The 210,000-nt window shown below is 35.3% G+C and overlaps 8 protein-coding genes, 1 long non-coding RNA gene and 1 other non-coding gene across 53 annotated transcripts in view; 4 read left to right on the forward strand and 6 right to left on the reverse strand.

Annotated features, from left to right (window-relative positions):
• Nucleotides 1-37,816: 37,816 nt before the first annotated feature.
• On the reverse strand, nt 37,817-51,238 carry LOC147840686 (uncharacterized). The gene is made up of 3 exons (XR_015509787.1): nt 50,611-51,238; nt 45,555-45,716; nt 37,817-40,657 (listed from the first exon to the last, which is right to left on the reverse strand). It is a non-coding gene; the product is annotated as an uncharacterized LOC147840686 (long non-coding RNA).
• Nucleotides 51,239-55,952: 4,714 nt separating this feature from the next.
• msh5 (mutS homolog 5) lies at nt 55,953-76,723 on the reverse strand. 6 transcript variants are annotated; one of them, XM_087284546.1, is made up of 24 exons: nt 76,275-76,723; nt 76,050-76,149; nt 73,642-73,722; nt 73,465-73,521; nt 71,599-71,720; nt 70,975-71,084; nt 70,072-70,107; nt 69,906-69,988; nt 68,989-69,034; nt 68,758-68,896; nt 65,043-65,105; nt 64,831-64,959; nt 64,653-64,725; nt 63,350-63,459; nt 62,091-62,171; nt 61,608-61,695; nt 61,041-61,227; nt 60,813-60,939; nt 59,517-59,666; nt 59,108-59,182; nt 58,888-59,031; nt 58,639-58,776; nt 56,486-56,559; nt 55,953-56,411 (listed from the first exon to the last, which is right to left on the reverse strand). In XM_087284546.1, exons 1-24 carry the CDS (start codon nt 76,368-76,370, stop codon nt 56,300-56,302), a joined length of 2,421 nt encoding a protein of 806 aa, XP_087140672.1. In that variant the 5' UTR covers nt 76,371-76,723; the 3' UTR covers nt 55,953-56,299. The 6 variants fall into 6 exon arrangements, with proteins under 6 accessions (XP_087140672.1, XP_087140671.1, XP_087140673.1 ...); XM_087284545.1 differs by having other exon boundaries at nt 76,050-76,173; nt 76,275-76,722; XM_087284547.1 differs by having other exon boundaries at nt 76,050-76,146; nt 76,275-76,568.
• A 1,471-nt stretch (nt 76,724-78,194) lies between these two features.
• Nucleotides 78,195-83,512, reverse strand: lypc (ly6 domain containing, pigment cell). Its single transcript, NM_001386300.2, is given in 3 exon segments — nt 78,195-78,928; nt 81,782-81,901; nt 83,231-83,512. Coding segments are annotated over 3 exon segments (381 nt in total). The 5' UTR covers nt 83,283-83,512; the 3' UTR covers nt 78,195-78,719.
• A 1,823-nt stretch (nt 83,513-85,335) lies between these two features.
• Nucleotides 85,336-92,103, reverse strand: rps5 (ribosomal protein S5). Of its 3 annotated transcripts, XM_087282375.1 has the most exons (7): nt 91,591-92,103; nt 91,181-91,540; nt 90,250-91,078; nt 87,831-88,040; nt 87,566-87,694; nt 85,559-85,657; nt 85,336-85,456 (listed from the first exon to the last, which is right to left on the reverse strand). In XM_087282375.1, exons 3-7 carry the CDS (start codon nt 90,394-90,396, stop codon nt 85,388-85,390), a joined length of 654 nt encoding a protein of 217 aa, XP_087138501.1. In that variant the 5' UTR covers nt 90,397-91,078; nt 91,181-91,540; nt 91,591-92,103; the 3' UTR covers nt 85,336-85,387.
• A 5,748-nt stretch (nt 92,104-97,851) lies between these two features.
• On the forward strand, nt 97,852-126,994 carry cab39 (calcium binding protein 39). 2 transcript variants are annotated; one of them, XR_015508482.1, is made up of 10 exons: nt 97,876-98,017; nt 106,267-106,418; nt 107,897-108,061; nt 109,911-110,029; nt 112,660-112,828; nt 113,652-113,711; nt 114,954-115,019; nt 121,602-121,745; nt 122,892-124,098; nt 125,833-126,994. XR_015508482.1 is itself a non-coding variant. In NM_001002145.1 (9 exon segments), coding segments are annotated over 8 exon segments (1,026 nt in total). In that variant the 5' UTR covers nt 97,852-98,017; nt 106,267-106,304; the 3' UTR covers nt 123,081-123,607.
• Nucleotides 126,995-129,215: 2,221 nt separating this feature from the next.
• itm2ca (integral membrane protein 2Ca) lies at nt 129,216-148,160 on the forward strand. Its single transcript, NM_001002549.1, is given in 6 exon segments — nt 129,216-129,423; nt 135,488-135,631; nt 137,770-137,958; nt 138,940-139,050; nt 139,141-139,291; nt 147,836-148,160. Coding segments are annotated over 6 exon segments (783 nt in total). The 5' UTR covers nt 129,216-129,327; the 3' UTR covers nt 147,928-148,160.
• A 12,738-nt stretch (nt 148,161-160,898) lies between these two features.
• lpar5b (lysophosphatidic acid receptor 5b) lies at nt 160,899-162,199 on the reverse strand. The gene has a single exon (NM_001128797.1). The coding sequence runs from the start codon at nt 162,122-162,124 to the stop codon at nt 161,195-161,197; it is 930 nt and encodes a 309-aa protein (NP_001122269.1). The 5' UTR covers nt 162,125-162,199; the 3' UTR covers nt 160,899-161,194.
• A 9,762-nt stretch (nt 162,200-171,961) lies between these two features.
• gpr55a (G protein-coupled receptor 55a) lies at nt 171,962-186,007 on the reverse strand. Its single transcript, NM_001039991.2, has 2 exons — nt 185,766-186,007; nt 171,962-173,400 (listed from the first exon to the last, which is right to left on the reverse strand). The coding sequence occupies exons 1-2, from the start codon at nt 185,783-185,785 to the stop codon at nt 172,392-172,394; spliced, it is 1,029 nt and encodes a 342-aa protein (NP_001035080.2). The 5' UTR covers nt 185,786-186,007; the 3' UTR covers nt 171,962-172,391.
• Nucleotides 186,008-189,131: 3,124 nt separating this feature from the next.
• trnai-aau (transfer RNA isoleucine (anticodon AAU)) lies at nt 189,132-189,205 on the forward strand. The gene has a single exon. It is a non-coding gene; the product is annotated as a tRNA-Ile (tRNA).
• Nucleotides 189,206-195,836: 6,631 nt separating this feature from the next.
• Nucleotides 195,837-210,000, forward strand: part of ngef (neuronal guanine nucleotide exchange factor) — a 57,047-nt gene continuing 42,883 nt past the window's right edge. For 24 of the 36 annotated variants that reach the window (XR_015509790.1, XR_015509789.1, XR_015509792.1 and 21 more), the window contains exons 1-2: nt 195,837-196,344; nt 209,916-210,000. The exon at nt 209,916-210,000 is cut by the window's right edge and continues 15 nt beyond it. Coding sequence is in view for 2 of the 36 variants with exons in the window: in XM_087284551.1 (XP_087140677.1) it covers nt 196,131-196,344; nt 209,916-210,000 (299 nt within the window). In the remaining 34 variants the exon portion in view is untranslated. Of the gene's footprint in view, nt 196,345-200,198; nt 200,526-209,915 lie in introns of those variants that run through there. The other 12 variants (XR_015509813.1, XR_015509812.1, XR_015509815.1 and 9 more) reach the window with 1 other exon arrangement.

Raw genomic sequence — 210,000 nt, forward strand, 5'->3', positions numbered from 1 at the left:
CGGGGCGGTATGACGCCATTCCTTTTCGCGCTTACCAGCTGACCGCTTATCTGTATATGAATGGCTCATTGTTACCAGTTTGTCCAGTGGCTTGCCGTGTACATCGCCAGACTTGTGATGTGAAGCAGATTTGACCGTTAAGATAGGGTTTGAGTTTGGCGAAGAATGGTTCCAGAAAGCAGATAAGACAAAAGCAAAAGCCAAAAAAATTGAAGAAACTAGTAAATAATAGGGTGAGAATGTGGTAAAATCTGAAAAAGTGGTAAAAATCAGACTGCTGTGAAGGCTTTTCTTTTACTGTATTGCTTTTGAAAACACTGTCGGTTCAGTTTAGGGAAGGGGGTGGGTGGGTCAGTCATTCAGTCAGTCAGTCGACAGCAGTCTCTGGTGGATTTATTTGAGTAAAGCAGGCAGAAATGGCACTCACGAGAGAAAGGTGAGTTCTGAAAAAGCATACACTGAGGTGTCTGATGGATTCGCGAAAACAAAAACAGCAAAAGACGTAGCTCCTGGGACATATTTGGCACTCTCCACAAATGTACATAAGGATACATTTTCAGAATGAGTTTGGGTTGAATAACTTAATAAATTCATTGCCTAGTTAACCTAATACACCCAATTAAGCCTTTAAAGTGTGCTTTAAGCTGATTACTCTAGCAAAATTACTAATATAATATGATGTAAAATTATGATGGCAAAGACCAAAAAAATGTTACAAGAAATTAGTTTATAAAACTATTATATTTTAAAATGTGTCTGAAAAATCTCTATTAAACATCACTTCTAAAATATTTTAAAAACAATAAAACAACGATTCATTTCAAGAGTTCACACTTAGCTGATGATTGGTAACAGGCACGTGCACACATAGGGCTCAACCTGTGCAGTGCATATGCCCTTTTCAGTCTTGGCTAGAAATTGCCCTTCCAAAATTATCAAAAGTGCCCCCGCGACACATCCCCCTCCCGCCCTTCAGTAGTTTCGCGACAACATCGCTCTTGATTATGCGCGCTCACCACCCCCACAGTTTACAGTACGCGCGCGGCAACACTGCTGATCAGAACGCGCGCGACAACACCGCTGTTCCGTATGCGCGTGGCAACACTGCTTATCAATAAGTGCGCGACAAAACCCCCCAACTCCCCCCACTCTTCAAAAAATGAATTCTGCACATGCCCTTTGGTCGGTCTCTGCACGGGCCTGATTGGTAATAAGCTAGTTTGAAATGCTGTCCTGGGAGAGAGCCCTGAGCTCATGAGATCCTCGAGCCTGGGGTTCCCTCCCATTGCAAGGTGAGAGAGGAGTTTAAGCTCAGGTAGATCTCAAGACGAAGATGATCACAAGTTAAGATGCTTGGTTATTTATACTGAGTTAGGAAGCGTCTGATTGGTGGTTCGTACATTAGTTTAACTCGGGGCCAGCCATGTCAATCGTAAGCACGTAATCCTCTCGAAATTAGCTTATAAATAAATTTCACTTAATCATTCAGCATATGTTTTTCGCAGTGGAAGCCTTTCCAGCCGCAACCCAGTACTGGAAACCACCCATACACACTCATTCACACACACTCATACACTGCGGCTAATTTAGTTAATTCAATTCACGCACAACACACGTCTTTGGACTGTGGGGGAAACCAGAGCCCCTAGAGGACACCCACGCCAACACATGGAGAACATGCAAACTCCAAACAGAAATGCCAACTGACCCAGCCAAAACTCGAACCAGCGACCTTCTTGCTGTGAGGCACATCGTGTCACCCATAAAACAATTGACCAAATAAATAAAACTAAGCAAATAAAAAAAACTAATTTGGTCAATCGTATGACAGTCGTTGTTATTTATTTATTTGCTCAGAAAAATTAACTGATACAAAATTAAGTTACATTTTTACTAAATTACTTCAAAAACAAACTTACTACTTTAATTTTCACAAACATGTAGCAAAAAAGTCAAATGTAGAAAAAATATTAATTAAATAATTTTTGTTATAGTTATTTTTCATTTTGCCTCACTAATCCATCACATCTCGTTGTATCTTATATCATTTAATTAACCTATTTAACATTGTAAGAATGCCCCTTCAATAGAGCTCATGCAAAACAGCACGGGCCAGTTTACACAGCAAAACCCTCCTGAATATTGATGGGTTTTCTTTTGTTTTACCATGTTCACTTTTGTCCTCAAACTGGGGGTCAGACGTGTCTTGGCAGCCCGCGACCACCTTTAATTATTTTTCCTGGGAAAATCCACCACATCTGCAGCTCCAGAGAAAGTCTCCTGTGTCTCATTCTCACCTAACCATGACTTCAACAAGCCTCACACACACACAAATCACTTTTTAGGTTTCATGTTTCATTTGCATGTATAGTGTGTGTTGGAGGCAGAAAGAGAGAGATTTTTTCTCCCATTCGAAAAAGTTATTTCCATACCAAAGAGCTCTTCTGTTTGAGAACATAATGAAACATCACAGGAGGAGCGCATGAATGCAGCAGCAAACCTGCCATTGAATTAAATCATCCAGAAGCCTGAAGGCAAACCAGAGAAGAAGAGGCAAGTGTCAGAGTCTTCACAGCTGTACAACTGCATATCCTCTCCAATTAAGACGTCCGTCCCCATTGGCTAAGAAAAGCTGTTAACCAAATACAAACCAAAGAGATTAGTCTCCACAATACATTTATTGTGCTGCAACACTGACTTCAGGATGTGTGATTGGCCCTCTGGACCGTTCTCTATATAATTGCTTATTTCAATAAGTAGCTACAGTCACTTTTTTGTTCTCCTGAAAGTAAATTTTATTAACTTTTTACATGAAGTTAGTTACAGCTATAAGATTATAATATGATCTCCTCCAGCCTTTATTAATGTTGGTAATGTTAACCTCAACATGTACTAATACATTATTAGATTACTTTTCATGTTAATGTGTCATTTTTCTTGCAGGGAGGCGCAGTGGGTAGCACAATCGCCTCAGAGCAAGAAGGTCACTGATTCGAGACTTCACTAGGTCAGTTGGCATTTCAATGTGGGGTTTGCATGTTCTCCCCGTGTTGGTGTGGGTTTCCTCCGGGTGCTCTAGTTTCTCCTACAAGTCCAAAGACAAGTGGTATAAGTGAATTGGGTAAGCTAAATTGTCCGTAATGTATGTGTGTGAATGAGTGTGTATGGATGTTTCCCAGTGATGGGTTGCAGCTAGAAGGGTATACGCTGAGTAAAACATGTGCTGGGTAAGTTGGCGGTTTATTCCACTGTGGCGACCACAGATTAATAAAAGGACTAGTACAAACTAGTTTTACAAGGCAATGCAAATATCTTTGTGATAGAATGCAAATATCCAACCCGGGCTCATTGTGGAAATGTAGCCCTGCGGACGTTTCTGCGGACCGTGAGATATGTCCCGGGAGGTACGGATTCGCGCGTTTTTTGTTTTCGCGGGAGCGCGCGCCGTTCACGCCCGCGCTGTTCTCGCACGAAAAGCCGCCGGATCGGCCGACCCGGCCGCCCTCCTCCTCCTTCCCTAAACCCGAGCGCCGGTTTGCAAAAGCCGTCCAGACAAAAAAAAAAAAGCGAAAGCCCTCGTCTTCGATTATGAACGCATTTTCGGATCCCGCCGCGTTCTCTACCTTTTTTTTCGGATTCTGTTATTCGTCTTATATGATTTCTGGAACCGCTGTTCCCCGGACTCGATCCCCATCATCGTCCCCGCGGCCGGCTCCTCCTCCTCCTCCTCCGGGGCCTCCTCTCCACCGACGCAACGCTGTGAGCTAAGCGGACAAACTGGTTGCATCGGGAAAGCCCTCCACTCGGAGGCGAGCCGTCGGCCAGCGAGCGCGAAGAGGAGGAGCGGAGCGGCGCCACACCGCCCCCGCAGCATTCGCTTGAAAAAAACTAAACGCGTCCGTACGTACCTCCGGCCACGTAAATCGCGGTCTCCAGAAACGTCCGCAGGGCTACGTTTCCAGAATGAGCTTGGGTTGCAAATATCTTTACAAGAAGATGCACTATTTTGTGGGAACGCAAATATCTTTACAAAAATCTCTACAAATATCTTTACAAGAAGATGCACTATTTTGTAGGAACGCAAATATCTTTACAAAAATCTTTACAAATATCTTTACAAGAAGATGCACTATTTTGTGGGAATGCAAATATCTTTACAAATATCTTTACAAGAAGATGCACTATTTTGTGGGAACGCAAATATCTTTACAAATATCTTTACAAGAAGATGCACTATTTTGTAGGAATGCAAATATCTTTACAAATATCTTTACAAGAAGATGCACTATTTTGTAGGAACGCAAATATCTTTACAAAAATCTTACAAATATCTTTACAAAAAGATGGACTATTTTGTGGGAATGCAAATATCTTTACAAATATCTTTACAAGAAGATGCACTATTTTGTAGGAACGCAAATATCTTTACAAAAATCTTTACAAATATCTTTACAAAAAGATGCACTATTTTGTGGGAATGCAAATATCTTTACAAATATCTTTACAAGAAGATGCACTATTTTGTAGGAACGCAAATATCTTTAGAAAAATCTTTACAAATATCTTTAGAAGAGGATGCACTATTTTGTAGGAATGCAAATATCTTTACAAATATCTTTACAAGAAGATGCACTATTTTGTAGGAATGCAAATATCTTTACAAATATCTTTACAAATATCTTTACAAGAAGATGCACTATTTTGTGGGAACGCAAATATCTTTACAAAAATCTCTACAAATATCTTTACAAGAAGATGCACTATTTTGTGGGAACGCAAATATCTTTACAAATATCTTTACAAGAAGATGCACTATTTTGTAGGAATGCAAATATCTTTACAAATATCTTTACAAGAAGATGCACTATTTTGTAGGAACGCAAATATCTTTACAAAAATCTTTACAAATATCTTTACAAAAAGATGGACTATTTTGTGGGAATGCAAATATCTTTACAAATATCTTTACAAGAAGATGCACTATTTTGTAGGAACGCAAATATCTTTACAAAAATCTTTACAAATATCTTTACAAAAAGATGCACTATTTTGTGGGAATGCAAATATCTTTACAAATATCTTTACAAGAAGATGCACTATTTTGTAGGAACGCAAATATCTTTAGAAAAATCTTTACAAATATCTTTAGAAGAGGATGCACTATTTTGTAGGAATGCAAATATCTTTACAAATATCTTTACAAGAAGATGCACTATTTTGTAGGAATGCAAATATCTTTACAAATATCTTTACAAATATCTTTACAAGAAGATGCACTATTTTGTAGGAATGCAAATATCTTTACAAATATCTTTACAAGAAGATGCACTATTTTGTGGGAATGCAAATATCTTTACAAATATTTTTAAAAGCATTTTTAGAAAATATTAGAATGCAAAGTTTCCCACGAGAAACTAAAAACTTTGTGGGAGAATGCAAAAGATTATTAGGTCCCACTTTATATTAAGTGTCCTTAACTACTATGTACTTGCATCAAAAAATAAATACAATGTACTTACTTTCTTTATAATGTATTTGAGAACACTTGTGGCGCTCTTGAGTTGGGATAGAGGTTGGATTATGGACAGGTTTGCTGGTATGGGTAGGTTTAAGGGTGGGTTAAGGTGTAAGGGATGGTCAACAGTGTTTTTACAAATGTAATCACAGAAGTTAATTACAGATGTAAATACATGCAGGTATTTAATCAAGCAGAAGTACACACGAAATACATGCATTTACACAATAAGTACATTGTAAACTATTAATTCCTGTGTAAGTACATATTAGTTAAGGCAACTTAATATAAAGTGGGACCGATTATTAAAATATTTATTGAAATTTTTTTTTATCCCCTCCCATTTTTTCCACTACCATGTCCCTTAGGGTTTCCACAGAAACTACAAAAGAGTAAACAGGTTTTAATCTTGTGACTAAGTGCTTAAAATGCCCTTTCAGCTCAAGTCCAGACAGAGTGTTACTGTATGCAGCCATCACCTGTCATGTGAAGGTCAGGAAACTTCACCATCTAAACTTTTGGGAAGATCTCAGTGAGGTCTAAACTGCTGACGGATTACAGATCAGTTGTTAGCTGGTGTCTTTCCCCCTCAATCACCGAAAGCACAAAAACACAGCTGCCCGAGGCTACGAATGACTGACTGTCCTGCGTGTGAGTTTCTCTTGTCAGGAAGAGTCTTTTAATCCTGTGTCCCGTGGCCCATCCGCTGCTCTCGCCGGGCAGAGCTTCAGACGTTTGCTTGACACTGCAGAGTCTGCATTTCCAATCCATACCAGAAATAAAAAGAGGAGAAAAAGAAGTGGGTGGTGAGTGATGAAATGCGTTATTTAATGAACTCATCGACTGGTGTGAGATTATTTAATGTGCTTTTCAGAATGTGCTAATGCAAAATGACTTGACTTGACCGAATGTATTATAATCTGATGTTATGAGAACTAACTCAAGGTGAAGCGCTCAATAATTCAAAATTCATACAAATTTCACTGCCACTGAATGTTACGACAGCTTTCAAACCGAGTATTTATATAGGAGGCAGACATTTTATTAAATAATACATCTGTCTAAAGAGAACTTTCACTGGTATTTCCTTTAGAAATCACAAATCTAAAGGAATAATGTTGTGGCTCACCCAATTTTACAGTTTTAGGCTTTGACTTACTGTCACTGTTTTTGTCATAGTATTCAAGATGCAACATGTAGAGTGTTATATTACTATTATTGAGATATTACTGGAGTTTTTTTATGAATAATTTAAATTGGATGCATTATCTGTTTTCATTCATTTTAGTTAGGTTTACCATTTTTGTTTGAGTCTGAGGTTCGGGATGAAGGTTTACCTTCCAACAAGACAATGACGCTAAAGCCTGCATCGAGTGATCGGCCTGACCCACAGTGCATGTCTTGCTTGCTTGTGTTTTGTTTTTTCTGAATGTTACCTTAATGTAGAAGTAGCTCAAACTCGCTTGCTTTAAGGCGGGAACCTGCAGACATACATCAACTTTAATCATAAGGTGAACACAAAACAAAAGTTTCCACCTTGAGCTCCTTCACAGGACTTGACACTTGTAAACACTCGCTCCAACGGGTTTGCGCAGCTCTCTATCCCACATCAGTGATACCAAGCCGACCAATCACAGAGCTGGCGCTACATGTTGTTGCGATGTTTCGTCACATTTTTTGAGAGGTGTGTGTCGGAAATGCCCATGTTGAGGGCTATGCATCGACGTGTAGGCTGCGCCGGAGCATACATGTGCCTTTGACGCAGAAGAATAAATCAGCCTTAGGCACACAGCTAAAATAACAAAGGAGGGGCTTCACAACAACACCTTGATTATTCTTGAATGGGTCATTCTGAGCCCCGACTTAAACCCAATTGAGAGAGAGCTAAAAATGTTGTCCTCAACATCCAACCTGACAAAACTGAAGAGCATCTGAAAACAGGAAGGACAAAGAATTCCCAAATCCAGGTGTGAAAAACTGGCTGCATCCGTCACGGTTGATGATGCATGCTCTCTTTCTGTCATGTTGTCACGTGGGATTGTTTTGCATTCTTCCACGTGCTTCTGTTGTGATCACGTGACTCACTAACTAGGATCAGCTGGTCTGTCGACAGTCCAAGGCTGCGTCTGAAACCGCCTACTACTCAGTAGATACTGCATTTAAATTTAAACGTACTACTCGGCCGTTAGAAAAGTACGTTCTATGCAGTATGAATGTGAAAAGTATGAATGGAATTCGGACGTACTACATCCTCCATTTTGACATAGTCACGTGACGTACCTGCGTAAACCTCGCTTTACTCCCATTCATGAAATCGCTCGCGGGGCATCATGGGATAGCGTAGCGTTAATGGGATGTGCACTCCAGAATCTCGCCGGAAGTAGTAGGTCATCCGGGTACTTCTCGCATACTGTTTTTCGAATTCTTTGAGTTCGGACATACTACTCGGCTCACATACTGATTTTAGCATACTATATAGTATGGAAGTATGCGGTTTCGGACAAAGCCCAACTGTTGGTACTCAGCGCCACGTATTTAAGAAGCAACAGTTATGGGCTTCATTTGTCAGTTCGTTACTCTTGTTCATGATTTCTCTGTCTTGCAGGACTCTCGTTGATCTGGTACGCTTTTGTACTCTCTGTTACCTCCCGATTCCGCTACTTCCCTATCCCGACGCTGGGCATGTTGAATTTGTTACTCACTGAGCATTTCTTGACTATATATATTAAATATCACCTGCATTTGAATCCATCTGACTAGTGTGTTATTTTCTGAACGTTACAGCATCCTTCCCAAAAAGACTAATTAGTATTAGTTAAAAAATGTGCTTCTACTAAATACTGAGCAAAGGGTCTCAATACTTAGGACCATGTGATGTTTCAGTTTTTCTTTTTTAAACATGCAAAAATGTCAACAATTCTGTTTTTCTGTCAACATAGAGTGTAGTGTGAACATTAATGAGGAACGAAAATGAACTTAAATGATTTTAGCAAACAGCTGCAATGTAACAAAGGATAAAAATTTAAGGGGGTCTAAATACTTTCCATACCCACTGTATGTGTGATGCACACACATACATAGAAACAAAACTATACAAACAAATAGCTACAGATATTTACATTTATTTATTTATTTTATTTTATTATTTTTTCATCATATACACATACATTTTACATGTAAATATAAATACAATTTGCTTGATATAAACTATATATATATATATATATATATATATATATATATATATATATATATATATATATATATATATATAGTAATTATTGTAATTAATTTTTGCCCAACACTAGTTTTTATTTTTAGATTTTTGCTTTAGTTTTTTTCATAACATGTATAAAATAATGTATAACATGTATAAACTTGTACTGAGTTTTAATTTTATTCTAGTTGCATTATTCTAGTATGATATAGTATAATTCTAGTATAATAATTATTTTCCATGCAACAAATTTTAGTTTTAATGGCTTTAGTCTTAATTAAAACAACAATAGAACATAAATCACTAAAAAAGACAAAGTATATACAGTATATGATGTTAAAACCTGTTGTAAAAAATAAATTTATACACGTAAAAGTTTGTATCAGAATGTTTTTGGAAGGTAAATAAATAAGCAATAAGTAGAAGATTGTCAAAAATGTTTAAATTAATTTCCATCAGACACATTCTGAATGCTGATGCAAGTCAGTTTCAGATGGTAAAGGATTATATTCACATAACAATAAAAATGCTGTCAATATTTACTCACCTACATATGATTCAAAGCCTATATGGTGATGCTTTCCTGTGAAAAAAAAAAGATGACATTAGTGATCAATTTTTTAACCTCATAAAAGCTTTGTCAAATACTGTAGTTCAGGTCTTGTGCACAACATTTTAATACTTAAGACTTAAATGTTTACAACAACCCTAAACTGAAATGTTTGATCAATGCTTTACAGACATGCAAAAATGTACTGATTTGTTGCTCTGAGTCTTTAGTTTGTTCTTTGTATCCGTCTTCTGGCTGGCTTTCAACTGAACTCAAACTGAGATAATTTACACCAGGCCTTTGCAAAGAAAATCTTGTGAATTAATTACAATCACTCACCATTTAGAGGAAGTAAAATGTCAACGCAAAAAATTCTTGAGACACGGGAGGTGACATGCTTTTAAATACCAACAAAACAAGCCACACAACAGGAATCTGATTGTCTTGTATTTTTCGAGCATTATATTAAATCTAAAATTAGCATAATTAATTTTTTTGTATTTTACGAAGCACGGTTTAATCATTTGGAACATTGCTATTTTTATTCTAATTAGCATAACATTCTCATTTGAATCAGTTCCGCGATATGGGTCAAATACTGATTGTTACCTCCACGTGTCTGGAGTTATGCTGAGATCTGCATTAAATAAATTGAGCCTCTATTATTTTTTCCAATTACGTTTTAGCCAGACGTGATTAAAAGATAAGTGTGAAAGCGCTGACGTTCCCCTCCAGTAGACTGGAGCGCATCACTCCGCCTGAGGCCAAACCTTTCAACAAACAACAAAGGTTTGAAACCCCTGTGCCAAAACACATCCATCTGAATTGAAGAAATTCTTTCCGGCTGAAAACATCAAAACTCGTGTTCATTTTGCCAGTAGAACATGATAGTTGTAAACAACACAAATCTGGCTGGTTGTGGTGACAGCTGATAATTAAACCACATTTTTACATTTTCTGGTGCTGAGATGTCCTACGATGTTGCCAGAGACATTGGCATTATTAGGATGCCATGCTGGAGTGGGTATTTGAACATTTGCAGTGGCAAACTGAGATCACCATCAGAAGAAAAAAAAACTTAATATTTAAAAATCTGATAAGGATAAATGATTTTTGCCATTTTCGCTATTCAAATATACAGTTGAGAGCAAAATGATTAGCCCTCGAGTGGTTTTTATTCTTTTTCAAATATTTCTCAAGTGATATTGAACGGATTAAGGACATTTTCACAGTACAGTTCTTATGGCGAAAGTTTTATTTGTGTTATTTTCACTAGAATAAAAGCAGTTTTATTTATTTTTTTAAACCGATAAATGGTCAATGTTATAAGCAGGGCCGGGGGGGGGTGATTTTGGGGTTTCTATTTAGGCTAAGTGCAAATGGCACATCTAGTCGGAATAAGTTAGTTGAGTAATTCCTGCCCATAACTAAAGAGCACAGCAGACAGCTGAGTGAGTGGCGTAGCTCGTAGCTCTTTTTCCCCCACTAGAAATAAGATTTTGCCTACTCTTCATCACGAGGAAGACAAGTAGGAATCATTAATTGACCATGTATCAATTAATTAATTAATCAATTCATTGATTATGTGTGTATTATGGAAAACTCAGATTCGTAGAACTGGATTGGAGAGATGTTATTTACAAATTGTATGCATCATAAGTTTGTAGAAGTTATACAATAAAAATACCCTTAAATAAACAGTTGAAACCAGGAGTTTACATACACTTTGAAAAAAGGAACATAACCATTAAAAAAATGGCTGATGGTAAACCATACTAAACATTTACTATTTTAGGTCCATTAGGATTACCTAAATGATTAACATTTGCTAAATGCCAAAATAATGAGAGAATTTGTTTTTAAGAATTTTTTATTAAATTCTAGACAGTCAAATGTTTACATTCATTTCATTGGTATTTTTTTTAGCTTTGCTTTTAAACTGTATAACTTTGGTCTAATGTTTTGGGTATCCTTCCACAAGCTTCTCACAATAGTTTGAAGGAATTTTGGCCCATTCTTCCTGACAGAATTGGTGTAACTGAGACAGATTTGTTGGCTGTCTTGCTCGCACAAGCTTTTTCAACTCTGCCCACAAATTTTCTATAGGATTGAGATCAGGGCTTTGTGATGACCACTCCAAAACATTCACTCTGTTGTCCTTAAAGCACATTTGAACTAATTTGGCAGTATGCTTAGAGTCATGGTCTGTTTGGAAGACCCATTTGTGGCCAAGTTTTAATTTCCTGGCTGTCTTGAGATGTTGCTTCAATATTTCTACATAATGTTCTTTCTTCATGATGCCATCTATGCTGTAAAGTGGACCAGTCCCTCCTGCAGCAAAACAGCCCAATAACATGATGCTGCCACCCCCATACTTCATGGTTCAGATGGGAATTCTGGGATTCTTTGAGTTTGAGAACAATATGGGAGATGGGTGGGAGATAGGTCCGAAATACGGGAAACTCCAGGGAAAAGGTATGCCTACAAGAGTAATTATGCCGCCTCTGATTGTGAATGTGTGAATGTGAATGTGTCAAGTCTGGCAAAGAACAGTTCCAGAAAGAAGGTTAGAAAAAAAATAAAAGCCAAAAAATAAAATAAACAAGTAAATAACAGTGTGAGAATGTGGTAAAATCTGAAAATGTGGTAAAACTCAGGCTGCCGCGAAGGCTTTTCTTTTTCTGGATTGCTTTTGAAAACACTGTCAGTTGGGTTTAGGAAAGTGGGTGGGTGATGCTCAATAGGTGCTTTTTAAAACACTATCGGTTGGCTTTAGGGAAGGGGGTGGGTGGGGTTACCGGTCGGCTTGGTCAGTCAGTCATACAGTCAGCAGATAGCGGCCTTTTGTGGATTTACGTGAGAAGAGCAGGCACAAATGGCACTCGCAAGAGAAATTTGAGATCTGAAAAAGCATACACAGCGGCCTGTGGTGGATTCATGAAAACTAAAACTGCAAAAGAACACAGCTCCTGGGATGTATTTCACGATCTCCAGAAATGTATATTGGGATTCGTATCAATAATGTGATTGAGTTGGCATAAGTACAAAGTGCATACGAGGTTAGTGTATAGTGTGCCATGTGGTTCGCAGTGTTGGTTTAAAATCACAATTTTTCTAACAGTTGTGTAGTAATTTCAAAATTCTAATGTAATACCTACTCGAGAAGTATGCAATTTCGCATGCAGCCAATGTGTTACTTGCTAAATATACTAGCGCTTTACCTACACCAAATGTACTTGTGTACAAAATGGTAATTTAACCATGTGCAAAATAATAAATAATCACAAAGTTTAACACTTAAAGGTTTTGTCCCATATTATTTATAACCTTTCTTGATTCCTTAATTGGCTTTATTGGGATGCTAGACCTACAGTTCTTTGAGCGCGAAAAAAGTCGTTTAGTTTGTTCCTGTGTTTCTGTGGTCCCCGAACGCACTTTAATTGAAATTGTCCCCCATTGTTCACTCCGACAGTTTTGATTTACAGAGATAAGCGACTTTGCCGTGACCTTGGCGGGCTGTGACATGGGTCATGGGCTTAGGTGCTTTTGCAAGCATCCTCAATCAACTCGGACTGGCTCGGATTAAACCGCACCATTGGCCCAAAAAGATTAGTCCTTTATTTGCTCCGTCGTCTCTTTCTTCTCTGTTGGCGGCATCCTGAGGAAGGGGGGGAAGGAAACGTGTAAACAGTGCTTCAGTCAGCAGCTTGGCAGCCCCTTTAGTTCCAAATGACCAATGATATTGATTACATAACACTGCATGGTCCACTCCACTGCCCTTCTATTGTAAGCGCTTATCAAACGAGGTGCACAAAGCAAATTCATTTACTGTTTACTGTCCCTGAGAGGGTGGAGTTCTATGTGTGAAAACATTCAGGGATATGAGCTTTCTTTGGGTTTATGCTCTTCAGATCAAACAAACAAACTGGCAATTATTCAAAATTCCCAACTGGCAGCTATTAATGTATTTTTTTCAGTGCTAAATTAAGTCAGGTTTGTTTAAACTTTATAATAACTACACACTATGAATCATTTATTAAGCATTAGCAAATAATTAATCAATTATTTGTTAAGCATTAGCTCTACATTAACAGTCGTTGGTAAGCAGTTTATAAATACAGCTAAGAATGTTGTATTCTTGACTTGTATAACATGCATAATGTGTCATTTATAAGGGATTTACAAAGCTTCCATGACACATATTTTGGGAAAATACTTTGAATTAAAAAAAAGACCTCAACGATATACTCTGGGCAAATTTACTACCCTTTTGTTATGTTCGGGACCAAAACATCCACTAATTTAAACTGCTGTAAATAATTTTTTGCATAAATCTGTTAATCAACCTCATTCCTGATCCAAACTTTGTTTATAAAATTACAGTATTTTAGCTCTTTAATTGCCAGATTCATAAATGATGTCACTGATTTGGTGAAAAAACATACACAAAAGGGCGTATTTTGAACTTAAAAAGTTGTTGTGGTCAGGATTTTCTTTTACATTTTATCAAAATCAGGTGAAACAACATTGTTTTTGCCCTATTGACTTCCATTATAACCACATTTTTTGATTACAAAATGACAACACCATATGGTGTAATCATGCATTGTTGATTGTTGGTGGTTTTCCCTGTTCGGAAGAGGTCAAATTTGTAATCTTTACTGTTGATCATCAGTTGGCAACATTACCCTTTAGATAGGCCTGTGCAAACAAAGCTTAGTTTCTGGATTTTATATGGAGTAAACAGCAAATTAAAGTGCTGGTGTGTGTGTCTGTGTGTGTATAAGAGTGACCTTTGCGCAATTACTTTTATGTGTCTGAGAAAACCAAAATTTGCCTTCCAGCTCTCAGAACTACATGGAGTAAACAAAAACAAAGACTGTGTATTTATGCACCATCAACTGTGGTTATAATGTAAGTCAATGAGGCAAAAACAGCCACAAACAGTAAATTAGAATGAAAAAAAAATGAAAATCTAATCGTTCACATGTCCAAGACTGTGCTTAAAAGGTAAAAAAAAAAAAGCCAGTCCACAATTACAGTACTTTTATATTGAAAATATATACATTTTGCATGTTTTGTTTTCACAAAATCAGTGACATCATTAGTGAATTTGTCTACTTCACTTTTAGAGACAAACCATTTAGAAACAGGTGACTGATAATTATATGAAACGTAAACTTTTGGATCTCATACAGCTGTCCCCCTCACTTTTAAAATGTCCGCTACACACAGGTACATACATTTGTTAAAACTGTATATTCTTTTGTTATTCCTTTATCATCTGTGTCTTTGTCCTGTCATTCTGTTGAAACTTCTGTCATAAAAACGGCATCTGCTGTGTAAAACATATGCTGGATAAGTTGGCGGTTAATTTTGCTGTAGCGACCACTGATTAATAAGGGGACTAAGCCGAAGGAAAATAAATGAATGAATATTGTATAACATGCAATGCAAAGTCATATAAACAGCTTAATAACAATGTCTTTTTGTTATTTTTTTTTAATAGCCACCATCTCTGGACACTTTCATTGCCAGAACATTCTGCCAGAAAACGTTTCATCTTGTTCACAACATTAAGAATATGTGTTTGGCATGACATGATGATACTAGCAGTTAGTGTCAGTCAGTGACCATGCTTAAAATGCTTTTAGGTTATATAATTACTTTATTTTAGCTTTAAAAAAATTGCATGGGCAGTTAGATTTTCTTTTTTAGATGCAAAATGTGATGGATGCAAGAAGAGTATAATACATAGATTAAAAATATAGATTCTTAATCTACTAATATAGATTTTTAGCTGAATCAGCAGTGATTGATAAATTGTAAGTCAGCAGCCACCAGAGCACCAAGAGTCAAAAAAAAAAGAAAAAGAAAACCATACAGGAAAAACTAAATTAATAGTCATGGTACTAACATGATGATAAATTGATTAATTAGAAAGCCTGATTACTTTTTGATTATTTTGTATGCAGTCTATAAACAAACAGCATCAGCTCATATGCATAGTTTTAAGCGCTTCACTACATAAAACCCAAATTTATCATCAAAAAACATGGCCATTGCTATTATTTTTGCCTGTGTATGTTTTATTTACTCTCAAAGTGCCTTGACTTGTTTTGTACAAATTTCCAAAAATCACGGTTTAGATAAAAACCTATTTCTTGGGTCGCCTAAGGGTAAGTAAATTTCAATCTTTGGGTGAATTATCCAATTAAATGAAAAGAATCCGCTCCTATAGGCACTGTAATGGGATTGTGCTTTCACATAAATCTGGCCCTAAGCCTTCTGAGGTCATATTGTTTAAATTTAAGTTGATTTGGGCTCAAGAGCCTTTGATTTGTTTTAACCCTTATGTGCAGTTTGGGATGTTTTCATCCACTCTGGGCAGATTTTGAGTCTTAATTTGGCCACAACAACAAAATGCAATTCATCGAAATTCCGCTAGTCCTGGCTCCATAATAGAGCAAATTTCAAGTGAGCCCACTGTTAGAATGGCCAACTTTACATTAGAAAAAAAAAGTGTTTACAGCCTGGTACAAAAAAAGATTTTGGGTTATACAGCTAAATTACCCTTCATGACAACTGTGAGGGGGTGAGTTTTTTTATAACTCATCAGTTTCCTTTATATTACGCTATATTAAGTTTGCATAATTAAGGACGTGGCCACTTGAGTGGTTCAATCAAAAAATGTGCTTATAATAATGATCAATGTGGCCAAAAAAGCCACTAATATAATATAAGGGTAGTAAATTTGAACAATACACAAGGGTTGAATCAATATAAGAGAGTAAAATGTAAGCAGATGAGAGAGTTTTTGGGGTGAACTATTCCTTTAAGAAGTTACCACACCAGTCACGTGTCTAATGCATTCATTGGCTTCCATCATTAGAGCCGGTAAGTCTCAGTGAAGTGTGAAGTGAGTTTATTTCACATTAACACTGTTCATTCCAGTGACCTTGCTTACTGTAATTGATATTAATTGCCTGTCACACATCTTGTTCTGTATACATACTTGGCTCTCCTGCTTTCAAGCTGCACAACACCATGAATTATTGAAAAGTCATATATTCCTCATGCCTAGTCAAGAGAAAATTGATTGTGGAGGATAAAGCTGTCAAGCTGCTTACACCGGCCTGTAGCTGCTTTACTGTAGCGTTTCAATCCAAATAATCGAATGATTCACAGAAGCCATTGATCCAATGAACCAAGTTATGAATAGAATTAAACGTGCTCTGTGTGAAATGGGGAGGTATGAACAACGTTTGGAATTTTTCAAAGAAATAAACATGATTTGTATGGTTTTTGCGCATTATATCAGTCTATAAAATACTAAATATTGGCTATGCATCTAGCATATCATGCAGGACCTAAATAGAGTGCGCTATATAAAAAAAAAACAAGTTATAAATTGTGATGAATGAAATACAATTATGTAAATTTACAGTTGGCAGATGCTTTTATCTAAAGTAAGTTGTATTGAATTAAAGGCATACACTTTTAATTAGTTAATGCATTCTCTAGAAATCCAGCTCGTGACCTTGGCCTTACTCTACCGATTGAGCTACAGAATACATAAATAATAATAAATGTTAGATATATACATCAATAGAAAAAAATTAAGAGCACAAAAATTCTCACTTTCTCGGGATGTGATGGATTTATTATATATATATATATATATATATATATATATATATATATATATATATATATATATATATATATATATATATATATATATGTGTGTGTATATATGTATGTATATATATATACACAGTGGAAATCAGAAGTATTAGCCCCCCTGAATTATTAGCCCCCTGTTTATTTTTTCACCCAATTTCTGTTTAACAGAGAGAAGATTTCTTCAACACATTTCTAAACATAATAGTTTTAATAACTCATTTCTAATAAATGATTTATTTTATCTTTGCCATGATGACAGTAAATAATATTGTACTAGATATTTTTAAAGATACTTTTATACATCTTAAAGTGACATTTAAAGGCTTAACTAGGTTAATTAGGTTACCTAGGCAGGTTAGGGTAATTAGGCAAGTTATTGTATAATGATGGTTTGTTCTGTAGACTATCGAAAAAATATATAGCTCAATGGGGCTAAAAAATTTGTCCTTAAAAATCGAGTTTAAAAATTAAAAACTGCTTTTATTCTAGCCGAAATAAAACTTTAAAATTTAAAATTTAAAACTTAAAATTTAAAGCTTACTCTAAACTTGCAAATCAGAGTTTTACTCACCTTTATCTTGTTCTGGAACATATCATATCATTTTCCCAGTGGTAAATTATGTGAAAGGATGTCCTTCCCTCTCTTTTCCATTTAATGACAGTGAATGGAGAATCAGGCCTGTAAATATCCTGAATGAAAAAAGGTGAATTAAAAAGTCAAATAAAACCGTCATAAAAATCCAAAATTATGATTTTTAGACTATATGGGCTAGATTTACTAGCAGTTTTTTTCCCACATAAAATGACGATGGTCAAAATACCCAATGTTTTCTTATGTTGTCATTGGAGTTAATGCAACAGATACTGCTTTCTTACTCTTTCAGAAGTTAAAACAATCTGTTATTTAAAATATCCATAACATATATTTTAAAATAAACATAAACATGCTTAAACAAAACTGCCTTTTTTTTTTCATTTTGACCAATGGTTGTTTTATGCAATAAATGACCCTTTTTTTATGCATTCATCTATTTTCTTTTTGGCTTAGTCCCTTTATTAATCTGGGGTCGTCACAGCAAAATGAACCGCCAACTTATCCAGCATATGTTTTATGCAGCAGATGCCCTTCCATCACTGGGAAACATCCATACACACTCATTCACACACAAACACTACGGCCAATTTAGCTTACCCAATTCCCCTATAGCGCATGTCTTTGGACTGTGGGGGAAACCGTAGCACCCGGAGGAAACCCATGCCAAAACGAGAGAACATGCAAACTCCACACAGAATTGCCAACTGACCCAGCCGGGGCTCGAACCAGCGACCTTCTTGCTGTGACCTTCATGATTGTGCTACCCACTGCAACCCCAATTTATTTTTATATTATAAAAAAAACTATACATTGAATATTGATGTATTACCACATCGTGCAATTAGTTTTAAAGAATCTAAACACATGATAAATCTTCAATTATCCATCATACAAAAATAGGTAAGTTGGAAAAGATGTATTTACAACTAACTAAATAAAATACAATTAAAAGCATTGAAATTACTACACTAAATAAATGAATGAATGGATCACATTCAATCTATCTAATTAATTAATTAAAGATTAATAGCAAACTACCAGTGCTGAAGGCTGTTTACTCGATACTTGAAGTTATGAATTATTGTCCTTACAGAAGAACCCGAGTTTCGCTTTAAAACCAAAATGTTTGTATCTGTCCAATCCTATATTAATTTTTTTTATAGAGCAGTTGGCAAATGAGATCAAAAGCGATTGTCTTGCCTTTAAAAAAATATTTTTTGCTGCTTAATTAAAACTACTTATTTTAAATGTGCTGAAATAACTTTCCCAGTGATGGGTTGCAGCTAGAGGAGCATCCGCCGCATAAAATGTGCTGGATAAGTTGGCAGTTCATTCCACTGTGGCGACTCTAGATTAATAAAGGGACTAAGCCAAAAAGAGAATGAATGAAAGAGCTGAAATAACACAATTCTTGAGATTCTTTGGAGGACAACCAAATTGTTTTATGCTTAATTTGTTAAGTTAACTTAATGGATTTGTGTTGGGGCAGCATGAATAAATTATGTGGAACCCTGCATTTTTTTTACTGTGTGTACGACTAAGCATAGGACAGTTGACTTGATTAAAAAAAAGAGAGAATTAAAGGACTATTTAGAGGAGCCAGACTAGAGCAGAATCCTGGAAGTGCAAGCCTTTGAAGACTTCCATCCTAATCCCGTCTGCACCCGTGCCGCCCTCCGCAGCTTTAATTCCTGACGTCTAAGCCCTTCTCCTTTCGAATTCAGACAGAGGGTCAATGCAGAGTGCAGAGATAGGAGTCTTGTGTTGTTAGGATTGAAACGAAACAGATCACACCGTATATAGCCTGAATATACGACATTAATCCAGTATGGATGGTGAGGGGATAGAGAACTATTGTTGGGGAATTCACGTCTGAAGTCAAATGCTTGTTTTATTCTAATAATAGGCTACGCTTAGCATTGTTTGGGTGCTCAACGGTCGATTATTTTGCAGCTGTAAGTGGGCTGTCAATATCCTCCGGGTAATATCGAAAGCCAACTCGTATAACACTGGCTAAGACTAATCCAGGATTTAAAAGAGTTTTAGCATCGGCAGCGCCGTGCCTGGTTTAATTTTTTCAGACTGAGGATATCAATCAATAAGTAATCAATGTAAAAAATGTAATGTTTCACATCACGGCCGATCAGCCAACGGTGAAATGAGGAACGCTTCACTGAGGATTTTCTCAAAGATCCATAAAGGCGGACGATATATTTCATGTTTGTCCTGGCATTGTGTTAGAAGAATGACTGTGGTCGTACTTCTTAAATGGGCGCCACTTTTGATTTACACACCAACAATAAGAAGCTCTAGAAAGATAGATGGAGACGACAAGTGAGAAATGGAGGGTGATTTGTGCTCGAGGGCAGCTCTTTCTTTAACAGTAAAAAAATGAGAGTGATTAACGCCTTGAGATATGAATCGGAACCAAAGTGCTCATTTGCTTTTAAAACAAAGACAAATTCATGAGACTGCTAGTCAATACGTGGGATACACCACTGGACAAAAGGTCAGTTAAGGAGGGGTTATATCAATGATCATTAACATACAAGTCAGAGGTTGGTCATGTGATGCAAATTTCATCACCTATTGGTTTTGAAAGTCTTGGAAATTGCACAAAAAGGAACTGGTGGCAGGGAAATGCTTTGTTTATTTATAGTTTATTGCCCTTTTAAGATGTTTCAAAGAAAGAATTATCCAGGTTAACAAAATAAATAAACTTATAAACTTATAAAAGTGTAATATTGAGTGTAGCAATAGTTACAAAGATGTACAGTATCAGCCATATTAGGCCAAGAATTATTTGATAACAATTTAAAAGACAATTAAGGATATTACAACAGCAAAATACTAATACAGAAACACTTTAGAATAATGGTCCACTAATTAGGTATCTAACGAATTTACTAACATAAAGTATGAATAATCCTGTAATGCATTTATTAATCAAAGTTTAACATGAACTGATGAACTAATGCATTATTAAAAAACAAAGCTTGTGCTTGTTAACATTAGTTAATGCACAGTGAGTTAAAATGAACTAACATGAACTAGCTTTATTACTAACGTAACATCAATGAAGATAAATAAATGCCATAACAAATGTATTATTTATTGTTTGTTCATGTTAGCAAATACATTACTTAATGGACCATATTTTGTAAAGTGTTACCCAAAACACTAATAATTCATTTCATTTAAAACCTTTTTATTTTGCCACTGTCCTTCAAGCCACATGGTTTCAGCCATATATGCAGATACCAAAATAGGATATTTTAACTTTTTTAAATGAAATTAAATCTTTTATTCAGCAGAGACAGTAAAGATATTACAATGCAAAAGTTCCAAATTTCATAATTCATCATTTTCCACCATTTATTTACAGTTATTAATTGAATTATAGGATCTTAATCTCTGTTCTGTCAACTTCTTAAAAAATTCAACTCTGCAGATTAACCAAGGGACTTTTACTGACATATTAGTAGTCTAAAACAAGATATTAAATAAGAAAACAATACATGAAGAGTTTAGATGCAAAAACCTCTAAGTGCCAATTTTCATCAAAAAGGAGCATTTTTCTCAGACTCCTATGTTTATGTTGATTTAGTTCATTTTAAAGATCTTTAAAAGTGTGTATTCTTTGCCATAAACTTAAAAATACTGAAGCTACACACAGGAGCCTGATAAAAATGATAATTTTGAAGTAAGTTTCAAACGGCTTTTAGAGGTTTTTGCATCTAAACTCTATAGAGAATAAAGTATAGAGAATAAAGTCTGTAAAATAACAGTAAAAAAGTACCAGTAACAGTCTTTTTTTTAATTTATAACACCAATACAGACAAAAAATCACTTCATCTAATAAAAAATGTCAATAAAAGTAAAATGTTCAAACTTTTTAACAACAAAAGATGCTAGAGAAAAGATGAAGGTGATCGCCACAGCAGAATGAAACGCCAACTTATCCATTTTTTACACAGTGGATGCCCTTCCAGCTGCAAACCAGTACTGGGAAACATCCATACACACTCATTCACACACATACACTAAGACCAATTTATTTTATTCAATTCACCTATAGCGCATGTCTTTGGACTGTGGGGGAAACCGGAGCCGACACGGGGAGAACATGCAAACTCCAACACAAATGCCAACTGGCCCAGCTGGGACTAAAACCAGTCCCGAACCAGTTGCTATGAGGTGACAGTGCTAACTGAGCCACTGTGTCGCCCAAGGTCCCATAATGCAATTAAAAATGATGGAAATATATATGAATCACAAAAAAAACGGCACATTTACTGATATTTTTGTACACAATTTGACCCAAAACATTTCAAATAAACTAATATCTTTTGAACACTCGAATCACAGCTAAAAATACATTAATATTTGACTGTATTTTTGATCAAATAATGCAGACGCTTCTGAATGGTAGATGGTATAGAATTCAGATCTTTTAGTGGAAAATAATGTTTAATATGACACCAATAATACGTTTAGATCTGATTAATTATGATTTAAACTCTTTTGTGATCTACTGACATGACATAATCATGACATAATCAAGCAATCAAACAAAAAACACATCAAATTATTTTTAGGCAAAATATCTCCACCGTGGAAATGTAAAATTTAGCCAAGATTGACCAAATCCGAGAGAAATATGGCATATAATATAAGATTGTGTCAATAATTTGCAAAAAATCCATATAGATCACTTTAAATACAAAATAATAAATGACCACATGTATCACAACTGAAATAAAGGTGAAATAGCAAGAGTGCATGTAGTGTAGATCGCTATACGGTTTGTGTAGCAAAGCATTGGGCCACCCAGAAACGTGAACGGGATCAAAAACAGCAAATGTGCCAAAATCCTCTTACAAATCATTGAGTGGTTTGACGTCTGCGGCCCGATCTATCACTCTCCGTGACACAGTCTGCCCTGCATCAGTCTGACCTTTTGAAAAACCAGCTGTTCCTTTTCGCAAAATGTGACCAGAGGGGTGGTTTTGCCAGACACCAATTGATTAGACGAGCATTAATCAAACAGAGGGATTATCCCCTTCCATTTCTATAGTAAACCAATTATAGCTCTCATCGCTGAGGAAGGTTAACTGGCTAGATGGGCAATCCGTTTAAACAGCTGACGCTTGAGATGTGGGAGAAGGTGCGGAAGATGGACTTGTGGGGGAGACGAGCACGAACGGACACAATTGACCATTAAAGTTAATTGAGAAAATGGCTTTAAAAGGAACATAAGATTCAAGGATGCATGGCAACCGCCATACTCATCCTGAAAATGGCCCTGATGTTGTTTTGTGCTGGACTGGGGGAGGCCAGATTGAAGCTTCGCTCTCATTAATGGATTTCATGGCTTTAATGATGATAGCCACTTCTTAAAACTTAATGATCCTTTGCATTTTCAGCACAGCTTAAACTGACCTTGTTTAGGGCAACATTGAGTCATCACTCCAGACTCCATAAAATTTTATCTGGTTCAATAAGCCATAAATCCTTAATTTGGGGGGAAAGGTCCATTGCGGTCTAATTGTCTTTTTATTTGGTCCCAATACTTGATTGTTTCCTACTCATCATGATCACAGCCGAGAATGAATGAAGCGAAACTGAACTGAAAGCGGAACTGTTAATCAATTTCTTGCACTCCCATTGAGATGCACTGCAATTATAGTGGCTTTTATTGTAATGTACTTACCTTCATCGGGTAGGCAATCCTGGATCATCTGGTGATAAGATCAAATTATCAACCCAGGATCATTGTGGATATGTACCCCTGGCTACATTTCTGGAGACAGCAAAATACATAACCAAAGGTGTGTCTGCTCGCAGTTTTTGTTTTTGCAAATCCACCAGAGGCTGCTGAGTTTGTATTTTGATGACAATCACAAATGATGATCACAAATTCCCTTCACAAATTCCAGTGCCGCCCTTATTATCCTGCTGTCCTAGGTGGCCACTTAAGTCACCTCTTTGGACACGCCGGCACTGCCTATAGCTTTCTTCATGAACCACTGCTGAATATCAAATGGCATAAATGTTTCCAAAGTGCACTACAAAGGGAAGATCACTAAAACTGAACTGTAACAAAATTCTTTGAAAGCAAATTTCACCTAAGGGAGATGACTTCAATATTTTTTTTAAATCATTCAGAGTTTAAATGTTGAAAAGTTCGAAAGGAAAGGGCAAATGGGGGATAACTGTGAATTGAACACAGCCAGAGAAACTATGGGCCCTATCATACACCCGGCGCAACGCGGCGCAAAGCACGTAGAAATAGTTGTTTGCTAGTTTCAGCTTGTCACAAGAGTCGTTGAGTCGCCACGCTGTTTAAATAGAAAATGCATTTGCGCTCATATGTGCTCCCATAGGCGTTCTGGTCCAAAAAAGAAGGCGTATTGAGGCGCATTGCTGGCGCGTTGCTATTTTGAGGAACTTAAATAGAAGGTTCAAATAGATCAGATCAAAGCTGGTCTAGATTAGATTTAGATTAGATTCAACTTTATTGTCATTACACATGTACAAGTACAATGCAACGAAATGCAGTTTAGGTCTAACCAGCAGTGCAATAGCAGCAAGTGCAGGATACAGGAATAAGTTATAAAGTGCAGTTATAGAAAAACTATGGTGATATTTACAGATGGATGTACTATGAACATTATATACAGGTTGGATAAGCTATGAGCAGATTTACAATATATGAATATATGTGCATCAAACTTTCATGCCTTCTTCATCTCGAGGGTTTATTCAATTTAATTATAACAATTTGCTTTTGTATAATGTTATCATTATTAGCAGTATTATTTATTATATCCATATTTCTATTTGTTTATTAAAAACAAATTGATTTGCCCACCCGTCAGGTTTTAGACCATATGGGGCACAGCATGTGTTTTAAGATATAACTTAGTTTTTTGACCACACTTCGTTATTATTGTTCATTTATTTGTTTGCTGGAAATTAGAACTGAATTTAGAAATAGTTTTAAAACAAATATTTGTGCTTAACAAACAAAATTAATTATTTATAGGCTAACTGATGTCTGTGCGTACAAGGTTTTCCTATCCACAAGAGCGAAAGTGAAAGTAGATAATGAGAAGGCCTTATCACTCATTCTTGCCTGCAGATGGTCTGTTTAACTGTTTTCTTGCTAGTGAAATGCTCAGGTTTTCCACTTACAGTCCGCCATGTAAATAGCAAATGCGCTATGGCGCAACGCAACTGACTCTTAAAGGGAATGGGGGATGAGACTCTGATTGGTTTATTCTCAAAACAAACCTCTAACTCATTAATAAAATAAGCTTAACTCTTTTAGACCATGCGCCATGGCGCAAAGCAGATTTGTCCGTCCTTAAATTAGCAAAAGTGTATTCTGACACGCCCTAATTGCTTTTGGGCTTTGCGCTTTGCACTTTGTTCATGGATCGTCAAAATAGAGCCCTATGTTTCTTACTACAGCTCGAGAGGTGTAGTTGCAAGCGTACAAGTTTGCGACGCAGTTTGCAAATGTTCATTGGAACTAGGGATTTGGGAAACACCAAATCAAAGAACTATCTTTGTAATGACACAACTTGCGACCTTAGATTTTGGTTTTTGGAAACTCACCCCTGGCCAGCTTACTGTCAACTGACTGACTGTTCCACCCACTCCTTTCCTAAACCTAACCAATAGTGTTTTCAAAAGCAATCTAGAAAAAGAAAAGCCACTGTGGCCATGTGATTTCCCTATGTTTTCAACCTGTTGTTTATTTCTTTATTTCTTTATTCATTTATTTTTTTGCTTTTGTTTTACCTAGTTTCTGGAACCGTTCTTAGCCGGACTTAAATCCTGTTGTCGAAGTCAACTCTGCTCCGCGTCCCAAGTCCCAAGCTACAGGGCAAACTGGCAACACCAAAAATTACCAGAATGAACCGAAGCTGTCAGCGCCATCATAACACACCGTATTGTTCATTTCAAAGACAAAATGCAGCCAGACAAGCCAGACATACTTCTGGCTACATAATTTACGCTCTCCAGATATGTAGCCATGGGTACGTATCCACAATGAGCCTGTGTTGAAAATTATACAAGTGAAAATAAATAAACCAATAAACCAAGTAAAACTGCAACTTAATATGTAAGTAATTAACATGCATTTTAATTGCAAAAACAGTAGCTGACATTTGCATCATAGATCAGTGTTGATCCATGGGGGAAATGTCATATTTAGAGTTTCAAGTGAATAAACAATGACTGAATTTTCTTTTTTAAAGGCAAATTATCTGACAAAATAACAATTATCAAAAGACGATTATTGTGGGGAGAGTTGCATTTAAATTCTGACTTCTAGGCACTAAATTTTCTGTTGTCTGTCATTCAAGTTCACACTGTCTTTGGAGAGTTTACTGTTGCTATCAGGCATCATTGATGTGGAAATTCACAACCTTAATGTTTGGAAGGAAAAGGAAAGTATACTTTGTCAAACTCACTAGTTATCGTCTCTCCTCACATATCTCTTGCATGATTGATCATATTCCACTGCAGAGTTTATTATCTATTCATATGGGCCAAAACAACATAAATTAATAACATGTATATTCATCATTACCTCCCAATAGTACAGCACTGGACTAAAAATATGTGGACAGCTTCTTCTTTTAATCCTGTTCTGTTTTATATATTGCACAAATGGAGGTTTTAAAAAACAAGAAGTTATTTACTGTGTGGTGTAGAAGTAATTCACTTGCCTGTACAAAGCCCAGTCCTGAAAATACACTGCTGAGCCAAGCCTGGTGATCCTTTGGCATCTGAATAGGAGCAAATCTCTGCAACATGTTCCAGCATCTAGTGGAAATCGTTTCTCAAAGAGTGGAAGCTGTTAGAGAGATGCACATGGTTTAGAGATTGTGTCCAACAAGCAAGTGTCCAACAAACAAATATGATTTTTGGCTCACCACATTCAGTTCATAAAGTGTAGAACCGGCCTGTCAGGGTTGTAGGCATTCAGAATTAAATTCCACTTCAATTTTAAACTTTTGAATTTCAACAGAGCTAGAAAATAGATGATTTAAACTGAAACGTGAGATGCATTTATTTAATGAAATTAATTGAAGTGCAAATAGAAAGTTGCCATGATGGATGGATGGATGGATGAATGGATGGATGGATGGATGGAGTAAAATACAGTTGCAATGATGGATGGGTGAATGGGTGGATAGGTGAATGGATGTATGGATGGATTGATCAAAAACATGCGTTGCAATGATGGATTGATCGTTCGAAAACAAGAGAAGGACAGAGGGATGGATGGACGGATGGACAGAGAAATGAGCAGACGTATGGAGGAATGGACAAATGGATGGAGGAATGGGCGGATGTATGATTGGAGGAATGGACAGTAGGATGGAGGAAACGGATAAAGGAATTGACGGACAGATGGCCGGACGGACTGACAGACAGACGGACGGACGGATGTACGGACGGACGGACGGACGATAGATGGATAGATGGACAGATGGAACAAAAACAGAGTTGCAATGATTGATGGATGAATAGGTGGATGGACGGATGGGTGGGTGGACGGATCTGTGAATGGGTGGGTGGATGGATGGAAAACAGTTTTGAAGATTGATGTATCGACGAAAAAGAAGAGTTGGATGGATGGATGGATGGATGAATGGGTGGATGGATGGATGGACGGATGGATGGAAAAAGAGTAGCAATGATGGATGGATGAATAGGTGGATGGATAGGTGAATGGATTGATCAAAGACAAGTGATGGATGGATGGATGGACTGGTTAAAGAGTGCAAGGATGGATGGGTGAATTAATAGAATAATTGCAAGATAGACGGATGGATGGATGGATGGATGGATGGATGGATGGATGGATGGATGGATGGATGGATGGATGAATGGATCAAAAACAAGAGTTGCAATGATGGATGGATCGATCAAAAAAGGAATGAATAAATGGATGGATGGACATATGGATGGATGGATGGATGAATGGAACAAAGAGAGTTACATTAATGGATGGATAAATGGGTGGATGGATGGAAAAGTTGCAATGATGGATTGATTGATTAAGAGATGGATGATGGATGGATGGATGGATGGATGGATGGATGGATGGATGGATGGATGGATGGATGGATGGGTAGGGAGATAAAGGGTTGATGGATGAATAAAAAGAATAATTGCAAGAAAAAATAACGGATGGATGGATGGATGAATAGATGGATGGATGGATGGATGGATGGATGGGGAGGTAAATAGATGGAAGGATGGATAAATGAACAAATATAATGATTTCAAGATAGATTAACAGTTGGATGGATGGATGGATGGATGGATGGATGGATGGATGGATGGATGAAACAAAAAAAGAGACAGACAGTAAGTTTTAAATTTGGCCTCAGAAACTTTAATCTTTTTAAGACAGCAGGAGCAGTCAGCCAGAAACTAAGAGAATGGCAATTTTCAAGCTTTGCTCGGCTGGACATCCAAAAACAATTGCGAAAGCCCATAAATTGTTATTCACACATCTAGAACACTACTGCTGCTTTTAAATGCTCCAGTGGTCCGAGTCACCACAGATGAGGCAGTAGGAACAAGCCGGATTTGAAAAGGTCACCATGCCGATTATTAATGGCATGTCAAATACCAGAGATCTGTATTAGCATTTTAACAATGTTGTCCCTGATTTTCTAAACGTCTGATAGCTAAATATGATCCTAGCCCTGATAGAAAGATAAGCCCACGTCAATATTTAGACCAAACATGTCACATCTTAAATGCGCATCTAAAATATACATGTGAAATTCATCTCGTGTTTTGGTTAAGGGGTGGTCCTGGGGTTTGATTGACAAGGTTGCCCCCCCAATGTTGACCTTTGGAACTGGGCACAGGTGGCGCTTCTAACGCTTCTCCATTCAGGTCAAAATCACTGTTTGAAATATCCTTCATGGGTTTTATAGGTCTGTAATGCTGTGCTTTATTAAAGGAGAGCCTGTTTGAAGGGAATATTGCTCAGATTAGAAGAGGTTTGAATTATGGTCTGTGTAGATAATATTACACTTCGCTTAAGTACTCTGTTTTAAATCAATTTATGTAAGAAATAATTAACTATGGCCCATTAAATTACTGAAAATTAATGCACACTGTAAGTAATGCACATCATGGGCTGGGAAAGCTCCTATTGTGTCTGCCAATCATGTTAAACAATATGTTTATTGTTTTTGATCTACATTAAATGTATCGAGTGACACTTTAATTCCCATGATTCATATGTAAATGAATACATTATGCCAGCTGTTTGCCAAATTAAAAGCTCTCAGTATTTGCTGCTTTGATGCAGCGCCTATGAGGAGAAAAATCACTGTAGGAAGGCAAGTTTAACCATAATGTCATCAAATAATTGAACCATCATCCTAGCAGGAGCTTTGCAAGAGTGTCAACCTAAATGATAATCAGTAGATAACACATTAGATCCATTTCTGAATAAATATCGAGTGTATTTCTGTACAAAGAAGCCATCTCTGGTTTCATCCACCTCATGTCTAGTTAAATATATTACAAAAAATAAAATATAAAACCTATAAATAATACTAAACATGCATACTCATTGTATTCACCAAAGATAAGATGTGTAATGTATTTCAATGAGCTATTGGGAAACAATCAAAGTCATAAAATTATTAAAACCTTCATTCAATTATTACAACCGCCTGTAATTCAGAGAAACATGACATGATGAGGAGATTTAAATGGATTTTACATTGTTAAGCAAAGACATGATTCAATTACTCTGCATGGACTTTGTCCCTAGAGGCTACATGGCTTGAGGATTTGAAGAGAAAGAAGTCATGAAATATTCATTGCATTAATAGCTTTACATACATGTTTTTAATTACTAGTAATCTGACTATGCAAGTTAGGTATAATGGAAATCTTCATCTAGATTTTCATGGCAAGTGAGGACTGATGAGAAAAAAACTAAAAGTGATTAGTCTGCTTTATCTTCAAACCATAAAAACATCTATATCTATAAACTCTGTAGTAGCATATGGACTCTTTTTATAAGACAGTTATGATGCAATTAAGGATCATCGACATTAAATCCGTGAAAGAAAAATTAAACCCATGAAAAAAATTTACATTTATGAAGTTATATTTAACTAAAAAAAAGAACAATTAATTACCATATATGTAAGGTGTTTGTAATACATCATCTCTGCGTGGAACAGTGAATTTAAGGTTCTTTTCTGTCTGCTGTTATCGCTTTCACACTACCCCCCTTTTCTAAAAGTCTTGATAACACTACCTTTGAATTATTATTTTAGTATCTGAGTAAATATAAGGATCTAAGGATTGTTGCAATCTTACATTCACTGAACTCTTTTTGCTCAACTATGAAAACTTTCGCTTCTGAGAAACCCAGTATTTATTTTTAAGGGATGTACGGATGTAAGGACAAACAACTAAGATGGATGAATGGATATACAGACAAACAATAAACATGGATAGATTAATGGATGGATGTCCGGACAAAGAATGAAGATGGATGGATGGATGGATGGATGGATGGATGGATGGATGGACAAACAATGAAGGTGGATGGATGGATGGATGGATGGATGGACGGATGGATGGATGTATGGATGGATGGATAGATGGATGTACAGATGTACATATGTAAGGACAAACAATAAACATGGATATATTGATGTATATATGTAGGGACAAACAATGCAGATGGATGGATGGAAGAATGGATAAAAAATTACGATGGATGGATGGATGGATGGATGGATGGATGGATGGATGGATGGATGGATGGATGGATGGATGGACAAAAAATTAAGATGGATGGATGGAATAGGGGATAGTGATGGATGGATGGATGGATGGATGGAAGAATGGATGAAAGAATGGATGGAAGAATGGATGGATGCATGAAAGATGGATGGATTGTGAAAGATGAATGAACAGATTGTCACAGTTGAATATTGATTGATGGATAGATGGACAAAGAAATGAATGGATGGACTGGGGAAGATGAATGGATAGATGGTTACTGTTAAAGATGGATGGATGGTCAGAGAATGATGGATAAACAGAGAATGATGGATAGATTGGTGGATGGAATGGGGATAGTTATGGATGGATAGATGGATGGATGAACAGACAGTCAGTCAATCCTTTCACAGTCCTTCCATCCGCCCATCCATAATGGAATTGATGGATGGATGGATGGATGGAAGAATGGATGGATGCATGGATGATGGATGGATTGTGAAAGATGAATGAATAGATTGTCACAGTTGAATATTGATTGATTGATTGATGGATAGATGAATGGATGGATGGATGGATGGATGGATGGATGGATGGATGGATGGATGGATGGATGGATGGATGGATGGACAAAGAAATGAATGGATGGACTGGGGAAGATGAATGGATAGATGGTCACTGTTGAAGATGGATGGATGGTCAGAGAATGATGGATAAAAGGAGAATGATAGATAGATTGGTGGATGGAATGGGGGATAGTAATGGATGGATGAACAGAGAGACAGTCAGTCAATCCTTTCACAGTCCTTCCACCCGCCCATCCATAATGGAATTGATGGATGGATGGATGGATGGATGGATGGACATTCAAAACATATAAGAACAGATATGAATAGCTTACAATTGCATTGATCTTTAAATCGCAATAAAAACAAACTCTATAAAAAAATTTGTTTATTTTTTTAACTATTTGCTAAAAAAATTTATTCAACTGACCTTTTTGTCAGCAGTTGATGTTGAAGTGAGTGCTTCATCATTAAACCGAATGCCTTTTTAAGTTGTGATTGTCCACAACTCACTGTGCATTTTAATAAGTGTTAAAGGTCACCAGCTGGAGATGGACAGAGACAATCTGGTGCCAGTTTCCTCTAAGATGCCACTCTAAGCATAAAGCATTTGAGTGCATTCAGTTTGGCTGTACTGAAACTAAAAATTGTAAAACTACTCTTCCAGGCCATGACTGCTGGTGTTCCAGAACCTCCTCTTGGTCCCCTGGATCCAGATGGTCACTTCATTAGTTTATGCCGTGACGCTACACTGGCCGCGTAAACAGCCGTGACAGACCCGCGGCTAATTGATATGAATGAATGTGGGTTTCTCACTGGTGCACGGGTCTCCAGAGCAAAAACAGTGAAATAATTGTTGGAAAGAATGCAAATGTGGCCTTCCACCAATACTGGCTTGATAATTCCTGCGAGATGAATCGGTTTAGCTGACTATTTTGAAACCAGCAACTTAAAAAGGAAAATGTGACCGGTAACATGACAGCTTGTGGGACAGACCTCAAATTTACGGGTGTTTTTCAGTGAAGCTCTCCTTTAAAATGCATTGAATATTGTCTTGGTTGCTACCAATTATTTTCTGGAAGAAAAAAAAAACTGTAGTCGATGGAGGCTTTGGGACAAGCTATGGATGCTGAGAAAGTAAGACTAATTGGAGTAGAGACAGACACTTTGAAGCTGGCATGTGCTTCGCTAAGTTCTGCTTTCTGCATGTCAAAGTGAGATTTGCTTGTGATTGGTATTCCTACAGAAAGCCGGTGGCGCAAAAAGTCTAATGCTCTCGATTGTCCTTTCTGAAGAGTGATTGATACAAATAGAGAGTGAAGTCCTCGGAGACATAAGCTCATGAATTCAGAGTGTGAGGTCTTGATTCTTCCAAATGAAAGACTCTTAGACCTTGTAGATGAGGACAGTGCTGCTGAACTCAACTGCAACACGTTTTCCAGTGTCTGTATGCAAAAAAAAAAAAATAAAAAAATAAAAACTTTAAAATATGTATATTTCATATCCAGATATTCTCTTGTACAATATAGGTTATCTTAAATATAAGCATATTGGCTTTTATTAAAAAACAAAACAAAAGCAAGACTACACAAATTTTATTGTATATAAAAGAAAATGTTTTTTTTAAATACATTCATTCATCTATCATATGTTTTACATATTTAGCTGCAACCCAACACTGGGAAACACCCATACACACACATACACCACGGCCAATTTTGCTTGTTAAATTCACCTATAGCATAGTCTTTGGACTGTAGAGGAAACCGGAGCACCTGGGTGAAACCCACGCAAACACAGGGAGAACATGCAAACTCCACACAGAAGTGCCAACTGACCCAGCTGGGGCTCGAACCAGCGATCTTCTTGCTTTAAAGTAATTGTGCTACCAAGTGCACCGCAGTGATGCCTTTTTATTACATATAAATGTTAATTTAAATCAAGGTATTCGTTAATTTAACTATAATTGCTTACTGTTGATTTTGGAGTGAAATGGTTTCATCGTATACAATGCATTTATCGTACACAAAGATACTAAATGTACAGAATATTTAATTAAAATTGTTAGAAAAGTAGGTGGACTCTGTGGTGGGCAGTGGGGAATAATGAAAAATTATAAAGCCGCAGATAATATTGCATTTTGATTAAAAAAACATATAAATTCAATAAATTTCATATTAAGATATTGCCTTGTACATTATTTTTGAGAATCTTATGTAATGCATTTGTTTTAATTTTTTAAACAACATTACACTGTAATGTTTTAATATATATATGAAAATGCTTTAAAGAAAACTTAATATTTCATAATTTAATTTTTATTTCAAAATATTGCTTATAACTAAATAATTGTCAGTTTATATTACACTTTAATATAAAAATATGTAAACTCACTATATTTCATAATAAGATATCATAGTGTATCTTAAATATAAAAAATCTTATGTATAAATATATTAGTTTTTTTTTAATAATACTACAAAAAACAGTAGTACATGGTACATTACAATATGGGAAATAATGAAAAATTATAAAGATAATATTGCATTTTGATTTTAAAAATCTAAATTCAACATATTTCATATTAAGATATTGTCTTGTATATTATTTTTAAGAATCTTATGTATAAATGTATTTGTTTTAATTTTTTAAACAATATTACACTGTAATGTTTTAATATAAAAGAAAATGCTTTTAAAAAAACTCAATGTTTCATAATTACATTTTTATTTCAAAGTATTGCTAATATCAAATTTATTAGCAATTTTGGAGTGAAATAGTGTAATTGTTAAAATATAATATACTTTATAAATTGCCATAATAATCGAACATATAATCCAAATGGATAGAAAATAAGGTAGAGTCTGGGTGGTGGGGAAGTAGAAAAAAAACAACATAACTGTCAGTTTATATTACACTGTAATATAAAAATATCTAAACTCACCATTCATAATAAGATTTAATACATCAAATATAAAAAAACTTGTGTATAAAAATATTAGTTTTTATTTCTAAAAATAATACTACAAAAAACAATAGTAAATGGTTTATTACAATATATACATACAATAAAATGCTTTCAAATGTAAAATTTCATTTTTAACGTTATTATTTACTGCTAATCAAACTGCTAATGAAATTGTCGCATAAATAAAACAAATACTGATACACAAATACACAAATACAATTATTTTTATAATATTGTTTATTTCATTATATAATATAAAATATTTTTTTATGTTTAATGTTTATAAACATCGGATCCTATTAGCTAGCAATGCCAGAAAAACAAAACAACTTGTTCAATCCATGCCATATATGGTTGTCAACAATCTGTCAGTTCTCCATTTTGTTTTTCAATAACGGAGCTGACAGTCAGCATGAAACCATCACGTATTCCCAGTTCAAAGTTGAATTCTAGACTTGTCAATATTTGAATACATTCTGACATGAAAGTACACATTATTTTTTGTGTGAAAGAAAAAACACACTGTGAAAAAGAAAGATGAAAGTGGTTGTACTAAACTATAAATAACACCTCCAATTACATTTAACAAATAAACACAAAATATATATACAAAAATAAGAAAACACATTTATTTATTTGTATATATATACAAATAAATAAATATACATAAATAAACATCAGTTTAAGCCATGCAGCCTGCTATGTCTGATGATAATCTGCACATTGTTTGCCTAAGTTCCATCTATATGCATGCAATGTGTATTTGTTATAATAAACGCTCATTCACAAGCTGTAGATTCCCCCCGACTACATAAATTACAGAATATATAATGGAAAGGCATTGAAAATAAGCTGGACTCTGGGTGGTGGAGGGGTAGAAGAAGAATGATATAAGCGGCAGTTGATATTGCATTGTGATTGACAGGATTAGATGAACGCGCTCCTCTATTCAGAAGTCTATTTTTTTCATTTAATGAATTCAATAAACGCCTTTCCCTTTGCTCAGAGGTAATAATTCCAGACTACACATAAACATTTAAATTCAAGCTAAGTTGTTATGCCTGTAATATAATTTGTACACACAGAAATAAAGCTACAAAAACAGCTGCCACTTGCTGTTCGTGTAGGTTCCACATTGGTATCTTAAAGCTACATGGCTAATAATTATTTTAAATAATATGTTTTTGGACTTTTTAGGTACTATTGTGTGCCTAAAAGCAGTGGTTCTCAACCACGTTCCTGGAGGACCACCAGCACTGCATGTTTTGGATCTCTCCTTTGTTTGTCAAACCCATTACAGGTCTTTCAATCTCTACTAATGAGCTGTTTATCTGAATCAGGAGTGTTTGGTTAGGGAAACTGTGCAGAGCTGGTGGTCCTCCAGGAACGTGGTTGAGAAACATTGCCTTAAAGGAATCAGTATGTGCCCTTTAAGTATAAACATGTAACGTTTAAAAAAATACCACTGATGTTATGATCACCAGCGATCGAGTGGCTGCAGATCGCTAGTAAACGAGCAGATCGCTAACAAACCACAAATCCGCCATCACATGGAATACAAATTCCAGTCATGCACCGCTCACACGCACCTGTTCCAGATTCTGCTGTTTGCACTCACTCTTGATAAACTGTTTTGTAAACATTACGATGCGTTTACATTGCCTTGTCTTGCCATGTACTGATCTTTGCTTTGAATGTTTATTGTTTATGTTGATTGCCGCCGGGACTGACTATTCACCTGTTATTTGACAACGACTCTGGATTCCCTGTATACATCTGTTTGCCCCTGTGTTGACTGTTGCTTGCCTGACCATCTCTGTGTAATAAACTTTCATTTGGATCCGCACTCTGTTGTTCAGCGTCCCCATAAAATTACAAATGACAACTTTTGTATCTCTGAATGTAATGACAAAAATAGTTAAATTCAATTGAGTAAAATGAGTTATGAGTAGGCCCACACGGAATCTGCGTGCGCAGACATTGACAAGACAAAAACACTGATAATAAAGGAATTTTAAAAAGAATTAGTAGTAAATAGAGAATTTAATGACACAAATTGGCAAATTTTTGTCCAGGTATATTACTATACGATGTTGTATGCATAGCTATATTATGTGCAAAGTGAAGTGTAAACTAAATATGTTAAATATATCCAAAATATGCTAACATATGATAAATATGTTAAATATATGCTAAATATGTTAAATAATTCATTAAAAGTGTAAACATGCATACCAAATAAATTGATGCTCTAACTAAATATTGACAGAGACCACATCACACTAAATACACAACAGTGATTTTAAATACATAGAAAGCTTAATAAAAGCAAGTCAAATATCTATCAATGCACTTAATGAAAATAAAATGTCAAAATATGGGTGAAATAATTTTTTTGAATGACAAATGAAAAAAAAAAACTAGTTAAATTACTTATTTTGATCTGTACTTGTTAATATATAAAAAAAAAGAATATGTAAGCAATCATTCATTCATTTTCCTTCGGCTTAGTCCCTTATTTATCAGGGGTGGCCACAGCGGAATGAACCACCCAATCATACTACATTTTAAATATGTTGAATTTTCTTGATGAAAAATGGCTAAAACAGTAGTTTAAAGAATACCCGTGAAGAATATTTTAATTAATCTTTTAATGAATCACCAAATGATTTTTCACATGCCTGACATTATTATTATTTAACTTTTTTGCATATGAACTATTGTTACACTGAATTACATTACATTGTTACATTACATAGTGTCTTCTTTAAATCATAAAAATATATGAATTTATGAGAGATGATTGTACCACACATTGTCCCATTGCCTCTATTATTAGTCTAGACAAAGAACTCTTTATATGCACCTTCAGCCAATTAGAAGTGGTTTTGGCAACACCCCATCTCTTCTCAGAGAGAAGCGCGACAGAAACAGAAGGAATCAATGTTTTTCCTCTGGTCATTGGAAACAGCTGTCCTGCTGTCCCACTGCACTGAAGAGATGCCGAGACGATGCCAAAGACATCAAATTCATCCAAAGAGGACCAACCCCCACCGCATAAAGCCCGAACAAACCCCATCATCTACATGAATCCTATTATCACTGACTCTTGCTGTAGACAACATGCAGAGTTGGTTTTATAGCAGGAAAAAATAAGCATTGAACATGTCATGTTTTTTCCTGGGAATAATATTTCTAAAGGAGCTGTTGACATGGATTTGGTAAAAACCCAAACAATACAAACATAAAAATAAAACAAAACAACAAAATCTGAAAAATGAGTTGTAGAATAACAATGAAATGACACAATGAGAAGTGCTGAACAACTGAAACATATTTAATACTTGATGATGGCAGCTTAAAGACGCCTCTCATATGGAGAATGTAGTCACAAGAGGGTTCTGTGGGTCTCGTCTATCAAATCTGATCTTTATTTTGTATTTTCTATTGGATTCAAGTCAAATGACTGGCTGGGCCATTCCACACCTTGATTTTCTTTCTCTGAAAGTATTCGAGAGTTTGCTTGGCTGTGTTTTGAATCATTGTCTTGCTGAAATGTTTTACAATAATGAAGAGCAGAGGGTTGCTGAACAACTACACTCTCAGAAATAAAGGTACAAAACCTGTCACTAATATGGTACCTTTTCAAAGGGTACAATTCTGTTTCTTTAGGGTCCACTTTTGTATCCTGATAGTATTATGAGGTACAAATTTGTACCTTTTAGGTAGTCATTTATACCTTTAAGGTACATATGTGCCCAAGAGAAAAGTGTACCTTATGAAAAGGTACCATCCCAGTTTTGTACCTTTATTTCTAGGAGTGCACTGGGAGATTTCAGCTGCTGTCTGGGCTTTTACTTTCTTTTACTCTGCTTTATTTCATTTTATTAACTTCATTTGTAAACTAGTTAGATTTGTTTTCTTGACATATATGGATTTCTTTGGTTTTCAACATCTGTTGAAAATTTTTAGTCAACAGCACCTTTAGAAATATATGTTTCCCGCTGTATATATTGTTGAAGCCCTCCTGTGTTTTTTTTTTCTTTTTCAAATATTCCCAAATGATGTTTAACAGAGCAAGAAATCTATTACAGTATTTCCATTTACAGTAACTTAACAGTAATTTACAGTATTTAATTTAATTCAATTTACAGTATTTACAGTTTTTTATTAAAAAACATTTTGAGGTCAATAATATTAGCCCCCTTAACTTATATTTGTCTATTTGTTGACAGTCTATACACTCTTAAAAAAATGGTACAATGTTGTACCAAAGAAGGTACAAGCCCTTGTCACTAGGGCAGTACCTTTTTATGGACCAGAACTGTACCTTAACACAAAGAAATACATTTATACAATTGCTGTTTGTACATTTAAGGACATGATTTGTCCCAGGGGGAACTAAAACATATACCTTTGGTTTTTAAAACCAGCAGATACAATATTATACCTTCATCAAAGGTATAAATGTGATCCATGAAGGTACCACTACTGTGACAAGACACTTTGTACCTTAACAGTGTCAAATGTGTTCCTTCAAGAACTATTTAAAGTCCTTTTGGTTTATCCAAAATGCATCAATTTATTTTCAGTAAATTTCAAACAACAAATACATTCTTAATGTCTTCTGTACCATATAAGGTACAACTTTTACAAAGGTACAAAACTGTTCCTTAAGGAACACTAAGCTTTGGGCGCCTAAGCTATGGAATGGCCTACCCACCAGCATCAGGAATGCTGTTTCTTTGGATTGTTTTAAGAAACTTCTTAAGACTCACCTTTTTAGCATTGCTTTCAACTTAGATTGATTATTTCTGATATTTTATCATCCAATTGTATTGAATCAACTATATTTTATTGCGGTCTTTTATTTATTTTATTTTTTGACTGTTTTTATTGTTCTGCATTGTTTGCCTTGTATGCCTGTTAGCGCTTTGGGACTGAGAAAAGCGCATTATAAATAAAATGTGTTATTATTATTATTATTATTTGTACCACCGTGTATCTTTTTTTCTAAAAGTGTAGAACAAACCATGGTTATACAATGACTGGCCTAATTACCCTAACTTACCTAATTAAGCCTTTAAATGTCACTTTCATAGATATATACATTAGATGTCGCCTGGCCTATTGTTGTCTATTGGACGGAATGCGTCAATAGCGCCACCATCTTGCTACAGGGTAGTGCTCCTTTAAAATGAATGCAGGACCAAGGTACAATGGAGGATTGTGGTCATCCAAAGCCAGAGATATACACATATACACATATATCTATGATCGGGAGTTTTCCTGGATGTTAGTATGTAATTTTTTTTTTTCTAATTACGAAAATTATCATTTTACATCACTTTTCTACATTGATGGATCAGTGACCGCACGGGCATTCCTGACTAAAAGCTTGTGTTTGTGTGTACAGAAATGTACTATTCACCCTCCCTGTTAAAATTAATCTAATCCGTGTCCTGAAATACACCTCCTCTCCTGTTTTCACTTCTCATACTGACAGAGGGAGCGAATCGGTTGTGAATGAATCCCCTGAACGACTCTTTCACTAACGTTAGCCGACAATAATAATCTCGATGTCATATTTCTTTTGCATTGTTTGCTGATTTTATTCAACAAAACTAGCATAAGCCGAGTGTTTAGTGCGAGTTGGAGCTGCTTTGCCATTTGGTGAAGGCAGTAAGTGACTGTTATCATCAATAACGTTACCTGATTAGCACAAAAGTTCAGAACATACAAAAACAGAAAAAAACTTAATATTACCTATGAAATGTTTTGCCTTTGTACTTTTTTTTCTTTGTTTGCTCGTTACTACACCCGTAGAAAGCACTAAAGTCCCACATCTTCACGTAATAACACTGTCTTGACTAATACGCTTGAATGACATTTGTCCTGGGAGCACTGTACCAATGTGGCGGCGCTATTGACGCATGCTCAGGGTCCCTATGCGATATCTAGTGTATATATCTATGTGTCACTTTAAGCTGAATACTATGCTTAAAAAATATCCAGTAAAATATTATGTACTGTCATCATGGCAAAGATATAAGAAATCAGTTATTAGAAATTAGTTATTAAAACTATGTTTAGAAATGTGTTCTTTCCATTAAACTGAAATTGGGGGAACAGGTTTACAAGGGGGCTAATAATTCTGACTTCGACTCTATATATATTTACAGCTCTGTCTCATCCCTGAAAAACATTAGAATTTCAAATCTCCCCTCATGAATCAATGTTTACATTACCTCTGGAAGCACACCCGACTCACATCATGACTATGAATAGCGAGAGTCCCGTTTGTTGCTTATATGCATGAAACAAAGCTGACATCGGTGCAATAATATAAATCTAACAAAGAGTCATTCCAAACAGACCCTTAAAATATTCACAAAAGCCAACTTGAGGATGATTATACGAGGACTAAAACAACTAAAAGCTCATCCAGAAATGATAAATTAGCGCGAGCCAAATGCAATTAAAGTTCTACTCGAGCATATCGTGCATGCCTGTAGCTTGGTTTCATTACGGCGCAATACACCTATTCCTCTGGGCTCCACAAGAAGCCCGCATGAATAAACATGAGAGTATTTTTTTGCCAAACGCTAAAGGCCATGATGGCGCCTCCTCCTCCTCTATGACAGACCACCTACCTCTCATTAACCAGAACTCAGAATGGGCTGCAACCTTCCAGTCTCCTTTTCATGTCTACATTACTCTGTCATTCTCCTGTTGTAGCCTGCGAGATGAGTTGAACGTCAGTCTCTGCGAAAACAAACCAAGACTTAGGAAAGGCCACCAATGTCTAACAGTCATGCGAGTTTAATTGGAATAAAACTGTTCTGACTGAAGATGCGATGTGTGCAGAATTGATTAAAACCTTGCATTGGAAACTATTCAGCGATTTAACATTTGTGAAGGGTGTTGTAAGGTTTTAGGAGACTAAGAGGAGACTTTCGAAGACATGTTTCAAAAACTTGTGGTGAATATAAACACTAATGTTCTGTTGATGTATTTACACTTCAATTATTTTTATTAATATAGCTAGAAAATTATTCTTCTCTAGATTATGTGCATGATTCATTATATAAGTATGTCATTTAAATGCATTAATTATGTAGTAATGTGCCTTATTATGTATTGATCTCATCCATAACGGTAATATATAATGCATAACTGTTCCTTTTTACACTGTTAGAAAGTATAATGCATTACAACATATGACAAAAAACTATTTCAGAAAAACAAGTTTAAATATTAAGCTTTACAATATTAAAATGCATTTTGACTACAGTTATTTGAATAATGTACAGTGCTCAGAATAAATGGGTACACCCCTCACAGATCTCTCTTTTAAATTAATATTTTCTACAGGACGCTTTACAAAAATATATTAATGCATATACATTAGACTTATAGCAAAAGCCAAAACTGGAACTATTCATTCATTTGTTTTCGCTTTAGTTCCTTAATTATCAGAGGTCACCACAGCGGAAAGAACCACCAACTATTTCAGCATATGTTTTACACAGCAGATGCCCTTCCAGTTGCAACCCAGTACTGGGAAACACTCATACACTCTCGCATTTACAAACATACTCATACAGTACGGCCAATTTTGTTTATCCAATTCATTTATAGCGCATGTCTTTGGACTGTGGGGGGAAACCGCATGTTCTCTTTGCATGTTCTCCCTGTGTTGGTGTGGGCTTCCTCTGGGTGCTCCGGTTTCCCACAAGTCCAAAGACATGCGGTAAAGGTGAATTGGGTAGACCTAATTGTCCGTAGTGTATGTGTGTGAATGGGTATTTATGGATGTTTCCCATTGATGGGTTGCAGCTGGAAGGGCATCCGCTGTGTAAAACATATGCTGGATAAGTTGGCGGTTCATTCCGCTGTGGGGACCCCAGATTAATAAAGGAACTAAACCCTAAATAAAGGAATGAATGAATGTTGGTATTTTTTTTTCAATAAATAGTTTGAATTTAAATCTATTAACTTTCTATTACTAAAGATGTTAGGTGACCAAAGTCCTATTTTAATGAATAAAGCTGTTTAATAAAAATTTTTGTATAAATGCACCAACATTTATTGTCTGAATTCACTGCAAAACTTGATAAAACTGTTCAAACTTTCAAAAGGAGTTTTCATTTTCATTTATGCTGAGCTATATCTTTCTGTAATGCATTATTTATTAACTTTTTAATCACATTACTTCTGCCACCATTTTATGAAATAAAGGACTCAATTGTATTTACAGAGATTTTATAAGCGCTGAAATATTAAAATAGCCCTCACATGATAAGATCCCTGCAATGTATGGTAATGCACTGGACTTTAATTGATTCTAATATCTTTAGTCAGAGCAGCTCTATTTTTAATTATGAGGCATAATTAATGCATTACACAAATATTTTTAGAATGCATTATATATAACACGTTGACACATTATTTTGACAAGCAATCAAGTGTGTTTCTCTAAGTCTAAACTTAGGTTCTTTTGGTTGCCAAGTAATGCAGCTACAATTTCCAATTTCACAACAGCTTTAAATGTGCACTGAAAATATACATTTGGTAAGTTTACAAAATTGAATTGCACAAACTCATTGTCTTTAGCTTAATTGTATGAAGTATTTATTCATTACTAATATATAAGAATATTCCATACTTCACATCAGAGCTTAAGATTTTTGCCCGAACCCATTCGGGCTCAATTTCTATAATTTTACACTGGGTCGGGTCGGGCTGGGCTTGGTCTTGTGCAGTAAATGAACTGTCATGTGATGCATTTAGATTAGCGCTGGAAATGAATCTATTCGTTTGTTACAACATTAAAATCCCTCGCTGCAAAGGGGAAACAAATGATGACAGAGAAGTTAAAAAAAGAGCGAATTTTGACTGCGGTCAGGCCAGCCGCCAGTTTAGAAAGAACGATCATTCTAGCCACCTAGGTATTTTGGTGGTTGCTTATACACTGCGTGTTAAGGTAGAGCGCTAAACAGCAAAGTATAGCAAGCTGACAGGGAAGATGACGAGGTCACTAACTAAATTGAAACCGCTGTTATGGAAAATGAAATGAGTGTTCTTGGCTGGTGGAAAATGAACAAACAATCCTACCCAAAACTTGTAAAATTTGCCAGAACAGTAGTATGCATCTCGGCCAGCAGCAGCAGAGAAAGTGTGTGCTGCTGGAAGTACCATCAGTGAGCGCAGAACTGTGCTAAAGCCATTTACAGTGGATTCAATAATGTTCCTCCACAAAAACACATAGCCTAATCTTGGTGAGTAAAGGATTTTCAAATGATAACTAAATATTAATTAAACCATAAAATCTTAATGTAGTCAGGGCATATAGGCTAATGGTGGCATTATTCTTTTATTATTCAGCTTCACCGTCGCCTTAATCCCAGATTGTGAAGAGAAGTGGCGAAACAAATCTCGCACTGCCTTTATCTTAATTTTGTTATTGTCAAATACCCGTCATAATTTATCATTTATTTTAATTTAATTGGTTAAGAAAGACTTATTTTTATTGGTGTGTTGGCCAATTTAAAGGCTAAGTGTATGCCAAGGCCTATTTAGAGTGCTGAGACGTTACAATGTTACAGAGGACTTATTTTATTTACTTGTTCCAACTTTCCAGTGGCCTATAGCCTATGTTTGTTATGAATAATGTTAAAACACGTATAAATAACTCATTCATGAAAAAAAGACAAAAGAGCTGTGAGCATGTGCACATTTGAATAATTTTGGGCTGTAAATGTGTTCGGGCTTTATAAAGCTGTCAATCAAAATGTACTTGTCAGGCTCGGGCTGAATTCTGTTGGGCCCCATCTGGCTCAACTTTTGTGGCCCGATTAATCACAGCTCATCTTTACATAGTCACATTTACTTAGAGCATTTTAGTTTGTTGACTTAACTCAAACTGAGTTTTACAATTTTATTTTTACAGAAACTTCTGTAAATCTCACACTGTACACAACTCAACCAACAAATAAGATGTATGTATTCTAAATGCTAATGAAATTACCATCCATTTGGATTACTTATTTTAAACATAATTGAACTAATAAACTTTATGTGGTTAATATTTGTTAGTTAAACAAAAAATAAACAAACCCTCCTTTGGTATTTCCTCCTTAATTACTTCTTTTTAATTCATCTATTGTGCAGAGTATACGAAGCAGCTTAAATATTGCCCCTGAATATTAAGTAAACCAATCACATGACATTTAACTAAATGGATCTGACTTTTTCTACAGCTAGATATATTTCTACCATATTCATATATTTTAACTGATTGAAAATGTACTGAAAATGTAGCCCTATATACATTTCTGCAGATCGCAAATTATGTAGCCAGAAGTACGTATGGCTGCATTTCGTCTTTGAGACAAATGCTACGGGGCGGTATGACGCTGTTCCTTTTCGCACTTATCAGCTGACCGATTACCTCCATAAGGACAGCTTCTCCACTCAAGTCAATCAGTGCTTTGGAAAACACTATTGGTTGGGTTTAGGGAAGGAGGACGGTTGGTCAGTCAGACATTCAGTTAGTCGACAGCGGCCTCTGGTGGATTTATGCAAGAACAGCAAGCGAGAGAAATTTGAGATCTCAAAAAGCGTACACAGCAGCCTCTGGTGGATTTGCAAAAACAAAAACTGCAAAAAAATGTACCTCCTTGGACATATTTGGCGCTCTCCAGAAATGTTTATAGGCGTACGCTTTCAGAATGAGCCTGGGTTAGATTAAATTTAATAATATTTGATTTTAAAATATTTAGATTGATTCTAAGAAATTTGAAAATAATGAAAAGGTTTCAAACACTTTAATAACAAACTTTAATGTTTTTTTTTGTGTAAATAAAGTCACCATATTTTGGTCGTGTGCAAAAATACACAATAACATTTAATTATTTTTCAGTCTAAGAATAAAGCATGCTGGAAACTACAAATCTGCATGGTTGGGTGACGTCATTCAGTCTAAATTCGACCTAATACAATAAAATTTTGAGCTTTGAATTGAATTTTGATGTAACTTATTTCAATTAAGTTCAATAAACTTTCATTAATTGCCTGCAAGTCAAATTAACTAATTTCATTTCATTAATTGCACTGATCAATTTTTTAGATTTCAGCAATAACAATCTGTTTTCTGAAGGAGGTATCAATCTGGGAACAATCTTTCTTTTATATCATTAAGCCAATAAAACCTAGCATTAAACTGACACATGAATATACTCAATAATGTAAGGTCTATGTGTATTAAATGTCACAATTAGTGGAAACGGCTATGCTTTGTCTTTTCTTTTGTCTGTCTATAAACTATGTTGTGCTGAGGCTCATAGTCTCCTGCATTAATGCAACTAGAACACGTATTACAGTGTCCAATGAGCATCAAGCTGTCTTGGACAATTCAGTGGGTTGTAAGTGAGCAATGCAATTTACCTGAAAATATCAATACATACATTCACACTCTTTTACTCTCTCTCTCTCTCTTACACACAAGCACACATACACAAAGGTACATACAAGGCAGAAAACCTTATCGATTAGAAGACATAAGCAAAGGGGAATGTGCTAAACTGGGAAATCGTGAGAGAAGCTGGAGAGAAGAACAGTAGAATCAAAAGACAAACAAATGCTTTTGAGAAAGACATACTTGGCATGTATCATGTCATTTCATTTTCATCCGCTTATCCGGGGCCAGGTTGCGGGGGCTATAGTCTTAAGAGAGAACTTTAGACTTGCCTCTCCCCAGACACTTCCTCCAGCTCCTCCGAGGGGGATCCCGAGGCGTTCCCAGGCCACCCTAGAGACATGGCTGAAGAAGAAAACAGTATGGTATGTTAACATATTGACCTATACTCTTTTGGTAGCACTTTACTTGAAGGGAATGTTTATAAGACTGTCATGAAACCTTTATAATCATGACATGGCACATGCTTTTTTTATGCTTGCTCATGACAACTGTCTTTTTAAATGGAGAGATGACATTGTCTGTTATGACAACTTGACAATCAAAAACCTCACAACTGGTATTTGTTTATGTCGACTTGTCATCTTTTGCATTTAAAATGTCATAACTGAGCAAATGACACTTAATGAAAGTTGTTATAAGCATGTATAAAATCTCATTCACAGTCATGATGTGTTATATCATGATTATAAAGGTTTAATGACAGTTTTATAAACACAAGAAGCTGGAAAGAAGAATGTAGAATCAAAAGACAAACTAATCCTTCTGAGAAAGATTAACTTATGGATGTACTTTAGGCCCTGGTCAGATCCAATCTCAGATTAAACAATTTTGTTTCTGTAAAATCTTGACTTGTCGTGGGTAACAAATGTGCCAAACCACACGTTCCTTCACGATCAGTCATCCCGTGATGTATACAATGAACTTTATTTCCCAAAACAGTCACAACTGTTGCTATAATGATATTTCATATAACAATTTCATTTTTTATCTTATTTTAATCTCAATAAACACTGAAGCTTGCTAATAACTAGGCTACATTATTTAAAGGCCTTCATTATGACATTGATAATACCAAACTTATGATTCCATTTTTAATATTAAGATATTTTCTTTGAAATTTAAATGTATATTTCAATCTTTGCATCCTTCTAATGAAGAAAAAAGTAGAGTATTCACATATTGACCTGTTCTCCTTTTGGTAGCACTTTACTTAAAGGGGTGTTCATGAAACCTTTATAGTCATGACATGACAAATGCATACTTTATTATGCTTGCTCATGACAACTCATGTCATTTTAAATGGAGAGATGACATTTATTACTTGACATAATTAAATACATCACAGCGGGTATTTGTCAATGTCAAGTTGTCATATTTGCATGTAAAATGTCATAACTGAGCAAATGACACCTAATGACAGTTGTTATAAGCATGTATAAAATCTCATTCACATTCATGATGGGTTATATCCAGCCTGATCTCACGAGAAAACGTAAGTATTTTACGTTTTGGCAGTTTAGTGGCTAATTCAGTCGTAAGAAAATGTATGATTTTAAAAAGGAGGCGTGGCACCTAACCCCACCCCTAAACCCAACCGTCATTGGGGGATACGCAAATCGTACTAAAATGTACGAATTAGATTGTGCGAATTTGTACGAATTAGCCTCTAATGAAAAAGTTACGAATTGCCGTGAGATTGTGTTGGTTATATCATGATTATAAAGGTTTTATAACAGTCTTATGAACACAAGAAGCTGGAAAGAAGAATGTAGAATCAAAAGACAAACAAATCCTTTTGAGAAAGATGAACTTGCATATTGATTAAGCCCCGGTCAGATCACACTATTTTTTGGTTGGCTACGAAAGTCACAATATGTCAGATTATTTGATTTTGTCTCTGTAATATCTTGACTTATTAATATCTTGACAAATGTACCAATCTACACGTTCCTTCGCGAACAGTCATATTTTCCTTGAAATCCAAATGTATATTTTAATCTTTGCATCCTTCTAATAAAGCAAAAGTTGGGTATACGCCTTTTGGTAGCACTTTACTTGAAGGGGTGTTTATAAGACTGTCATGAAACCTTTATAATCATGCCATGACGCAACGATCCTTTATTATGTTTACTAAAGACAACTGTTTTTCAGTGTCAATTGCCCAGTTGTGTCATTTTAAATCCAAAGATGATATTGTGTCTTATGACAACTTGACATTAGCAAATACATCACAAATGGTCTTTATCTTAGTCATGTCAACTTGACACATTGTAAAAAAAATAGGACAACAAATGGGACAAAGAAAGGGAATTAAGCTGGTTAGTTTTCACAAATTTAAGTGGATTGAACATGCCCAAAAAAACTCAAGAATTGTATTGTTTCAGCTCATTTTAAATAAATAGTTTGAACAAGCAGCAAACACAATTTCTTTAGTGCATTATCAGGACAACATAAGTTGTCATAAATCTGTCATAAACATGATTGTCATGAGGCATTATAATTGTTTTATGAACATTTTTCTGATTTTTATTTGTCTTTAAAATGTCTCATCAATAGTCTTTTTACTCTGTCAAATAATTTTTAAGAGCATCATTAATATTTACAAGAATTTAGCTAGTACTGTTGAGGTCACGTTTTTTTGTCTTGGTAATCTCAAGTTGTCATCCCAAAGACAAAAAGAGGTTGTGATGTGTTTATGTCAGGTTGTCATAACGAATAATGTCATCTTTTGCATTTAAAATGTTATAACTGCATTGTTTGTGAAGCTGCTTTGGAATGATAATTATTGCAAGAAGCACTCAACTAATAAACTTGAATTTAATACATTAGCACAAATGAAACTGCACCAAATATTATGTTTAATTTAATACGATTTATTACAGTGATGACAATGTTAGTGAGAAATGTGCTGAAAGTAACTGTGATCCAAACTGTCTTTATGTAAAAAGTCTTGAATGGTCATGAAATTTTTGAAATGTACCCAATTTGATTAGGTTTCGTCACTGTATGTAATTTTAATGGTCAAGTGATGAAATGGCTGTCAAGGTATCACATTTAAAAAATTATAGTGTATTTTTTTAAAACAAACAGCAAATTGAAACAGCAGGAGAGATAGAGGGAATGCAGGAGGGGCTGTTAGTCTGCATGCATCATCTGGCTCCGTCTGCACTCAAAGTTGCTCATGCTGATTTTGGAGCAGAATCCAAATCTTGAACCATGCTATTAGGATCAAAGCATCCACAAAAACTAAATTACTCACAGCAGAAGTGTGGAATGGCTTCTCCCCAATAAAAATCAAGGCTGTTGATTTATTATGATTCAGAAATGTCCTTCTTCACTTCTCTATGATCATAATTATTATTTGTACTGTTCATGTTTGTGCAACGTTATTATTTCTTATTTTAGTTGATTGATACTGCATCAAAGACAAAATGGTAATAATAAGTTTAACAGCTAATTAATAGTTTGCGTATTTTATTATTTACAAGTATTTTCCGTTAATTAACATTGATGAATTGCATTATGAGATGTTTATTTCAGGCTCTGTTAACTTTTCTGTTAAGAACTTGTATAGAGCCTTTAGTAGTTTGAAACAATATGTTGTATAAAAAAATAATACAGGTGGCGCAGTGGGTAACATTGTCACCTCAAAGCAAGAAGGTCACTGGTTCGAGTCCCAGCTGGGCCAGTTAACATTTCTGTGTGGAGTTTGCATGTTCTCCCTGTGTTCCAGTGGGTTTCCTCCGGGTGCTCCGGTTTACCCCGCAGTCCAATAACATGCGGTACAGGTGAATTGAATAAACTAAATTGACCATATATAGAGTATGAGTGTGTATGTGAATTTTAGAGTGTGTGGGTGTTTTCAAGTTGCAGCTGGAAGGGCATCCGCTACATAAAACATATGCTGCAATAATTGCCGGTTCATTCCTCTGTGGCGACCTCTGATAAATCAGAGATTAAGCCGAAGGAAAGTTAATGAATCAAGAAATAATACATTCTAAGAAAAAAGTCCATAAAACAAATTATCTCAGTTTAGTAGCGTAACTTACAAAACCAATAAAGAGAACATATCACTTCAAACTATTAAAAATGTCAATAAATGTCACTTTTTCAAACTTTTCAGTATTAAAAATTGTTGGAGGATAGATCCCATAAGGCAATTTAAAATCAGTAAAAAAAAAATTAAAATAATCAAAAATCTACTGCAAGACAACTGCTGGTTTACAGATATTATTTTTTTTACTGTGAATGAAAGTAAATTAATAGTAGTATCCTCATTTAGAGCATAATATTCAGCTGTCCATTGAAATCCTTGTGAGCTGACTTAATATTAATATTAATATTAATATACAGTTGCAATCAGAATTATTAAACCCCTTAGATGATTAGGCCCCCTGTTTATTTTTCTCCCATTTCTCTTTATCAGAGAGAATATTTTTAACACATTATTAAACATAATAGTTTTATTAACTCATTTTTAATAACTGATTTATTTTCTCTTTGTCATGATAACAGTAAATAATATTTAATTAGATATTTTTCAAGACACAGCTTGAAGTGAAATTTAAAAGCTTAACTGGGTTAATCAGGTTAACTAGGCAGGTCAGGGTAATTTGGCAAGTTATTGTATAACGATGGTTTGTTCTGTAGACTATCGAAAAAAAATATAGCTTATAAAGGTTAAACATTTTGTCCTTAAAATGGATTTTTACAAATAAAAAACTGCTTTTATTTTAGCCAAAATAACACAAATAAGATTTTTTCTAGAAGAAAAAATATTATCAGACATACTGTGAAAATGTACTTGCTCTGTTAAACATTATTTGAAAAATATTTTAAAAAGAAAAAAACTATCAAAGGGGGTTTAATAACTGTATGTATCCTTACAATGCCATATTCCAGATCCAAAAAGGCAATTCTGTTCAGCACAACATGTGCAAATGTGGTCATTTTTACACAATAGTATATTTAAAATTAAAATAAGCTGAAATTCCAAATACTGCACCTCATAGAAGCAATCCACTAGAGGGAGCCATAATGCCAATCTAATTTCAGCACCACACATTCTCCATAACTCTGTAATCTGTAAACCTTAAATCTCTTTTCTTATCATGACAGAAATCAGCTTTTGTACCTTTATTGTCTTTTTTCCTTTTGTTTGTTAACTGTCATAAAATTCCAATTAATAAATCTTATTTAAAAAAAGAAAAGAAATCAGCTTTATAAAACTGCATACCTTGCTTCTGTGCTTTGGCCTGACTTCCATGCGAGCGGTGCTACATTTGTGCTGACAACAGACAATGGTATTTTTACTTGTAAAATATTCTAACATGACAAATTTATACATTATAAGAGTATAAAGGGAAAGGATGCTCACCTAATCCAGTCATCACCTGGAGTAATACGGCCATAAATTACAAGCATGTCCTGCACTGACACTGAAACTCCTCATAGGGCTGCTACAAATAAAACCAACGACAAACACCTACCACCAACCAACTGTGTTGTCTCCTTGCACTGGCATTAGTTGTTTGGAGTCAGCTTGGTGTGTCCCAGCCTTAAGGTGACGATACATGGGGCAACTTTTAGAGAAATGTTGCTGGGCATCTTTGGGCAATGATGCTTTTAATGCGCAACCATGGGAGACACTAGGGCAACCAGATCCAGATGCAATTCTGTTATCCATTCTCAATTGTAAAATAGCTAAGGAACAATGGTCAAAAAGTTGCTCAGTGTATTGTAGGGCTGGGACACACAAAGTCGACGGTTGTGACCATTGGGCTTCGTTGGTCCATCAGTCCAAGTTGGTTTGGTGTGTTCCATGTGTAGACTCTCATCAGGTTAACATCGGAGCTTGTTAGTCCAATTTAGCATGTTAAATCAATGTCGCCCATAGGTTGATGAGAGCGCTCTGATTGGTTATTCAGCAACAAGTCAGAGTGCATGACATAGTGAAGTAAGTAAACAACTAAAGTCAAGAAGAAACACAAAGAGACTATCTGTAATTTTACAGACATATTTGAAAGAGTAGCGGCAGATTGGCTTAGTGGTTAGCACTGTTGCCTCACTGCAAGAAGGTCACTGGTTCGTATAGTTGGTGGTTCATTCCGCTGAAGCGACCTCTGATAAAAACAGAGACTAAGCCGAAGGAAAATGAATGAATGATTTTCAGGAGCAAATCCATTCGTGGTGAGTGAAGATAACTGTGATGATACTGAACGCTGCCTTGTTTATGCTTAGCAACCGTGCATCGGAAGTTCTGGTTTGCCGTCCTGAACGAGAAAACAGTTAAGAAAGACACTCTTTGGTCCATTTGGTGTGTTCACCCTCAGCTTTTTATCCAGATGGAACCAGATATGAGCCAATTTGAGGCAACGACACAGTTGGATTTCAACAGTGCTAGTTTTTGGCGTCAGCTTATTGTGTACTGACACTTAGAAACCACTGTGTAATGTCAAACCTGTAGGGGAAATCAGAACATTTCAGGACTTTAACATTGTAAATCAGCTTGTGACATGGCTGGATGGTTTTAAGATCTATAACAATGATAGGAACCAACTATATATCTCACCTCCAGTGTCATAATGAAATCTTTAATGGTGCATTTCATTGGTTCTGTGATGAAGTGGGTATTCAAAGTTGTGAGATGGTGAAGTCAAAGCAGATCACAATTGTGCTTGCAAAGGCCAGATTTACTATGAAGAAGAGCTTTTATTGACCTGTGCCCCAAAAGACTCCAGCTTTCCTGCAGCAGTGTTTTTATACTTCAAGTAAATTGACTTAGAGAGATTAATAGCGAAGGGACAAAATGGGATCAGGATTGATGCAAATAAAGTGTCGGATGGACAGCTTATTTGATGGAGCTTCATTAATGGAAGGAAAGCATGCCAACAAGAGATCTGAGGGATTATCACAGTGTCTGGCACTGACCTTTATAACTGAAGGATTTACATTATTGTCCATGTTACACATATAACACAATGAAAATGAATAGTGTAATTATTAGCAACTATATAAAACAATTAACCTCTAGCATCTAGTTATTGCTTAATCCGGCATAACAAAACCGTGGAGATGTTTAAATATTGGTAGTCTGTTTTCATTAAACTAAAGCTTATAAGCCAGCTAATAAAAGATTTTTTGAATTGAATGAAAAATATAATCTGTTAAAAACTGAGAAAGCATTAGAAAGAGACTTAAAATGTTGACTTTATCTTAATCTGTCAGCCCCTGTTAGATGCTAAATCCTGAGTGACTGACTGACCCTTTCATCGTCTGCCTCCACAAATGTCAAATGTCTTTTTCTCCCTTCACACACTGACAGTAAGTGGCAAATATGAAGAGCTCTGTCTTGACAAGAACCCACCTTAAATTACAGCAGAAACACTTAATTGTTGTTGCAGAATGAAAGTAACTGTGTGATGGTCCATTAATGCCAACAAAGCTGTCTTCTAATTCTGCTTGTAATGAAAAGAGGAAGATTCATTGTGTGTAAATCTGACACAATTATTAAATGCATTTATAATGTCATCCAAATGTCAAATGAACTGCACTTTAAGGTCAAGATGTGATGGACGGCCTTTTCTTATTTTGATGTAGTTCTTCTATTTTCTGTTAAAAGTAGATGATAGATGCACTGCTGAAAATATTTTGAATGTTGGTGTGTATTATTATATATTAGGATCACAGTTTTTCTTTAAATTATTTTAATTCCTATTTAAAACATTATTTACAGTGGGGAAATAAGTATTGAACACCTCCTGTTTTTTCCTAGGAATAATATTAGAGGATAAGGAGATACTAGCATGGAATTGAACCAGACTTTGGTTAAAACCCTAACAATACAAACATAACAAAACAAAACACAAATCTGAAACATTAGTTAAGTGTAATAACAATGAAATAACACAAGGAGAAAGTACTGAACTACTAAAAGTCATTTAATACTTTAATACTATATAAAAGACTTTTTTTGGTAATGGCAGCTTAAAGACGCCTCTCATATGGAGAATGAAGTCACATGAATCGCTCAGGTTTTTCACAGACTTCAGCAGAGTTTAAACATCTGGATGATTCTGTGGGTCTTGTCTATCAAATCTGATCTTTATTTTGTATTTTCTATTGGATTGAGCCCAGGCAACAGGCTGGACCATTCTACAGCTTGATTTACTTTCTCTAAAAACCTTTGAGCGTTTCCTTGGCTGTGTTTTGGATCAATGTCTTCATCATCCTGCTCATTTAGATATTGGACTGAAGCAATCAATATTAACTTAAAATGTCAAAAAGCAGAGGGTTACTGAACATCTACTAAGAAATTTCAGCTGCTGTCTGGGCTTTTACTGCCTGGAACTCCCTCTTTTTATGAGTTCAAAACTTTTCCCAGTGTCATTTTATTTTATTTTGCATAATTTAATTTGTAAACTAATTAGATTTGTTTTCTTTGCATATATGGATTTCGTTGGCTGTTACCAACATCCTGAGAAAATGTTCAGAAATATGTTTACTGAGAAAAATTGTGACATTTTGAATTATATTTTTTAATGCTGTGCATATTTAATGTTTATTATTAATACTTTTTCTGCTGTAACTTATGGCTGATTCTGTCACATTAGGGTTTGGACTATACATTTTTTTTAAATATCTGCACCAAGTGTACTCTTTTTAAAATTACGATAACACTGTATTTTGATGGTCCATTTGAGTATTAGTAGACTGTCTGCTTAATATCTGCTGATACTGCTCCTTTAACAGACATTTAACTCACAATAAAAAACTTTGCAAGTACATGTCAACTTACACTAAACCCAACCCCAACCTAACAGTCTACTTATAATCTAATGAGAATTAGTTAGCATGTAGATGCAATGTAACTTAAATTCAACAAATGGACCATCAAAATAAAGCTTGACCAAAATATCCTTTAAAACAGTGGTTCTCGAATTTTTTTCATCAAGTACCACCTCAGAAAAAAATTGTCTCTTCAAGTACCACCAAAATGAGCAGTATTGAAATAAAGTAGCGTAGTAGGCCCAGTAAAGCAGCTACAACTCTGCACAGTTAAAAAAATGTGGCAGATTACCTCAGAAATATAGGCTATAAGTCATATATGGAATATTATATACATATTTTTTGCTAAATTTTGAAATATGTAGCATATACATGACATATTTTATTCCTCCGCGTACCACTAGAAGGAAGCCGGCGTACCACTAGTGGTACACGTACCACAGTTTGAGAACCACAGCTTTGAAATTATTATTCAAGCCAAAAACCTTGTGCTAATATCCTAAAACTTGCTTGAAATTATTGTTTTTTAAAAAAAACAGCCATATTTCTTGCTTTATTTTTATAATAGACATTAGTCTTGGTATTGTTTTAAGTCACATACATCTGAGTGTCTAATAAACTGATGCTCAAGATGTGATACATCTTTACTGATGTGTTTAGTTTTTTAAATTCATGGCGATTTGCTGACTTCTCCCATGCATATGCTTTGCAATTATAGCAAAACAACAGCACTTAGTAGAGAAAAACTGAAGCATCTCTCTAAAAACATCATTACAGTCTCAATCAATTGTTTCTTTTCCACAGCAAACAAACACATTAGTGGTGAGTAAATCCATTTGTTCTGCCAGAACAACTATTACTTGTGGATGTAGATGCATTTCATGACACAATAGCACCACTATAAGCTTAATTGGACGAACTATAGAAAGCTGAATAGATGGCTTGAATTATTATGCAAAGCATCAAATATTGTGAAAAGTGAGAGACACAGCAGTCTGGATCTCACACATCTTTTGTAGCCAAATCTGATGGTCTAATTGATTTTGTACATTTGTTGGAACAATTATAATCACAGATCTTTAGTAAACAAACTTCAGCAATTCTAAGCCAACTTCTAAAACAAAACAAAACCCACAATGCTTTTGGCTCACAGGTTCAAGTTGTAAAATACAAGCTATTTAGAAGTAAAACAAAAAGAAAGAACATCATAAAACAAATTAAAATGAAAACTGAAAATGTAAAAAACAAAAGGCAATTTCAAATGTAAGTAAATACTCGGATAGTATATGATACAATACTATTTTAGTGACCCTACTTCACCTTACTCTGCTTTTGATTCTGCAATAAATGATGTGGATGCTATTTAAGGTGCTTGTGGTGGGCGTTCTGGATCTGCTCTGAATTTCTCACAGGGAAGGTAATTCAACCAAAGCAGATCTTTTTTTTTTTCTTTTTTTTGATTCTCTTGCAACAGATGGCTCGAGAACTTAATTGATTTGATAAACTCCGAGCAAGTTGTTGCTTCCTTCTAATGTTGTGACAAGTAATTACTTGAAGAAACTCATTAACGGTCCTCTGAAATCAAGTCAGCCCCCTAGAGAGTTAATAATTGCTGTGTTTTCTGCACCGCCATTCAGTGGCAGCACTCCTGTGAAAAGGTGGTGAGATAAAGTCTGTTTACCGTAAAGTAATGCTAAGACAACCTTTCGTTCTATATCACTGGCTACACTAGCTGCAAAAATAAACTTACAGCACAATCAGTTCATCAAAATCAAAAACAAACTAGAGAACTGAGAACTGATTCATTTATTAAATCACAAAACGATTAAAAACTGTAGGCATTCTAACTACTATATCTAGTATTATATGTCTAGTACATTCTAACTGCTCTATGTAATCATTCAAAACATAAATCAATGCCAATTTCATGGAAATGAGTAGATTTTTTTTTTTAAACCGCACTGCTCCAATTTAATATCATTCAAATATATTGAAACTATTCCAATTTGGAAGACAATAACAAATATGATATCATCCAAAACGTCAGCTGTAATATGATGTGTTCTTGAATATCAACCCTGGAATAAAATTAAGTATTTTGCTTCACCAAGTGTACCCAGAGTCAAATCTCGGACAAATCACAACACCTCTTCAAGAGCAGGAAGCATCTGGTCTTTCAAAAGTAAATCTGGATCCAGCTCAGGGTCATCTAGATCAATGCTGAGGAATTTCTCCACAATCTCAGCACACCTGAATCAGAACATACAGTTTAAGTTGGAGAACAATTTAAGAATAATATTTTAATATATGGAACAATCCTTTACCTGTTGTTCTGTTCATCCGCAGATGGCCTCTCCATCTTTCTGATGGTTCTTCCTGTTCTGTATAAATCTGATACCTGCAAAAATCAGAATATTTAAAAAATATATATTAGTAAGATTTTAGTAAGACTAAGACTAAGTTTTGGTTTTGATTGGTTCTTTTCTTTAGCACCACCCATAGCCAGTTTTTCTAAACTTTTTATTGTTCCTAAAATTGTAAATATTATAAGTAACTCACTCACTTTTTCACCATCACCACTTGTAAATAAATCACTATTATTTGTACTCCATTTATTGTTGTCTGTTCTTACTTTAAAGCACAGTTTTCTTTTGAATTTCTGTCCTCAATCCAAGTGTGCAAGCCTACTCCCTTAGACTACCCTGGGCTTGTAACTATATAAATATATAGTTATATAAATATATATAAATATATATAAATGTATGTCCTTCAAACATTATTTATATATATAATACATATATATATATAAATACACATTATATATATATATATATATATATATATATATATATATATATATATATATATATATATATATATATATATATATATATATATATATACAGTTGAAGTTAGAATTATTAGCACCCTTTTGATTTTATTATATTTTTTAAAATATTTCCCAAACTATTTTTAACAGAACAAGGACATTTTCACAGTATGCCTGATAATATTTTTTCTTCTGGAGAAAGTCTTACTTGTTTTATTTCGGCTAGAATAAAAGCAGTTATTTTTTTTAAACAATTTTTTAACAATTAATTTTTAAACAATTTTGGGACAAAATTATTAGCCCCTTTTAGCTATTTTTTTTCCGATAATCTACAGAACAAACCATTGTTATACAATAACTTGCCTAATTACCCTAACCTGCTAGTTAACCTTATTAACCTAGTTAAGCCTTTAAATGTCACTTTAAGCTGTATAGAAGTGTCTTGAAAATATCAAGTAAAATATTATTTACTGTCATCATGACAAAGAGAAAATAAATCCGGTATTAGAAATAAGTTTTTAAAACTATTATGCTTAGAAATGTGCTGAAACAATCTTCCCTCCATTAAACAGAAATTGGAGAAAAAAATAAACAAGGGCGCTAATAATTCAGGGGGGCTAATAATTCTGACTTCAACTGTATATATATATATATATATATATATATATATATATATATAATGTTTGAAGGACATTTGCATGAAAAGAGAGAAAAAAAATCTTCAAACTTAAAAAAAAATGCTGTTTTGAATATTCCTTAAAACAATTAAATTTAGTATTACTATTATATTAGCATTAAAATTCAGTGATTAGCTAATTCTTCAGAAAAAAGAGTCATGAACACACAATCATGCCAAAAACAAGTCAAGTCAAGTTTAAGATTCTTGTTACATGTTGCATTAAGTTTCCCTTTACTTTCATTAAACCTTGTCATATATCCCCAGAAAAATGTGTATTTACTGCAATATATTTTTAAAAGTGCGCCATTCACTCCCATCATATAGATGAGCAAAAGCAGGACATTTTTTTATTTTCCTTTTCGATATGAAAAAAAAAAGTAGAAGGGCGACACGGTGGCTCAGTGGTTAGCACTGTGGCTGGCATTTCTGTGGGGAGTTTGCATGTTCTCCCCGTGTTGGCTTGGGTTTGCTCCTGGTGTTCCGGTGTTCCCCATACAAAGACATGTGCTCTACGTGAATTGAAACTAAATTGGCCATAGTGTATGTGAACGAGTGTGTATGGATGTTTCCCAGCACTGGGTTGCAGCTGGAAGGGCATCCGCTGTGTAAAACATATGCTGGATAGCTTGGCGGTTCATTCTGCTGTGGCGACCCCTGATGAATAAAAGGACTAAGCCGAAAGAAAATGAATGAATGATAAAAGTAGAAGGTGACTTAAGTTTTTATCTTTGGCTGAACTATTTCTTTAATGTTTTCCATATCTTTCATTTAACAAAAAGAAATGAAGAAATAATGTTTCCTAAGTCGATCACTAATGTTAGAAAGCATTCTAATATAATCTAATTTAGTTAGTTTGTAGGCAATCGAACACCTTTATAGTGAAAAGCATGAGACAGCATGTAATATAATGCCTTTTCTAACTTGAATTCACAGTAAAAAATTACTAGGTGAATATTTCTGTGTCATACCTCTACTCCTCTCCTGACCAGATCATCAGGAATGCCGGCCAGAGTGGCGATATTAGCTGCACAACTGGACTGACAGATGCCATTTTTCACCTGGTACAAAAACACCAGCTCGTCTCCCTCTATTGCAGTCTCTAGAGTCTGCAAAACAAAAAACAACACTGCATGTATTGATTTGATAATCTTAGTAATTGAAACAATAAACAATTATTTTCTTTGTATTTAACATGTATTTGTCTATTTCTATGGCACCAGTAGAGCCAGGAGCGAGGAATCAGGGATCAATCCCAGCTGGATGAGGCTGTGGAAGCATGTGGACATAAGCAAATGAGGACACTGCAGCCCACGACGCAACCAGTGACTGAGACATGAGACCAGGAGGGACAACCCATCCACCTGCATCAGAAACACACAATATTAGTTGAAATATGTCCTTGCTTCCTCATGTAAAAGTCCTGTTCTACACACTTACAGTGTTGGTTCCTTTGCCAAATTCATCCACCAGAACAAGGGAGTTCTCAGTGCTGTGATTCAATGAATGAGCCATCTAGATCAAACAGAATTTTATTTATCAGGGGTTGCCACGGTGGAATGAACCACCAACTATTCCAGCATGAAATATGTTTTACGCAGCGGATGCACTTTCAGCCACAACCCAGTACTGGGAAACACCCATGCACTCTCACATTTACACATAATTATACACTACGGCCAATTCAGTTCATCCAATTCACCTACACCTCGTATGCAAATATTTAATCAGTATCATTTGTGAAGGGCTGCTCCACTAATGATACCTTGGTAATATTTAAATATTTGGCCGTGTTATAAAATTTTAAAAAGTGTATTGATGGCTTTTTTTTTTGTTTAGATCATCTCACCTGGTTCACGTCAATCATGAAGGTGCTCAGACCCACTGATATAGACTCACGACTATGCATGCGGGTGAAGATACCATCAACCAGTCCAATCTCTGCCTCTTTAGCAGGTACATTTGAGCCGATCAGTGCCATAAACACAATCAAACCCACCTTTGAACACAAGCAAAACACACAATGCCAAACACAAAAACATTATCAAGAGTCATGGAATGCTGTATAAATGTTAATGCTGTCCAAGTTAAAAGTTTAAATTAAGAAAAACCTCCTTTAAAAAAAACTTCATTTTTAACAGCTAATTTAAATGGACAGTTCACACAAAATTAAAACTATACTATTATTTATTTCTACAAACATGTAGAGTTTATTTATTCTGTTGAACTCTAAACAAGATATTATGAAGAAAGCTGGACACCTGTAACCATTGCCTTCTATTGTATTTGTTTTTCTTACTGTAGAATTCTTAAAATTCTTCAAAATATCTTCTTAAGTGTTCAGCACAATAAATAAACTCTAAAGGTTTGAAACTAAAGGTTTGGTTAGTAGATCATGAGTAAAGTTTCATTTTGGGTGAACTATCCCTTTATAAAATGCTTCAGCTTAGCTATTTAAAAGAAATCTGCTTTGAATTAATCCTATGAGAAAAATATTACACTCCAAAAACATATTCAAACACATATTCTTAGTAAGAGATTTGTCTTGTTTCTAGTACATATATCTCTAAAAAGAAACATTTTCAAGATTTGTTTAAAAAAAACATTTGTCTTGTTTTAGGACATAAAACAACCAAAATAATCTGCCAATAGATTAAGCAATAAAATAAAATAAAATAAAATAAAATAAAATAAAATAAAATAAAATAAAATAAAATAAAATAAAATAAAATAAAATAAAATTTAATTTAATTTAATTTAATTAAAACAAGTACATTTTCCTTTTTGGTTAAATTATTTTAAGATATTTGGACTATAAGCAACACAAAACCTCTAAGAAAGAAAATATTTTTTTCAGTGTAGGCCCATAACTCTACAGATGCCCTTTTGCAATCAAAGATTCAATGACACAATGGATTAAACAGTTGACTGAATTGCCCTTTTATTTATATTGCAGGAACTATTGGCCATATGGTGTGTTGCACTTTCCCCCATTCAGAGTAATACGAGCAAAATGTATTGGTATAAACAAAAATAAAATAAGTATTTGCTGTGAATATTCTGAAAAAAATATTGTGTATAGTATCTAACTATGTTTAATGCACAGTGTTAAATGAATGTCTCTAATGTTTCTAGTTGTGTTTGCCTGTTTCAGAAAGATGCTCTTTCCGGAGGAATTTGGCCCCGTAATAACTTTCACTTTGCCTTCCGTTTCAGAGCTGATGTAGGTGTTTGACACAAATACTGAAGTGCACAACTCCAACAAAGGATGTCTGAAAGTGAAACAATGGAGAAGATAGAGAGATTTATTTAAAAACAGAAGAATAAGAAAAAAATGTAATATTCCTGTACAGTAATTCAATGAGAATTGTACCGAGACTCGATCAGGGCCAGTCTGTGCTCTGTTGTCAGTATTGGACAGCAGTAGCCATGTTCACGAGAGGCCTGAGCAAGAGCAATGAGACAGTCCAGCTCTGCACACAGAGACATGACCTTATACATACAGTCACTCCGCTGAAGCACTGAGGCCTGAAGTTTCCTCATTACCGCCATCTCCAAATCTGAAAGAAATACACACACACACAATTACATACCATTTTAAAAAACACAGTAAAGGATTTTGTGCAGTAAACATATTCTTCACTGTTTTTTTTTGCAAATTACACAGTATATAACTGTAATATGAACTGTATTTTACCGTAGGACAGTTATGCTGTATGTGGCTGTTTTCTGAAAGTGTATTGTGGAAACTACTGTATATCTTATAGTAAATAAATACAATACTGTAAATGCATATGCATGCAAATGTAAATACAATATTTTTGCTGTAATTGATTTACAGTAAGTAACTGGCAAACTGCTGCCAGTAGGTTACTTTAGATTCAACAAGAAATTGTTAAGAGTGTACAAGCAAACAAGAATGCATGCAAGAAAGAAAGACCTAGGATGTCACAATGCAGGTCTCCCAGCATGCTGTCCAGCTCTTTGGTCCGAGTGCTGCGATAATGCAGTTGGTCCTTTGACAGAAACTGAAATAATCCACAAACAAACTCAAAAATGTGCTTTAACCAAACCCTCAAGCTTTAATGAGTCAAATATAAAAAGGCCTGGAGTATTTACTCAGCATGTGCATATTAGATTTCTGTGATAAGACCAATTAAGCCCAGTTCTTTTGAAAGAAAACTGTATCTTTAATCTTAAACAGTAATTAGATTGCATGCAAGGGCCAAAATTAGCAAGACACACATAAGAGTAAAATTAAATGCAAAATGTAGCCGGATTGGAGTATGAACATATGTCATTTAAGCTAAATGAAATGCTGTATAAAATGTATACACACTTTGGGTTACCAGTTTAAACCAAAACCAAAAAATGAGCAACTGAATACTGTGTTGCCTTGTAACAAAGATTCTGGCATACTCACAATGAAATCAAGACCAGCAATCTCAAAGCTCTGTTTATCCAGCATACTGGGCAATCTTGGCACAGTCAGTAAAAATCCAATCTGTCATCCAAAGCAGTATAAAATACAAAAATGGTATCATTTGTATCAGGTAAATAATACAGATTTTGTATTGACATGCAAACCTTGGGCTGATTATTATTTCATAGCATTTTATATATATATTTATACACACACACACACACACACACACAAAACAGTTCTTTCTGGTTCTCAAATCTGATTGGCTGATAGCCGTGCTATATTCTTCAATATGCAATATCAGAACTCGTACAGCCTCCTCACCCTTCTGTATTACTCCGCCCACATAGAGTGATGACTGATCAATAAACCAACTACAGTTTGACAAATCTTGATGCTGTTGGAAAACATAATTTACTTTATAGGCGAGAATGTAGCTGTTTAGATTGCATATTTATAATTTCTGAGATACAGTACGTCAGCATTCATCAGCCTGTCATTGAGCAGAGCAAAGATGGTTTTTTGTCCATCCACAAGATGGCGACAAAGACCACATAATAAGCCCATAGAAATAAACCCAGCAACTATATAAGAAAGTATAAATAAACGATGGTTATATCGTTGCCATACTTTGTACATGTTTTATACACATTTCCTACTAAAATTCCATGACTTTCAGTAAATATTCATGACATATTCATTCAATATTGATGTCTATGTTTCTATATTACAAAACTTTTTCAGTCTTTTAAATTTGCAATTTGTTTAATCAGCCCAAAATGTCTAGAGATGTCACACCTGTAGCATGAATTTGGACTTGCTGTTTGCATGAACCAAGAAACAAGAATGACTATAAAAGTTTATGGGAAACCTGTTTGGGAACAATCATAATTTTAGTATATTTGTTTGGTGGCACCAATTTGTTTTACTTCAGTTACAACCTTATTTTGCTATTGAATCAAACTGCACTGCTTGCTGCTTTTGCTAACCCAGATGTCACAGTCATTAGTGCAGCCGTTACAGCTGCTTGTCATTTAGTAACACTGCAGTATACTAATTACAGGAACATCCGTCCTGGGGCAAGATGAGGGTCAAATGGCCTGCTCAGGGGCGCAATGGCAACCTCGGTGACTTTATTTATTGGGTCAATTCAACATGGAATTAAACCCCTCAACCTTTATGCTAACAGCTTCAGTGTCAACAATTAGGTTAAACATCACACTGTAATGAATGGAAAACAGCCTTAATTATGTCCTGACCAGAGGCATGTAGATGACACTGCAGGTGGAGAAACGAGGATCCAGGTTTTCCAGCTCAGCACGAGCCACGTCCGTCAGGAAATCTGGCAGACCCATCATCCTTCTTTTCTCTGCAAAGAAAAAGATTATTTAATCGAGTAAACAGCTGAATGTTAACAATGATTATGATTTAAACTGATGAAAATGTAAAACCGTAACTAACTTGTGACCCCATTACAGATGCTGCTTGGTTGGTATTTTAACACCATGGCTTCATCCATGGTTATGTTTATAAAAAGTAGCAAGTATTAAAATATGTTGGACATGAATATATAAGTTTTACACACAAAACACACATGATATATACACAAATATATGTATAACGTTAATTAGCTAACTAGGCAAGTCATTGGATAATAGGTTTGTTCTGTAGCAATTTGGGGAAAATAATTCATAAGGGACTAATAATATTCACCTTAGCATTTATTTTTACATCTTAAATAATTATTTAAATTATTTGCTTTCTTCCATATAAAAAAGATAATACAAAATATGTTAAATAATTTCCTTGCTCTGTTAAAAAACACTTGGGAAATATATAAATAATAATAATTTAAAACAGGAGGGTTAATAAATGTGTCTTTAAATGTATATTTAAGTGTACACATAAGGCTGCAAGATATTGGGTGGACAAAATGACATTGTAATAATATAAATATATATTTAAACAGCCCTATTAGCAAAAAATGTATAATTTTAGATGGACTGGGATGATGGGAGTGCATAAAATATAACACAACACAAGCATGACGTTATGGTTTTATGGGGTGACTACTGCAGATGTCACATTGTGATATCGATGCTAAAACAATATATTGTGCAGCCCTAGCACACAGGTACTTTTTAACATGTATGTGCTAATTGGTATGTGGTTTCATGTGGTGTGTGATTATGACCACACTAGTTTGTACCAGAAATGGTTCTACCTTTTACTGTACTTCTGCCTATACCGCTCTACAGGCAATATGAATCATTAATCTCACACATCCACAGGAAATAATTAACTTTATTTATTTATTCAATCATTCATTTTCCGTTGGTGTTATCCCGTATTTATCAGAGGTCGCCACGGTGGAATGAACCACCAACTATTCCGATTATATTTTATGCAGCGGATGCCCTTCCAGCCCCAACCTAGTACCGGGAATGTGTTGAAAATGTAGCTGAATAATGGAACAATTATTTAATTTTCTCAGTCATAAACAAAAATAAAATAAAGCACGGATGTAGCTTTACTATCCCAGAAAACTGGACAACCACTCACTCTCGTCAATAACAGGGTCGACATTCGGCCGGACAGTGAATCGATTCTCAGATATGCTTCCCTCAAAGTCCACCTGCGAAGAACAAAACCAAAGCAATTACATTAATTCAGTAATAACTCAACAGATACAAAAAGAGCAATAAATAATACCATCCATTGGCTCATATTTCAGACTCACCACTTTACTGATGTATGTGGCGATGTAGAAAAGATCATCAGTGAAGTTTTCGCTGATTTCTCTGAAAAGCTGGATGGATTGTGGCAGGGAGCGAATGGTGTCTCGAATGCACACTGCACTGTACACAGTCTGATAAGACAAGCACAGATAAAAAACAACAACAGCCAATCATGTTATGATGGAATACATATATCCAAGTGTTGTGAGCATACCTTGTATAGACTTTGCCAAACTGCGACCTTCGGGTTACAGAGGGACATTTTATGCAGCAGCATCTACACCAAAGACAGCTCTATGTCAGTTCATTTGCCAGGTTTTTTGTTGTATACAGGGTTTCCACTTTAAACCATATGTCAAATTCGCTGACTTACACTGACTAAAAAGATTTTAAAAATACTAAAAATATAAGAAAGTATTTATTAAAAGTTTTTTATAGTAAAGTAATAAAATATAAAACATCCTCATGACATACAAAAAAAGGAAAAACAGGCTGATGTTGTGCTTCTATTATATTCTATAATATTATAATATTCAAATAATATGTTAAAATAATAACATAATATTAAAATTATTTTAGCTTGAATATAATTTTGCATGACTTTAATAGTCACTATAATAAAAATAATGGATAATTTACCTCACATTTTAAAAAACATCTTAAAGATGTAACAATACAGACTTCTTCAGTTCCTTTTTGGGGGACTTAGGGTCACAGTTTCTGTATGGTTCGGTAAATGATATGTTCAGTAAAAAACAAAACAATTTAACCAATATAACACTGCATACGGTATAAAATTAAATAAAGATTAACCTTTAGTGCAGCGGTTCCCAACAGGAGGGTCCCGGCTCACAGGGGGGCCTCAGCGAGCTTTTAGGGGGTCGCGTCATATTTAAAAAATTTCTTAGCAGTGGACAATTCGGAGAATTATCATGTTGCCTTAGTTCATTTTATCCCCTACCTCAGTGGTCTTCAACCATCGGTCTGTGGATCATTTGGTACCAGGCTGCACAAGAAATCATTAATTATTTCTGTTTTATTATTATTTAAGTCTGAATGATCTTTTATTTGGAACAACTTTTATTTTGAAAAATGACCGTATTCTCTCGCTTACATCTCGATTACTTTAGCGCCCAAATTTAACCCAAAAGCAGCAAAATAAGTAAGAAAAAGACATATTTGGAAAGTTTCTTTGCCAAGGGAAAAAGGCCAAGTAAAGGAACTGCCAAGGAATGGATCCGCAACCCATTTGTCAACAAATCAGGTGAATCCAGCATGTCTGTGCAAGAAAATCAACTGATGGAGATCGCAAATGACGGCAGCCTTTTAGAGAACGTTCGCATACTGTGTATTTTTAGAGTTTGCACAAGTTTGTTGTTTCCAATGGAGGTCTGTGGCTTGCGCACACAAGCGGTGTGATGCGCTCGCACCAATGAACCCCAGGCCGTGAGCGCACCGCAAGTGACATGACAAGAATTGACCGATCAGCTTCAGCTTGTATAGAATATTCACATTTTGGTAAGATTAGTTTTCTCAGACAAACACAGAACACTCCAACACTGCAGTGCTTTGTACTTTTCTCCATAAATAAAAATTGTAACAGAGCGACAGCAATGCTTTTTCAGCTTGTCATCCTCTGAGAAAACGGTTAATGGTCGCCTAGCAACATACTAAACACCAAAACACGCCTACTTATGTTTTGCTTTACATTTTACATTAGGCTTTTATTTGTGCATAAACATATCTAGATATAGTAATAAATATTTTCCGGGGGAAAAACGGGGGTCTCAGGCCAAAAAAAGGTTGGGAACCACTGCTTTAGTGAACTATATAGCTACTTAGGCAAGAGCAGAGAGTGATTTCATTGTCTTTTGTTGTTTAATATAAATAATCATATTCCCACAAGGACTGTGCATTAACTAGTATCATTCAAAAGACAACTAAAAGCCAATCGCTTCCAAGATCACTTGAACCCCTGTGAACAAAACCAAGACCACTTCTTATCTCCCTACCTCACCATCCAACAACGCCAAAACATGATCACTTCTGAGTGTGCCTCACACAGATAGGAGGGTTTGACAAAGCGCCTATAGAAACTCTCCCCTTTCCAAACACTTAATTCTGAGCATAAAGATTTCCCTTTGTATAATTAGCACTTCTTGCGTGCATTTGTTGAAGAGCTGAATGAATCCTTAATTATAAGTTGCGCTGAACAAAAGTGTCTGCTATATGACTAAATGTAATTAAAAACACAGACAGTAGGGATTATTACTTTAAGACAACTCACAGATGCAGCACAATGAGAAACACACAATTTCTCTAATGTTTACATTCTGAGGAAACCGACTGAATACTCATTGTGAGACACACTGACTTGACAATTGGTCATAATAAAATTTTACTGTTGAGCAAGTCTTAATTTGAGCGTAATTTTCATTCACCCATTGAGATAAGCACTTCTCAGATCTCAGTTCTGAGTCCTCTTCGTGCTTTAAGGTTCAATGTTTAACTAACAAAAGCTTATGAATTTAATTTAAGCAGGAATAGATGCATGGGCTTTTGGTCCCATGTGCTCTCATGTTCTGACATGCAGCACAAGGCACTTTAAATGTTCACATTTTCAACGCTCACAGTTGGGACATACTTGTGGTGAGCCTTGTTTCAGTGCATGGATATACATCCTAACATGCCTAGAGTCAAGTACAGAGAGTAATTAAAGCAATGGGGGAAATGCTAAATACATTGTTTTAATTTAAATGCAAAACCATATGCGTAATGAAGCGTGGAAGTTAGTACTACTTGCATGTTTGCCTGTTCCATATTTGCTAGCTGGATGTTGGTTATATAAACTTTACATTTGAAGATTAGATTAGATTCAACTTTTCTGTCATTACACATGTACAAGTACAATGCAACGAAATGCAGTTTAGTAATTTTGAAGAAGTTATTTTAAATCCAATTTTAAATCCAAATCTCTAAAAATTAATTTCATCCTGGCATATAGCGTTAGTTAACAGATACAGGCTGGTGAATGCATTTGACTGAGTGACAAGTGAGTACCAATTGATGTGCATGAAAAGAATGCAATTACATTAGATAAATGGAAAATAACATATTTCATGACTTGTGTAACAGGTATTGGATGTATTATTTCACCTGATATATAATATTTTCATATGTATTTTAACTAATAAACGAAACAAAATGTTTATTAAGTGCTTATCATTGTGTGCATCTTCTCCTTTAAATTTCTAACAACACTTAAGCTTTAATTTTCAGTTTTGCGCCCCCATCTTACCTTTTTGCACTGAGTGGGTATCCGATCAGCTCCTATTAATCTTATACCATCTGAAGTTATTTTTCATGTTAAAAGAATATTTATAACTTTAGTTTTCACATATTATTTTGATTTTGACTTTAATTGAGGTTTTGATTTATTTTTGTTTCATGAATGCATGTGAGTGTTGTTGAATGCATTGCACTTTTCCTTTAACAGAAAAGCTATAAGGGCGAAGACGCACTGTAAAATCTGTATTTTGTGTTATCGAGTGTGATTTGTCACTCATTGTTAGCTTTATTTTGTTTGAGATTTATCCCATGCTCTCATCCCTTTTTGCACTGATTGCACATGGAAGAGAAAAGCTATAAGAGCAAAGACACACTGTAAAATCTATGCTGTGTGTTATCAGATTCAGATTAAAACGTCACGACTGATCTCTTTCTGGTTATTAAAAAGAAAATAAACCCAATGCAAACACTGGTTACACTCAGGCAAAAAAATATCTAAAAATTCCTGACTTTCAACATCTGATATAGACCTTTTAAAATTCCATGATAGTCCAGAAAACCCCTGTGAACCCTGTGTACATTAATCTGGCTCTGTTTAAACAAAAGAGTACGCCAGACAAACAAAATGTTCAAATCTGTACCGAGATGTTTTTGATACTGCGCAGACAACTTTGTAACGTGCAGAGATCAGCAAAGTTACGAGGGGATGTGAAGAAACGGATCACTTCCTGACGTCTGTTCAGGATGTTCAGATCTCGAGTAGGTCTGTGGAGCCACTGCCTGAAACAAACAGAAGAAAAATGTATTATATGTATGATCCAATTAAATATTGCATCATACAAACATTCTGTTAATATAAAAAGGGTTGTTACCGTAAAAGCAGAGAGCCATATTTGCTTCGACATTGGTTTAGAATACCTGCAGAACATGGCCAGTGTTTAAAAACTAAACATAACATTGCAAACAGAGCTTAATTCTTCGTATTTATTCTAAAACCGGAACTACTGTTGTCATCATTATCACTTTTAGAACAAACATTCTGACTTTGTTAAGGATAGAAATGACATGAGGGTGAATAAATTAGGACAGTATTTTTTGGGAACTAATCTTTTATTGAACCCCTGTTTTTTGGTTTTGATGCAAGTGCAAAAATGTAAAAGACAGCTATATATTTCATCAATATCTCACATTAATAAAATTGATCAAATAAAATTATTTTAATTGATAAAATATAACAATTATTTAGTTTCTGTTATAACTCTGTTCTCTTGCATTTTTTCTACTCACAGTCACAATTCATAAATATTACCATTGATTTAATTATTATAAATTAAAAATTACTAGTTTAATGGTTATTTAATCGTTTTTTTAGATTTATTGATTTATTGATTTTTTTTAGATTTAGATTTAGTAGATGTTTAATAATTATCATCTTCAAACATGTCCAAAAATATAAAAGACAGCTTTGTATTTTATGCATATCTCTTATTAATAATGTATCATATAAAATGAATGTAATTTACAAAACACAAAAAAAAGTTTATAACTCTCATAACTCTGTTTTGTTGTGTTTTTTTCTACTAACAGTCACAGTACATACAATTTAAATTTCACCATTAATAAAAAAAAGTATTATTAAATAAAATTAATTAATTAAATAGTTTTTTAAACATATTTATTGATTTAGTTCATCAAATACTTAATATTTAAAAGCAACATTAACTTTTTAAATCTTAAACATCAAATTATGTATTTGAGTGAAAATGACGCACAAAAAAAAAAGTTTTACCATAGAGGCTCAATCCCTCTTTCACTCCTGACTGAAGCTTTAATACTGAAGGATGTAGCTCAGATTTAAAGATCTGCAGTGCACTACAGAAACAAATTGAAACCGGTTTGTACAGCTCAAATAAGCTGAATAAATAGAACCAATGAAGGAAGGGACTTACTCATACCTGTATGTGTCTCTATCAACATACACGACATCTTGCCTGCAAAACAAGAAACAAAATAAGTCGTTCATGCACAGTGAACAAAAAAATTTAAACATTGTTTTGAAATAAAATGGTAATTTTTGTTAAGCATTATGCTTATTTGATTTTTACAAGTTACATCAACATCCAACAAGGTACAGTAGATCATAACCAAATATACTCCCCAACATGCCCCAAACCTCCAACCCATAGTGCTACAAGAAAAATCAAGAATAAAATTAAACGGGATTCGGGGTTGTTTTATGATATAGTCATATGCTGTATGCTCTCTATATTAAACAAACAATTTTAATAATAAAAACAATTGTTCACAAAAAAATAATAATAATAATTAAACAAACAAAAATTGGATGGTGGGAACAAAGCATTCTGTCCTGTAAGGCCCAGGTAAGAAATAAAGCTGACCCAGTATGTGACAAATAAATCGTAACGCTCTTTCAAACTAAATGCAATTTTTACTAAATGCAGGTACGCTGAATGATCCATTGGATTCACTACATTTTCTGAGGTAAGTGATTGCAAACAAATTATTTGGGCTGAATTTAAACAAACAAATTAAGTTGAACATTACTAAATTTTTTAAGTTTGTTTAAATTCATTCATTTTCCTTTAGCTTAGTCTCTATTTCAGATGTAGTGACAGCAGAATGAGCCACCAACTATTCCGGCATATGTTTTCCAGCTGAAACCCAGTGCTGGAAAACACCCACTGCAGCCAATTTAGTTCATCCAATTCACCTATATTATTTTTTTCAGTGTAGCGCGACACTTCGTTAATACAGATAGAAGTAGAAAGTGGTTTAGACTCTTTTCATCTTAAAGTTATACATTTTATGAAATAAACATAGCAACTCGAATGCCTTACAGAGTGTAAGTCAGAAACTGTAATATTGGGATGCCCACATCATTGTCCTCCAGCTCTGAGCCGATTCTTCTTTTCTCCACACATTTCAGCAGTCCTCCTATTGACCGCACCTAAGACAGAGAAGATCATAACGATGCACCAGATTAACAGTGCTCAACATATATAAGTACACCTTTTAGAGATCTCTTATTTATGTTAATATTTTTATATATAAAGCTTTACAATATTATATTTGTGCAGACACATTAGATTAGACAGTACTGAAGCCAAATCTGGAGCTAATCTAACAAAATAAATCACGATAACAGTCCAAAATTAGTAGCCCAAATTTATGTTAGGGAAAAAATATTAAATAAAAAATGTAAAAAGAGCAAAATTCAAGAGAAACAAAAAAATTGCATGACATGTTGTAGTCGCCAATATTTCACATAATTTTAAAGATGTTTGGTGACTAAAACATTGTTTTAATAAATATATCTGCCTAATAAATATGTTTAGTTCAAATGCACCAATATTTATTACCTATATTCACTGAGTAATAATTAAAAATGTTAAATATGAGGTGTACTCAATGATGCTGAGCACTGTTTTGTGTCAGGCACAAACACATTTTTGATGTCTCACCATGAGCCCCGAGTCTAATGGGATACAGGAGGAGATATAGAGGATTTTCTCGCTCTCTGTGATGGTGGAAGAGAGAAGCGGGAGGTGTGCTGAAATGAGTCGCTGTTTGCTGACCTCCACACCTGCAGAGGATGAGAGAGGATCAGCTCATAATTAAATACTTTAATTTGATCCTTTAAAATCAAAACATTGAGTATTGTGCCACAGAAGTAGAAACATTAAAGTGGGCATGAAATCAAAATTGAATACTTATTTATGTACAGTTGAAGTCAAAATTATACGTTCTCCAGTGATTTTGTTTTTCCTTTTTCAAATATTTCTTGAATGATTTTTTATTAAAGCAAGGAATTTTTCACAGTATTTTCTAAAATATTTTTTCTTCTGGAGAATTTCTTATTTGTTTTATTTCGGCAAGAAAAAAAACAGTTTTTAATGTTTTTAACCATTTTAAGGTCAATATTATTAGCCCCTTTAAGCATTTTTTATTGCCCACAGAACAAACCATCGTTATATAATGAATTGCCTAAAAGTGTCCATGCAGAAGGACTTTTAATTTTGCAGTAAAATGGGTCAAGTGCTTCAGGTGAACTAAATGCAGATACAAAATCAGAGAGTTTAAGGGCTGTTTTCTTTTTAAAAAAATCACAGCCTGATTGATATACGATATTTAGTGGGTCTCAGATTTTAGAAAAGGCACTGCATTTAATTGAATTTTCCTGCACCATGTCTTTAAAATATGTACATTTATTTTACTATAGTGTTGTCAATAGAGGGTGACACGGTGGCGCAGTAGGTAGTGCCGTCACCTCACAGCTAGAAGGTTGCTGGTTAGAGCCTCAGCTGTGTCAGTTGGCATTTCTGTGTTCAGTTTCAGTTCAGTTTGCATGTTCACCCCATGTTCGCGTGGGTTTCCTCCGGGTGCTCCAGCTTCCCCCACAGTCCGAAATCATGCGCTACAGATAAATTGGGTAGGCTAAATTGTCAGTAGTGTATGAGTGTGAATGAGTGTGTATGGATGTTTCCCAGTGATGGGTTGCGGCTGGAAGGGCATCCACGGCGTAAAACATATGCTGGAAAAGTTGGCGGTTCATTCCGCTGTGGCGACCAGATTAATAAAGGGACTAAGCCGAAAAGAAAATGAATGAATGAATGAATTGTCAATGGAGTTTCTGTGCTTTCCTGCTGATCCTGACGGGTGAGTGCGTGTAAACAGCTTTTCATCTCGTTTTGAGCTTGAACAACTAAATAAATGCTGAAGTCTATTTAACCGATTGCATTTTCATCACATTACAACATCGATGCTGTAAAAGCAACCATAAAATAAATTAAAAAATCGAAAAAAATCACATTAAACTTTCACTGGAAGTTTAGCTGTATGGGAAGAAACACTAGCTGTGCATATACCTTATTACGTTAAATTGCCTAATTAACATTTAGTTAAGCCTTTAAATGTCACTTTAAGCTGAATACTAGTATATTGAAAAATATTTAGTCAAATATTATTTACTGTCATCATGGCCAAGGTAAAAGAAAAGTTACTAGAAATTAGATATTAAAACTATTATGTTTAGAAACATGCTAAAAAAAAACTCTTTCTGTTAAACAGAAACTGAAGAAAACATAATACAGGGGGGGCTAATATTTCTGATTTCAACTTGATGTACTTTAAAATGATATACTGTACACTTCATTATTTCCTAAAACTTTTTTATCCACTAAGAAGATACTGCCCTCACTTTAAACTCACTTTAACTGTGAGAAAACAGGCAGCATGAACATTCTGCTAAATATCTCCTTTACACATAATAACATAAATGCGCCTGAACTGTGATAGAAAACCAAGCTAAGCTATTTGCGCAGACTTACCAAAGTTTGCACTTGGAAAAATGACAATTTCAGGCTTGTATTCATCACAGTTTGATTCTGAAATTGAAGCAAAATTGGTAATTTTAGCAAAAAGTTGCAGTTTTTACTCAAGCTTTGTGAAAACCCATTAGGTGAGACATCATATCATACAAATCGTGATTTAGAGAAAAAAATTACCAAGCTTTTCCAAAAACCGGGCCAAGCATTGCTCTTGTTTGGCACTTGATATTATGACTGTTGGACTCAGCTCCTGTATGACTGAAAAAAAACAACAACTGTGAAAGCATTATTCTACCAAGTGCATCCCCAATCCTGGCAGATACAACCAGTGCAGGTAAACAAGTAGGTGAAAAAATGGAGAGGGAGGGAGAGAGGGAGAGAGGGAGAGAGATAGAGAGAGAGAGAGAGAGAGAGAGAGAGAGAGAGAGACTTAAACAGAGTAAAACCAACGTTTAGAGGAAAAAACTGATTGTATTCTTCTAGCAGCACACTAAATTAATGCCTGTCACTATTATAACAAGGTTCATACACATTTTTACTACAAAAACTCTTTTCCAGGACTTTAAAGTACATTTTCACGACCTAATGTTACATGGAATGTATGTATATATATATATATATATATATATATATATATATATATATATATATATATATATATATATATACATCAAAAATAATACGAAAAACAATTCATTCATTCATTTTCTTGTTGGCTTGGTCCCTTTAATAATCTGGGGTCGCCACAGCGGAATGAACCGCCAACTTATCCAGCATGTTTTTACACAGCGGATGCCCTTACAGCCGCAACCCATCTCTGGGAACCTTCTTGCTGTGAGGCGACAGCACTACCTACTGTGCCACTGCCTCACCAGCAAAAACAATGCACGTTCAAATTCATTACACATATCATAAAACACAAAACAAATCTATTTAGCTTGAATTTATTTTAAATATTATATATTGTATGTAAAATTTATTCAGATAATGTTTACACATGGCAGTTCATTCCTGCTGTGGCACCTCTGAAATTGAGACTAATACGAAGGAAAATGAATCAATGCTTATGCAGCATTTATAAAGTGAGACCATGTTTTTGGCCAAAGACAGAACAGAAGTAAAGACAACTAACCTATATTCAAGTTTACAGATATTTGGTAAACTAATTTAAATGACCTTTCCAAAACTTTCGCAGGCCTGGAAAATACCATGTCACATTTACATGACTTTTCCAGGTTTTCCATGACCGTATAAGCCCTGTTATTACTGTTTTATCCTGAAGTGTTGACTGTTAAATGTGCACAGTTTTTTCACATATATTTTTTCTACTATTAATATTTAGTTAATATTATTATACAGTTGAAGTCAGAATTATTAGCCATCCTGTTTATTTTTTTCCCCATTTTCTATTTAACGGAGAGAAGATTTTTTTCAACACATTTCTAAACATAATAGTTTTAATACCTCATCTCTAATAACTGATTTATTTTATCTATGCCATAATGACAGTAAATTACATTTGACAAGATATTTTTCAAGACACTTCTATACAGCTTAAAGTAACATTTAAAGGCTTAACTAGGTTAATTAGGTTAACTAGGCAGGTTAGGGTAACAAGGCAAGTTATTGTATAACAATGGTTTGTTCTGTAGACTATCGGGAAAAAATAGCTTAAAGGGGCTAATAATTTTTACGTTAAAATGGTGTCTAAGAAATTAAAAACTGATTTTATTCTTGCCGAAAGAAATCAAATAAGACTTTCTCCAGAAGAAAAAAATATTATCATACACACTGTGAACATTTGCTTGCTCTGTTAAACATCATTTGGAAAATATTTTTAAAAAGAAAACAAATTCAAAGGGGGGCTAATAATTCTGACTTCAACTGTACAGTATGTGGGACAGTCTACCGGAAACGTAAATTCTCACTTACAAAAAATGTGACAGGGCCTGACTTAAGTTTGTCATCCTTAAAAAATCATCAAAACAAGCATAAAACCATACAGTTCAATGATAAAATGCATCCTTGATCACTGTCAAACTCCATCATTTGATGTCATAGCATGTAGTGTATTCCACACATTTTATGTTAAATTTAATGCAAACGTGACAGGACTAACAGAAACAAGGGGACAATTGTAAAATAGTATTTATTTGGATTATTTGTTTATGGTGTCATGTTTTTAAATGATTGATGTGAATGATAACAACTTTAAACTTGCTATTTTTGTGTTTTTCTTCCCTGAATAACAGTTTTTAGCTGTGGGTTCAATCGGGCTTAGGAAAATGACAATGACAGGGTTTGTACATTTGTAAACTGTTTCAACTGTTTCTAATAAACAAACATCTGAGAACCAAATGAACAACATTTACAGAACAACTCACAGAAATCAACCACCAGCACATTTAAGAAATTTTTGTTATGAAATACTTTTTATTCATATATATATATATATATATATATATATATATATATATATATATATATATATATATATATATATATATATCTAGAGAAGGCCTTATTTGGTTCATTCCTGACTTAAACTATTTATCATGGTAAACAGTAATAAAGAGATGAATTACCTCTATCCAGCAGGTAGAGGTCGCTGTTTTCCACAGTGTCCGGCATGTAATGCAGTGTATAATCACGACTGTCATAGTAACTCAATCCTATATTGCCCTGCTTTAAAAGTACACTCAAGATAATCTAAAATTACACACAAAGACCTCGTAAGTGTTCATCACAAGCAAAATTAAAAGGATAAGATCTTCATACGTGATAGCTTACCAACACAAACTAGAATTTACCTCACGGTTTCTCCCATCATCCTCGTCTTCATTCATAACACTTGGGGATCTGCTTTCTGGCTGTGGTAAAATATTGTCGTCAGCTACACGGTACATTTAGATATAAAACACAACTAGCTTTCACAAAAATACGAGGGGAATTTTCCGAGGCGTGTTAAGTTGAGTTTTTTGCAACTCGTTATGAATATTGGTTGTTTTTGTTCCGTTGTGTTATTCACCCACAAGTGCGTGAAATGGCGCGAATCCTACTCATTTACGTCAGGTATAAAACAAGTATCAACCACACCCGCAATTGAACAAATAAACAAAAAAGTAATTAATTAATAAGGAATAAGGAAAAATATGATAAATAATACAATGATTTTGTTCTAATTTTGTATCGCTTAAATTGTATACAAAAGGGCAGACATATGGTTAATTGTAAAAAAACAAACAAATATATATATATATATATATATATATATATATATATATATATATATATATATATATATATATATATATATATATATTATTTATTTAAACAGATAAAAATAAACAAATATAAAGCCCATGTTTCCAACAAGGATTTACGTTCTATGTATTATATATATTTATATTAATATATATATATATATATATATTTAGAATGAGCACCATGTGAGGGATCTAAACAATTATGTTCCTGTATTTCCTGTTTTAGATCTTTCATTTCCAAAGCTTCTGAGAATCCAGAAAGTTCCACATGTTGATACTTTTTATAATGACAGCAGTGTTAACATTAGTTATGACTAGGGCCAGACGAAATCTGCGGACATTTTCTGCTATTTCTGCGCAGAATTGTGTTAAAAAATCTGTGGATTTATGCGGAATGATTTTGGGAGTATCATAACTAAAAACCTTAATATACAAAAATTAAAAAACAATACCTTTTAAACTTTTATTTAATGTTTACAATGCAAATCCAATTAGATCCACTTTATTTGGTAAATAAAGCAAGTCTCTCATATATCTACTAAAAGACAGAAAATATTACTTTACAAACTGTATTGTGAATAAATCATGTGAACTGTTTAGTCAATAATTACTGAAATTAATATAAAAACTGAATAAATATACATTTACACACATATACACAAGTAAATAAATAGAATCAAAGATGGGCTAATTCTGCGGAATTCTGTGGAAAATATGCGGAAAATCTGCGGAATTCTGCATGCGCAGATTCCATGTGGGCCTAGTTATGACCAGGGCCAGACGGAATCTGCGGACGTTTTTTGCTATTTCTGCGGAGAATTTTGGTAAAAATCTGCGGACTTCTGCGGAATTATTTTGGGAGTATCCAGCGGAGTATCATAACTTACACCTTAATATATTAAATAAAAAAAGATTCACAGAGCAACTTACAGAAATCAACCACCAGCCCATTTTAGAAAATTTTGGCATGAAATACTTTTTATTCATATATATATATATTATATTTGTTCCTGACTTAAACTATATTTATCATGGTAAACAGTAATAAAGAGAGATGAATTACCTCTATCCAGCAGGTATAAATTAATAAATTGCTGAATAAAAACTGAATAAGTTCAGATTTACACATTTACTCAAGTAAATAAACAGAATTAATAATGGGCTAAAAATCTGCAGAAATCTGCGGAATTCTGTGGAAAATATGCGGAAAATATGCGGAAAATCTGCGGAATTCTGCGCGCGCAGATTCCATGTGGGCCTAGTTATGACTGAATTACCTCTTGTTACAGTTCTTAAAAAGTTTTAAGACACGCAGAAACTGTTCATGGACCACTATTGAAATGGTCTATACATAAATATATGTGCATTTATTATTTTCAACAATATTAACTAAGTGTATATTAGGTTATATGTGAATATATTTTTATCCCCTCCCCAAAAATGCAATAACTTCTAAAGCAAACGAGATTAGACACACCAAAATGTTTTTATTTTCAGTTAAATTTATCCATATATAAAGAAAGCAATGCTGATAGAAACAGTCTTGTTAGAAACTTGAAATAAAGATACATGCGCGTTCTTGTATTCTCTTAAAGGAATAGTTCACCCAATACTTGTTTACTTGATTAAAATTTTAAGTATCTTTCTTTTGTTAATAAAAGAAGAGAGTTTGAAAAAAATGTTAGTCATTGACTTCCATGACTTTCCTACTAAAAAAGTAAAAGGGTTACAGTTTTTCATCATTTTAAAAAAAAATATTTGTGTGTGTGTGTTCAACAAAAAAGAGTGGTTTGGAACCACTTGAGAATGATTATTTTATTTATTTATTTATTTTGGGGTAAACTGTCCCTTTAATCTCTCAGCAGAATATGAATGCACTGATTAATTTAGCCTACAAAGCAGTCTTATTTTAATTAACATTTCCCCCCAAAGGTTTTGTGGTTGTTAATTCCGCCTTGTTTATTTTCAATTTGAGTCCTTTAATCATGCTTACTGTGAATAAAACAATGTGAAAAGCAGTGAGAGCAGAATGCTGGGCCAGACGAACGCAGAATTAGCTGTGCTGTGGTTGCACAGTAGAGTATCACAGCAGTCACTGCGAAAGGTGAAGTTTAAGCCCTGGATGAACTTCTCTCCTGTTAATCCACACAGAGCTGGAAGAGCACAACTCTTTTCATAAAAATGTATCTCCAAATCCCCTGTTTGAAAAAAAAGAAATAAATAGATAAACAATATAAAGAACATTGTTCAAGTCAAACTTTTTATTAATTGATAATAATTTGCACCAGAAGTACACTTTTACCTGCTGTACACTGTTGTTTTGTAAATGACACAGTATTTAACTAATATGTATTTTACTGTAGGACAGTAATGCAGTAAGCTACTGGATTTTAAAGTTGCATTGTGAAAATTACACTGTAAAAAGTGAAAACAAACAAATTACTTCCACTTGTTACAATTAAATGAATGAAGTTTGACCTTCACTAATACATTAAGCTAGTTCTTTTAGGTGTAGCATGTTTTAATACTTTATTTAAGAGAACAAGAACAGAACAGTACACACAGTACAAATCATTTCCCATGGTAATATAATAATAATAGTAATAGTACTTTTATTACAGTACACAATTTCCTTCTCACATTAATACATTAATAATAATACTTTTATGTTTTGTGGCAAGTGCAAATATATTGTCCGCTATTAAAGATAAATTACTTGTTACACCTAAAAGAACTAACTTAATTTACTACTGAAGATTGTCGTGAATTAGGTTTTTCAAACTTAATTCATTTAATTGTAACAAGTCAAAGTAATTTGTTTCAGTTTTCACTTTTTACAGTGTACTGTATATTTTACAGTGAAGATATACAATACTGTAAATGCATATACAGCAAGATAAATGGTGCTGTAATGGTATTCTTGCTGTAATTAATTTACAGTAAGTTACTAGTGAACTGCTGCTAGTAAGTTACTGTAGATTCTACAGGAAATTGTTAGCAGTGTAATAAAGGATTATCAATGTACTGTTTAGTGAAAAAGCAGGGTTTCTGCAGGTTTAATAAAGTCAAATGTAAGACTTTTTAAAGCTTTCTAAGGCCTGTTTACAAAATGCAAAAATGCATAAATTTTGCTAGTTACGCCCTCCGTTTACATTACACTGGAGTTTTCGAGCTCCTAAAACTAAGCTTTTTGAAAACGCTGAAGTGTCTGTTTTCATTTTAAAACGTTGCTGCTCTGTGTTAGTGTGGATGGAGGAAAAGTGAGACATCTGAAACTGGAGGCATGGCTAAAAACATCGGCCTGTCTGATTGAGGCTTTTTCATCAATATTAAGTAGCCTACAAACAGTTCAGTCTTGCATCTTCTCCCTGTAAATTCAGACTTTGCAAGTTTGATATGAAAAAGAAACTCCCGAGGACATTTCAGGTAAATCTTCAAATATTACAGTGTACTTTATAACCTCATTCGCATTACCCTACGTTGTTTCACTAACTTAACAATAAAATAAAAATGTAAAGAAATGATATAAGGAACTGCATTTAACAACTATGGTAAGATTAGATCCAGCGGTAGATCCTTGATGAACAGTCGGACGTGCACAGCTCTCATCTGGTGAGATGATCTTAAAAGTACCCACTGACTGCTTGGAGCTCAGAAGTGCCCATACACTACAGTGCGATCATGTGATGCGTTTTCAGCGGTATGGTGTGGACAGGGAGTTGTTCAGAAACGCTAACTAAAATGCCAGTGTGGACAGACCATTTTCATTCAAAAACGTCGTTTTAAAGCTAAAACATATTAGTGTAAACGGGGCCTTGGAGTCTTTTAAGACTATTCTGAATTTAATTTTTCAGAGTTATAAAGTGTAAACACTACTGATCATTTTTAATGGCCTGGTCGGTTTGTACAAAAAAAGATAAAAATCAAATGTAATTATTTCTTAGCGACATATTTTAATGTGTCAAAACCTTTAAAACTCTAGTTGAATACACTTCTTTAATAATATTTCTTTCTTTCAATGACAACTTTAACATTGTTAAACATATATTCATTGTGAAGACAATGACATAAATAATCAAAAATGTACATTTGTTGGCTTTTGGTCTAAAAGGATTGAGTATAATGTATCATGTAAAGTGATGTGTTGCTCTGGTATTATCATGAGGAATTGTTTTTAGCTTTCTTACCCTGATTAGTGAATTTAATTTGGAGAAATTGCAGTAAACAAAAGTCGAACAGCTACTGTAAATTGTCACAGCAAACAATATTGTTAATAGACATCAACTGGACATCTAAATGTAGACAGATTGGCTAAACATGGGCTGTCAGTGAAAATCTAATAGACGTCTATTAGATTTTCACTGACAGCCCAAATTGTGCTTTGTTTTAGCCAAGATAATGTTTAGACATCTTTTTAAACAAAAAAAAATGCTTGCTGGGGTATCTCTTTACATTAAAAAAACTTGAACATTAAAAATATATATTTTGTTATTCATGTTTTGTCATTAATGTTTATGTATTTGTGCTTTAGAATAGCATAATTGTACCTTGACCTTTCCTCCTAAAACTTTCAGTGTTGAAAAGTTAGAAAAAGATACTTTTGTGATTTATGTGATATATTGTCCGAGTTGGTATTGCAAATTATGGTACAAAAACCAGGCAACAAACAGCCAGTACTTTTCCCTGTTATTTTACCATCTCAGTACTCTATATATAATACAATATATTGTTTAAACTACTAAAATGTCAATAAAAGTTACCGTTAAATTGCACATTCAATTTTCAACATCAAAAGTCGACTGAGCAGAGATAAAAGTCCCATAATGCAATTCAAATGTGCAAATAAAAGGAAAAATCTGAATCACAAAATACGATTTTTTTTTTTGTGTATACAGTGACATCTTAAGAATATAATACAATACATAATAAAACTACTCTTCAACTCCTCATGATCACATGAACTTAAAGATTTGACTGCTTTAAAAAACAAAAAGCCAGGAATATGACAATCATTGGTCAAGGTTTTAAAGGTATTAAGGATATTTACACACCTCGCCGGGCAACAGCTTTGCTGGAGAGACAGACTTGGCCCAGTGAACATTTAGTGGGGAACTTGAGGCAGTCCAGTGGTGAGATTGAAGGAAAAACACAGGTATAACACAATAGAGGAACTGTAAGGGGCAGAATAACAGAACATATACATAAATATAGAAAGTAAATAATAAAATATATGCACACACATACTATAAACACATTAAATCAAAATTTCATTAGCTAATAAAGGTTATGTACATATGAAAAAAAAATGACATTACAAAATTCTGAATTTGACTTTTGATTTGTTGGAATATATAATCAATTTTATGCATCTTCTAAAAACAAGGTGAGCAGAGGGTTTTCTTTAACGTCAAAATAGTAATTTATTTATATGCAACCCCCCTGCATTTCCTGATTCAAATTTATACACAGCTGATATTAACAGGTGGAGCTTGGTGGAAATAGTCACTTGTCAATCATTCTCCAGTGCTCCATTGGCCACACCCATACATACATACATCAATTCAATTCAACTTTATTTGTAGCGCTTTTACAATGTAGATTGTGTCAAAGCAGCCTCCCATAAATGGTTATAGTAACTGGATCAGGGTAGTTCAGTTTAGTGTTTAAGTTCAGTTCAGTTTAGCTCAGTTCAGTGTGGTTTGAAGTCATTATTGAGAGTCCAAACACTGAAGAGCAAATTCATTGAAGAGTAGCTTTTCAGATCCTGAACCATGCAAGCCAGTGGCGACAGCAGAGAGGGGAAAAAAACTTCACCAATAGGAGAGTGAAGAAAAAAAACATCCTCTTTCTTCGAATTCTCTGCACAACATTAAAGCATAAGACCTCTCAACTGCAAATATTCTGTTCAGTTTCAACCCATCTCTGTTCGCGGGAAGTTTAGCTGCAAAGCTCAAGTTAGTTTTAGACAATCAGGTGTTCACATTTCTATTAGCTTTATCTACTTCTGTAAAATGCTTCATAAGTATGCAAGGTGTATCACACTTAGAGGTTTGTTTAATGCATCCCCTTAAGAAATGTTAACAAAAATAATTAATGAAAAGAGACAACAGTAACAATAAAAAATAAATTAATTTTTCCACAGGATCTTGCAATTTGTTTTACATAAAAAAAAAAAATTATTTAAGGCATAAAGTGACAATTGATTGAAATACCAAAAAGGTTTATTTTTATTCACATACTAATAGTTAATTTTGAGACAAATACCATTGAAGTTATTTTGTGGAATAACCCTATTTTTAAACACCCAATTGTAATTTTCTGCATTCATTATACTTTTGACTTCACAAACATCTCATATCTATGCACATTTGTGCATACATAACTGGGAATTTTCCTGAATTGCACTTCACTTATATTTCATACTCAATTTGTACAAGAAAAACTTCTATAACAAAAAAATACAATGACAATGTTGTCCTTTTTGTTGTTGTTTTACTTACCCACTGATGGTAGAAGATAAAGGAAGAGAATGCATCTCAAAACATAAGCCATTTTCTATTGTGTTTCTTGGTCTAAAACAATTTACAATGTCAGAATACTCCGATTTGCACATCCGATCACGAGCGGTCTTGTCTTCAGGTCAGATGTAAGGTGTAGCTCATCATCGGTTCCTCTAACCCTTCCTAATAAACATCAAAATGTCTCCACCCTGAACCATAATCAAAGTCAGGCTTCAGCAGTTTATTGCTACTACTCCGAGGACAAAATCCATTGGCTTAGGTTTCTGAATGTCCAATTACTGTTTTATTAAATAATGCAGAGAGGAACAAGTTATATTTATTATAGACATTTAAAAAAGGCTGGCTTACCTTTGTGCGTGTTATAAAAGGTTTCATGATTAATAAGCGTAAAATCGGTCACCTGGCAAGACTAGAAGAGCAGCAGTAATTTAATTTGAAAAAAAATGTTTGGCTAATGAGAGACGTGCCGGGCAGAGGATGGAACGTCAAATGACTTGGGGTCTTGTGACAGGTTTCAGGAAAAAAAAATTGTTAACTACTTGCTGGATTTTCTCATGCCAGAAAAAGCATATAAGCAGTAACATTTAAAAAAGAAAAACATATCCAGGCTTCATGCTGCCATATTTGGATAACACGACAGCTAAAAATGTACTGCACAGCATTCAGTGAATATTAAATTAATGCATGCGTCTCAAACTCGAATCCTGAAGGGCGGCAGCCTTGCAATTTCGCTCCAACCCTAATCAAACACAGCTGATCCAAACAATCAAGGTGTTTGAGACGCTTTGGATCAGTTGTGCTTGATCAGAGTTGGAGCAAAATTGTGCAGAGCTGCAGCCCTCCAGGAATTGAGTTTGAGAACCATGAATAGAGCACAGGAACTATGACAATAATTTGTATGCAATAACACAGAAGTTAGCATTTTAGCAGTTTCACATCCCTCGTCCCAAAATCAATGGGTTTTTGAATGGGATTTCGGTTAAAAGGCTTAAATAAGGTTTGTGGCAAACACAAACTCGATACTTTCATGTTTTATTTTACGACATAAAACACAGTTACATCACACTCTTGATGTATTTAAATCGGTTATTGCATTGAGCATTTGGATTTGTCGGTTATTTAAGCATTTTCATGAATAGTGTTTTATAGTTTGTAGCATTTCTAATTGTGACATCATAATGTGTGTACATAATACCTTCACTTGTAAAGACCGTCAAGGTAGTTTAATTTGATGATCATTTTTTTTATTTATTAAATGATTGTATGAAGATGCAGCTTACCAGTGCAGCAAGTCTCTTTAGATAGTATTGAGGCACGTAGGTCTATACAGATTCGTTTTTGCGTATTTATTTGTTTATAACATAGTGTATTTTAATATAATAAACCCCAATTAAATCTTTGACATAGACCATATTTCTAAAAAATATGTTTGACAAGTAAATCTGTAGCCGGTTAGTGCTGATGTCACAGGCAACGTCCTGAAGGAACTGTAGTCCGTTTATATCCTACTGTTAGCCTTTCAGTTCTTGCATTTGTATTAAAGATACAAAAGTGCTAAAAGTTGTATTTTCGTTAGGATTATCCGGCTGAACAAAACGTGCAAGTGTAATAACCAATGATGGGACACAGAGCTTCTTGGAAAAGCCTATATGGGAAAATTTATCAGGATTTTATCGAGGGAACCGGTTTTATGCTAGCAGCTGATTAACCTACAAGGAGTTTATGCTTCATTTAGTCACCCTAAAGTGGTTTAAAACCTAATGAGTTTCTTTTGTGCATAAAATAAGCCATTTTTAAAACTAAGATAACTAACCATTGACTTAAGTAGAAAAAACTAGAAAAGCCATTGGTTACAAGTTTTTAGCATTTCTCGAAGCACCTTGTGTGTTCAGCAGAGGAAAAAAAAGCTCAAACAGGTTTACGACAGGTGGATAAGCAAATAACAATATTGAGTTTTGGATGAACTTTAACCCTGCAGTTAAACACTTCATAGCACTTAGGATCTTCTGAAATAAACCTTATGTTGATCTACAGTAACTCACATAAGCACTGCCTTAATTACAATAAAAACCAGAAGACAGAAATAGGTTTAACTCTTCCTCTTTTAATGTAATCCGATTTTATACAAAATGGAGATTAGCGGTTAGACTTGGCCACTCTCTCCAGCTCATCTTTCTTCTTGATGGCGTAAGAGTTGGAGGAACCCTGCAATAAACAGAGAGAACGTTACAACAGAAACCAAATAAATAAATAAATGAATAAATGTGTTAAGAGTGAAAAGCTCCAATCAGATGATCTCTCTCTCACCTTGGCAGCGTTGATGAGCTCGTCAGCAAGACACTCTGCGATGGTCTTGATGTTCCTGAAAGCAGCTTCTCTTGCACCAGTGCAGAGCAGCCAGATGGCCTGAAAACACAACACACAATAAGCCACCTCTTTCACACTAAACTTGTTTCTGTCAGGGGGAAATTTTTAACTGTGATTCACCACTTACTCACAGATTTGACTTGTTCCTCACAATATAGAACAACAAGTCAGAATTGCAAACAACTGACAGTCTGCATGTCACATATGACAGTGTTGTTGTTTTTTTGGTAGGTTTTGATTTCATATGCTCCCAAAATTTATAATGCAAGTACATTTTGATGACTTTCTCAGAAATCAGCACTTTTATGCAGTTGCAAGTTTATAGGCTTCTACAATTCCAACTTTCCATTATTCTAAGCAAACACTTAATCGAAAAATGTAAACCACTTAGTAATATTTTACAATTAGATTCAATGTACTTACTACTAGGCAAGGGCCAGTATATGATTCTGACGGTATGATAACCTTGGATAAAAAGATCATGGTTTCGCAGTATTGCGATTATTGCTCTAAATTTTTTTTTTTTTTAAATGTCTGGGTAAAAAACTAAACTTTTTTTTCACCTTTGAACACAATATATTTTCTTTTGAAAACATTTAAAATACTTGGGAACACTAAACATGTCAAGCAAAATCATTCAAATTATTTATTGACTTCTGCTTCTGTCTTCATTAGTTTTTAAAACACAGATTTCTTTACAATTTTAAAAGCATTTTTGGCATCTTTTTTACTAGAGATACTGTAGTCCTAAAAAAAGTAAATAAGTCTTATATTTACCATAGGGACGATATAGCCGAAAATATTGGCGGTTTTAAAACCTTGACTTTCCCAAATGGCTGTATACCCAAGAGCAGTTATTGTCCCATGCCCACTTACTAACATAAACAATGAAATATACATGACAGCATTTATTCATCTTTATTAACATTAATTAATAACCGTCAGTAGTTCTTGTTACCTCAGTGCATTTGACAAACACAACATTAAATTGTAATAATGCATCAGAAAATGTTGAACAATGAATAATAAATGCTATACAAGTATTGCTCAATCTTAGTTCATGTAAGTTAACACAATCCTCGTTGAGGGAACATTTTAAAGTGACCAAATACTGAAAAGTTGAAATTGGTTTCTTCAAACAGCTTTAAACCACTTGAAAGCTAATTTTTTTTGCTAATTAAAAATTTAGCTTTGCTTGTTTGTCTGGCGCAGTAACAGACACAACTCCTCTGAGTAGTATATTTTCTTAGGCTGACTTTAATAAAATTGCTTAACTACTTTTTGCTAGGTTACCAAAAGCCTCCAAATTCACAATGTAACAAAAATTTGCAAACAAAAACCCTTTAATGAAAATTACTTTACTGCTGCATTTCCCCAAAACACAGTAACTCCTAAATAAATAAAAGAAAAACACAGCCACCAATGGTCAACACAATGAATTTAGGTTTACAATGCTTTTGAATAACACATTCAGATCTTACAGTAAATGTAGAACTAGTACACCTAACATAAGATTTGGAATATTAAACTTTAGCTATTTAAACCTTTTTTGTCTCTTTATTTAAACCTCCACTTCATTCAAGAAAAAATCCTGCTTGTTCAAATGATTTAAAACAAGCTGAAACTATTCTTGAGCTTTTTTAGACAACTTAATTGTTTTATGTTCAAGGCATTTATTATTCATTCATTTTCTTCTCGGCTTAGTCCCTTTATTAATCAGGGGTCGCCACATCAGAATGAGCTGCCAACTGATCTAGCATATGTTTTACGCAGCGGACGCCCTTTAAGGTGCAACCCAACACTGGGAAACCCATTTAATATTAATAGTTAAGATAATTGATTTGTATTGTGAAAACATCAATTAATTGTGTGGAACGCTGCATTTTTACAGTGCTAAAGAACACTACAAGATTTAGAAAAAGAAAAATAATCAAATAAATATTGCACCTGGTTGACTCTGCGCAGGGGGGACACATCAACAGCCTGTCTCCTCACGGTTCCAGCACGTCCGATACGGGTGGAGTCCTCACGAGGGCCACTGTTGATGATGGCGTTTACCAGAATCTGCAGAGGATTCTGAAAGGGAAAAACAAATGGTTAAGATATAAAACATTACAGAAAAAAAGTTCCAAAACTTTCAATCCACAAAACATTTATAACGCCATTATACACAGCATCAATTATGTAAACTCTACCACAGTAAATCTCTTACCTCGCCAGTGAGCAGGTGGATGATCTCAAAAGCGTGCTTGACGATGCGAACGGTCAGCAGTTTCTTGCCGTTGTTGCGTCCGTGCATCATCATGGAGTTAGTGACGCGCTCCACAATGGGACACTGAGCCTTACGGAAACGCTTGGCTGCGTATCTGCCGCTGGAATGAGGGAGGTATTTGGCGTATTTCTCCTTCACGGCAATGTAATCCTATTAAAAGAGAGACCGATGTAGAGTTATGCACAAATTTCTACAGACTATAAACTCATCAACATGATCAACGACCCACATTTATTTCCTACACTCTACAATTGATAATTTAGTTACTTTTAAGCATCCAAAATGTTTTAATATGAATAAGTGTAGACATCTAGGATTTGCTTTGTAAAGATTTTACTTTTTTATTTTTTTTTTGACAAACCCAATTACACCGACCCTGTTTGTTCTGTAATCTATTCATATTTTTAATTTAGATGACTGTTATAATGTAGGACATTTGATCATGCTTTGTCAGTCAGCGTAATGCATTTATCCAAAGCTAATCATTTAAAATAATCTCAAATAGGGCTGGGCTATATATTGATATAATTCCCCAACACGATGCGGTATTATCCAATATCGTTCATATTGATATGGTGAGGCCACAGGTGCGCATTTTGCATGAAACAGACCACTCCAAGGGAGCACGCGAGCTCCAACTGCACAAATGTGCGCATGCGCAAAAGAATGATTCACTCCATGAGTCTTACAAAAGATTTGTTCAAAATGAACGAATCGTTCAAGAACGACCCATGACTGACTCGACATGGAGGAACACGCAGTGCCGGTGTTATATCGAAATCTGACTCCCGGATAAATCTGACTCGCCTGCACACACGTCACACAGAGCCTGCAGATGTCACATCGATTTATCAGAAACCTTTCATTGATCATTTCATCCGCAAATAACAGCAAGAACGAACATAGAAGCCTTGTCACATTGAAAAGCAGCACCTGAATGTGTTCAGAAGAATTAAATCGCTAAAATGGAAGGAATTTATACCGCATTTTGAAAGTGAAACCTCATATTCACTGATTATAAGTTCAGTATCTATTACACGATGGTCTCTTCTTTACATTTACGCTATAACACATCTAGATCTGCATTCTGCTCTGTTATAATGACTGTTTACATTTATATGCTTAACCAGCATTTCATCACAGTACTCAAACTATTTCGTTACTTCTCATATCTTTAGTCTGCTCATTTTCATCTACTTATTTAATATTTACTAGTAACACAAGTTTAGTCAAATCAAAAGAAAATGTGTCGGGTTTTTTAAATGGATTGAAAGACTTCTCTTTCGATATCATCCATATGTGCACTGTTTAATAATTGTGCACAATACATACATGTAAATGTGTAAATAAAAGCACATATACAGCTGATTTAATTGTTGTTTATAAATCACACAACTGTTGGCATACAGGATTACTTATAACACTGTATGTGACAAAAAATACTGTTTCGTATTTACATTTATTGTGGTTCTTTTCTATCCTACAATATTTTTTGTAGTGTTACTATTTAAGTGTTTCTTTTTTGCTCTGACAATGTAGCTGTTTTCTTTGGTTCTGTTTATTTTGTTTTATGCACATAAAGAACACTCTGTATAGTGTTAAGCATGAAAAAAACACTATCAAACAATTTGTTTATAATTTAAAATGTTGTGCAACAGTTTTCAGCAGGAGAAAAACCTGTACTGTGCTTTATTTATCAAAGATTTTGTGCAGCTGTTATTTTTGTGCAACTGTTTATTTGTAAGCAGGGAGGGAAGCCCGTGTTTGAATTATATTTTGCTAAAAAAAAAAGTTTAATAAAGGCTTTAACTCAAGTAACCATTTCTGGGAAACTACCGCGTAGATATCAGATACCGTCATTCCTCCTAAAAATACCAGGATATGATTTTTTGCCTTTATCGCCCAGCCTTAATCTCAAACAATACTAAAACAAACAGGTTATCCAGTATCTTCATTGACTTGCATAAAATACAATTTGTATATAAAAAACGATTGTGTTTTTAATATTATAAAATGCAATAAGTGTGCATGAGACTATTTTGAGTTTATTTCCATATCAGCAACAAGAGTATTTCAAGGCAAAAACAGATGAAACTGACAACAGAGTTAACTGTTTAGAGAAATAACTCTAAGTTTAAACACTTATCTATAATAAACAGGTTCAAAACAATAAGGACATAAACAACAATAAATGCATGAGAAAAATCTAAAACAGTTTGACTTATTTTTAAGGATTAAAGTCTTAATGCATAAATATCTCATCTAAGTGTTCAACAAATTGTACTTTAAAAGGTGATTTTCAAACTTATCACACCTAATCAAACTTGACAAAACTTCATATCACATTTGTCCACCATACCTGCAGGGAGATGTCATTGATCTGTACATCATCTGTGCTCCACTTGCCAAAGAGTTTGATCTCTGGTGTTTCAGCAACAGCTGGTGCAGCCTCCCAATCTTCAGCCATCTTTAGAGGAAAATAAAGAATATTTCTGTAAGAAGACATTAACACAAGCCCTCACAAACATCCGTGACCATAATTCACGAATTGAGATAAAGTTAATATACTCACCCATTCAGACTTTCTCAATAATATAATTTCAGTTAAGTATCTTTTGCAAATTCTACATAGAGAAATAATATTAGCAGCCAATAACTATTAAAGTACAACATAGCTCACAGTCAAATAAACAGTGCTAATGTTGTTTTGAAGTCATAGTTGCATGTGATTTCAGACTAAATCTTCAAAGTGCCATGATAAACAATAAAGGGAGCATGCCACAAGTAATCACTGAACGAATGTCTCAATTTAAAACCAACTTTCCTCTATTAATTGATAACCAAAGTACTTTGAATATTCAGTTTAAATTCACATGCAAGTATGACTTCAAAACAACATTAGAATTATTTAGCAGACTGTGCTTAATTTGTACTCAGTCATTGGCTGCTAATATGATTTCACTATACAATATATGGAGCATGTCACAAGTTGTCACTGATCAAATTGAGGTAGAGTTGGGTTTATATTCGCTCATATGTTTATTGACAAATTGTAAAGCGGTCCCTATAATGCTTAGCATTCTAAATCGGATATTCAGTCTGAAATCGCATGTACTGAGTGTAAGACTTTAAAACAACATTAGCATTATTGGATAGACTGTAAACAATACTTTTATAGTCACTGGCTGCTAATATGAATTCCCCATTTAGAATTAGCTCTTTCCTGGAATTATTATTAAGGAGAAAATAAGATACTGAACAAATGTGCGAATATATAAATGCAACTTTACCTCAATAGATCACGAAAGTAGTCATATTTGGTTTTCATATTTGGAAATGCAGATTTATATTTAGAAAAATGCTTTCCATTCATGTAATTTGTTAAAATAGGAGAGCATTTACAACAACTTGAAAATCTTGAATCAGAGGATTTGAAAATAGAGAGAGAAAAATCACCTTTAAAGTTGTCAAAATCCTATTTTGAGCAACACATTACTAACTATTCAGTTTAGATTGATTCAGGAAAAGAACTTTGCTAAATGCCTAAACTTTTAATTTGAACTCTTGAAGCATAAATTAATCACATTATATTGACCCATACAACGTATTTTTGGCTTTCCCAAAAACATTTTGCAACATGAAACATAAGGCTTAGTGAATGTTTCAGGATCACATTTAATAATCCGAACAGAAGCTACACTATCAAGACTGTCTTAATCGCTTTACATATTAGCGGTAACCTTAATATAAATGTTCAGCAAAACTTAAAGTCTATTATGAACGAAGCACAATTTACATGGAGGGAGATTAAAATACATCACAATCTGATGTCTATGACACATTACTACAAGCCAACAATTTATTTATTTGGTACATTCAAATTCAAGCAGAAAACCAAAAATATGCATACAAGTTAACTAATACCTAAAAAATAATACAAAACAAACAAGCTGTCTGCACTCAGGCATGCGGGTTCGCTCTTGGTCTTCTTCGGGAAAGACAGCGGCTCATGGACGGCTTATAAAGACGCTCAAACTCATCATTTTGACCACACATATTTGCGATATTAAGGTTAAAACACGCAAATAAGGTTGTTAACAGCCGTTTTCGTATACTTTGGTGAGGGAAACAGAGATATAAAAGCTTTAAAACATGTTTTCTAGCGTTACCTTCGCAGCGTGTGTGTGAATGGCGCACTCGAGCAGGCGGAAAGGAAGAGCGACACGAGGAGCGAGAAAAAAACCACTTCCGCTCAATGCACTTCCGAGTCGTGCCTTCTTCTTCTTCTTCTTCTTCAATTCAATGGCGATTGACAAACAACAAAATTGTGTATTTCCGCCACCAACTGGTATGGAGTATGGATCACTATGACTTAACCCTCACCTACCGCTTTCTTTGATTAAATCCTCTCCCATAAATGAGATTTTTTTAGCTATTGCAATAAACAGGTAAAACATGTATTTCCTGAGTTATTTTGTAGAACATCATCTAATTAGAATTCAACTCTTATCTCTTCTAAATTCTTACCAAGTTCTCTCCTTTCGTCTTCATACTTCATGCAGTGTACTATATAACATGTTTTACCGTCTCTTCTTGTCCACAAAACTCACATTGTCCTGGACCATGTTTACCCATTTTAAAAGTGTACTATTTAATTTTGTGTGTCCAAATCTCATCCTAGATATTATTATCTCTTCTCTCCTGTTTTTTCCTACACTTCTCATTTCTCCTACTTTCTTTTGAATTTTGTAAAACCACCGGCCCTTTTTTCATCATCCCATTGTTTTTGCCACCTTTCCTTCATTCTTTTCTTAATAATACTCTTGACTTCACTCTTTTTTTTTTTCAACAAACTGAAACATTTACATTAAGTTACATGCCAGGGATCAAAACAGAAATGTATCTTTCAAACAGATTTACAGCTTTTTTGTTAGTACATTCGGACATCAAAGACATATAAATATTTAGATCTTCAAGAAAAATCTGAAAGAAAGGTTTATGCTTACAAAATTTACACTTGTGTATAAAATATTTGGCCAAAAATATAATAAGATTAAATAAAAAAGCATCTGGATGTTCATTTTGATGATTATATCCTAAAATAACATTTTCATATTTTAACATAACATCAGGAATTATACCACTAAATATACCTAATGCATTTTTCCAAAATATTCATTCCAAAACAGATGAGACAGATCTTCAGTTTGGTGATCACAGGAGAAATTTACATCAAAATCTTCAGAAATAAACTTTTGTTAAAAAAAAAACCTTTGTAGGGTAGCACTATACTTACAGACTGACTTCATTATTTTTAACAGCTTGTTTTGCTTCCTTATCTGCAATTTCCTTGAACACCAATATGCATAAAATATTACAGTTATTCCCATCATTTGAGTTCTGCTTGCATTATTTATAATAAAATGTCTGGTCTACTTTCTGAATTACTATATCGTAAACTTGCCAGTGAAGAACTTGAGTCTGAACAGATGACTGATTTCAAAGGTCTTATCTCATCTACCCATTGTATTGCTAATAAAAGTGCAATCATTTCTCCTGTATATACCGAGACTTCGTCACTAATCCTTTTCCCTACTGATATTTGAAATCCTTATGCATCTGTACATATTTTCGAGTCATACTTTTTCTTCTGTGTCCTCGTTTTAACGCATCTGTTACTCTTATTTTTCAGAAAATCAGTGTAAACAGGAGTTAGTAAACGGTGCTCACATTAAATATTAAAGTTAGTGCTGGGCAAATATTAATCGCTTCCAAATTAAAATTTGTTTTGACATAATATATGTGTGTGTCTATGGTGTATGTTATTTATTCTGTATGTGATACAGGCCCGTAGGCAGCCTGGTGAAAGGGGTGGTTCTTTTTTTCTCAAAAAGTGGACCTTTTTGCAGTTATACGCCTCAGTTTCTATTTACCTATGAGATTTAAATTCTGCATTTTAGTGATTTTTTTTGCTGGAATAACTAGTCAGATGTCATCATAACACTTTTTGATATACTAAAAATATTTCCTGAAAAATAGCAATAAAAAATAAAATAATAATTTATTATTATGTCATAATAAAATATCATAATAAAAAAATTTAAACAAGACACATTTTTTAAAATACAAATTTATTACATCATATATCATTAGGAAAAAATAGCAATCTGTTAAAATTTTAAAGTAAAAAAAAAAACTGAAAAAAAAAATTATTAAACAAAAAACAAACTGGCCAGCACATTCAACTGTCCTCAGTCACAATATGGCCATTTCAATAAAAAAATAATAATTAAAACATAGTAATAATAATAATAATAATAATAATAATAATTATTATTATTATTATTATTATTATTATTATTATTATTATTATTGTTATTATAAATTCTTCAGAATTTTCTAGTCTCTTTGGGAAAAAAAGTACATTTGAAAATTCCCAGATATCAACAATAGCCAAAATATATTTAAATGAATTTAATATGGTCCGCTTCTGGTGCTTCACATCTTTTTAGTGCTCATTTTTCTTTAAAAAAAAATAAATAATAAGATCGAATACTTTTCTTACATTAGATTATAGTCCCACCGAAGCAACAGCCGACAGAGGACTCCGTTTGATCTTAAAACCTTTTTCAGTGGATTATTTTCATTATTTATGATGGCATGGCAGTCAAAATAGGACAAATGAGCTCATGTATGAGACAAATTCTGGACCTTTTTCAGTGAGGGGTGGGTCTTCTGAACCCCCCGGCTAAAGGCCTGAAAGGTTAGAACATGTTTTATGCTTATAGTGAACATGTTTTAGTAGAATTTTGGCTGTAAAAGCGCACCTACAGGTGTTTTAGGCGCAGGTCAGATTTTCTTCAGGTCATAATTTATTTTGTTTATATTAATTTTGTCTATAAAAAGATTAGACCTGTCCAGTTTCATCTGGAATGCATCCCAGATCACCTTCTGAAATGGTTTGAACGATCTGATATCTGATCAGAATAAAACGAATGAAGTGAGCAAACAGCCTCATAAACACAGGTGTGACGGTAATATATATTGAATATGAATATATTATACTAATTATATAAAAAATATATCATATAATATTAAATTATATAAAATTAAAAGGACAAATGCTGGACCATTTGGCCATGGCTTGTGGTTAGTAGCAAGTAACATGCTATTAGGTTATATGACCGCTAGATGGCGTTCTTGGGTAATAAGAAGCTTACCACCACCACTAGGAGTTTGTCAGTCACTGGTCAGAGAGCAGTGTGTTCTAGCCGGGCTCACTTTCTTTTCTAATGTCCCGCATCTGTCTTTAATTATATTAATCTGTCTCCATATTCTACTGCATCCCAGAATATTACACAGCACCAACAATGTAAAAATATATATTCAATATATTTAATATGTTTTTGTCCACAGCCGAGACGGAAATTCCCGTGCCTGTGTGCTCCAATCAGGTGTGCTCTCCAGCGCTCACCTTGACAACGAGACTCACAGCAGTGACGTCGCATTGTAAACATTTGCATCCGCTCTCCTATAAAGCTCGTCGGTTCTCTCAGTGTGGTCAGTTCGCTCGGTGTTGCTGTTTGTACTTGACCAAGGTGAGTTCAATACCGACGGTACGAGTGGAGCCACGCCAATCTCACGAAGTCCGCTTCGTGAAGCTTCACTCGGGCCCGTCTGTGTTGTAGTGGCACGGCCTGGCGCACGGTTTACTCGAGCACTCCCTGGGGCGAGGCGCTTTTGAGCCCTAGGCAGGGAACAAACAAGCCCTGAGGACCCTCAGCGAAACACGGGAGGCCGGTAGTGGGACCCCGCTGCAAGGGTTATGGTGGATGGGAGCAGCGAGGCCCACTCATCGTCTATTTTAAACTATAGTTTCAAACTTTAGTTTACTATAGTTTAAAATAGAAACTATGGCAACTGTAATGTTTTAACTGTGTGTCTGGCTGTTGTAATGTTTTGCTTTGTTTTTCAGCTGTGTTGTTGAGCAAAGAAGGACTATTGAAGACAACAGTTGAAGACAACCGCGGGTTATATTGATGAGCGCGCGCATTATAATGTTTCTGTGATGTTTTCTGAAAGTTTATCTTGTTTAGATAAGTTTGCAGGTCAAACAAAATAAACTATACTCTTTCTAAACCCCTGTCTCGTGTTTTGTTTGTCCCTTACAGCAATACACTGTCATATAAGTCTGTTGAATGCATTTGTATGCAACATAGTTTGACAATAAAGTAGTCTAACAAATAAATGGTTGTTATAAGTGTACATTTATTAGTCAACATTTGGTGTAGGTAATAAAAAGTTAATCAAAGATGTTCTAAGACATAATCGTAATGTTATGGTTGTTACATAACTTTATTTATTATTATTCTGAAGAAGATAAATAATAGTAGTTTAGTTTTACATAAAAAACCAACATGCAAAAAAAAGCCATCGGCTTTTATTTTTAAAATTAAGAGAAGACTAATTTTTAAAATACAAATTTATTACATCATATATCATTAGGAAAAAATAGCAATCTGTTAAAGTTTTAAAGTAAAAAAAAACTGTGGCCTACTGTCATTTATTTGCCAAAAAACTAACTTGCCAGCACATGCAACTGTCCTCAGTCACAATTTGGCCATTTCAATAAAAAATAATAATTAAAACATAATAATTATTATTATAATGAATTCCTCAGAATTATTCTAGTCTCTTTGGTAAAAAAAATATATATATATATGAAAATTCATGGAAATCAACAATGGCCAAAATATAGTCAAATGAATTTAATATGGTCCGCTTCTGGTGCTTCACACCTTTTTATTGCTCATTTTTATTTCACAAATAAGGTCCAAGATTTAGAATAAAGTTCCCTGTATAACGTTTTCTCTGTTTAAAAACAATACAGTAGTGAAAGAAGACTTCTCTTATATCAGATTATAGTCCCACCGAAGTCGACAGAGGACTCTGTTTGGTTTTAAAACCTTTTTTCAGTGGATTATTTTCATAAAAAAATAAATGGTTGTTATAAGTGTACCTTCATTAGTCAATATTTGGTGTAGGTAATAAAAAGTTAATCAAAGATGTCCTGAGACATAATGGTAATGTTATGGTTGTTACATAACTGTACTTATTATTATTTTGCATGTTTAAAACCAGCAGATTATACTCTCTCTCTCTCTCTCTCTCTCTCTCTCTCTCTCTCTCTCTCTCTCTCTCTCTCTCTCTCTCTCTCTCTCTCTCTCTATATATATATATATATATATATATATATATATATATTATGTAGTGTATTCCCAATTTTTTGAATAATCAAATTCATAATTTGAAAGCTTGTTTCAAGTTTTGTTATAGTATCAAGAGAGTTTAATTTTTAAAAAAAGAAATACATTATCGTATAAAGCAGGGGTTCCCAAACTTTTTTGCCAAGCCATAGCAATACCAGTAACTTGTGTCCCCCAATATGCTCTGAGGTGGTTATACATTGCATGCAATGGCGCACACACACCAATATGCCCTAGTTTATTCTTGATTTATTTTGGATTTATTTTGGATCATCCACCATGTTCAGTTGTGATCTGTATAATGCATTAAAGGTTAAAAATAACCCAACAAAGCACCAAACATTTAACCTTACAAGTTAGGCTATTAATAAATAACCAAATAAAGGTTAAAAATAACCCAACAAAGCACCAAATATTTTAACTCAACCATTGGGATAAAAAAACAACTCAACGTCATTTAGATGTGAGTGATACAACGTCAATACAAAGTGATACAAAGTTAATACAACGTCATTACTCCAGGGGTCACAACGCATGCATGATGTTGTTGTTTTTTATTGTAACTATTAACTACTTATATGTACTTATACTTATATGATAATTCTAATAGTTACAAAGTTAATTTGATTTTTGGAAAGCACCAAGCGACGTCTGAGAGTGGGCTTTTATTTTGAAATCCTCCTCACTGCAGGTTTGCGGAAGTTCTCGCATCTGTTCGCGCACACACACACATACACATACATTCAAACGCATACACACAGTTGTCCGCACAAATCTGGTTAAGAAATAACACCCTAAATCATCATTATCCAGGATTTACACTGCTCTACGCTAGAGAAGGCCGAAGGAGACCCAATACAGGTGTGATGTTGTTTACTTGTCTTTTGTTGTGAAGCTAAATGGTGTAAAGTGCATGCAGAGGCCTATCAGAGGGGGCCATCATCTGCAAAACCACAAACGCTTTCGCTTGCACGGTCCGAGTATGGAGAGGGGTGAGTGTAAAGTGGCTTCGTATCTTTTGTGGTTTGCACATCGTTTGTTTAAAATAAACTTAACATAAACAACCGGAGGCCTGATTATCTGCATCCATCACCCTGAGCCTCTGCTTGCGCAAAAGCAGATGGTTGTGTCTCAAATATAGCGAGTTAACTACACAGACATTGATTTTTTTTGTCATCAGCGCATGCTTGAAGGTTTGATTTCTTATTTTAGGGGCATTATAAGATGATTTTAGGTCGACTGCTTGGTATTCTTGAGATACAAATAAAAGAAACCCCTCAGTCATTCACAATCAGTGTGATGTTCAGAGTTCTGCATGTGGGTTTAGTTCACATTTAAACACGAGCTGCAGATAATAATTTAAAAAAACTTCAAAATTTACATAGTTATGTTGCATCAGGATGTGTTGATATTCATAGTTTGGAAGATATCAGTGTGTATATTGACTGTAAAATGCATTGCTGTGCTTTTGCTGTATTATGTACATTAGGGGTTAATTGTGCTGTTCAGTCTTTGGTGAATTTGATGAAAATGCTTGCAGTTAGCAGCACACAGACATGCAGGCTAGGCCTTTTCAAGCAATCTGATTTGAATCTTTTACTAGATAAGGATTTTAAATGTTACGCATTAATATTTATATTGTTATGCATGTAATGCTTTTCTAGTCAAATATTTTTGTAATTACTGGCCTCAGTCGTTAAATAATATAAAGGTGCATTCTGAATATCAGAATTGAGGGAATTGAATGCAGTTTTTTAAAATGATTTATCTATCTATCTATCTATCTATCTATCTATCTATCTATCTATCTATCTATCTATCTATCTATCTATCTATCTTTCTATTGATAGAAAAACTCAGTTTAATTAAATTTTACCCTTATACACTTTTTAATATTTTTTTTTCAAACTACTCAGTTAAAATGAGCTAATGCAACTCAATTCTTCAGATTCTTTTGGAACAACTTAATTGTATTATGTTCAATCCACTTAAATTTGTATGAACAATTAAGTTTTACTTAATCTTTTTGTGTTGAGACAACATGAATGAATTTTGTGGCATTTTTTTTTACAGTGCATCATTTAATATTTCCTCTTCAATTCAACTTATTGTTACTGTAAAACAATAGGGTCTTAATCAAACTGTACTTATTTTTTATTAATATATTACTGACCAACAAAAAATTGAATTAATCAGGGTTCAACGCTAAGGATTTTTTATACAGGTCCAATCGGGCCATTGGTTAAGATTTTTACTTGCCCTGCCAAAATTTTCACTGGCCCCACCAAAAAAACTAAAAAGTTAATAGCTATTTCTTAGCCACATATTTTAAATAGTGGCAAAATTATGCCTGTGAATCTAGAATTTAAACATTTTAAATATGTTAATACATGTATGATGAGCAAAATTCAAGATTTTATGCAAATGAAAGAGCAGTATGAAAAATGTGCTGGTATTTTAATGCAATTCTAAATAATTTTTATAAAAATGGCTTGCCAAACTGACAACTGTTTTTTTTGTTTTGTTCTTTTTTTCAGTTTCTTAATTTTGTACCCATGTAATTGTCTGTATCTAAGGCTTTAGAAACAGACGTTTTTTTTAGCCTCATTGTTTAATTTTGCTGGCATGTTGCCATCTTTTCGCTTTACTGGTTGTTACCAGGTTACAAAAAAAAAACAAAAAACATGCTCATCGTTACTGGCCGATAGGGGCCAGTAACAATCCTGTCTACTGTCCCGAGTGTCCTTCACGCTGGCCCCGGGCCACCGGGCAGTCCTTATTGTTGAGCCCTGTTAATAAATTGTATACAATGACAACATATGAAAAATAAAGTGAAAAGTGTAGAATTAGGTCTTTGCAACCAAAATAAAACTAGCATTAGTAATAGTAAAAATGACCACAAACCACCAAAAATGTTGCTAAATAAATGGTATACAATGACAACATAAACATGAAACACAATGTGAAAAGCTTTGAAGTAGGTGTTTGCAACAAAAATAAAAATACTAATATAGTAAAAATGAAAAAAAAAAACTTAAATATTATAACTTATGAGGTTCTCCCCACAGGATTTAAAATTGTCATAACATTGTTGATTATTGCAGTACAGCATGCACAGTATAGTACAGCATTTTCCTTTTCAATTCAAGTTATTGTTACTCCAAAACAATAAGGTCTTAACCAAACTGCATTTCTGTAATTGCTGTAATTAAAAAATAGTCTACAAAGACAACCTATGAAGGATATTGTGAATAGTTTTAAACTAGGTGTTTGCAACCAAAATACATACACTGAGTTATAGTAAAGATGACCAAAACTCTTATATAACAGATACATAAATTATGATGCTCTTCCTTATTCATGCTTTAATAAAACATAGTTGATTTTTACAGTACAGCATGCAGCAGTAATAGCTATCAGTGTAGTGTTGCTAATATTGAATTAGGGCTGCTCGATTTTGGGAAAAATCATAATCTCGATTATTTTGGTCATAATTGTAATCACGATTATTCAAAACGATTACTGTTAAAGTCAAAATTATTAGCGCTCCAGAGAATTTTTTTAAAATAAATATTTTCCAAATGATGTTTAACAGAGCAAGGAATTTTAACAGTATTTCCTCTAATATCTTTTTCATCTGGAGAAAGGCTTTTTTATTTTTATTTTGGCTAGAATAAAAGCATCTTTAAATATTTTAAAACCTATTTTAAAGTCTATTAGCCCCCTTAAGCAATATATGTTTGATTGTCTGCAGAAGAAACTACTGTTATAGAATGACCTGCCTAATTACACTAAATCCCACTTTGAATCTGAATGCTTGTATTTTGAAAAATATCTAGTCAAATATTATGCGCTGTCATCATGACAAAGATAAAATAAATCAGTTATTAGAAATGAATCATTAAAACTATTGTTCAGAAATCTTCTTTCCATTAAACAGAAATTGGGGAGGAAAGAATTGTTAAATACTATTGTTAGTAGAATTAAGAGTATTGTTAGTAGTAGAACTGCAGTATTGTTAATCAATTGAATTGAATATTGTGTCAACATAGTCATTAATATTACCATTATGTTAGTGTTTAACCATTTACAACTCCTAAGAAATGTTAGGATGCACAAAAAAAAACACTTAGATAATACAGATACATAACTTATGTTCTCCCTTATTCATGATTTAATAAAACATAGTTGATTTTTACAGTACAGCATGCAGCAGTATAGCTATCAGCGTAGTGTTGTTAATATTGAATTGTTGATAAGGGCTATTGTTAGTAGAATTAAGAGTGTTGTTATTAGTATAATTGTATTTATAATCAATTAAATTGAATTGAATATTGTGTCAACATAGTCATTAATATTACCATTATGTTAGTGTTTAATCATTTACAACTCCTAAGAAATGTAAGGATGCACAGGAAAAACACTTAGATAATACAGATACATAACTTATGCTCTCCCTTATTCATGATTTAATAAAACATAGTTGATTTTTACAGTACAGCATGCAGCAGTATAGCTATCAGTGTAGAGTTGTTAATATTGAATTGTTGATTAGTACTATTGTTAGTAGAGTTAAGAGTGTTGTTAGTAGTTTAATTGTAGTATTGATAATCAATTGAATTGAATATTATCTGTCAACATGGTCATTCATATTACCACTATGTTAGTGTTTAACCCTTTGCAACTCCTAAGTAATGTTAGGATGCACAGATAAACCTTGGATATTACACATAAATAACTTGGATGCTCTCCCTTATTCATGATTTATTATAACATTGTTGATTTTTACAAGACAGCAGTAATAACTATCAGTGTAGTATTGTTGTTGTTTTTAATATTGAATTAAATTGAATATTACGTGCGTCAACATTCATTAATAATACCGTTATGTTAGTGTTGAATCATTTGCAACTCTTGAGGATTGTTAGGATGCTCGGGTTTGCATGTAAACTCATGCTAGTCAGCTGTTCCAGCAAGCTGTGGCATCTGTTTGGGTTCAGAACCAGATTTGTGTTTGGGCAGACGATGCAGCGAGTGTGGTCACCGGGTCAAGGATTTGGCTAACTTGAACAAGCTGCGTGGAGATTAACCGGCTGGACGTATGGTCCTGTGACGCACAGATCCACCAGCCACATGGAGGATTCAAAGCATATGCGACACAATGACAGAGGCAGATATAAAATTAATGATATAATAATAATAATAGTGGTAGTATTTGCATTTTGGTGAAGAATCATCAAAAACGGCAGCATTTATGAGTGATTTCTCTACAGGTCAGTCTTTTATTTTTTGAGTATCAGTGTTTAGTGCAGTGCTTAATGGAGGAATAGATAATATATAATGATATAATAATAATAATAGTGCTAGCATTTGCATTTTGGTGAAGAATCATCAAAAACAGCTGCGTTTAAGAGTGATTTCTCTGCAGGTCAGTCTTATTTATTGAGATTCAGTGTTTTGTAGAGTACTTTATGGAGTAAAAGCTAATAATAATGATATAATAATAATAATTATTATTATCATTAATAATAATAATAATGCTAATATTTGCATTTTGGTGAAGGATCAAGTAAAAACAGCTGCATTTATGAGTGATTTCTCTCTTCAGGTCAGTATGTTTTGTGTTTTGTGTAGTGCTTTATAGAGGAAACTAGAATGCTTCCTTGTTCATTGAAGGTTTTTTTTTTTTTTTGGTGCACATTTCCTGTTTATATCTCACTTGTGTTGTTCCAGGCACGTGTTTGAACATTAAGTGTGAATCTGCACCCTCAGTTGACAGTCAGTTGTTTTTTCTATGTCATATAAAGATATTTAACCCTAAAATTACCCATTTGCTTACCCTCAGATTAAACAATATGTAGGCAATCGTCTCATTTTCAGTAAAAAAAAAAAAAATGTGTTAAGATATGTGTTAAATGTCAGTTGGTTAAGCTAAATTGACCGTAGTGTATGTGTGTGAATGAGGGTGTATGGATGTTTCCTAGTGATGGGTTGCAGCTGGAAGGGCATCCGCTGCGTAAAACATATGCTGGAAAAATTGGCAGTTTATTCCGCTTTGCAATCCCAAATTAAAAAAGGGACTAAGCCGAAAAGACAATGAATGAAAATGAATGACTTGTAACTTCAGACAACACACTTTTGGATGCCTTTAAAGCAGTGTTTCTCAACCATGTTCCTGAGGACCAACAGCTCTGCATTTTTCATGTCTCCTTAACCAAACACACCTAATTCAGATTATCTGAGGCAGGGTATGAAACCGAATACTTCATACTATATAATATACTAAACTAGTGGTCACCAAACTTGTTCCTGGAGGGCCGGTGTCCTGCAGATTTTAGCTCCAACCTTAATCAAACACACCTGAACAAGCTAATCAAGGTCTTACTTGGTATACCTGAAACATCCAGGCAGGTGTGTTGAGGCAAGTTGGAGATAAACCCTGCAGGGACACCGGCCCTCCAGGACCGAGATTGGTGACCCCTGCACTAAACAGTATGGGAGTAGTATGTCTGAATCATAGATTTCGAAAATCAGTATGCTAGAAGTACCTGGATAACCGGCTACTTCCTGCGGGATTCTGAAGTGCATTTCTGATGAATGCTACACTATCCCATGATGCCCCACTAGAGAATTCTTGATTGGGAGTGAAGCAACCAACTGACGTGGGTAGGTCACGTGATTATGACAAAATGGCAGATGTAGTACATCCGAGTTCCATTCGTACTACTGACATTCACACTGTATAGAATGCACTTTTCCAACAGCCGAGTCGTACATTCAAATTTAAATACAGAACCTAGGTGGTTTCGGACACAGCCAGAAAGACCTGTAATGGGTGTGACAGAGAGAGGAGATATCTAAAACATTCTGTGTTGGTGGTCATCCAGGAATGAGAAAGTTAAGAAACACTGCTTTAAAGGGATAGTTTACCTAAAAATGTGAATTGTGTCATTATTAATGCACACTAACTTGTTCCAAACCTGTTTGGATACAAAGGAAGATATATATATACACAATCTAAAAACATTAAATGTCATTAAATGCTTGTCATGACAGCAAGTCTCCTCCTATGGGGCTTAGTGGCCACATATGTGGACAGCACATTTTAGCTATTATTTTTGCTATTTAAAATACTTTGAATGTTCTATGTTTGGTTAAAGACACAATGTCATCCTGCAATTGTTTTGCAGAGTATGAAATGTCCCAAACACTATTTTTAACTGTCCAAAAGGGGAAAAAATATGAGTGTCAAAACATGTTCAAACATTTTTTGATGTTAAATATGCATTTACATTTACATTTAGTCATTTAGCAGACGCTTTTATCCAAAGCGACTTACAAATGAGGACAAGGAAGCAATTTACACAACTATAATAGCAACAATGAATAAGTGCTCTGGGCAAGTTTAAGAAGGAAAGCATTAGTCATTTTTTATTATTATTTTTTTTTTATTTAATTTTTTTGAGTACAGTTAGTGGTACATCCAGAGAGGCAATTGCAGATTAGGAAGAGAAGTGGAGTCAAAATAGTTGAGTTCTTAGTCGTTTCTTGAAGACAGCGAGTAACTCTGCCGTTCTGATGCAGTTAGGGAGTTCATTCCACCAACTGGGCAGATTGAGCGTGAGCGTTCGGGAAAGTGATTTCTTCCCTCTTTGGCATGGAACCACAAGGCATTCACAGAACGCAAGTTTCTGGAGGGCACATAGATCTGCAGAAGTGAGAGCAGATAAGAAGGAGCAAAGCCAGAAGTCACTTTGTAGGCAAACATCAGAGCTTTGAATTTGATGCGAGCAGCAACTGGCAGCCAGTGCAAACGGATGAGTAGCGGAGTGACATGTGCTCTTTTAGGTTCATTAAAGACCACTCGTGCTGCTGCGTTCCGGAGCAGCTGAAGAGGTTTGATAGAGTTAGCTGGAAGCCCTGCTAGTAGAGGGTTGCAGTAATCCAGTTTGGAGAGAACAAGAGCTTGAACAAGGAGTTGAGCTGCATGTTCAGATAAATAGGGTCGGATCTTTCTGATGTTATAAAGTGCAAATCTGCACGATCGAGCAGTTCTAGAAATGTGGTCAGAGAAGTTTAGTTGGTCATCAATCGTTACTCCAAGGCTTTTCACCATTTTGGATGCAGTAATGGTTGCCCCATCCATCTGGATTGAAAAGTTATGGTGTAGAGTCGGGTTGGCAGAAACTACAAGCATTTCCGTTTTCGCGAGGTTAAGCTGAAGCTGAAGATGATGATCTTTCATGGACTGTGAAATGTCCGACAGGCAGGCTGAGATGCGAGCTGGAACCGAGGTGACGTGTAGATGGAGAAGAGAAGTGGCCCAAGAACAGAGCCTTGAGGTACCTTGAGGTATGCATTACAAAACAGTCAGGAAAAAGTGTTTATGTGAATTCAGACCACGAGTCCACATATGGACATAATTTTTTTCTAAAAGTACATCATATTAAAATATAAAACTCTGGTTTTTATTCTAATTAGGTTCTTATGAGCCCAAATAGCAAAGAGAAATGAAAAATGCATATAACAAGCACCTTGGGCCTTTAAGCGTTCAAGCTCGGGGCACATTATGACTACTACAGTGTGCATGAGTTTACCTGTTGTATATATTTAGGGTGAGGCTGATAATGACGTGAATTCATTACTACTGTTCATTGTGAGCCTCATGTTTGTGATTACTTTAGATTCCAGTTTTTTATCTTTTGATCTGCTTGCTTCCTCCTTCTGCTTCATTGCATGTTTGGTTGTGTTTAGACAGGTTCTCTTTAGTTAAAACTGAATGTTTAACTGTAAAGGTCAAATCTGAAACTTGGTGAATCTGGCAGACCACTGAAAATACCTGTGTTTACAATTTCAATGTTCGACTTTGACGGGTTGAGGTCAGGCGTTGCCGAAGTGCATTGTGGATCCGTCGGCGCCGCTTCAGAGGCTTTGCTCGCTGCAGAAGTTGGGACTTGCTCAACTTTTCAAGCGCCGACGGAAGCATCAGCCAATCAGATCGCTGTTGGCTATACATACTATTATTTGTTGTTTATCTATTTGAATCACTCTTTTGTTCATTTACAAGCATTTAAGTTTGACATCTCTCTGTTTCTCATTTTCTTTTCCAGGTGGCCTCTCTGCTACTTGTTTCTGGTAACGTCTTGTCATGCCGTTCCCTTTCGTCAAGTCTCACAAGTGTCCAGCGGACATTGTGAAGAATCTAAAGGACAACATGACAATTCTGGAGAAGCAGGACATTTCAGACAAGAAAGCTGAGAAGGTATTACACACATATTTACAAACAGGTTTATTGCTGTTTGGGTTTTATTAAAGGGATGGTTCACCTAAAAATCAAAATTTTGTCATCATTTACTCCTCCTCCACTTGTTCCTGTTTGAGTTTCTTTCTTCTGGTAAAAACAAAGGAAGATCTACTGTTGGGGAATAGCCGCCATTGACTTGAGTAATTTGTGTTTACTATAAATATCACTGGCTGCTTTTTTTCCAACATTTTTCAGAATATATTAATTTGTGATCAACATCAGAAAGAAATTTATAAAAGTGTTGAAGCACTTGAATGTCAGTAAATGGTGAAGAATGTGTAGTTTTTGGATAAAAATTAAACTGTGGTTTTTTTTGCACACTTTATGGACACTTCTAAACATTGCACATCTGCACATACATGCACTTTAAACACCCACTGGACACTCTTGGACGTTTATGCACATTTGCACACACCATTGGCATATATTGTGTAGTGCTAGTGTACTCCACAGGTGACTGGGTTTGACAGACCACCTATAGCAGGGGTTCTCAACTGGTTTGGCCATGGGACCCACATTTTTACATGGTCATCAAGCCGCGACCCAAATTTTTAGGATCTATAATACAATTTTAGGAATTATAATAATTTTGTTTTTATTTGTTAACATACACAAGTAGTGACAGATAAATCATAAGACATTCGCCAAGACTTATGACAAATAAACAATATTTTATTGCTGTCATTTAACAAAATGGATCAAATCATAGAAATATTACAAAGTAAAAACGACAAATACTGTAAACAGTGGTTAGTTTAAGGAAATGTTCAGTTACCGTGAACTAAACTGAACTGTTAATAAAACATGTTGTCTCGTTTTTTAAATGTTGTTTTAATTTAGACGGTTTAATGCTCTCTTATGAGAACACCTCACTACATATGACACTGAGGCTTTTTTGTCGTCACAAATCCATACTTGACATATTTGGGGTCGTACTTGCACTTCGACATATTTGTTGCTGTAATTAAATAAAATTTCACATGTCAAACGGTAGGGTTGTCGCGCACAAATTTCAAAATAAAAGTCCAGTATAAGCAAAATAAGTAAAAAATTCAACTTTTGTTGTTTTTTTGACCACACACACTCCGCGACGCACTGAAAATGTTCCCGTGACCCAAACCCACCAGTTGAGAAACACTGACCTATAGTATACACTCCTTCCTCACTTATGCATAAGGCACTTTGTTAGAAACACTTCTTTGTTTCTGTTTGTTTAATACTTTGTGCTTTTTCTACAGCAAATAAAGTAGTTTATTTTTGCTTTTGTTTTCTAAAACTTCTATTTCTCCAGATTTAGATTCTTACTGTTATTATTATTTTTGTTGTTATTATTATTTTTAATGTCACGAGTGGTTGTGTAAGCGTTTTTACGGCACTCTGTAAAACTCTGTATGTGACAAATCACATTTGACCGTGAATGTGCTGTGCATCTGCAGGCTTCTGAAGAAGTGTCCAAATCTCTGCTGTCCATGAAGGAGATTCTCTATGGCACGAATGAGAAGGAGCCGCAGACAGAAGCTGTAGCTCAGCTCGCTCAGGAGCTCTACAACAGCGGCCTGCTCAGCACACTCGTCGCAGATCTGCAGCTCATCGACTTTGAGGTGGGAGGATGAATATTATACACTAGGCCAGGACATGCCACAAAATGATATGTGTTACACAAAGTTCCTTTAAGACCTAAAATAGTTTCTGGATACTTGCGTTTATTCACTTTTATGTTTAAAAACCGAATGTTACGTCTTCCATGATGTGTAATAATGATGTGTACGATAGCACTAAATTTTCACCCTCAAAAAAATTTGGCAGAAAACTGCTTTATAATGTTTGCTCAAAAAAAAATGCTGAAAATACAGGGGTTGGGCAATGAAACTGAAACGGCTAGTTTTAGACAACAATAATTCATTAGTATGGTGTAGGGCAGGGATTCCCAAATTTTTCAGCACGCGACCCCTAAAATATCAATACCAGTGACTCGCGACCCCCAATATCCCCTGAGGTGGTTATAAATACAGAATACTTGCATGCAATGGCGCACACACACACCAATAGACCAAAGTCTATTCTTCGTTTAATTTTTTAAATGTATTTCAGTGCTGTAAATGGGCCAGAAAGTTTAACCTGGGGTCGCAATCCAATAGAACAAGTAAATAAGCTACTATAGTAACTATAAACGGCTGTTTTTTTCTCTTCAGTTGGTTATGGATAAAATATGGTAATTCTTATGGTCTAATAATAATAATAAGTAGATTTTTGGAAATCACCAGGCGACCCCCCTTCATTGTTCCGCGACCCCTCAAGGGGTCCCGACCCCCACTTTGAGAACCACTGGTGTAGGGCCTACTTTTGCGGCCAATACAGCATCGATTTATCTTGAGAATGATGGATGCAAGTCCTTGCACAGTTGCCAGAGGGATATTGAGCCATTCTTCTTGCAGTATAGTGGCCAACTCACTATGTGATGCTGGTGGAGGAAAATGTTTCCTGACTCACTCCTTCAAAACACCAAGTGGCTCAATAATATTTAGCTCTGATGACTGTGCAGGCCATATGAGATGTTCAACTTCACCTTCATGTTCATCAAACCACTCTGTCACCAGTCTTGATGTGTGTATTAGTGCGTTATCATCTTGATACATGACGCCACCTTTAGGATACAGTGTTTGGACAATTGGGTGCACATGGTCCTCCAGAATGTTTCGGTAGTCCTTGCCAGTGACTCGCCCATCTTGCACAAGTATTGGGCCTAGGAATGCCATGATATTGCAGCACAAACCATCCCTGATCCACCCCCATGCTTAACTCTGGGCATGCAACAGTCTGGGTGGTAGGGTTCTTTGCGGCTTCTCCACAACATAACTCTCCCAGATGTGGGAAAGACAGTGAAGATGGACTGACCAATCAGGATCGAGTATTAAAGACAGCTGTGTAATAAAACTGCTTAAAATACTCCGTCAGTTTTGTTCCAACAGTGCTGTATCCTATACTTCACTCCTGTTTTGCCTATAATAACAGTTTTGTGAAAACCTCTGTTGAAAGTATTTAAATAATATATTCAATTTAATGTGATTATAATGTTAGATTTGATTAAATTTATCAAATACTAATACCATCAGTTATGCTGAAGCAAATGTAAGATAATAAGTTTAAATTTTACTCAATTTAATTTATGCTTTGCACTCCAAGCGATAAGTAACCGGTATCTAGAATAAGCTGTTCCCATCAATGGGATCTAATTAAAAATGGCTTTTTATTGTGCAGCTGAGAAATGTTGAAACTTTGCATATTATCATATGTATCGACTGACCACTTGCAATCGTATATACAGTTATAATGCTAAGTGCAATTCATTTTAAATGTATGTTTCCCAAATTTCCTTCCGTGTAAGTGCATGCTAGTATTTTGATTCGTTTGGTGTTTTCAGTAAATATTTCTCTTGTTGTTTGTGCTTAGGGCAAGAAAGACGTGGCCCAGATCTTTAACAATATTCTGAGGCGTCAGATCGGCACACGGACTCCCACTGTTGAATATCTGTGCACTCAACAAAATATACTCTTCATGCTGCTTAAAGGGTAACACACACAGACACACACACACACACACAAACACACACACACACACAAACAAATTGACATTTATCGGATTTTTATGTTCAGTATACAGTGCATCGGGAAAGTATTGAATTTAATTAATTTAATCCACTTTGTAATAAGGCTGTAACATAAAAAATGTGGAAAAAGTGAAGCAGTATAAGTACTATTCGGATGCACTTAATTAAAGTAAAATTTAATAGTGAAATTTCAGGGTTTTAAAAAATATTTCCGGTAACACTTTACAATAAGGTTCATTAGTTAATGCATTTACTAACATGAACTAATCATGAACAACACATGTACAGCATTTATTAATCATAATTGAACATTTATTAATGCATTATTAACATCCAAGTCCATGCTTGTTAACATTAGTTAATGCACCGTGAGTTAACATGAACTAACAATGAACTACTGTATTTTCATTAACTAACGTTAACTAACATGAACATATACAGTAGTAAATGTATTGTTCATTGTTTGTTCATGTTAATAAATGCATTAATTAACATTAACTAATGAACCTTATTGTAAAGTGTGACCATATTTCCTAAGTGTTGCTTAAAGGTGCAGTAGGTGATTGTCTTCAGAAACACGTTTGTTATGCTGGTTAAAAGTCTCTTCACAGTCAAATAGTATTGATTCAAGTAAATGATCTAAATGTGTTTATATGTATTTTTATATTTTGGGTAAGGCATAAAACTAAAAAAATGTTCATCCAATTAAATAGAGTCGGGCCGACATCTGCCATAATTCCGATAAGTAGCCCAAACTGTCTGTCAGCAAATGCAGATTTTAACAACTGCGTTCACGAGAGAGAGCGAGAGAACGAGAACGTGCGCACAATCGGTAAACTGAATCGAAACTTTATAAAAACCTGAATCAATATTGGAGTTACCTTTGCACGCTGGAGAAAGGATGACACTATGTCTGAAGGATTTCTCTAAGATTGGTAATGTTCGGTTTTAAAACTATTTTAGCATCATGCTAAGCTGATATTACGTTAGATGTTGTTGTTACAAATGGGTTATATCTGCACTGCAGTGTTGTTCAGTCACTAGATCTTCCGGTGAAAGATTGATGTGATTATTTTCAGTTTCATAAGAGACCTTTTACAGCATCGATTATGTAGATTTATATTTAGTTTAACAACAAAACATAAGTAAATACCGCTATTCCACCTAGTCTCTCCCTATATTGTTTACCATGCCACTCTAAATATTCCCTCTGAAATAGCATGTAGGTACAGCTTACACGCCGCCGAACAAGCACTAGTCGCTTTTAAAGCATGAAAGAGGGTTCTGTTGTCATCTTTAAGGTGCCCGTGCTCCTGTTTTAGGAGGCGTGGTTCTGGGCGGCATGGGAGGGACTGTGATTCAGCGATTTATGCTAAGCTGTTAGCATTGTGGAAGATCACTTTCTGCACCTCTAGCAGAGACATTTTTTTTTTTTTATCGTTTTTTATTTTTCAACATGTCTTTGCCATGATGACAGTGCTTAATAAATTTCTTCTTATTTTGTGAGATGCTATTGTATAGCAGAGATTTGTTCTGTAGACAATCAAATGTGTATGTATGTATATATGGTGGGGCTAATAAAAATGACCCTAAATTGCTTAAACTGCTTTTATTCCAGCAAAAGTAAAATAGATGAGAGTTTCCCTGGAATACAAAATATTATAGGAAGTACTGTGCAAACTTTAATGTTCTGATAAACGTCTTTTGGGAAATATTTGAAAAAAAAATACAAATGTCACGGGAGAGCTAATCGTTTTGCCTTTATATCACCTCAGCATTCAATGTATCATAAAAAACGGTGTGGTTGCTTTCCTCATCATAGAGTCTTTTGTTGAAATCAAACCTCAAACTAAAATATCAAAAACTAAAGCAATCTGAACACAGATAAGCATTTACGTCTTATCTGTGTAACCTGTGACTAAGCATTAGCAGTGTAGCATCTAAATGAGTTTATTTCGCCACATGTTTATGCTTTTCCAATAACTAATTCTGAAGGCTCTTGGCCTTCAGATGACTTCAAGTGAGTCATAAAAGTATTTCGAGTCAAGAACGGATGAATCACATTCATTATTGAAGTAAAATAGATGTGTGAGCTGCTTTTTGTGTAATACATTGTGTCAGAATTTTAGCAGAAATTTCATTAATTTTCCTTTGGCTTAGTCACTTTGTAGGGGGTCGCCACAGCGGAATGAAACGCCAACTATTCTAGCATGTGTTTTACACAGCTGATGCCCTTCCAGCCGCGACTCAGTACTGGGAAACACCCATACACTCTTACATTCACACACACTCATACACTACGACCAATTTAGTTTTATTGAATTCACCTATAGACCATTGTCACGATCCTTGATGGCAATATGTCTGGGGAATTAAAAGGAGTAACATAAAGATGACCAAAGTATAAACTGATGATGACAAATGGCAAGAGAAAACACCAAACGACAAATTAGCAACGCAAAAGATTTATTGCTCTCACAGTATGTACAATATTTACAAACAATAGGATAAAGTTGAAAAGAACCAAGCGACGTAAACAAAACATTGCTGGTGTAATGTTTCTGATGTTAATTCCAGTCCTTTCTTCTGCAGTTACGAGTCTCCAGACATCGCTCTGAACTGCGGCATCATGTTGAGGGAATGCATACGGCACGAGCCGCTGGCCAAGATCACCCTCTGCTCCGAACAATTCTACGATTTCTTCAGATATGTTGAAATGTCCACCTTCGACATCGCCTCTGATGCATTCGCCACTTTTAAAGTTAGTATGCTGACAAAAAAAAATTAATAAGATTTCTGTTTCAGGGTGTCCACGGGGTCTTAAAAAGCATCAAAAGTTGATAAATCAATTTAGAGAAATCTAAGGCCCCGAATGAAATCAAGTACAAATGAAATTAAAACTAGCCATATGATTTTGTTAGCTCACATTGCTAGATTTGTGGGTAACAATTAATCTGTGCAGGTCATTAAGAAGAAAAATAGTTTGCTCTTGTAATCTAAAATTAAAATCTGAAAATGCACTTCCTGTTTGCTTTCAGTTAAATTCTCAGATTAGGTCTGTCTGAGCTATTGGGCGTGGCTAACATACTTAACCACGCCCCTCTAACTGTCAGTTTTGACAACAAACATAAATGAAGAGGAGGTGTCTGTTAGGTTGTAATAACTTCTAAAACCATTTTCCTGATTTTTCTGAATGAAATGCCTACTTTACTACAACCAATCAGCTAGCAGTAGAGAAAACAAGCCACACCTACTGTTTTCTCATTTAATATTGCGTTTCTCTAAGAACTGCGTCACAATACAGAAAAAAAACAGTTGCAGCTTTCAGTTCATGTGGACTTAAAAAGAGTATTATTTATTTATTCATTCATTTTCTAGCTAGCATCTAAAAAAATTTTAATTTCATGGGACCTTTAATATATATGAAAAGCCTTAAAAACGTCTTAAAAGGTATTGAATTTCACTCTCTCGTTCCTGTATCCCTGTGTTTGCTTTGTCTGGGTGGCAGTTCTGATTATTTCTTCCTCAAGTGTGCTGTGTAATTACTCAGTCTGACAAATGGTGTTTGTTTGGTTTTCTTCCAGGATTTGCTGACGAGACACAAAGTGCTCAGCGCCGAGTTTCTGGAGCAGCACTATGACAGAGTGAGTCACGGTGGAATCGATTTGCCTTCCGTCATTGTCTCTTGTCATTGAATCTGATTGCATCTGTCAGTCATTCAGCATCACTTGTGCATTTTTAAGGGGAGCTATTATAACCCTTTTTTATACAAGATTTAAAATAAGTCTCTGGTGTGCATGTGAAGTTTCAGCTCAAAATATCATTTGTATAACTCTTTAAAACTGACCCTTTTCATCTTTCAAATGAGATTGTGCTCTTTTCAGAAGTGGGAGGAGCTATAAATGCCTATGTGTCAGCATAGTGGCAGATTCAAAACAGGACTAATGTGAATAACTGATAAAATGTCATAAGAGTATTAGAAGGCGGAAATCTATGGAGACTAGGGTGTTCATTTATGATCGCATCTAAAACTCCTCTTAGTTGCAGACATTATCTTTAACAAGTACAGCTTGAAATCTCTAATGGTGGCTGGCTGCTTCTCACTCAGGGCTGTTTATGCTAATGAGGGAGAGATCATCATTAATAGGTGGGACTTTCCCCCTCTGATGACACATACAAAGAAAGAAATGTCAATCAAAGCGTTTCTTCAGGCTGTTTTTATGAAGTGTAATTATAAATAAATTGAATTAATTAACTCTTACCATGAGATGCTGACTATATTCACTTCTATATTCACTGTTGTCACAAAACTGTGTTTAAACATGATTTTTGCATAATAGATCCCCTTTAATGCTTTAAAATCGCCAATAATTGCCACCAGAACTTTAACTTGGGCAAACTCGATTAAATACTTGATCTTTTAATGGATTTTTAGTTCCTTGTTTTTTACATTATAAACATGTATCCAAAATCCTTTGTCAGAATTTTTGAGTGTTCTTATCATTTAAACCCATTAAAACAAGCAACTTATTATGAGACATCTTTGTTGAAAATGTATATTTTTGATGACACAAGACACAAACACACTTCGTTGAAGATGTATTATACACACTTTTTGGCCTTTTATATAGTGACACTATATAAAGTATAACTGCTGGATAACTATGTTTATATACTGCTCACCCTATACCCAACTCCCTGACTTTTCTGAATTGATTGTAATGTAATACATGCATTTTGTAAAAATGTTATGAATTGATAATAATAATGAAAAGCGCTATACAAGTAATCTTGTATTGAACAAAAAAAAAGTCAGACAATTGTATGTTTACTGTGTATAATATGTATAAAGTTATTAAAAAAAATTTTTGTCTTTTGTTTTTCAGTTCTTTAGTGAATATGAGAAACTTCTTCACTCAGAAAATTATGTTACTAAGAGGCAGTCGCTGAAGGTAAGACACTAGTTAATTTATTAGTTTGTGTGTTGGCACAATTTGTTGTTGACTTATTCTGCCAATCAAACATTTGGGGACTTATTTCTTGAAGGAAGTCTCCTATTCTCTTCATCATGCATTTATTTATTTGATTTTTTAAAAATAATAAGAATAAATAAAAATAACAAATAAAATACTTTAGATTGATTTTTTTTAATTGATTTTCCTTATAAGAGGCCATACATAATCTTCCAGATGTCATTTACAATAGAACAGAAAGTGAGCTCACTTTTTGACCTCATACATTAAATGAAAGTTCTAACATTATTATATCATAAAACTGAGAAAACCAATACCATACAAATAGAGAATATGGAGGAATCTGTCTTTGTTTCCTAATTTAGGAAAAATAATATTTCTATAATATTTTTTTTTAATATTTTTCCTAAAATTTCAGACAGTATTGATGAAAGTTTCTTCTAAAACTCAGACCAGGGGTGCCCAAACGTTTTCTTAAAAAGGGCCAAAAAACAAACATAGCTGAGGGCTGTGGGCCGAAGGTAAATATATCAAACTGTATTACAAAGTTGCCATGGGTAATTTCCTCATTTAAAAAAAAATTATATTTCAAAATAAATAGAAAGCTTTACTTTATTCGTATTAGGCTAAGTAATGAAAAAAAAAAAAAAAAAAAAATATATATATATATATATATATATATATATATATATATATATATATATATTTTTTTTTTTTTTACATTTTAGAATTGGCTTATTACAATGAAATCAAACATTTCCATTTAATAAATCTGATTCATTTACAACATTTGATTAAAACATTTAATTCAAGCTTGCTTTTTTTTTAACTGAACAATAAAACAAACAAACAAAAGATTACCCGGCCCAAATCAAAGATTATCATGGGCCAACTTTGGCCTGCAGGCCCTACTTTGATCATCTCTGTCATAGACATTCTCACATTCCCATGCCATATGTACGTTCCAACTTGTTGGTAAGCACAAAAACTACAGTGGTAGTAGTTTAAGCCTGGTTTATACTTCTGCGTCAAGTGACCGGCGTAACCAATGGCGCAGGCAATGCGCGTAGCTGTGCATTTATACTTCTGCGCGCTGTCTCTGTTGGTCTGCATTAACACTTCCAAAATGCTAGTTTGCTGTGAGGTGTTAATGTGTCTCTGTGTCGAGTTTCTTCGTCTGTGTTTTGCTCTTTCTGAACACTTCCTGTATGTACAAGTGGGTCAAACTCGCTCTTTTTGAGTCAGGAACCGGCGGACGTGCAACAACTTTAACAATGAGGTAAACACAAAACTCGCGCGGCTCTCGGTCCCGCCCAGACTCGTCAGTGCTACCAAGCCGACCAATCTCAGCGCTTGTGCTACGCGTCGTTGCGATGTGTAATTGCATTTTTTGTGAGGTGCATGTCAGCGACGGCCATGGTGTAGGGCTATGCGTCAGCGCCGTAGCATACATGTGTGCTTGACGCAGAAGTATAAATCAACCTTTAGAGATAATTTACATTTAGTCATTTAGCACAGGGGTTCTCAACCTTTTTAATTCTTGCGGCCCACCTGCAGGATCTCTGAGTACCACTAATTTTGACGCGGTCCACCAGTTGAGAATCTCTGATTTAGCAGATGCTTTTGTCCAAAGCGACTTACAACTGAGGAGGTATTCAGCGAATTAACAAGAAGAGGCAATACACACACTGAAGGCTGATTGATACTTCTGAGTCAAATGCCGGCGTATGCTACAGCGCTGACGCATAACCCTTCGCCGTGGCCGTCGCTGTCACTGACGTGCGCCTCTTAAAAAAAAAGTAACTACACGTCGCAACAACGCGTAGCGCAAGCTCTGTGATTGGTCGGCTTGGTAGCGCTGACGAGTCTGGGCGGGACCGAGAGCCGCGCGAATGGCGCGAACCCAATGTAGCGATTGTTTACAAGTGTGGAGTCCCGTGAAGGAGCTCCGGATGGAAAGTTTTGTTTTGTGTTTACCTCATAGTTAAAGTTGCTGCACGTCCGCCGGTTGCTGCCTCAAAATTAGCGAGTTTGAGCCACTTATACATCCCGGAAGTGTTCAGGAAAAGCAAAAAAGCAGCGAAGAAACTCGACACAGAGGAACATTTACACCTCACTGCCAACTAGCGTTTCGGAAGTGTTAATGCAGACCAACAGAGACAGCGTTGCATGCGCCGTGGGTTACGCCGGTCACTTGACGCAGAAGTATAAATCAGGCTTGAGCGCTAGTTGTTCAGAGTAACTTGTTTGTGCTGAGAGTATTTATTGCTAGAGCAAAAGTTTTTTTTTTGTTTTTTTTTTTTGAGGGAAGGAGAGAGAGAGCGAGAGCGAGAGAGCTTCTTCAGGTGGTTTTATTCACTGTGGTTGGACTGTTCTCTGAAGAAATGGGTTTTAGTTGTCATTTGAAGGATACCAGTGAATCCGCAGTCCGAGTGGGAATGGGATGATCATTCCACCAGCGTGGATCATTGAATTAAAAATTTTTGGAAAGTGACTTACAGCCTTTCTGTGATAGCACTGGAGGCTCCTAAAAGGGATGGAGACCTTTAGGAGCAGGTGGAGGTAAGAGGGTGCTGTGCCAGTGGCTGCCCTGTAAGCAAGCATCAATGATTTAAACTTGATCCAAGCTTCAACTAGAAACCTCTCTTTGGCTCATTGAAGACCAGACAAGCTGCACTCTCATCTGTAGTGGCTTGAGAGTGCAGGATGGGAGACCAGCTAGAAGAGCATTGCAGTACTCCAGCCTTGAAATGACTGAAAGTTGTGCAGCATGATCTGTTAGGAAGGATCTGATTTTTTTTGGATTTCAAAATATGTGCAAACCTGCAAGATAGACCTATGTTAGCAATAGGCTCTATTTCTGTACATATGCCATTTACAGACAAAACACTTATTTGGTGTCCAATACAATCTGTGACAGAACTTAAAATGGATTAACTGATGGTTTGGGTTTTTTGATGTGCTGAGGTCGTGATTATTATGATTATAATTGAAAAAACAAAAAACAAATAAGTAGTACCTGACCAAAGCAGTTTGGGAAATAAAATAATGCACTAGGAAAATAATGCATGCCTGTAATGAAAATGTGCCTCGAAGACGAGTCATTACTTCAGCTGTGCATTATTTTCAGATTTATTACTAAATTGTTTTATCTTTTATTTGCTAGACACTTGCTAGGTTTTTTACTTTAAATACTTATGTATTACCTCATGCATCTCATATCCCGTTTTTAAAGGTTCAGGACACCCCGGAGAACTTTTTTTTTATATTAAAAGATGTGTGTGTGTGTTGAGCATCAGTTAAGACAATGTTAGCACCTGTCAGCTTTAATTGTGGGGAAAACTGGATAATTTTGAGCTTTTGTCAGCTAATTTCAGCTTCCGGGTTTAAAATCATTTTTGGGGCGGGATCAAAATCGGCGACGTAGCGCAGTACTGCAAGTGCAATGATGACGCGTCGGTTTCTCATTATTATTCATAGCGGAGTTTTCTTATCCTATGAGAAGAGCCGGCTGCCTAATTATTCATGAGACCTGCCAGACCTGCCAGTGTCAAGCCCGAGCTGAGAGACACGGAAACCACGGCACAGTATTTAGCCGTTCATGTAGGCTCATATGCGTTTGTTTCCATGATCCACGGGGTTTGTTGCATGTTTTCCCCCGCGATCTTGTCAGGGCCGATCATACAGCAAAGCTGTGTGCGTGCTGCTAGCATTTTTGTCGGGAGAGCAGCACGAGAATTAGAGAATGGCGGACGCTGTCTTTTATCAGGAGTTCGTTCACATTCAGACACATCGCCGTGCTGCTGTGTTTGCCTAAATCCTCCAGATTACCAGCAGGGCTAATGGTTAAAATAGACAGGTCAGGAGACATGCTGCACTGAGTCTGCTGGATACGGGGATTAAGGGAGAAGTCCTCATTTATAGTGTTTACATGAACACATTTATCTTTATAATGATATAAATTGTGGTTTTCTGTTTATGAAATTACGAATAACAAATGTAGCAGGACATTAAATCACTGTTCATTTCTTTGCATTTTAACTCTGTAAACTATAAACTCATGCGTCTCCTCACGGTTTGTGTCTCATTTTGTAAGCTAACTGACAACAACAGTTGTTCTCTCCCCTGCTGGCCACGCCCACTCCTGCCCGATGCTCGCGGAGCTCCACGCCCATTAATCATGCATCTTTTGAAAAAATTCTGAAGTAGACTTTAACCGAAAGTGGGGGGTGTCATGGCCCTTTAAGTTAGTAAAGGAGCCTTCAGCCATTGTTATGTAAGAGAGAGGTAAATTGTGTCAGTTACATGAATCTGTGCTGCTTTCAACAGCGTTTGGCAGCAACAGCTTTACTTATATCAGAACTGAAAGTTTAAGTGTGAAGTTTGTTCCTCGCTGCTGTGAAATGCCTTTTGTTTCAAGTGAATTGCTTTTACTAAACAGTTTCAGTGCTGACAACATGTTACTGTGTTTATGCAAGCTTGCCTGTATTGAGTGAGATATATAAGGAGAGTGTATGTGCTTTCAGCAGATCTGTGTTTGTCTGATTTATCCTATTGCTTCCTATATTTATGTGCTTGATCAGTATAATTGTGGGTTTTGAAATCAAGCGTTCAGCAGAACTGTTGAACATCCCACAATAATAAAATGCACGTTTCATGCAAGGCAAAGCAAAAATTTCAGCTTTTGGTGTCAGGCTGCTTTAGAAGTCATGTGTTTGTATGTATATGTACAGTTGAAGTCAGAATTACTCGCCCCCCCTGTTTGTTTTTTCCCCAATTTCTGTTTAACAGAAAGAAGATTTTTTTTCAACACATTTCTAATCATAATAGTTTTAATAACTCAACTCTAATAATTGATTTATTCTTTGCCATAATGACAGTACATAATATTTGACTAGATATTCTTCATGACCCTTCAGCTTAAAGTGACATTTAAAGGCTTAACTAGATTAATTAGGTTAACTAGGTAGGTTAGGGTAATTAGGCTAGTAACAATGGTTTGTTCTGTAGACAATCACTAAACTATTTAGCTTAAAGTGGCTAATAATTTAAATCTTAAAATGGTGTTTAAAATTAAAAACTGCTTTTATTCTAGCCAAAATAAAACAAATAAGACTTTCTCCGGAAGAAAAAATATTATCAGACATATTGTGAAAATTTCTTTGCTCTGTTAAAAAAAGAAAAATAAAGGGGGGCTTATAATTCTGACTTCAACTGTGTGTGTATATATGTACATATATACAGTGGAAGTCTTTATTAGCCCCCCTTAATTTTATTTTGTGCTGCCCTACAATGGGGTTACTTACGTTACTTTTAAGTAAAGTCAGCTTGTTGCTTTTAAAGCAATTGGTTTACTCGCTTTAAGTAACTAATCACTTTTTACTCTGTATATTCATGGCATTTTGCTCCTGTAGAAGCTTTTCTTATTATATCAAAGCTGAAAACAGTTGGGCTGATTTATTGAAATGGAAATTCTCATATATTTTTACTGATATTAATAGAAGATTTGAAAGAGCAACATTTATTTGAAGTCTTTTGTAAGATTACTCTTCAATTTCTTTTATAGTGTTCATCTCTAAAACACTGGAACTAGCAGGATTCTTTAACTACTTGAAATGGCCATCGTGGTGTTTCTGAATAATTCTACCTGTCATGAACGTTTTGTATATGTTTTATGTAGTTTATTTGAAGATTCGATTGAGATTTAAAAACTTAAGCTTTGAATGTCTGTCATCTGTGCCTCAGCATGTGGACTGCCAGTTTAGTTAACAAGTCTGACTCTGTCATAACTATTGCGTAAAAGTAACATATAGATAATGTTCAGTTTGCAAGACTCCGATCTTGGATGCAGGTGACGGGTTCGTATTAAATTAGTTCATGCAAGCAGAACAAACACGCACTCCAATTAAACCGCTTCTGCTTGTTTCATGAAGTCATTGTTATCTTAAAAATAAAATCTTTTTGTAATGTAGTCTATAATTGTGTACTAGTTGCACGAGAGTGCGTTCCTCATTTTGTATTTTTCACCGCAGTGCGTATGTTATTTTTGAAGTTTAAAGACGTGTCTGAAGTAAAGGGTTTTTTTCTATCAGGATGTTGTGTTTTTGTTAGAAGAAAGTTGCTAGGCAACAGAGGGGCACATTCAAAGGCACAGAAACAGTAGCGGATGCTGAAATGCTTGTAGGCAGTTTAACATTATCCTCAGTCAAGGTAGAAATAAAACTCTTTTGTAATTTAAATGTTTTTTTATGGATTATTTTGTCATTTTCAGTTGTTTTGTAATTTTCTGTCATTTTTAATGTTAGAATAAAATATACACACGTTCAGGAAAAGTCAAGATATTATGGTGTTGTGTGTTTTAGTTATCAAATTACACAATTAAAATGTGTAGTTCTAGTGTTAAAACAATAACAATAATTGACCCCAAAAGTTGACCACTAGTTTGTGTATTTTCTGTGAGTATTTGTGTTACTGTAAAGCTCCAGAATGGGTTCCGACAGAATCACAGACTGTAACTTCATGTTTATGGATTTCTAATGTGTGGTTTGTGTTTCCTCTTAGCTTTTGGGAGAGCTGCTCTTGGACCGGCACAACTTCACTATCATGACCAAGTACATAAGCAAACCAGAGAACCTCAAACTCATGATGAACCTACTGAGAGACAAGAGCCGCAACATCCAGTTTGAGGCCTTTCATGTATTTAAGGTAGAAATTCTCCCACCCTCACATTTATTTATTAGCCTCTTTCACACAGTGATACCGGTATCACTGACTTTACCGGTAAATTCCAAAAAACGCTGTTGACACAGGCGAGGACGTTAAGGAACTTTTCCGGAAAAGAGCATTCACACATCCATTCCAAAATACCGGTAAATTCTGACATCATTAACCAGAAATGAGCTTTAAACGGCTGCGCTTGTATTTGTAAACATTTGAGTACATCACAAACTCTGTGGATGGATCAGTATTGTGTGAACAACTTCGATGAAAACATATAGAGAAACACTTTCGCATGCCGAGATGTTCATGATATGTGTGTGCTGACGCTCATGGGCTGTTTCACGGGCACACGCAGAAGGTAAACAAACAACGGCTTATCATAAGCATCTTATCGATAATTATTTACACAGTTGGCATTAAGACGAACATATAAACGTTATCTGACTAACATCTAGCAGCTAAATATGTCTGGTAAAATACTCAAAGGCTTTTATTCGCATAAACCGCGCGGACGTGAATGCTTCTGACTGTTCTGATTGGCTAAAGCAGGCGTCTCACGTCAGCACGTTCTAGATGTTCACGCGCTCTTTCCGGCAATCTTCCTTTTGCATTCACTCAGCGCAGCATTCCGGTAAATTACCGGTAATGTTACAACTTCTCTTTCCAGAAAATAGCCAGAACGAATTTACCGGTATTTTCAAAAAGGGCCTGTTCACACATACAGACCTTTCCGGAAAATTGCCGGTAATTTTCCGGAAAGGTCTGTATGTGTGAAAGGGGCTATTGACATGTTATACCAACTTACCAGCCAAATGTTGAGCTTAATATTAGTTAAAGAGTAACTAGTTAATAAGTTTATTTTTTAGCCACTTAAGTTTTACTGTTCATTTTTAGCTAATTTAATTAGTTACTCATAATTAGGGCCAGTAATTCCTGCTGTCTGCCAAATATTAAATGCTTTATCATTAAGTAACGGGGGAAATGCGGGGTTATGTTTAATAGGTAAGACCAAGGGCAGGCATTGAAGACCGTTAATTAGTTTTCTGAAGTAGCTCCTTACCAGTATGCGAAGCTGAAACACATCTCAAGTTTCAGCATTCTGAGTGATTGATTTTCTCTTGGATCATTCAGGTGTTTGTGGCCAATCCCAACAAGACTCCGCCCATCCTGGACATCCTGCTGAAGAACCAAACCAAACTCATCGAGTTCCTCAGCAAGTTCCAGAACGACCGCGCCGAGGACGAGCAGTTCAGCGACGAGAAGACGTATCTAATCAAACAGATCCGAGACCTCAAGAGGCCGACCCCGCAGGACGCTTGAGAATCACCACCAGTATATACACGAACGCATAGAGGAAGTCTAGACGGTGGCGTCTGGGCAATGTTTGGCTCTCTGGGTCGTTGAGTGGCCGCAGCGCTGGGCATGTTTTTGTGTTTTGCAGGAACCGTTAAATGCCGTTTGAGCTCGGTGAGTGATGTTGAAGAAGGGTTTTGCTTCGTTGGACATCCAACCTCTCCCCCCTCGATTTATGTTTTATTCTCATGTTTAAAAAAACGAGCAAAGTGAACAGAAAAGACGGAAATAGATGCTGCTGCTTTATTGCACATACAGGAGGGGTTTTTTGTACCTCATACACAAACAAACATACACTCAGATGCTAAGAAACCTACACAGATGGGAGTTTGCTAATTGGATAGTGATGAATTCAGTGATGAATATGCATTTGTCATATCTCGTATAGCATTCAAACACACTCCTGTGACGCACGCATCATGTTTTGCACATTTCGAGGTTGCATATCCTGGATGAGTAGTGAACGTGTACATAGGGTTTGTTTTTTTTCACTTTTCATATTTGTTTTGGCTTTGTAGGATGTGTTTTAGCACCTTAGACATGGTAACGGTTTATTGTGTCAGAGTCATTTCGAGAGACGTGTGGACGAGTAAATGTGAGAGGTTAGATACTGATTTGTTAGCGCCGTCTCTGATTTAACGCTGGCATTTTTGTTTATCATTATTAGTCACTGCATTGAATGGGTGGAATGGAAAGTTGGCGCTGTTAATTCTGCTTTCTGTGGTTGTAACCCTAAAATTTATGATCTGTCTATTCTAGTTTTCGGTGTTACTAACCCCACTGGTGTAGTATTTGTCTAGTACTCAAACCTTTTAGACATTCTCATTTAATGTCAGCTTTTGATCATTTGCTGAATGCATAGTAGAATCTGACAAAACCTCACGTCACCCCATAATCAAGAGAAATGTTATATTTTGTGACCTGCTCATCAAAAATTTACATTGATTTGAACTAAATCATGATTCTATAGTAAATCTTTATACTAGCTTTTCAGAATTGTTTTTCAGATAATAAAAGGATGGTTCACCAAGAAATTAACTGAATCATTTATTCGCCGTGGTTCAAAACCTAGTTACGTTTTTTTTTTTATCTGTTGAAACACAAAAGAAGATATTTTGAAGAATGTTGGTTGCTGGTACCCATTGATTTCAAGTATGGAAGTCAATAAAAGGGTGTGAGCATCCAAAATTCTTCAAAATATCTTATTTTATGTTAAAAAAAAAAGAAAGTCAAAGGTTTAAAACTGCATTAGTGACAATAAATGATGAGGTCATTTTCTTCTTTTTTTTGTGTGAACTATCCCTTTAAGGATATATATATATATATATATATATATATATATATATATATATATATATATATATATATATATATATATATATATATATATGATTACAATGCAATTCACTCACCATTCTTCAAAACCTATTTGAATTTTTATTTTATTGTATTGAAAAGCTAATGAAGGTATTTTGAAGAATGTTGGTTCTGGTACCCATTGATTCCAGATATGGAAGTCAATAAAAGAGTGTAAGCATTCAGCATTCTTCAAAATATCTTCTTTTGTGCTGACAATAAGTAATGGTCATTTAAATTTTTTGTGTTAACTATCCCTTTAAGCTTATTTATTAATTATAATGCAGTTGTATTCGTTTACTCACCGTTGTTCAAAAACTGTTTGGATTTTTTATCTTTCTGTTGAACACAAAGGAAGATATTTTGAAGAATGTTGCTGTTGGTACCCATTGATTCCAGGTATGGAAGTCAATAAAAGGGTGTGAGCAACTAGCATTCTGCAAAATATCTTTAACAGAAGAAAAAAACTCAAAGGTTTAAAACCACACGAGTGACAATAAATGATTTTCTTCTTTTTTTTTTTTTTGGAGTTAACCATCCCTTTAAGCTTATTATTACTATTATTATTGATATTTTTTATTAATTACAATGCAGTTATAATCATTTACTCGCTGTTGTTAAGAATCTATTTGGATTTTTTTATATCAATCTGTTGACCGCAAAGGAAGATAATTTGAAGAATGTTGGTTGCTGGTACCCATTGATTCCAGGAAAGGAAGTCAATAAAAGGGTGTGAGCAACCAGCATTATGCAATATATCTTCCTTTGTGTTCAACAGAACAAAGAAACTCATAAAAGCTCAACCACATGAGTGACAATAAATGATGAGGTAATTTTCATTTTTTGGATGAACTATCCCTTTAAGCTTATTGTTATTATTATTAATTACAATGCAATAGTAATCATTTACTCACTGTTGTTCAGAACCAATTTGGATTTTTTTATTATTCTGTTGACACGCAAAGGAAGATATTTTGAAGAATGTTGGCTGCTGGTACCCATTCATTCCAGGTATGGAAGTCAATAAATGGGCGAGCATCCAGCATTCTGCAAAATATCTTCTTTTGTGTATAACAGAATAGAGAAACTTAAAGGTTTAAAACCACACAAGTGACAACAAATGATGAGGTCATTTAAATTTTTCGGTGAACTATCCCTTTAAGCTTATTACTATTGTTGTTGTTGTTATTATTATTTTTTTTATTAATTACAATGCAGTTGTAATCATTTACTCTGTTTTTCAAAACTTATTTGGATTGTTTGATATTCTGTGTAACACAAAGGAAGATATTTTGAAGAATGTTGGTTGCTGGTACCCATTGATTCCAAGTACGGAAGTCCATAAATGGATGTCAGCAACTAGCATTCTTCAAAATATCTTCTTTTGTGTTCAAAAGAAACAAACAGACCCATTGAGGTTTAAAACCACATGAGTTACAATAAATGATGATTTTTTTGATGATCACTTTTTCTAAAATAATTACAATGCAATCATATTTAAATCAAAATGTTTGCACAAAGAGATTGTACAAACATTTAACGATATTCTTTCTCTTGAATTTGGAGGTGAGGTGTTCTTTACTGGTTTTGTGTGATTTTACTTAATATACCAGCCCACTTACTGTATCATCTTTCTTACTGTACCTTTTATTTTGGGGATAAAATTAACTAATCCATTGTGAGATGTTACTATAGCTGGAGTTGAATCTGAAACGGTTGGATGTAGACGAGCGGCTCAAGCTCACTCACACTCTGTGAATGTTTTTTTTAGGTTTGTTTTATAGCATCTGGTACTTGCTCCAGGGGTTTTTCTTTTTAATCTAAGCTTACCCCACGTCTAAAAAAAACACCTAAAATTGAAAGTGCAGGGTTTTGGTTGATCATTTTCAGGTTATGACTGCTTTTACTCACCAGCCAGCCACAATCGTCTGCCATAAACCCCTTCATTTTGAATGCATAATGTTACTTTTAATGCAGAACTTTACTCATAGATGTTCTGCAGAATGTTTACAGTTCTGGTCAGAAATACAGGGATTAATATATGTCTATAACAGTATTTTATTTTAGTGATGAATGCAATGAAACTGCGTAGCTTAAACAGTTTTCCTCATATTTGAGTCTCTGCTTATCCTGTTTATATGGTGACGGGCAACTCACCATAAGCTGCGATTTTACAACAGACTAGACTCTTTCATTGGTTGGCACTTGTAACAGCAGCCAATCACAGTCATCTTGTATGCCTGACATGGTAACTGGCCGAGCATTAAGAATTCTGAGAATTAGTAAACCTATCTTGCATATCAGTGCATGTTTGTATTTCGCAGCCTTTAGATTAAGCATGGACGTCTTTAACGGACCGGCTGGAAACCTCTTGGCCTGCTGTCTGTTTCAATTAAATGGTCCAATTTAACCTATGTAGAGCTGGCCTGAGTAATAACACTTGGGCGCAGAAATGATGGAGTTTCATCTGAAATGTCAGTTTGTAGACAGACTAACAGTTGGAAATAAAGTTTGGAATAAAAATACTTGTTTCTACTGTCTTTGTTTGGGTAACTGTAGTGTTAATCACTAAAGATGGATAGTGTTAAATGGATAGATAGATAGATAGATAGATAGATAGATAGATAGATAGATAGATAGATAGATAGATAGATAGATAGATAGATAGATAGATAGATAGATGGATAGATGGATGGATGGATGGATGGATGGATGGATGGATGGATGGATGGATGGATGGATGGATGGATGGATGGATGGATGGATGGATGGATGGATGGATGGATGGATGGATGGATGGATGGATAGATAGATAGACAGACAGCTAGATAGATGTTAAATACTAATACTACACTATTAAATAAAATACTGTATACTACAGTGTTTTATTACAGTTTATCAGTTTACTATCATTAATACTACAGTATCCTTTAGCATTCGTTTGCAGAGTTGTAAACTAATATATACAGTATAATATACACTCAGTGGCCACTTTATTAGGTACGTTAATGCAACAATATCCAATGAGCTGCAGTTTTGTGGGCGCAAATGCCTAGTTGATGTCAGAGGAGAATGGCTAGACTGGTTCGAGCTGATAGAAAGGCAACAGTAGCTCAAAAACCACTTGTTACAACCAAAGTATGCAGAAGAGCATCTCTGAATGCATAACACGTCCAACCTTGAGTCAGATGCGCTACATCAGCAGGAGACCACACCGGGTGCCACTCCTGTAAGCTAATAACAGGAAACTGAGGTTACAATTGCACAGACTCACCAAAATTGGATAATAGATGATTGGAAAAATGTCAGTTGAGTCTTGATTTCTGCTGCGACATTCGCATGGTAGAGTCAGATTTTGGCATCAACAACATGAAAGCATGAATCCATCCTGCCTTGTTTCAATGGTTCAGGCTGGTTGTGGTATAATAGTGTGGGGGATATTTTTTGGCACACTTTGGGCCCATTAGTACCAATTGAGCATTGTGTCATTCTGTGTTTCTGAATATGTCCATCCGTTTATAACCACAGTGTACTCATCTTCTGATGGCTACTTCCAGCAGGATAACACGCCATGTCAAAAAGCGCAAATTCTTGAGTATGAGTTAACTGTGCTCAAATGGCCTCCCCAGTCACCAGAGCTCAATCCAATAAAGCACCTTTGGGATGTAGTTGAACAGGAGATTCACATCATGGATGTGCTGCCGACAAATCTGCAGCAACTGCGGGATGCTGTCATTTCAATATGGATTAAAATCTCTGAGGAATATTTCCAGTACCTTGTTGAATTTATGCCACAAAGGATCAGCGCAAAAGGGGGTCCAACCCGGTACTTGTAAAGCATACCTAAAAAAGTGGCCGGTGAGTGTATATTATATTATAATAAATATAATAGTGTTATAATAATAATAGCATAGTATGATTAATACACGAATAGTATGGTTCAAAATCAGTAGAATTTACTATAAAGTATTTTTTTCATGTGAATAGACACAGTAACTATAGTAATATAATCAAATGACTGAATACTGTAGATTTTAACAACCAAAAGGTATGTTATCCTACAATACACCACTGTTTCCTGTAGTAAAATTTAAAGTAGGCCTACTACAGTATTTATTACAGTTTATCAGTTTACTTTAGCTAATTCTAGCCTAAAGTATGTGGTAGCATTCATTAAAAAGTTGTAAACTCTATAATACACAAATAAATTGAGGTATGGTTCGAAACAACCATTGAATTAACGATAAATTACTATAGTATTTTTAATGAGGAGACAGACAGGCAGACAGACAGACAGACAGACAGACAGACAGACAGACAGACAGACAGACAGACAGACAGACAGACAGACAGACAGACAGACAGACAGACAGACAGACAGATAGATAGATAGATAGATAGATAGATAGATAGATAGATAGATAGATAGATAGATAGATAGATAGATAGACATTGTACATTTAACATCAATAAAGTTAAATGTTATATAGATATTTATAATCTATAGACACCTATAACATTTAAATGCCACTTCAACTGACCCCTCTTTGTTTCCCAAAAGCAAATGTTAACATAATAAACACACTACAAATCTTCTAAAGCAATGCGCTCACGTACATCTCCATATGATGTATACAAAACGTGTGCGCGCTTGCTCTTTCTGGGTCGCGCGCATCATCGCCAGCGTCGCTAGCACTGTGACTTTAAGACCGTTTTTTTAAATGTACAATTCTATAAATAAATAATATATTCTTCCGGTCTATTGTAACGAACGGCAAATATTGTTTCAAAAGGCTCGGGGGGAAAGGATCTGCGTTCGCGCTAAAAACAAAACAAAACAGCGGTTTATTCCTTCATCATGGTGAAGATCAGCTTTCAGCCCATCACAGGACAAAAAGCCGAGAAAGAGGGTGGTGATGGAGATAAAACTCAAATATTCATACCGCATTCACACGTAAGTTTCGCTTTTTGTGTGCTTCATCCGAAATGTCACGGAAAAAAGCGGTTGAAAACCCGAATGAAAGCCGGAAAGGAAAGAACATCCATGGTAAACCATCAATCACGTCATTGGTGGGCTGATATATGATCTAGCTATTGATAATGCTCCATCAAACACTTATTATGCGTTTACAGCTGTGTTTCCCCCTTGTTATCGAGAATAGTGTCCTTTGGTTTCATAACATGAGGACATGGATGCTGCAGCACCTGCACCAACAACATCACATCACATAGCATGCATATTTATACTATCTCCGGCACATAGTGTTCACTTTATCTACGTGCTCAATATGGATGCGTTATTGTCATGTTTCCCTAAAACTGCTTATTGATTTATAAAGTGATGGAGTAAACATTTAATATTAGCATAATTACAATAAACAGATTAAAATATATTGCTGTGGATTTAGGATTTAATCAAAAAGAATAATTATTTTAATAATGAATGTGTAGATTTTTATTGTGGATATTTCAGCCTTTATTTTTAGTAGCTTATAATAACGGGATCAAATTTGGCATAGTGCAGCACAGGTTTATGTGTATAAGCTACAGAAAAACACACACAGACACTAATCCAACAGACAAAATGGCAGATGGCTACGGTGAGGAGAATGACTTCAGTGAGCTTTAGCTGTTTATTATCACTCTGGTACTAAAAGTAGAGTGTGCGTGTATATATATATATATTTTTTTTTTTCCTTAAAACAAGAAAAATAATCTGCCAATGGGGTGAGCAAAATAATGTTATGTCAAAAGGAAAAACACAATCATTTGCTTACCTCATTGGCAGATTAGTTTGCTTGTTTTAAGGAAAAACTCACTTTATTTTGGCTCATTATTTCTGAAACCAAGACAATATGTTTTGCTTGCCTAGAAAACTCTTCCTGAAGAATGTTTAGATATTTGAACTATAGAAAGAAGACAACAAATCTAAGTAAGAAAAACATTTTTTTTGCAGTGTATCCTCCCCAATAAAACAACTTATCAGTTTAATGTGTAATTTTGTGATCATTAGCATCTGTAATAATTCCCTTTGTAATATTATTCACATTTTTCTACTATGCAATTAGCAAATGTTCATTCTGATGATGTCTTCTCAAAGTTATGTGCAATCCATAACAGAATTTCCGGTTAAAATGTATCTGGTCATTAATAATGTTGACACAAAAATGTTGTTTATATATTGCTTATGGAATGGTGTAAAAATGTTTTGCTTAAATTTAATCTATTGTTTTTTTTTTTTTAACAAAGAACGTTCAAACAATGTCATCATTTTTGTAAAACGAAACATTTAAAGAGACAGCTCACCCTAAAATGAACATTCTGCCATCATTTACTCACCCTACACTTTTTACAAGCCTCTTTGACTTTTTTTTTTTTTTTACACAAAAGAAGACATACCAAACAATGTTGAGGGGAAAAAACACTCATTGGCTTCCACTATTTTTTGTTCCTACTGTGGATGTCAATGGCTGCTGGTTTCCAACATTTTGTGTTCAACAGAAGACATAAATCCATAAACATACAAAATTATTTAAGTATGAGTAAATATTGAGGCGACATTTCGGCTCAGTGTTTGAGAGGCGTCTGGCTGCAGACTCGGTGCAGATGCAATCTGAGCTGCATGCAATGATTTTGAATGGGCTCACCTAACCTAACCTCACCCCTAACCCTACCCGTCACAGTAGAGGTCTGCATTCCTGTGGCTGTACTGCGGGAGCCAACCAGATTTCTGCGGCACGGGAATAATAAATTTTTGAATAAAGAGCGGGAGCGGTCGGTAACTAGTTTAATTTTGGATGGGAGCGGGCGGTCTAACAAAATCACTCCTGACTCCCGAGCGAGCAAGCTCGCATATATGTGTGTGAATAAGACAGCGTGATTCTGCATTTAGCTCATTTGTTGCTGTGTGAGTGTGTGAATGAGAGAGAGAGCGAGATGCCTATGTGTGTGTGTCACTTGCTTGGTGCTTATGTGTGTGTTCATACAGACAGCTTGTTATAGGCTATCTGGACTCTGTATAGCTGGGTTGTTTTCGGTTTTGCTGTTAACCCCCTCTTTTGCAGAAACGGGCATGATGGGTAGAAAACGGGGAGGGACAGGCAGCGGGAAAACAAATGCTGAATATAAGCGGGAGCGGTCAGGTTCGGGCTAAAACCTGGCGGGAGCGGGCAGGAGCAGGAGCAGGATTCAAAATTTAGTCCTGCGCAGATCTCTACGTCACAGTGACATCGCTATTTAATTCAATTCAATTTGTTTATTATCATGTGCACAGTAAGGAAACATGTTTTCCTGTACAATGAAATTCTTACTTTGCTGTCCACAGTGAAGTCTTACACATAATATACACATCATACACGACATAAACATATATACACAGAAGTAGCTCCATTGAGTGCCTTGTGTCTGACATTGCATCTCTGAGCTTGCATCATAAAGGCTGCATCCAGATACAGTTGCAGTGTTTAGCACTGTTACCTCACAGCAAGAAGATCGCTGGTTAGAGTCGGGGCTGGGCCAGTTAGCATTTCTGTGTGGTGTTTGCATGTTCTGCCCGTGTTGGCATGGGTTTCCTCCGAGTGCGCAATAGGTGAATTGGGTAAACCATATTAGCCATAGTGTGTATGGATGTTTCCCAGTACTGGGTTGTGGCTGGAAGGGCATCCGCTGCGTAAAACATATGTTAAAATAGTTGGTGGTTCATTCCACTGTGGTGAATTCTGATAAATAAGGGACTAAGCTGAAGGAAAAGGAATAAATGATGAGGAAGTTTTCATTTTTTGGGTGAACTATCCCTAAAATATACAATATAAAAACACAACATCTGAACATTACTTTTAGAGCATATATACATATAAATAGCTTAACAATATCCAATAACTGGGAGCCAAAACTGAACAATAACAAATGTTAGTAAAAAGTGTGTGCGTGGAGTCAGTATTGGCAGAGTGCATTTTAAATATCTCAAATCTAAATATCTGAAAGTGAGTCAAAAGGAAATCTCCATCCTGATATTAATCCAAATGTGCTTGTGTGTGTGTGTGTGTGTGTGTGTGTGTGTGTGTGTGTGTGTGTGTGTGTGTGTGTGTATAAGAATAGGGCCATCTCAGGCCATGTGCCGTTCAGATGGCAGATGGGTTGCAAGACTGGGGGCGTTATTAGTCATTGCCTATCAGCATCTCACATCTAATAATTTCCTTCTGTAGTACGAGCAATGAATAATCCATTCTTGGCTGGATGGGATACAAGTGAATGTAATGCTGATTGTAGCACGTCTCGCAGCGTGTGGGTGATCATACTGAAAGTGGCACAGTATTGAGGACATGATGAGTTTATTACTGCAGTGTGTGTGTGTGGTTTTGCCATCTTGCTGAGGAACGAATGTCCCTGCGAAGAAGCAACCTGAAATGACCTACTTTGTGAAGACCTATGGGAGGAGCTAATAATGAAGACGTCTTCATAAAGCAGCTAAATCCACACTCAAATTAGGTTGTGGTAATTAAAATGTGCTTTTTTTAGACCCATATAGAAAACTAAATAGATGCATATTGCATATATAACATGGAAGTTCATGTTTGGATTTCACAAGTATAAAATGTAAGTCATATAGGCAACATATATTTCGAAACATTGCATGTATGGCCATTTTATTTTATTTTTTCAACCATTGGAATTTTAGATATGTACATCTATGTTTAGATATATTAGGTATAATTATATACATATTCACCCGCCGGCCACTTTATTAATTTCATCTTACTAGTACCGGGCTGGACCCTCTTTTGCCTTCAGAACTGCCTTAATCCTTCGTGGCATAGATTCAACAAGGTACTGGAAATTTTCCTCTAAGATTTTGCTCCATATTGACATGATAGCATCACGCAGTTGCTGCAGATTTGTTGGCTGCACATCCAAGATGCAAATCTCCCATTCCACCACATGCCAAAGGTGCTCTATTGGATTGAGATCTGGTGACTGTGGAGGCCATTTGAGTACAGTGAACTCATTGTCATGTTCATGAAACCAGTCTGATATTATTTGCGCTTAATGACATTGCGCATTGTCCTGCTGGAAGTAGCCATCAGAAGATGGGTACACTGTGGTTATAAAGGAATGGACATAGTCAGCAACCATACTCAGGTAGGCTGTGGCGTTGAAACAATGCTCAGTTGGTACTAATGGGCCCAAAGTGTGCCAAAAAAATATGGTTATTTGAGTTACTGTTGCCTTTCTATCAGCTCGAACTAGTCTGGCCATACTCCTCTGACCTTTGACATCAAGAAGGCATTTGCGCCCAGAGAACTGCCAATCACTGGATATATTCTCTTTTTCTGACCCTTCTCTGTAAACCCTAGAGATGGTTGTGCATGAAAATCCCAGTAGATCAGCAGTTTCTGAAATACTCTGACCAGCCCGTCTGGCACCAACAACCATGGCACGTTAAAAGTCACTTAAATCACCTTTTTTTTCCCCATTTTGATGCTCTGTTTGAAATGCAGCAGATCGTCTTAATCATGTCTACATGCCATATGTACATATGTATAACATTACAGCTATTATTTGAATCTTTTTGTCCATAATTGTAATACTAATGGTTATATATGTATAAACACACACACACACACATACATAATCATATATATATTATAAATAATCTTATATACATAAATGTTGCATATATGAAATATTTTGAACTTTTTATGTAATCAATTGCCATATCAGATTTCTATGTGGGAAGGCACAATTAATCGTTCATTTATTCATTTTCTTGTCAGCTTAGTCCCTTTATTAATCCTGGGTCGCCACAGCGGAATGAACCGCCAACTTATCCAGCACATGTTTTATGCAACGGATGACCTTCCAGCCGCAACCCGTCTCTGGGAAACATCCACACACACATTCACACACTCAAACAATAAGGACAATTTAGCCTACCAAATTCACCTGTGCCGCATGTCTTTGAACTGTGGGGGAAACCAGAGCACCCGGAGGTAACCCACGCGAACGCAGGGAGAACATGCAAACTCCACACAGAAACGCCAACTGAGCTTAGGCTCAAACCAGCGACCTTATTGCTGTGAGGCGACAGCACTGGCACAATTAATATTTCATTAAAATATTAACGAAAAACATGACAACCGTTACATATTTTGCAGACTAAAATATTTTTATTATCCCAAATGTTTCGAAAAATGTTCAAATCCAGAGAAATAAGCAATTTTTACTAGTGAGGAGGACGGCGTCATTGTGTAGCCATGCTGATAACATCACACATCCTTGATTTTCAGTTTGGTTTTATTGGGTTATATAAACACCAAAGATGCTTTAATATCTAGTGCTGCAAGAAATTGGAAAAAATTCACAAAATATAATTTTATAATATAATAATATTATTTAGGTCATAATTTCACAAAATATGACCTAAATAACTTTACTTAAAAATAATTCATACATCTGCATAAAACTTAACCAACAATTTGCAAGCCCAGATGAATACATCAGAACATGAATGAATTGTTTTGTTATTTATGGTTTTCTGTGAAGTCTAACAGCATTAAAGAACATAAATTGTATATTAATCAACACTGTATTGTCTTCATTGTATAAATAATTATTAATCTATGCCAAATTTGTAAACTTTAGAAGTTCTTGGTTTAAATTTGCTTTATATCTTAAAAACATATCCAAATGAACATATTTTACTCTATTAGATCGATTCCTGGTTATTATAATGCCAACTCAACGTTGCAAACCCTGCCATGTAACTATTGCAGATTTGCACATTGCAATATCAATATTGAATACTTTAAAATTGGAATACATTAGCTCATCCATCAACATTATTTCTGCAGGAATCCTGCATGTAATGAGGACCACAACTCCCATGATTCCACACTCAGTCATGACGTCATCAAATGACACCTTTGTTTGTTGCGAATATGTGCCCTCTAGTGGCAAAAATTACATAGAATGCCTTTAAATGTCCCTAATTTAACATAAATACATGTATTTCTGTATAGGTGGAAGAGGAGCTGGTCTTACCTGTTGGACGGAAGCGCTCCTCTCTGAGTGGACTTTGCTGCCTGACAACTGCACTGATTGTCTTCACCTGCAGTCTGATTTATGCTTCGATATATATCTACCGCTACTACATCATTCCTCAGGTAGCTCAGAAATGTATAAGTGGCTTAAATTTCACAGTGTTGATTAGCTGATAAGCTTGCATTAGAGCCTGTTTATGCGTTCACTCTGACAGAGCTTATGTTTTAGGGTTTTGTGATTCATTTGTCATACGGTTAGTTTTTTATTTACAGTAATGATGATTCAATAGCTGTGGTTTGGTTCATTGGTTGTCTGATTTTTCACCTGCGCTAGAAGTCATCTAAGAAGTATGAAGTATAAAACTGACTGTTATTCATTACATGGAAAAGGGCAGTGATTACTGTAGTTTCTGAATGAATCATTTATAGAAATGTCTCACTAGCCACACTGGATAAAATGCTTTTCTTGCTAAGAGTTCTTGTGTTGTTTCTAGTCCAAATATCTGAACATTCTTAAATCAAGAACTATTTTTTGGACAAGTAAAAAATATTGTTTTGTTTTCAGAAATAATAAGTTGAAATTGAGTGAGTTAGTGAGTTAACAACAAGAGCAAGTTACCCGGTATGGTCTTCTGATGATGTAGCCCATCCGCCTCAACGTTAGGTTAGAACAAGTTAAATAAAGTTAAAGTATTTCAAACTGAAAACACGATTGTTTTACTTACTCCACTGCCAGATTATTTTCCCTGAGTAAAAGTAAGTAAAAACACACTTAATTTTGACTTATTCCTGGAAATAAAACTAATGTTTTTGCTTGTCTTGAAAATGCCTCTTGATTTAAAGAATTTATGGATATTTAAATTAGAAAATAAACAATATCTCCCAAGAAAAGCATTTTTTTCAGTGCATGCTTCAATCCAAATCTTTTTATGCACATTTTAGGATATTGCATAAAAACGCTGAATAGTACAAATTAGGGCTGGGCTGATAAATGATATTACATCGAATTGCGATAAAATTTGTCAATAATAACAATAAGCTCTGGACTTTTTTACTCTGTATTGATCTAAGAGCAATCACACAGCAGAAATGTGCAACAATGGGAATCTAAAAGTGTGTTAATATTAGCCATGTACCGAATTTTCAGCCACCAAAACCTTATCGGCCGAAAATGTTATGCCGTTTAATGGACCCTCTTCTTTTTGTGGCTTCAGTTATTGTTGAAATACTCTTTTCACATCAGATGATGTGATTGATTGGATAAACTGGTCTAACCGACAGACAAATCTCAACACACAGCGTCAGAAATGTTGTTCAGCCAATAAAGAAACGCCTATTTCAAAGCCTATTTTCCTCAAGATGTAAAATAAGTCTCTGATGTCTGATGAGTGTTTATGTAAAGTTTTAGCTCAAAATACTACACAAATGATGTTTAACAACTCTTTGAAACTCTTTGATCCTAATTGTGCCATTTTGGCGACTGTCGCTTTAAATTCAAATTAGATTGTGCTCTTTTCAAAAGAGGGCGGAGCTACAAATCTACATAGTGCTACATAGTGGCAGATTCAAAAGGAAGACTAACAAAATATTCTAATGAGGTAGAGATTGTCACTAGTGGGCGTGGATTTCCCCCTTTGATGATGACACGTATAAAGAGTAGAAAGTTTGATTATAAAAAAATTAAATAATACATTTGTGTAATAAGAAGCTGGCTATATTCACACACTCTTGCCACACAACTGTACTTAAACCCCATATAAAAGGGATTTTTGCATAATAGATCCCCTTTAAAATGATTTTGTTTAGTTTGTTGGTCTTTCAGAAATGAACATAATGGCATATACTAAGACAAAATAAGCATTAGACAAGTTTCTTTGTACCTTTGCCTTTATATTTGATTTCCATATACTTTTTTGTTTCAAAAATTTGTAAGGTTTGGATGATTGTTTAAGTTCATGGCTTATAACACTTTAAACGTATAACTTGTATCACTTTATTGAAAAATTCTAATTGGAAAAACACTTCTGGATGCAGTACTGCTAAAAAAGTGGCACTAATGCACTCAGTACACAATAATCGCTAGTAAATGATAGAGATTTATTTTAAGAATTAATTTCACCTTCACAATTATATGAAAAACAATAATCATATTATGTTTTTGTGTTTGAACAATGTCAGTCGGTGTTTTTGGTTTAGGAGATGATATAATAAAAGCATTAGCTCTATAATTATTAGCTGTCTTTAATGTGATGATGATTCAGGTTCCGGATCAAAGTCGGTTCCACTGCCGCGTCGTGTATGAGGACTCGGTGGCTGCTCCGCTGCGAGGTTCCCATGAGGTGGAGGAGAATGTGGGCATCTATCTGAAGGAAAACTACGAGCAAATCAGCGTCCCTGTGCCCGACTTCAGCAACACAGACCCTGCTGACATCATTCATGATTTCCACAGGGTAAATCTACGCTTAAAGGGGTTTAGTTAATCCAAAAATGACAACTTACAGCTCATAACGTGCTTCGAAATGTGCATTTTTTATTTGAAGTTTGTCATAATCTAAACTGAAATATAAAGAGAGGGTGAGGCATATAGTAGCTCCTTCCCTTTAAAAAAACAGCCAATAGCATTTTGTTTACACTACAGCTCTGCTAGTGAGAGTGTACTGTTAAAAGTGTTTATTTACTTTACTTAAATAAAGTGAGCAAACTCGTTGCCTAAAAAAACCAACAAGTTGACTTTACTTAAAAAGTGAATAACTTGGAACTGTTGAGTTAGCTATTTCATTTCAAGATTTTCCACTTAGATATGGTTGGCATTTATAGCAGGTTTCACATGGTGTCCTGGGAGAGAACCCTGAGCTCTGAGATACTTGAGCCCAAGGCTCCCACCCGGTCAATAAGCAGACAAGGGGATCCGAGATCAGGTAGGTCTTGAGAGCTTCCTCTTAGAAAAGGGACGAAAAAGAGGAGATGGGGTAGAAGTAGAGTAGTAGGGAGAAAACGATCCATTTATAGTAAGCTTGGATTACTCTGATTGGATTATTACTGATTTCAGATGAAAAGCCAGTCGTGCTCATTCTTATATCTCGTGCTCCTCTCGAAATTAGTTTGTGAAACTTCACTTACTTTAAAAATTAAGGCAACGGGTTTACTCACTGTTATTAAGAAAAGTCAACTAATCTTGAAGGGGGTGGCGCATGTCGGATAATAGACAGCATTTGATTGGTCAGTAGTCTGATGAGAAGCTGAAGTATGAGGTTTTGCCTCCATCTTTAATTGCCTAAGAAAATTAACTGTAAATTTTCATTTTTGGATGAACTATCCCTTAAAAATCTAACATATTGTCACATGAATACATTATTACAAACCCACTCACATTTAATACAACATCCTTTTATGTTATTATCTAAATTCTATGAATGTGTTTGGGTTTTAAGGGTCTGACAGCCTACCATGACATCGCCTTAGACAAGTGTTATGTCACGGAGCTCAACACCACCGTTGTAATGCCGCCTCGCAACCTTTGGGAGCTGCTCATTAACGTCAAGGTACTACTATTGTTTGAATATAATAGCAGTTGAAGTGTGAATTATATCTTGATGATGATGCCTTTCTATCTATTTTTTTTTTTTTTACAGAAAGGGACTTACCTCCCCCAGACGTACATTGTGCAGGAAGAGATGGTCGTGACTGGTCGTGTTAATAATATGCATCAGCTTGGCCGGTTTATTTACCGTCTGTGTAATGGTAAAGATACGTACAGGCTCCGTCGCCGCACCTCACGCCGCCGTAAGTTCATTTTGGTGATATTATTTAGTGTAAATAATGTTAAGGGACAACTGATATGTAATGAAGTTTCAAAACTAATTTTGAACTACCTGATCTCGTATCCCCTTACATGCTCATTGACCAGCCATAAGCCCTTGGCTCAATTATCTCTGAGCTGAGGGTTCTCTCCCAGGACAGCATGCCAAACCTGCTATTATTATCAAGCAATATCTAAGTGTAAACTCTTGAATTAGTCAATAGGCATTTTCAAAGTTGATATCTAGAGAACAGGAAATCATACAACAAAACTAGCATTGATTTTATGGTGTTTAAAAAGATATGTGATCCTGGACCATGAAACCTTACACTTGTCAAACCTTACACAAACCGTTGTCATCATGTCCAGACTATAGGGGTGTAACGATTTATCGTTGTACGATTTATTGCGATGCAAAAATGTCACAATATGCATCGTGGCGTTTTGACGATTTGATTACGATATGATTATTAGTTGAGCTGTTTGCACGTGAGCTACGTTCCACCTGCTGTCGCACGTGAGTTCAGATTGCAGCAGCAGTAATGTTAGCAGACCAAGATGAGTGGAGCTGAAATAGAGGATGGCCCATCCTCTCAAAATCAGACGTCTGGCAACATTTCGGTTGTGCAGTCATTGCTTTAGACTCGTCCGCTTTTTGACACGCATACTGGGTCAAACATCCTAAGTTTTAAAGTTTTCACAGTGATTTACATACTTTGCACAGCGACAGGGATACCTCCTAATGGTGTTGAAAGAGTCACATACTGTATTTATAAGGTACAATTCAGCCTAAAATATCATTCTGTCTTCATATAATGTTCCCGCCGCAAAATCACACATGACGTGAGCTGACCGAGAGCTGTTACTACAGAAGGCGGACTGATAGACGCGCGCGTATGGCAAGCCGTTTTAGCATTTAAACCTTTGTTCTGACTATCCATAAATATATTTAGTGATATCTCTAATTATATTTTGACTAGTCATAATTATAATTCGACTAGTCAGAATGACAATTAGAGATATCTGCAATTACAATTGTACTAGTACGAAATCAGATTGGAGATATCTGCAAATATATTATGACTAGTCATATTCCTCCATTGACTTCCATTGAAAAATATGTGCAGATATCTCTAAATGAGTTTTGACTAGTCTCAATTGTAATTAGAGATATCTCTAAATGAATTTAATTAAATATGAATTAAATACCTGGAAATGTGGATTTTTTTTTTGCACACACAAAAAACGCAAGTGACCAAGCAAAGCCTTAAGCTCTTACTGTTAAATTCAACTGAATAGAAAGCTTTTTTTTGCACCTTTACTTAAATTGTTTCTTAATTTTGTCTCTGTCATTTTATTAATATTTTTAAGAAGTTTTTAAATTGTTTTATTTTCCAGAGACAGGCCTGTTTAATTTATTTTCTTAAAGAAGGATCAGTTTAACAAGTTGAAACAAAAGAAATACATAAAAAATAGTTTACTTGGTAAAATTTGCATTATAGTTTAATTTTCAATTTTTATTCCAAATATCGTGATACATATCGAATCGTGAACATTATATCGTGATACACATCGTATTGTGAGCTGAGTGTATCGTTACACCCCTACCGAACTACACTCGATGCAGTGCTGCAACACATGATAACAGCTATATTTTTCATGCTAAAACTATTTGTGCCATAACCATATGTAATGGCAAATGCTAAATGTATGTTTTAGAAACTGTTTCTGTTTTTACAACATTGCAGCAAAACAAAAGCATAAACTAAAAAAACCCTAATCACCTCAGGAACAGATTATGTACATTATTGAGTGTTAGATGCTAACAATGTGAGTTTGAACACCATTTTTGAGATGTTAATTGCCATACTATTGAAACCAGCAGCATATTATTTACCTCAGATCTTTAAAAAAAATCATCTTTTCATTCATCTTTATTTTTTATGGCACTTTTACAATGTAGATTGTGTCGAAGCAGCTTCACATAGAAGTTCTAGTAAGCTGAAACAGCTTGAGTCCAGTTTTCAGAGTTGAGTTTAGTTCAGTTCAGTGTAGTTAAATTTCACTGCTGAAAGTTCAAACACTCAATTGCAAATCGATCGATGCACAGCTCCACAAGTCCCAAACCAAGCAAGCCAGTGGTGACAGTGGCAAGGAACAAACTTCACCAATTGATGAAAGTGAAGGAAAAAATACCTTGAGAAAAACCAGGCTCAGTTCGGCACAACCATCATAAAAAAATAGCAAACAGTTAAAAAATTAAAGGCGGTAACTCAGTGCAAACCAACAACATCATCACCCAGTACTTTTAGTAATGTTAAATAAGTTTAATATGCATTAATTAAATAAGAACCCTTACCATTTAGTTGGGAGTGCAGTGGCTGATATTTAAATGATTGACTGTTTAAATGATTGACTGAAGTATTTAAATGTTTCTGTTGTGTTGTGTTGCGTTTGGTGCAGGTAGCCAAATTGCTTGTCGGTGGAATATTGTTGTGTCACATGTAGTTATGCTGCAACAGTTTATTTTTAGCAATATATCATGTTACATGAGGATGTTTAGTAACAGTTCTACTGTAAATATATCAAACTTACTTTTTGTTTAGTAATATGCATTGTTAAGAACTTAATTTCTCAATATTTTGATTATTTTGAACCCTCAGATTACAGCTACTCAAATGGTTGATTTACATCCAACTATTGGCTTAACTCGCACAATATATTAATGGCTATATTGGTCAGTAAATCTTTCATTGATAATGTTATCATTATCAGCCTGATAAGAAAATTATTTATCAACCAATAAACTCTGGGTCATTTGCGCAGGCTGAAACAATTCATTAGTGTTTTTATTGTTGCCTTCCACATTTTATAAGAGTCTAGTGCAGTGGTTCTTAAACCTTTTTCATCAAGTACTACCTCAGAAAAAAATAATGTCTCTCCAAGTATAACCGTAATGAGCAGTAAGGCAAGGCAATTTCATACACAGTGGCAAGTGTTTTACATAAACAGGAATAAAAGAGACAAGTGTAAGAAATAAAAACAAATAATAGGAATTATAAAAATAAGAATAAAAAAATAGATGAGACAGATAAAATTGAAATACAGTAGTGTAGTAGGCCCAGTAAAGCAGCTACAGCTTTCTACAGTTCAAAAACGAGGCAGATTAATTCCTATTAATAAGAATAAGAATAGTATTGTCAGCCCCTTTAAACATTATAAATAGTTTGAACATTAACCCTGCACTATGCTTACATAAATAATAATAAAAACATCAACATTTACATAAAATGTGCCTTTAAAAGTTAAAAATGATGTTGGCGCCAATGGTGTAGTGATTAGTGCGTCAACACGTGCACTCCAGTGCTCGTGGCGACCCGGGTTTGATTCCGCCTCGCGGTCCTGTGCCAGTCCTTCCCCTCTCTCTATGCTCCCCATGCTTTCCTGTTAGTTCTCTCTACTGTCCTATCAAAAATAAAGGTGAAAACCCAGAAAATATAATTATTAAAAAACCAAAAAAAAAGTTAAAAATGATAGGTAACTGTTCTTAAAAAGTAAAAAAACCCTCCTGTACTCCTGTAAAGTATTAACAGTAGCCTATTTATCACCACCTAGAAATATAGGCTTTATGTCATCATATTCATGTATAAATATTTTTTGATACATTTTAAAATATATGTAGCATGTACATATGACATATTTGATTCCTCCGCATACCACTAGAAGGAAGCCCGTATACCACTAGTGGTACACTACACGTACCACAGGTTGAGAACCACTGGTCTAGAGGCAGCACTTCAACAGTATAGGAGTTTTTCATCCAGAAAGACTGTACTGTAAATTATTTTTGGTGGAAGAAAGATCTAGGTCAGGGATAGCCAACCCTGTTCCTGGAGAGCCACCTTCCTGCAGATTTCAGTTGCTACCCATATCAAACACACCTGAACCAATTAATTAGGACCTGAACACCACATGATAATTACAGGCAGGTGTGTTTGATATGGGTTGCAACTGAAATCTGCAGGAAGGTGGCTCTCCAGGAACAGGGTTGGTCACCCCTGATCTAGGTGTTTCCTTTCAGATTCCTATATGTTCACATTTTATTTTTGTAATCAAGCTCTGAAAAATACATATTTACATTTGAATTTATTGACCTATATATTCCAAATATAAATAGAAATCAGTTATAGATATCACCAACAATCTTCATATTGTGAATCCCTGAAACAAAGAAAAGCTTTTGCATTTCTGAAATTCTGAAGCACGTACAGGTCACAATATTGTCAAGATGATCCAAGCAGCACAGTATTCTGCATGTCAGATCAGTAGTTGGAGCTAAAAGTCTGAGATTTGTAGCTTCTAAAGTTCTGAATGCCTCAAAATTGAGCTATTTTTAGTTGACCTGTACACCATCAATCTCGGTGCATAATTGGCCAATTGGAACTTTGAATCTGATTTGGTAATACTCTCGTTTGCCGCTCTAATTTCTTCATCTTCTTGATTGGAGGAAACTGTGATCCAGTGTAGCTTCACAGCTGCCATACAAATCTGATTGACATCCAGCATAATAGCTCATTGCGGATAATTAGCGGAACAACACCCACTGTATGGCTTCCTGCATCATGCAATCTACTTCTCCCTGGTTCCTGAAGCTTTTTCGGTGAAATTATAATAGGATAATATCTATGACGACCATAAACTTTTGGGGAAATTGGGGCGATTTTGTTATTCACCTAATGTGCGCAAACACACAATGATTTTTGGGTTTTCAGGAGCTACATATTGTATATACATAACATCATACAAACATGCATCATTATAAATACACACTTGCATACATACATACAGTATACAACATGTAGTACAGGTGAATTGGGTACGCTAAAATTGTCCGTAGTGTATGTGTGTGAATGAATGTGTATGGATGAATGTTTCTCAATAATGGGTTGCAGCTGGAAGCGCATCCACTATGTTAAACGTATGCTGGATAAGTTGTTGATTCATTCTACTGTGGCGACCCCATATTAAGCCAAAATGAAGATGAATGAATGAATAAAAAGTTATGAAGTTATATATATATATATATATATATATATATATATATATATATATATATATATATATATATATATACATCTAGATGGTTTATGTGCAATATGTACATTGTTGATTTAAGGTTAGTGGTTGCAAACGATTTGTATGTTCTGAATTTAAACAAACAAATTAAGTTGAGGACGAGGCAGTGGCGCAGTAGGTAGTGCCGACGCCTCACAGCAAGAAGGTCGATGGGTTGCTGGTTCGAACCTCGGCTCAGTTCGCGCTTCTGTGTGGAGTTTGCGTGGGTTTTCTCCAGGTGCTCCGGTTTCCCCCACAATTCAAACATGCAGTACAATTGTCCATAGTGTATGAGTGTGTGTGTGAATGTGTGTGTGGATGTTTCCCAGAGATGGGTTGCGGCTGAAAGGGCATCCGCTGCGTAAAAACTTGCTGGATAAGTTGGTGGTTCATTTCGCTGTGGCGACCCCGGATTATTAAAGGGACTAAGCCGACTAGAAAATGAAGGAAATTAAGTTGAACATGGCTGAATTAATTAATTAAATTCAGCCCATATAAATTGTTTGCAACCACTTACCTTAAAAAAATTTTGTAAATCCAATGAATAATTTTTTTCAGTGTAACAAATACAAATATTTATTTAAAAGTATTTACAATTAAGTGGCCTTTATTGGTTACAAAAATCATAAACATTAAGGGTGCTGTATTTTTATGAATGTACCAAGCAGTTGATATAATGATAAAATGTGTAAGACAAATCTATATTCAAAATGTTAGATCTTTGTGATCATTTAATGTATTTTATATGTTGTGTACACTAATCCATACGCTAAACAAATGCATTCTATAAATATTAATTTCATATTTACATTATTGTGGTACATTTAAAAATATGTTTTCAGCTGTTTTACTTCAAAATTCAGTGTGTTACCTGCTGATTACTTGATTCAATTATTTTAGGAAATTTACTTTTATAAATATATCAAAACTGAATTTTTGAGAAATAAGCATTCCATAAAACTTAATTTTGACCAATTTAAAGGTGATTTTCTCAATATTTAGTTGGTCACACTTTACAATAAGGTTCATTAGTTAATGTTAATTAATGCATTTACTAACATGAACAAACAATGAACAATACATTTACTACTGTATTTGTTCATGTTAGTTAACGTTAGTTAATGTAAATACAGTAGTTCATTGTTAGTTCATGTTAACTCATGGTGCATTAACTAATGTTAACAAGCATGGACTTAAATGTTAATAATGCATTAGTAAATGTTCAATTATGATTAATAAATGCTGTACATGTGTTGTTCATGATTAGTTCATGTTAGTAAATGCATTAACTAATGAACCTTATTGTAAAGTGTTACCATTTAGTTTTATTTTTTTAAATTATCAGATATCAGATTCTTAAATAGTTTATTCTCAGCCAAATATTGGTCTACACACTCAGAAATCCGCTTGTTAAGTGTGACGTAATGCAAAGCGGCTTCTGGGTACAAGCGCCATATCAAACTGTATGGCGAGGCTCAACAAATGTTCTCAATAAACATTACAAAGCGATGTACTACTTTTGAACATCATGATCACAATATATTCATGCCTATTATCAGAGGGCCAGAAAGTGATTCACTTTTTAAAAAATTGTTAAAATATTGGTGTCTGTGATGCAGCAAGTCCTGAGACACGATGATTTTATATAAGATTCACTTTAATGTGTGATATGACTAAAAGGTATAGTCATAAACAAGCATTTTCTCAATTCAAAAGAGTCGTGGCTTGGACCCAGAAACAGTATTTCATACGTAACCGATACGTCACGACTTAACAAGCGGATAAAGGTACAAAATTTGTTTCTGGGGTGGTACTTTTTCAAGAGTTACACTTTAGTACAGTAGGTGGACATTGGTACCTTTATGCTTTTATGAGTTCAGACTGCACTATTTTCAAAGTAGTCATGCCACAGAGGTGATTCACACTGCATGACTATCTGGGGTAGCACTTCACGCTGCTTTGTTTACACTGCAAGATGGATTGGTGACAGGAATTCAACACTGCATGACTTTACAATAGAAAGAATTGCTGACACCTTTGTCTCGGTCCGCAAACTACGTCTCACAACCAAACACACGCGAGAAGTGACATGAAAACAACACAAGGTCATGTAGTATATCTTTTGTTATTAACTACATAATGAGAAAAGCCTTTACTACAGATCCCTTTACTAGTGGATGTTGCTCTCTCATTGGCTGTAGGTTGTCACTGATGTTGTTTTCAATCAGAACACATTTCTCACGAGTGCCGGCGACTCATTGGCGATTCTCTCAGATGGCGTCTTTGATGGTTCACACTGTGTGATTGTTACTTTTGTGAACAATTTGCCTGTGAGTTCAGGCATTTGTCAGCAATTTCTCAAAACCTGTCGACGAGACAAAATCGAGACTAAAATCTAAACTCAGCATTAGGGTGTACTTTTGTACCTTTAAGGTTAGTTTTTGTACCTCAAATATATTTATGAGGTACAAAGTTGTACAAAGTTGTACAAAGTTGTATTAATATGTACCTTTCAAGAGTTCACACTTAGCTGATGAATAATTATAAAAGCTTGTTTGGCATGCTGTCCCGGGAGAGAGCCCTGAGCTCATGAGATCCTCGAGCCCAGGGCTCCCTCCCGTTGCAAGGCGGGAGGGGAATTTGAGCTCAGGTAGATCTCGAGAACTCCCTGCTGTAGTAGCCAATGAACAGTAAGGGATTGCTCTTAAAGATAACTACGTACTAGAAGCATATCTGTGGTGCCAATTTAGATTATTCAATTAACTTAATTGCATGTTTTTAGGCGGTGGGAGGAAACCGGGGAACCCGGGGGAAACCCACATGAGCACGGGGAGAAGTGCAAACTCCACACAGAAATGTCTGCTAGTTTCGTAAAGCCAGGAACCAGAGACATTCTTGCTGTAAGGCGACTGGGCCACCGTGTCACCCGTCTAATAAGGAGGAGTAGGGGAGGAAGGGGGGACTCTTCAAAACGAAGATAGCAGTGGAATGAAACCCAGGGTATTTATAGTAGTTTAGGAGTCATCTGATTGGAGCGTAGTGAATTGGATAATGCGGATCCAGCCGCTAGCAATCATAAGCACGTGATCCTCTCGAAATTTGTTTATACATAAACTTCACTTAAGGAGCTGTCAGGAACAAATATTTTGAAAAGGTTCCGCCCCGGTGACAGATTTAGTACTTTTATTTCTGAGAGTGTATCCTAACAAACCAAACATCATTAGAAAGAGTAGTCATGTGATGTATAAATCTCAATTTTCTAAAAAGTACACTTATGACTGGTCTAATCTAATCTGGTGTGGACTGGTCTAATCTTTTGCAATACTTTCTGATATTTGTGAACTTTGCTAACAATCTCTGAGTGAAAAATAATTTGTATCCATTATTTATACGTTATCTCTGTACTTTTCCAGGTATCAGCAAGCGCGATGCGCAGAACTGTCACCGAATCCGTCACTTCGAGAACACATTCGTGGTGGAGACGGTGATTTGCGAGACCCCATAGGCTGTTCATCACTTTGCTCCACCCATGTCCAATGAGATCATCTCTGCTGATCTCGGTAGCCACACCCCTTTGAAAATCACACACTTTACCTCTGATCCTTAATGTCTGTAGCCCCATCACTCTATCTTTTTTGTACTTCTCCCTCTCTGTATTCGTAGTAATTCATCACAGCCTTCTCTTGAAAGATATCCGACGAGTCCTGTTTATTCGCAATAATAAGCATTTCAAAAAAATGTAAAAGTAGCATCAGAAATCTGAGAAGATTACATGGGCATTAAGCTGCACAATGCCTGCATGCTCTTGTCTGCGTGTGATTGGCTGTTTGTGCTCCATCGAATACTGCTCTTTGCTCTCTTATATAAAGATATTTGTGTGTTGATTTCAGGTATATTCTACTAAATCATGGAAAGCTGAAATAGGAAAATGAGAACACTAGGCATAAATGCTAATAGAAAACCTACAACCCTTAGCATATATATATAATGCTCTCTTATTTAAAGGCACACTATTATAAATGAAGATTTCAAGTGCTTACACAAAACCTATAGGGATATTTTGCTTAAAATGTCATATAAAAGCGGTGGCTCAGTGGTTTGCACTGTTACCTCACAGCAAGAAGGTCGCTGGTTCGACTCCCAGCTGGGCCAGTTGGCATTTCTACATGGAGTTTGCATGTTCTTCCTGTGAGTTTCCTCTGGGTCCCCAAAGACATGCGCTATAGGTGAATTGGATTAACTAAATTGGCCTTAGTGTATATGTGTGTGTGTATATGAGTGTGTATGTGTGTTTCCCCAATACTGGGTTGCAGCTAAAAGGTTATCGGCTGTTTAAAACCTGCTGGAATAGTTGGCAGGTCATTCCGCTGTGGCAACCCCTGATAAATAAGGAAGTAAGCTGAAGGAATATGGATGAATGTCATTTAATAAATGTTAAAAAATCACCACACATCTAGATAAGTTGAGGCTTTGAGCAGTTTGCCCTCTGTTTTGTATTCTTTAAGGGGTAGTTCACCCAACAATAAAAATTACTCCTCAAAATTGACTCTCCCTCATGTGGTTTTAAAGCCTTTATGAGTTTCTTTTATCTGTTGAACGCAAATTGAGATATTTTGAAGAATGATATTTGATGGTATCCATTGACTTGCATAGTAGGAAGAAAATACTGATGAAATCAACCAACATTCTTCAAAATATCTCCTTTTGTCTTCAACAGGTGGACGAAACTCAAATAGGATTATGAACAAGTGAAGGGTGAAAAAAATGATCACAAAGATTTCATTTTGGGGTGAACTATCTCTTTAAGCACAATATCAGATTCTCTTTAGTGCGTCACTTGTGTATATCCTAACATCCCAGTACTACATCCAAAAACAAACAAAAAAAAGGTCACAACCATTATTGCATTTATAACGTATTCGTTTTCTACGTATCTCAGTAATCCAGTATCAAATGTCACTTTATCGCTTCAACTCTTCTACACTTCCTGTGCCACTTCCTCTTTTCTTCTTTCTCTCTGCATGCCCTTCAGAACACTCTCATCGTTTGAGTATTTTCTTATAATATGAGCGAAGCCTTAGGCCAGATTCATGCCCTGGACTAATGTATACAATCTCACAAGCTCTTTGTGTTTATATGTGTGTGCTGAAATTCAAACCTTGTTTAGTTGAGTGAAGCAAATGTGTAAATAAACCAATAACACCTACATTTATCGTCACTATTGTTGCATCCATGGAGTTACAACACACTGACAGCGTGGGCAAACCCCTGTTTTCAATGAAAGCAACTGCGCAACTATGACAATTGCAGTTTATGTTGCATAACCACAAAAGAAGAATCGTGGCAGTGAACAGCATCCATTGTGGCTCATTTTCACAAAACATCAGCAGGGAAACTTCCACATGGAGGAAGCGTGTATTATCAGACCACTTGTGCTCTTCGAAATTATAAGAAAGGGGAAATAAGAAGAAGTGCATGACCTTTCTATTCGACGTACTTTATTCGAGGTATTCTCATGCGCATCTCGAAACAATCTTGCATCATCTCATGCACCTGCAATTGATAATCTATGATCTTGACCAAACTTCCTTTTAAGACTTCGTCATCAAACCCACCCTTCCTCAGCTCGATTCACTGCATGTTAGATTGTAATATTGTTCATACTGATAAATTAGAGACAAATGTTGATGACTCAAAATGTTTTGATCAGTCACAGGTGAAGCAAATGTCTTTTTATTATAATATAAGCAAACAGTCATTTCTTGTAAGAGTGGCACGGTGGCTTATTAGTTAGCACTGTCTCCGTACAGCAAGAATGTTGCTGGTTTGAGTTCCTGTTGGGCCAGGAACCATGTCTGTGTGTAGTTTGCATGTTCATGGGTTTCCAATGGGTGCTCCAGTTTTCCCCACAGTCCAAAGACATGCAAATTGGATGTTAATTTGGCCATAGTATGTGAGTAAGTGTAAATGAGAGAGTGTGTGGGTGTTTCCCAGCACTAGAGGTTGACGAAGTAGTGCTGGGCTGCAGCTGGAAGGGAATCCGCCACATAAAGCAAAAGATGCCAAGAGTAATTAGTGGTTCATTCTGTTGTGGTGACCCCTGATGAATCCAACACAGGCTCATTTAAAAACGTACCTGGGTATTTATTTCTGGAGAGCGTAAATTATGTAGCCAGATCTACATCTCAATACTTTGTTGATGCACCTTTGGCTGCAATTACAGCCTCAAGTCTATTTTTGAATTCAAGGTTGGCACACCTGTCTTTGGGGATTTTTGTCCATTCCTCTTTGCAGTGCCTCTCAAGCTCTATCAGGTTGGATGGGAAGTGACGATGTACAGCCATCAGATCTCTCCAGAGATGTTCAATAGAAATTAGGTCTGGGCTCTGGCTGAGCCACTCAAGGACATTCACCGAGTTGTTGTGAAGCCACCCCATTGATATTTTGGCAGTGTGCTTTGGGTCATTGTCTTGCTGGAAGATGAACCGTCGCCCCAGTCTGAGGTCAAGAGCACTTTGAAGCAGGTTTTCATTCAGGATGTCTCTGTACATTGCTGCTTTCATCTTTCCCTCTATCCTGACTAGTCTTCCAGTTCCTGCTGCTGAAAAACATCCCCACAGCAGGATGCTGCCACCACCATGCTTCATTATAGAGATGGTATTAGCCTGGTGATGAGCGGTGCCTGGTTTTCTCCAGATGTAATGCCATGGCATTCACTCCAAAGAGTTCAGTTTTAGTCTCATCAGACCAGAGAATTTAGTTTCTTATGGTCTGAGAGTCCTTCAAATGCCTTTTGGCAAATTCCAGGCAGAGAGTGGCTTCCGTCTGGCCACTCTACAATACAGGCCTGATTGGTGGATTGCTGCACAGATCATTGTCCTTCTGTAAGGTTTCCTCTCTCTGCAGTAGAACGTTGGAGCTCAGACTGAGTGACCATCAGGTTATTGATCACCTCCCTGACTAAGGCCCTTCTCCCCCAATCACTCAGATCTAGGAGGAGTCCTGGTGATTCCAAACACCTTCCACTAATGGATGATGGAGGCCGCTGTGCTCATTTGAACTTTCAGAGCAGCAAAAATGTTTCTGTAATCTTCCACCACTTGTGCCTTTAGACAATCCTGTCTCAGAGGTCTACAGACAATGCCTTTGTCTTCATGCTTGGTTTGTGCTTTGACATGCACTGTCAACCCTTATATAGACAGGTGTATACCTTTTCAAATCATGTCCAATCAGCTAAATTTACCACAGGTGAACTCCAATTAAGCTGTTGAAACATCTCAAGAATGATCAGTGGAAACAGAACGTACCTGAGCTCAATTTAGAGCTTCACAGCAAAGGCTGTGAATACTGATGTACATGTGATTTCTCAGGTCTTTTATTTTTAATAAATGTGCCACAATTTCATTGTCATTATGTGGTATTGTGTGTAGAACTTTGAGGAAATAAATTAATTTAATCCATTTTGGAATAGTACTGTAACATAAAAAAGTGGAAAAAGTGAAGCGCTATGAATACTTTCCGGGTACACTGTATGTGTGAACATAGCCTGAATAAGTAAATTCTTGCAACCACATGGGCATGGATAATAATTTGAGGAACCATTTGACAAGGGCCACAGGCTTGCACAAAATGCTGGTTAAGATATTTCTGAAATGCCAAGTGCACTTCTGTGTAGCTCCTGGGTCAAAAAAAGGACAAACCACAAAGCGGCAACAGGGTGAAGGGAACTCCAGACTTACTGAAACACAAAGGCTACAAAACCAATCCCATTGGGTTCAACACACACCATTTATATTAGGATTATTGGCCAGATTCAAATACAGTTGTTATCCAACTGCAATTATCATTCTTGATGCTGCTAAAAACAGTAGACTCAATGCAATATGTAGGTCATGTTTATGAGAGTCTACATCCGTCATAGATATATTTATTCTCACATCATTTATTTTAATAATTTTTACACTTTTTATAGATAAAATGATTGTTGTACAGACTGGAGAGCACTTTTTAAAAAAATCATTGTGACAATGATATAAGATCTATTCTAGTAAAATGAATGTATCACAACACACAGTGTATTGCACAAGGCTGCTTATGGCATTACCTTGTTCACCATCGAAAAACGCTTGGAACAGTGGAACAAACAAAGTCATCTGGTCCAATGATTCTCCTTTTCTTATGTCATGTGGAAGGCCTTGGACAGTAAAAGTCAAGGGTGTAGATTTGCTCTTGATATTGGGAGGGACGTACATCCCTAGAGTGCATGTATTGAACAGCACAAATTCTGTTTTTAAGAATATTTAAAAACCTAAAAATACAAATAACAATTAATGAAGCTCGTGCTATGCTGCAAAAGTCAATTCACATGACTTCATTGCAATCTGGCTTAGAAGAGGTATGAATGTACTGAAATTTAGTGTGTGATGCAATTGAACTGTTTTATCCCTATTATTTATTATATATGTCTATGGATTTAACCCTTTAGGCACATCTAGGTTACTAACTGCTGACAGAGCATTATTTTATTTTGAATCACTCTGCGTTTTGTCACAACTTAAACAACTGAAGAAACATGCTGCATATATTAAACGCGCTGCATACTATTAAAACAACGTTTCACATTTAATAGTCAGTTTATTTAAGTAAATAATTTCCAAAAGATAATGGAATCGTGTAATCAAGATATCAAAACAAACAAACAAACAAACAAACAACAACAAAAAAACTCACTTTTAAAACACCACCAACAACTCCACTGAGCAACACTCATGACCTAATAACACATTCATATCTCAGCAGAGTCTGTCATGTTTTTGGGGCCACTTTCTTAATTTGCTGGTGTTTTTGTAATTACTTTTGTTTTCCTAAATTGCAGCCCGTTAAGCCCTCTCGGACAGCAGAGGTAAATACAAATAACAATTAATGAAGCTCGTCCTATGCTGCAAAAGTCAATTCACATGATTTCATTGCAATCTGGCTTAGAGGAGGTATGAATGTACTGAAATTTAGTGTGTGATGCAATTTAACCGTTTTATCCCTATTATCTATTATATATGTCTATGGATTTAACCCTTTAGGCAAATCTAGGTTACTAACTGTTGACAGAGCATTATTTTATTTTGAAGGTGATTTAATTATTGGAGGGACAATTCAGTAACTGCTGAATATTTTTGGGGACATGTCCCCTCTATCCATGCCAATTCTACGCCTTTGGTAAAAGTGCATTTCTACTGCATGGTAAATTTGGTTTGGTTCAGTACAACTCACTTTTGAGAGGTCAGTACAGCTCACTACTATGTTCCATACCTATACCTGGTACTTTTTTATTACTACCATTAATACTACCGTACCACTACCAAACGTGATGCATACACACACACTGCTGATCACTGATTGATCTTAGAGAATAGACACAATCAGTGTTATTGAATTTGTGACTCAAGACTCCTAAGCCAGCGGTCTATTCTGCTTTGGCGATCCCCGATTATTAAACAGACTAAGCCGCAAAGAAAATGAATAAATGCATCCTAAGCCGAAATAGTCAGCAGAAGCCACTTCTGTATTGTTGGTTTACATAAATAAACCATTTTTTAACCACATCAAAAAAAATTATCAAGTTAACTTGGACATACCCTCGACCGATCGTTTTTGCCTGAGGGATCGGGTCTGCTTCATACTGTATGTACACTTCAGCACCTATATGTATAACAGTTCAATGCAACAGTGACATCACAACAGGCAATTGCATTTGCAGTATATAGTAGTATCCAATTGCACAAGGTTTTAGGGCGCTCCATTTTAGGCATGGGACGATAGTTTTCAAGGTATACCACGGTTTTAAAAAGTCAAGGTTTTAAAACCGGCAACATTTTCTGCTATACTATTTCTACAGTATTTATAAGGTGTTTTTTTTCAAGTTTTTTCAGTGATACTGTTGATAATTAAAGTTTTTCAGTTATCAACAGTATCTTCAGCAGAAAACATATCCAAGGTGCCGTTTTAAATTGTAAGGAAATCTGTGTTTTTTACTGTGGCCGAGAGAGCTTAACACACTGCAATTAAACAAAACACATACAATTGCAAAAAACACCTGCAAATTAAGAAACAATCTTCATCAGTTTGATGGCACACGTTGCAAATTCTCACAACACAAACAACTGAAGAATCACTCTGCATTTTGTCACAACTTAAACAACTGAAGAAACATGCTGCATATATTAAACGCACTGCATACTATTAAAACAACGTTTCACATTTAATCATCAGTTTATTTAAGTGAATAATTTACAAAAGATAATGGAATCGTGTAATCAGGATATTAAAACAAACAAACAAACAAAAAAAATCACTTTTAAAACACCACCAACAACTCCCCTGAGCAACAGTCATGACCTAATAACACATTCGTATCTCAGCAGAGTCTGTCATGTTTTTGGGGTTACTTTCTTAATTTGCTGGTGTTTTTTCTAATTACTTTTGTTTTCCTAAACTGCAGCCGTTAAGCCCTCTCGGACACTGTAGGTTTTAGATCTAATGAAGACAGCAGAGGATTTAAACAACATTTAACCTGACATGTTTACTGCTCCAAAATATTTAAAAAGTTTCTCAAAACAAAATATATTGTGCTCAAAGGGGAAAATGTTTTAATTTTTACCCAGACATTTAAAAAGAATATATTTTAGAGCAGCAATAACAAAACAGTAAAGCCGTGAAACCAAGATATTTTTTATCCAAGGGTATCATAACGTCAGAATCTTACACCGGCCCATGCCTACTCCATTTAAACCCATTCAGATGTTTCGCCAGTATTTCTATAGTATTTATAATGTGTTTTTTTACGTTTTGTTTTAAGCTTTTTTTGTATCTTTAGCAGAAAGCATATTCAAGATGCCGTTTTAAATTATAATGAAATCTGTGACTGAGAGCTTAACACACTGCAATTTGAGAAAACACATGCAATTACAAAAAAACACCTGCAAATTAGGAACAGTCTTCATCAGTTTGACGGCACACGTTGCAAATTCTCACAACACAAACAACTGAAGAATCGCTATGCATTTTGTCACAACTTAAAACAACTGAAGAAACATGCTGCATACTATTAAAACAACGCTTCACATTTCTTCATCTGTTTATTTAAGCTAATAATTTACAAAAGATAATGGTATCGTGTAATCAGGATTTATACCCATTCAGATGTTTCACCAGTAGTGGACAGAAGTAGTTTTTTGGTGCTTGAAAGTTTTCTTGGAGCTTCATACTACAAGTTAAGCCACTGAAGTCGCATCATACAAATGATCTAACAAAATTTTTGACTCTTTTTCTGGAGATTAAACATTTCAAGACTCAGATTTCATTTAAAATATCTTCATTTGTAAATTAAAGATGCACACAGTAGCTCAGTGGTTAGCACAGTTGCCTCACAGCAAGATTTTCTCTAGTTCGAGTCACGTCTGGGCCAGTTGGCGTTTCTGTGTGGAGTTCGCATGTTCTCCATGTGTTGGTTTGGGTTTTCTCCAGGTGCTCTGGTTCCCCCCACAGTCCTAAGACATGCACTATGGGCCATAGTGTAAAAGTGTATGTGGAAATGTGAGAGTGTATGGGTGTTTCCCAGTACTGGGTTGCAGCTGGAAGGGCATCTGCTGCGTAAAACATATGCTGGAATTGTTTGCCGTTCATTCTGTTGTGGTGACCCCTGATAAACAAGCGACTAAGCCGAAGGAAAACGAATGAGTGAATGAAAGATGAACAAAAGTATCAGAATTGTGACAACATGAGTGATTAATAAAATAAATTTTTTTTTTGTTTGTTTTTTTTCTCTTAAATCACCTTTCTTCCCCATTCTTTTTTTTTCTTTTATTAATTGTTAACAAAACATTCAGACTGAAAAACCTATAATGAAACATATCAATAAAAAAAAAACACCCCCCTCCTCTGCGGTCTCTTGAAACTGAATAGAAGTTAACATAAAAACAAAACAGAATACAGTATCAAATATCAATTATACGAAGCAAGGCAATCATTCTGGATCCTGATCATTTCTTTGTGCAATAAACAAGGAGATTTTGTCAGCAGCTAAAGTCCAGATCTGTAATGTACTCATTTGTACCAAGTTCACTCTCGCCGTGGATAACTCCAACATTATAATGTCTTGAAGTTGTACCAACCACTTGTACATGTCCAAATTATGTGGAGGCAGTCAATGTTGGGCTAGTAATTTTTTAGCAGAAGTTAAGCCAGCCAGCCAAACAGCTTTTTTGTAGCTTGGTAAGGTTCAATGTAGAATCATCACTCAGTAATAGAAGGATTCAATGGTACAGGATATTCAATAATTTTTGATAGGATGACACATATGTCATTCTAAAATCTTTGTACTTTCTCACATTCCCACATCATATGGAAAAAAAGATCCAAGTTCCTGGTTAGGACATTTATCACAGAAAGGACTAAAGGAGGTATTGATACGATGTCTTTTGAGTGGGGTCCAGTAGGTTCTGTGACGAAAGTTATAGTGAATAAGTTGGTGATTGGGATTTTTAGATGGAGTAAAAATGTTCTGCCATACTCTTTCCCAGTCTGTGACACCCTCTTCTAGATGACAATCAGTTTCCCAACAGCGCTGTATAGCTAATTTTTTGCTGTACCCTCTAAGGCCTTTCTGTATATCCATGAGGTAAAATGATTAGTAAAGGACAGATCAAACCAAGTAATTATTGGATGAGTGGGAAGATTGTCCCCCCAGGGAACCCCGTAGGCCTTCATGGCCGATCTTAATCGCAGATATAAAAAGAGAGAGGAAGGTTCAGTTTCATACCGCTCACAAAGTTCTTGAAAACTTAATATGCCATTAGAACCAGAAATATCTTTTAGTGTATAAATGCCTTTCTGCATCCATTTCCTTGAAAGAAATGGTGCACCCCAAAAGAATTTTCTTTTTAAATGTGCCCAACTCTATAGATATATGTAGTTTTTGGCTTATATGTTGCTTAACAGATTACAGGATGTGTCAGAAATCAATCAACCACTGTCACATCTGAATTTCAGCTCTTCCTCTGCACTTCTAAAATCACTTTGAACACTTAAACTTGGTTGTGAGTGCATGACATAACTTGAATTTGCTTTCAAAATCCAGAAAACTGCTTCTTGATATGCTGTCAGCATGAACTTAACTCCTCCAGACCTACATTGATTTAGGGTTGACGTAGATGTTGTCCATAGCCAGCCAATAAATTATAATTATGCAAGTTCGTTAGAATCCAGAAGCACTACTTTCTTTGAATAACCAATAACTAGATCGAGAATGAGCCAGTGAGTTGATTCTAGTACTGAATCAGTTCACTTTGTGCACAAATCATTCAGTTTCCCTTGTAATTCATATCCACTGGTTTATTAAGAAGTGTCTCTCTATAAACGGTTATTATATGAATAAGAGCTTTGTGCAGATTCTTCAAACTTCAGACATTTACATATGTTCGTATATGTGAACTATTTCTTTAAGCAGTTTGTAATGGGGCGAACTTGTAGGTTTTAAAAGTGGGTAGACTAGAAACTTCTGAAGGAAAAAAAGACATTCAAAGTGTTTTTTCCAAGCATGTTATGATTCATTGAAGCTATTTTATCACTGATAAAATATGACAACGATTGCAAAGCATTTCCAAACACTGAATGGTTACCAATCCTGCAGTTTTACGCACCAGCGGTGTAAGTTTACAAAATCTAAACACTGTTTACAGAGCAAATTCTTCACAGTCAAGTCATACTTGAGACTAAGCATTCACCAAAAGTAGGTTTATTAGGATTAAATACTATAGCTACAACAACACACTTGCTTTAGTCCATCTAAAACTGGTTTAAATTGCATACGGCCATCATTACTGCTGTTTATGCGCAAACATATTAAAAGCTAATCTCTATATATCGATACTTGCTTATTTACCACAAAGTAGACAGGATGTCAAAAGGAGAAAAATAATGACTCAACCTGAAATTGACACCTGCAAGGCACTCGACAGACAAATTACAATCTATTAACCATAAATGTTTAAAAAATATATTCATGTTTAATGCAACTTTAATTCACATGAGCAAAGCGGAATTCACTAAGAAATCCCATTTATGTTGATTTCACATTGAACAAAAGTAGAAAGTACACATATTACCATGATTTACTGTGGATTTTAAACTTTTTAGGTAACAGAATAGAACAAAAAACTTGCCCACAATGACTATCTAATAGGTCTTTAAACCACCAATACATTAAGCATGGAAAATAAAAGCTTCTGACTTAAAACTGATTATTCATGAGAGCACAATATAGTTGACATACACTCTTATTAACATATTGAAGCACACATGGAGCTGTGACATGAAGTGATGCACACAGAGTTGTGAGAATGGGTTGCATTTCAAAAGACTGAGGTTACACTAAAATAGAATCTCACCTCAAGGCAAAAGTTCATGCAGGAAGTGGAACGATTTTATTAAAGTGTAAATTCAATGTTGTTTACAAGCCATCATTATTAAAAAATAATTATTAATAAAAAATTTTACAATTGAATTAAATTATGTTTTTAATAATGATGGCTTGTTATAATAATAATGATAATAATGTATAATAAATGTTACATGTATAATTAATAATAATAATGTTTTATGTTTTATGCATTACTATGAAAACTTTTCATCACATTCTGAATGCAATGCTGATCTTATAAAGGCTTCACACCAAAAAAGACTCAAATGTCACAGTTAAAAGCGCAGAGGAAAGATCGGATTTGTTTTCTGAACATCTTTTTTATTTATTCAATTTCTGGAATCATAGGGAATGTTGCTTTTAAATACTCAGAATCAATTAGAATTAATTATTTATTAAGTGTTAAGCTAAATTTTCAAAGTCACATGTAACATAAATCAAGCATATTATATATATATATATATATATATATATATATATATATATATATATATATATATATATATATATATATATATATATATAACTGAAACAATTGCATAGGTTAAAGCAGGCAGAAACAGCTGAGATTATTACAGATTATCCCTTTAGACATATAAAATATATTTTAAAAATATTGTACTAAGGTTTTGAAAACATTTTTTAATTATAATTAAATATTAAACATTTTTAGGACCCTGTTAGATTAACAGAAATGTTTTGAACAGAAGGCAATACATATCACATTCTGTAATTGTAATTGTGACTTAAACCTCCAGTGCATGCTACTTACAATGAATTTTGACTGAAATGTTTATTATTATTATTAATTTCTGAATGATACAAACTTATTTACGTTTAATGATCAGAAATTACAGACTTGAAAACAAACAGGAGACTAATTTAATCTAGCAAAAACTGTGCGGTATACCTGTTTTTTTTAGATGAAGCCAACAAATTTGTCTTTTTTTTAGAACAGATTTATGCATTTTTTCAGAGTTAAACTTTATTTCAACTATTTAAACTGCAGCCTTATACAATATATAAACTACTTAAAATGTATACATTCAAATATAGTACATTCATTTACAAATATAGCACATTCACTTTTATTTTTCTGTCAAAAGGTTCAAGTGTACAAAAACCTTGTAACTCCTTCCACTTTCAAACTGAGGTAAAGTTGGTTTTATATTCACGCATTCAGAAATTTCTCCTTAACCCTATAAAGCTGCACGTATAATAGTTGATACACAAGTTTCTAAGACCTATATAATATAAACCCGATTAATACTTTGTTTAAAAACCTCTTTTATAGGATTTGATATACAACAGGTATATCGGGTAACAGCTAAAAACAAAGAGAAGACTACCTAAAATGTTCTCTGTTGTCAAATGTTAAGAGCAAAATAGTTTTTGTAATTACAATTAACATTGTGAGCAGAAAGTTGCACAGACACCTGAGGTGTTAATGTGACACAACATAAATATAATGAGAAAAATGTATATGGCAATTTTTCTAGATGTTTAAGAAACATCTCTCTGCCTATAAACAAATTTCTGCCTATTTTGTTATAATTCATACCTTACAGCAGTGGTCACCAAACTTGTTCCTGGAGGGCCGGTGCCCTGCAGATTTTTGTTCCAACCCTAATCAAATACACCTGAACAAGCTAATCAAGGTCTTACTTGGTATACTTGAAACATCCAGGCAGGTGTGTTGAGGCAAGTTGGAACTAAACCCTGCAGGGACAGCGGCCCTCCAGGACCAAGATTGGTGACCCCTGCCTTACAGTGTTAATAATATAATTTCAGAAAAGTATTATTTGCTAATACTAAACAGTAAAATTATATCAGCAGCCAATGACTATCAAAGTACAACACTGTTCACAGTCAAATAAATACTGCTAATGTTGTTTTGAAGTCTATTTAGGTACTTTCACACCGACTATTCAAAAGTACCATGGTAAACAATATAGGAAGCGTGCATGTCACAATATGCGAATATAAAACTAACTTTACCTCAATCACATCCAAACGCTAATGCATCAAGAAACATCTGTGCTAAAACCAAATGAATACATTAAGCGTTATACCGAGAAACCGGGGGCTACTCGTACTATAACCGTTCTCTCGTAAAACCATGGTGCAAGTCAAAGGAAAACTATATAAACAATATATGTTTATGACTATACGAGAGTGAACGGAATTTTCCTTCTGGAATGTTTAAGAAACATTTTCATCCCCCTCAGAGGTATAGCCTGTCCCTTAGGAGCTCCGTAGAAACTATATTGGTTTGTTTATACTCAGTATTTCCAGCTGGTCAAGACCTATCCATGGACCTGCTGAGGGAATAAGTTCCAGCGTCAGTTTGTTTTTTGCCCTTGTCCTGCCAGAATGAGTCCAGGGAGAAATAGTAGATGAGCGGATCCAGGCAGCAGTTGACACTCGCCAGGCAGATCAGCGACCGTAAAACTTTCCTGTCAAAATCATCCTTCTTGTACGCCAAGAGTTGTAAAGTAAACGGCAAGAAAAATACAGTAAACACCAGCATGTTTACTAGAAAAATAAGCACAACGTTCATTTTGTTGTTGACTTTGGTCGCGCCGGCGTTTGGTCGCCTCTGGAGCACGACCACGACCACGACCGTGGAGACGACATTGACCACCAGGAGTATTAATAAAAACAGCGCTTGTAAAATCGAAGGAGTTTGTGAGGCATTTTGCTGCACCTGAAACTCAAAACACGGCATATGGGCACAGTTTTTCAGGGAGCCGTGAATTTTTAAAGTCTCAGGGATGGAAAGTATGGTGATGAGGATCCAGACGAGCGCGCAAGACTTCAGGGCGCACGCGGAGGTGCGCAGAGACCTGGAGCGCAGCGGGAAGACCAGCGCGACCATGCGGTCCAGGCTGATTAAAGTGATGAAGATGGAGCTCGTCCTGATGTTGATGCGGAACAGCATGATGGCACCGGCGCACGAGACCGCGCCTAACGGCCACTGGAGAGTTGCGTAAAAGTAGACGCGCAGCGGCAGGGAGAGCGCGAGAAGCAGGTCGGACGCGGCGAGGTTGACCATCAGCACCGCGCACGGGGACCGGAGCCCATGACTCCGCAGGAGGATCCACAGGGACACCGTGTTGAGCGGCAAACCGATGACCAGAACCAGTCCATACACGACAGCCGACGCCACAAAGCGGGCCGAAGGTTCCAGTTGGTTAGTAATGCATGTGTTGGTGAAGTTTTGATTCATTTCTCTCAAGAAAACGAATCGACGTACTAAATGAGAAATCCGTGTACAAACGTCTTCTGGGTTAAAGGTGTTCCGGGCGTGAAGTGAATCAACTGAAGAGGAAGCATGTCGTTGATAAAGGTGAAGAGGTTTCTCCGCCTCTTCAGGGGAGCTTGCTCTTTTTCTTGTGCTGGGTTTATGTTTGTAATGTCAAAGTTTGTGAAATGTCTTGGCTTTCTAAATGGCTTTAGAAAGTTTCCCTCTATGTGAATTACACATTTCCCTAACCTCGTTTTGACCTTTTTGAGCACGTTGACAGACTAAAGCTTAAAATGTCACGTGGGAATCTGCCATACTCAACATGCAATACTACAATGACTTTTGCTGCTTGTTCAAACTATTCTTTTAAAAATGAGCTGAACAACACTATTCTAGACGCATCTTTGGAACGAGATAATTGTTTTACATCCAATCCACTTAAATTTGTGAAGTTAATCTGTTTGGGTTGGGACAACGTAAATAAATTGTGTCTAACATTTTTTACAGTGTATACTATTTGATTTTAAGAGTGGGGGAAGCATGTAACAATTCATACAACATCACAAGATGTAAAAATGACGTAAGAATATCAAAACAATGGGCATAAATAATAATTAATACATGTTTTATTCGGTTTTTCTCATTGATAGATTGCATTTTGCATTAAACTATCAAAATGTTTTGCTGTTTTTATATAAAAATAGTTTCATTTTCTAAAATGTATTAACACATTTTTTTAACATTGTGGACTAATTAAGTTTAATTTTAATTCCAAAATTAATATGAATCTGAATCATATATTTTTAAATAAACTAGTAAGAGTGTATTAACTAAGAGTACAGAGTACAGTAATATACAGTTGAAGTCAGAATTATTAGCCCCCCCTGTTTATTTTTTCCCCCCCAATTTCTGTTTAACAGAGTGCAGATTTTTTTCAACACATTTCTAAACATAAAAGTTTTAATAACTCATTTCTATTAATGGATGTATTTTATCTTTGCCATGATGACAGTAAATAATATTTGACGAGATATTTTTCAAGACACTTCTATACAGCTTAAAGTGACATTTAAAGGCTTAACTAGGTTAATTAGGTTAACAGGTTAGGGTCATTAGGCAAGTTATTGTATAACCATGGTTAGTTCTGTAGACTATCGAAAAAATAGATAGCTTAAAGGGGCTAAAAATTTTGACCCTAAAATGGTGTTTAAAAAGGGGGGGTTCTCGAGATCTACCCAAGCTCAAACTCCCCTCTCGCCCTGCAAACGGGAGGGAGCCCCGGGCTCGATCCAGGGACAGCATGCCAAACAAACTTATTACCAATCTTCAGCTAAGTGTGAACTCTGGAATGCATCACACACACACACACGCATGAACCTCATATTCAGCTGCATGTTCAAAAATGACAAGCAACAACGAATCAAAATACCAAAATCTGACAGATGTTTTAAAATACACACAATAAATGAGTTTACTTTTGGTAGCCACATAGTTGAACTAATTATTAAACCATAGTGCAGCATTACCACCTCAATATTGAGCGTTATTTTCTAATAATTCAGCAGCCAGCTATTCAACTTTGAATCGATTTTTTTAAGAGCAATTTCATGCAAATGTCAACCTTGCCATGAAAAATATAAAGTTTTCACCAAAATACGGAAACCGTTTCTATGTTTTTTGTGTAAGCAAGTATTTTAAAGTACTATAGAAATACTCAAAAATGTCTCCGTCAGTGTTTTCAAACTATTAAATTTTATTTACCAAAGTCACACGTCAATTTCACATCTGTCACACCAGCCTGATCTCACGAGAAAACGTAAGTATTTTACGTTTTGCCAGTTTAGTGGCTAAGTTCTAGTGACTGAGTTCAGTCGTAAGAAATTGTACGATTTTAAAAAGGAGGCGTGGCACCTAACCCCACCCCTAAACCCAACCGTCATTGGGGGATGAGCAAATCGTACTAAAATGTACTAAAATGTATTAGCCACTAAATGAAAAAGTTACGAATTGCCGTGAGATTGTGTTGGTCACACCCATAATGGAGAGATGCCACATCCATAACTACATTTTTCCCTCATAAATGCTAAAATATTTTATAAAATAAAATCAATTATTGTTGTTCTGGAGTGACCAATTTGCAGTGACCAATCTTATCCTTTTATTTAGCATTATTTCTTTTGGGTTGTGCAGTTTAATTTACAGAATTTCTACAAAGTATGTTGTATACTGAAAATACTGCACACTTATTTGGTTACATCAATAACGCATGTTTATTTTCTTAATTTAAAGTACAAAAAATGTTTGCAGATTGATAAATTTCTGATCACATAACTTTGTGTTTAGTTGTTTTGAAAAATATAAACAAAAGTTTCAGTATAATGTTAACATATACTTTCTATGTGAAGTTTTTCCTGCAAATGTCACATCCATGATGCTGGAATTGCTCTTAAATATATCAGTAACGCACGGGAGATGAATAAATATGAATCTGTAGCAAGACGTTAACTGTGTACAAAACCACTGACACAAAAACACACGCTTGTCTGAGAGAGCGTTTATCATGTCTCTCACGATACCATGATGGTGGTGTTGTGGTTTATTTAGTAAAGTTCATTGTGCACTAAAAATCAACCTGAGAAAACAAGCATAAGCAAACATGCCGTAAACAATGCACACACTTTATTGTAATAAATAACATGGATATCAAACACGAGTAGATCATCAGAGGGACGACTGCAGTGCTGCGAGAGGAGCATAGCCAAATTGTAGCTACAGCAAAAATACTCATCATTTGTAATAGCTCTTCTGTTTTATAGCACTATAAAATGATGTTTTAAAACAATATAAAATGACTTGGTTTTAATAGCATTATACAGTGCTCAGCATATACGAGTACACCCTCACAGATCTATTATTTAAATTGATACTTTGTATAGAAAGCTTTACAATATTATATTTGTGCATGTTTATTGGTTTAGTCAGTATTGAAGCCAAACCTGGAGCTAATCTAACAAAATAACTTACAATAATGGTTCAAAAATGAGTACCCCAAATGTATATGTTATGGAAAAATATTAAATAAATTATCCAAAAAAATCAGGTGAAAAAAAATATACAAAATTTAGCTGAAATGTAGTTTGTAAAATGTTTTGCTAAATTTTGCATGCATTTAATTGTATTATCTTTCTATTTCTAAAGATGTTCTGTGACTAAAATATTATTTTAATAAATATATCGGTTTAATAAATTTGTTTTGTTTAAATGTGCCAAAATATATTACCCATACTCACTGAGAAATGCATACAATTATTCATTTTCAAAAAGGGGTGTACTCAATTATGCTGAGCACTGTATATTTTAAGTAAACAGCAAATGGACGTAATTATACTTATAATTCCCATTTATCTAGTGCACAACCAACACATTTTCACTCATAGTTCAGATCGGACATTAAAAGCTTGAAATGTAGCGTTCTGTCACACTTACTTCCCTGCTATAAAACAAGTCACTCCCATGGTTATGACATTTGCTTCAGCAGGAACCTTTGACATCTACTTCAACTTGAGTCTATATGACGATCACAACGTTAGCAGAGTTAATAATTACTTGAACTTGAACACAGTTACTGAACCATCACTATGACCTATAAACCTCTGACTAGGCTGACCAGCTTTCTTTACCACAATAGAAAGACTAGAAGTAAAAGACTGACCTCTGGTGGTGATTAGAGGAATAGGACAGATTTTCAAGAATCACTGGTACTGTCCCTGATAAAAGGGGATTTACTATGCAAAAATTACCTTAATAAGGGGTTTAAATACAGTTGTGTATTAATTGTGTGTAAATATAGCCAGCCTATAATGGTAAAGTTAATTAATTATATATTTTTTTTATAATCACACTTGATAAAATCAGTATGCAGAAACACTTTGATTGACATTCTTCCTTTGTACATGTCATCAGAGGGGGAACGCCCCGCCCATTAGTGACGAACCCACTAAGATGCATGCATCTGTAGCTCCGCCTTCTGGCTGGAGCACAATCTCATTTAAATTTAAAGTGACAGTCATCAAAACTAAACAATTTGGATCGAAGCCTAAAAGGGGCAGTTTCAAAGAGTTATAATACATTACTTGTGGAGGATTTTGAGCTGAAACTTCACATACACACTCTTGGGACATCAGAGACTTATTTTATGTCTTGTAAAGAAGGAGCATAATAGGTCCCCTTTTAATCATTTAAAAATAATCATTTTGTATGAACAAATGTACTATAACTTCAGATTTTGTTCTTCTAGTTCTCATTACTGCAATGAATGTTTTCACAATTGTTTATTCTTACATTATTTCTCATTACTGTAGCAACTGTCTTAGTTTATTAACTATTCTGTATTAATATACAAATGCTGTTTTTTTTACATTAACCCAGTTTTTTAAAGGCTTTTCACATAAAAATAAATGCTTTTTATACAAATACTTTTATTTTTCTAATTATTAGTAGTAGTTTCAGTGCTACAATAATGTACATTTTGCAATATAATAATGAAAACTGATGCAAATTTTTTTGGTTTGTTTGATTTGTGGTACAATGTGACCTGAGGTGTATTTCAGAAGGCAAGTTTAACCCTAAACCTGCTTAAGGTTTCAAGGTACAGGTGAAATCACAATTATTAGACCCTCTGGATTATTAGTAAATAATAGTTTACTCAACATTTTTCAAGATACTTCTATTCAGCTGAAAATACATTTTATCCCTAAATATTTCATTTCTTTTGGAAGTCACTTAAAGCCAAATTGTGTTACTACATGTGAATGACAGGTTTTGGAAACTGGCATGGCCTCTGATTTTTCCCAATTTATTTTATATCCGGATACGTCTGAATACTGTGGTATTCTTTTCATTAATGGAGGTGAAGATTTGAGTGCGTCATGGATAGTAATAAGATATCATCTGCATACAACATCTACTTGTGTGACTTAATGTCTTTTCCCCCCTAACACCTCTAATATTTGTGTATGGCCGAATCATAACGGCTAGAGGCTCTAATCCTATGGTAAACAAAAGAGGGGACAATGGGCATCCTTGACGAGTACCTCTGGAGACTGGAAAAAACAGAGATACATGCCATTTGTCATCAATTCTGCTTTAGGGTTTTTATATAATAAATTAATCCAGATTGTACAAGTATTGCTAAATCCAAACTTTGACAGGGTTGAGGCCAAAAAGCCCCATTCAACCCTGTCAAAGGCCTTTTCAGCATCCAGAGATATGCTGCAATTGGAGTAATCTCTGGATAACTTGACCGCATCAAATCCACCAGTTTTCTCATATTATCGTTTGAGGACCTCCCCTTAATAAAGCCCACCTAGTCTTTATGAATTATACTGAAAGTTTAAAGGGACATAAGGCTTAACTAGGTTAATTTGGTTAAGTAGGCATGTTAGTGTAATCAGGCAAGATATTGTATAACGATAGTTTGTTCTGTAGACTACTGAAAAATATATAGCTTAAAGGGGCTAATAATATTGATCTTTAAATGGTGTTTAAAAAAATTAAAAAGTGCTTTTATTTTAGCCGAAATAAAACAAATAAGACTTTCTCCAGAAGAAAAAATATTATCAGACATACTGTGAAAATTTCCTTGCTCTGTTAAACATAATTCGGGAAATTTTTAAAAACTAAAACAAAATTCAAAGGGGGCTAATAATTGTGACTTCAACTGTAAAATAAATCAATTTTGACAAAAATGTCAGACTTTGTAATCCAGTGCATAGTACCCGCTAATTTCTAAAATAGCAAAATAATTAAAGGGAGTCAATGGGTAGCATCAAATGTCTGGCTCACCAGAATGGAAATGTCATCTTTTGTGATGAACAGATGGAAGAAATTAACTAGGGACTGAAAAATCTCTGCGAGATGATTTTAAATGTTTGGGAGAACTAGACTGACCCATTGCCTCTAAATGTACTTTTAATAATTTCCTACAAATGTAAAATTGGTTTACTTAATATTAAAATTGGTTTGATGAACTACTAAATAATTTTTGTAGTACATGCATACCTAAGTACACTGCAAAACTCAACAGTCAACTTAATCAAATGAAATGAGTGTAGTGAACTCAAAATGTACTGAAAGTTATTCTACTCAATTGAAAAGGTAAAGAGTTAATTAAATACCTCATTACTACAACTTAAATGGAGTAAGTTCACAGTACTCAATAGGGTTAGTTTAGAAATTAAATGCTTTGTTGCAATCGGTTTCCTCAAACTGTTTGAATTAACTTTTTGGGTTTTACTCTGTAGCTTTTCTCAATATAATCATGAATGCAACGTTTATGATTTCCTTTTTACTATTTTGTATGTATGTGTCTGTAAGGAGATTGTTGCACCTTGCATAGATATAATTGCATGTCTCAGGGGGTTTCCTTGAATATTTAGGGTGCAGGTGCACTGAGGAAGAGCGTTTAGTTCGAACATTTGCACTTTCACAGCATTTTGCACTGTTGCACTTATTTGTGGCCTCAGATGCATCAACAAAGGTTTTGAGGTGCTCTTTACCAAGCATGACTGTTTTCAGATATTTATTCCTGCTGTTTTCAGTCATTGCTTTGGATCCAGACACCAGACTAACTGTTGTTTTATTTTGGACTATATCTGGCTCAGGGCCTTTCTTTGACTGATAAAAAGTCATCATAAATCTCAAGTGCAAAGGGAACTGAAACATTCGTCTGTGACAAATGCAGCTGTCTTCGCATATATATACATCCCATTCATTTGCATACAGTTCATCTGTCTAAAATGAGCATTTAAAGTGATAAATCATCTGGTTTAATGTTGTAAATTACTGTACAAAAACCGGGTAATAAGCTGCCAGCATATTTTCTGTTATTTTACAGACTTCTATCTCTATATATTATTTTTTGTACATTATACCATCTCAAAGTACTAAAACGTCAATAACAATCACCCTGTTAAAAAGTTAACAGATCAGAGATAAAACTGTTATTTAATAGATTTTTACAGCGTAGGATTATTCATCCCATGATCCTTCTAACATCCCTAAGTGTTTATATAGATTAGGGTTGGGTCGATAGACGATGCCATTATCCATCGCGGATGGTCAATAGACATTACAACGCTCCAGTCGCAGCAACGACCTGCTCGTAAAAAATATACACTTAGGCTTTGTTTACACGAATACGTCTTAGTTTTAAAATGGCATTTTAGAACGAAAACGATCCATGTCCACACTGGCGTTGCATCTAGCATTTCTGAAAAGCCCTCCTTCTACACTATACTGCTGAAAACGCACATCACGTGACCACACCCACAAATACACACAGGCGTGCGCTGGAGCATATGCACACATCTGAGTTCCAGGCAGTCAGTGGGTGCTTTGAGCACAAAACCCCAGAGAGCAGTGCATGTCGGACAGTTTATCAAGGATGTACTGCTGGATTGTGTCTCACTATAGTTGTTAAACGTGATATTTAATTAGTCTTGTCTCTATCTAACGTCTCTTTTGTCTTTTGAATCTGATAGGTAACATGTCACAGCGTCAGTACACTGCTACAATCTTTCACTTTCACACTTGTACTTAGGGAAGTTTATGTATAAACAAATTTCGAGAGGATCACGTGCTTATGATTGCTAGCGGCTGGATCCGCATTATCCAATTCACTACGCTCCAATCAGATGATTCCTAAACTACTATAAATACCCTGGGTTTCATTCCACTGCTATCTTCGTTTTGAAGAGTCCCCCCTTCCTCCCTTACTCCTCCTTCTTAGACGGGTGACACGGTGGCCCAGTGCGTAGCACTGTCGCCTCACAGCAAGAATGTCACTGGTTTCTGGCTTTACCAAACTAGCAGACATTTCTGTGTGGAGTTTCCACTTCTCCCCGTGCTCACGTGGGTTTCCCCCGGGTTCCCTGGTTTCCTCCCACCGCCTAAAAACATGCAAATAAGTCAATTGAACAATCCAAATTGGCACCATAGACACGCTTCTAGTACATAATTATTTTCAAGAGCAATCACTTGCTACAGCAGGGGAGTTCTCGAGATCTACCTGAGCTCAAACTCCCCTCCCGCCTTGCAACGGGAGGGAGCTCATGCCAAACAAGCTTTAAAATCAATCATCAGCCAAGTGTGAACACTTGAACTATAATAATAAGAGATTTACGAATAGATGAACATACTGTGTGCAGGTTGCTATTAATAATCAGGTATATGCAAATAGATATGAACAACATAAGTAAAGCTTTATTTATATAGCACCTTTAACAGAAACTCCCGGGACAGCATGCCAAACAAGCTTTTATAATTAATCATCAGCTAAGTGTGAACTCTTGAAGTAATTTTAGCGAAAACCTCAGATACTGTTGGTTGATTCCTGTTGATTGTGCACCTTTTTTACCAACCAAGTTTGTCGACGCCATTATAACGACACAGATTACTCTGCCTATTCATGCAGAAAAAGTGATTGACAGGTGGTCATTTGTGTGTGACTTATTTTTATTTATTTTAATCTGGTTATGGGTAAATCAAAGACCATGCGGGTCAGGTACAGTTGAAATGATAGGCTACAAATAACCAATTCATTATGAATTAAGCAATTATTTATAAATAATGAATTCACCGCCGCCTATGATGATGATGCCATTGTCCATCGCAATGTTTCACTTTAGACATCGTACAATGCCAAATTGGTCAACATCACCCAACCCTAATATAGATCAATAAGTACAACCAGTATCTGCACATATCTTCATCTTTTCCCTGAGTGTTTGTGTAGATCCTTACATAAAACCAGGGCTGCGTCCGAAACCGCAAACTTCCATACTATATAGTACGCTAAAATCAGTATGCGAGCCGAGTAGTATGTCCGAATTCATAGAATTCGAAAATCAGTATGCGAGAAGTACCCGGATGACTTACTACTTCCGGCGAGATTCTGAAGTGCGCATCCCATGCATGCTGCGCTATCCCATGATGCCCCGCGAGCGAATTCATGAATGGAAGTAAAGCGACGCAACTGACGCAGGTAGGTCACGTGACCATGACAAAATGGCGGATGTAGTACGTCCGAATTCCATTCATACTTTTCACATTCATACTGTATAGAATGTACTTTTCTAATGGCCGAGTAGTACGTTTAAATTCAAAAGCAGTACCTACTAAGTAGTAGGCGGTTTCGGACGCAGCCCGGTATCCACACATACAGCGAGGAAAATAAATATTAAATGCGTCTCTATTTTTCTCAGAAAATATATTTCTAAAAGTGCCGGTGACTTGAAATTTTCCTGGGATGTTGGTAACAACCAAAGAAATCCATATATGCAATGAAAACAAAACTAATTAGGTTACGAATTAAATTATGTGTAATAAAATGAAAAAACGCAGGGAAAAAGTATTGAACACACAAAAAAAGGAAGGTCCAGAATCTCAGTGAAAGCCCAGACAGCAGCTGAAATCTCTCAGTAGTTCTTCAGCAACCCTCTGCCCTTCGTCAGTGTAAATGAATATCAGCTGCTTCAGTCCTACATCTACATTAGCAGCATAATGAAGATAAAACCAGGGTGGACATTTCAGCAAGACAATGATCCAAAACACAGCCAAAAAAACTCTTAAATGCTTTCAGAGAAAGAAAATCAAGCCGTAGAATGGCCGAGCCAATCACCTGACCTGAATCCAATAGAAAATAAAGATCACATTTAACAGACGAGACCCACAGAACCATCAAGATTTTTGCACTCTGTTGAAATCTTTATATAAAGTAATAAATACACTTCAGTAGTTATTGTTATAACACATAACTCATTTTTCACATTCTTTGTTTTGTTTTATTTTTATGTTTGTATTTTTTTTTTTTTTTTTTTACCAAAATCTGGTTCAATTCCATGTCTACAGCTCCTTTAGTAATATTATTCCCAGGAAAAAACATGACGTGTTCAATACTTATTCCCCCTGCTGTATCTTCCATCCTTTCCCCAAGTGTTTATGTAGAAGCTAATTTAAAACCAGTATCCACACCTATCTCCATCTTTTCCCTGAGTGTTTGTGTAGATCCTTAAGTAAAACCAGTATCTACACATATCTCCATCTTTTCCCTGAGTGTTTGTGTAGATCATTAAGTAAAACCAGTATCTACACATATCTCCATTTTTTCCCTGAGTGTTTGTGTAGACCCTTAAGTAAAACCAGTATCTACACATATCTCCATCTTTTCCCTGAGTGTTTGTGTAGATTCTTAAGTAAAACCAGTATCCACACATATCTCCATCTTTTCACTGCTTACAGAAGAGCCGTTATGGTTTTCTCCAAATGTAAGACTCCTTGATCCACCCCGTATGCGTGTCTCTCTGACGTGTATCGCCATTCTCCTCTCTTTCTGCGCAGACTCCAGGTTCTCTTTAAGGATGAAATAGTAGCACGCTCCATCTGCCAAGATGTTCACATTGCTAAAGCATATGCTGACATGAACAAAGTAACGCAGGTGACTGATGATGTCTTCGTTCCAGTTGTTCGTCTTGGCATGGAAGTATATGAGAGCCGCTATGTGATAAGGAATGAAGCATGCCAGAAAGACCCCCAGGTTGCTGAGCACGATTTTCAAGCTCTTGTTACTGCGCAGTTTGGGATCTCCAGGGTTTCGTGCTCTCATACTGTGTAAAATCTGCACAACTCGCACCGAGCAGAACACCATCACTATCGTGCTGCTGCAAAACACCGTCTCCATTGAAACCACGATCCAACTCTTTGACCAGGTTTTATTGGAGAACTGCTGGAAACAGTAAACTTTGTCGGTTTTATTGACAGGTTCATCGTGAAGTTTGTAGATGGGAGTGCTGCATGCAAATACTAATATCCACAGAATTAGGCATATGATCACCGACTTGCGTGGAGAGCGCAATCGCAAGGCAATGAATGGAAACTGTAGAGCGATATAGCGATCGACAGCAATGCACACGCTCAATAATATGCTGCCGTAGATGTTGACGTAGAGCAGGCTCTCCAGCAGGGAGCAGAAGGTTCGGCCGAGTGTCCATACCTTCTTGTATGCGTGTATTTTGAAGGGCAAGGACAGCATCAGCAGGCTGTCGTTGATGATCAGGTTGATGAGGTAAACGGTGGACTCGCTCCAGCGTCGAACGCGAAACAGCAGCTGCCACAGAGAGCCCAGGATCAAAGGGATGCCAAAGACCAGGATGGGCACGTACACACACCTCTGGAACCAGCAAACCCATTCACAGTCTGTCCTGGAAAGAGAGAGAGAAACAGAAAGACGGTTGAAGTAGATTAGAATAAATTCAACTTATTAACTTTATTTCACTGTAGGTATAAGTTATATGTGCAATTATAGAGAACAATGGGTAATATTTACAGATGGATGTACTATGAACTTAATATACAAGTCGTATTAGGTAAAGTTTATTTATAAACTAATTTAGAGAGAATCGTGTCCTTATGATTGCTTGCAGCCGGCCTCGCATTATTTAATTTATGATACACCAATCAGACGATTCCAAAGCCACTATAAATACCCTAAGTTCCATATGACAGCCATCTTCATTTTGAAGAATCCCCCCTTCCACACCTACTCCTCCTCCTTTCTAGATGGGTGGCACAGTGGCCCAGTGGTTAGTACTGTTGCCTCACAGCAAGAAAATCACTGGTTCTAGTCATTCCTAAGACGTTTCTGTGCAGAGTTTACACGTTCTCCCCAAGCTCACGTGGGTTTCCCCCAGGTTCCCCGGTTTCCTCCCACCATCCAAAAACAAGCAACTTAAGTTAATTTACTAATACAAATTGGCATCATAGACATGCTCCTAGTAAGTAGTTATCTCTTAAGAGCAATCACTATCTGTTCATTAACTACTACAGCAGGGGAGTTCTCGAGATCTACCTGAGCTAAAACTCCCCCCACGCCTTGCAAACGGGAGGGAGCTCATGCCAAACAAGCTTTAAAATCAATTATCAGCCAAGTGTGAACACTTGTACTATAACAATAAGAGATTTACAAATAGATGAACATACTGTGTGCAGGTTGCTATTAATAATCAGGTATATGCAAATAGATATGAACAACATAAGTAAAGGTTTATTTATATAGCACCTATAGCACCTTTCACAGACATTGGGCTCTATTTTAACAATCTACTGTAGGTGCAAAATCTTAAAGTGCATGGTGCAAAAGCATTAAGAATCCTCTTTTGTGATTATAAGAAATGAATAAAACCCTCTGTGCCCCGGTGCAAGGTCTAACAGGGGTGTGCTTATTCTCTTAACGAGTTATGGGTGTCTTTTGAGCATAACATGCATTAAACCAATGAGACCAGAGTCTCATCTCTCATTCCCTTTAAGAGTCAGTTGCGTCGCACCATGGCGCATTTGCTATTTACATAGTGGACTTTGTAAGTGGACAAACTAAACACTTAAACAAACCATCTGCAGCACAAGGATAAAGAATGAGCCTCCTCCATTCGGCCTCTTTATGCCTTTATTTTACTCCTTTACTTTCATGGAAAAGGAAACGGTGTTGTACGCACTTCACTAAAGACATCCATCAGCCTACATATTTAATTTTGTTTGTTATGTGCAAATATTTGTTTCAAAAATATTCTTAAATTCAGTTTCCAGGAAACTAATAAATGAACAATAATAATGAAGTGTGGTCAAAAACGTTATATCCAAACACACTATTCTGCCCCATATGGTCCAAAACTCGACAGGTGGACAAATCTAAACTAGTTTTTATTAAAACAAATATAAATATGCACATATTAAATAATACTACTAATAATAACATTAAACAAATCTAAATTGTCATGAATAAACTCAAAAAAGCCCCTAGGATGAGGCATGGAGGCAATGTTTTTTTATATTATATAGAAAATAATAACTTTTGTAACATTTAAATCCTTCAATTTTTTTCATATGTAAAGATATTTGTGTATTGCCGTGCATCCTGTTTGTATTAAGCATTGTGTAAGCATTTGAACCCACATAGGCATAACAGCTTTTAGATGGTCAATAGTGCGGTCTGTTTCAGTTCTTCAAAATAGCAAAGCGCCAACAATGCGCTTGACACACCTCTATTTTAGACCAGCATGCCAATGAGACCACAAAGTGGTGCAAATGGATTTGCTATTTAAACAACCTGGTGCAAAACATGAAAATTAGGGTTGCGCTGGTCGGAAAATAGCAACAAACACATCTTGCACCTTATTCCACCGGGTGTATGATGAATAAAAGAAAACTGGAAAACAGGTGAAAGAAAAAATCTATAAAAGAAAACATATTGAATCAAGTTAATAATTCAAGAACAGAAACACCTGTATGAAACCAGCTCATCATATTGTTAATAAAAGCTTGCCCAAAAATAATGTCTTTCAATGTTTGTTTTTTTTTAAAGTTCAACTGATCCCAGAGATCTCGGTGCTAGAGGGAGAGCGTTTCAGAGCCTTGGGGCTACAACACAGAAAGCATGGTCATCTTTAGTCTTAAGATGTGTTCTCAGAGACTGGCCACAGAAGTGACCATGTAAAAGATCTTGATGATAAAGGGGGAACTGACCATGCAGAGCTCTATATGTAATGACCAGAATCTTAAAATGTACTCAACAGGAAGGCAATGAAGAGTCTTGAAGAGCACTGCAGTTTGAAGATGACAAACGCCCCAAAACTTGCTATGAACAGAAATTTAAAAATAGATATATTCATATCATACATTTACAAATGGGTTTGTATAGTGTAGTGCATTGAATATGTGCTATCTTAAATAGTGCAATGGTAATTGGGAGTAGTCTACTGGTTTGAAGTACCAGTCTACAGTCTTGTTCAAAATGCTTCAGCTTGTTCTTGTAATGAGGAAGAAAAAGAGTGAGCACAACACCCTTATTGAAGCATATTTACATTGGCTTCTAGTTACACTTATTATCGATTTACAGGGTTTGATCGATTACAAGGCATGATCTTACTCCGGTTTACATCTCAGACTTGTCCATTATTTGTCCATTAAAAAAACTATAGGAGAATCATCTGACAGACTATTAGCCATGGAATTTCCTACTTAAACTTGTTAGGTTATCCTGTTCATTGCTCTGTGGAAGAGCATTTTCACCACTGAATAAGTAAAACAAAATATTATAAAAGGTTTTTGTGACTTTTTACCTCAGAGTTTTGACTTTCTTTTCATCAAAATAGCAAGTTTATATCAGGCAATTGTGACTTTTTCTCAGAACTGTATCATGTGCTTTAGACTTTTGAATTGCTACTTTCTCAAAATCATGGTATATAAGATATCAGATTTCTGGCGTTAAAACCTAACTATGACTTTTTTATCTGAGAAATAAGTTTACAACTGCAATTTTGACTTTAGAACTGATAATAGCCACTGTATATTTTAGAATTTTGACTTTATAACTCATAATTGTGACTTTATATCTAAAACTTCTTACATTATTTCATTATTTCTCTTAGCTGAGTCTCATTCATTAATTTACCTTCAGCTTAGCCCCTTAATTATCAGACGTCACCACAGCGGAATTAACTGCCAACCTATCCAGTTAATTCCATGTTTTATGCACCCGATGCCCATCCAGCCGCAACCCAGTAGTGGGAAACACCCACACACTCTCACATTCACACATAGACTCATACTCTATGGCCAATTTAGTTCATCCAATTAGCACGTCTTTGGACTGTAATGTAATGTAATGTGTATTTATATAGCGCATTTATTGTGTATGGCCACACACCCAAAGCGCTTCACAAGCATGAGGGGGGAGGTCTCTCCACACCACCACCAGTGTGTAGCATCCACTTGGATGATGCGACGGCAGCCACAGGACAACGGCGCCAGTGCACTCACCAAACACCAGCTATTGGTGGAGTGGAGAGACAGTGATAGAGCCAATTCGGTGGAGGGGGATGATTGAGAGACCATGATCGTAAGGGCCGATAGAGGGACTTTGGCCAGGACACCGGGGTTACACCCCTGCTCTTTCACAAGAAGTGCTATGGGATTTTTAATGACCACAGAGAGTCAGGACCTCGGTTTAACATCTTATCTGAAAGACGGCGCCCACTGACAGTGTAGTGTCCCCTTCACTTTTACTGGGGCATTAGGACTCACATAGACCACAGGTTGAGCGCCCCCTGCTGGCCTCGCTAACACCACTTCCAACAGCAACCTAGTGTTCCCTAGTGGTCTTCCATCCAGGTACTGACCAGGCTCTGTCCTGCTTAGCTTCAGTGAGTAACCGGTCTTGGGCTGCAGGGTGATATGGCTGTGGCATACTGTATCTGTGCGGGAACACTGGAAGAACATGCAAACTTCACACAGAAATGCCGCCTGGACCAGCTGGGAACAAGCAACCTTCTTGCTGTGAGGCAACAGTGCTAACCACTGAGCCGCGGTGGCACCCTGAGTTTACATGATGCAATTGTGACTGTTTCTCAGAGCTGCAAGTGTTTCTTGCACAATTTTGAGAAAAAAAGGTCGGAATTGAGAGTTTGCCTTCTGCAATTCTGAGAATGAAATTGTCATTATTTTTCATTCAGTGGCAGAAACAGGCATTTATACTTTTTCTTTTTTGGATATTTTAATATTTCTGAGTTAAATGATGGTTTATTGATTTAATCTATTTGTTTCTATGACTGTCAGCTTTTTATTATATAACTGTGAAGCACCCTCGTCAGCAGTAATATTCTTTTAAATGTGATGTAATAATAACTAATATACATTTATATAGCGCTTTTCTTGACACTCAAAGCACTTTACACAATGGGGGAATCTCCTTATCCACTGCCTGTCTCTGGGACTCTGCCACCAAAACAAGAATTTACAAGTCCAGAGTGGCAGAACCCTGACACTGCCAGTGTACAGCATCCACCTGGATGACCATATTGAGCCTTACTAACACCACTTCCAGCAGCAACCTTTCCCTGCTTTCCCATGTGGTCTCCCATCCAGATTCGTCAGATTTTAAAAATGTTTTTCACTATGTAAAATGGTCCTGTGAAAAACTTGTCATTAAATGGTTCTTTTTTGAAGTAAAAAAGCATTTATTCAACGGCAACATTGTTAAAAATAAATATAAATAAATACCTTTTTTTGATTCTTTCTGGCATCTTTAATTTTAAAAGCGTATAGACTATTTTAAGGGATGTAAACAATTACATTGTTCCTAATGTATATCCTGCTTTACATTGTACATTTCCATAGCTTCTAAGAATCATAAAAAGTCCACATATTAATAAAAAATGTTATGATCGCTATTTTAATGTTTAGATATGATTGAATTGCCTCTTGTTTCAGTTATTAAAATAGCTTGACGACAAGCAGGAAATGATCATGGGCAAATGGCATTACCATATTGAAGTGGTCTATAGGTGACTGTCACAAACGTTTCACCAAAAACCTTAACTTACTGCAGGATTGATGATTTTGACAATTTCACTGCTTATAAAATGTCATAACATGAAACAGGCTTTATTAAATAAATTAAATACAAACTATGCTCCACCTTTCTGCTTTTGTGCAGACAGTGCAAACAATGTGCCTGACTTCTACTGTTATTTTCCAGGAACAAAGTCAGAAATACAGGTTTGATGTGGGTCAACATTCAGTATAGGGCTGCATGATTCATCTGAAAAAAGGTAAAAGAATTTTTAAAACTAAATCTTGATCTGATTTGACTGCTGAACTGCTCCGTTATTGGGGATAAGGGAACAAATTTGCGCAGACATAATAATTTTGATACACTTTTATTTATTAGATTAGGGACGTGCACATCAATGCTGGAGCACTGATACAGTATATTAATACTCTAAAGCTTTTAATTCGGTATCAATATTTTTTTTATCGATATTATTATTTATCGAGTATCGATATTTTAATTTCTGCATAACTAAATTTTTTAGCGCTGTGTACAGGATGATCAGTGACGCTTTGTATACAAGATCTTGGCACGGTGATACAAGATCAGAATGGCACGGTGGCAGAGTGATTTTGACCTTAAAAAGGATTTTTTAAAAACTTAAAACTGCTTTTATTCTAGCCGAAACAAAACAAAAAAGACTTTCTCCAGAAGCAAAAATATTATCAGACATACTGTGAGAATTTCCTTGCTCTGTTAAACATCATTTGGGAATTATTATTAATTTATTTTTTTTTACATATAATTAATTATCTTTTTTTAATTAAAATTATTTTGAAAGATCACATTAACATTTAAAATAATAAGTGGTATCGTATTGGTATCGTAAAAGTTTTAACGGTATCGTATCACATTCAAAAAATGTGGTATTGCCCATCCCTATTATTACACCCTTGACTTGACTAAATATGAGAAAATACAATGTTTTATATACAATTTAAACATATAATTTATATTTCTAGTTATTTATTGGGGCCCCCTAAATTTCCCTAAGCACCCGCTTATCTCGCTTATTGGTTAAACCCGCCCCTGTTGAAGACATTGTACTAAACTAAACCCCCACAAATGAGACACTCATTTGCAAGACTGCGAAGTATCACATTACACCTGTTCACACTGTGGACAATATGCTGCTTCCTGCTGTTCACTCTTGTTGCAAACCATAGGTGCAAACATTTGTACTATAAATATAACTTACAAAGGTGTTGCAATCTATTTGCTGTTTAAAATTAAAGTCATCATTGTCATCATATTCCCCTTATACAAACATGGCAAAACCTGATCTAAAGCCAACATCTTCTGCCTAAACATGCAGCAGCAGACATTATGAATTAATTATGGACTCACATGGCATCCATTATAAGTCCACATCAGATATTATTGTAACAGCTGTTATGAACAGAAATGATCAGGCAATGGTGTTTCATATTTCATGCTGCAATAACTGTAGGCATGTCATATATTTAGACTTGTTATAGAAATCAACACAGGAAACAAGAAATGTAAAAATATCAGCGCGGCTTACGTAATGTAGCACACATGAGGTTTTATCCTGAAGCAACTATTTGTATCGGAGATTAAATGATTTGAGATACATCAAGGCAATTTACCTAATTTTCTCTTTTGCCCAGACTCGTTTCCTGGATTGTTTAAGAATTGTGAGTGCTCTGAATCAGGCTCAGGCACGGTTCACTTGGCCGGCCCTGGCCTGGTTGGTCTGGAGTGCAGTTCACTTGCAGGGCTTTGGCATGGTATGCTTATAATGTAAGTGCAAAGCGAGCCTGAGCCCAAAACTGAAGACGAGACGTAACTTTTACGGCATTGTTTCATATGTATTTATTAATCATTCTTACTGTTTAATGTAAAACTGTCATAGATTATTAAAGACGCAAACCCCTCACTGCATGACAGCTGCACCTTCAGCAAACCTCCTAATTCCTGCAGCACCAGGACTTTATTGTTGTTTATGACTGTCAAAAGTTGCTGATCTGTTCGGCTAAATATTTGACTGTGAGTCACTGCATCCCAAACAACTAAAGCGATATAACTTGAGAAATCTTCTCTGTGGAGAGCACTTACTGAACAGCGCATCATCGATGATGTAAGCATGCCTAGGCCTGAATGTAATGTGAGTGTAGGCCATCGGGGGAGAGGAGAGGGGGGACAAGCGTGCTTTGGCCCGGTTCAAGGCAACTGTACATAGTGTGAGTACACACTAAGCCGAATTTGAATGAATGAACAAAGTTTTGGAATCGCTTGAGGAAATGAAGGTGAGTAAATTTTCATTTTTGGATGAGAATAAAACAGAACAAAGAAACTCATAAAGGTTTGTAATCATCTGAGGGTGAGTTAATTTTCATTTTCGGGTGAACTATCCCTTTAAACAATATATGTTTTAATTTAAGCTTCTTCAGCAGATTATCAATGTTTATTTATTGAAATTGTTGACGCGGTGGCACAGTAGGTAGTGCTGTAGAGATGGGTTGCAGCTGGAAGGGCATCCACTGCGTGAAAAACATATGCTGGATAAGTTGATGTGTCATTCCGGTGTGGCGACCCCAGATTAATAAAGGGACTAAGCCGAAAAGAAAATGAATGTATGAATTTATTGAAATTGTACTATTTATTTACTCCTAAATAATTATGATACATTTTCGAAAGAAGTCTGCACTAAAAAATAGTTTTTGCTGCTTGTTTAAACTACTTTTAAAATGAATTGAAAACACAATTCTTAAGTTTAATGGGGGTCGGGGGTGGGGGGTGGGGGGGCAACTTAATTATGTTATGTTGGGACATCATAAAGAAATTGTGTGGGACCCCAACATTTGTTTTACAGTGTAATGTTGAAATAACCAAATCTGTTGTTTTGGAATGAGTATGACTAAAAGTCACATAATATATGTCCTTTTTTACATTCAATACCAGTTTCAAACATAACAATGAATGCATTATCAAATGAAACACATTCTGAGGGTGACACAATGGATGGCTCAGTATGTAGCATGATCGCCTCACACAGAGAAGGTTGCTGGTTCGAGCCCCAGCTGCATCGGTTGGCATTTCTGTGTGGAGTTTGTATGTTCTCCCCGTGTTGGCGTGGGTTTCCTCCGAGTGCTCTGGTTTCCCCCACAGTTCAAAGACATGCAGTACAGGTGAACTGAATAAACTAAATCGGCCATAGTGTATTTGTGAATGAATGAAACACATTCTGTAAATTTAGTAGGGCTTCATTTATAGATGGTGCTGCAGTACAGATGATTGTGCCATCTGCATACAGCTCTCAACTTCAAGGCCTAAACTCTTAATAAAAATGGAAATTAAGAAGGGAGCTAAAATAGCTCTTTGAGGAACCCCTAACAGAAAAGGGAACAGTAGTTTTCTAAACATACACATTGGGTGTGTTAAAGTAGTTTCCATACTATTTTAGATAAGCTTATGACACAAAACATTCATTTTTCTTCAGCTAAGTCTCTGATTTATCAGAGGTTGCCACAGCGGAGTGAACCGGCAACTATTCCAGCATATGCTTTACATAGCAGATGTCCTTAACCAGTATTTGGGAAACAACCATACACACTCATTCTCGTACACTACAGACAATTGTGTTTATTCAGTTCACTAACACCCAATGTTTTGAACTGTAGGGGAAACCCACGCCCACACAGGGAGAACATGCAAACTCCACATAGAAATGCCAACTGGCCCAGCCGGGATTTGAACCAGCAAACTTTTTGCTGTGAGGTAAAAGTGCTACCCACTAGGCCATTGTTTTAAATACAAATATGAATCATATGTTTTGCTAATGTCTCGCTCTTATGTATGATGTTATTTTTAATTAGTAGACTATGGTTATGGTGCTCTATCCTGCCCTAAAACACACCATCATAGTACTAATTTACTCTTGTTAGAGGTAAATAGCGCCAGTATATTGACCAACCTCTCAAAAAGCTCTTTTCACACTATGTTTACGTAGATTTATAGTAAAGAGTTTGAGGTTTGTCAAGCGTCCTGCAGCACATCCTGGCAGGTATTTCCTTTCTTGTGTGGTGAGGTGCCTACGCTTTTTAAAAAGGGTATCGAATTGAATTCTGTTATCTGTGTGTGTGTGGGTGTGTATGTGTGTTGCCTGTGCCAGATTGTTTTCGATAAAACACATGGTGGTTACATTTTCAAAGTTTTGAGCTTCCCTTGTTGCTCCCGAATAATCAAATTATAATCTATGAATTTTTGATTATGTGTCTGGATTTTTATATCTGCAATCCTGTAGTTAAAAAAAAAGTTTAACAAGCGATGTGAATTATGAATTAAGCTGCGAACACAGAGTTGTAGGGACGAGACTCTTATCCTCTGTCTCATCTAAAAACAAACATAGTAAGAAGATACATGCAAATAGCCAGCTACCGAGACTAACCACATCCGGGTGTCATTGTTTAAAGAATAAAGAAATACATAAAGGTGATTAATTGGTTGAACTTATCCTTCCATTTGGATAAAAGGAGTCTGAACGTATTAATAAATAATTATTTAAAAAAAACTGTAAGTTTAATAAGAAACCAAAATAGTTGTGAAATTATCTTTTTATTCTTAAAGTGGTAGTTCAGCCAAAAATGTTATCATTTGCTCATCCTCCACTTGTCCCAAACCTGTTTGAGTTTCTTCTGTTGAAAACAAAGGAAGATATAATGAAGATATGATGAAGAACGTTGGAAAGAAAACAGCCATTAACTTCCAAAGTGTTTTTTATACTACTATGGATGTCAAAAATCCAGCTTAAACCAGCCTAGGCTGGCTTTAGAGGGCTTTTGGCCATTCCAGGCTGGTTTACAGCCATTTCTAGCCAGGTCTTAGCTGGTCAGGCTGTTAAGTGACCAGCTAAAACCATCTTGACCACCCTAGCCAGGCTGGAAGCCCAGCCAAAACCAGCATTGGTGTAAAGTAACAAATTACAAATACTCAAACTACTGTAATTGAGTAGTTTTTCTCAGGAATTGTAATTTAGTTTTAAAGATGTGCACTTTTACTTTCCCTTGACTACATTTTTTTGTGCAGTTTTGTTTTTTTACTCCACTACTTTCCTTCAAACTGCAGTTTCTATGTGGATTAGAAAAATCAGTGCTGTGATTCCTGTCCAATCAAACCCCACAAAGGTAAATTACATCATAATAGACCTCAAGACAATTTATAACTGCAGCAAACTGTTTAGAGGCATTAAAAGTGTCCAAAAGAAGATTATAATCTTTACACGCAATGACCCAAAGACTTTTTAGATGTGTGTCACTGATGAGAAGATGATGGATGTTTACTGTATGATGACCGAAATGGCCTTAAACACCCAGCAGGCATAAGAGGTCAACATGACGTCAGATTGACGTTGTACCCCAAAGTCTTGGGGATGTTGCATTTTGTTTGGAAATGAAAATCGGGTTGACGTCAGAATCCAACGTTGTGTGGATGTTACCACTATGACGTCTTAGACATTAAATTTTGGTTGACATATCTGGGGTCGCCACAATGGAATGAACCACCAACTTATCCAGCACGTTTTTACGCAGCGGATGCCCTTCCAGCCGCATCCCATCTCTGGGAAACATCCACACACACTCATTCACACTCATCCACTACGGACAATTTAGCCTACCTAATTCACCTGTACCGCATGTTTTTGGATTGTGGGGGAAACCGGAGCACCTGGAGGAAACCCACGTGAACACAGGGAGAACATGCAAACTCCACACAGAAACGCCAACTGTGAGGCGACAGCACTACCTGCACTACTGCGTCACCCATCTAAATCATACCAAATATTACACACATCCACAAAAAACATGTAAATGCATCAGCTTTTTACAACGTAATACTCACTACTCACTGTTCTTGAGTGCTTTTGAAAGGACTACTTTTTACTCATACTTTGAGTAAAATTTACAACTAATACTTTTACTCTACTTGCACTACATTTTTAGGTAAGTAATGATACTTTTACTTGAGAATGATTTTTCAGTACTCTTTCCGCCACTGAAAACCAGCTATGTCAGGCTGGTCAAGCTGTTTTTAGGTGGTCATTTTCCAGCCTGACCAAGTAAGACCAGACTGGGAATGTCTGGAAACCCGCCTGGAAATGGCCAAATCCCCTCTAAAACCAGGCTGGTCGACCAGCCAATCAGCTTAATCTAGTTTAAGCATCCGCTGCGTATAAACTTGCTGGATAAATTGGCGGTTCATTCCGCTGTGGCGACCCCAGATTAATAAAGGGACTAAGCCGACAAAAAAATGAATGAATGAATGAATGAATGAATAGTGTATTTTTTAGAACTCAACAAATATCTTTATGGACAGTATACATGAATTAAATTGAGATTAAAGTTTGTATTTATTTATTTATTTCATATATATGGCTTTTGTGTTTTATAAAATATGAGTTGATAAAAATATTGGACGTAAGTAGATAGATAGCATTTTGATTGAATGTAGTGGGCCGCTCTGGCCCAAAATGCCTTGGCTGATTTTTTGCCCCAGTCCAGCCCTGGTTCACTTGAAGAAAGAAATTCCTACATTTCTATTAATTATTTTATTTCCTATTAATTCATTCATTCATTTATTTATTTGATTATTATTTGATGTAGCCTAAATGTATGTTACAGACCGGTCAAATTCATCTGCAGACTCATTTCTAATGATACATTTCTAAAGGGCTATTTCTTCCGTCGAAAACGGTTTTATCAAATATAGTAAGCTCAAAAACCCAAAAGTAGGTTATCTCCTTTTTTGATGAATTCAAATCAAACAGCAATCATTGGAAATTCTCAGATGCAAAGGCGGCAAATGGAAATGTGGTCTCTCCCTGGGTTATTTTAGTCATTTTTTCTTTGTTTTGATTCTCACTTTTAGTCACACTAGCTTATTTTATACGCTAACCATTTGAAACTGTATCGCAAATGCATAAAGTAAACTTTAAACTTAAAATAAAGACCAAAGGTTCACACATTTTTTGTGACACGTTAGATGCAAATAGCTTAATATTATCTAGATAATCTAAATTCTGACAGAATTCGTTGGAAGTAACCTAAATAAACAATAAGACTATTTTGGCAGGCCATATCTTATCAACCAAAAACTAAACGGAACTGTGGTTACCATGGTAAACTGTTAAAACGAACAAGCTAGAGATGAGCGTTAACTTACGATGAGTTGGAGGAGTTCATTCCCACAGTCAGTAAAGTGTTGTCTTTTTCATCTGTGTCTTCTGTTATCCAGACTTCAAGGCAGAGTTTCTTCAAGGCAGATCCTCACGTTGATTTGTAAAAGAAAAAAGTATTGAGACATAGCGTGCCGAGGCGGTTCTGTTTAAGTTTCCGCTACATGCTGTTGAACCGTGTTCAGACAGAGACTGGCGTGTTTTTTGTGAAGAGAGAAACTACTGTTATGCGCTCACGCGTCCGCCTCTGCACTGTTTGGTGGTTTAGGCAAATGAGACATCAAATAATTACACTTTGCACTCACAACGCCAGCATCTAATCCTGTGAACAATTACGAAACGTGTACTGTAGTTACATTGTTATGTAATGCTAAGTTTAGCTGTCACTCTGTATTGTTTTCAAGCAAAGAATAAACAGTTTATGACACATTATTGAACATTACGCATTGTTTTGAATACAAATATGAATCATAAATTTCGCTAGTGTTTAGCAGATTAGTCTACACGTGCTTTTTTATTGCGCATTTGTAAACTGCAAGACGTACAGGACAAAACAGGCATCAACAACAAAAGTTACAATTATATTTGACATTAAAATAAAAAACAAAAACAAAATGGAAGACATTTAAAAGACACCATGCACATTCATAATCTTTTAATTTCTCACATTTTTAATCATTAAAACAACAAGTTCGATAACATTCATTCGTTTTTCGGCTTAGTCCCTTTATTATTTCGGGGAATGAACCGCCAACTTATCAAGATTATGTTTACGCTGCGGACGCCCTTCCAGCCGCAACCCATCACGGGGAAAAGTTCGTTATTAATGGGTCAGTGGTTTGAACGCGCATGAATGATGACGTCACTTTCAAGTACCCCCACAAACCAGGCTATGTGTCAAAATTGCATTTATAGTCAAATGTCTTAAATTGATTTGGAAGGCATCCTTTGTATATTCAGGTAAAAAAGTATTTTTTCTATAATAATAATAATTAAAAATAATAATAATAATAATGCATTTTATTTAAAGGCGCTTTTCATGACACTCAAGTTCACCGTACAGAACAGCTAGAACAATCAGTTCAAATAAAAACACAATAAGAAAACAATACATCTTCTGAGAAAGATGTACATTTCTATTTTAATAGAGAAAGTTTACCACCAAGTGTGACCCCTGTTAATCTTTGTTGAATTATGGACAAGTGCCACAAGCAAAAACAGATATTGGCCCAAGGAAACCCCTTTTTTTGTTATTTCAGACAGATATAAAACACTAAATTGAATTACTTCTTAGGTTGAAAAATAGTAAAGCAAAATGCACTATATGTGATTTATTTATGCTATTTATACCATGGACTTTTTAATTATATTTTTTCATTGTTTTATTGTTTTGTGTGTGTGTGAAATATATTGTACATTACATATTGCAAGTACATATAATTATTTCTATTGTATATTACATATTCTAATCTCTGTTTGGTTATTATGGTTGTAATATCTTGTTTAAGTTTATTGATTGAACTATGACTAATATTAAATAATAAAAAAAAGCTAGATATGTGCTGACATTTAAAAATACAATATATTATAATGAACGTGCATGGCATTGTTAGACAGTGAATTATTATTTAATGTTTAGACTTTTCGAATGTCTTGTAAGAAGATTGAAATTGTATTTAAATTGTTGTAATTGAAATTGAGTTAGTGATATCACCAAATACTTGGCCCCCCTGAATTATTAGATCCCCCTGTTTATTCTTAACCCAATTTCTGTTTAACGGAGAGAAGATTTTTTTTCAACACATTTCTAATCATAATAGTTTTAATAACTCATTTCTAATAACTGATTTGTTTTATCTTTGCCATGATGACAGTAAATAATATTTCACTAGATATTCTTCATGACCCTTCTATACAGCTTAAAGTGACATTTAAAGGCTAAACTAGGATAATTAGGTTAACTAGGCTGGTTAGGGTCATTAGGCAAGTTATTGTATAACAATGGTTTGTTCTGTTGAGAGGGGCTAATAATTTTGACCTCAAAATGATTTTTAAAAAATTAAAAAACTGCTTTAATTCTAGCCAAAATAAAACAAATAAAACTTTCTCCATAAGAAAGAAAATTCAAATATTGTAAAAAGTGTAGACAGATGATAGATAGATAGATAGATAGATAGATAGATAGATAGATAGATAGATAGATGATAGATAGATAGATGATAGATAGATAGATAGATAGATAGATAGATAGATAGATAGATAGATAGATAGATAGATAGATAGATAGATGATAGATAGATAGATAGATAGATAGATAGATAGATAGATAGATAGATAGATAGATAGATAGATAGATAGATAGATAGATAGATAGATAGATAAAATAAGACCATAGACAGACAGACAGTTTTATGCAATGGACTGACATAACAGTATTAAGTGCATACAAGCCATAACAGACAGGAAGATTAAATGGGTTGAAACGGTCAAATGCTCAAAACCAAATAACCATTTAACTTCCTTTTGTCAACAACATGCACATTTTTCGCACGGCAGCAACACTGAATGTGTGGCATACAGTAATAGCCTACAGTCTAGTGTACAGTCTCACCACTAGATGACGACAGACCTCAAGTTCCGCTCTTGACGACTTGCAAAACCACAAAGCTTAAAAACCCCCAGCCAAAATCGGACCTTCTCGGGCTTGCTAAACTGCTCATCTGCTGCTTTTCCAACATAAACATTTGCTTTTGGGAAACGAAGAGGGGTCAGTTGAAGTGGCATTTAAATGTTATAGGTGTCTATAGATTATAAATATCTATATAACATTTAACTTTATTGATGTTAAATGTACAATGTCAATCAATCAATCTATCAATCTATCAATCTATCAATCTATCAATCTATCTATCTATCTATCTATCTATCTATCTATCTATCTATCTATCTATCTATCTACTTGAAAATTGTGCTAAATGTCAGCTACCTGTACTTAATCATTTGCAAAGATGTACTTAGACATTTGCAATTTTATAAAATGAATGAGAAATTCAGTTCTGTTGTGAACAATTGCCAAGTGCTTTGGAGGTTTGTCCATGTTGTTTTGAGAATGTAGGCTAGTTTCTGTTTCAAGAAATGAGCCAAACCAATAGAGAAAAACTGTATTTGGGAACTTGTTTGGGATGGGTTTGTTAACAGGGTAACAGTTACTAATGCCGTATTCCATTATGTATTTTTGCTTAAAGGGATCCGAAAAATAAAAATTGACTCACTATTTACTACTATTTACTCACCCTGAAGTAGTTTCTAACCTTTGGAGTTTTTTTCTTCTGCTGAACACTGAAGTAGATATGGGCCGGTTAGCTCAGTTGGTTAGAGCGTGGTGCTAATAACGCCAAGGTCGCGGGTTCGATCCCCGTACGGGCCAGTTAATTGTTTGTTTATTCATTTACCGGCCACTTTATTAGGTACACTTGTCCATGTAGACATGGTCAAGACGATCTGCTGCAGTTCAAACCGAGCATCAGATTTTAAGTGACTTTAAACTTGGTATAGTTGGCTGGTCTGAGTATTTCAGAAACTGCTGATCTACTGGGATATTCACGTACAACCATCTCTATGGTTTAAAGAAAAAGGTCTGAAAAAGAAAAGATCCAGTGAGCAACAGTTCTGTGGGCGCAACTGCCTTGTTGATGCTAGAGTTTAGAGGAGAATGGCCAGACTGGTTCCAGTAACTCTGCTGCAACATTCAGATTGTAGGGTCAGAATTTGGCATCAACAACATGTAATGTAATGTGTATTTATATAACACATTTACTATTTATGGCCATACACCTAAAGCGTCAGGACCTCGGTTTAACATCTCATCTGAAAGACGGCGCCCACTGACAGTGTAGTGTCCCCTTCCCTTTTACTAGGGCATTAGGACTCACACAGACCACAGGTTTAGCGCCCCTGCTGGCCTCTCTAAAACCACTCACAACAACAGCCTAGTTTTCCCATGTGGACTCCCATCCAGGTACTAACCAGACTCAGCTCTGCTTAGCTTTAGTGAGTAACCGGTTTTGGGCTACATGGTGATATGGCTGTGGCTACATAAATGCATCCTGCCTTGTATCAATGTTTCAGGCTGGTGGTGGTGTAATAGAGTGGGGGATATTTTCTTGGCACACTTTGGGCCCATTAGTACCAATTGAGCATTGTGTCAACACCACAGCCTGACCTAAGTATTGCTGCTGACCTCGTCCATCCTTTTATAACCACAGTGCACCCATCTTCTGATGGCTACTTCCAGCAGGATAACACGCCATGTCATAAACTGCAAATCATCTCAGACTGGTTTCTTGAACATGACAATGAGTTCACTGTACTCAAATGGCCTCCACAGTCACCAGAACTCAATCCAATAAAGCACCTTTGGGATGTGGTGGAACAGGAGATTCACATTATGGATGTGCAGCCGACGAATCTGCAGCAACTACGTGATGCTATCATGTCACTATGGACCAAAATCTCTGAGGAATATTTCCATTACCTTGTTGAATTTATGTCACGAAGGATTAATGCAGTTCTGAAGGCAAAAATGGGTCCAACCCGATACTAATGATGTGTACCTAATGAAGTGGCCGGTAAGTGTAAATAATAACTTATATTATTTGATTGTAACTTTAACTTAATTTGATTGAAATGCAGTAATGTACACCTTTTGTAAAGCTGCTTTTTCAAATTGTAGAATATTTCAGCACGTCAGGCAGTTCAAACTGATTAATTTCAGTTTAGTGTGTATCTGTATCTGTTGAATCTGTATCTATTAATCACTAAAAGTGTTAAAACCTTACATTTTAACATCTTCATAATCTAATGCAAAAGATCTGAAAAAGCAGCATAAACAATATTTGTTCAGACGCAGTTAATGAATAAGCATTATAGAGGTAAAACTGTTATCGACCGGCCGCAAGGACTTTGTTCTCACTGCTGATGATCATTTAGACAAGGCTGAGACGTTTTTCATGTACTAGAATTGCGACACACCTGTTCTACTTCACAGGTGAATTTTATAACGTGCTCCTGCCACACTGACGCAGTGCTCTTGTTTTTTGGCATTACGTAACCGCTGGATTCTGAGGATTCACTGAATCCACATTCCATCCTGAAAACTCAATAATGACAGAAGGCTTTGTTTATACAGCCCCTGCCGATGAATACTCTGACCCACACATGCACACACATTCTGCTAGCTATCTATGTCAGGACTGATCTAAAACAGGTCAAAATGTATAACGGTAAGCAATGTTCCAATAAACCCAAATTTTACTTCTAAAATAAAATTTTTAAATAAAAAACAAAACATGTTTATATTTTAGGGCAAGACACTGCAGAAAAAAACATTTATGCAAAAATGCAGTTTTTCATTTCAATTTAAAGATTTCTTTAGTTCTTAGTAGAGATTTCGCCTACTCTTCCCTGTCGATCACCCCCGGCCTACTTTCTAATTTCTTAATTTCTGGTTTTGAGTTTTAGGATATTGAGCTTGATGTTCTGAATATCTTGATCAAGAAAACTTAAAACTGTATTTTTACTAACTGGATATCTGCAGTCTAACCCTAACCCTAACCCTAACCCTAAGTTTAAAAACACTTCTATATAAAAATCTGCCTTGAAAAATTCAGAGGTTTTAAATATCAGATGCTCAATATTCAAGTTATGAATTCAAATTCAACAGTTTTTAATAGCATATAAAAATTCAGATTTTTAAAATATAATAAATACAAGTCAAATTCAGATTGTTTTGGCATATTATTAGCTCCATACTGAAGGCGGATTCACCCTGCTTTGACTGAACCCTTGGAATTTCTAATTTACTTGGTCCTAAAGATCTGAGGGATCTGTTAGGTTTTCAGTCAGTAAGCATATCTGTAATGTATAGTGGTCTTAGTCATAAGATAGACATTTAGTGATTTATAGACAAAAATACTTAATAATATTCTAAATGTAACTGGAAGCCTGAGTAAAGACCTGCAGGTGTGATCATCACCTAAGAATTACAAGGTTCTATCTGACATTTTTGTCAAAATTGAGTTGTTGACATAATCTTGTTAAATGAAAATCAACTTATTGACATTATGGTATGTTTTTTATACGTTGTTTACATTTCAAGACTTTTTTTTAAAATAAGAACAAATGTTACACACATATTGTTTGCTATGGAATGCAAAAACTTTAAAGCTCAATATCTCAAAATGTCTCATTCAGAATGCAGATAGAACCTTATAATTCCAAGGTGACGAGATGTGCTCTGATTTTCTAGTTCTGGTCAGAATCCTGGCAGCAGCGTTCTGGATGAGCTGCAACGGTCTGATTAATGTTTGGGAAGGCCAGCGGGGAGTCCATTACAGTAATCCACCCTGCTGCTGATAAAAGCATGAACAAGTTTCTCAGAGTCCTCAGTGGAAACTAAACATCTTACTCTTGCAACATTTTTTACAAGGATTTACACAGTATTTAAGAGTAGAATTAACTGTGTTTTATTGTAGGAAAGTTTTGTAGTATGTTACTGTATTTAATACTGTATAACTGTATTTACAGTTTCATTCATATCTGTGCTCTGAAAGTTTTTACAGCAAGATGTGTGCATACATACTTTGACCAACGCAATCTCACGGCAATTCATAACTTTGTGCTTTAATGGCAAATTCGTATGAATTCCTATGATTTAATTCATACAATTTAGTATGATTTGCTCATCACCCAATGACGGTTGGGGTAAGGGGTAGGGTTGGGTGCCACGCCTCCTTTTAAAAATCGTACATTTTCGTACGACTGAACTCTAAACTGACAAAACGTAAAATACCCACGTTTCCTTGTGACTTTGACTGATTATATACAAAATTTTATTCTACAAAAATATTAAGAAAAATGCAGAAATTGATTCATTCATTCACTTATTAATTAATTAGTTTATTTTATGCTGTTTGCAAAACTTTCTAAATTATAGAGTAATACAAAGTGACAAACAAATCAGTTAAAACCTCTGACTAAAATGTCAACAATTGTTTTCTAATTTTTGTACTAGGAATGAATGCAAATTCAGACATGTCATTAATTAATGCATCATTTGTATATTTAAACAAAATTTTAGTAAACTTATCATACAAAAAATGTTAGCAAATCTTAATGTAAACAACCCACTGGTGAATTATGATTAAAACCTTTAGTAATTTGTTTCACTGCAGTGTCTTAAACCTTAATCTATCCTTTCAGAATATATATTTTCGAATCTGCCTTTCAAGAAGTGTGTAATGTGACTGTTTTTACATGTGAAATGCAAAGATTCAGATCAAAGTAAACAAAAATATGAAGTTACTGTCTCCCAAAACAAAACAAAAATTATTCCAACCAATCACAGCAGAACAGGTTCTTGGAAAAGGCAGGGTTTCAGACAACCAATGGGTATTAAAATAAAACTAAATGTTTTTTTTTGGCCTAAGATGAATGTAACCCTGTTGTAAGAGGCTGCCAAAACACATTTAGCAAATGTAAAAATAGCATAACAAAAGGTCACTTTTATCCCTGTTATTCACACACAGAAAAGTCTGATAATCCTGAGCACTCTCACAGGTATGCGCGCTCTTTCATGTAGTGTAATACTGATCCTAGACTTGACTAGTTAATAGTAAAAGGCGTTTCTCTTCTCTTTGTTAAGGCTCTCTGACTCTGGCCTGCTTTATTTATGTCTGTGCTTCTTCCTGAAATTTGTGCTTTAATGGAAAGTTTAGGATTGCATGTCTGTAAAAGTTTTGGTTACATGCACAGCCCACATTGTGATCCGTGTGTGTGTATCCATGCTTTTGTATACGTGTCAGTGTGTGTTAATCAGCGGGAGCACAATGGGATTAGACAGAGTCCTGTTAGCCAAGCAGGAAAGAGAGAGAGAACTTTTTAACCCTGAGTATAATCAGCTGACTGCGGGGAACAGGGTGTTATGAAAAAGAAAAGTTGTCTGCGTGTTGTTTTTAGCTAAAACTAGAACTAAATGGATTTAAAAGGAGTTGTGGTTAAATAAAATGCAGCGGAAATATGAATATTTGAGGTGTGTGTTACTATAGTTTTGTTTTGGTAGGAATAAACCACTATGATTTGTTAGATTTAAGACAAGTATTCTCGAAACTAATAAATATCATTCAACAAAATCAATAAAATTTTAATTAAAATAAACTAAAACCTTTTTAAATTCAATGATAGTGAATTAAATGTAATGTAAAATCTAAAAATAAAAGCTAATTCAAAATGTCGGCAAGTAGTATAATAATAATAGTAATATATAAATGTTTCACAGTGATGAGTTTCAGCTGAAAGGACATCCGCTGCATAAAACATATGCTGGATAAGTTGGTGGTTCATTCCACTGTGGCGACCCCAGATTAATAAAGGGACTAAGCCAAAAAGAAAATGAAGGAATGAATGTATAAATGAAAAATACAAAAATAAATATTTAAGCAACAAAGTGTTAATAGGCTTTGTTAAATTTGTAGTCATAATAATCATTAGCCAATTTATTAAACTAAATGTATTAAATATAACATAAACATCAAGATAAACTAACACAAATGACAAGTTTTCATTTAAAATAAAATCTTAATGTTAATGCAAATTGTTACAAGGCAGTCGGAGTGACAATGGAGTTGAGGGTCCAGTTTAATAATTCTGAATCAGCAACACAGTGCTTTCCCATCCTTTAACCAGCAGGGTTCCTCCATGAGCTCTGATTTGGAAAGCTTCAAGTAACAAAACTTTTTCTGATACTATTGAGTTGAACGGTTCATTTCAGAAAGCTTAATTTCACCATCTCTAGACACATAGATTACTCCAAAATCATAGTCTTGGTCACGTGCAAAGTGTTGGTGCAGAAGACAAGCAGAGTAAACAACAACCAAAATAGGGCTAAAACAAACCACGGATGAACGAGGCAAGGAAAACACATAGAAATGTTACAGGAAACAAGACTCAGCCATGTGTGTGTTTGAGATATAAATATGTATTAAAGATGATCAGTCCTTGTTGAATTACCAGCTGTGTTTGTGTACTCAGGGGGGATCCAGAACTGTTGTGTGTGTGAGGTGCCTGATGGGAGTTGTAGTTCATATAGTGGTAGAATTGTAGTCCGGGTGATAAATGTTTTCCAGTGATCTGCAAAGCCTAGATCGCTGGTGATCATGACACTAATTCAGAATATTAATAAATATTTTAATAAATAAAATATAATAAATAAATAACTTACATTTGTAGGGGATCTTCAAGAAAATTACAACATATGAAAAAAAAATGAATGAATGAATGAATGGATGGATGAATGAATGAATGAATGAATGAATGAATGAATGAATGAATAAATAAATAAATAAATAAATAAATATTAAAGCAGGGGATATAAAAAAATCACAAATGAAAAGGATTCCAAAATGGCGTACATCATTTTTGCTTTTTTTATTTTTAGATCTTTTAGGGCTTCAATGTAATGTTTAAGATCAATTTTGTATAGTACATTTAAGTTTAACTTTGGACCATTTTGTGTATACAATATGCCCTATATAATAATAATTAAATTAATAACCACATTTTACACCAAGATCATATTTCATACAATAGACAAATAAATTTACAAGAAAATAAATTATTTTGTTATTATTTATAACAACCTAAAAATATTACAATATTTTTATATTGTTTCAATATTTTAATAGTTTAAATAATAGTAATAATAGTTTAATTTAAATCATAACTACTTAGATTAAATAATAGTTCAAATATTCGCTATTATTCAATATCAAAACAAAACACCTGTGTAAAAAAAAGCTCCACAAAGGGCCGAGTAGTCACTTAAGTGGAGTTGTTTGAGGTGTCACACTGATGTGACGTTAGGGGAGAGGTTCTTACGTTCACATCAACAAACTGACAACCAAAATTACAAGACCTGACTCAATCTGACTTTACCTGTTTAATACGTGGGGCAGAATGCAATGCGAGAAACAGACAAGAGAAGGAGGCGGGAGAGACGCAGTAAGGCGAATGAATGAGAGGGAGGAGAGAGAACTTTGACACCGAGGGCCAGAGGACAGGTTTGCGAGGCAGTCAAGAGAGGATTCTGAGAGAAAAGTAAAGACTTCAAACTTTGTCACAAACCAGTCGCTAACCGCACGCCTGGCCCTCAGGCAGAGGAAAAATAAAGAGCAACAAGAAAGAGAGAGTTTCGGTGACTTTTCGGTAACTGTGCCATTTTGGACTAACTTTTTTGGATTCAGCTTGGATGGGGATTCCTGCTGTGCTATGTCAGATGGACATCCTCCCATGAGTAGATGATGGCGATGACAGCCCTCTTCAGAGGGAAATGGGGGCATAATAATAAACCTCAAGAGGTCCAGACCAAACCTCGGACGCCTGTGCCCCAACTGCCCAGCGAGGACGACGAGAACGAAGACGAGACTCTTAGAGCCCCGATCCGCAGGAATTCACGCTTTTACCGCTCGATGAGAAAGAAAAAGTCAGCTGGACCCTCAGAACAACAAGAAAGTAAGGGTGACCTGTTTGCTTCATCTCAACACGGTGAAAACATCAAATGACCAGCAGTCACACGTGTTTCTTTTAGAACAGAGCTTTTAGAACTTTAGAATTTTAGAACTTTTAGAACTCACATGGAAAGGTTTATATTCGCACATTCGTTAATTTGAACATTGACAACTTGTGACCCTTATATTGGTAAACAATTGAGGTAAAGTTGGTTTTATATTCGCACAATCTTATTTTCGCCTTAATAATAATTCCAGGAAAAATTCTTTGCTAATTCTAAATGGGGAATTCATATTAGCAGCCAGTGACTATAAAAGTATTGTTTACAGTCAGTCAAATAATGCTAATGTTGTTTTGAAGTCATACTCACAGTAGGCTACATGCGATTTCAGTCTGAATATTCAAATTAGCATGCTAAACAATAGGGGGGAGCGTCACAAGTTGAACGAATGTGCGAATATAAAACCAATTTTTCCTCAATTATTAACTAATAACCACGCTACTTTGAATACTCAGTCTGAAAGCGCATAAAAGCATGACTACAAAACAATATTAGCACTATTTAGTTGACTGAACAATGCTGTACTTTTCTAATCATTGGCTTTTAATATGATTTCACTATTTAGAATCTGACAACCCTGCTTTTCTGAAGTTTTTACCATAATGATGAACATATGTGTCATCAAGTATAATATTTGAACACATTTGTATTTCTGATGGCTGAAAATTGAATTTAGCCCGTCTGACAAGACATTTCATGTCAGTTTTGTGTAATTTGTTAAAGGGCCAGTTCACCAGAAAATGAAAATGCTATCAACATTTACTTGCTTCACACCTTTAACTTGTTTCAGAACTTTATGAGTTTCTCTTAATCACAAGTGAAGTCATTTTGAGGAATGCTAAAAAATGTAACCACTGACGTCCAATGATTACATGTTTTCAGCTTTCTTCAAAGTATTTTCTTTTGTGTTCAGCAGAAAGAAACTCTTAAAAGTTTAAAACCACTTGAGGGTGAGTAAATAATGGGTAAACTTTCCCTTTAAATATGTGATTTGGATATATAGACCATGTCAATGTGGTCATGCCGTTTTCCCATGAACATTTCCTGCTTGTTATCAAACTATTTCATAACTGAAACAAGAGGCAATTCAATCATAACTTAACGTTAAAACGGCTATCATATCATTATTTATCAATATTAGGACCTTTTTGGATTCTTAGAAGCTGTAGAAGTTAAAAATGTAAAACAGGAAATGCGTTGGGACCATTGTTATTGTTTATATGACTCAAAATTGTCTTACATCAGATTCCTTTATGAGTATCTGAGCCACATTTTGATGCTTATCATGATAACCTTAAAGGAGTTATTTTAAAACTGCTTGTAATCTTTGCTCATTGTTTGAACAACAATGGTCATTGGTTTTGAAACACAATATATAAGCTACTGAAACTGATATATTAGTTGTATTAACGTTGCCTAGTAAATGCAGGGGTCTAAACAGAGAGTGGTATTGTTCTCTGTGTCATAAAATAGTTTGTGGAGTTTAGATTAACTGAAATAACCCTCTTTATTTTACTTGTGTGGCCTGTACTGCTTAACCTTTTCTTTTAATGGCATGTGCGTTTCAATAAAGAACCTTAAAACTGATGGAATATTTCCAAAAGTTTTTTTAAAATGTAAAAAAAGAGTCTTTGAGATACACGAAGTTGTACTTTTATAGCATTAGAATCACAAATAATGAAGAGAAAGTACTCAATAGTATCAGAACAAAACTGAAATACTGCTTAAATGTTTTCCACCCTCATCTTTACTCACTCATCATCAAACTTGTATTCGTTTTTCTTTCGGGTTGATGAACAAGATTATCTCCATTAAGTTCTCATGATCAGTTTCTTTTGTCTGTGCCTCGGATTCGCTGCAAGTCAAAAGGTGATCGAGTTTTCTATGTTGTGGCCTCAAGGCTCTGGAACAGTCTCCCTATAAACATCAGGATTTCTCCATCCTTGGATGCTTTTAAATCTAACTTAAAGACTTATTTTTCCTGTGACACATATATGTTATTTCTTATCTGTATTTTAGTATTACATATATATTTCCTTTCCTTTCATTTTTAATACAAGTTTTATTTTATTTTCTTAAATATTTTAATTACTTATAAAGCACTTTGGATCAACTACGTTTGTGTAAAATAGTGCTTTACAAATAAAGTTTGCCTTGCCTTGGCTATGTTGAACACAAGAGAAGATGTTTTGTTGAATGTTGACAGTGATGGTCCCATTGATTTCCATATTGGGGGAAAATACTATGGAAGTCATTTGGATTAACAACAGTTTTGGTTACATATGTTCTTCAAATTGTCTTCTCCCATGTTCATGTCTCGCAGCAAGGCTAAGTAAAGTATGACAGAAGTCAAATTTGGGTGAACTCATCTTATTAAGAGCTTGATTTGTTCTTGATGAGGCTGACAGTTGATTTGGATGTCAGCTGATGTTTGAGTCTAAACCATTTAGTTTATTTTAATGACTTGTTCACAATTAGGACTTGGCAAACCAGTGCTAGTGCTTGTGTTTTTCTACGAGAGAGAGAGAGACCGAAAGCACATGATTTTGCCCTGCGGTAAAGTTGCAAAGCTGCTGAAACTCGAGAAACTGGTTTAATTGTTCACTGTTTGTTTTTAATTGTTCTGAGAATTACAAGTGTTCGCGTTTTTATGAGGACACCAGCATCTTTATTGATGTCAGCTGAGATCAAGTCGACCTTTCTTTCAAATCTGAATGACAAAAAAAATCGCTCAATTGTGAGACTGTTGTTGTTGAGTTTAAGCTCTGTTAAGAGCAGGATCAAAGATGTTATGATGGACCTGAAAGCAATAGAAAGACCTGCTTTATTATTGCCAAGAACGTCCGGCTTTAACTCATAAACAATGAGACAGACATCGCTTTCGGCAGCATTCTTTAACGCAAGTCACACTTATTCAGACTTGCACTCGGCTAATGCCTGAAATACTTCTTGTGTTTTAGGTTTTATGATTGTTCCTGGTTGGAAAATTAATTGCAATTTTGATCTGATGATGACGAACTCATGTGAGATATGAGTCATAAAAGATGTTGCAAGAATTGGCCTCTTTATGGAGGCCGCCATATTGGGATCACATGATGTTCTGAACACTGTTGTCCACTTTATCTCTTATCAGTTGGTTGCAGAATCAATAATGGTTGACACATTTGTCAGTGTATATGGTATTGCTACAACCACACTGTAAAAAATATTGGCAAATTAGCAGTTTTACATATTTTGTGATTCATGTTTTTAGTTTTCACTGTTTATTTCTGCTTTTAATTTTTATAATGGTATGTTGATCTTTCGTCCAACAATGTTTAACCATGAAAATATTGAAAAAGTGACATTTATTGACATTTTTAATAGATTAAAGCGATATATTCTCTGGGTTGGTGTTGTTTACTATGGTATAAAAACCTTGCAATACACTTCCATTTCATTATCTGTTTTTTTACACACTTCTGTATATTATTTCTTATACGTTATATTATTTCAAACTACTAAAATGATAATAAAAGTCACTTTGTTTAACTACAGAGTTGAATTTTCAACATCAAAAGTCGACAGAGCAGAGATCAACATCCCATAATTTAATTCACAACTGTAAATAAATGTAAAAACTCTGTGAATCTCAAAATATTGACACTGATTAACACTGATGCACTGACACTGAATTAACAGATATTTTTACACTACGTTTGCTATTGTTTAATGACACCTCCATGCCAGTAGGTGTCAGTGTAGAGTTCAAGAGACCAATGAAGATATTTAAGGGCTTAATGTTAGCATTTCTATCAGAGGTGTTTGCTTTGCTAACAGGCATTTTGTGCACTCAGTTATCAGGTTTTGAAGCCATCAGCTGTAAATGGCTTCTTTACCTTTGAAGTCCATGCAGGAAAGTAAACAAACAAACCCTTAAATATCAGTAAACATGGCTACTTTTGAATGACGTTCAATGGAAATTCTGTGTATAGTCTCTAACTGCTAATGCTAATCAGAAAGAAACATATTTTATTTAGGATTTTTTTTTGGTAGTCTGGCCTTCCTTGTAAACCAATGGTTCAACTTCCATCATCACCTATTAATACATTAAACCCAACATGGTGTGAATTCTTGGCATGAGGTAGGCAACTTACAGTTTGCAGTTTTGTGTTTGCATTTTATTTGACAAGGTTAATGATTGCATTATGCATAGTGCCTCACCTGTTTTTCCAAAGAATGCTGTTTTATGCGGCTAAACAAATGAATTTTGCCCTGCATGTTTGCTTAAAGCCTTCATTAAGCACACTTATTATTTTTCAAAAAGTACTATCCAATGAGAATTTTATCAGTGGCACTGTCATCATCTTAAATCAGTCCATAATGATATTCGTATTTTTTCTTTTTTTTTATTGGTGGAATGTGATGTGGTTGTAATGTGAATGTGCACTGGTGCTCATAATGCTTTTATGTGTTTTTTTAGTAAGAGATGAAATGATACAATAACGTGGGCTTTTGCTCCAGAGAAACAGTATTTCTATAGTTCATATAACCAGTCTTTCCAGCATTTTGTGAGCCCAATGGTTCTTGAGATCATAAAAGAAAACCTTTTGCAAGATTTTCGTGTATTTTCACAACAAAACACAAGGATTGAAGCAAATAAATGCATGCGTTTTAAGAATAGCCATCACAGAATCAGTCATTTAAGGCCACAGATAACAACAGTGATATGTGCAGTTTAAATACAGACACTGATGCAACTACAAATGTCAAAGTTGCTATTGAGTATGTCACTTAAAGTAATAAAAACATGCAATTTATATAAGGAACGATATTATTTTGCATTATTAAATTGAGCAACCACTCTAACAGCCTGCAATCAACTAAAGATTTTATTAAATCTGGGAGTTTTTTTTCTTTTACACAGTATGAATTCAATTGAAGCCTCTACATTAAAGGTTTCTTCCAATTTTTGTAACCCTATAACCTTCATCTCTTCAAGGCGGGATTGCTTTAGCCTACAGACAAAAATTAGGCCATATACAAGTCAAGTGTGTGTGATTAGCCCTCCTGGGAATTTTTGATTTTTAAAAATTATTTCTGTGATGTTTAACAAAGAGAAGTTTTTTTTTCACTACATTTTTAAAGATGATAGTTTCAATAACTAATTTATTTTTTCTTTGATATGATAAGAGAACATACAATGTGTCTACTTATTTTGCAAGATACAAGTTTTTAGCTTAAAGTCCAATTTAAAGACTTAAGTTATTAAATTAGGATAATTAGACAAGTCATTGGACATCAGTGTTCATTCTGTAGACAATAAGAAAAATATCTTAAGGGGCCTAATAATATTTGCAATATTTAAGATAAAAAATTGCTTTTATTCCAGCCAAACTAAAAGAAATACGACTTTCTCCCAGAAGAAAATAATATTATAGGAAATACTGTGAAAACTTCCTTGGTCTGGTAAACATCACTTGGGAAATATATGACAAATAATACAAATTTCACAGAAGGGCTGATAATTTGGCTTCAACTGTATATATTTAGCCTATATGCAATGTATTTTGCCGGTCATTTAAATGGCAACTTTTTTTAACTAAAACTGTTCTTTTTATTTTTGTTAATACATTAGCAGGATTTTAGGGGTCTGATTGCAAATGATACAGTGTATCCATATCTTGGAAAAATGTTTGTATACTAAACCCTTATTTTGTTCTCGTACACATTAAGCTCACTACATATGCAGTCTATAACTATATGAAATGGAAATGGGTGTTTTTAAAAAATTTTTAACATTTTTTACATGACCTTAGATGCTTCCCAATTGTAAGGACGTGTCCTTGACTGCACATTCAGGCTGCAACAACATTAAGCTACATCAATGAAAATCTTTAGTTGCATCCTTCATTTCTTGTCCTTGATTCAACCTGTTTATTCTTTTTTTGAAGGATGATGTATCCTTCACGTCATTCAGTCGCCCTAAATTCTTTGCACACATTCAAATTCACAAAAAATGTAATTAGCTTCACATGAGTCATCCTTGATTATGTTCAGATTTATTGTCTTATATCAAGAAAAGAAAACGATTTTAGAGATGAAAGTATTATGTTTGGCCACAAATAAATCGCACAAACTGTGCATAATGTGAACAACTGGGGGATCACAGATGCTAAAAAAGAGTTGTTAAAGGGACAGTTTACCAAAGAATGAGTTGAACACAAAAAAAAAAAAGATAATTTGAAAAATGTTGGATTGTGGAAGCCATCGAGTTCCGTTGTTGTTTTTTCTTAATTTTCATGCAGCTAAAGTTTTCAGCTTAGTATAAAGCTGTTCAGACTCAGTTCAGTAAGTTGCTGAATACAGTGGACACTGTGGACTGACCATCTTTTGGGAGAATTCATGCTGTCGGCTCTGTTGGATTTTTGCAGTTGTCTGTAACTGTTGCGTGTGTGTGTTTCTGTGCTGTCCTGGAATTTGTCACATCTTTTTTATACGCTGACTGTTTGGTGTGAATATGAACAGTCAGAGGGGGTGTGTGTGTGAGAATGAGAGAGTCTTTGGTTGTCAAGGGATTTTCTCCACTGCTAATGTTAAAAGGGAATGTGTTTGTTTTGAAATGCCTCATAAGTTTGTGTAAGTGCAATGTACACAGTCTGTATGGTAATCCCCCAGGCTCACTCACTGTACAAAGTCTGGCCAGTATTTATACCCTTCAGACATGGACCAGGAAACAAGTTTGACGGGAAAAAAGGTTAATATTTAAAGCACCTACATTGTCGTAGTTTATTTATGTGTGTAAAGTCCACAACAATAAAAACATACGCCAGATTTATATGGTATATGCAATAAAATCAGACTATGAGGCAAACGTAAGATTTTGGTTCACATGTCGGTATTTTCAACACAAAATTGTTTTTTTAATGTAAATTTTTTTTAGAAAGCATGTTAGATGCATGTTTCAAATTTTTCATTCATTCATTTTCTTGTCGGCTTACTCCCTTTATTAATCCGGGGTCGCCACAGCAGAATGAACCGCCAACTTATCCAGCACGTTTTTACACAGCGGATACCCTTCCAGTTGCAACCCATCTCTGGGCAACATCCACACACAATCATTCACACTCATACACTACGGACAATTTAGCCTACCTAATTCACCTGTGTACCTCATGTCTTTGGACTGTGGGGGAAACCGGAGCACCCGGAGGAAAACCCACGCGAACGCGGGGAGAACATGCAAACTCCACATAGAAACGCCAACTGACCCAGCCGAGGCTCGAACCAGCAACCCAGCAAACTTCTTGCTGTGAGGCGACAGCACTACCTACTGTGCCACTGCATCGCCGTTTCAAACTTTTGTGTTTATAAAAATTATACAAATGAAATAATTAGGGATGTCCAGATCCAATCACGTGATCGAAAATCGGGCAGAATCACGTGGTTTCAGGCTCATGTATATTCTCATTATCTTTTTAACACATCTATAGTTATGCGGTGGCACAGAGTTAGACCTCTTTTTTTGACTTGGCATGACATCACTTTGTTGTAGAGATGCTATTGGTTAAATGCTGGCAAAGTAGAACACGCAAGCAGCTTGAAGTGATGAGCTCGAGTATGTCTGCGTTCTGGAGGTATTATAAAGTTGATGATGACAACATTGTCATGGCAAATTATGAGATATGTAAACTTGGGATTGCCTGCCGGGTATTTTAGGTTGAGGTTCTATTTGTTTTTATATTAGAGTTTTATATTTACTGTTGCACTATTAAGTCCAGAAGTGAAGAATTGATGATATTTATTGCTTGATTGTTCAAGCTACCTCACAGAAGTACTCTGTTTGTTATGAATATTAAAATAAGGTGAATTAAATAAAAAATAAGAAGCATCTTGATTCTGTTTCTTTGCTCTTCTTTATTTTTTATTTTTTGGTATTGTAGAAGTATCGTATCGGTTTCGGTGTCGGTAGTTTTTAAAAATCAAATGACTCAGACTTGGACTCGAGGGCAAAAAAACCCTGATCAGGACACCCTTAGAAAAATTGCTTCATTGTCTTTCAGCAAAAGAAATATTTATGTAAACATTAAATCACATATGTATTCTGAGCTGTAGTTTTTGTAAAAAAAATAAATAAATAAATAGCAAGTAATATGTTTAGTATGTTATTAAATGAATATTGTTCTATATGTGCATAAGACTTTCTTTTTGTGTACAAATCATTGTTGCACTGGATTAACATTTTAGTTAGTGCTTGTGTGGCTAAAAATGTATGATTGTCATGTTTTTCTCCAAAAATAAATAAATAAATAAATATACATGTGACACTGAAAAAGTTCTAATGTGTCAGAAACAAATAAATATGCTATTATTTTGATACATTAAAAGATATTAATCATTATGTTGACACATTTTGACGCACATATCTGTGCTTAAATGCTTGAAATTAGGCACATATAAATTATCTCTACACATTAGTTTATTTTCTATTTTAATGGTGCCAAGTGTTAATTATAAAGTTCATTAATACGGTTTTAAAAATATACTAGATTACTTTTAATAATTATATTTTTTTTCAATAATTTGTAATAATTATTTACATTAATAATAATTAGTGATTATTTATGTTTATATATATATTTTTGCAAATTGTTGCATTGACTGTTATTTGCCGTTATTTTATCCTAAACCATTACTGTACTAAATTCATTATTTTATCGCACGGCAATCCAAAAACAAACAAAAAGCGCTCAGGTGTAGCTCAAATATTTGGTCGGTGCTCTTTGGGTAGGGGATTCCACAAAACAACAACAAAAATAAGTTCAAGGCACTCGAAATATGTGGAAAATCTAAAAAGCATTTATTCACTTAAAAAAAAAAACTATGCGTTTCGGCAAGGATCTGCCTTCATCAGGGTAACAGTGATCAGCTGCGTCTAGAGACACTTTTGAGTACTATGGTCACATGACTCATTTAAATATCTCAACAACACGCAAATAATATAACAAACAAGGTAAACTGTCATCATTAATTATCTCATGGGAATTGGTAACTTTTTGATATATATTTTTTTTTTTACAAATTGTTGCATTTATTTTATTTTATAGTTTTGAATATGGTTATTTACTGTTATTCGCTCTATATTATAACACTATCTTACTGTAATTAATACGTTTTTCATTTAATACCCAAGTCAAAAATTTGTACAATCTTATTTGTACATTTTAGTGCAATTTGCAGACTTTAAAAATCGTACGAAAATCGTTGCAGAAAATTAACTCCTATGAATCTGTATGAATTAGCTACTAAAGTGTCAGTGTAAAATAGTTACATTTTCTTATACAATCAGGCTGCTTAATACAAATGTTTATATGGTAAAAATGATGACTGAGTAGGCCAACAATTGACTGGTAGTTTATATAATATTAAAATAACATTATTGGGCTGGGGCAGCATGGTGGCACAGTGGTTAGCACTGTCACCTCACAGAAAGAAGGTCGCTGGTTCGAGTCCCAGCTGGGTCAGTTGGCATTTCTATGTGAAGTTTGCATGTTTTCCCTGTGTTGGCATGGGTTTTCACGGTATCACGTTATTGTGATTACTGCTCTAAAATAAGTTATTTTTTAATGTCTGGGTACAACAAGACACAATTTATTTTATTTTAAGAAACATGATATTTTAGAACAGTAAACATGTCAGGCTAAATAAAATAAAATATTGAGTTCTGCTCTATACATTAGTTTCAAAAACACAGATTTATTTACAAGATAAAAAATACATAAAAAAAAAACCTTACACATACCTTGGGAAGGGTATAACAGAACATTTTTGCATTAAAATCTTGACTTTTGCAAACTGTGGTAAACCTTGAATTCATGCCTGCCTAGATTTCTCTGGGTTCTCTGGTTCCCCCACAGATCGGTTGTAGTGTATATGTGTGTTTGTGAGAGTGTACGGGTGTTTCCCAGTGCTGGGTTGCAGCTGGAAGTGCATCCGCTGTGTAAAACATGCTGGATAAATTGGCGGTTCATTCTGCTGTGGCGACCCCTGATGAATAAAGGGATTAGGCCGAAAGAAAGTGAATGAATGAATTATTGGGCGGTAATGCATCACATCTGAAGTACTGAATGTTAATAAACATAGCTATATTTTCAAAGCAGTCTAGACTTGTCGGTTCAGCAGTGTTGTGTGCTATAGATAGTCAATGTAGCATATGTTTTGCTGATTTGTTTAAACAATGCATAGCACACACAGTTCTTGAACTATGCATGCATCATTACAGGTTTCTCTCAAATTGCAGAGCCCGCTGGGAAAACAAGCCCGCTCACTGTTGATTGCTGCTCCAGATCTGGTGACACTATTGGAAACTGGGTTTAAAGCAAATTATTAACTACTGTACAGTCAGCGCAGCCATAAAATGACTTTAGTCTCACATTGTGGCATGATAAGTTGAAGTATGCCCTTGTTCTTAATCTGTGTTTTGGATGATCTTTTTATAAATTGACCTTAGCTTGAACTCATTTGTGACCGTGAGGCTGTTTAGTCAATCAGGTGTGGTTCAAATGTCAGATGAATTACAAGACAAATGGGCTGAATGTAGAAGCGAGTACTGCTGAATGAAGAAATAGATATGCATGACACAAAACCATAGTGTGAAGCATGAATAAACAATGTCAATGTGAAACAGTTACACATAGGCCACCAAAAAGCACCTAAATGGAAAAGTTTCATAATGGGGCGACACGGTGTGCGAATTATACATTGACAATTGGTAGAGTCAACTTTTTTCGTTAGTAGTTTGGCAGTACATGCTTCAGTGAGTCAAATTTATGCATATATTTAAATTACATCTAATTTATCTATAAAATGTATACATTTCAGTGGTTTGAGGCAAATTTAGTGACTATTTTAGAGGTTACCCTAGGTCAAACTATACAAATTATGTCTGTTTCTTTCTTTTTCTTTTTTTTAGGCAACATGCAGATATAAACACCTATTTGACAAGAAACGTGTTCTGTGAATGCTTAAGATGTCTATCAGTGCTCCAAAACTGCCAGTTTCAGACTGTTGAATAATAATTTTCTTAGCATTGATTGGTGTGATTATGCATTTGTAATTGTATAAACCATTATATGTGGGTGGGTGGGGTGTCAAATGTACATTTATATTATACATTTTTAGTTATTATTATTTAAGATATAGATCAGAGATCAGAGAAAGCTATTTCTTACTATTAAAGGGCTGACCCCCCTATACATCTTGTATTTGATATCCTTCAGCGGGATCAAGCATTATTTGGGGTGGTCAAATCCCCCTGTAATTCGCACCCTGGTGGTTAGCGCTGTCACATCATAGCAAGAAGGTCGCTGGTGTGCAAGCTGGATAGGCATCCACCTTGTAAAACATATGCCAGAATAGTTGATGGTTCATTCCGCTGTGGTGGTTATTTTTTATTTAATAAATAAGGGACTAAGCCAAAGGAAAATAAATGATTAAATGAATGTTCATATTTTTATTTCTTTTTAGGCTTTCTCTGACATTTTTCACCAAGGTCAGTTCAATAGTTTTACTTTAAGTGTTTTATATGTACTTTTTAGTACTTTTAGGTACTTTTAATTACATTTGGTTTAAATGATGCCACTATCGTTTTTAATAAAACAAATATATTTATTTATTTGCTCTTTTCCATATACTAAAGGCTAAGCAGATATTTTTGGGGGATTGTTTCTATTTTGGAATCATTATGAACAGAAATACTCATTTTGATGCATCATTATTTTTGGTGCAGTGTCACATTAGCAAAACAAAACCACTACTTACACACATGGAAATCTCTCAGGATGTACATCCAAAGCAATCTCTTATATCCATACCAGCACACCCACATAATTATAATTGCATAATTTGAATTAATTGGGCCTGAAATGCACACAAACATTTTTTTGGCATCACAGGCCAAACCTGAAAAATATGTCAATATTGCAACTTTTGGCATTAAAAAAAATATATATATATATTAACAAAGAATGCATAATGATAAATTAAATTAAATTAAATTAATTTTATTTTATTTTATTTTATTTTATTTTATTTTATTTTATTTTATTTTATTTTTAATAATTTAATTTAGTTTCCCAGAGATGAGTTGCAGCTGGAAGGATATCCACTACATAAAACAGATGCTGGAAAAGTTGGCGGTTCATTCTGCTGTGGCAACCCTGGATTAATAAAGGGACTAAGCTGAAAAGAAAATTAGTGAATGAATATTTTTTTTGTTTTATTAATTAATTAATTTATTTATTTGTTTGTTTGTTTGTTTGTTTATTTATTTTATTCTAATTTATTTTTATTTAATTAAGTTTAAATTTTTTATTTAATTTAATTTAAGTTTTATTGAATTTAATTTTGTATTTATGGGTTTGTGTTTATTTATTTATTTTGTTTGTTTGTTTGTTTGTTTGTTTGTTTGTTTGTTTGTTTGTTTAACAATTTAGACCCAAACCATTAAATTCAGTTGTTATTTATTTTACAATCAAAAATCAACGGAATAATAATAATGCTGCTTGCACATTCACAACAACCCAAACTAAGTAATATACAAATATAGAGTGTGTATATATATATGTATACAAATATTGATAATCAAACTACTACAGCACTAGTTATTAGTTAACATAAGAGACCAGGACAGACTGTAAAGCAGTGCAGTGGAATTTATAGGTGTTAAAGTTTAGCATTCCTAGACAAGTTTGTCAGGTGCTCAACAGCAGAATTATATTGACGCAAAGATCAATATTTATCTTAGGAGTCTGACAAACATGCTTTGCGATCCTCCTGATTATACTTTGAATCACACACACAGATCACACACAACACTGCCTGTGATCGTGTGCCATTCGCGAGTCGCTTGGTCAAGAGAGCAGCTCAGGAAACAGTGCAAAGGAGGTAATGAAGCATTTCTGATCCATCCTTTGTTCGTGAGACTTCAGAATTTGCAGAGGAGACAAATTCAGGGGGAAACTGAACAGACTTTCTCTGCAGTCGCACACACACACACACACACACACGCACACAATTACTGAAAGTTCCATCTGAGGCCCCAGTTACACATTCCTGTGCCCACAAAGTTTCAGGCAGCACCGCCAGCATTCACAATGGGCCCTCTGTGTTTATATATGTGTGTGTGTGTTTGATTTGTCTGCATGTGGATATGCGGTAACAAGTGAATGACCAGTATGTTGTTATGCCTGTAATGAAATACTTTCTCTGGCAGACAGATTCATAAACTCAATCGTTTTTAGCCAAACAAGTGGTTTTATCCTGATAGCATATATAATGGGTGCTTCTTCAGATGTATTGTTTTCCTTCTTATGGAAGCATTTTTATACTCTTGTACTGTGTCTGACTGGGACTGTCATGCAGGAGGGATATAGTTCAATTCCATTTTATTTAATTCCACACTCGAGCATGCCCAATATAAATGATGTTTATTCTTTTCTTGGTTAAGCTAAGCCACTCCCATTCTCTCCATTAGGCCCCTCCTCCTCTCCGAAACCAACAGTAGACCCCGCCTCCTACAATAGACTCAGCCCTGCTGCAGCAAACAGAGTCCCACTGTC

The sequence above is a fragment of the Danio rerio genome, chromosome 15 (genome assembly GCF_052040795.2).
Source record: "Danio rerio strain M-AB ecotype USA chromosome 15, GRCz13ab, whole genome shotgun sequence".
NCBI classification, from domain to species: domain Eukaryota; kingdom Metazoa; phylum Chordata; class Actinopteri; order Cypriniformes; family Danionidae; genus Danio; species Danio rerio.

Bases quoted from the DNA above. Each gene is read 5' to 3' on its own strand.
- msh5 (XM_087284545.1), bottom strand. From the start codon at position 76,370: ATGTACCGTGTAGCTGACGACAATATTTTACCACAGCCAGAAAGCAGA. The intron at 64,726-64,830 runs GTGAGTCTGAAA...TGTTCTTCGCAG, and splicing joins CCACATACATCAGTAAAGTG to GTGGACTTTGAGGGAAGCAT. The intron at 56,412-56,485 runs GTAAAGGATTGT...GTTCTGATTCAG, and splicing joins GCGGATGAACAGAACAACAG to GTGTGCTGAGATTGTGGAGA.
- rps5 (XM_087282375.1), bottom strand. From the start codon at position 90,396: ATGTCTTCTTACAGAAATATTCTTTATTTTCCTCTAAAGATGGCTGAA. The intron at 88,041-90,249 runs GTATGGTGGACA...CTCTTTTAATAG, and splicing joins TCAATGACATCTCCCTGCAG to GATTACATTGCCGTGAAGGA. The intron at 85,457-85,558 runs GTGAGAGAGAGA...TGTTTATTGCAG, and splicing joins AGCTCATCAACGCTGCCAAG to GGTTCCTCCAACTCTTACGC.
- lpar5b (NM_001128797.1), bottom strand. From the start codon at position 162,124: ATGAATCAAAACTTCACCAACACATGCATTACTAACCAACTGGAACCT.
- gpr55a (NM_001039991.2), bottom strand. From the start codon at position 185,785: ATGAACTCCTCCAACTCATC. The intron at 173,401-185,765 runs GTAAGTTAACGC...CTCTCTTTCCAG, and splicing joins ATGAACTCCTCCAACTCATC to GACAGACTGTGAATGGGTTT.